Raw genomic sequence first — 219,397 nt, 5'->3', positions numbered from 1 at the left:
ATACTCGGTATGTTGTCTCCACATCAGCTGAGGCCTCCTGTAGCTCTCTTTGTAAAGTATGAATCAAACATGTATGGGGGGGGGGATTTTCACACTACACATCTGTGCTTGGTACTTCCTGCTATGTTGTTAGCTCCAGCACATGTAGACGTGATTTACTGCACATTTACAGCTGTAGAAAGATACGTTTCATGTACTTTATTGACACACTAAGCATTACCAGTACTAAAAACATACGATAAAAGTAATTCCCTTTACTGCCCAAAAAGATGCCGTAGTGCACACGACTGTATAAATACATATGTAAGTGCTGCTACACATTGTAACATTACTCAGTAACATTCTAGAACATAAGTATTTGATATAAAGAATATCAGTCAAACCACCTGTTATTGTTTTATTCAACAGATTGAGGTTGATCCATGAAACAGAAGTTTAACTCGAGATATTCCATATTCTACCATTAATAACCATAATTTTAGGCCTACAGATACGTTTTAATAGAAATCCAAAATCTAACACTTTCAATAACAGCTACTGTAAATATGTGCAAATATGATACCATGGTGTCTATGTAAAAAACAAAACAAAGAAAAACAAAGAAACCGTATCAATGAGAAGGCCGTTGTGTCAAGAAGAATTTGGAAGCATTTTGAACCTTCTAGCTCATCCTACATCACACCAGTCTCTGCAGGAACTCATTGCGGATTTTAACTTTAATAGGTACAAAAAAAATAAAAAAATAAAATGTTACAAAAAATTAAGGAATGGATACAAAATCTGGATCTCTGTAGGCTTTAGTCAAACCCTCTTATGCAAAGGTCAAAGATCTATCTAATCGTGGTCATTTTAGGGTCACAAAAAAATATATTTATAATGAGTCATTAAAACCTCCTGGTTCTCCAGTACTGTTAATTCATGACCATTTGAGGAAGTGCAGTGATGACAATAAGGCCTCTTAAAAAACACCTAGCTCTGGTGGGAGTTTTGACTGGGTTTTCTCCACAGAGACACTGCATGCACACAACACTAATGGAGAGACAGTGAGGCTGTAAACGGAATGGACCGTTTTTCAGGAGGAAAACTCTGGTGCAGCTTGTTTTTGGCAGTTGAGGGACAGGGATGTGTGGTCTGTGAGGGATGTGTGGTCTGGGAGGGATGTGTGGTCAGGGAGGGATGTGTGGTCTGGGAGGGATGTGTGGTCAGGGAGGGATGTGTGGTCTGGGAGGGATGTGTGGTCAGGGAGGGATGTGTGGTCTGGACACAGACATTCCTCTCGGGCAGGGGAAGCCATCATAACAGTCATGATCGAGGAACACAGCTGAGGTCCTCCACAGCTGATGGAAGGTACTGGAACAGACTTTACAGCCAGAATAGCTCATCCTGCTTGTCGTTTGTCTGTAGAACTAACTACAATGTCAAAATAGACAATCAAAGCTTTCTATTTGAGCAGGTTACCATGAGGAGCCTATATTTAGCTCCAAGTTTGAGCTTGAAGCCCGGTCCATTCCATTCCATGTGTAGCCAGAGAAGCTCACAAGGCCAACAACAGATACTGTAAACATGCATATACAACTATGACCTCAGCCTCTGGTAGAACATATCTGCAACACAATCCACAACATTTAGAACTACAGTGCTACAGTCTGGACAGAGCTACGTAAACTGCTTTGTATACCCGACAACAGATACAGTCTAAACGTAAATATTTGAGTTCCGTTGCCTGTTTTTTTTTAACCATTGCACCATCAATGCTGCTAACAGTAGAGTTGAACTTATTTTGTGGACATGTACTTGAAGCAAACAGCCAAGACAGTCCCAAGCTACATCTAGTACACTCAAATCCATTGAGTATATTTCTACATTGGAGGCTACATCCCAGTATATCAGTAAATGACTGAGAGCCCCAAAAATACTTAATCGAACAAATCTCCCTTAAACATGCTTTTCAGAGCAGATTAGATATGGTAAAGTGACATAGTAGCCTAATTTATTGAACACCAACTTAACTCGTGGATCTAAATCATGGTGAGACATCATTTGAAACACACTGAAGGACTGTGACCTAATCAACTATATCAAAAAATTGAGAAATGCTTCTGCCATGCTCGTCGGCTATCTCCGTCAACACGACATGGTCAAACCAGCCTGTCTATCCATCTACCCTCATCCTTTTTACGCGTGCATGCACTGGATGGGTTCACCATCCACTCTACCCACACAGCAGGATCCACGGCACAGGGCGACCGTGGCGACCACAATTAGGTCTGACCCTCCCACTGTCTTGAGCTCTGAGTCAGCCCCAAACGGACTCGCAGAGCGCGTGCGCGCACACACACACACCTGCGCACACACACCTACACACACACACACACACACACACACACACACACACACACACACACTGGTCTCTCTGTGCTTGCGCGTGGGCCAACCCTAGAACGTGTTCTTGGCGTACTGGCACGGCGGGGCGGTGGGCTGCGCTGTGGCCGTGGGGGAGCTGAGTTCAGAGGGGTACGGCTTCAGGCCCAGCTGCATGTTCTCCTGCAGCTTGCGGACGACCACGCGGCAGAACTCCTCGCTGTGGCGGTGGCACGTGTCCAGCAGCTGGCGGACCTTGGCGGTGCGGGTGGGCCGGTTGACCACCAGCTCGTAGTCCTCGCGCATCAGCAGCGAGCGAGCCAGCAGGGCGTCCAGGCTCTGGTTCAGGCAAGCCTCCGTCATCTGCAGCACAATCTCCTCCCGCTGCGCTGCCAGCCAGCCGGCGATGGGACCCAGTGTGGGGGCGGAGGGGTCCAATGGGGGAGAAGCGTCTGAGGGGGACGGGGGACGTGGTAAATGAAGGGCGTCAGCTGGGACAGAGTTCAGAGTCCCCCCCTCCCCCCTTCACAATCTATCTAGATCGATCCTATCGAGGTGGGGAAGGGCGCGGTTGACTTTACCTTGAGGCTGGGCCTTTTCCTGGGGCCTGAGGGTTAGGTTATCCAGATGGGTCTCACACTCTGTGACGGGCAGGCCCGGCTGGAGGGGGATGTTGAAGTTGTTCATGGGCCTGGCACTCTGGGAGTAGTTGTTGAGTTTGTTGTCCAAGCTGTGGTCCTTCAGAGGCAGAGGGTGCTCCAGGGGGACAGGCATGAATGAGGACGGGGACATGTCTGGGGATGGGACACAGAGAGAGACTGGTGGTCGGGGGTATGGGGAGGGAACAGACTAATCTACTAGGCCAGCGAGTCTACTTTAAGCAAAACGGCTGCCACTGGAGGCTCACCTTTGGAAGGCAGGACATTGCTGCTGGTGAGACACCCGGGCTGGGACATGTCGGCCTCCTGGGAGGAGCAGGACCCTGACCCAGAGGTGGAACTCTCCTGTGGGAGGGGGCACAGTCAGGAACAACACACACACCCTGTAGGTTTTATCTCTCTGTCTGTCTCTCTCTCTGTCTCACGCACACACAAACCTATAAGCTTTCTCACTAACATACACGAAAAACCCTATAAGCTTTCCTTCTCACTCAGCCTCACACATGTACAAACCCACACCAAAAATATAAGCTCTCTCACAGGGCGCACAGAGTATTCTCAAGGACAGGGTTTTTTCGCGCCTAAGCCGTTTTACCGAGCAACTATGACAAAATCATCACGCGTGCAATGCATGTCAGCGAATATGTTCTCAATGGTATGTTTCAAGTAGGCTACAGCCAAACCCTTGATCAATAGTATTCAAGTTGATAAGCGTGTCTTCTTGTCTGATCAATACGCAACTGTGAGGTGCACGAATGGACAGAGCGGCCAGTAAACTGTCGTTCCGCTGCGAGGGCCAGCCCGACGTGCACGAATACACCTGTACGAAAGCAAATGAAATGTCCACTCAAAATGCTGACAAAAGTTTGATTAACGATTTCCAGCGCAGCCTCCATTGGTATTCTTAACCTGGAATGATAATATATAGTGTAGGCACAAAGAAAATAAAAGGAAATTGCTAAATCTAAAGTAGAAGCTAAATTATTTCCTCAAGCATAGCCTCCATTATTTATGAAATGGTAAAAAAAAATACATATATATTAGATGTCTGCTAATAAGGTGACACGGTAACACAGTGGAGCACCGAAGACCCATTTTGACCCAGGAAAAACCCTGCAAGGAGTAAACAACATAAATCACTTCTTTGGCACAAACCTTCTCAAGAGACATTGATAATATACTGGGTGCTCTGAATGCTATAAACCAGGAAGAGCACACCCAGATTGGCCTGTGCCCAGTGGATCTCTGCAAGTAGCTGACTGAAAGAACGCCAGGTCCTTTTGGATGTAACAGAAACCTGAGGACTATGTTCTGCTTATTTTCTGACTGGTGAGGTTTGAGTTCTTACAGGCCAGGGACTAGGGTTGAGAACCTTCAGAGACTTCTCTTCATCCCTCCTGTGCTCACACACGGGTAGCTGCATGGCCGAGTAGCAGCTCGCCCTCCTCATCTGAAATAAAGGAAGGGAGAGAGAGAGAGAAACACACAAAAGGTTTGAAATATGCTGCCAGCAATTCTTATGCAATCCATTTCCTATTACTTGTCCCATAAGGTTATGACTTGGTCACAGGAGTTAAACCTGCTGGTTTATGCTGCCTAACTGAGCTGGAATCCCCCAGGGGTCATCCGGCTGGTGGACTGACCTTTGACCTCTTAACCTCCAGGACGGCCTCCAGCACACTGACCTCATCAAACCTCCTCAGCATGGGCTCCAGGTCAATCAGACACTCTACACAGAGACACAGAGCACACTCAGGACACAGCCGAACGACCGGCACAACTCACGCTGTAATGACCAGATCAACCAGAAATGAGACAGTGTCTGCACCTATAAATCCTCTGTTCTTTCCTATTCAGTCATGTGTGATACGGTACCTAAAGGGGGGGTTGGGTGGGGGGGGGGAGGAGAAGTGCTTTTTTGTCTTCTGCTAGTTTTCTACACAGGGTGACCAGTGGCTAAGAAATTGTGAATGACAAGTCATGTTCTGCAATTAAGGTGTGTCAGCTGTAACAGTTGCTCCTGGCAACGTCATGGTAGGTTTGAGTGCACGGGCAGCGGCTCTATGACATGACGAGCAAGCACTTTCTAACCGCTGCTGGCATATAGTAGCTTCCTCGAGCAAAACGTGCAGAAACAGGCACCAGGCGCTCTCAGTTTCTTGCACCAACTGCCAAAAGGCTCGCCGTCTTTACCTTCTTCCATCCACACCCAGCACCATTTATTTTGGAGTCATTTTTCTATGGGTAGGACATCATCCCCAGGCTTCATGAATTTGTGCTCCATGCTTTCACCGACAATGCTAATGTGACGTACGGATCTCTTTCACACTGTGTTGCAAGGACCCGCCCTACTCTGCTTCTGATAGGCTTGTAAAGTTACTTATAGCTGTGTTCCTCTCATATGATTGGTAGGGGGAAATCAATTGACTCGAAAATATTAAACCGCATGCAAGTTCCCAAATTGTCTTTTTTACATGGCCGCACACCGGACATCCGGCATGGTACCGGAATACTTTAAGCCCTGTAAAGGCCCGAGTGGCGGTGAAGAGGAGGGGAATGATGGAGGGCTGGCGGGGGTGGGGGGGTGACGGGGTGGGGTGACAGGGCCTTACGGAGGAAGGAGGGCCGCTCGTCTGGGTTAGCGGACCAGCCGCTGGTCAGGAGGTTGATGAGGGTGTCCCTGCTGGGGATGTCCTCTGGCAGGTAGTCCAGCCCCGTGTCCGGACGGGAGCCTCGCAGAACGCTGAACATGATCTGCATGGGGTTGGTGGCGTCTGTTCTCACACACACACACACACATAAAAGGGAGTTAGACAAGATGGCTCCGTCGTTGTGGCTTCATACTGAAGTGTGTGTAGTTATGAACAGCATTTGTTATCGTAATAACAGGTATAATCTGGATGGTTTACTTTAACAGTAATTCTGACACAAAGACATTGTGCTGGATAAAAGTACCTTTCTAGCTAAGAAAAAGGTCAAAATACCTTCAAATGGTATTCGCCTCGACAGCACCTCCCACATGATGATTGCATAACTGGGGGGGGGGGGGGAAGCAATAATTGAGAAAAAAGTTCATTCTCTGGAGGAAGCATTTGTCATGGCTGCAGTTGTCACTCCCCCTTAAAGATAGAGGAGTAACTGTTATCACACATTTCATTACATGACACCCAGACAGATATTATTGTTGCAGTGACTCAACTACCGTAACTCTGCCAAGAAATGTCATTGTCAGTTTAGAGACCTTCGCTGAGACAAACTCTCCACCCAAGATGGCAGTGCGTTTCTCTCAGCGTTTCCCAGAGCTTACCTGCCTAAATGTACATGCCAAAACAAATTCTCAACCAAAGTATGGCACGCAAAGAATCTATTTCAGCTAAACATGAATGGAATATTCCAGAAGCATGGCCTTAGATGCTGGTAGGTATCTATAGAATGTACAACCTCATTTGAAAGAATGCTAAAGGCTAAACCACGCATGACTACTTCTTTCATTCAACACAAGGCAAACTATGCTCGAATCCCCCTGTGACAAATCACCACCTGGATTCCCAGTGACTCACCTGTACATGTCGTGCTTGACATCCGCCCGTCGACTCCGGGAGGGTTCGTAACTCTCGGGGGGCATGTAGATCACGGTGCCGCCCATCTCTGGGGGTTTGGACCCGGAGCACTTACTGATGGACAGCTGGCGCCACTTGGAGAGGCCAAAGTCTGCAATCTGGACAAAGCAGAGGACTACTACTGGGCTGGACACGCCGTGTCGAATAACATAAATATGGCAATAACAAAACAAAAACACATTATTTATTGGGTTTGCAAAAATTGTTTGCAGAGGAAAAAGATCCATGATGGGGTCATGTTCAGCATAATAGGGCTAGATTAGGAGCCGGTTCATTCTGGAAGACAGATTTGGATAATGAGGTGCTCATTTATATTTAAATCCTCTGTTGCCCCCTTTTCAGTGCAGCAAGACAGCGAGACTGTTCCAGGCACTCTTAATTGGACCTGTTATTATCATTAATATTATGAGGAGAACTGGTTTTAGTAGAGCTCAAACAAAGAAGGATTTAAAGACAGGGCGCTGCTTGGTGTTCACACTAAAGTTGGTCAAACACACACCTTGACGTGAAACTCCCCATCCAAGAGGATATTTTGCGTCTTCAGGTCGTGGTGCAAGAGAGGTGGGGTCATGTTGTGTAGGAAGTTGACCCCCAGGGCGATCTCATACAGTATCTGCAGTCTCAGAGGCCAGGCAAGTAGGGGATACAGGCTCTTCTACAAACAGCCAGGGAAGACAAAAGGAAATTACATAACTGAAACTAAATGGGGGAAGGGAAAACAACTATGAAATCAAAGTGAAACTTAAAATGGCCGGAACTTCCAAAGGGGTGTGCTCACTACCCGAATTGTAGGACTAACTATCTTTTCTCGATAGGCATGTCTATTTTCTGTTTCTATGGTCCAATATGGATAGTAAAGTACCAAACCTACACACTAGCCTTATTTAAAGGTTGGATGAGACATGACCCACCGACCGTCCTCATAGAAACTTGTAGCAATTGACCAAATAACCATTAAACAAGATCCAGGGATTTAAAATTCTCAGTCATAGACAGTGCTGCTCCTGACACAAAGAGGATTTGAAAGGTGTCACCTCATGAAGCAGCTGGTCTAGGGAGCCATTGATCATGTACTCTGTGACAATGCAGAAGAACTCTGGCTCATTGCAGACACCAAATATCTGGATTATGTAGTTGAAACGGGCCTTATGGAGCACCTCTGCTTCCTTCAGCAGGCAATTCCTCTCCCTGGAACAGTCAAAACAAATACAACACTTATTGAACACTTCCTCATCAACAACAATCACTGATGTGACCATGCAGAGATGCAATGATGGGATGAAAATTAGTACTTCATTTGTTTGTCCTCAATTGTCTACTGTAGAAAACACAAGAAATCATATGACATGCTGTCATCTCTGTCTAACATAAAGTTATGAAGGTTATGACCAACAATGAAGAATTGAGATGTAGAGAACAACTCATGTAGTGTTTCACGTGCTTCACGTACCTTTCGCCAACGGGAGAATCCAACTTCAAGCACTTAATTGCTACGGTTGTCCGCCAGTCAGAATGTTGTGCCTTGAATACGGTTCCGAAACCACCTTTGCTAAGATAGTGCAAGTCCGTCAGTTTTTGATAGGGGATCACCGGTAGAGTGCTAGTGAGACTACAAAGGTTCACACAACCCGTGTGCTCCATTATTGTGAGCCTACAATGCCTCTTGAAATGCTTTATCGTATGACTGAAACAGAAAGCGGAATAGATAGTTCCCTTTTTTCACAAGGAAAAGCCCCTTGACTCGCGGCAACACTACAGAACATATTCAATAGACTCAACACACTGTTTACCGAGCAGATATGTATGACGTAGTGGTAGGGTTGCTAGATTAGCAAACGGCCTCGTCATGCGACTATATAGCTAACCTAGTCTTACCTTTTACAGACTCGCCTGAAATATTAGTAAACTCCCGGACAGTTAGAGTAAATGTGATGACACAAAAACGAATGTTTGAGACCACAACAAACGGCAATCTCCACAATATGGTTTTTCAAGAGCTAGCTAAGATTTTTTTTGTTTGTTGACAAGCTCCACTTAAGACTACTGTAATCAAGCAGCTCAATGTTAGGTAACACTAGCTAATAGCTAAGCGATATGCGAATTATAGCTACATTTCTAACAAATTCAAAGTTACAATTCTAGGAATAAACTTGTCAGAATTGTCATTAAGCTACAGTAGTTCAGTGCAAGCTAGCTAGCAGGCGTGTGATGTGATGTCAAGTGAAGTGTTGCCAGAGACTGAACCATAGACATATATAACGCTTTGTATACATGTCTGGACTGAACTAGGTTGACTGGTTGAAGATTGCGTTGCGTTGTTCAAGCTTGTCATCTCGTGTTTTTAGATATTATAACGCATTTAAAAAAAATGTTAATGGTTGATCAACATTGTCAGCCTTTTCCTGACTAAACTGAATACTTAACTAAAGTTTGGATTACTCTTGTGTATTGATACATACTTTATTAATATGCATATTTTGGAGACAAAGCGAAGACAAATTTAAGCAACTAACAAGCAGTAGGCTATTACTAGGAAACATATTTGTAGTGGTAAAAGGAACACAAATGACACAACAACAACCGAACGTGGTTGGGATTTTCCCAGATGTTTGTAGGCTATTTGGCTTTGTGTAATAGAAAGGGCAAAAGTTCAGATGGGATTTTTGTGTCCTGGTTAACTCAGGAAGCCCAAAGGAGGAAGCTTCCGAAATAATAGGCTATTTTCTAGCATACCTTCTCTGCTCGTTCGATGTGACTTGAAAAAGAGGGTGAACATTTTTTTTTACACACATTTGTTATTGCAACCTCATTTTAGTAAGTTTAGAGACAAGTGCACACCTGTGGTGTATCATAACACAAATAATCTTTGAATGATCGCTTCAATGTCATTTTGCCGAAAGTTTTTGTCAAATTGTCCTGACATGTTAACATCATTGCCACATTGGACATATAGGCTCATTTTAATTCAGTACAAACAAATCCAAACGCAACATTTAAATAACGAATAATATTTTCTATTTTACATTTTATCATTCTAACAGTCATTTTGGACGAAAATGAAAAACATTTGATGTAACTAATTATTCAAAAAAGATCAATATGCCATTCATTAAAGTTTAGAATGAAACCATTCAAGAACAAGATTCTCCCTGGGATAGTGCATAGTCTACGCCACTAGATGACAGCATTGTCTTTAAGGTTGACATTCCCCTTCACTTTACAGTCAGCATTACAGTTTTTCTCAATTGGTTTTGCTCATTTCACGAAACAGAAATGACATTCTCAAAACAACACGTGCAAACCTCCAAACCGCTGGGCACTTGTTCACAACATATTGGAATTGTTCATTCCTTTAATCAAATTGCAATTGTATTAGCACATCCTTGTAAATGACAAGTGCAATTGCCTACAGTTTGCACACATTTCAAATGATTTTGCACATCTTTGAAATGGTTAGGTATAATTGCCTTCAATTAGGCCAACTATCAATTGAAAATATCTTGCTGGTCTAAACTGACTGTTATTTCTCAGTCAAGTGGTTGTTCTCTGCAAAACATATTGGCATAATTTCCTTGTGTACATCATCACCTGCACAATAGTTCACTCCACTGTCAAAATCTTTCAAGCACATAATACCATGACAAACATAACTGTATATACTGTAATATGGATCTCTTGGATCATCTGCTTACAGTCATTGTCAGGTGCAACTAGAACTTTACTAAACAATGGGACACATCCGATCACCAATCACACAGTAAGTTTAGTTAGCTGACAGGAGCTATGCAGCAGTATAAATCCTTCCATCAAATATATAGAGCTTGTCCCAGGCCAGCTCGGGGGAAACATCACTGTTTATGCTGCCATTTCAGAGAATGGTGTAGTCACCCACATTCCCAGTCTTGGCCCATACAATACCCAGACACTCCTGGTGTCCTTGGACTGCAAGGCACTCCGATCTTATCCCTCTACATGAGACCACTTTCTTACATTTGTCATTGTGTGGGACAATGTAAGCTTCTACCGTCACCCGCTCATCAGGATTCACTGCCCATCAAAGAATGCTAATGGTGCTCATATCACCTAACTCCCCATTCCTTAAACCTATCCAGGAGTTTTTTTCTGCATGGAGGTGGAGGGTTTATGAGCATCGGGCTCAAAACCAGAGGTCCCTGCTCCAGGCAATGGATGCTGCTTGTGATGATGTCACAGCAGATAAGTGTAGGGGATTGTTGCGGCATGAACAACAATTCTTCCCCTGTTGCATCGTAAGGGAGAACATCAGATGTGATGTCAATGAAATCTGTGGCCAGACAGACAGTGAGGACGACAACTAGTGAAACTCCAGCTTTGCTTTACTTTCTTACTGTATGTGTTTCCTTCTTGCCATGAAATGCCCCCTTTGCAACTCTGACTAGGAGGGGGTCACTTGCCTGAAACTTACTGTGGTTACTCATACTACTAGTGTAGGTTATACATAATGTTAGTTTTGATGTGCTTATTGTATGAAAGTATATTGTGCTGTACACATTTCCTGTAACAGTAACCATGATGTATGGCAATTACAGTAACAATTTCCATGGCAGTGTAAGTGCAATATGTGATGTGAAACCTTGTAGGTTACTCTTGAATTACTGTAATCTTTTTTCTGTTTGATGCACATTTACATTTTACATGTATTCATTTAGCAGACGCTTTTATCCAAAGCGACTTCCAAGCTGTCTGCTTTACAAAAGAGCATAGGTCAATGATCCTAAACAACGAGATAGCCACAAAAACATTGTGGTTAGCCAAAACATGAAGCATACATTACAGTATTGTTGCTTGCTTTTCTACAGGTGCACTCTTGCACTTTTGAGGTTCATGTTGTTTAGTTGTAACTTGTTTGGCTACATGCTCTTATGGTTCTTCTCTTTGGCACTTACTGTATTTGGGTTTTTCACAATGTATGCTTCATGTTTTGGCTACCCGAAATGTTTGGGGCTATCGCGTTGTTACTGTATGATCAGTGACCTATGCACTCTTGTAAAGCTCTCTTGGAAGTCGCTTTGGATGAAAGCATCTGCTAAATGAATAAATTTACACTGTAAATGCAGATTGAGACACATTGTATTCTGGAAAGAAAACATCTACTACAGTAACTGTAGCACAGTGCACATGAGGGATATTTCTAAGGTCCATTGCCATACTGACAAAACATCTAAACATTTTGACCTGCAGTGTTTACACAATGCCAAAGGGACTTTTCATTTTGGGGGCACTGACTATTTGTTTGAGAGAAGGATTTAGTTTTGACTGATAAGTTGTCTGTTTTAGGAAAGAGATGACCCTTTGCAGGTGTTCAATGGTGTTTTGCTGAACCATCTGGGTTATTTTGGCAAATGTATTTAAAGGTTTGAGAATGTTCAATTTTTTTTCGAGCGATGAGCCAAAGCAATCGAGAAGGAACTTTTCATTTTGAGGGCACTGACTATTTATATGAGAAAATGATTTGGTTTTGAAGCATGAGTTAACTGTTTTGGGTGAGATATGACCTTTTGAAGGTTATCTATGTAGTTGTGCTGAACCATATAGGCTATTTTGCTAAATGCACGTGGAGCTTTGAGAATGTCATTTCTGTTTCAAGAATTGAGCCAAAGCAATCGAGAAAAACTAAAAAGGTCTTTTCAGTATATCTTTTTGTCTGGGCTATTAGCTCAGAAAGACTTGCTGGAGACCCCTGCTGTAGGACAAGAATTGGGACCTCAAAGACAATTTATTGAATCTATGTATGTTTGTATTGATCTCTAACTGTAATCATGAACAACACAATGGGTCTGGAGCATTGTCGAGAATCTTGGCCATGGAATTTGACAAAAAACACTGCTGCTGCACATCATTATTTTTTTAGCTGACCTGATCTCTCACATGCCCTCACTGGCCTTTCTGCAAGTACAGTACATCCTAGATATTCATTGTCTGAGCAGAACAATTGGCTTATTGGATTCAATTACAAAACAGAATCTTAGTAAGCCTTTAGGAAGCTTGTTGAGGTACTAATAGTGAATCTATACAAGGTAATTCAATTGTAACGAGTTATATATTTTGCGTGAACTGATCAACCTTCCTAAACTCGGGAGAAAACGTATAGGATTTCACCAATTTAACCATGTTTAAGGCATTACATAACTCAAATTGTTCAGGTGGCAAGTACTTTTAATTGGATTCTTGTTTTAATTTGATCTCTATGAGACTAAATACTCTTTGCACAGCCAATATTTTGATCATGGAAGTGCAGCCAGTTCCTTATGAGCACCAGAAATATTTTTTATAGAGGAATGCAGAGTGTTTGTTTTGAAGAAAGTGTGTGAATAGCAAATGTGGATCAATAAATCTGCTCTAACTAATGTAAAACGCCAAACACAGAATTACAGTATACTTTCTATCCAGCATACTAGGAAGTGTTCTATGCATATCTTCAACTACAGCAACCAGAGAACGACAGTTATTGTAGTTGTACTGAATCAGCTTGTATTGGGTTTCAGTGGTGACATCCTCCTCACCTGGCAGACCTGCCCCCTCATCATTCCCACCGTCCTGGCTCATTTCATCCAATGCACTATATGGCACTCCAGCTTTCATGTTGTGAGTGGTCACAAGAAATCTTCTGGCAACTGTATAGAGGTAATGGTTAATCCACTACTATACATTTGCAGAAGTGGCCCTATGTCTTTTTGTCTAATCACTGCAGGGATGAACACTTCTGCTCTGAAGTTGTCCTGAGATTGCATGGCTGGTGAAGGCCCCAAGCAAAGGTTCACAGAGGTAAGATGATTAGTGTGGATTTCAAGGCACTTGTGGTAGGTCAGTTTTTTGGACTCGAACCGAGTCAGTGACCTCAGAGCTAAGACTTAGAGTCACTTCAACTTCCAGCCCCAAAACCAGCTCACTGCCCAGCTCACAATAAAAAGTTCTAAAATGTTTTAAATATGAAGTCATGCACACATCACACCCTTGTTTTAAAACGTCAAAAATCAGTTACATGACAAGATTTTTTTTAAACTGCACAAACTCAACATTTCCATTTAACTGCACTTACCTTAGACTTTAGACAAAAGGTTTTAATTAGGTAGGCATGTTTCTCACTCTGCCTCTTTATTGGTCACTGTGACATCTACCAGAATCTACAAGAGAAGACAGGCTGGTGCCCTCGATGGTTTGTCAGCAATCAAAAGGCTTTTAGTCAGTGTGAGGTTACCAAGCCATCTGAGTTGGCAGCTCTCTTCTCCCAAGAGGTGTCTTTCACGTTGCCATGCCCCCAAAAATGTAGGCAACATACTACGTCTGTTTATCAGATATGGCATTGATATCATTTGTAAAGTTGCATTCTTCTGCTGAAGGCACCAAAGGCTATATATCGGAACCAAGAAAATGTTTTGATCCTTACTGTGTATGTACATACTTAACTGACATTGTCCTTGCCAAGTAATAATACAATTAATACATTAATAGAATAATAACATGCATATGCATTATCACATAAGGTTAAAGAAAATAATTAATCTGGGCAAAGCATTGCTGTTATTAAGGTTATGTTACATTGACATCCTTCTCTCCTGTTAGATAAGATAAGGAGGACATGTTCGAGAGAATTTGGAGACAAGAAATTGTTATCAAAGATGTACTTAGGATTTTACTTCTATATAGCATGTACAGTATATTTTCATTGTCTTAATAAATGATCTGATTGCATGCCATCAGACCCATGAGAACCATCTTTCATGCCCTCTACAGATTGTGTGCAGGGGGAAATCACTAGGCTACAGAGGGATATGGAGTCTGCCTCCAACCTAGCAACTAGTTGCTGATTGGTTGGTAGTCAGGGCTCTTTTACTGTTGCATTGGTTGGAAATGGGAGAAGCAGACGGAGACAGAGGGAGGAGAAAAGTGATTGGTTGTTGAAAACTGAAGGAGAAAATCTCAATTGCCAATGCCTTAGAGACTGTTTGATGATGTATTTCAGGCGTGACTATAAAGGTAATTTATTTCTCAGCCCAGGAGTTATTTCAAGGGGGGTGGTAAGAAAAAGGGCAAAGACAACATGGCTTACAAATGTGTGCGTAAATATCAAGTAATGAAAGAAAAAGAGGACCTACAGAATCAGAGGTACGTTTTGCATCATACGGTGCTCTGCGACTTTACTGCAGTAAACTCATGCTCGTACAGACAAATGTATTCTTTATTTTCTGCCACCAGGCCTGCATTTCTGTTTTATTTTACCTACCTGAATACTACAGGAAAACAGGTACATTCTCTTACTCTCTCCTTGACTTACTACAAAAGCAACAGAGCAAGATGGACCCATAATTCACAGATGATACACACACAATTCTCGCCTTTTTCTTTCTCACACACACACACACTAAGTGACTCAGTGGCCTAGGTGGTGCGTTGGTACAAGCTGTCCTGGTTCCTATGCATCCGGCCCCTCCAGAAGGCCAGGCTGTCCACTCTCTCTGCTGACAGTTTAGAACAGGGACTAATCCATGGCCTGGATTTGAGGCAGATCTCCCCCGAACACCCCATCACCACACCATTAATCCAGTCTGTCCCATCATGGAACTGCTGCTACTGTAAAGGCCAACTGATGTTCATGTCTTGGCCAATGGAGTTTCATTGACCATTGTGTGTCCTCATCTCACCAGATTTGGACTCAACTCCACTTACAAGTGGACTTACAAGTCCACTGTGTCACCACCAACCTACTGCTCACCCTCAACTGAGCCACAAAGGTCTATTAATGGTTAATCTAGACTAGAGGATATGCTTTTTAAAACATAAGATGTGCTGTTCAAGAGCTCCAGGGTGTGACTGCAGTATCCAGAGGCACATCACACCAGGTAACACTTCTTATATCAACCATCACCAGACTAATCAACCAGCTTTGGAAAACAGTGGATACACAAGCAGTAATATGCACTGTGATCGCAAGTCTGAGAAGATGCACTGAGGTGAAAGCATTCTCTACTCATATCGAGAATGCTGGGGATTTAAAACATAGAAATGCTCCCTAATAGCACATATACATTGTGAAACTTGACATCTTCAATTACACACCTGAGTTTAAAGGTAAAAAAGGAAATGACAAACACACAAGTCAACAAAACCCTTATCAGTTTATTGTTTCTCAGGAAGAAAAGGTTAGAATTTTACATGGCTAAGTGCGTCACCCATGAAGTTGCCTAAAACTCCCTGGTCGAGTTTTAAAGGGAGGTTTATATTATATATATATATATATATATATATATATAATAAAAACAACCTCCATCGTCCAACTGCAAAAACAGGTTTTACAGTTCTTCAGTACAGAGTCTATTGTCCTCAAACTTGAAAAAATGTGCCAAGAACAATATGGATACCTTTTCTCTTAAACTATGTGGGCTACATGTCATGATGAACATCTATAGCTTTTTGCAATGCAACAGTTCAAGTAATGGAGACAGGACATTTCCAGACCTCTGGCAGTTAACCCAAAGACATACTAGGTCACATCATCTTATCAACGCCACCAAAGAGAGTGCATTTATGCGTCAAACGTTACCCCTACCATACTAGCATCACAGAACAACACTGTTGGATTGCACTTTACTTCAAGCTTCTTCTTCTGTGGCGTGTTTTAGAAAAAATATATATAGAATACAAAAAAGCTTATACTTCTTTGAGTAACAGGATATAACATACAGTACTTCAGTTTGTTTTGATCTGCACGTCGGTAGGTGTGTGATTTGTCCCTCCCTATACATTACAATTTTAACAAAATTTTAAGAGGGATGCAGCATTGCTCATAAGTGCTTTGGTTAACTGGTACATTAATGCTACATAATTGTCTGTCAGTGATCATCTAAAGCTTCTAACAAGGGGCACTTCTGACAACACCATAACCCTTTAAATACACGTTTGTGGTATTTACCTAAAAAGTTTGGTCCACCACAGTTACTGTATTTGACTGAATCATAACATAATTTTAGCACCGTTGACATTCCGGAATTGGTTGGTTTGTAAATATGTGAAGACCAACATGGTCTTGCATGGCCATTAGCACAATATTTTTTGAGTTGTCAAAACTTTGGAGGCTATTAGTCAAAGTTAAGAAAAGCACCTTATGAGCATTTCACACGTGTCCATAAAACATCCCTTTGACCCATTTAACACACAGAAACAAGACAGAAAAGTCAAAAATATTTTTCCAAACAATGAAACAAAATCATTATACTCTTAAAAAAAATATATATAAAAAAAAAAGTTCAAGCTGACATTCAAGTTCCGCTCACCCTCGATCAGTGAAATCACATTCACGAAAAACGACTGGAATCAATCTAGTGCAAATCCTTCGATCGGTCTGTCCCATCTACATCTCTGGTGCAGCCGGAGTGAGTCCAGCACTGTGTTTCGGAGTCTGTAGGAGTTTGTGTTCTCCCATGAGGGCGGAGGGTGTTGGGACGGTGGCGCTGACTGGGAACGCCAGCCGCACGTCCAGGGCGTCATTGTGCTGTGCCAGGGAGTTGAGGCGGTAGTGCAGGACGAGGTCCTTAAGAGAGGTGTGGACGTCGTAAGGCTCAGCAAAGCCAAAGCCATGTGGCGTGCTGTAGATCATGCAGTGCTTCACTTCTTCGTCCACGCTGAAAAGGAAGGGAATACTGAATAACTACCAGGGTAACTGGGAGTCTCCCATTGTCACTGCAGCTTACTCCTTCACTAATCTTCTGGCCGAACCACAGCTGCATGTTAAGCTATACAAAATAGCCATGAGGGCACCATAGTGCAATATGCAATTGGATTTGTTTGGAAAGCAGAGAATCCACAGATTTATTTGCCTCAAAATACACTTGTTGTTATGATAAGACAGAAACCAATTCTGAAAAAAAGTTTGTATTTCCTACATTTATGTTATTGATGGGCACAAACAAAACTATGTTTGTCATTTCCAATCAAATACAAAAATTGGACATGATAATAACAATCAAGATTTGCCTTAGTGACATATTTTTTGCTATCATCCCGTTATACTGACAACGCTTTCTCTACCATGTAAATGCAGCTGATACTTACACAACAGAGCAGGCATAGCAGCCCTGCTTGCTGCTCTCGCGCACCAGGAACGTTCCAGAAGGTTTCTCTTGAAGCATCTCCTCAGCCTGGGTCCTGCTTAGTTCGCCCACAAACCAGTTTGTCTCATCATGATGAGGCAGCTTCTCGTCTCCTTTCAACACGTAGGTGCTGCAATAAATGTAAAGTGATGTTAATACAACTCTCTAATGTTTGTAAGTCTCATCGGCCATAATGTCTGTGCTCAGTTTCTTGATAGAAAAAGGAAGAGGCTTACTCATCACTGCTGTCGTTTGGAATGCCTAGCCAATCGTGAATGCATTTCTGTCGCACACCTTTGTGATTCAACCAGCTGAATTCAAGGAGAGAGTAAAGGTGGTGGAAGAAAAGTTATAAAAGGGTAAAATGTAAAACATGACCATTTAAGACTTGTAAATCTGACAAGAGGGTGCGATAATTCTGATCATGTTATTATCAGCTCCAACAAAGTCTCCATTGAGAGTGGGACACTCACTTGAGGTACTGGTCCCTGATGTTGCGCAGCTGAATGAGGTCGGGCCTCAGGCTGTTGATCTTCCTGTCTGTCTCTCTGTAGTCTAGCACCTGGGTCCTCAGATCCTGCTCCAGATGGACTTTACTGTCGTAGATCTCCCCCAGACGGGACTTCAGCTTCTCATAGTTAATCAGGAAGCTAGGGGAGGAAGGCAGAGGTTAAAAAAATGTCACAGGTCACAAGGGTCAGGGGTCAGGTCTACACAAACTGCCAGCATGAGCCAAACTGGAGCTGGAGGAGGCGAAAGGGAAACACATGTTTATCCTACGCTTACAACCAGATGAAAGACATTACTAGATCAAGTTGGTGTTACATGGCTGATGGCTTGGATGCTCACCTCTCGAGGTCCTTCTCTGTTCCCTCAGGTAGGTTGTCCCTCTCAAACTCCTCTCCGTAGCGCTCCTGCTCGCGGCATTGCTCTTCAAAGATCATCATTGTTTCATTGAAGGCCTCTATTGCCGTCCTCTTCATCTGGATCTCCTGGACCGGAAAGGGGGAAGGCAATGGAGATCGTTAGCAGGGTCACAGGTCACTTAGGATCACAGAATAACTTCAGATGTGCTGCATCCGTCTGACTTTAGGTGAAGGTCTCACCTGTGAGGTCTTTGTGTAGGCCTCGTACAGACGGTCAAATTCCTTGGACTTTTCTTGATACTGACTTTGGTATTCCTGTAGTTTTCTTCCCGCAACATCCACACTGTCCTCCCTAATGAAACGATCCTAGGAACAGATACATCCAGCTATTGTGATCAGAACTCAAGTTTCTATTGGCCAAGACCATCATAAAGTTTGACCCAAAGCCAAAAAGTAAGATACCACACATGACTCTGCGTCATTGAATTGAGGAGTATTAACACAGAAAGACAAAGTGTGTTGTGTCTACCTGTTGGAAGCGGGACAGTGGGTGCGTGAGCGTCACATCGAGCATGGCGTTGTACTCCACCAGAGGATGGTGCTGGTAGTGCCAGATGAGCTCAACCACGGAGCTGAAGGTGAGGGGGTCTGAAAAGCCATACTTCCCCTCGCGGTGGTAGATCCTGATCAGCTTGTTGTGCCCGTCTTTTCTACACGGACGAGGAAAGAAGGGAATCGTGACGTCATTTTGCGAAGTGAAGGAATGGAGTGAAGGAATAGGGCGCGGTGGGGAGGATTTGGTCGAGAGACACTTCAGCGTACCTCAGTGTTAGCGTGAAGTCTCCCGGTGCCTTTGTTGAAGCATCACGCACCAGGAAAGATCCATCAGGCAAGTCATGAAGCTTTTCATTGACCTCTTCCCTGTTGGAGTGATAAACAGGATATTTTACAAAGAAATATCATGGCTAGACCCAACATGGTGAAATGGTATAAACATGACATGGTGGGAAACTACAGTGGACCTGTTACCTGGTAATGTCACCCCAGTACCACTCAGCATCCTCTAAGGGGTAGATTGGAGGCCCTCTGGGGCAGTTGGTGGAGGACATTGGCTTCATTGACCTAGGTGGGAGAGCTGTGAGGCAGAGAGAAAGACAAAAATAAACAAAAAAGATCAGACTTGTTGTTTGGAGGGAGGAGGTTTATTGTATACCAGTCTCTACATTTATCAACTCTCCTGAGAAAAAATCTGCCAAAACACAACAGCACCCTTCACTAGCATTGTCACAATCTCCAGACAAGCCCAAGCATGTCCCAAGCTGATAAAATGTCAGGTCAGCAGAGTATTAAGCACTTCTGTAAATTACATCAAGACCATTTTCAATCTATTTCAATAAAATGCTAATCTGATTGTTACATGAAGGACCTTCATTTTAATTAGTGTTTAAATGCTCACCCTAAATCTTCTGAATAACCACAGAATACATTTCTTAAATCTGATCCTCCAACCCCCCTTTTTTTCTAATCCAGAATCTCCAAAATCCTCTTAACTTTCCCGTAATCATAAAACTAACAAGAACTCTGAACCTGGCAAAAAAGGAAAAAAAAAGAAAAAGAAAACCCAAAAATGTAAAAAGCTAGGATCCAAACCACACCAGGAGCAGGAGAGGGGTAATATATTTCACTGCAGGAGCCTACAAAAGTGTCTTTCATGAAACATCTAGCAGAACATAACAAGACTCTCAGTGAGAAGAAAATGTGGGTTTCCTACTCTATCCGCTTTCCATTTTTTTTTCTAACTTTTAAATAAACAAAAGGCAGGTGCAAGAGCACAGTGGTTGCAAAATAGGAAGCAGGACTCAAGACTCAGCTAAATTCTACCATAACCTCCCTGGCTGCTCTAAAGCTACCCCCACCATTCTGGGGGTTGTCATCCACAGAGCTCCACAGAAAAATCACAAAAAGCACCACGTCTAACTCATCTGTCCAAAAGCAGCTTGCTGAGGTTGACCGTCATCAAAATGTCATATAATGTTACATCAATGCAAGCAATAGTTGGCACTTTGGGAAAGCTTTTTGTCTGCCATCTATGGTTTCCTGCACTCAGCAACGCAAGCGCACCATGGCAGGGCACACATTCACCACGGTCGGCTGCAGTCAAGGAAATGGAACAAAGCAGTGGAGCTGCAGTTTTCATGCGTCATTTTCAGAGCACTCAATACCCAACTCTTCACTCTCGGCCATTAACAACCATTGAGCAAGCTTTATCAAAAGTTAATGGTTTATTGTAACAAACTTTGTTATTATATTTCAATATAAGTTGAAAGACTGGTAGGTCCAATAGCAATTCTCCATTGCTCATAGCATAGTCAAGGTAGGTATGCTATTACGTAATTGGCAAGCGAAATGCGCTATGCTCGGGCAATGTCTTGGGGGAGGCAGGATAGTGTCAACTAATACGGACACAGACACCCGTGCGACACCGACCAGGTGTCAGCTTTGCCAGTTACCTAGGTGAGAAGCTGTGCCACATTTGACAATGCAGATCCGACAAAAGGCTTAGCCTACCTGGAGGTGCTTGGTCCATTTCGATGTAAAATAGAACTTCGGCAGTATGGAACATCACGTTCCAAGCCCTTTACCTCGAGCCTGTCCAAATGGCAGGGTATGACACGTTCCAACTGCCCAAAAAATTAATAGTAGGCTACTATTTTTCAATATATGCCGAGAAATGTTTAGAGGCGCAACGCCACGTCCCCCGGGATACGTCTAGTTACAGAATGTTTAAATCCAACTTCTAGGCACATTGTAAACCCAAATGTAAAGTATTCTAATATTTTTAAAAGAGTTTGCAAAGAAATGCGGTGTAGTCAAAAGATTGTCACTCCTTGCAATGTCCTTGCACACTTTATGTGCCGAGGCTGAAACCCTCTTTATTCTCCGGTCCAAAGGGACTTTAACAGGAATTTGTAACATCATCTTGGGAGAAACCAAAATCTGCCGATTGAAGAGGGTGGTGGTTCTGTGATCAAACACAGTTAAATGCATCATATCCTACAAACATATGATCATTGATAATTACTTATGTTTTGGGAGATATTCATTATTTATAAGAATTTACTGGATATATCCTGTAGGTTAATTTCAGTGACTATTCTTAAGACCTTCAACAAACATGGTACATTCCAGACCAGATCGTTTCATTCAGGTCTCCCCAGGCATAGAGGTAACTGTAACTCCAGACGGTGTGAATGGAACTAGGCTACTTTGTTCATGCATCGTTTCTTGTCAGCATATATTTATATTAAGTTACAAAGTAATGATACAAAATATGATTATGCTCTCCAGCACTGCATACCTTTAATAAAATGTTATGACATACACATGTTTGTGCATCTGTATTAATATTTATTGTCTATGTGGCCTGAATAGACTCAATTATGTATGTAAAATTTGTAATGGTATATATAAAAATATATATTTTATATGTATATATTTTTCTTTTTCTTCTGAACTTCTCAAACTTATTTCTGCTTTGTTGATTTGTCATATTTTATACCATTCTGTCCTGTGACTGAATGGCTATCACCTTGATTAATAAACAGATTTTAAACCATGCTTCCATGGCCTTGTAGTTTTATCAGCATAGCAAACCTATGAAGAAAATGTATGTCATCTCAGCAACCAAGCACTATACTTAAAATGAAACATCTTAGCTCTTATAGCGTTTCTTGATGATGATATGCCATATCTTTTTATCATTATATTAGTATTAATACTTGTGAAAAATACATACAATAGAAGCTTTGTTTCCAGCCAAACATAAAACAGCATTGTGATGCAAACCCAGTCCAAAGGGGTCGTCCTAGAGAAAACTGTGTGGTTACGTTAGTCAGTGAACAAGGCCTGTATTGGTCAGAGGTCTTTTTCTGTTGATGTCCAGTCATTTATGGTAGCCTCCCCTTTGACCCCTATCAGAGTTGGTGAGAGGATTCGCTTAAATACTTAGTTTTCCCATGAGTGAGGAGAAGCTCTCCTGTTTCTAAGGCCACTCAGTCTGTCTCATTATCTTCTCACACTATGCAAGAGAGCCCCTGTACACACACAAATACTGCTCAGTAATTAGTTTATTTATAATTTCACCCCTTAATTTTTTTTATCACTCCCAAATTGCTCCTGAGAGTCAGACCTGGGTTTAAGGAAGTTTGCAATCAGAGGGGGATTTTAAGGAATACAACCACCAGTTAACAGGTGTGTTTTTTGTGTGGGGGGGATGCATGCTTTTTGGAAGTTCATATTGCCCTGTGAATGGCGTGTCAGGGCATGTCAGTGGCTGCCCATCCCCCTTGTGTCAGTCTGGACATAGAATGTGCCCTCTTGATCCCAGGGTCTGACCTCCGTGACATTTTTCACTCCCAAGATTCTTCTGTGCAAACACTTTTAATACTAGTACCAGTACTGAATCTGTGTAGAGCTATTGGTGTTGAGCTATTCCCCTGGTGAGCCTGGGGTTGTGAGTTAGTGGGTATCTCCAAGAGTGAAAGGCTTGTGTGTGTGTTCTTTGTGGATATTTTATAAGAGTGTTTTTAGGATGTGAACTGGGTGGGTTTCAGAGGGGCGGCATGCAGGATAAACCTTCAGGCTCTGTTACCCAGATTTAGACAGCCCTGATAGGATCAGTGGGAGCTAATCGTGGGGTTAACAGAATAGGCTGATGCTACAAGCTTCACCAGCTGCCTGCTGGCTAACATGACTCATCTGTATTCTGCCTGAATCGTGACACAAACCAATATGTGCTCTGGCGTGTTCACATGAATGGAAAGTCATACATTTCAATTGTGTTTACAGTAGATGTCTATACTTCACATACTATCTTGGCACTGATCATAAAGCCAAAACTATTTATGTCTGAGTTTATTCAGACTTGTGTCCTGGATTCAATCATGCTGTTTCACTGTGAAGCTGGGGAAATGCATGTATTCCAAGAGCTGTTGTCTGGATTCACCACCATTGAAGCGATGCATAACGGTAACCTTCCTGAGAGGGTGCTCTGAATTCTCTATGGAGAGACTGTGGGGTTTCCCTGAGCAACTGCCAGAACCATAACACAAAGCATGCAGGGGATGGTGCCAGAGGAAACTGGAGTGCGGGCAGAGTGTAGGACGGCTATGGTCTGGCCCCTAGGACCCTGCCATTGTGGAAATGTTAGTGGGTACAGTGTCTGAGCAGCTTGAGCTGGAACAGCAATATGATGACCAAAAGTATGAGCTTCAAATAGCTGGGCCCTGGGAAACATAGCATGTTCTTTAAGGAGGTCAGGAAAAAGCCAAAAGAAGCCCCAAAAAAACTGAAACCAATGTTGAGAGGAGACTGTCAAACCATATGGGGCACCATTCTGTAGGAACTCGCTACATCAGCAAAAGTGGCACACAGTATATGCTCAACATCCTCACTGTTCCAGAGTCTTCTGGAGGCTGACTCTTCCTGCAAGTATTGTCTGTCTATCTGCCTGCCTGCCAAAATGCCCCCCCCCCCCCCATTTCACCCTTCTGTGTTGGCCCCTAATCTAACTAACAGAGGTGACAGTGAGGCACTCCACTTTGTGACTGCCTGAAGGTCTTAGGTTTGGTGACAGGGATAAAAGTTGGGTGTTGTCATTTGCCCTCTGCTCCTCTTTCCATACCCCCACCCCACCCGCCACAAGCATCTTATCTTTTCCAGTCAAACGACCCTTGAATCCATGAAGTCACAACTTAAAGTTGTCCGATACACATAGTATGCCTGGTTCACCTTTGCACAAATCAAACACACACACAGGTACCTGTAGGAGCAGGGTGAAAAATGTATTGGAGGTTGAGTGGGGTGATTTTAGAGGAGGGGGGGAGGATTAGCAAAGACCCTTGGAGACAGGATGATTCTCTGCACACTAGCCATCAAATCAGCACTATAACTCTATTAGGCACAGCTTCAGCACACAACAAGCTATCGCTGCCTACAATGGGACCTTTGTCGGGGGTGTGTGGTGTGGGGGACAGCAGCCATTGTCGTCAGGGATACAGGATTTATTCCCTGCCCTCCCTCCTATGTTGTGACCTTCACCTCTGACCCTCCTTGCCATCTCACACACCCTGGCACTGAGGACCTAACCCCCCTCCTTAACAATGACCCCGGGGCCCCGTTAAATGACTTCTCCCTCACTGACATAGCAGTGGAGATGATTCAGGTTGGTGTCAGAATGGGAGGAGGGCGGGTGGGGGGGTGGTGGTCATTGAAAAGCCGGTTGTAAGGCAAAGGAGGACGGCCTAAATGGTTCTCTTCTATCCATTTTTCTCTCCGGCCTGGCTCACGACTCTGTGCTGTTATTTATGAGCGTGTGGGAGCAGGAGAAGAGGGGCTGTGCTGAAACCCACAGGTCTTTGTTAGAAAGGCCAGGCGGAGGTGCCTGCCATGGCTGCTGTCTGTCATACACACACACACACACACAAACGCTCAGAAGGGAGAGGGGAGAGGACTCTGTTGCGAGGCAGATTTGGAAAATGAGGTGTGCAAGGCACAATAGCTGCCCATTTCTTGATAGATGGAGCTGTGCCCCCTAACCCGGCAGCACTTGCACACAAACACATACCGCAGGTAACACTTCAACAACTTTTCCAACATGGTAGAATTTTTTAAGGGTAAATTCATAATGTACTCATGTCTGTTGTGTGGGCAGACAGTGTGGTAGGACATTCCATGTTGAACCATGAGGTGGTATGTGATACATTTTAGGGTGTAGTTTGGAAAACTCTCAACTGTGTAACGCAAGTTATGGTTTAGCCCATCACATTTCTGTGCGACACACCAACTTCCCTGACAAAGTTAAATCAAGCCTGCATCTTGCGTTCAGCCAAACGGTCATGATGTCATGGTTTAAGGACAAAATGAGTTGGTTTGTCTGTTGACTGAGGAGGCCTATTCTTGCATGTTTGGGTGGGAGCGCAGCATATAATTGCAGAGCAGGAGAGCACGAGAGGATGGGGGAGGGAGAGAGTTAGCACGCAACATGAGCTTTGGCCCACAGTTACGGGCACGGGTGCCAAACTTGTCCAGAGGATTGCTGTGTGTGCTAGCTCTCATTCAAGCTCCCATAGTTCCAAGGGGCATCCATCTCACACTCTCTTATCCATCTTTAACCCGGCTGAATAGCTTTAGGCAGGCCAAAGCAGTTTGGAGCTATTGAGGGGATTTTGGCAAGTTTGCATATATGTGTTTGTATGCATGTGCCAGAGACTTATTCCAAACTTTGCAAGTTCTAAAGATCTATCTTTTGAGGAAAACAGTTGCATTGGACAGAAGACAAGTATCGCAGAGACACAGTTAGTTTATGTTATGAAGGGTACAGTACATCTAGTATTAGACCCTCAGATGTGGGGGATGGTGAGTAATAGCTGCTCGTTCACAGTGAAACAGATGGACTTCCTGCCTCTATAAGGGAGCATTGCATTAAGGGAGGTCATGACCCCGTAAAGCGATTGACATTTTGCTGACATAAGAAGACACACACACTGTATGTATGCACAGTATACAGTGTGTACGGTATATACATACCCACCCACATGTCACACACATACTCAGACACGCATACAAGCATTACAACACGTCCAACCAAATGTTTTAAGTGGCTTTTGCTGACAACACAGGTTTTTATTAAGTTATCTAAAAACATGGTAGGCAGTCACTGGATAGTCTACACAATGAGATAATAGTACATCAGGATTAGGGATTATAAAGCTCTCCAACTAAAACAGTGGTTGCATGCATACAAGTGGGTCTAAATATGGCTTCCTTGGTAATGAGTGAATATGGTAATGGGTGAATTGTTATTCTGCGTCATGTATTTAAGATTTACTTTAGACAAGGCAATTGGCCTTGAGCGGTGTGCATCATGGAAGACCAATAATGTCATTATTTACTTGCAAACGTCAGTGAATGTAATTTTTAGACCATGGTCCAATGCATGCTGTTACAATGATTAAAGTGGAGGGACATTTACCATAAACCTTTCAATGGATTAGACCTTGTGATGTTACAAAGGTAGGAAATGCAATCCGATTTGTGTGTCTAAACAGTAACCATCAAGAAGATACAGGGATGTGGTAGATATACGGAACATTAGCTACTGAGAGAGGGTTTAACACAGCTTGTACTAACACAAAATGTTCTAAAGTAGTGATTAGACTTGTTTTAACATCCAGAGGAAACCCTGACCCTAGTCCTAAGTATTCATGTTTTACACCTGCGTTGATTTGCTTCATCACCAGACAGGAACCTCAGAATGGGTCTGGGAAGCTCATCTCAGTTTTTGGCTGAGCCCATCTGTTGCAAGATAGTAAGTCAAATACTCATAACTCATAATAGGGTTTACAGTAAGTGAACTAATTAATCAATTTTAGTCTTCCAAAGACAGTGAAGTCCCTAAGATCTTTGGTAAACTCTTACTGTTGTAGTCTTTGCCAAGGATGTCAAACCGTGTTCCCCGTTCTCAGGTGGAGAAACAAGCATGAGGTGCTCTTTGAGAGAGTAAGAGAGAAAGAAAGCGGATTGTGTGGATGCAGATAGAGACAGATGCAGACAGACGGACAGATAGACAGACCAGAATCAGAATCATGTTTATTTGCCAGGTAAGTGTACACAAACAAGGAATTTGTCAGTCAGACAGACAGACAGACAGACAGACAGACAGACAGACAGACAGACAGACAGACAGACAGACAGACAGACAGACAGACAGACAGACAGACAGACAGACAGACAGACAGACAGACAGACAGAAGGTGTCGGTGACAGAAGACTTGGGCCTCCTCCCATCCCATCCACTCTGAGATGGTTAATGTTGCATGTCTAATCCCGTCAGTGTCATTACACCCATCAAGTTGAAATTCATGGCCCCACAAGGATGCTCGCTTGTGCTATTTCAGTCAAGTCTGTTGCTTGGGCTTGTCTTTACTGGTTAGGGACTCGATCCAGCTCTCTCCCACTTTCTCTATGGCTTTCTCACTCTCTCTGTCTCTCGCTCTCTCTTTCTCTCTCTTTTTCTCTCTCTATCTCTCTGATTCTCTCTGTCTCTCTCTACTTCTTGCCTCTCTCTCCGCAGCCACAGCGCCACACTTGCCTTTCCATGGTCTGTCATTCCCGGTCTCTTTGGGAAACCAAGCAAATGAACAACCCAATTCCGGAAATAGGATTCCAGGGGGGAGACAGTGGAAAGGAAAATCCCTCTATTACTGCTTACAAGAGGGTTGTGGAGGGTGTCACGGTTTATATGTGTCAGACATATACAAACCTATACTACATGTACCTTAAAATAAGAATGAAGACATAAGATGATAATTTATGCACCCATCTATCCACACTACCTTCTAGTCATATTTTAACCCTATTGTAACTAACTAGCTGTTGCATATGTAGTAAATTCCCTTTACAACATAAAGACCTTAACATAAGGAGTCAGTGTGGGGGTTTCACTAGTGTGCTGACATGACTCTGGGGTTATCTTTAGCCTGTGGTGTCAAGGGTTGATGCCACAAGGAGGCCAAAAAAGAGATTGTGAAGCACAAGGTGCTGAGTAAATGTTTTTGGGTCGCCCATTTAGTTTGACTGACGGTTGGGTGGAGACAGGAGATGTGCTACCAGGTTAAAACTGGGGTCAGCTCTATAAACAGGGTGTTATCTGGCCAGCTCAACACAGCCGGGACTTACGTAAAATGACACCATGACTGGGTCTCTGACACGGCCAGGGTCGGACTGGTCATCGGGAGAGTTGGGAGAGTTCCCGAACGGCAGGTCAAACAGACACGGCATCATGCCAAAAATATATATAATAATAATATACGGTCGTGGGCCGGTCTGCGTTTCAATGGGCCGTTTTTCATGTCCAAGTCCAGACCTGGACACGGCTCTATATGCAGAGCTACAGAGAGGGGTTCAGAGGGGAAAGTACGAGAGATTTACTCCCCCTACTCCCCAACACAATATTTTTGATTAGAGAACCAGTAGTTTTTCCTTGTCATGTGAAGACGCTATGCTTTCAGGGGGAAAGTTCGAGAACTTTGAGTTGAGAAACTCGTTGATGCCTCCTCTGAAAATATGGTTGCCGGAAAATCCACTATTAATGTTTTCTTTTGAATCAGCGTTTGAATCTGATGGGTCATTGGGAAGGCTGCATGACTCATATATCTGACTAGTGTGTCACATTAACAGGGGAAAAACACAATGACACAACCAGTAAAAAGGGAACCCAAAGAGTAAGAGCAATCTGGAGAGAGTGTTGGTTAACCAATTTTCATAATGTATGATGTTCCTCTTTAGCCTAAGGCATTGGAACTGAGGCTGTATGCTAACAAGGCAGAGCATAGGCCACAATCCATTGTACAATGGAAAATGCTGGAAGATTGTTTAATGCTCATTCTCTCTCCCTGTCTCTTTTAGCGCACACATGCATCAATGCACATACACTTTCACTCATTTCAAACATGTGGTTTAGGCTCGGGAAAGAATCAAGCTAGCACAGCACACTTGTCCTTAACACTGCAGTCTGAGTAGAAAACCACTGAGTGTCACTATCGCTTTAAAGGATGACCTCATTTTCTCCTGATTCTTTTTTTTCTCAGCCTTTCTTGCTGTAAAGCCTTTTCTGCCCAGAGACAATTGGATAATTCAGCAGGGACTGCAACACTGCCACTTGCTGGTATAACATATAACCTCCTGCTGGAATACACATAATAGCAACACATTGATTCTCTGTATAATTAAATAACTTAAATATTTAAATATTTTCCGAACAGTATTACAGGCTGGAATAGGCATTCATTTCCAACATGCATTTGTCAGCTGATGTCATCAGCTGTCACAGATGCACCTGCTCAGTTGCCAAGGCAGATTTGGAACAGAAGTGGAGAAACCAGCACCAATCTGCCCCCTGGTGGAGAATTGAGTTTCAAGCAAGTCCTCTGGATGCCTTTGGGATCTGTTGTGTTGATCCTCATTTGCCATGAACTACAGTATTATGGCAGAGTAATACTAAACAAAGACGTTATGTAATAAGTGATTCCAGAGTGTCTGGCAACCACATTACGTTTAGGTTTTGGGACTTCTTGGTAATGAAGGGGAAAGGGTGAATAAGAAAAAGAGGCAATGAGGGAGGGGAGAAACTAACAGTCTTGTTCACAGAGAGAGAGAGACAGACAGAGAGACATAGAGAGAGAGAGTGAGAAAGAGAGTGAGAAAGAGAAACAGAGACAGAGAAACAGAGAAAAAGACAAAGACAAAGACAAAGACAAAGACAGAGACAGAGACAAAGACAAAGACAGAGACAGAGAGACAGAGAGACAGAGAGACAGAGGAAATAACTTCTCTCAAGTTTAGCACATCAATGACAATTTTAAATTCTGAATGCGGTATATGAACTTTGGAAGGCAGAAAGGCTGTAGGGCTGTATGTCCTGTGTCTGAAAACGCTAACTCTTTTTACGAAAAGTTTTCCTTGGATTGTGTAACCTACAGACATAAAAAAAAAGAACGAAAACTGACGCTGGGTTCAATTCAGATGACCTTGCATTCTGTACTCTGGACTTGTTTGAGGGGTGGTGGAACGGAGACATCTTGCTTTGGAATCCAGTTTAGATCTCCATTGTATCATTGTATTCAGCCATAGATTACGTAAACATACAATTTTTAAACCATTCAAAATAAATGAGTACCGGTATTCAGATTTCAGGGGAACTTTTGAAGCAATAAAGCAATGACAGAGTCAGTTCATGATTGAATGATTAACCTTTAGAACAGTCCCATATTCACAGAGTGCATAGAGACAGGCACCTCCCAAGCTGTTTTCACATTGAAGAAGGCGACTGTGGTTTAGATGTGAAAAAAGAGTGACCCTTGTCCCTCTGTGTTTATAGGGGCTTGTTTAGCAGCCCTTATGTAATAGGTGATTCCAGAGTGGCTGGCAACCACATTAGAGTTCAGGTTAGGGTGTTCTTGGTAATGAAGGGGAAAGGGTGGATAAGATTAAGAGGCAATGGGGGAGGGGAGAAACTAACAGTCGTAAAAGGGAGAGAGAGATAGAGAGAGAGAGAGAGAGAGAGAGAGAGAGAGAGAGAGAGAGAGAGAGAGAGAGAGAGAGAGAGAGAGAGAGAGAGAGAAAAAATAACAATAACACCTCTCAAGTTTCGTTTTTTAAACATTTCTAAATCAATGAGTATTCAGTTGTCAGGGGAACTTTTGCTCTTCTCAAATCTCAGTTTCCAAACCTTTCCCCTGTGACATTTAACTTGCAGTATGTTGGTGTATTCAGTTCTGGATTGGCTGGATCTAAAGAGTGGAATTTTTCTTTTCTTTGTTTTTCTTCTTCTGGCTGATTTGATCACGAATAGAAACCCTCCTAATTTTCCACCTGGACCATGGCCTCTGCCTTTCCTGGGAAATGTCTTTATTGGTTTCGACCACCATGCAATGGACAAGGTAATACTGACCTGCAGCTTGTATGTGAGAGCTTGTATGTCTCAAAAATGTACGTAAGACACAAGCATTAGCATTCAACTCTGTGTTTTATAAAGCCAATCAATTACAATACACACAGCGAATTCTCAAGATTTCACTTCTTGCCACCCTGTTCCCTAGACTTGAATTGAGTTTAGTTTGATTGTAGTTTAATTAAAGTAAGTGGTTATGTTGGGTCTAATGCTAATTATATGCTATTTTGTGAATGTGTTCAGGTTGCCAAACAATTTGGTAACGTTTTCAGCCTTCGATGGGGAACAGATAAGATAGTGTTTGTATCAGGACACAAGATGGTGAAGGATGTTTTGGTGACGCAGGGAGACATCTTTTTAGATCGACCACTGTCCCCACTGTTTAATGAAGTTTTTAAAGGACGTGGTAAGATATTTAAATCAAATTGTTGTTGTTGTTTATCCTGTAAATGTCTTTTTTTATGTTAGAATGTTCATTCTTAAAGTAATGTGAACCATTTCAAGGGATTTCTGTGAGCAATGGGTACACATGGAGGAGACAGAGGCAGTTTTCTTTGGCCCACTTGAAACACTTTGGTGAAGGAAAAAGAACCCTGGAATATCACATACAGCTGGAATGTAGTTTCCTGTGTGAGACTTTCCAACAGGAAATGGGTAAGTGGAGGACTTCAGTTGTGCTGTCACATCATTTCTTTATTTTAATATCTGAAATGACTTATGAAGTGATGATGGTTGCTTATGATGTTAAGCATTGTAACTTTTATGGTAGTACAAACAGTAACTATAGGTCCTTGTATGTTTGGTGTAACAGTGACATGTTTATGTGAATCTACACTCTCACAATTATTGGATAGCTTAATTAAATAATTGCTGATTTTTGTAAAATTGCTTAACAGGAGGTCCCTTTAACCCCCACGTTATAATAAACAATGCTGCTGCCAATGTTATTGGATCCTTGGTGTTTGGGAAGCGATTCGACTACGATGACATTGATTTCCAGAACCTTCTGAAACTTAGCCAGGAATCTATTCTACTGGCAGGCACACCCCTTGCTCAGGTGTGACATACAGTTTATCAAGTTGTTGAGTTCCAGAAATTACCATAATTATATGGAAAAAACTATGTGTGCTATTACATGATAACAATTGCTTTATACCTACATATCCCACCCCATGTAGCGGGAAACATGGTCACTGTCTGTTGAAATCTCTGGCTGTGTTTATCTACCAGGATCCTCTCTGTGCTCTCCTCAGATGTATGACATATTCCCGTGGCTCTTCAAACGTTTACCTGGCCCCCATAACATCATCTTCTCCAACTATGCCAGGCTCATATCCTTCCTGAGAAAGGAAATAGAGAAACACAAGAGGGACTGGGACCCTTTGAACCACAGGGACTTTATTGACACCTACATTGCAGAAATAGACAAGGTTACTGTATAACCATGTCAATTTTTTGAATGCATTGTACTTTAGATACCTAATATCTTATAATCCCTTGGAATATGCAATTTACAGAAAAAGAATGACATTGAGGCTGGGTTTAACTCAGAAAACTTGGCGTTCTGTACTCTGGACTTGTTTGAGGCTGGAACGGAGACTGTCACCAACACCTTGCGCTTTGCTCTACTTTACATGATGAAATACTCAGAAGTGCAGGGTAAGTACACACCATTTGGCTGACTAATTCCCATCCATCCGTCCGCTAGACCTTATCCTCTACTCTTTCATTTCAACAGAGAAGGTCCAGGATGAGATAGAGCGTGTGATTGGCCTGTCTCGCCAGCCTTGCATGACCGACAAAATCAACATGCCTTACACTGAGGCTGTCCTTTACGAGACGCTAAGAGTGGCTAACTTAGTCCCGCTCAACATACCCAGGATTTCTAGCAAAGACACCATTGTCGGTGGATATTTTATTCCGCAGGTAATATTTTAAAAAAATGCTGTCATTTCAAGACTTTTATGCCATGGTTGCAATGATATGCCATGAAGTGTCAAAATAAATGGGTGTTCCTGTCTCATAGAAAACTGTGCTGGTCACCAACCTCTCATCAGTGCTCCGTGATAAGACAGAATGGGAGAAACCAGAAATGTTTTACCCCCAGCACTTTCTGAATGAGCATGGGCATTTCTGTAAAAGGCAGGCCTTTTTCCCTTTCTCTGCAGGTTTGTGATAACCTCTAATACTCTAATAATCATAGACATTGCCTGATTTCAGACCCTCCTGTTAAAATGACATTATAAATAATATATGATTTCACCTGACAACCCCCCCCCCCCCCCCCTCCCCCCTTCAATCACAGGAAAGAGGATGTGTCTAGGAGAGCAACTTGCCCATATGGAGCTCTTCCTCTTTTTCACCTCCCTTCTCCAGAGGTTTACTATCTCTCCAGCTCCTGGAGAAGAGCCTATCTTGGAGCCACAGGGATCTGCCGTCTTGTCCCCAAAACCCTTCAAAATTTGTGTTTCCTCAAGGTGACTGCCAACAATGGAATGTTGTAGTTTTTCAGTTTACTGTCAGTGATGGGATATATATGTTTAGTTTCAACCAAATATATATATTTTTTGTTTCGCAAATCGATTGGGATGCTCCATTTTGAGTTTAGGATAGTTTATCAGGCTAAACAGCCCCATTACTTATTGTCAACTGTATACTTTGTGTACTGTGTAGCTATCTAGTTAGACTTTAAACTGGACATTCATAACATACTTGTATCAGCAAAACTTACAAAATGGTTTAGATATTAAGAGTTCATATCATGCAAATGTATTGCCCGATAGCTACTAATTGACAGCATAAAGGTCGTCTATCATATAGGTACAGTAGGCTACAGTACTTGCTATTTATGATTACAGTAACTGAATATGCAACACGCATTAACCCATAAAGGACACACAGTTTAAGGTTTCTGTACTACAGTAATTTGATGCTACTCTTTACTGTAATAAAAAAGGGCAGCAGCTTTGATTTGTTTTCTTTTTGGAATAAAGAAAGAAAAAGAAACCCGAGGTGGCGCTGCTGAGCTTTCTTGTAAATGCCACAAGACTATCTGGTGTACAGCTGATACGTCGCCATCTTGGTCCAGACATAAACAACACTAGTAGAGTCAGTCGATGGCGATTTGAAAGCTACTGAGTGCTGACATCTTGAGTAAAATATTTGAAGTTAACCAATAACGTTCATTGAGGAGGAAAACTAAAGTGACGTTGCATTGTTGTCTACACTACTACAGCCCCAAGAATGTCAATACGTTTGTTTTTTACTTGAGCAGAGGGTAAGAATGATCTTCTTTTTTGAGTCGTCAGGTAACTGCATTTAGCTAGACAGCGGTGTGGTTTTGTTGTTTACTGGGGAATGATAGCAACCATGACAACAGTGTGACTGTCTTTCAAACCGCAACACACACACACACACACTGTCCGGCTTAAAATAAGTATATTTTATTGTCATCACACTGACTGGCAGGAGGTCCAGCACCTAAGCTGGTGCATAATGTGCTGAGCTGGCTGACAAAACGTTGTCTTACTATCTTTGCCCCACTTTGGAAACATAATTCAATTCCTCTCCTCAGGGATGGGAGGCCAAAGGGGGTCTCCGTGTGCAGACTGAGGAAAAGGGAGTGACGGTTCAAGGGGGGACAGAGGGTGGGGGGGGGGGGGGGGGGGGGGACTAGAGACAATTGCCAGTGGTAAGGTAGCGATGGACCAGGAATACGAGAGAAGGCTGCTCAGGCAAATCAACCATCAAAATCTGCCAGAGAGTCAGCTTGCTAAAGTAAGTGATGACAAAACGTGTGAAGGTACTGGAAGCAATAACTCTGTATCTAAGGACTAGACTAGAATTCCCCAAAAAGAAAAAAAAAAAAAGCCTTTGTAACCTTAAAAAGAGGAGGAGTTATGGGCTGATAAAGGAACTAAATGTTACTGTTAACCATTTGTGCCTCTGCCCATTATAGTTGGAAGGTGCCACATGCAGTCCAGTAAGTGTCAAGTCAGGAGATCGCTTCATTCCCACCCGCGCCGGAAGCAACTGGAGTATCAACTTCCACTATGCCAACGTAAGCTACACCTCTGTTCTGATACTTTTTGCTGTCTAGTCACGGTCACATTCACCCATACTACTTTTCCATCTTCCCACACAGGAAAACTGTCGATCTCCCAATCAAAACCAGAGAGGGAAAGACACAGGTTCAGACACGGGAAAAGGTAGAAATTCATTACATCGACATCAGCACAAACTCTAGAATGTTCCACATAGCCATGTGATATGGCACCCTCAGTGCAGATAAAGGACTCACCTCTCTTTCCATCTCTGCCCCCTCTTTTCCCGCCTCACTCGTAGATGCTGTGGCCTATGCAGCCTTGCTGAGGAACGAGTTGCTGGGCGCAGGCATAGAGGTGGTCCCTGACCCCCACTCAGATGACCGCAGACACACGGTCCTGTCCCCACACAGTCGCAGCCTCTTTAGGGTGAGAACTCTGACGGGCTCCAGACCCGGTGCTCCTTAACACTGCCCTCTGTGTTGCTCTCCCAAATACGATAAGGTGACGCTTGCTGTCGTCATCCGCCCTGTATTTTAAGTGAAGGTTTTGTTCCATGTGTCTGACTGACACTGTGGGTCTGTTGTCCTCAGTACACAGTCCACACTAAGAGAGTGCCTTTCGACGGTGCAAATGAAGTCTCACCGTACTCCCTCTCTCCACTCAGCAACAAGAGGTGTAGTACTGAGTAATCTGTGCTTTTTTAAATGACAAAGTACCCTCACGCATGCTTTAAATGTCATGCCACGGTTTACTAAATGTGTATGGGCAGTCTCACGACACACAAATGCCGTAATTGGAGTCGTTTGACTTTGTGGTACATGTTCTCCCTTGATTGTTCTTGTCTCTGCAGCCACAAGCTGCTCCGCTCTCCTCGAAAGCCAGCCCGCAAGATCTCCAAGATTCCCTTCAAAGTGCTGGACGCACCAGAGCTACAGGACGACTTCTACCTCAATCTAGTGGACTGGTCGGCTGGCAACCTGCTGAGTGTGGGCCTGGGGGCCTGTGTGTACCTGTGGAGCGCCTGCACCAGTCAGGTTAGAGGCCGGAAAGGCCTGGAAAAGTAGCGGGCTCTGTTTACAACCACCACCTGTCCCAAGAAAGAAAAAAAAGGCCTTAATTTGCAATAACAGAGTGAAGAGGATATTTATAGAGCTTGTAAGCGATGGCTCATGTTCCGTCCTTGTATTTCACTTTGTAGGTGACGAGACTGTGTGACCTCTCAGTGGATGGGGACTCTGTGACATCAGTGTGTTGGAACGAGCGGGTGAGTCAACAGGACTGCAAACACACTGAAAATGCACACGTCTGTTTAGTGGACAGTTTTTTCCTCCACACTGTTTTCAACTTTGTTTCTTCTTCATTTTCTACCTCTCAGGGGAGTCTGGTTGCCGTGGGAACCCATAAGGGCTATGTACAGATATGGGATGCAGCAGGAGGGAGGAAACTGACCAGCCTAGAGGGACACTCGGCACGCGTGGGTCAGTGATGCATGCTGGGATCAAATCTGGTTGGCGTGGGTGGCAGCGTAGGGGTTTTGTGTGTTTGTTGTGATAAGTCTCATGCAGCCATGTGGACGACGAGGCTTCCTGAAGCACAGTTATGGACAAAAATAGGTAACCCTCTCCTTGTTCTCCCTCCTGTTCGGCTCCTTGTGTGTGCCCAGGAGCCCTGGCCTGGAACGGGGACCAGCTGTCGTCAGGCAGCAGAGACAGGGTGATCCTCCAGAGGGACGTGCGCACTGCTTCCTCTGCTGAGAGGAGGCTCCAGGGTCACAGGCAGGAGGTGTGTGGCCTCAAGTGGTCCCCAGACCACCAGCATCTAGCCTCTGGGGGCAATGACAACAAGGTGAGGAGAATGGATCAGATACACTGGTGGGAGGACCTCATCCGAGGCTCCGATAGGATCGATGAAAGGACGTTCCGGATTCCAGCAGTATTTGTGGTCGTAAACGCAGCCCTTTGTGAAACACTTCTCGTTGTCCTCCCTGCTCAGCTGTTGGTGTGGAACAGCTCCAGCCTGCTCCCGGTGCAGCAGTACAGCGACCACCTGGCGGCGGTGAAGGCCATCGCCTGGTCCCCCCACCAGCACGGCCTGCTGGCGTCCGGCGGGGGTACGGCCGACCGCTGCCTACGCTTCTGGAACACTCTGACGGGCCAGTCGCTGCAAAGCACCGACACGGGCTCCCAGGTCTGCAACCTGGCCTGGTCCAAGCATGCCAACGAGCTGGTGAGGAACCAACACGGTCACAACTCATAGCGCCACCCTCAAGGCTTGGGTTAAGAGCTGTAGAATCCTATGCTATGGATCTTTAGTCGTTCAAGGTAGAGACCAATGGAAGGAACACACCGGGTGATTCATTGGTTGGCTTGGGTGTATCTTCCAGGTGAGCACTCACGGCTACTCCCAGAACCAGATCTTGGTGTGGAAGTACCCCTCGCTGACCCAGGTGGCCAAGCTGACAGGACACTCCTACAGGGTGCTCTACCTGGTAAGACTTGAGGTAACTGGTAGATTGTGAATGCCACGATGAGTTGGTAAAAGGTTTCATAAAGGTGTTATGAACACTTTACGCATTAGAGATGTGTCTCCGTTCGTGTCCCACACCGTAAACTGCCGTCCCGTCGCCTTCCTCTACAGGCCGTGTCACCAGACGGCGAGGCCATCGTGACGGGCGCCGGCGACGAGACGTTACGCTTCTGGAACGTCTTTAGTAAAACGCGCTGCACCAAGGTACAGTGTCCTCCACAGCAACCTCCACATTTGTATCTCAAGCTTGGCTTTTGAATCTTATGGCCCAAAAGCTAATGTGTCTTCATTTTTTGCCCTCAGGAGTCCAAGTCTGTGTTGAACCTCTTTACGAGGATACGGTAGTGTCAGGGTGGGGGCAGTGGCTGTAGCAGACAGGGGCAGAGGTGTGTTGGACCTCTATGCTACCTCTTCCATTCTGCTCAGAACCTTCTAGAAACACTGTCGCTGCACCAACCATCCCTACAAATCCACCTTTTTTTACCGAGGACATCCACCTTCAACCTGCGGCTACTATCTTCTCAAAAGTGATGTCAATAATGATAAAAACAGTCTAGTCTGGACATGATGTGCACGGTCTGTCCAATTTCTCATCTTGTGGATGTTCTACAAATGTTTATTATGTATTGGAAAGGATATACAGAGAGATTAATGAGAGTATAAGATATGTATATACACCTTCTCATAAAGGTGTTATGTTTCTAATCCTGTACTTTATATTTTGGAGAGAGTGAGTTCTTGAAAACTTTGGCCTAGGGGAATTTCGATATTTTGATAATATATGAACTTTGACCCTAGTGTCCTAAGGAGACAATGTAATAAAAGAGTACACCAACAGTCAGCCTGCCCATGCAGCTGCAGAGAGTCTGTTGTGTTTATTTTTTGCCTGTTTCATCCTATACATGCTCGTCTCATAAAATCACATTCAGTACATACAGAGGGTCCTGTAGAAAAGGTTCTTTGGACTTAAACTTTTATCAAACGTCTACTTATCACATACTCAACGCCACATGCTATTCAACAAACATTTGTATTTATTTCTGGCCCTCAAGTTAATCATTCATAAGGTGGGCTCTGAATAGGCCATCGTTAGTTCTTGTGGCGGTATTGCTGGTAAATGTCGTCTGCTTGTATTGCCAACTTGGTGTGGCATGTTTAATAAAAGGTCCTGTCAAATTAAAGAACAGTAGCCTCACTGGTTCATTTGCAACATAAACTAGCATAATTTCATAAGGATTCCTAAAGACCATACTAACACCCCGTATACTAATAAAAGGTCCCCTGCTCTCTGTTCCTGTCATAAGAAAAGGTGTCATCCTCTTCTTCACTTATGTACGTGGCTTGGGGAGGGTGTGTGTACAAAGGTCCAGTTTTGTCTGATGAGCAAGAAGGCTAATATTCCAAAGTGTATCCAGTTCCAGGCAGGCCTCGACACTGCAGTGAAAACTCTTTCAATATCTCCTTCACACGTCTCTTGTCGCTCTGTTCCCTGAGAGTTAAAAAGAAGATGCCTTCATACACTTTCTACATTTGCTGGAAATGCCATGGCTCCCTAAATGTCCTGCCTAAGAATGGGTCATGGAGGTTGGAATGAGCATGAGAGTTGCATGTTAGCTGGAGTGACAATTTACAGCTCTAACATCACTGTGCTAAATATGTAACCCCGTAAAAAAAATCTAAGTATTGCCCAGCAACACCATTTACCTGAGGAGGTGCTCACTAAAAGCCTCTTTCTGCTCCATGGACACCTGGGCAGAGGGGAAACCTGGGGTTTGTAGTCCGTCCTTCAGCCACTGGGCTAACAGAGCAGGGCAGTATCTGTTCAGACAGAACAGCACCTCTGAGAAGTGCTCCGTCAGGCTACGCGGGGACTGGCCTCCAACAGCCTGGAAACAGGAGAGAAAAAAGCAATGATGGACTCCGTCACCTGGAAGTCATCCAATGCTCGACGAGGCACATTCATGATTTGGGAAGAAGTGGAGGGATGGATGGATCAGTATTTATACACATTCCAAGGGTGAGTATAGGCAAACTAAATATTTGTTTAGCATGGATTACACTCTCATGAAGGCCAGTAAGTGTCTCACCTCAAGGATGGACAGGATGAGAAGTTTCCCATCTCTCTGTAGCACCTGTCCCACTGGGGGAATGTCTCCACAGTGTGGCACCAGCTCTGTCTGGGTGGGAAGAGCCACATTACACAACATCAGATGGAGTTATTGATATAGAGTTGTTCACATTACATTTACACGATAGGGTACACTATGTGAAAGGGTAGAGTAGCTTAAACCACAGAGACAAGGAGCTTGTTTTATTTTCCTTACAAAGAACATGGCGGCTGACTTCACTGTAGGCGTCTCTGGGAACTTGAGGGACAGGACTCCTGGGGAAACAGATAGGAGTCGTCAGCCATGGTTAGACTACGGTTGTCAGCCAAGCTTGACAGTGGCTTCCAGCTGTAAGAAAAAGGAACTGAAAGCTATATGTTTACCTGAGGACAGACAGATGACAGCAGCTATTTAAAGTAAAACTCCAGAAGCAGCAAGTTTCACCATTTGGGAGTCCACCATTGCTTTGAGACATCCTGCTACAGACTAAATGTTGTCCACACAAAGTGATACTTACCACAGTAGAATAGTGCTTTGACATCCAGATGGCTGGACAGGTACACATCCGGTTTCCTTTTGAGTACCTTGAATCAAGAACACGCATGCACACCATGGTTGATCCTGAACTGTGTAGATCATGTATTCAGTGAGACAGTAATACACAAACCGAACCTGTGCGTGGAGTTGCATAAATGACTCGGCAATATCTGGATGATCCCTGGGACCTACAGAATAAAGACATTGAGAAACCAGTGGTGACCAAACATGCAACATGACATATAAAAGATGGATGAGGCATCCAAGATGGTACCTCCCAGGCTGGGAGGCTATAATGAGGCCCTTACATACATTACAAAACATAACATACATTGCATAACACAATTCAACAACAATATACATTGCTACATTTAAGTATGACATACAAAATATAAAGTACAGTTAAAAGTACAAATAATTTGGAAATCTCAAAGAACTCTGACAGATTATTCGACTTGTTTGGGGCCTAAAGCAAACATTTCTGTATTTACAAGAAGGAACTCCTGCATTTAATACAGGTTTGACCATCCCTCACTCTTCACTCTCTCTTACCTTGTTGGAAAATGGAGAGTGTAGTTGATGTGACCAGTTCAATAAGCCCTTGGATGGGAAGGAAATGGCCCTTTTCTCCTGCAAATATGTGTACCATCTGCAACAAAAGTCTGATTGTTAACGAAAGGGATTGAGTGTCGGACCACAGTCCCATCTGAAGTCTGGAGGTCCCACCTGCCGTGTGAGGTCGAGAGCAGAGGCTTGTGGGAAGGCACTGTAGATCTGGCCCAGCATCTCGCTCAGCTGAGCCACCATGGGAGCAAAGCCATGGAGGAGGGTCCGCACAGACTTCTCAAACAGCCCACAAACGGTCTGGGAGAGACACGGTGAGGCTGTCAGGGGTGAGGGCCGCGTTCACACAGATCGCACTCCCGTGTTGTTTACACTAGACTCACCTCCACCACCTCAGGGTCGCTGAGCCACTTGCTCAGGATGGTCTGGATCAGAGAGAACACTTCCTGTAGCACCACCACTACCTGAGACGTGAAGAAGAAATACCAAAAGGTCTAGGAGGATGTCAGAGGGACTCGCCATACCTGATCTAAGGTCCCAGGGTTTCTATTGGTGGACTCACAGGGTTGGGGCTCGCCTGGGTGGCAGTGGGTGTGGCCTGGGATGCGCTCTCTGAGTCTCCGCCCTGTCTGTTGACATCTAGCGTGGTGAACAGACTGGAGAGCATTTCCAGGATGTGTATGATTGACAGCTTGTTAGCAGGGCTGGGCTGTGAACATAATGAGGCAACACAGACAAGCAGTTCAGTGTGTCGACCATTCATAGCTCTACTTGGTATAAGCCCCATGGTTCCCATGTGTAGTGGCTTGGTCTGGGGCAGCGAGCTGTGGGTCTATCCGTACCTCCTGGTGGGACAGAGCGTCCAGCCTCTGGATGTGAGGACTGATGAGGGAGTGCAGGCTGCCCAGGATCTTCTCCACGGGGAGGGCAGACAGGAGGAAGCCCAGGGCCTGCATGAGCCACATGCACTGGCTGCTCTGCGTACCCGCACACACACACATGTACACACACAATGGTCTATCTTAGATGATATGCATTATTATATACTGTTTATTATAAGATGATGGGATTAGGAAAATGGATTTGGAGGTTTCAAGGTTTTTGTACTGACCTTGTGGATTTCCTTGATCAGCACATCCTGTGAAAACACTAAGCCTGGATCAGTATCCTGGATAACTACTGAAACAAGACAATAATATAAACAGTGGGCCACCCACCTGCGACACCGCAAGGATGTCTTGAGCATAGGGTCCAAGGTCGTGGCGACACTCCCTGCAGATCCTCTTCAGAGTGGACACGCTGGACACAGAAAGCTCCACCTTCACCAAGCCCTGGAGCACCATGGGTAATACATTGCCCAACATCACAGGGTGGTCTGCTAGCCATTCAGCCAGGGAACCTGCAGTATGACAGAAAGAGAGGAGGAAGGAGGAAGGAAGGAAGGAAGACTTTAAAGACAGAGACAGAGAGCACAAGGTTGGACAAAAATATCTAGAACGTCTATTCAAATAAAGTTTGATTTAATTAGATTTGACTTGGCCATCTGTATCCCTAGATGTAGCAGTAAAGGTCTGGCTACCTATGGTGTACATGACGGTGTCAGCCAGCTGGATGTTGCTGATGCTGATCCGAGGGATAAGGGCAACAAGGCCTGGGATAACGTCAGAGTAGTTGACGTCAATGGTCTCTGCTATGGACTGGAAGCCAAACAGCAGCGCCTCAGTGTCCTAGGGGAAGAGGACAGAGAGGAAGGAAGGACATAAAAAGGGGCTAACACGTATATAGAAGAATCGTTGAAATCGACTCGACAGTGATACTGAACAGATTGAGGGGAAAAACATGAAATAGTAATAAAAATAAGAATAATGATAGTAGACGAAAAAGACATACAATTTATCTTTGTACTGTTTCTAATGGCTGATATGTTGATAGGTATACAAGAAGAAAGTGGAACTGACCTGCCAGCTTGTGGGTCTCTCGGTGTCCATCAACAGTCTGCCCAGCCTATCGTAGAGGTTACTGAGAAGCTCCGCGCCCAGAATTTCGTACACATACATCAGAGTGTCGGAAATGTCAACTCTATAAGACAAAGAGTGCCATACGGTTGATTTTTTTCAGGAACAAAGCATATGGTTCATATGGCTCGACAAAAGTTTCAAACTCAAGCAAAACTATTTCCAAAACGTCTTCCTATTTACCTGTAGATCCTGAACTGTTCCTTGTCATCAGAGGACCAGGCACTGTACTCTTCTTCTGAGGGGAAGTGGGCCTTGTGCAGAAGCACATCCACCAACTGGAAGTAAACAGGTCTATAAACCTGCAGATACACTGCCTGCTTCTCCTCCTCAAATGAAAGGATATCATCCTGGAACACACAAACACAAACCTCTACAACTTCAACGTTGGTGACCAACACACAAACCTCTACTACTTCAACGTTGGTGACCAACACACAAAGACAAACTAACACTAACACATACACACACCTGCAGAGTGTACCAGAAGGTGAGTGTGAGGGAGCTGGTGGTTTCACTGACAGGGTAATGTCCAGGGATGCCAGTACAGAACAGGATCATGTTGACTAAAGCCAGGTATCCTTGCCAATGCTCCACCCGCTCCAGCAGTGTCCTGTCTCCAGCACGCGTCCACGGGAACAAAACAATACGACTGTGAGCTCCAACGAAATAGCGTCCAGTGTAAATCTGGCGCTTGGGTGTGTGAGAGAGGCAGTGTGTACCTGGAGTGTGTCTCCCCGAGAGCGACAGCTATGCGGCAGATTCCGTGGGACGTCTCCATGTCGCCGTCCTGCGCTGCCCTCTTGAGCTGGTCATGAAGCCCCAGAACCAGAGGCATCAGGTTCACCAGGGAGTCTGTGTACCTTCACACACACACACACACAAACTGCTATTAAAAGTTAACGTGTGTGTGTGTGTGTCCTCATTTGTGTGTCTATGTGTGTGTGCATGTTTCAAATGACCAAGTCCCTCACCTCTGGCAGTCAGGCAGGGAGATAGCACTGACGATGGTCTCCACAGCTGAGTCAAAGAGCTCCGGGTCTGACATCGCCGCAAAGCAATCCTGGACGAGCCCCTCACTTTCCCCCAGCGGGATGTCCAGGCCCACCCAGCTGGACAGGCAGCGCAGCACCCGTTCCTTCACCTCCCCCGGGCTGTCCTGCCTCTGGAGCAGTCGACGAAGCAGGGGACACACCACGGCCCACTCCCCAGCCATGGCCTCCCTCAGCTGGGCCCTGCGAGCCTGAGGGAGCCGGGAGCTCTGGAACTCCTCAGGCAGCACTGTGAGGAGCTCCAGCAGGGCTAGACAGTGGGCATGAGGGTTCCCCCCCTCTGTCCCTGCACCACCCTCACCACCTCCTGGCTTCTCTGGCTGGAAGACCCTCACCATATCTGCCACAGCTTGGGGCCAGGTCTGGGGCATGGTGTGGAGGGCCATAGAGGCCAGGGCTACACACAGCCTGGTGAGCACCATCTTGGGCCCCGAGGAGAAGTGGGAGATGTGGGAGAGGAGCTGCATCCTCAGGCTCTGGTGCTGCTCCACGGGGAGGTCGCCCCAGCGGCGGGAGATGTTAGTGTGCAGGGTGCTGGCACCAAAGAACTGGATCTCTGGGAGCTATTTTCACAGAGGAGAAGGAAGGAGAGCTATACGTGAGATCAGAAAGGATATACAGATTTGGATTGGACTAAGATTAGGACCTAGTGCACCTTGTCAGGGCTGAGCAGAGCCCAACAGAAGTGCCAGGCCTGGGGAGAAGCCTGGGCCTGAGTCAGCCACTTCTGGGCCATGTTCTTGTGCTCCATGTCTGGGTCATAGTACAGCTGATGGAGGGCCTGGCATGATAGCAAGACCAGGATCAGAGAAGAGGCACTGCAGTGAGAAATTCTGACCCCATATTAGAGTAATGTCCCGTCTGACTCATCAAAATGTTGTCAGGGGGTTGATTGTTTAGAATACAGAGGGACACAGTAAGAATTTCTAATAAACGTATGTATAATAGAGCTTAGTACTACAGAGAAAATATTTTGGAATATTAGTTTCACCTAATCTCAAAGCATTGATTTTAGCCACTGAGATAATTCAGGAAAAGAACAAGAAGAGGATTACCCTAGAATGAGCAATCATTGGGGGTGAACTGTACTGTGTTGTTCATAGCAACTAACCCCAAGCACATGGCACTGGTTATGATTAGCTCAGCATGCTTGTAACTGAGATCATATTACAACTGCCCCTTCCCTTGACGAAGTCCCATGTCCAACTACACATGCAAATGTATTCTCTTGTCTTCACATCTAACGGATCAATCATAATAGAATACAATATTTTTCTTTGATTTAGCTTGATAAATGTGATGAAAGTCTCACATTACCGACAAAGTGTATACTTATAAACGTGTTTAATTTGTCAATGTCAAGCTACTGTTTTAGCTGAACAAGTTGTTTTAACGATCATGTAGGCTATAATGGAAACATTGGATTCCATTATACATTATATGTAGGATTAATCTATTGAACAACTCGAAACTCAACATTTAGACAGTTTGACTTACCGACTCTACATTGTCCAGAGTTAACTCTGACACGGGGCTCTGCGCCAGGCTGGCAGGCGGCTCCATCCGCGGGAGTGGGACGCCCGTTTAGGGATAGAAGAAGTCTAATGCACGGTTCCACTAGCGCCGTCCGCTTCAGCGCAGGATATGTCTTTACTTGTGAGTATTAAAACTGTGAGATTGTCCCTTGAACGCAGCCTGGTTTGAAAAATTATTTGTAAAGATTGATGGCATGGATGACAGTGGCACTGTGCTGACCAATGAAGTAGGTCACTTACGGCAACCAAATCAATTTTGGGGTGGTGAGAGGCTGGAACTGGGCAACACTGACCTCTGGAGGAATTGCTTTGTTGATGTGCATCAATCACTCAGGAGATTGACATGGCTGTTGGAAACTCAAAAAATAAAATAAAAACTACTGAGCATTTGAATGATAACGCACACACGACAAATCAATTCTATCAAATACAACATAGAAACTATAGTCATTGATGAATGGCTTTGCATGTTAACAAATAAAAAATAAAGAAAATGTAGGCTGTCATTGAATACCAAGTAGCGTTCCTCAAATACGCGCGCCTGACGCACTGACAGCTGATTGGGGTGCGCCTCCGCAAGGAGAAAAGGGGGGCCAACCATGGTTGAGAGTCAGAATATGTCATTGTAGATTGGAGTTTTCACAGGCACAAAAAAAACAGATTTTAAATTGTAACATATGGCACGTATTTGCCCCGCAGAATGACCACAATGAGTTGTTCAACTCAACGCGTCACTTGCCGCCCCACCCCTTCTTCTCCTGACCGACCCTCGGGATATTTTTAGCGATGATGATGTGCCCTGTCAAATAACGTAACGGAAAGAGCCTCTCCCGAATGCACAGAGAGCAGAAGCTATTTTATCATTGTATTCACCCAGAGAAGCAAATGAGATGAAATTTGAAATTAAGCTAGTGTTTTGCGCATTGGTGGTCCTTACCAGCTCATCGCAGACAAAGGGTAAGGTGTCATCGGTGTGGGTGGTGTGGAATTAATATCCACTGGCTGGCATTTCGTCCCGTTATTCCGCTTGATATCATCACATGATGCTCTGTTGACAGTTCAAAGACAATGCCTAGGCTAAAATTATATCTAATGTTATCTTACTTGGCAGCGTAATACCATTGAGTCCATTCTTTACTCGGAAACCTGTGGACAGGCTATAGATGTTTTATCTTGATTTATACGTGTCGCTATTATTAACTTTAGACTTTGGCTTGCATAATTGAATATGACTGATTTACAGTTTTATTTCATATTTTAATCATGAGTAATATGTCGTTACATGTTTTAAAAATATTTGCATAGGCTACCGTTACTTATATATTTTTAGTTTGCTTTTATATTCGATTGTATACATTAGCTAAGAACTTGCATGTTCGAATTCGAATTCTTCGTTTTTTAATAAAGTGATACATCACATGTCTATAATCCAAAAATACAGTATCAATTCGTTTGGCCAAAAACATGCTTAAAGGCCCAATTATGTGTTCCTGACTGGGCAGCAGCCTCGTGCAACTCACAAGCTACCAAATGTGAAATATATTACATAACTTCAGTAGGGCCTATGCAACAGACCATAAAATCAATGTTATATGGTTAGTCCAAACTTTAGTTTACATAAATGCATGATAAAAAAAAAAAGAATTTAGTATTCCATATAGTCTACTTTGAATATGACAATAACCAACTGTGTTGAGTATGGTCACATGTTTATGAGATGCCTCATTAGAGTATGTAATAAATGTCATACATAATGTGTCACAGACCTGCCATAGAACATTCATACGCTGTGAAAGTATCCGTGTACCTTTTCAACTTTGAGATGTATTTTCTTGTAGATAACACATCGTAACTAAATCACTAAGCCAGTATGTTCTGTGTTAACATGAATCTTGTCCTTTTAGGTCACAGTTCTGCTCCTCTTCAGATCCTTACCCCACCCTCCACCCCAGGTGAGAGTGAGGGTGTGTCTGTTACATTCCCTGTCCCCTCATTGGACTCAGTAAACTTCTCATCAGTCCCAGAGCCTGAGTCTAGTCCTGCCAATGAGCCCTCTGCAGACCAAAATGGAGCTACACCTGAACCAGATGTCACAGATGGTAATAGCCTTCTCCAGTCAGACAGTATTCCAGATGTTGGTGACAGTGGTGATGTGGTCACAACTCCTGGAATGACCACACCTCAACCGAATCCTGCTTACACACTCCTCCCTGCTGCTCCAAGTGAAGAAAACGAACACGTCTATGGTAATTACTAAACCACTAATTATTAAACCACATGTTCCTATGTCAAATAATAAGGGTTAATTTGCATTGCATATTAAATGACAGTTTGATGTTTGTATTAATGTGATACTCTACATCATCTGGGGTGTGAGATATTTCAACATCTCATCTTCCCTCAGTTCATTGTCTCCGTTATACCCATAGTTTAGAAGTAGCGTTGTGTATAGTTGCTGTGTATGTTTATGTGGCAAAGCTGTGGACCTTTTAAAAAAAAGACTGACACACTCGGCTTAAAGGACTTGTTTGCAAACAGAGAAGCTTGCCCAAGGCCCACCACTTGCAAACCAGGAACTAGTCTCTTTCCCCCCCTTTCGCCTGGGGGAAGTCACATGGGACTTGGGTGGTAGGAGCGTAAAGAGGAATGTGTTAGGACTGATCTTTTTACTGGAGACCAATATAACTTTCTCCGTCACTGCTGCGCGGGTGTCTACCCAACGCCTCCTCACTTGCCTCCAAAATAACACAACGTGACATACCACCGTCCAGACTTCATTCTTTCGCCTGCAATCTGTTTCACTTCCTTTTGCCTTCTGCTGCGGAACAATGAAGGCTGTCATTTAACAGTAAAATAGTAATTGGATGACATCATTTACTGTCAGCTAGCCTGTCTTTGATTCAACCATACTCTACTTGTCTTTTCTGACCCCATCCCTCTCTCCCCCCGTCTCTGTGTTGTTCTAGGCACTTCCTTATCCCCACCTACTTTGGCGAGTTCCAGCCCTGCAGATCTCACGTCAACTCCAGGGGGCGTCACTTACCTCGCAAGAGACCAGCTAACCTCCTCAACCCCACATACCCTGAATGCCTCTCCCACATCCCATGCTGTAACACACGCCCAGCCCTCATCCCCTTCCAGCACGCTGGGCCTCACCCCAGCCCCCACCCAACTCCCCACGACTGCCAGTTCTCAGACCTCCGTCCAGCCACACGCCCCCGTAGGACCCTCCCACCAGGAGGTGCCATCGGAGCTCAACGTTGGAGACGAAGGTGAGTTTATGCACTCGGCAGAGGTTGTTTCCAAGCTGTTGCTGTTGTTGGGTGAGCTAGACGTATATCTGTGTCGAGTCCGAAAACAAAGGCCTCACGTTTCAATTTCTCCCTCCCAGATGCCAAACTATCACATCACCCAAGCTCTCCTCTGGACCCTCTGCTGGCTGGGCTGGTTTCAATCTTCATAGTGACCACCGCCATCATATCGGTCGTCCTCTTCCTGAGGTTCCGCCAGCGCACCAACCACCCGGAGTTCCATCGCCTGCAGGACCTACCCATGGTGAGTTGACAGTAACTGGTCAAGTCTGTCCCTTTTAGAAGAGTGTTCATGTGAATCACTCTTTAATGAACTTGTTTGGGTCATTTGTCTAGGATGACTTGATGGAGGACACGCCACTCTCCAGATACACATACTGACGGAAGCAACTGCAGGCAATGAAACTTCTAGAATAGCAATGTATGGACATGTTTCAAGTCCTTCGAGGCTCTTGAGTCTCCCCACAGTATCCCCTGCTCAGCAGTTTGCTGCTCGAGGCCTGGATCTTCAAACCAATACTGAGACCTCTTTCATTGGATGGTTTCCCTATTAGCTCTAGTAATCATTCCCTTCGATAAGTGGGATGTTTTGTCTGAATGGGGAACTGTTTTATTCCCGTGAGACCACCTCCTTATGAATGCACAGCACTTTAATGTAACACAGTCACATTGACCCCTAGTGGAGGGTGAGCAGTAATGAAGTCTTGTTTCAAAAAGATCAGATAGGCTCACTGTAACAAAGAAATTACATCTTTATGTTGTTGTAGACACCATGATTAAGACACACATAAGGTAAATAAGGCTAGATGTATAAGATCAATCTTTATGTTGCTGTAGATTCCATGATGAAGCTAAACACAAAGTGAATTAGACTTGTTGCATAAGAACACCACAGAGATATTGTGTGATGTTGTTCTTGAATCGACCAAACATGAGAGAAGTGCTCTTTCAAACCAAAATGCCTAGTAGGTTTGTCTTAAACTATCCTTAGTCTTACTTTAGTTGACAGACAGAGGTGACAAGTATGTGTGACAGCGAGAGGCCACAACCTAGACAACACCTGATTTATTTAAAAAAGCCATATCTTTAATATAAATTAATGAAAGTGATTGTTCGCTGCTAAATTTCCCACAAGGTAAGTTTGCTTAGTCATGTACATCGTTTTAATAGGAGAGGATTGTTAAATTGTGATCAAATAGTTATTTCTAAGTATACATGTATTATTTGTTGGGTATACAATGGAAAATTATTTATTCAATATTTTATGAATGTCTCGCTAATCACTACTTTGTTTGAATTTGAAAAACCGTAGTAGACATGCAGTAACAGGGAAGTGAAATTATGACACGTTCCTTGGTTACTTTATTTTGTTGTGTGATACACATGCCTAAACAAATTATGCTTATATTATTTAAAATGTGATCCTTGTGGTTTACCTGTAAGTGCCAAAAGTGGTGTATATGGTAAAATACAGTTGCAGGCTTAACTGTTAGAGGTACAGTATAAGGATTATTTCCTTTTTCATAATAAAATGGAAGTGATCTGTATCTGTTTGTTTATTGTGTTTGTGAATAAACGCAATATGGAAAGGTGAATCAAAAATGAACCAGAATCCATCTGTGCACTGAACCTCCTACTGAGCCTGTGTTAAGAAAAACACACATTTGATTCATGTCTGTTCAAAGGTAGCTGGATTAATATCTTTTGTATATATGTATACTGCCTGCACAGAATGTGTTTAAACAAGTGAAAGTGGACTTTGGACAATGCAGCTTGGATTAGTGAGGACAGCCACACCCCTCACAGAACACAACCATGTCTCCCTGCACACCCTCTCAAACAGGCTGCATCTCCACCCAGCTCACACCCCTTCTGAACGAAAGCTGACTGAACAAGAGCAAAGTAACATACGGAATGTCATTCATATAGTACATTCATATAGGCATTATATGTAATTATTAAAATGTATTATGTAATTATTTAAAAGTGTTCATATCAAAATGTATATTGATATTGACACTTAAATAAAGATTACACTGCAATAGTCAGTTTTTCCATATTTGGACCTTCTGGAGTCCAAATATGGACCAATGGCAACAAAACAATACATAAAAAACACTCCTGTCTTGTAGTGACAGTAGAACTCTCTCTGAGTTGGGACCTTCAAGCCACAGAGGGTAAAGGAGCGCCCCTCATCCCAGGGAATCTCCCAGGGAATCTCCTTGGCCCACTCCAGCCCAAGAGGGTTCTGCCAAAGTTGAGTGTGGTCAGCATCATGCCCAACAGAGCCAGGTTACCAAACGAGCCTCTCATCCTTTTCTTGGGATCTGGGTGATTTAGGTGGAGAAAAAAGGGCCTTCTAATTAACTAGATTGGACAACCTTATAATGATGATGTCTTGCATCCCAGGCCAGTCCTTACCTCCAGTGGAGTACCCATGTGCATAGATCTCCCTGCTTATAACCCATACCATCCCAAGACCACTGACCAGCCGCTGAAACACACCAGACACGCCATTCATAACACAAGTACAGAGCTCTGTCTTGATAGAGAAGATGACATGTCAATCTAACATCACGATGACAGAACAAACAAATGTCCACTCACAGGATTATGTAGCCCACCCACGGCGAGGCAGAAAAGGAAGGTAGGGTACGACTCCAGACTGTAGAGAACGATTAAGAACTAGATCATTCTAAACTGGGACGACAAAACATCCATGTTCTTTACTACATTCAGTGAAAGACCATAGGTGACGTACGTGTTTTGGTGTGCCCGTTGGATACAGTTGAAGATGTTTCCAGTCTCTGGGTCGTCACTGTACATCTGAGGATACTGCTCAAAACAGAATACAGAACAGTTTGTGAATGGGCTTGGATCATCAAATCAAATTTTATTTGTAAAACCCTTTAAGCAGTGTCACAAAGGGCTTCACAGATCCCCACAGATTGGCGCCTATATCCAGTCTAAACCTTCAAGAATAAAAGAAAAACTCCCAGGAAAAATGAAAAAATCCTTTGGAGGTGAAACTCAGTGAGGGATCCACTTCTGCAGAAACTGCTGGCTAAACAGAGGTGCAGACCATAGTCTGAATTCACATTTTCAAGTAAATGGATGGTGAAGAAACAGACTTTCAGAGTTCTGAATTAGTAGAGTATTTGGTGTTTCTGTATTGGCATTTGTATTTTGGGGCACTGGTCAGCTACAGGGTTGGGAGGTATAGAATCAGTATTACTCCACAGGATGGTCAGATGGGAACCAGGAGATCATTATCAATATAATTTAAAAAGGGACTGTTTCAAAACAACAGGGGCATCACAGGCCAGGTATAATAATTTAGATACCTGTAGCCTACCTTATTGTGCAATTTCCCCCTAGTGCTGTTCCACTCAACTGCTTTCTTATAATAAGTAAATTAAATACACACACTGGGTCAAATGAAACACTTTGTGTAGCAGAATTGAGTGAGTGATTGAGTATAGAGAATTGATTGATTGATTGAATTGAGTGATTGATGGAGTATAGAGAAGCTACATGAGCCCACAACTTACGCAAACGTTGTACTTCTTGCGTGCTTTACCAACTTTTAAGGCAAGGTGACCAATCATGATCATACTGGCAAAACCAGTGATAGCCACATATCCATAATCTTTGGATAACACCACCATTCTTATATCTGAAAGAAGTAGAGGCTAATATGCATCTTTAATGTCAAACAACAATTCTGAGTATGATCTCTATATATGTGTGATATTGTTATTAAGACGTTGTTTGCCATTTCAATCGCAAGCCGAAAGGACAAGATAACTTGGACAATGTGGATTTGAATGACTTACTTCCGTATCCAAGTAGCTATAGACGAAATCCCCAGCTGTGATCAAAACACTCAATTCGTGAAGGGCTTATTTCTATAGCTTAATTTACCTGATAAATCCGATATAACAGGTTAAGTAGCTAAATGTTTACAGAGGCGTGTATTAAACAAACGGTGAATGGCGTGATACACCCCTCCTTCAGTGTGTTACAGTTCACCGTATCAGAGGCCATATTTACGAGGGAAAAGACCGACAGAATCATGTATATACAGTATAAAAGTAATACATTATTGACAGATTTAACTCATTTCTGATAAATGGGAGCTTTTAGTCTCGTTGCCTTTGCATTGATCGACTTTACAATACCCTAATCCACATGTACAGTCTTCCCTTAGAGAAAATATAATTAATTGTTTTCCCATTATGGATTTTTACAAGACTTACATTAGGTGTAAGTACAAAAAATAGTTGTTAGTTAGTTTTTTTTAAAGATATATAGCCCATATACTTAAAATTAGAATGGTGAGTATACTTCTTGCTACTCTGTTGTCTAGCCTGATTTTATCCAAATAAAATGCTTGGATGCAGTGTGTAGCCTATCACAGTGCCAATTGCATGAGATTTACTACCCTACCCTGATTTTTTATAGCTGTCGTCTGCTGAGTCATGGTGTGTTTGTTTTACCAGTCAGACACTTCCGGAGTTTAGATACTTTAATTATTGGCCTCTCTGGGACATATACCTATTGGGACCTTTCTAGAAACGTTTTTCAGCTCAGTTTTACATTTATTGATTTAGTTTACGCTTTTATCCAAAATAACATAATCTCTGAATCACAACAACAAGAAGTATTGTACAAAGAGTGCTTCTTGTTGTGCCCTTAGATTAAGTGATAAATCTAGGGAGTCAAAAATATATTCCCGAGTAAACAAAGTATAGTTTTATTTGCTGTTAGGTATGCTGAACACTAATAATGTTACAATGCTCATAATTGGTAACAGCCTGGGGCGTTGCCAGACCCTTTTTTCCTGGGGCATGTGCCCCAGTATAAATCTGCTGTGCCACAGTAAACAAAATGTCCAAGCTCTTCTGTGCTTGCTACAATAGCCACTGCAGCGCACACACATAAGGTGTCGGCACGCAAGTCAAAATTGAGGCTAAGAAAACATTACAAAACTAAAGAGCATTTTTCTAAATTATAGGTCAACCTATCATCTTTACCTCAAACAAAATAACAACATTAGTCCAACATATTATATTACATGAAGCTCAAAAAACTGTATTTTCACTCAAGTTATTGCAAAAATGTGCTCGCATTAACTATTGATGTCCCTACCAAAGCTTATAACAAACTTACGTCCCTGAACTGTACGTATAATGAGTAGGTGCCTGTGCCCCAGTACAGCGTCTAGCAACACGCCTGCGTTACAGCTGTCTTTTGTTTAAAAATGGCAAGACCAAATAAGTCACCTAAGATGGTTTGGTTGGTGTGTCAGACATTTTCAGCCATGTAACAGCGAGGTCAAATATTCTGATGACAGTGGGCCAGGTTTTGACCAGATTGGTGATTGTTTTTTTGTTCAAATAAGTCAAATCATGAGATGATTTATAAGGTTTCCCTGATTCCAATTAATTATCAACTATTCATTTGAAACTGGTGTTCTGAAGCAGGGAAACATATTAAGCATACAAGACAGTGGACCATTAGGACCAGAGTTGAAGACCACTGCCATAGCCTGAAAGTTAGCAGTGTTAGACAGTATGCAACCTTACCACTAGATGGCACTGTATGCATGTCTCCATACTATCCACTTACAGTTTGTTTCTGATTACTTAGACACTACCTTTGACACTATTGGCTATTTTTGCACAACTACACACTAACCACAAAATCTTACGCCAAACCAGTAACATTTTACACTAAACAAACAATTCTTATAAAACTTTACAATCTATTTGAAAACATTATGTTTTTGCATCAGCAGGTCAGCTTTAACAACTGTACAATCATATCTCTCACTCCCAAGACAGCATCATAGTATTAATTCAGATTTTTAACACCAAAAAAGGCACTACAACAAAAATGGCCTCATTATGCAGTAAGAATGTAGAATTGTCATTGTTTTTCTGAAACCTTATTAAAGCTGAGCACAGTTGAAACAAGAACAATCTACATAATCGAAGACCAACAGGAACACAATCGTACCCACAATCGTACAAACTACTCTGTTTCCCACTTGTCTGATGTTACAGTGCAGACTAATCTGTGTATCCCACTTGTCTGAGGTTACAGTACAGACTACTCTGTGTATCCTACTTGTTTGAGGTTACAGTACAGACTACTCTCTGACCCCTTCTCTGAAGGTACAAAAAGACACTAACTACTGAAGGCTATAACTCACAGTCATAACACTCCAGTGTCCTCTAGTGACAGTCTACAGATATAAATCCAAACCAACACTTTTGTTCAAATGATTCTTGTTTAATTGGAAATGTTGATTAGCAGTTTGGAAAATACAATGAACAAGGTTCACTTTTCCTCCAAATAAAATATAATAGCTTTACATTCAGACAATTATAAATGTTTCATGTTTTTCATGATCGAGTCCACAGTTCAAGTAATTGAATTGTAATTGTTGTTAATTTACACAATGCTCTGATTTTCATATATCATATATTATTTATTCCTAAATATTTTTCACAAATAACTCACATAGACGTTTCAGTTTGAAACTCACACTTCACATTTTTGTAGTGCCACATTGCTGATATCAGTTAGCTTAGCAGTTAACTCCTTTGGTACAAGACCCAGCACTTGCACACACTCCAATCCTTGTTCATTCCTGTACAAGCAAAGCTGGCAGTCAAACCAATCAGAACAAAGTCTTCTAACTCTGTCCTGGCTGGTCTGTGAGGATGTCTCTCTGACTCTGGTGATGATCCAAGATACCCAGGATGCACTCTGCCAGTCCTCTGACGTCAACGTGTGTGTCGGGATGGGAGGTCAACGCCCTGAGAAGATCCACTGCTGCCTCCTCCTGTAGCATACTGCAGTACTGTGCAGCTGAGGGGAAAGTAAAGGCCAGATAATACTGACTCCAACACCTGTATATAGGACTAGAATAGACTATGTAACCTGGAGGAAGATCTAGGCTCAAGGTGGGTTCTGTATAATTAAATGGGCCAGGTTCCCAGTTCCTGGATGGCACCTGGAACCCTGTATACTGGGCTCCAAGTAAAGAACCGTAAAAACGAGTCTCTGAGTTGGAGCCCTTCCAAAGCCCACTTATTTTGGAGTATGTAATAAGGACTGCCCCTCCCTTTCGATGCTGAAAGGGCTATGAGGGCCTAGTGACATCTATGTTCGCTGTGGTTGTGTTCCTTACCGTTCTGGCTGCAGACGAGTCTCATGGCCCAGACAGCCCACAGCTGTACTCCTGAAGGCTGGGACGTCTGCAGCAGAGACAAGAAAGGATGGAACGACCTGATGGTGGGAGAGAGAAATATTTTACAGTATCTTACATCTGTATATGCCTGTTGTCTTACATTTAAGACATTTGCTTTAAACTTTCTATGTTTTTTTGTGCCCCCCAAATATTGCTCCCAGGGGAGCGATTTATGAATAAGGGGAGTGTAAGAGAAACATGACACGTTGAGTTTTGTTTGTTTGTTTTGTTTAGTCCACAAGTTCCTCTCTTACCTGTAGGAAACCATCTCACGCTCGGGTGGGGTCCATGTCATCACAGCAGAGTGCTGCAACCAGGAAGAGTCAGGTCAAAGGACTAGCAATCGAGAATGTAACCGTCACAAATCCAAACCCAAACAAACCAGTTGCTCCAAGATGGTGGCACGGAGCTCCTCGTCCAGGGTCCAGGCAGCCTCTCTGGAGGTCAGGTGGGCCAGGATCCCCCCAGCGAAGTAGCGGACCCCCACCTCCACCTGGGGCCCCTGCAGCAGGCTCAGGATGTGCTCAAGCAGGTCCTCCTCCATCAGGTTCCCCTGCAGCTCCTCCACCTCCGCTATGTTGTTCTGCAGGGAGGCCAGAGACAGCAAGGGCCACGATTGGGTTGAGGGGGTCACAGGGCACAGAGTCAATGGACTACACCTTAAATGGTAAAGTAGTACCTAGTCACACCATAGACTGAACTACAAAAATGCATGTTCAGGCCAAGTCACAACTCTGGGCCTACTTCAAACAAAAGAACATTGATGCTGCAAATGGAACTACTCTGACAGTTCCATATGATCCAACACCCTGACAAGCACAACCTACCAGAAGACCCAAAACCTTCTGCTGAACGGAGGATTCCGAGTAGTAGGACTGCACCACAGGATTGAGACAGAAAGATAGAGGGAGGAAGAAAAGAGAAATACCTTTGTAGTGTTTACACTGCATGTGTTTCTGTGCGTGTGTATGTGCATGCCAACCTCCAGCACTTCCTCATACAGCTCCAGGCCCTGACACTGGATGAAGTGGCGAGAGGCTGTGGGTGTTTCGTCCGTCAGGTTCCAGAGAGCGCTCAGGGCAAACTTGAGAGTGGAGTCCACCACTCCCACCATGGCCTTCTGCTGCACTATCCCCAGTAACTGCTGCTGGAGCGGAGGAGAGAGGAGCACAGTTGAGGGAAATACAGATACCAAACAATGAGAAAATGGAAGGAGAGGGCTGAATGAGAGGATGTTCCTGGTCATAGAAGAAAAGTCAGATGGCTGAGCGGTGAGGGAGTCGGGCTAGTAATCAGAAGGTTGCCGGATTGATTCCCCGCCGTGCCAAATGACGTTGTGTCCTTGGGCAAGGCACTTCACCCTACTTGCCTCGGGGGGAATGTCCCTGTACTTACTGTAAGTCGCTCTGGATAAGAGCGTCTGCTAAATGACTAAATGTAGGAGAAAGAGAGATAACCTACCTTCATAATAAAGATATCAGCACCCAATTGTGTGGTCTGCTCTTTAGATAACTGAAAACAGACAAGGGAAATCATTAAATAGCCTGCATGTGCTACAGAGCCTAGAAACCCAGTCAAGCGAGGGGCATCAGACAGACTCTGCAGAAGTTGGCCGTGGGGTATGAAGGAGGGGCCTGACCTTGGCCACCAGGATGGAGATGATGGCCACAGCCATCCTCTGCAGAGTGGGATCCTCGTGACTGCTCAACCAGTTCATCACCAGCTTGGCAGCTTCATACCTGAAACCAGGAGAAACCGACACAGATTGGAAGGAACACGACCGGTATGTGTCTGTGTTACTTTTTGTATCCTCGTGTGATGCACTGACCTGTTGAAAGGGACATCTTGAAGAATGTAATCGCTGCAGAGAGCCAGTAGGCAGTTTTTTTGTACCTGACAAAGAAATAGTTTGTGTTTTTCCAGCATGAATGTCTTATGTAGGTGAGTACATATTTGCTTCCTTAACTCATCTACTAAGTATTTATTCGTTTGTTTTTGTTGCCTCTGTACTGTGTGTGTGTGTGTGTGTGTGTGTGTGTGTGTGTGTGTGAATGTGTGTGTTTGAGTGTGGTTACCTGTTGGTGGTTGGGGAAGTTCTTCATGGCCTCCAGTAGCTGACTGAGGATGGCGCTGAGCAGTCGGAGGGGCAGGCCCACAGTCAGGTCCTGATTGGTCAGGTTGAAGACGCAGGCTGTGGCCACCAGCTGGACATGCAGAGACTGGGCATGTTTCTGCATCCCGTCCAATACAAGCTTCAGACAAGAAGAGCAGCAATCAAAATGATGGACCATCACCTCAATGATACATTTGTGTTTACAGACATGGTGTCAAGCGTGTTGACACTAGGTTCTTGATTCTTGGTGCTGGTAAAATGATCTTCATTAGGTCACAATGCCGTTTATACAGGCATGTTTTGACTGAGATTACTAGCCATGGTGTGCTACCTTTAGGATGTCTGCTCTGGGTTTGTCCAAATCACTGCTCAGGTTGTAGAGGTGAACCAGGGCCTCTCGTATGAAGCACTCTCTCTCATTGTACCTCCTCAGGGCTTCTAGAATCTGACCCTCGTTTGCCTCCCCAGTCACCTGAGAAAACACACAGCCCTTCATTAGCATGAATCAGGGGCTGTATGACTGTGTCAAGCAGGTAAATTATAGATAAATCATTTAGTTTATTTAGGTGCTGACCTTCAGGCTGCCACATCCAAACAGGGCCTCACAGGAGCCAGCGCCGGTGGCCAGCAGGCCCAGGAACACCAGCTTTGGCCTGGCCTCGACGAAGGCCCGGACCGCCCCATCCGTGACCCTCTTCCGCCCAGACAAGTCCAGGGAGACGAGGGCGGGAAGGACCCCTGAGCTCCCCTCCAGCAGCAGCCGCACCGTCTCGTCCCCTTCCTTCCCGTCGTCGTTGTCGTCCGAGGGCGAGGCGAAGCGGTCGTCAGAAAAGTCCAGATGCCTGAGGGCCCGGAGGCGCCTGAGGACGGAGAGGAGAACGGCGGGGGGCATGTCCAGCTGGCGGAGGGCGTGGGCGCAGAGGGAGCGCAGGGTGGACCTGCTCCCCAGCAGGGCGGTCAGATCCGTGACAGGGGTGCTGGATATATCCAGGTACTCCAGCTGAGGCAGGGAGCAGACCTCCTCCAAGCCCGCGTCAGTGAGGTCTGTGTTGGCCAGGATGAGGCAGGAGCGAAAGCTGACCTGGCCTCCCTCCTTCAGGAACTCCCAGTCCAGCTGTAGGCCACTCAGGGTCAGCTTCTGCAGGCTGGAACTGCACTCAGGGTTGGACGCCAGGCCTGTGAGCACGTCAGCCCCAGTGAGGCCCCCGGAGACCTGGGAGGCATCCAGCTCCTGCAGCCGGTGAGGGCAGAGGGCCAGGCGAAGGGCCTCGGCAGAGACTGGACAGGAGCGGATGCAGGCCCTACGCAGGCGAAGCTGTCTGCAATCACGGAAGATCCCAATAGTCCTGTCATTCAATATACCTATAAGGAGAAACAACCTACGGCTGTCACGCAGAAAGCAACAGCAAACGGAACCAACTCATTGCTCTCTACTTGCTCATTCCTTGACACGTTCTCTCACTTACCCTCTGTGGCCATTTTGTGCAGCAGCTGGTCAGCCATCTCTTGAGGGAGCAGCGGGACCCAGTGGAGGCGCAGGGAGCCGTCTGCCTGCATGGTGCACAGGGAGTCCAGGCTGTGACACACATGGGCCAGGCACAAGTCAGCCAGGGCCATCGGGCTCTCCTCACCCTGCAGTGGACATTCACACACAACTACTGAGTCTACTCTGCATAAGCATGGTATTATGACACATCATGTGAAAACCTGCATGTCAAGTTTCTTTTGGTTCATGTTTTCAAAGATGGGTTCATGTTTTGGAAATACACTCTCTGAAGAACCGTACACAATCATTTTAAGACACTGTGGGAAATGGAAAAACTGGAAAGGTTTTCAATTTCCCACACCATGGACACCCAAGGTATTATAACGAGACTGTTTCTGCCCAACAGTGATCTGCAATAAGACCCCTGGCTTCTAATTTTAGGACTAACAGACGAGCCATCGCGCATTAGTCTCTTTAAATCACCTTCTAATCCAACTGATCTCTGTAAAGAAGCCAGGTGGACAATAGCAAGCCATTCTAATATAATTTTTTGACAGCTTACAATGTGGCTGTGACAGGAACAGGACAACCCGAGAGTGGCGAATGAGGGTACTCGACTGGGAGGCAAAATACTCACCATGTTTGAAAAAAGAAAAGAAAACGTAGCTCTTTAGGAACTACAGAAATTACTCTGGGTCAAAAAACAATTCTCTTCTTCCTTTAGGACGTCATTATTCTCCGGTAAAATGACAACTGCACTATCTAAAACCAACAAAGTTGCTACAGTCAACTGGGTTACTGTCGCGGTCCATTTAATCGTCCAGATTAGCACTTTGCAGCTTCAGACGGTTTGATTCCTGTTGATTGGTTAGGAATCTGAAACGTCACATGTTACGGGTCAAACTCAGAATAGGTGATAATTTCCACAGCATGTAAACACTGTATTCGTGTTTGCACTAACGCGATATAAGATCTGCTGTACAAAACGCAAGTTAATATATTTAGTTAATTCTCCCTATACTTTAGAATATGTTTTTATTTCATTTTACCACAAGGGGGGGCCGGTGTAACAGCTTGCTTGGCGCAGATTGAAGTCGAGGGAAAAAGACAAAAAGACAGCAACCCTGCAGTTCTTGCTACTGAGCCGTGAACTCAGGGGCGTCTTTTTTTTTCTTTTTTACCGGGGCACGTGCCCCAGTATAAATCTGCTGTGCCCCAGTAAAATCAAAAGTATGAGTTTTAACAATTTACTTTATTAGTCAGTGCATTCATTTAGATTGATAATCCCAGAAAAAATAAACTGAGTATCCCAATCAAAGCAGTTTAACCGAAAACAAAACCCGATGCCCGCAGAATTCCATGTCAGCGCGCTCTTCTGAGCTTGCCAAATAGCCACCGCAGCACGCACGGGTGTCAAGGTGTCGGACTCGGCACACAAGTCAGAATTTAGGTAGTTTAAGAAAACATTACAAAACTAAAGAAAGTTTGTAAATGATAGGCCTAACGATCATCTTATTTTTACTAAAACATAAAAACAAGATTACATGAAGCTTGCTTACATAAACTGTTGACGTCCCTGCCAAATCTGATATCAAACTAGAGTTTCTATAGCCAAGTAGTGTATTGTGCGCAGCAAGCCTGGAAGAAAAAAAGGGATATGAACTGGGCCTGTGCCCCAGTAGGGCTTTATGTCTAACAACACTCTGACTAGGCATTTAAACACATTCAAATATAGGCAAATGTTTGGCCTACATTGTCAGTCACTTCCTTTGGCTTATCCCTATAGCCAAGAGGGAATGTGCAAAAGCTAAAATAACTTGAGCCATGAATCTAGAGCCAACGGTGGCCAAAGCCAGACCTGAAAGAGATTAATAGGGCAATAAAAACTATTTTACTGGCTATAATTCTCTTGTTTAATATTTTTTTCTTTCTTTTTGTTGCTACAAACTTTGAGACCACAAGTAAATAAAAAATGACTTGAATGTGTGTGGCATGGAATCAATTCAACCTACGGTTACGCTCATTGTGTGTCCCGTGGGAGATTTTTCCTTCCAAACACATGGTTACCTACATCCAGATATCATTTATTTAGATTCCTCTATTATATACAGAGGACCACCAGTATCAAAAAACAAAGTTCTTCCCCTTCCCTCCAAAGTATATTTATTCAAAGTCTGATTTTACTCCCAAGTTCAAAACATTATGCCTGAAACCATCTTTGCCTGCTAAGACCTCCACGTATTGTCTTTCTAACTAAATAAACCCAGCTGCCAATAGCACTGGGACAGCCACAAGCGACATACACACCCTTGTGGGATAAACACATAAAAAGTACACCCATCCAAAACAGACTTTCTATTATTGCAGTTAAACCAATGGATGGTCAGGATTGAGACTTCTTAAAACAGACATGATGTGAGAGTGCTTGTTTCAGTGAGAATAGAGAACAGTGAGAGAACCATTTATGGTGAATGTGTGTGGGATTTACAGGATGGAATTGGACTCTGGAAATTTTGGGAAAAGAACAAGGGTGAAAGTATTAAGTTGCAAGTGGAAGAATTACAATGTGTGTTAGCGTCTTCACACACTGACCACAAGACTGATACCAACATGCTGTCTCTGGCTCCTCATCATTCTCGTTCATTTGCAGTGAAACGGTATCAGGCAAGGAGAGCTGTTATTCTTCAGAAACACCTATGACATCAGAGGTGGTAGGCAGGGCTGCCTCCCATCCTACAGAGGAAAACTCACCATCCTTCCCTGTTGCTCAATCTTTGTGGACCTCCTTCAACACAACAGGAACAGTGCTGCATGATCCCCTGTTACAGCGGCCTCTACTCTTCTAGACAGAGACCAGACAGCGAGGGGACAGGGGAGTCAGAAGTCAGTGATCACCGGACCATGGAATACGTGCAGCTACGCAGGACCTCCAACTGAGAGGCCAGCCCCAGCAACCTCCCAGAGTAGCACTTCCAGAGCCTGCTAGACTCCACACACCAGACAGGTAGGCACACACGTCTCTTTCCAGTCGTTTTAAGTGGCTCCTTCTCTTGCTTTTTTGTTTGGTGTTCTGGTTGATTGTACCTTTGATGAGTTTCTCCTTGAGGGCATGTTCAGATTATTGAACTGGTTATAGGAAACTGCTGTATGTGCATTCTAGATATTCTAGTGTGCACTGCTTATGTTTATTTGTTTCTGGCTTCCCGTTCTTTATTACTTCATTTCATTTAAATCTCTATTTCCTATATTTCTTGCCATTATAATGTTAAGACTATTAGATATGCAAGGGAAATCATATAAACCATCAGTTTCATTGTCCACCAGCCAGTGAACAGATTTCTCTGACATGTATAAGAAAACCCAGATGCTGACTTCTGCAACAGATGCACTGTTCTACTGAACTGGCAGAGGACACAGGCAGTCGCTACTCTAAGTCTGACCTGTGGAGAGAAGCGCTTCTCCTTCATAAATATACATGAGGAACCGGTTTGGCTCAGGGCAGGGAAAAAAAACATACTTTTGGAGACATTTTTAATAAGTCCATGAAAAAAGAGAAGCCCTGTGGCTGACTTGATGAAGACCAGTCTGGTGTTAATGAGAGACCCAGATGTAATAACTGGCTATGAGATTCATCGCTATGCAATTCACACTGAGCCTTTGTGTAAACACTGTCACTCACATCAGGCCAAGAGATCTAAGATTCATATTGAGCTTGTAATTCAACAGCCGTATGGAATCAAATTTTTTTTAGCCAATAGCCGGTGTCAAATGATTAATAAACTGCAATTTTTTCCCCAGCTAAAAAGCACCAAAAAAACAACTGTCCTTTGAGTAATATTGCTCCTAAAAGTGTTTATGAGCTGTCGGACAGGCCTCATTTGCAGTTATTTCCCTTGCTGTATCGTTAAAGTAACTTATAATCAGTTCACATAAAATCCACATTTAACCTCTCCTGTTACAATATTTCAGTTTTGTCTGACTGCCAGACTAAATAAGTATTTTTTTTTTGGCATAAAAAGTGCTTTCATCACGCCATTCATGAATATTTTTTTAAACCTTTGAAGACACCTATAAAACTATTTTTTTTGTTTATGCAAGGCAATAGATTATTATTAGACAATTATTTATTTTCTTTCCACAATGATGAAGGGTTTCATTTAGCGTCAACAGCAGTCTTGGTTGAGGTCATACTTCTGGATCTGTTCAATCAAGGACAGCTGGGACCCTTCAGTGCAGCTAAACACTTTAGAAAAGACCACAAAGATGAATGAGTCGTCCCCCCACACACACACACACACACATTCTCTCCATCCAGAACTCTTTCAGTCCTGTTTCCTCTATATATGCTCTAATACAGAGAGGATTTGTTTTTGAAGGGTATTGATGCAAAGTAGGTCATATTGTGCGCCTGTCAAAAGTGTTTGATGACGGTTATTTAAGCCCTCTTGGCCACATCCTCAACACACGGCATTCTAGTTAGGTTTGGCCAGGAGAGCAACATCAGTGAAGTTGGCCTGCCATTAGCCCCACTTCCTGAGCCAAGCCAGCCATTGAATATGAAAGGAGGGATCTTTCACTTAGCATGCATTTTTCAACATTGCCCACCTCTCTCTGGTTGCTCCGCTGTCAAGACCAATAAGATCAAAATGTGAGCCTCTCCACCAAAAATAGACCCCAGAAAACATTACTCATGCGGCTCCCGCTCACACATCCTTGCCCTTCATTCTTTTCCAAACACATCTTGAACCAAATGTTTTTTGAAAAGCATTTGGGTCAGCTAAGAAAAATAGGACCTGAATCCTAAAGTTAGTCAAAGTTAGTCATGACCAAGATGTCAAGAGGAGACGACTGGGTGTCATCGATCTGAGGCAGGGCTTGTCACACAAGTATGGTCCTAATCTAAACCACCTCCTCTGGACAAACACAAACGCTTATGTTTATACATCCAAAACGTCTCAATGTCAACTTAATACCCGGACCATTTTACAAAGACAAAAGCATTTCATCAGTCCACACGATGCAGGCTTAAGGATTTGGCAGTCAGACTAAGCCATGGAAATGAATGAGTATGAGAAACAGACCAAACACACCCTTGATATGGAGCTTAGGATGGAGGAATGCCCAAAAGAGAGTGAACTGAGACCATATCAGGACTTCTTACAGATTTGAGCAGGGAAAAGTGCAGTTGAAGTGGTACATCTTGCCAAGAATAAAGCAATATATTTAATTAGGATCGTTGAGGTTTCCTAGTTTTCCCATTTTATTTCAAAGTTCAGACACTTCATTATTCGACACAGTTATTGTTGGGCATCTAGACAGGACGTCATGCATTCGGTTATCCTAATTATGTTGGCAGTTACAGTGGTTTTAAACACATACAAGGTTCCAGTACATTGTGGGGTCTTGATGTTTTTTTATGTTAACCTACTCTCTTATTTTTCTTAGCTCCTCAGCTGACACACAGGCCTGCTGGGGGAAAGGAGAAGAGGAAAGGAGCTATGGACCCCAGGACATGGAGCCTGCTGGTTCTGGTGGGGCTGTCCCTGTGGGGCACCATCGAGAGCCTCACCAGGGGCTCCCCCCTGAAACGGAGACGACGGGCCACTGAGGAAGGGGCGGACGGGGAACCCAAGAAGTGTTCGTACACCTTCCTGGTCCCCGAGCAGAAGATTAAAGGCCCTATCTGTGCCAGCCAGGTCCCGTCGACAGACAAGGACCGCGTGACGCGCCTGGACGTGGCGGCGGTGCGGGACCTCCTCTCCAAGCAGCGGCGCGAGATGGAGACGCTCAAGCTGGTGGTGGACGTGGACGGCAACATGGTGAACGAGATGAAGCTGCTGAGGAAGGAGAGCAGGAACATGAACTCCAGGGTGACCCAGCTCTACATGCAGCTGCTGCACGAGATCATCAGGAAGAGGGACAACTCCCTGGAGCTGGCCCAGCTGGAGGGACGCATCCTCAACGCCACGGCCGAGTCTCTGCGCCTGGCCGCGCGCTACCGCGAGCTGGAGGTCCGCTACTCGGCCCTGTCGGCCGTGGTCAACAACCAGTCTGTGCTGATCGGGGCCTTGGAGGAGCGCTGTCTGCAAGTGTACGGGCGCCGGCACGAGCAGCCTCCTCTGGGACCTCCACTGGTGCAGGTGGTTCCGGAGAACATCCCTGTCAGCATCCCACGCTTCACCAACGAGATTCAGAGGGACCATAGCAGGACGTTCCCCCGAGAACGGGGCTCCCGCTCTGGGCCTTCGCCCACAGGCAGCACCCTGGAGGTCAAGAAGCCACCACAGGCCAACTTCAGTGCTGAGGGTAAGACAAAAAGCTTTAATGAATGGTTGACTGGACAGGGTGATCTTTCGAAATTCTGTGTGACTGGGATAGGGAGTGAGAGGGACTGTAAAATACACTGGTAGAGTCAGAACAATGGAACAGCTTAACGGTCTATGGTCTTGTTTTGTTAAGGGTCTGCACATTCAGCTAAAACTAGGTGCAACGCAGACCTTGATGGAAATAATGTTGTAATGTCTGAAAACAGGTAGGGAGAAAAGAGAAGGAAAGAGAAGAAAAAGAACCAGCCCATGCAATTTTACTCATCAACCGAAATTCCTGACACATTTAGATCGTACCCATCCAAGAATAATAAAGTGTTTAGGATTTGAAGGCAGCAGTGTAGGAAACTGAATCCTCTCCAGGTTTATTCTCTCTCATGCAAGAGCAAGGACACAGCCCAGGCTGGCATGACATGGTTTCACTAACCACAAAGTAGCAGAAATTCAGGTTCACCTCAAACCACCAGCCAGGTGCGTGGACCTACCTAGTCCTAGAGACCAGATTTATCATATCAGACCAAAGAGTCACCATCTCACACCCAACAAACTCAGTGCACTACTCTCTCATGTAAATTCTGAAACAAACTATGTCTGTTTGTTGTTTGTCTGTCTGCGTATCTGCCTGCCTGTCTGTCTGTTTGTCTTGCTGTCTGTCTGCCTGCCTGCCTGCTGGTTGGCCTGCCTGCCTGCCTGCCTGTTTGTCTGTCCTGCCCTTAGGTCCTTATCGAGACTGCCAGCAGGCTCAGGAGGCGGGCCACAGCACCAGCGGCATGTACCTGCTCAAACCAGACGAGGCTGAGCGGCCCATGCAGGTGTGGTGTGAGCAGGGCCTGGACAACGGAGGATGGACCGTCATCCAGAGCAGGAGGGACGGATCCATCAACTTCTTCAGGAACTGGGACAACTATAAGGTGATGACAAATGCATCCCTGTCAAACCGCTTTTGGTAGGAACTACTCCTCCAGAGACAGCAGAGGGCTGTTACATGACCTATCCCAAGGAACCATCTGGGGTCCCAGGGAACGTTTCCAGAGCCCAGACCCTGATGTTTTCACTTAAAGTAACGAGTGTGTCAGCATATTTCTCGGAGGCGATTTAGTTTTAGATTCCCATTATGAAATTTGAGTAGAACCGGCATGAAGGTATGTTCCACAGCTCAATCTCTGCCTTTGCACTCCAAACCACCAGAGTGCTGGGCAAGCTATGCATATCATAGGTCTCCCCCTTGAGCAGATGAGGTGAACTATCTCCGTTGGCCTTGCTGATCCAGTGTTCCATTCCGACCTGCCAGGCTAACCTATGTTTAACTGAAAGTCAATTACTCTGTTCAGCATTGATTTGCTTCTCCCACAAAGCGCCACCACATCTACACACATGCAGTAAAGCAAGCCCCTGACAGAAACCCCACATCATTCATCATCTCTGCATGATCTAGTTAATCCACAATCAGAAACCACAGACATTTTGCGTCAAGGAGCTCTGGAGAAGGCAAACGGCCAGATAGGCCATAGTTATTCGACAGGGACACTGGGGCTGTTTTGCCATTAGCAGTGATCCAGGGTTTGTTAGGGGTTGACAGATGTAGCTTTGAGTCAATGTTAAAGAATGGCTACATCATAGGATTTTTATGCTTTATAACAAATAGCCTAGACAGTTCAGATCGGGTTTGATAGAATTTATGATAATAATTGTCATGTGCTCTGGCAAAAGTTCAGTGATTATCCACCAGACCACAAAACAAGATTATAGTCTTTCTAAAATAGATAGTGAGACACTGCGTCCCTACAGCACATTCTTTTTCATTCTCTTTCTGAACAACCCATACCACAAAACAAACAACTAACTTCATGACTCTCCCCATGTCTCAGAATGGCTTTGGCAACATTGACGGTGAGTACTGGCTGGGGCTGGAGGGCATCTACAACATGGGGAAGCAGGGCGACTACCGCCTCCTGGTGGAGCTGGAGGACTGGGTGGGGAAGAAGGTGTATGCTGAGTACAGCAGCTTCCACCTGGAGCCTGAGAGCGAGGGCTACCGGCTGAGGCTGGGCACCTACCAGGGCAACGCCGGAGACTCCCTCAGCAGCCACAACGGCAAACAGTTCACCACCCTGGACCGAGACAAGGACGCCTTCTCAGGTGGCTGACGCTTGGCGTTTTGTTTCTGGGTTTTAACTTCACGTCGGGGGTGCTTACTCGATTTTCCGTCAATGTAATTGCTGACCTGTGTGTGCATGTGAGTTTACGTAACGCATGAGGCTAACGTTCCTGGTGGTTCCATGCTAATGAGCCATGTACTGTGTCCACACAGGTAACTGTGCACACTTCCATAAAGGTGGCTGGTGGTACAACACGTGTGGTCAGGCCAATCTGAACGGTGTGTGGTACACCGGTGGGGTCTACCGCAGCAAGTTCCAGGACGGCATCTTCTGGGCCGACTACGGGGGAGGGTTCTACTCCATGAAGGGGGTCCGCATGATGATCAGACCCATAGACTGAGGCTAGGGGAAGGGCATGGGCCGCCTAACCCTCAGCCATGTCCCAAAACTCTCTCTGGAGCTCCCATCATACTCACAGACATGGACCGGGCAACATTAATGTGTGACAGTGATCTCACCTTATTTTATATCAAAACCACATATCACAGTTGACTAAAGGTGGAGGGGTTTTGATAAAGTGCCTTCATCCTCATCGTAGGCCTGGCTGTGAGGGTTGACCAGAGTCGAGAAGCTTTTGGTATCCTGTGAGCAGCATCTTGCTGGTAGAGCAGTGGCTTTTCCCGCAGGCTCCAAGATCCTGTTCGACCTGAAACCAGACTATGGTATTACCTGGGGTTTCTAGACTTAGACAAGTGATGGCTAGACCAGGCCTACCTTTTAACAGGGAGACAACAATGAGAATCCATCCGAGGGTGTGGCCATCATATATCCATGTTATTCATAGACCAGAGACTAAAATGGTAAGGCAACTAATTATAGAGGTATGTAAATAGCTTTGAATACATTTGTAATAGCATCTTGAAAGTTCCAATGCAAGTAACTTGAAATGCTTGATGGTGTATGAGTACTATTAAATATTATAATAACGTGGAAAATGGACCAGGCGTCCTGAGGAAGCAGTAAATTATCTTATGGAAAACATTCTCTCTTTGCTGTATTTGTGGCAACCATGGACCATGTCCTGCTTTGTGTTTGAACAGTTCCCTTGCAGTAGTGTATGTGTGTTGCTGTTTTGCTTTTCTCATTTTGCAGCTGATTAAATCTCAATGTGAGCCTGTGAAAAACAAGTATCTTTGGAAAACAAATCGGTGGAATTACGGTTTGTTTTGAGTGTTTCTTGTGCTCTGAAAAAATGGCAACAAAGCAGAGAGTAAGTGAGAGGCATGGGGACAGACAACGAGAAACACATTTCAGACAGAACGGATGAAGAGGAAGAAAATAGATGAGCGGGGAGGCACTGGGATGGAATCTGTCCAAATTTCCAAGTTTTTTTTTCTCTCTCTCTCTTCCTTTTAAATACAGAGAAATTCTTTCCACACAAAAGTGCTTGGGCTGTATCTTTCAAAAATATTTTTTCATTCAAAGGGTCACGACTCCCTATGGGCTGTACAAACAGCCTCCATCTGAAGGGTAAATAATCACACAGGAGAGGAGAAAAATAGACCTTGCTGTACTCTACCAAAACACTGACAGTAAACCCATATCAGAAAGACTCTGCCCTTATCCCTCTGATTAATGGATTCTGTATGTCCCCTAACAAAACTGTGTATTTCAGTGATGCTTTGGAGAATTGCCACAACAAAAAATGGTCCAAATATAATCAGCTAATTCCATCATTCAATACAATAGCAGCAACATTACACCAAGTAAGACCTAACCAAACTTACCATCACCGCCAGTCATCAAAATGTCTATTAAAGATAATCAGGTTGTTAAAATAAACCAAATGGGGCACTTCAGAGTTTATAGTAGTTTGGAGACAGTTAATCGATAAAAGAAAATGTAAGGCCAATTATATAAACATGAACATGTGTTTAATTTACATAGTACGTTAGGGCCAGACTGGAACAGACAATCAACATAAACAGCTCTAGAAGCAAACGTAGAACTGGATGTCTTGGACAGTTTATCCTGGGTCATTCATTCTTACCAAATAGCAGAAAGATTGTGTCTTTTACCGTAAAAATACGTGTATCTAAAACATTTTGGAAATCAAAAAAAACAACTTCCTAGTGTGTTTAGAACTGCACACAGTAAATACCTATATTCTTCATGTTGGTCCTACTGTATGGGTGATGACTTTGTGTGCTGGTATGGCTGGGAGGGAAAGAGAGAAAGAGTTTTCCATGAACGACTAAGTTACATTTTTTACAGATTGTCTAATATTTGCATTGGACAGTGATGGGGCCTCTCAAGGTGAGCGAGGCTGGTAGAGAGAGATGGACTGGCTGCACAGGCTACCAGCTGTTAAAAAGCTCAGAGTCCAGAGCCTTACCCTTCTGTTAGCATCACTGTATTAGTTGTTAGACAGACAGACAGACAGACAGACAGACAGACAGACAGACAGACAGACAGACAGACAGACAGACAGACAGACAGACAGACAGACAGACAGACAGACAGACAGACAGACAGACAGACAGACAGATGGTAGAAATAGAGTTTAAGCATAATTGTCTGCTCATGTTCTTTAGTTGTTGTTTTGTTTCACTTATGACATCTCAAACACAATAAAAAACCCACACAAGTCGCTTCCACCATGTGGTCCACATGAGTGAGGTTAGTCTGCCAGTAACTGTCGCAGTAACATATTCCATGACCCTGATACTTTGCATAGTCACATACCTTCCGTTCTTAGCCTTGTGCTCTCAGAGGCTGGAAGAGGCAAGGTGACATCTTTGGCCCTGGAGAGAGACCACACTCGAGCCCAGGAAAACTGGTAAACACATTGGTGGTCTTCAGGAGACTGATGGAGGTTTCAAGAGTGAAAGCCAACTCTGTCACAGTGGACTTGTGTGGAAGAACACAGAAACAGTCCTGGGCTTAGACGATTTGCGGAAAATGTTTGTGGGGCTTCTATGTGCCTGATGTTTGCTCAAGGACATCCATTGCTGGGAATCCCCATAGAGACCCATTTATCTCAAACAGACAGCCCTGTGAGCCTCAACCAGCCAATGGTGATATCATATGAGATGGAAACCCATAGACTCGGATGGAACAGGGTACCACCACAAACCCATTTTTTTCTTCTTCACAGAGCCAATTCATTATCTTTCTCCATGAAGAAAGGTCTTTGATTGATAGTTTTTCTTTGGGAGCTAGGAAGTCTCAGTCTAAGACAGATGGAGTTTTCCTCTTACATAAATTTACGACATGGTGTGATATTTCAGCAAGACATATAACACAGAAGTCTTTGCCAAGCTTTAATGTAATTTGTTTTGATAGCACACAAACGCAAATCCCCGCATTGTATTTAATCCAGAGATAATAAATAAAAAACAGGACAACTTGAGCATTGAAATGATAACTAGTTTCTTTGTCAAGCCAAGTTTCAACATCAGTTTAGCAGATATTAAAATATTTGTCTGCCAGCATTCAAAGAGCATTCACTTCATCAAGATATTTCCACGGTCTACATTGCTATATATGATGAGATCTTAATGACATGTAGGCCTGCTGTGCTGTAGGTGTTTCTACATTAAAATTGAATATATCTATTTTTCCCAAATTAAGTAGCAATGTCAGTATATTCAATAACACCAACCGTATTGCTTTGTAAGCTCCAAATTACCCTTTTTTCACGAATTGTAATATGAGCCATGTTTGAGGTCATGGGTCAGTGTCTTTTTTTCAGTCTAGGGAGGGAGTTATTAGGCCCACTGCCCATATGCTCAGCTGTTTTCGTGGCCTAGTTAAGACAAGTTAAAACAGAAGGGCCCCACAGTAAAGCCCCGCAAAGGAAAATGGTGAGCTAATATGTTGAATAACTTATTCTAGTTCTGCTCTCAGAGCACAAAGAGCGCAGAAAACAAAAAAACTGCTGAATCGAATTGATTTTCCAACCTATGTTTTCTTAGCAAATTGACCCGTTTTCCTAGGGTCTATATTTTCGCTTTTACTTAATAAAAAAAGATACAAACAACATTTTTGATACTTGTCAGTTAATTTCGCAGCTAACGTGAAATAGTCTAACACTCACCTAATAGGATTATGGTTGTGAATTGTAGGGCGTTGAACTGACCTTATTTTGTTTATTAGAATTCCTTTGTCAAAAGGAAGCCTATTGTGTTTGTTGGTATTATTATTAATATTCTAGTAACCTATTTGGCCCAATAACTCAGGATCTCCTTGGTAAAATGTTTTGAAATGTGGCACATTGATACAACAGGCCTAACCCCCTCACCAAGAATGGCCCACATTTCACCTGAGGCCATGCCCAAATGTCCCCTTTTCAAAGTGATGGCATTTCCACACCATTTGTCCAATTCTTCTGAAACACGGTGTACTTGCCTCATTTCTCATGGGGAACAAAAAGCCTCAAGGAACTATTAGGTCCGCCATGATATAGTGAGAAACAGCTAAATTATTCTTTTCTGAAACCATATGTCCAATTATGTTATGTTATATTACTATATCTGAACAAAATGTCAGTCTTCTGGACACTGGCCATTCATTTGTTGTTATACCTGGACAACAAATACAGCCTTGTTATAGTTGTTCTAGTAGTAGCTAGAGCTAGTAAGTGGTAGCTAGTGTAAGGTCAGAGGTTCAAAATCAGCCACGGCCATCTTTTTACAATTTTTGGATCCTGACAGAAATACCGGTTTCTGGTCTTCTGATCAATCCTCCGCTTGTCAAACATAGCAATGATTCATCTGTGGTATCCAATGGGAGGACAGAATATCCAATGGGAGGACAGAATATCCAATGGGGGGACAGACCATCCCAAGGTCTGTTGACATCCAGGAGCAAAAAGTTACATCCTCCATGGCCTGCCTAGTTCTTATCTCAAAGTGTTGACACTTTTACTCTCAAGAGTTCTGAGGCCCATTCCAGCCCATAGTGTTACCATTTCACCTCCCCTGACAGCATGCTGATCTATCGCATTCCTCCTCACATCAAAGGTTACATTCCCCAGTATATGGTGCACCTTTCACAGACTTAAAAACATCCTGGTGCATAAGTTCATTATTATCTGTTCTAATTGAAGCATTGATTACATTTGGAATATATGTTCAGCATTGTCATTCCACATTTAGTAAATCTGAGGTATTGATTATGAAACAGAGACTGCTAGAACATATGAAATAGCAGCATAGATTAGCAGTAGCCAATATATTTAATTCCTCCACATTTGCTAATGTTTTTCTCTGAGGTAAATACTACACAAAAAGCGCCTTAACTGTTGAATTGTGTAGATAAGATCATGCTACATATAGCCAGCATATTGGTTTTCTAGCATTGTGTGTGTAAAAGTTGTATTTTGATCGATATTGTAAGACCGCTTTGGACACGTTACTCGGACACTCACGAACTCACGCACTTGAAAGCGCCTGTGGCTCAGTTTGCTAGAGCGTAGCCTGGTATTTGGAAGCTAATGTGTAGTAGTTCAAATCCGGATGCATGCAGAGATTTAGAGTTTGGAACTGTGAAATCCTGCCATGTTCCCTTGTTGAAAGTTGTAACCCTCTAATATGTCAATTTTTCAATATTTTGCCATTTTGAGGTGGAATCCGTCTTTTCTGCTTACAGCTATATTATTAAATTGGCCGCGTTTCCCAGATTCTAAAAGCTTGTTAAAGAATCTGGGAAACGCGGCCAAGTCTTTACATCCATACCAAAATAAACTAGATCTGATTATTTTCTAATTAGCTGCACGTTGAGAAGCGTAGCATGGACAATGCTGTGTGGGTCTTGTCTGCCCTCTGCTGGCCAACTGTAAGCAATGTTAAGTGCCAGGGTGACATGCTGTTCATTCCGCTGAGTGGCGCTGCTACACAATGGTGGCCAAGCAAATGCTGGCAGAAACCGCAGAGAAAGAAGGCTGGTTTACTGGCGCGGAGTTTTTACGTCAAATCTAGTATCGCAATGGCAGCCCATTCCAGTGAGCTTGAAATAGCAAAGAAAAATTTAACTGAAGTAATTGGTGATAATGTTAAGCAGTAAGTTATTGGTTAAAGTTGTTGCTGTGTTGTTGTTTTATCAAGCTTTTCAAACTAGATGTGACAACGCCGAAATGATTGTAGGAAGTTAGCTACACTAGACAGTAGCTGGCTAGCTAGCTGCTGTGGCTAGAATAATGTGCAAAAAATTATAGTATGGATGATACTACTATATTTGGTTTGTGGTTATTTAGATATCTGACATTTGTTCAGGTTGTTGGAGGTTACTCCTATTTATAACATAACATTGCACGTACCTTACAGTTATTGGGCGAACTTGAAACTATGGTTCAAACAGAAGATAAGTAAGGAGGAGTTCGACATTGAAGCACGTCGTCTCCTGGCACAAGAAAACGGTTTGTAACTAGCTAGCTCTAGGTATATCAAACTGTGTAAGAATCTTCAAAGCTCTAATGTTGCCAATGGTGAGCCACATCTCATATCTGCCAACTTTGCAACTGACTTCAGTCTTTTCTCGTTCCTTCCCTTCAGTCCATGTTCATAATGACTTCCTCCTGGCCATTCTCACTCGCTGTCAGATCATCGTCTCAACACCAGGTATGTTGTCAGTGAGATATGTGCTGAAACTATAGTCGTGCAGCCCTTTCCAGATTGGCCTCCCTTTTAATATGCAAAGTTGTTGAGTATCTGGAGACATTGCATTGTTGATTTTATATGTCATACTGTGAGATGCTCTTTTGACTTGTTCATGTTCCAGAGGGAGCAGGGTCTCTACAGTGGACAGTGGGCTCCACCTCCAAGCCTGGCAAACCGAAGGGAAAAAAGAAATTCTCCTCTAGACAGAAATTTGACGTAAGTCCAATGAAATCGACTGTGGTTGACAGAAGCACATCATGAAATGCCATGAACGTGATTCTGCCCTCCCTTCCGTTGAAATATGGCCCAGTAACGGGTGTTTGTATGACTTGCCTGGGCTCCAGCATCGTTTCCAGCCCCAGAACCCCCTGAGTGCAGCCCAGCCGTTCAGCCCCCGGGAGGTGGGGTCAGAGGAGGAGGAGCTGCGCCTGAGTGCCCACACCCTGCTGCTGCCCACTCGGGGCCAGCTAGAGGCCCGCATGATGGTAACGGCCTTTGAGGTGGGCCTGGACAACGTCACCGAGGACGCTGTCAGTAGCATGGTCCATGCTGTGGAGGTGTGTACTGCATTGGTTAGGACCATATGGAGTGTGTATGTGTGTTGGGGTGGGCATGAAGCTCTTCTCAGGCACTCAGTTAGAATCTCTTCACTGGCAGGTTCACTTGAAGGACGTCCTTACTGCTATAGTGACCCGGAGGAAAGCTTACCGACTACGGGATGGACATTTCCCCTATGCCTTTGGCAGTGATGTCACACCTCAGCCCTACCTAAAAAACAGCTTGGCTGCCTATCACAGTGTCACTGAATGGTAAGGAAGTTGGAAACTCTGGAGCGTTGATTTGTGTTTCATTGATTAAGGCTAGGTCAGTGGCAAGCCACGGGTAGAGGAAAGCACCATCTCTGGACCAATATGATGTGATGACCAACTGCCCTTCAATTTGGCACCCATAACATATCGTTAATGATTAACAAGAAACTTTCCAATTTTTATAAAATCAGTAACTTGTCTAAGTTGGAGGATTTTTTTAATACGTCTACCAAAACATAGCCTGGAAATCTTTTTTTTCCTCTTTTTTTCAAAGCCTTTCAAATTGAAATGTACAATTCTAAAGTCTGAATCTCAGATTTGGATGATTTTCATTAGTATTGTGACTGCCTTGCTATTGATTGGGGGCAATTTTCCTCCAACCCTAGCCCCCCTCCAAGTGCTTCGCTCCCCGCAGGCCCACCCCCACAAGTGTCCCCAGACGAGGCTGAGCAACAAGCCGCCCTCCTCCTGGCCTGCTCCAGTGACAGCATCCCTGCTCCCCTCCCTCCAATCGGCATGTTCGATCTACTGGAAGCACTACAGGTGAGAGGATCCCCTCACAAAGAAATCGGACTGAGTACTGCATGCACTGTTTTGTACACAAACCGAGTGGCTGAATGCACCGTTCTTGCCTGAAACGACGACTCACTGTAGCCCTCCTGCTTTGGGTGCAGGTTCACCGTGGCGTGATGCCCTCTCACACCATGTACGCCCTGAACATGGAGCGCATCCTGTCTCGGCTGTGGCACCCCAGCCACGAGGAGCTGGAGCAGGACCACGTGCACCGCCAGCGCCTCGCCATCAAGGAGGGCCTGCTCATCAGTTGAGACTCAGCCAGACCAGATGTATGTAGGAGAGGGATGAAGGGCCTCTCTGGCCACTGAAGGTCTCTAGGTGGACAGATTGATAACTGAGGTGCAGCCAGTCAGACGAGAGTGATGCTGTATGAAGGAAAAGGGAGCAGTAGAGAAAGGGCCCTGTGTGGCTCCATACTCTACATCAGCCTTTCTTTATCCTGGTCCTCGTGATCCTCTGCCCTGCAAGTTTCCCCTCTTCCACACCTGATTGAAATAAATGGCTCGTTATCAGGCGTTTGCTGACCTTGTTAACAATCCATTAATTTGAAACAGGTGTGATGGAAGAGAGAAACATGCAGGGATGGGGTAACACTTTTGTTCTCTAACAAAATGTTCCAGAATACCCCTCAACAGTGAAATCTAGCCTGAGCAGCAACCAATTATGTAAATATGTTTGTATTATTATAATTTTTTCACAAAGACGTTTGGAAATAAATCGGATTACTTCTCCGTAATAATTTGCATTGAACTGGTGAATTACTCGTTTAATATAGTTAGTATACATTCAATTGGTGAATACTGAGTTTGCTAGGATGGGATATACACATTTGATGGAACGTGTTATAGAGGAATTTAGCTTTTAGCTGTTTACGCAGGTTGTCGAAGAATTGTCTTAAGAGTCCCACTTCTGGCAGCGCAGTATTTTAGGCACACCCACTCGTCATAGACTTCGCGAGTCCTCGGGAGAGCTCTCTTGCCATATTTGGCTTGCCTGCCGCTCATTTCCGACACGATGCTATCCAATCGCACGTCGTGCATTCACGCCACCAGACGATTACGCTACACTGGAGTGACTCAATGGTCTATCCGACCCTACTTCTGTCAACAAATCCTGAAATAATGCACTCTCGACTTGAACAATCAACCAAAGCTATATTTAATTAATTCGACCCTATATTTGGTTTATAATGTCAACGCTATTACAATTTAGTACAAAATACAATCATTCAATTCACTTGTTTCCACGTTTTATTTTTTGTTATACAAAATGTTTAAGTGCTCAAAAGACAGGCATAAAAATAGTTGTCCTATTACAAAGTAGCCTAATCATTCAGGTCTAACAGTTGTTAAACCTCAAAATATTGTCAACGAAGTAAGGCAATTTTCCGTCAGTAAGTTACACATCATGAGTCAGTCCTTGCGCAAAGGTGCGTCAATGAAGCAATGTTTTATACTGTGTTATTGTACAATTCGTCACTGGTGAGGAAACTCAGTGCTACACATGTTCTATATACATTTGCTACCGGACAATGTGAAAATGGAACGGGCAGACTGGCCACCACTTGATTCCACAAGGTCTGTTGTCGCTGTTCTGTCAAGGCGCAACTTTGTATCACGCCCCTTGGAGTTGCGTTTGGTCCCTAATTCAAATGTCTCTCGCTTGAGTCGCTTATAGCGCATTGTCCCTTTTAGTTCAAAAAGATTGGAGCTGCTGCGTCAAAATGAGCTGGCAGCCACTGTTAACGTGGTCCATGACCTTTTGTTTGAGAAGTGCAAGTTCATCCCGTAGCACGTTGGCAGAGGAAACCAACTCTGTGTGCTGGGTCTTCAGGTTTTTGACCCTGTCCTCTAGCCTCGAAATCCTTTCCAGCTTCCTTTTCCGGCATTTGGACGCGGCCACCCTGTTCCTCATGCGCTTTCTTTCGGCTTTGATCCGCTCCTGGCTTTCCATGTCGATAGGAGATAGTGGTGGGGTTTCGCCTGTCATCTCGGGCACCGTTTGGGGCTCCTCTTTGAATGCTTGTAGCCTCGCGTGCTGTGCTGACCGCTGGGGGTCCAGATGATTTTGGGACGTGACGGCTGTGTAACTGGCCGATGAGTGTCTTTCGCCAGTAGGTGCCGACGCAGAGTTTACAGCCCGACCGAAAGTGCCCAAGTTTGTATATTCCGGTGGCTCTGCACGAACAGTGCAGCTGTACGGAATACCATTGTCGGACACAGTAGATACGGGTGCCATGTCTGTGGTTGCATTGGTTTGCGCCTCCGAGCCATTGGGCATATGTTGCTGATAATGAAGCTCCGCGAGTGCCCTTACAAATCCCTCAGCAAACCCCTCCTGCTCGTCTGTGATGTTCTTGGGACAGAGAAACTGAGTAGGGGTGGGAGTAGTCAGCCCATTGCAGGACTGTATTATAAGTCTTTCTAGTTCCGGAGAGGCTAGTTTTAATAATCCCACATCAGGGGACGTTAGTATGTCAATCGCTTTCGCTCGCAATTGAGGTTTGAAATTTTTAGGGTCGTTTAGGTTCAGTGTCATACTCTGCTTCATAGTTTTCGGATTAAATCCATATCCTCCCATTCCACCGTGCTGAGAACTTGAGCCATTCACGGATTCGTCATAAAATGTCGCTTCCATCTTGGTAGGCATCAATTGAACTTTTCTTGGGATGTATAAAAAAAATCACATCCAACAATGTACTTCGACAGATAATTTCGAGTAATAAAATTCAATCCTCTCTCACCACCAGTCTAGGACAGGGTGCGCCTCAGAACTCAACTTGTCCACGGGAAAACTTTTCGTCTTGACCGAAAAAATTGTAGCCTAGCACAAAAACAGATCGATGTGTGAAATGGACATCAATAGTTCAATTAAAATATTGTATTAAAATAACAATTGTCCCCTGTGTACGTAGCTACGACGACTGACTGGCTACAATGTACTTTCTACCACTTCCAACGTGGAGTCGAACTTTATCCACTTCTAAGCTGCTGCTATACTGAAAATAACAATGATGTCATTTCTAAAGCTTCCCATTGGTTTGAGATTATGCGATGGGCGTTTCCTTTGTAATGACATGCAGGTTTCTTTGACAACCAGCCATATTCCCGCCTCCCGCAATGGCTGATGGGATTAGGTAATGCAGAAATGGAGCGATGTACTCTGGGATTACGTATTGTTTTTGAATATTTTGTTACCCGCTCATTTATGTGTATATTCTCTTGATTCTATAACAATATCGTATATCCCCACCCCATTTCTCCTTTTCCCCCATATGACACATCAAAAACGTTTGCGAGTACAGAAAAATTCATCGAATTATGAAAGGTAGCTAGACACTGCTATCCTTCCAAAAGACTCAAAACACTTTCTTCTTAATGAAGCTTTCAGTGTCCTAAATTATTAATCTTGTGCTACATTCAATCGCAAATCCTGCCGTACCTGTGGAAGATCTCATCGTGCCGTTGTAGTTGTAGCCTACTAACCCCTTCTTGATGCTGAGCTGAAAAGCTAGGTATAAAAAGTATTCCACGAGTGAATGTTTAAAACTTTTCTTTCTTCTAAGAATTTGAGGTATGTGTACTTTTTCAATAGGCCTATATACTATATGTCTGTCATGAATAATTGTCATTAGATGATTAATGTGTAATAAACTCTGGTCTGTGTGGTGAGGTCACACAGCTTGCATTATTCAACACATTTTGTTCAACCCTGCTATAAATAAGTCAAGGCCTCAACCACATGAGGTCCGCTCTGAAATGACAAGCTATGTTCAGATTCTTCACTATACTTCCACTTGGTCTGGTTTCAGATTTGAATATGAACAAACATTTACACCACTTTGGCCAAACGCTTGTCAGACAGGGGAGTAAGGCAACCTTGTTTCATGAATCCTTGTCCTCAAGTTGCATTTTTTTCAAAACAACAACCATTTGGAGATGTTTTAACACCTTTAATCAGAATGTCCAATTGGGATATTTTGGAAAGCTGCCCTTCTGCACAATAGTAGTACCGTCCACAAATGGCTTTAACAACAGCACTCCATGTCAACCCCCCAGACACTGCAAGGACATACAAATGTCCACACATAGTTGCATTATGTACTTATGTAATGTGATTATAAACAATTTGCATTATTTTCAATAGGCCTACCTTTCCACCACTTTCCTTTCAGGTTTGCTATTAGATTTGAAGCCTCTGACAATAATTAAGCACCTCACAGTGTATTGTATTTCTTCCTGCACCTGTGCTTTTACCCGTGTTTGGAACTGCGTAGGGGAGATTTACCATCAAACTACTTTTGACTCGGCCAAGCTTCCTGTTTCCCTGGCCACGTTTCCGCTCCCATGGCCTGATGGGTAACCTTTTGATAACATCACTTTCCTCCCTCTGATTTAGCCAGCTGCTTCCATGGATGTCCGTAATCAGAAGTAGGCCCAGTCACAACATGCTGTCTTTTGTTTTGAAGGGACAAATCCACTGCCTATGAAAATACACTTTGCCTCACAGCAAAATAGGTAGAGAACACTGCATGTGTTAATAACATTGCCTCTTTCTACCACTGCTGTGTACAGGACAGACGAGAGAGGGAGAGAGAGATTGGATTTCAAACATTGTCCATAATGTTTGTAAAGGACCATCTGTTTCTTCCTGTCCCCGCTGCTCTGTTTTTCCCCGTCCTTCATCTCCAGGATGGATTACTGCTCCAAACACACAGCTGACAGTGGACTGTTTACCTTGAGACTTTCACAATACATAGCATGACAATGACAGCCTCAGAAAACACAGTTAGCCGGAAATATACTTATATGTAACGTAAAGACATGGAAAATGACTGAAAAATGTGTGTACAACAACATTATCTTATTGCCTAGGTCTACCCCCCCCCCCCCCCCCCCCCCTTCCCAAATTCATGTTATTGCATGTTATGGCTTAAATTCAATAAATGGTAAATTACACGTTCACATGTTTTTATGATAAAAATAAATTCATTTTTCCGTAGCTGGGCAAAGGGGACGTAGTATGGCCGATATCCTTTTTGGACACTGTGACGTTCCGTTGCAAATCAAAGTACACCCCGACAAAAAAAGGGAAGCTGCAACAACAATTTTTTTTTGTCAGCGGGTAAGGCATAATTACGGTTTAATATTTAGGAGTTACCAAATCTATTTCAATTTTTTAAGTGAAAGTAGAGTTTAAGAGAAAGTAAATATTGACACCGTTACAGTTAAGAAGACATTACTCAACATACCATTGCTGTGCGAAAACGCTTGAATAGGGTAGCTTACTTAACAACATACAGAGGATTCAAACGATATTGGGCAACAACAAAAAACAGAAACTATCTCCAAGCAATGAGCAACTCTTCCTCCTATAGTGCAGGTGTTCTGCAGGCGTCTTTCTCATGACTGCTGTTGGTTCAGTGGAGAGGTACTACGTCGGAGTGGACGTGGGTACTGCCAGTGTGAGGGCCGCTCTGGTCACCAGGGATGGTCAGGTTAAAACCACGGCAGAGGAACCAATCAGCATCTGGGAGCCCCTCTCAGGTCATTATGTTCAGTCATCCACGGAGATCTGGGCTAGGTGTTGCAGCACTGTCAAAGTAAGAGTTGCCTTAGGGATATGTGTGTATGACTGGCATTGTTTGAGAGACAGATAGGTACTTTATTCATCCTCTTGGGGGAAATTAGGATGTTAAAGCAGTGAGTTAAAACAAGCACTACCTATCAACCAATGATGTGGTATAGAATGAGAGTGCCAGTAGGCCTATGCATAATTAAAAAGCTATGATGTAGAAACTAGAATACACAATATCAAGTACAAAATCAGCATAATATAGTATGAACCCCATAAACAACAGGTCAATAAGTGTCCTAAGTGGTTGCCTTGTGTGCCTTACAGCTAATTCCCAACCGGTTGGTCTAGTATTTACCACAGACATGGTTGTGAATGAGACAACATTTGTTTGTGTTGGTTGAAAATTAAACGTTAAATGAAACATAACTCACCTTTTTTTGTTTCCTTTATGATTGTCCCAAAGGAGCTATCTTATTCACATTTCACATAAATATTGTGCTGTGTTTAAACCAGAGAGTGACCCAAGAAGTCCAGAGAAGCCAGGTCAGAGGGATTGGTTTTGATGCCACCTGCTCTCTTGTGGTCCTGGACCAGAACTTCCAGCCTGTGGCCGTCAACCAAGATGGTTAGTTTGTGAGTCTATTCTGGAGCAAATAATTGCATGCAGTTTGATCAAGAGACCCTTGGTCTGTCTGTCAAAACATATTTGTTTGTATCTCTCTGGGACTTTTGTACACAACTACACTGTAAATGGGGGATGCATATTTTTATGACAAGCAAACAGATAAGGTGTGCACACTTCATTCAAACATGCTCTTTGTAGGTGAGCAGGAAAGGAATGTGGTGCTGTGGATGGATCATCGCTCTGCAGAGCAGGCATCTCGCATAACCAGCTATGGCCACAGGGTCCTGAGGAGGGTGGGAGGGGTCATGTCACCAGAGATGCAACCCCCGAAGCTGCTTTGGCTCAAAGAGGTCAGGGGTCACACTGTCAAGAAGCTTTTATTGTTGCGCTCCGGGCTTACAGCTGCTGTTCACGGCGCTTTTACTGAATAGTTCAAGTGGATTTAGTAACCCTTATTCCTTGTGCCTGTAATCTTGGAATATGATGTAGATGTTCACGTCAATATTCTTTAATCTTGGAATATGATGCAGATGTTCACGTCAATATTCTTTCTCAGAATCTGAGGGAGAGCTGCTGGAAGGATGCGGCGCACTTCTTCGACCTTCCTGACTTCTTATCTTGGAAGGCTACGGGATCTTTGGCTAGGTGAGCCCTGAGAGAGGGCGGGAGGCTCGGAATGGTATTTGCAGTGGTGCGAAATGCAAATGGTCTGTAGTGATGTCCACTGCGTTTAATGGTTGTGTGAACGACAGTGGAATGTGGCTGGGTCAGGACTGTGTCAGATCAAGTGTGCCTTCGTCTCCAGGTCCTTATGCACTCTGGTGTGTAAGTGGACTTACTGCCCCATAGACGGATGGGATTCCAGTTTCTGGACAGACATCGGCCTGGAGGACCTGCTGGAAAACAACCATTCCAAAATAGGTCAGTCGGGGGTCACACCTGAAATCACAACCTCACACGGCTAGTTTTCGTTTCACAATGGGCATCTCTGCATAATCTGTCATTCAGTGAGTCTGGTATGTGTTCCCCTGCTTTCAGGCAGCCTGACCTGCTGTCCAGGGAGCCATGTGGGGGAGGGCCTCACCCAGGAGGCTGCAGCCGGTCTGGGGCTGGACAGGGGCACTGCCGTGGGGGCCTCCCTCATAGATGCCCACGCTGGAGGCTTAGGTACTGTGGGGTCACCTGTCCAATTCCAGAAGGTTTGAGCTGAGCCGATGGTCCGTTGGTGGTTCACGTTGCCTAACCCGCCACACTCTTTTGGACTTTGCCCACAAGTCATTCCTGATGTTTGTTTTCATAAGCACAAGCTTTATCCTCTGGCTCCAAATGCAGACATCTGCTTTTTGTTCAGAGCGTTAAACTGCTGATGAACTCTGCTGTGACCTCGGCTGATCACACAATGTCACCCCAGTCAAAGGTTAAAGCACTCCGTGGTTTAACTGTTGTACGTACCGTGGTGATGTACGCCCTGGAGTGTGTATACCCGTGTCTCTTACCACCCTTTAAACTCAAACCAGCTTGGCAAACATTATTCCAGCACTTATTGTCACTGCTGAATTCCACGTGAAGGTCACAGACCTACTTCAAAGGGTCAGGGTGAAAACGTTTGACTATTAGAAGTCGTCTTTCTTCCTGGTGTAATTATACACTCCCAGCCTCTCCAGGCACTAGTTAACTTCTCCAAAGGAAGGCAAATACTATTATTTTAAAATGTGTTTTGTCTTTCCAGGCGTGATTGGTGCAGATGTACGAGGTTTCCGTCTGCCATGTGAGGACCAGCCAATCACATCGCGCATGGCTGTGATCTGTGGAACGTCGTCCTGCCACATGGCGGTTAGTGGTTTTCAACCAAATGGCTCCTTTTGTGCTGCTCAAAAAATGAGTGACTCGGACTTCCTTATGGGTTGCTCTAGTTCAGAGGTCGCCAACCTGTCGATCGCGATCGACGTGTCGATCTCGGAGACTTTCCCTGTCGATCTCCAAAATAATTTCAGAAATACTGATCTCCGACTAATTCATGAACGCGGAGGATTCTTAAACTGAACGCGCGTTCTCTTGTACCTGGATTTGCATATTGGCCTGTGCGTGTTGCAAAGCAATTCACCGACAGAATAAATGGGCGTTTTTTCCCGAAGACGACCTTTGAGAGACCTGCTATCCCAGGATACCTGTGGGCGTGGTTGCCGTTGGTTTGTTTATTTACCCGGCCGTGTTGTCCACATAGTGTTAGCAAGCATGGCAGAGGCACCACGAAAGAGGGCGAAAAACTACAGTTTCCATCATGAATGGGAGGAGGAATTCATCTTTACCTTGGTAAAAGACAAGAGTGTGTGTATGTTGTGCCACCAGCCACAGGCACTGTCTAAGCGAGGGAATTTGGAGCGGCACCACAACACTAACCATCCGAAATTCAAAGACTGCTATCCACCAAAGAGCGCAATCCGCGCCAAAAAAGTTCAGGAGCTGAAAGTGGAGTTGAAGGCTCAACAGTCGCTTTTCTCACAACCTACGTCTCAAAGTAGGGCTGCAACTGAGGCGTCATTTCGTATTAGCCACATTTTGGCTAAACACAAGAGACCTTTTACAGATGGGGATTTGTTTAAGGAACTATTGACCGTCACCGCAGAGACTGTTTGCAGCACCTTCAAAAACAAAGAGGACATAAAAGCTGCATTCCGTGCTGTGCCTCTTGGTCCTACAACAGTGACACGAAGGATCGAGTTACTGTCGGATAACGTTGGTCAACGGGTGTTGGAGGACTTGTCACTCTGTGAATATTTTTCACTGCAGTTTGATGAATCGCTGGATGTAATGGACACGGCTCAGCTTGTTGTATTTGTCAGAATGGCTTTCCAGGACTTTACAACAAAGGAGGACTTCCTCACTCTTCTCCAATTAAAAGAGAGAACGAGAGGTGAGGATATTTACAACGTTTTTAAAAGCTATGTCCGTGAAAAGAACATCCCCATTCAGAAACTGGTGGCAATCACTACCGATGGGGCACCGGCAATGTGCGGTGTGCACGCTGGTTTTATAGCACTGTGCCGTAATGATCCGGATTTCCCCGACTTCATGAAGTATCACTGTGTGATTCATCAGCAAGCCTTGGCTGGGAAAGTTGTGGACTTTTCTCATGTCATGTCACTGGTGGTCAAAGTGGTAAACTCGATTCGAGCAAAAGCGCTTCAGCATCGCTTATTCAAGGCGTTATTGGATGAGCTCGATTCGGCGTATGGAGACCTGCTTCTGCATGCTGATGTCAGGTGGTTGAGTCGCGGAAAAGTGCTGCAGCGATTTGTTGACTTGCTGCCTGAGATTAAGACGTTTCTGTCGAAAAGGAACGAGGAGCACGAGGAACTTTCAACGGATGCGTGGCTACTGGACCTGGGGTTTCTGACGGACCTAACCGGAAAACTGAACTCGCTCAACCACGAACTCCAGGGAAAAGACCGGCACCTCCTCCACATGATCAGCGCAGTGAATGCGTTCAAGGCCAAACTCTGTGTCTGGACCACGAATCTGAGGAAAGGGACGCTGACACACTTTACAAACCTGGAAAAAATGTCACAGTCCATCAAAGACTCTTCTGACTTTCACCCTGAGCAGTACTGTGTGCACCTGGACAAACTGGCAGCGGAGTTCAGTCGACGTTTTGGTGAGTTAGAAATCATGAAGGATATTGCTGCATTTCTTTCAAACCCATTCCTGCCTATTAATACAGAGGAGGTTGCAGACCAATTCGAGAAAGCATTTGCTTTGCCAAGTGGAGTGGACATGGAGATGCTTGATTTGCAAAATGACATTGAGCTGAAAGCCAGGTCAAGGGACAGTGACTTTTGGGGACTTGTCAGCCGAGAGAAGTTTCCTCTCCTCAGTGCATGTGCACTAAAAGTGAGTGCCTACTTTGGATCGACCTACCTCTGTGAAATGGCATTTTCACAGATGAAAATCACCAAATCCAAGTACAGGAGCCGGCTTACTGACAGACACCTCACAGACTGCCTCAGACTGGCTGTCTCTGCTTATGAGCCAAACTACAAGGCACTCACAGACAGTGTTCAGTCACAGCCATCACACTGACTTGTCACATGAGAAATTTGTCAGTGTTGTGTTGTAACTTCAGTTTATAAATAAAACCGTTCATATCCAGCCTGCTCATTGCAAAAGTGTTTTTTCTTGTTCATATTGTTCACAAAGTGTTTGATTTCATTCAATTACAATAAGGCCAAATATAAAGTTAAGTTGTAAGTTCAGTCTGGAGTCTGTTCTGTCTCTCAACGCCTCAATAGGTAGATCTTCGGGTCACCAAGGCAAAGGTCGGTGATCTTTGGCCTAAAAAGGTTGGTGACCACTGCTCTAGTTAATACAGTACCCGAGATATGTCTGCCTTAACACCCAAATGTGAACCCCCCGCTGAGGGTTTAGTTTGAAAACCAGCCAAGCAGTTTGTGGTTAGGATGTCTACACAATGCTACACGGTGTTTAAGTGTCCGTGCCTACCTAATCTCATGCCACCCAGTTTTCCCCCCATTGTTTTAGGCCCAAACCTTCAGGATCGGCCATCCTGAACACGCTCCCTCTTATCCACCAACGTGATGTGTGTCTGGCTTCAGAATACACATCCTTGTGTGTGTTAATCTGTTGATCCCCTTTTCCACACTTGCTGAACACGGTGCTGTCCCCTCTTTCAGATCAGCCAGCAGCCTTTGTTTGTCCCTGGGGTTTGGGGACCCTACCTGTCGGCAATGGTGCCCGAAATGTGGCTTAATGAGGGAGGCCAGAGTGCCACAGGAAGACTGGTGAGAGCTTATGGTGCATTGAGACTGGGATTGAAGGGAACCTACACTGCAAGCCACAGTGACTGTAGTTGTTTTTTTATCCATCCCCTAGATTGATCATGTAGTGAAGGGCCATGTGGCCTACACCCAGCTAAAGGAGGAGGCAACAAAAAGGTTGGCTCTACCCTATGGGATTTCAGACTGAACTTGTGTTAAACATTATCCCCACATGCCTACTATTAGACTTGGTTTTATCCAATGTTTATACATTGTTTATAAGCTTGCTGTAGATGTACTATTTCCTGTGTGGATATGGGCTACCGGTCAATCATTCTACCATTTTAATGTAATAATTTGCATATGCTGTCATTTGACCCCGTCTCTTGAATGACTCTAACTCTTTGCAGGGGGGAGAATGTTTATGCCTACCTGAACTCACACCTGGGCTCCATGGCCAAGGACCAGTCCTCAGTGGACCTGCTGGCCTCCAGCCTGCATGTGTGGCCAGACTTTCATGGGAACCGGTCGCCCCTGGCAGACCCTACTCTGAGGGGCGCGGTGAGGGGGGAGAGGGCCTGGTGCTCTGACCTAACCAAAACATATCAGGTCCATTTGAGCTGGTGTACGTTTGGGATGATGGGGGGATGTCTGGCTTTGCTTTACAGGTGGTGGGGCTGTCGCTGTCCCAAACCCTGGGTGACCTAGCCTTGCTGTATCTTGCTACTGTACAAGCCATTGCTGTGAGTTCACTGGGCTAAGTCCGTGCCATCTTGTCACAAACGGTGATAGATGGTTGTGATGGGTAACTTTGTAATTCTGATAAGCTACATGGCAACACTGGCCTCTTGTCTCTGTACTTTCAGCTTGGCACCAGACATGTCCTTGAGGCCATGAGGAAGGCAGGACATGACATCACAACCCTTTTCCTGTGTGGGGGGTTGAGTAAGAACCCTCTTTTTGTGCAGATTCATGCCAATGCTACAGGTTTGTTCAAGTACATTTGTAAATTATGAATCCAATTACAACAAATAGATTTTACAGCCTTGTATTGCTTACATACAATGTATTCCCAGGTTTGCCGGTGGTCCTTCCAGCCCAGACTGAAGCAGTGCTTGTGGGGGCAGCAATCTTAGGAGCCTGTGCCTCACAAGACTACAGTTCTATCCAAGTAATAACACCAACACACAGACAGATCTCAACAATTTTCTCAAAATGTTGACAACAAAGCAGATAGTTACTGATTCTACACCGCCATCTACTGGAGAGAAACAAGAATGGCGAGAGATGCACCTCAAGTCCCTGTTGGTGTTTAAAGGAGCTGGTGACTGGAGCCCAGGCTGGTTCACTGACAGAGATGGTTTTCTGTCTGTAAATAGAGTGCTGCCTGGCTAAGGCGCTGTGACATTCCTCCAGCATAGCCCTTAACACAGTGGAACGACAATCCTTTAAGCCAGATATGCTAAAAATACAAATTTATTTGGACTAGGTTGCACCTGTCAACCGATTTGGAGTCATCGCTGCCCAGGCAGTTGCCGCTGTCTGATCTTTTGAGCCGGGGGTGCGGGGCGCTCCTGAGCGTAGAGAGGTTCTGACCCAAACAGAGACGCAGCACTGCTCCTCACAGGAGAGCCCTGCGAGTCAAGGTGCACAACTGGGTCATCGTCACCGGCGACGCATGTTTTAGTGTTCCAAACAAGAATGGGTTTCATGAATGTGTTTTCTTGCGTGTGTTTCAGGAGGCCATGGAGAATATGGCTAAGGTGGGGAAAGTTATCCAGCCCTCCAGGGACATCCAGAGGTGAGAAAGACGTGCATCAAGCCCCCGGCTCAAAATGTGACCTCAAATCTTTATATATATATATATGTATAGTGTGTACACATCCCTTTACCCAGTCCCATGTTTCTATAATTCATCACGCTCGAGTTATAGTTGCATATCTAACACAAGGCTTTTCTCAGCTTCTACCAGAGGAAGATGAAGGTGTTCCTGCGTCTCTTTGCCCACCAGAGGGAGTACACAGCCCTCATGACGGAGTGATGACGCTGCCCCATGGCGACCAGCTCCCATCCCCTTCACACAGCAGACTGCACCTGGCACCAGTGCTGGTACCTCATGGCAGTAGATACACATTGGGAGCGCACTATTGCTCCCCTAAGATATCACCAGTTGCCACTTACTGCAGTCTTCAACATCATCTGTGTGGAAGTGGATGCGAGCGAAAATGTATTCCACAACGAAAGACTGAAGAAGAATTAAAACATTAAGATGGTAGCTGATGTAGACAGAATATTCTGGTAAACAGGTATTACTATGCATTATTATATGGTTACCATTACTGAATAACCATACATTATACTCATGTAAGATGAGACAGCATTTCATAGTTTTGTCTGAATGCTTAGTTATGACACATTAGGTTTGACAATACATCTCTGAATCTGGGTCCTAAACGTGTGGAAGCCTCTTTCTCTTACCTTCCAAGTTCAGTAATGAATCTCTATTCTACCACTCTTTCCCTAAGTCCATTTCTCTCTCCTGTCATCTGTCCATCGCTCCCCCCGCCCCAGTGCTCCACTCACGTCAGACACCAAGGAATGTTTGTTCCCAGAGTTGTACGGGATCAAAGGCGGTAATCTCTTGTTGGTGTTGTCCCGTTGAGAGAAATGCCAAATCCCACACAGCTGAGTTAACAGCCAACTTCAAACGACGGACCAACTGATATGCAGCGCTTTGTGACGACCTTTACCAGGTGTTACAGTGACCAGGCTTCCAACACATTGATGGGGGCCTGTATTAACATCCAGAACCTCCACTACAAACTCTATTCATATACAGTCAATACTAACACACTGATAAATAGCCAAATGCTCTGTGACATTTAAGTGTTTTTATTTATTTATTGATGTTCAGCTTTTCATGAGGCAACAAACTTGTGAATATCACACATAATCCGTTTGTAATTCTCAAGTGTTTTGAAGTGGTCTGTTTGTTTAAATACCAGGGGTAATCATGGCATGCCTACCTGAGTCCATGACACAGGAACTTTGACATCACCTTCTGTGATTAATACTCTCAAATACATTGTAAGGAGCGATCACTTCTTTATCTGTAATAATGGTCCCGTCAGTGACATTGAGAGGTTTGGGCGCCCCTCATGGCTGGGGTGTGTAGCGCAGGTATTTCTTCCCTGAGGGCAGGTCTTTCTTGTACACCCCGGCAGGAAAGAGAGAGGCAGCCTCGTCCTCTGGGATGTTGGGCAGAACCATCACACGATCTCCAGGCTTTACAGGAGGGTTGGAACAAGAGGTAGAGTCGACACAGTTTGATGTGAGAATCAACCCTGGGTGATAATGTTCACTGTTGACATTGCAACTTTTAACAAGTACAGGTAGAATGAGAATACTTTTGGTCTGGACAATTCCTAACGGCCTATCTAAATGTTTAATAAAATATTCAAACCTATAATAAATACTGTAAGGTCTAACTTATATGTTTGACCAGGAATTTGTGTATACTGTACATGTCACTCTTTTGGAGTTGCAGTATCTGTTATTGTTCCGATGGTTATAGTGAAAGACATTAGTTACTATTAGTCTCACCTTCCAGTCTGCAGGGGTGGCTACCCGTTTCTGTGCAGTGAGCTGGAGGGAGTCAATCACTCTCAGAATCTCATCAAAGTTGCGTCCAGTTGTCGCTGGGTAAAGTAGGGAGAGCTTCAGTTTCTTGTCTGGACCAATGATAAACACCTGAAAAGCAGAGGCCAAATACCCCCAAATGAGGACGGATAAATATAGCCAACTGTATGTGATGTATGTGATTAACATCCACATTGAGATTTAGGGCTGTTTTGGTGTCTGAGAAAGATGGCGGACAGAGAGAAAGAGGGCAGACTCACACAGCGGGCTGTGAGGGGCATGCCTTCCTTGTCCTTCTCATCAGGGTCCAGCATGCCTAGAGACACTGCCAGCTCCCTCTGACTGTCAGCTATGATAGGGAAGGGGAGGTCACAGCCAGGCTCCTCGTTGTTATAAGCCAGGATGTCCTTAAAAGCCATATCAGAGTTTCCATTACTGAGACAAGTGTTGAAGGTTGCTGGATTATATTGCTGCAGGGTCCAACCACAGTTAGCACAAATGACTAAATAGTGTTAGCAGGGCCTCAGTAAACAAGAGTTGTTCTTAGATGAGGTGGGCCGCAAACTATGTCATGTAGGCCTAGATCTAACCATTCAGACTTTATTTTATTCATGACAAGAAAATGAATGATCAAAAACCATTGGCTTTAGCTAAATCTAGGGTAGCTATTTTTATTTGGTCATGGGTGTTGACACAAATGGATTTTGGAGAGCTTTTATATGATGGAGTCATGACAGGGTTACAGTTGATACCTTGCTCCAGCCACAGTGGTCCTCCACATTGTCGATTGACAGGGCGATCATCTTGACGTTGCGCTTGGTAAACTCACTACTGAGCTTGGCAGCTCGACCCAGCTCTGTGGTGCACACTGGGGTGTAGTCACGGGGGTGGGAGAACAGAATTCCCCAGCTAGGCAGAGAGAGATGAAAGAGAGTATGAGGGAGATTAGCAGTGGCCTGGAGAGGAATGTCAGCATCTCTCCCAGTGGCTCCTGTGTGTCTGTTATAATGCTATAGGTTTACTCAAGTTGACTAGGTTGGTCTTTAAGAGACTCTTTGCAATGTTTGAATGTTGTCACTTGTCATAACTACAATTAACATGGGCTACATGCTTGTTTAAACGAACAAGTCTATAAAGGTGGTGGCCTACATGTCAAAGGAGTGGAATGTGGAGCATGTGGTTACTGCCACAAGTGATATCAGCGTTTCAACTAACTAAAAGCACATCCGATTCAAGTCCTATCATATTATTAATAATAGTAGTGAACAAAATACTAGTTACATGGCCTAAGGAGGGCCCAACTAGCGAAAGCGTTTTTAAAATGAGGAATAATTGCATTAATGTATCAGCTGTCCTCAGATTTCGAGTGCAAAACAAATCCTCTCATCACAATAGTAGCCGATTACGATATGAAACCTTACGCCATTGTACAATCAGTTAGGTAGGCCAGTTAACCGTAATTTTATAAAAGTAAGCTAGTGTATTAGCAATTGCAACAAAAACAAATGTGAATGTATATCGTAATCGATGCTCCGCTCTATCGTATACAGTAGGCTATTCGCAAGCAATTACTCACGAGTCACCCAAGAAGTCATGGAATTGTATTTTGCCGGTAGTTGTTTCGGCGTCGAAATCAGGGAACACATCCCCTAGCAAGAGACCTGGCATGGCTGGCTGAGGCGGTCAAACGGTTACTCAGCACGTCAGTGATGATGATTTGGATTAAGTGAGTAGGTAGATGATGAGAGGCGAAGGCAAAAAAATGCGGGGCAGTGGAAACCCCGGTTAAGAAACGTGTTTTTTTTATTCCGAAAGTTACAACATTTTCGCTCCTTGTTAAGCTATGTTACAGCACAAAACACATTGTTTTTGGAATTTGAATATGCTGCAAATTTAAATTCATAATTCAATTGTCCGACGAGTCCACGCTCACAGTCTACTTTGCCAATCACTTTCCAGCAATGAGTTAAAATGAAGACCAAACTTGTCATGTCAGTTCGTGTCACGTGACTCAATCCATCTCGCAACAGTTGGTAACATTTTAACTTCATTGTGTCCGGTGCTTGAGTTTTGAGGATGCTGCGAGTTAATACGAGGATATCATTTAATACCAGCCAAATCGACGAACAAATAAAATAGCCTACATGCTGTATTCAATTTTTTTCTTTTTTTTACCACCCGGGGAATAATGCCGTCGCCCAAGCAAAGGAGGAATAGCAGTCGTAGTGGCAGTATCAGTGGGGCAGCTGTCAATGGAAAATTTGAGTTTGCTACAGTAACACGTTACCGGGTGTCAGAGTGCCCGTCCCGCCGCCGAAGCTCCAGTTGCACACATGTCTCCTCAGTAGCACAGACAGAGGATTTTTCTGTAAGCTTGAATCAGTCCATTTTTGTTATCACCTTCAGGTTGTTTTTAGCCATAGACTTGTGGCTGTCAAAGCGGCTGGGTGTGTGCGCCTGTGAGGACTCTTCATGGGGCAGCATACGACCCCTGGTGAGGCTGGTGGAGCTCTCTGGCCATGCCATTCCGTGGTTCATCGGCACCATGTATTGTTTACTCAGAAGCGAGACCGTCACAGAACAAGAAATGATGCTGAACCTTGTATTAGGTAAGCAACCCCATGTCGAGTTTCTGTAGGCTATTCAAGCTCACATTTAACACTGAGCACTAAAGGCAAATGTGTGTGATAAATACATAAAAACTTTCATCCATAAAAAGCAAATTCTCAATCGATAGCCCTTCAACTGGCAAAAGTTAGACTAATCACTGAACCAACTTTTCTCTTTGTAATTCGTTGTGCTTTAAGAATTATTTTATAATGAGTAGGCTACCATTGCATTGTTATTGAGGTACTGACATGGTACCTATTTGTAATGAATCTCTTATTCTACCAAAGGCCTATAGACCATATGTCATCCAGGGCATGCAGGATAATCCTGGAAATCGCTGAAAAGATTATAGAGCCTTTCCCAAATCGGCATTATGATCATGTCTTTGTTGAGCAGAATTGGCCAAATCCCCAGCATTGCTGTAATTGTCTGATATCACATTAAATATGTCCATCGATTGCGTCCTGCGATCAATGACAAGTTTATTTTTCAGTTGCTAGTCCTCCTGCGAGAGTAGTCAACTCGGCAGCTGTTGCATAGCGGCACCAAGGACGGGGAAAGGATGCATCCGTGGAAAGTTGTTTATCCTTTTAACCTCCCGATAGTCACCTCTGAAAATGGACAGGAAATAAAACGGCTGTTGGTGATTATATGCCAGTTGTAGAGCACGTGTCTCTCATGATACTTATAGGATTAGATGCTTTGAGGTACTTGGGAGAGGCCTTCAGTTGGCATATGTTCCAGCAACAGGATAGAGTTTGAAAAGGTCAAAGGTTAGGATTATCGCGAAGGATAATGGAGTCCTATACTAACTGATGTTTTGACAAAAACTGACACTCATAAAGGTAACATCCTCTTATCACCTATCTCTGTGTCTTTCACTCCCTTCCAGCTCTCCTACTGGATCTGGCTCTAGTCAGAATAACAAAGACCTTGTTCCACCGCCGGAGGCCTGTCCAGAACCGCTCTGACATGTTCACCACCTACTTTGAGGAGCGTTATTCCTTTCCCTCGGGCCACGCCACACGAGCTGCCATGTGTGCCCGCTTCCTGGCGGCGCAGCTGGTAGGCACAGCCCCCATGCGAGCGCTGGTGCTGGCCTGGGCTGCCATGGTGGGACTGTCCCGGCTGCTGCTCGCCAGGCACTACGTGACCGACGTGAGCTTTGGCCTGGCCATGGGCTACTGCCAGTACAGCTTAGTGGAGAGGCTGTGGGTGTCCTGGGGCTGCTTGCAAGACCTCCTGCTTCTGCTGCTGGGGGAGGGACAAGCCGTTGTGTAGGGTACTGGTGGATCTTACCAGGTTTCATCAAATGAGGGATGATTTCAAGGTGGAGGCCAGAAAACGCAGAGAAAATAACTGTGTGCCTTCAGCAAAATATTCTTTGAGCATTTTCTCTTCCAATGTTGTTTTTTAAATATTGATTATCATTTGTCTATATATATATGTTTGTGTGTGTATAGCTTGTGTGTCCTTCGTGTTTGTTACATTTTCAAGTGTGAGGTCACAGAGGTTTCACTGCATTGGTTGGAATGGGATGGTCTATGGGTTTGTAATGTAGAAACACACATGCAATTTTATAGCAAAATTGTTCTGGTGTCGCATGCACTTCTACTCTCAGTGTAGAAATTCAAAGGAGCTTCATATAAACATGTGTTCACATTTCATTTGTTTGTTAATTCTTTTGCACATAAATCCACATGAGGAGACTGTATGATGTTAATAGAGAAGAGAGAGCAAGAGGATTTGGCGAGTTTGCGTGTGGATGAAACTGAAACGTTATCTGATCTTCAGTGGTTAAAAAATGATTACATGCGATGCTTGACAGTCCAATGCCCATATACGGTGCTGTGGTATTGTCCTGGCTGACAGGGTTTGTGTGTGTAGGAGGGGGTTACCAAACCCTCAACAAAGTTTCCATTCGTTTGCAGCTGCCACTAAGTTTCCTGACTGTCATCATAACTCATCCCCCCTTAGAGTGTTGGTCACTCCCAGCCCCAGTGTCATCCTCCCCAATGCTGCCCATCCCTCCAGCCCTTTAGTGGAGAACCTGCCTCTCGCCCACCCGAAGAGTCCCCCTTGGGGGTGGTGAGTTTATGTAACACTGGCCTAAATCATTATTGTTGGAGGTTAGAGGGCATTCAGCCTTGTCATCTCTGTCAGTCCTGCAGTGGGGTTCACAGTATGGGCTTGTGGTAAAGCTAAAATACGTGGGCCTATAATAGTTTATAGGTAGTGTATTTACATGACTTCGTTTTTTGTTCCAGCAGATGGAGCTCTGGAACAGATCGAAGCAGGTCTATTGGTCTCTCGAATGACGTGCAATGTGTTGCACTCGGCAAACCTAACCCATGCAATTATGTGTTTCGGCTCTAGATACTGAATGAGTTTCGCTTTTAATAGTAAAGTCATTCAAATATACACACAGTCATGGCCACTTTGTTGTCCTTTAATAGCTTTTATTGAAAGCTCAGTTGATATGATGGTTATCTGTGAACAATAACATAACAGATGATAAATGGTTAAACAAAGGAAGTGGAAATAGACAATGAATCTTGAAAAAACAATGAATGAAAATTTAAATAAAGAGTAAAACCGGGGGAGTTTATTTCTAAAACCAAGCATGGCCTCAGGGGCTCAAGCATGGGTAGCTGCTGTATGAGGAAGGGATGACATTCTTTACCGTCATCTTATTTACAGTGAAGTAGAAAAAATATATTCTAGTGAAGCAAAGTTAAAAACAAACAGGCCTCAGTGTAATGCTCTCACAGACATAAAAATGTCCTCTTCTACAGTCCACACGTGTTGCTGTACCACCTCCGTTCTCTAGAGGGCACTGGTGCTGCTGGCCTTACCCAGCCTCACGTCATAGGTGATCATGTGGAAGTTGTCCCATGAAAACAGCTTCCTCTGGGCGTGGTTGTAGTCCACCATGCTGTTGTAGCGGTAGCGGTTCCGGAAGGGCACGGCGATGGCTCGACCTTCCCCAGTGGCCGTGTCGAAGACGTGGTTGATGGTGGTGTTGAGTGCCGTGTAGCTGGCCACCGTGTACAGCCGGCCACACACCATGAAGGCGTTGGCCACCGTGTTCTTCCTGATGTTGGTCTCCCAGGTCTTCCTCACCTCCAGGCTGTCGGGGTCCAGCCTGGACAGCACGATGGCTCCCTTGGCCTTGCTGGTGCTGTAGATGGCCCACAGGCCCTGCTCGTCCACGGCCAGGTCGATGTCGGTGTAGCCCCCCCAGGAGTAGGGGTGCTGGCCATGGAAGCCGGCGTGGGGCAGGTCCAGGCGGGCTGCCAGGCTCTCGGCGGCCAGGTCGTAGCGGAGGAGTGTGCGGCTGCGTCGGCGCTGGTAGTAAAAGGAGCCTCGGTACAGGGTGGCCCCTGTGCTCTCCACGGGCTCCGGTAGGACCAGCACCTTCATGGGGAATCCACGGGCAAATTGTTCCTTGTCCTCATAGGCGAACAGCTGCCGCACGTCCTTGCCTACGGTATCTATGCGCCAGACGGTCTTGTTAGTGTATGGGGGGACCAGGGCCTCGGGGTCTTGCAGCCACACCCCGTACTTCCCTGTGATGCCGTCAGCCTTCCTGTGCAGCACAGGCTCTCCCACCGAGACCAACTCTCCACAGCCTGGTCACAGGAGAAAACACACACACACACTTGGCCATTGTATCGCGTGAGGAGGTCTCCCGACATGTAGCCACAGCTGAATGGGTAAGACTCCTACACTGTACCTGTGAAGTTCTGAGCTGATTCTGGAATCAGACGGGATGCTGGGACCTCGGTCACCTCAGCTTTCATCTCCTGATAGGAACCATTGTCAGAGGCTGGGTGAGAGACAGGAGTGAAGAGGGAGGCACAGATTCATTGATCTCTGTAAGCGGCCATTTGCAAAGTATTTGGTTTGTAACGAAGTTAGAGCCTATGTTACGCTTGGCTGTTTTTAAAGTCTATGCAATCCAAGTGTAAAACAATACCTGGACACCAACTGACATCCTGAGGCATTCTTGACATCTCTCTGACCACATCAAAGCCTCAGTGAACTCCTAGCATGCCATTTACACTTAAACCTTGTTACTGCATTCCCCACGCACACACACGCATGTGACAGAGCTGTAAAAGAGCTATCTACATCGTAAATACCTCCTCACCCCACAAAGCAGCTGACAGAAACAGCTCATTTAGCGCAACTCACCAAAAAGCTCATCCTTATGTATCTCAATTGAAATAATGACATTATAATGACCAGTTTAATTTACGGTAAATACATCAGCACAGTGGGCATGTATGTGCATGCATCTGAAAATTGCCTCGCTTCCTGACTGTTGAAACTCACCACTCTCTGTTCTCTGGTTGAGTTCTTGCAGAGGGCCACCAGAGGCCTGTGGCTGGTGGAAGGGTCTCTGTCTGAGTGTCTCAGCCTCCAGGCTCATCTCGTCCACCCTCCTCTGGAGCTCCTGCACCTGCCTGTCCAGCTGCTCCTTGTCCTGCAGGAGCTGGTTCTTCTCCCCCGGGGAGCAGGACTCCTGGAGCCCCCCCTCAGCCTCGGCTCCCTCTCCTCTCACCAGCCTGCTCACCAGGGCCTCCAGGAGGGTGAGGCGGGACCTGATGCCCTGCAGCTCCGGGCCCCCATGAACCCCGGGGCAGCTGGCCTCTGCTGGACTGTCCACTGTGAAGGTGTACTGGCAGCGGCCATCGCTGGCGCTGGAGCGTTGCAGGGAGGCTCGATCCTGCCCCTGACTGCACAGCATCAGGCAGGTCAGACACATGGCTACCAGAAGCCACATTCTGGCTGGAGAAGTTCTCTCTCTGGGTAGTTTTCTGGACTGCTGAGTTCTTTCTCGTCTGCCTTTTTCCTCTTCTCTCTATGCTGTGACACACCTAACCCTGGGGTGGATTCTCCTTCTACTGCTGAGATCTATCCTATTTATTGTTTTGAATGAATCCTTTTGGTTAATTTGTTTAGTTAGTCCAGCTCACCCCTTTCATGGTTCTCTGGTCAGTCTCAGATGGTGTCTGAGTTACAACATGCGGAGACAGGGATATTTATACAGTCAAGTGCAAAAGGGGTGGGAAGGAACAAGCATGAGGGAGCACTGCACATCCGAAAAGGGGATATGGCTGGAATGGGGGTGTGAGACCATGTGTTTTGGGGACTGCTATGCAACAGAATGAATGTGAGACAGTATGAGCGGAAAACGGACCACGTTTTATGTTTGTTTTGTTCCTGTTTATGTTTCATTGTGTCTTTATAGCTGTTATGTCTGCCGGTTGTTTTGTCTGGACAACACGTCTTTATAATGTCTGTCTGTCACCTGTTTACGATAACAATCACGGCTACTCTGTTTACTTCCTTTGTAGCCGGTAGGTATATCATTAAACTACTGTGTGATTAAGTCTAATTCTAATATCCCTGGGATGTATGACCCGCATATTAGATGCTCAGGTGCAAATACAATTGGGAGTCTGATGTGTTTTTTTTTAACCTGCAATCTTTACCGGAGTTCAAGCGGTCCAACTCCACAGCTTGATAGTCTGGTTCACCAGCAGCACACCTGAGGCCACACTGGCACCTACCAGGGTAGGATGTCTGGATCACGGCTAGGAATGAGGGAGGTGAGCAATTCTTCCTCCCAAACCCATACTTATCTTTATCCCACTGGGGCCACTATTACAACACGGCAACATCAAATCTAGAACAAAGGACTAGGATTCTAGTAATACTTGACTTGGATTGTTTATCCCGTTTGTTTGCAACCCAAACTTCTTATTGCAATGTGATTCACGTTATGTTGGCAGTCGGTTGAAGTCACCCCTCCTCCCAGATGGGCCTGGATCTAGCTGTTTAAGCAGGTGTGTGCAGCACGTGTTCCCGACTGGAGAAGGGGGGGGGGGCTCACTCCTGTCACATGGCCATGGAACGTCGATTGAGGTAAAAACAAATGATAGGAAGTCTGAGGGAGCAGCAGGAGATCCTGGAGGGGGGGGGGGGGGGGGGGTTAAGGACTCTGCCTCTCATCCCTCAGGGGGCAGGGTAATGGTTTTTACATATTTGTGTTGCGCTGAGCCACGCTTGACTCCAATTCATAATATAGCTTCAGAAATGATTTATCTTTTAAACCCTCCTCCCTCTCCTCATGCACCATTGAGATTTTGTTCCACGAGATTAAACCTCCTGGTGTCTCAAATCTTACTCACTGTGAAAATTCCACAGCGTCCCCCTGTGCGTTCACCTCTCAAGCAGGGTTTTCTTACGTAACATCAAGGTCCTGACATCCTGTTTTGCTTCATCCCTGCTCATATACTTTGGAGCTACTACACTGACCCTGGAGATTTGGGCTGGACATACTGTAAAGCAAACAGCATCCCTAGCTGTCAGCTCACCAGTTGACCAGACTTCCCCATGTATCGCTCAGAATGCTCATTTATGAAGGCTTTTGTTTTCAGTGATATTAGGAAACATAGTACAGTCAGGAAAATGGGCTGTGATTGATTTACAGGAGTGGAGTTATCAATCCAATAATATATTTTAATTTTATAGGAACAGTTTACAAGTTAGTTCAGAGTTACATAATCACAAAATCAACAGATGAGATAAGCAGTCAAACTACGGATCCAAGGCAGTAAAATGTGGACAAAATACTTTAGCTCCCCAGTGCCTGGAAAATTCCAGTGCGTTGCCAGTAAGTCTGTCTACAGACAAACTAAGGGACATTTTTTGAACATAGGTAAATGAACTCCCCACTTTCATTTTTAATCTGCTGTGTAAAACTAAACATTATTTTACATTGGGGAAATATAAGGATATGTACAAAATCGGTCATATATTGTGATAGGTTAGTCACAAATCTCGCTTGCTAATGATAGAATACCACAGAATGTATCCACTGAAAGAAATGGCATGTTTACACATTCTGAGCACCCCACACAGTCCACATACTTGCATCCAACGGTGTGAACATTGTGTAATGGCCAGTTCCATGAGGTGCCAGACTGGTATGTATGATATACAGGGTGAGGCTGACAGTGCAGACAGTTCTGAGCGCGCCACACAGGAACTCCCACCCCGCTCATGACCTCGAGCCGCCACACAAGTACTGGAGCAGAAACAACTGAACTCTCCAGACATTCTACAAATGTTTGTTACAGTGTATGTTTATATTTATGTCTTTATCATGACGTTTTGTAGCTAGTGCTATTATGTGTGAGGTCGTGCTTCGGTTTGCCATCTATGTGCCAATGTAGATATATAACCGCAAAAAAAGCAGATTGAAGGAGTCAACAAGTTTCATTCACATTTTGGGAAAAGGTGAACATTATTTATTGAGTGCCCCTCAGCGTGAGCAGAAGTCCTTGGCTATCACAGAGCTGTTTGTAGAGGGCTAATTGGGCCTTCAGGGGGCACGAAGAGATGTTTTTCTCTGTAAAGGATTAAGCCTCGTCTGCCGTCTGCCACGACTCTGTTGTTATCAGTGTGGATCGGGCTCTCCACGCCCTCCTTACTGTAAGTGTTGTTGAGTCCCTGCCAGCTCAATGCAGGTGTTTCACTTCACAAGCTCTCATTAAAGATGCAGACAGGCTCACACGGCACCAGGCCCCTGTACAAACACACCACTGGACACAGTCCCCTTAGTCACTCAAGAAATACTGAAGACACACTCACTATGCTCGAAGATCGTTGCTGGTAAAACTTTGTTACTAAATGTCAGGAGCCATCTTATACCAAGATGATAGTATAGTATACAGTATATTTTTTGACACTCTCTCTCTTAGTCACTTAGTCTGTCTGTGCCTGTCTTGTCTTGGCTTCTGCATTCTAAATATATAGTGTAGACATCAAAATAGAAATTCCTTTCCTTTGTAATTCCAGTAATATTGTCAGGAATGATCAGCCTTTGGTCATATTATTTTAGAAGTGCAGGCATCATGGAATTCCACTGGCCGTAATACTGTACATTTAAAACCCTCAATAAATTCCTACCGTACTACGCCATGCAGCGACACACCTCCATAATTTCACCAGAGAGTCAGAGACCATGTAGTTGTCTGTGTGTTATGGAAATGTGATGGTGTATAGATGGATGTGGAGGTGTAATGTGCATGTTACATAAGACACAACTGTTTTTACCATTGATGACAGTTTAATAACAATGTTCCGTCCCTCAGGCGGAGCCGGGCCAGGAATGAGAGACTTTGCCATCAAAGAAATGAGGGATGAGAGGGGATAGGGAAGGAGATAAGGTACCATAACTCTCTTTCCTAGTGCTAGGCCCAAGCAGTCTTTGGGCCCATGAAGCAGATTCCAAAATGTCCTAAATATAATGTGCATTCCACATAACTTCCATATTGATCTGTACATCACGGTATGCCAGTGTCACATATTTTCAGTCACTTATCATGTCAGCAGACTTGTTGTTCGATATCAGTCATTAGATATCCAAATGACTCACACACAGTGCAACAACCACAGAGTTGAACGGGCTGGCGTGAGATGTTGGGTGTTGCGGCTCTGATGAGCCCAGCAGACGTTCCCGTCCTCGGTCCAAACACAGCGCTGCAGTGAAGCGGGGGTGACGGGGGCCTCCAGAGAAGACGTTTTGGGATAGAAGGAAAGAAATGGAGGAGAACTCCTCTCGCTGGCTTCTCCTTAACCCTTAGCTGACACCCGAGAGCTATCTTCACTCGTCTGCGACCAGTGGTTCTTCTCATCTGTCCTGACACACACACATACACACACACGTGTATATCCTTGGACACACGTGATCTAGCATCTAAACAGTTAGAGTATGTGAACAGGAAATCCTATAATTGTGAAACTGCATGAAAGAGCACATGGTGGTTTTGTGCACTGGTTTTAGTGCACACAAACATGATTGTCATCGAAAACATATGCAAACACATCACTGTGTCTGAATAGATAAGAGATAAGAACAGAGAGGCAATGGACATGTCAGGTTATGTCAATTCACCGTTTCATAAAAAGGCCACGGACACAGGTTTCTTAGATTATACTTTGAAATCTTTAAAAAGTTCCAGACATGGCTTGTATATTTCCTTTATAAAATAACGTTTATAAAGGAAAATAACAGGCAGCAATAAAAAAGAGCCACAAATAAAAAGTGACTGACTTTTTGAGTACTGAACATTCCAAACTAGCGGAGCAAAAGCCAATGAAACGAGCATTTAAAAAGTACAAAATATCGGCTCAAATCCAAACAGACAGAAGTTAGGGATGAAAACCCTGATCTGTCCTTCCTCTGGGACACAGAGCAGTAACTCTGTGGGATGAGTGTGACGGTGGCATGTTCTATGCCACGTGGTTGTTGTAGAACGTACAAAAGGTGAAACCCTGTGAACTTTTGGCTGTTCTGGAGGGCTGTTCACCAAATAAAGGTGAAAAGGTGAGAACGTATCCTTTCCGTTTAACCCTATGATACTCTAAGCCAAGGGATGAAGACACCTATTAGGTGTCCACAGTGCACTGGGCAGAGGCTGGGTCACGTGGGGTCTAAAAACAGTTCCACCCACAGTTGAACTCACTAGTAAACATTTGACTCAGACCCTAACCCTTTGACTGTTCCAGATACCTCAAGAAATACGATATGTGTGGTTAGAGTCAAAACCACGTCATACACCATAATCTTAAGCAACCCTTTCTTTCAGATCCTCTTGTCCGGAAAACAAGCGTGGGGTTTGTGGTCGACAGAAAGATTTGTTAATTTTTTGATTTCCATTGTTCTGTGTCTTTTTAGAATGTCGATAAATTTGATTATTTAATCATCCTTTATTGCTGTGTGCACGTGTGTTTGTGTGTGTGTGTGTGTGTGTATGTGTGTGTGTGTGTGTGAGAGAAAGAGAGAGAGAGGGTACCAGAGAAAAAACCCCACGTGATTGGATCATTGAATGACTAAGACAGACTTCTCTGACTGACTGGCAGGGTCACAGGGTTGAACTTGACACTGCTAGCACTAGTCAGTCAATCAATTAACAACATGCCGCTGAATGCTAATTTAGGAGAGGTTTGAAGATTGATTTTTTACAGTTCTGAGTTTCAGAATCATCAGGTAATTTCTATGTAATTGCAAAGTGTGTAAATGGATCTTTTACATTTGTCTCAAGTAACGTCAAATGTGACATTTGTGAAGTCTGCAAGGAACAGAAAATTGGCCTTTGGTTTAGAACCGGAGGTTGGGTTCATAAATCCATAAAAAAGGTTAAGGGGCCTAAAAGTACTGACTACAGTCACTACTGCCACCTAGTGGAGAGTCTGCAAAGCAGCAGCATATGTGTACCAGCACTAATCAAGATGTTTCCACCATGATGGTGAAAGGGAATGGCGCCTATGGAGCTTGGGCCACCCAGAAAGCTTTGTGGATGTAGGCTACTTTATCCACGGCATGCAGACAGGATTCTTGAGCATTCTGCTTCGATGTGGCTTGCTTCCATGCCTTCCATGAGAAGAGTCACAATTTATAGGCGGACAACCAGATTTCCTCAAATCACAACAGAGATGCATAACATTAAAAATTAATAAGGCTATTGTTCATAACCAGTGTGGTGGATACAATGTCATCATGGCTTGTAGCTGACACAGTCTAGGTGTTGGCTTACAGAGGTAATGGTCGATGTGGGTTCCTTGTCCATGGCCTACAGTGACATACACTCCCTCACCAATTATTTGCTCAATGCCTAATGACAGTCCGATGTTGTTTATAAGAACAATATTAGACCAATATGAGATCAATATAAAACACACGACATTAGCGTGGACATTCCACCTGTCACCCATATTGGGGTAGGACTCCTCCAAATGTTCAAAACGTTTCTTGTACTGCAGGGGTATACAAGAGCGCATCAAATCCTGACTGTTGCGGTGATGCGCAGCCAGTGTCGCATGAGTCACGAAGGCAGAGATGGCACGATGTAAACAGGAGGCGGGTTTGCTATGCCTAACTTGTCGGTTCTCTGCCTATTAAACCCCGAGTTTGAGAGCCACGACCACTGCTTCTCGATTGTCATTGGACAGTTGTATTGTCGATTAAATGGCGAGGCGCGGCGCTGCCTCGCAATTATCGCGGCTGCGTAAAAAAAAGATTAATCTGTCAGAGAAGAATTTGGCTCGGGATGAGGCACTGACGTCCATCTAAGCATAACGAACGATTGGAAAAGATGATTATTGCATAAAGCATTTATCAAACCGATGCTCCGTGATAGCAGGTGGTACTGGTAGCCTCGTTTACATCGCGCAGGATCTGGACCTGGCGCTGTTGCTTATTTCCTGCCGCTTCAGAACTGGACAGCGACAGTAACTGGTTTGCTTGGACATTGAAAACGCCAAGGGAACCTTGAGAAAGGGTAATGCCAAATTCCAATAGATTATATTAAAGACGATTTCTTCGTTTGTATCTAATTATTACTATATTGCCGTTAGGCACCACTGTATTCTAAGCGACGCAAATCATTTCAACCTCATACACGTAGCCTGTAGGCTGTAAATTCGAACGCAAGGATTTAGAGATGTATATATAGACCTGGGTTGTTACAAGGATTTGCACTACAAATGCCCTTGAAAATAATGGTGTGTTGGTGTGTGTGCTGGCGGTAGTGGCAAGTAAACTGCGCAATAGTCTGTCCTTTTTCTCTCCTCAGTCAATTCGACCCTTGCTTGGCTCGGGGCAATGCGCGGCTAGATGACTTCACAACATCTACAAGTACGGTAGGCTGTACAATATAGCACCGCATCCCCCCCGATCTCCATTCTTTGATCTCGAGTCCCCAGTCTGCAGACACCATGGGTAACCGTGGAATGGAGGACCTCATCCCGATGGTCAACAAGCTCCAGGATGCTTTCAGTACCATCGGTCAGAGCTGCAATCTTGATCTGCCTCAAATCGCAGTGGTTGGCGGTCAGAGCGCTGGCAAGAGCTCCGTGCTCGAGAACTTTGTAGGCAGGTAAGTGAGCAACGCTTAATTGACCACCATAAATAGATAATCCTTGTTTTTCAGCCTAAGGGCTGTCGTGGCACGTGTCAGTTCGTCCACAGTTGTTGACCATTTATTACTCATTTGATTATGTTCTGTTTTGCTATGATGACGCGCACAGTTCGGTGTCCCCATTCTACTCTCATTCGCCGGTGTAGTCACCATCTTATTTTTAACACACTTCTAACGTATGTATGACAGGGGAGCCCGTATTTGGGTTACAGCAACCCCTACGGGTAGCCCATTCAAGCTCACATCAACCCCTGAAATGTCAATTTTCATTATTACATTTTTAGGTAGGTCTATCTGGGTATATGAGGTTTACACAGGACTCCATTATTTCAAACCTGCAGAAGTAGAAATGCAAAACACTAGGCCTACTCCCATATTGACTAGCACATCGTTTAAATGTCAGATATATTTCCTTTGAAATCCATTACATTTTGTGAAACTGTCCTAGGTGTGTACATTTGATTTCATATTTACAGATGTTGTGCATTTACTGCGGTAGCATGATGTATGTAATCTACAGTTCCTTGAGATGTTTATTTAAAAAAAAATAGCAAGGTCTATCCTATTAATGCCTCAGACTGGGAGAAAGTTCAGAAATCAGTAGATTTAAGATCATGATGTTAAACATCATCCATCCATAACCTGTTCCTGTTCTGTAGATTAACCTACAGTATGTAAGGAGACACCGGTTGATAAAACAACCAATCTCCTCTTTCGTGGGTGCACTGGGGAGGGTATCCCTGGTATCTGTAGTTACAGGTTGATGCACAGACTCAGTCAGCATCATCAGTCAGGGACCTGTCACCCCAGAGACCTGCGATGCTGAGTAATGACCCTTCTGTCAAGAGCTGGCCCCCACAGAGCTGAATAGCCATCTTTTGGGGGGGGGAAACCCTGGAGGCCTCTCGATCAATATATGTTAATCTAGAGCTGTTTCAATTTTGCTGTTGGTACTAGCCGAGCTGTGAGGTGTGGCAGAGGGCCTGAATGTATGAATTGATGTAAAAGTACACATTAGGCACTCACACACACACATCGCTGCAGTAAGATATGTATAGATCAAGGTCATGGTTTATAAATTATACTCCTTGTCCTGTCATAACACATCATTCCATTTTGACCTTTCATACATGAGGTCAATCAGATGTGCATAGTAAATGCATCAGTATCAGGTATGTCAGAAATATGGTGTATCCTAGCAGCCAAGTAGCCAAATCTTTTCATGAGATGCATTACATGAAAGGTGATGAAGTTATATCAGGTCTGGAGACTGTAAAGTAGCAAAGGCATGTAATTTGATTGTTTGGAAGCACAATTATTTGTACATCCCAGAAGCAAGTTAGCAAGTGGCATCTTCAATAAAGTGTCATATCCATCGCAACCTCCCTTTTCATATCCAGTTAAACCCCTCCTCCTCACTGTGTCCTGATTGGCTGTCTTTCCTCAGGGACTTCCTGCCCCGTGGCTCTGGGATTGTCACCCGTAGGCCCCTCGTCCTGCAGCTCATCAGTGCCAATGCAGGTGAATATACACACATACCCACATACCCACACACACACACACATACCCACATACCCACACACACACACACATACCCACCCACACACACACACCCACACACACAAACACACATTCTTTTCCATAGAGATCTACATGGCTCTGTTGCTGTATCCTTCCAGAATGGGCCGAGTTCCTCCACTGCAAAGGGAAGAAGTTCACCGACTTTGACGAGGTTCGCCAGGAGATTGAGGCGGAGACCGACCGCATCACCGGAGCCAACAAGGGCATCTCTCCGGTCCCTATCAACCTGCGGGTTTACTCCCCCCACGGTGAGGCAGCTCCCCCTCCGCTGACTGTCCCCAATGACCATCCGTCGAACATTCTCCCATCCCTATCTGATCTCTATCTACACCACACGGGTGCTACCATGAGCCACACGTGTCTACTGGTGCCTGCGCCGTTCCGGATGAAACACAACACTCACCGAGCTGGTGGATGACCTGAGCTGGTAGATGAGTTCACTCATTCAGTGGAGCTGTGGGCCCCTTCTGTCTCCCTCCCTCGCTGCAGTGCTGAACCTGACCCTGATCGACCTGCCCGGCATCACCAAGGTGCCAGTGGGCGACCAGCCGGTGGATATTGAGCAGCAGATCAGGGATATGATCATGCAGTTCATCTGCAGGGAGAGCTGCCTGATCCTGGCCGTCACCCCGGCCAACAGCGACCTGGCCAACTCGGACGCCCTCAAACTGGCCAAAGATGTGGACCCCCAGGGTGAGTGGAAAAACCACGGACTATAAACACAAGCCTATACAGCATACACCTGCATATGCATCGTCTGTGGTTAATTTGTTTTACGTTCATCTTTGCAAGTGAACCACCGTAATGGAACAATGTAGGTGTATGAGCCACTGGGAGTGATGTCCCATAGAAAAATAGACATGAGGAGATATGGTTAGTTATTTGGGTTAGCCCTAAAGCTTTGGTGTCAACCTTATTAGCCTCAGGTCCTGACCCCTCACCTCCCCACCCCTCAACTCCTGCCTCTCTCCCCTCCCCAGGCCAGAGGACCATTGGGGTGATCACAAAGCTGGACCTGATGGACGAGGGCACGGACGCCCGGGAGATTCTGGAGAACAAGCTGCTGCCTCTTCGTCGAGGTGGGGGTCGCACTGCCTCATGCCTTCTCTGGCTCTTCTTTCTCTCTCTTTCTCCCTTTCTCTCTTTTTCATCGCTCTCTTTCTCTCTCTCTTCCTCTCACTCTCTTTTCTCTTTCTACTTCTCTTCTCTCTGTAGTTTTCTCTTCGGGGGTCTGTGCACTCCCTCCATCTCACCCCCACCCTCTCAGCCACAGACCCTATCATCAATGTCCCGATATGTCCTCAACATATAACATTTGAGTTTCTCACTTCTTAATCTCCTTGGTGTTATCCTTTTAATTCCCCCCCACCCCACCCCTCTCTCTCTGTCTCTCCCTCGGGTGGGTGGCTCTCAGGCTACATCGGCGTGGTGAACCGCAGTCAGAAGGACATTGATGGACGGAAGGACATCAAAGCAGCCCTGGCAGCTGAGAGGAAGTTCTTCCTGTCTCACCCGTCCTACAGACACATGGCTGACGGCATGGGGACCCCTCGCCTGCAGAAAATACTCAACCAGGTAGGGGCTGCTCTCTCAGTGCACTGAACCAGTCACCTCTTCACATCTCTGTCAATACTCAATGGTAGAGTCCATCTCCTTTTTAGGACGCATGCCAAAATGTTGACACAATGTTCTGTCTTTCGTTTATTGTATCTTGGCACAAAGCATTATATACCCCCCCCCCCTCCTTTGGATTATGCAACCTTTCAATGCAACCAAAAACTCGAAGCCTTAATCTTCTTAGCAATGTCAAATTGATGTATTTTGCTGGTGCGCGTGGCATTTCCATAGCAACTGACCAACCACATCCGAGACACCCTGCCGGCGTTCCGCAGCAAGCTGCAGACCCAGCTCCTCGCTCTGGACAAGGAGGCCGAGGAATACCGCCACTTCCGCCCAGACGACCCCTCCCGCAAGACTAAGGCCCTTCTGCAGTGAGTAGGCCCGCCCACATTCGTCAAGAGACGAGTCCCCAGAACTAAACTCCCTCTGTTGTGATGGCTCTGCTGGTGTGCCGCTGCAGGATGGTGCAGCAGTTCTCCGTGGACTTTGAGAAGAGGATCGAGGGCTCAGGAGACCAGGTGGACACGGTGGAGCTGTCCGGCGGAGCCAAGATCAACCGCATCTTCCACGAGCGCTTCCCCTTTGAACTGGTCAAGGTGATTCCCTCACAGCGCTCTCCTTACCACACTGGCCTCTCTCGCTCTCTTGTGGTTTTCTCTCTTCTTAGTCTTTCTCTCACTCAAAAGGATCGAACTCTTTTGCTCTGTCTCTCTGATCCCTGTTTTATTTTCTCTCTTTCTGCTTTCTCTCCTTCTCTTTTTTCTTCCTTTTTCCTCTCTGTCTTTCTCTCTCCTCTCTCTCATACTCCCCCTCTCCCTCCCCCTCTCCCTCCCCCTCTCCCTCTCCCTCTCCCTCTCATACTCCCCCTCTCCCTCTCCCTCTCCCTCTCATACTCCCCCTCTCCCTCTCATACTCCCCCTCTCCCTCTCCCTCTCCCTCTCATACTCCCCCTCTCCCTCTCATACTCCCCCTCTCCCTCTCCCTCTCCCTCTCCCTCTCATACTCCCCCTCTCATACTCCCCCTCTCCCTCCCCCTCTCCCTCTCCCTCTCCCTCTCATACTCCCCCTCTCCCTCCCCCTCTCCCTCCCCCTCTCCCTCTCCCTCTCCCTCTCCCTCTCATACTCCCCCTCTCCCTCCCCCTCTCCCTCCCCCTCCCCCTCTCCCTCTCCCTCTCATACTCTCCCTCTCCCTCCCCCTCTCCCTCTCCCTCTCCCTCTCATACTCACCCTCTCATACTCCCCCTCTCCCTCCCCCTCTCCCTCTCCCTCTCCCTCTCATACTCCCCCTCTCCCTCCCCCTCTCCCTCCCCCTCTCCCTCTCCCTCTCCCTCTCATACTCCCCCTCTCCCTCCCCCTCTCCCTCCCCCTCCCCCTCTCCCTCTCCCTCTCCCTCTCCCTCTCCCTCTCCCTCTCCCTCTCCCTCTCCCTCTCCCTCTCCCTCTCATACTCTCCCTCTCCCTCCCCCTCCCCCTCCCCCTCCCCCTCCCCCTCTCCCTCCCCCTCTCCCTCTCCCTCTCCCTCTCCCTCTCCCTCTCCCTCTCCCTCTCATACTCCCCCTCTCATACTCCCCCTCTCCCTCCCCCTCTCCCTCCCCCTCTCCCTCCCCCTCTCCCTCTCCCTCTCCCTCTCCCTCTCCCTCTCATACTCCCCCTCTCCCTCTCCCTCTCCCTCTCATACTCCCCCTCTCCCTCTCATACTCCCCCTCTCCCTCTCCCTCTCCCTCTCATACTCCCCCTCTCCCTCTCATACTCCCCCTCTCCCTCTCCCTCTCCCTCTCATACTCCCCCTCTCATACTCCCCCTCTCCCTCCCCCTCTCCCTCTCCCTCTCCCTCTCATACTCCCCCTCTCCCTCCCCCTCTCCCTCCCCCTCTCCCTCTCCCTCTCCCTCTCCCTCTCCCTCTCATACTCCCCCTCTCCCTCCCCCTCCCCCTCTCCCTCTCCCTCCCCCTCCCCCTCTCCCTCTCCCTCTCCCTCTCCCTCTCCCTCTCATACTCTCCCTCTCCCTCCCCCTCTCCCTCTCCCTCTCCCTCTCATACTCCCCCTCTCATACTCCCCCTCTCCCTCCCCCTCTCCCTCTCCCTCTCCCTCTCATACTCCCCCTCTCCCTCCCCCTCTCCCTCCCCCTCTCCCTCTCCCTCTCCCTCTCATACTCCCCCTCTCCCTCCCCCTCTCCCTCCCCCTCTCCCTCTCCCTCTCCCTCTCCCTCTCCCTCTCCCTCTCCCTCTCCCTCTCATACTCTCCCTCTCCCTCCCCCTCCCCCTCCCCCTCTCCCTCCCCCTCTCCCTCTCCCTCTCCCTCTCCCTCTCCCTCTCCCTCTCCCTCTCCCTCTCCCTCTCCCTCTCATACTCCCCCTCTCATACTCCCCCTCTCCCTCCCCCTCTCCCTCCCCCTCTCCCTCTCCCTCTCCCTCTCATACTCTCCCTCTCCCTCCCCCTCCCCCTCTCCCTCTCCCTCCCCCTCTCCCTCTCCCTCCCCCTCTCCCTCTCAGATGGAGTGTGATGAGAAAGAGATGCGTCGGGAAATAAGTTACGCCATTAAGAACATCCATGGTATCAGGTGGGTGTTTACTGGCACAAACCTCAACATCCACACACACACACACACTTCCCTTCTCCTGTGTCGGCCATCTTGTCTTCACTGCTGTCCTCTTCCCTGACTCTCCAGGACTGGCCTGTTCACTCCAGACATGGCCTTTGAGGCCATTGTGAAGAAGCAGATAGTGAAACTGAAGAAGCCCTGCATCCAGTGTGTAGACATGGTCATCCAGGAGCTCATCAATACTGTTCGCCAGTGCACCAACAAGGTAAACACAATCCAATATACAATCCAGAAATATATAATTAAAAATATAATATACTATAATGTGATATATTATATTAAACATGGCATCATATGGTGTCTTTCAAGAGTGTTTTTTATTTCTGGGAAAATGGTGGATGGATGAATGGACGGATGGATGTTGTGTAGCAGATGGACGAGGAGTAACACACACAGTACCTGTTTCTTTTGTGTCGCTTTTCAGCTGGAGTCTTTCCCCAGGCTGCGTGAGGAAACCGAGAGAATTGTGACCTCTCACATCCGAGACAGAGAGAGCAGGGCCAAGGACCAGGTAACACACACACACACGCTCATACACACTTTCACACTCTCAAGCATACACACACACACACTCTCTCGTGGACTGTAAATGTGTGTATATATAAATCGCTTAAATGTTTTTCTGTGTGTCCTTTCCATGAAAGGTTTTGTTGCTGATTGATGTCCAGCTGTCCTACATCAATACCAACCATGAAGACTTCATTGGCTTTGCTAAGTAAATGTCTAATGGCTTTCCTGTATGGTACTCATCATAAAGTACTAATTTTTCACTTGTGCAAAGTGCAGTAAAACCACATTGCTTCAGAAAATTGCTTCAGCCATTTAGAAACACACATTCATACTGTATAGACACCTTTCATTTGCTTTACCTCTTTTTCACTGACTACTCTCTCTTTCTCCAACTCTGTGTAACTTTCCCTCCATGGACCCATGCCTGCCTGGGTGCACATCTCTCCACGTTCCCCATCTTCTGTCTTCCTCACTGTCTCCCACGCATGCTCTCCTCCACAGTGCTCAGCAGAGGAGCAGCCAGACCAACAAGCAGAGTTCAGCAACCAACCAGGTGAGCCCAGCTTCCTGTTTCACACTCAGGGGAGGGAGAAGGTCGAGCACACCCAGTTAGGGGACTGGGGGCTACTGGTCGTTCTACTAAGAAGCGGATAGGGCTACTGAATATAACCACATATGGTGACTGTGCCTTTCCATTCATTAGTCTGCCGTTTCTTTATAGACACACACATGTAGAGACACACACCTAGGGTTTTATTTTTTTATTTTAATATTATTTTGCATGTTGTACCCTTCTCGTGCGCCTATACGAGAAGGGTACAACATGCTTTGTATGTTTGTTGTTATTTCAGTTCAATTCATGTTTGTATGTAGTTTTTATTTAATTTTTTTAAACCTTATTTATTTATTTTTTACATCATCACTGTGTTGAGACGTCTCCCTCTGTTTAAACCCCTTTTATGTCACCAAGGTGCCCCCATGCATTTCATCCCAATCCCTTAGTGAGATTCTGAGCTGCCCTGTAGTGGGCGTCTGGTGGTAAGTATTCCTTACTGGGGGGTTTGTCTTTAGGGTTGGTTGCCTGCAGTTACACTTTTTGCCCATAGGGTGGTGCTCTACTGTGCCATTTGCGTGTTCTGCTTTTTTTAACATCTCTGGCTTCTCTTGAGGAATGCAAACATGATCTCACCTAACCGCTGCAGCTTTTAGCTAGCTGCGTACGGCACAAATTTGAGTCCCGAGGTTGTATCAGACGTGGTGCCCAGCCCCTAGGTGTTTTAATGCCTCACTTCCTTCCTGTTCTAGGCCTCCTCTCCTCCTGCCTCAGGCCTGATAGTAAGAGACCAGTTTAAGTTGTACCACTGCTGAAGGCCCTTTGACCATAGGGGGTTACCTGCTAGATTTAGCCAAAAATCTTAGATTTGTTTAACACGCAATACAATCGTACTCTTTTTTTGGTAACCCCCCTTAGTGAATCTTGGGCTGTCCAAAAACACTTAACAAACGAATCACCTAACTCTATGCCACTGGCTTGTGTGTGTAAATGGTTGATACACCTAACACAGTGAACGTGTAGCACTTCTCCCGGGGTATGGTGGGTTTGAGCTGTAAGTATCTAACACACGGGTCACCTAACACCGTATCAGACTTGTGCTTGTGGCTGTCAGCACAGTGCCTTGTGTGAGGCCGCACTGCCACTCAGTGACATGCTCAGGGTCTGGTTTGTTCACAATAAGACACACACTCACACAGTAACTTGGAGTTTCGCACCTTTCATCGCATTTTGTATTGTCAGCCGTCAATGATTTGTGATCGATAAGACTTGTGAACTTGATTGAAATGGTTTGATGAACCCTCCGGTGGAATGGAACGCTCCTGTCTATACTCTCCCCAGTGCCTCCTCCTTCTTTGCATAGTGCTGCTATTGTGTTCACAACTGACCTTTGCCCTTTTCCATCCCCCACCCCCCCCCCCTCACCCCCCCCCCCCCCTCACCCCCACCCCCCCACCCCCACATCCTAGGTCATCCGCAAGGGTTGGCTGACCATCAGTAACATCAGCATCATCAAGGGAGGAGCCAAGGAGTACTGGTTTGTGCTGACTGCCGAGAGCCTGTCCTGGTTCAAAGATGACGAGGTGAGGACCGCCCCCCGTTTACACAATGTACCCAGCCCTCGTTAGACATATGTTGCTGAGACATGTGACCAGAAATTGATGGATTGCAGCTGGTTATGGGTTTTTAAATTCCAAGGCTAAACATTCATTGGTGCAAACGTTCAGTGTTGGGCATCGTATCATCCATACCCGCTTAGCTTCTGACTCATAGCTTCTGAGTCTTGTCCCCTGATTGGTTGGCTTTTGGTGTTTCCACTCTCAAGGAGGTAGCATTGGTTCTTTATTGGTCAGATGTTGTGTCCATTATAACTTGACGGGCTGGTGTCTGTCTGCCTGTCTGTGCCTGCTGTACAGGTTCCAGGAAGTTCTGCACAGCAAGTGTAGACAGGCAGACACACGGCAACTCCCTCAGACAATCCGGTCAGCCGCTGGTCAGTGGTTGACATCACACGAATCATGGGTTAATTGTAATCTGTGCACATTCTGGTGTAAGAATGTTTTTTTTTGTGCTACCTTTCTACTCTGTCTTCTACTGCAGTTCCATTCTTTTCTTGACTTTTTTTCCCTCTCCACATCTCTTTTCTCATTCCTGGGGTTTGGCAATGTGGTTCTGTTTCCACAATTGGAACATTTCCAAATCCCACACCAACATCCCTACACATTCTCATGCAGGGGGTACACAAAAGAATAGTTCATCCCAGTATTTTGTGTAAATTATTCTGAATAGTCCCTTAGTATTGATGAGGATTAGTATAAATCTTCGATACCCTCATAAACATTTCTGCACCTCAGCTTATACATGTCATGCACACACATACTCATTCGAATGTGCACACACACGCATATAAAATGACCAAAATGTAATGTACACACACCCAGGCCAACTGGCGTGACACGCAAGCGCACACACACTCATGAATCCCATGGAACCACAAGTTGCTCTCTTTTTCATGGTGCATTTGGAAGCAGAATTATTCCGAGTCAAATCTCAGGTTTTCACTTCCATACAGCTATAAGCCTCCACTGATTTACTGAGGAGAAACACTCCGTTAAATGGCAAGGCTCCTTTTCTTACTTTAAAACCAGCTTCATTACATGAACTATTTGAATCCAAAACTACAGATTCCAATATCATAGTAACTTTTGCTCCAGATTTACTCCACTACCAGTCTTTCAATTTACTGTCAGCATCATCACTTACTCTGCCAAACACCCCCACCCATTTAGTAACCTGAGTTTACACTTTATAATAGATGTTTTTATTACACTAATTCCAAACTATTATTCTTGCCAGCCCCTTGCCTTGTGTTGGACACTAATGTTGGACACAATCACCATTTTCTCAGTATTTCCTGTGTTCTCCCAGTCAAGCAAAAGATCACACAAAAACGCATGTGATTAGTTGAAACATGAGTTGATTGATTGGCTGCTTGTCCGTTACTCCTCCCTCTCCTTGGTAAACCACCACAGCTTTATCACAGCTCCAGACTCACAGTCACACATCGCTGTTGCACAATACATTTTACGAGATTACTTTTACAAGACACACAGGATTAAAATTAAACAAAACACACTTTTTTTCACAGCAATTTCAAAGTCTACAGTTAGTGTCGACAGTCGGAGATATACAAGTTTATTCCACAAAATGTTTTGGTAATGTGTTTGAAAGTACATCATTGTGAGATGTGGAGAGGAGATATTAGATTGCTTTGAGACCACTGAAAACTAAAACAGACACGGTGAAACATTTCAAAGAGCCAGTGACCACACATCAAACCATCTGTGAGCCCTTTCCAGAGCAGCCCCAAAGAGAAGAGCTTCCATGCTCAGTCTAACCAATGTGCAGACTACTGTACACTAGTATGACAATGAACAGGTAGTCTGAACACTGGGTGGACGGAGCCGGAGTCGGTGGGAGTCCGGCCTGGTGGGGACTCAACCGTTCCTGAGTAGGTGCCTTGCAGGGTTGCGGTCTGCACCCTCCCTTCTTTCTTCTTCTCCATTTTGGCATCAAGGAGTTGGAATCTCCCTCTCTCCTCAAACCCCCCCAAAACGGGGTTTTGTCTTGTCCGCTTCGGCGCTTTTGGTGCTCTCTGTAGCTTGTTTGCTTTGTTTATTTGTTTGTTGATTCGGGGTCCCGCTCCCCTCGCGCTCCTCGCTGGTCAGGCCGGCCATGTAGAGTATCCAGCTTTGACGTGGCACATTCGCTCAGACGACCGGGACGGACTGCCTGCACGTTCAGGGAGGGGATATTTCAAAAAAGAGGGAAAGAGAGAGAGAGCGAAAGAAGGAGTGTGAGAGAGGAGGGAAAGAGAGAGAGAGGAAGAGGGAGGGACACATGTGACCATATATGGGATGAAGTGACCCCATGGGGGAACAGAACCCAAAAAGGTCTACAACGTTACTTCTTCTTTCTCCCTTTCTCCCCATTCTTTTGTTTTTGATCCTAGCGAGACTACCAAAAGCTCTCCAGGGACATCAGAGCAGAGATGATCGGAGGATAGGAGCGCCACTTTTGCAAATCCTTCTTGTGTTTCTTTCTTCAGCTCTCCCTCGCTTTCTCCAAACCTCCCTTTCCATAAGTTCCTTCCCTCCCTCCCTGCTTCTCTATGTCTGCGTGCTGTTAAGCAGTACCAGATGTTGAGTCTTAACGCCAGGCTGTCATTTAATCTCTCCCTCTCTCGCTCCTCACTCGCTCTCTCTCCCAAAAATCAGGCAGGAAGTGGGCCCCTCTGGAATGGAAAGAAAAAATATTGAAGAAATAAAGAGGGGGAGGGATGAAAGAGAGAGAGAGTGAAGAGAGATGGAAGGTGGGATGGAGAAATGAAGAGAAGCGTTTTATCTTGTTTTTTATTCCCCTCTTCAATTCCTCGCAGGCGCACTCCAAATCTGTCATGCATTCACTACGCCATACGAGCAGCCTCCTTTGTTGCTGCACTCAGAGACGCTTTTATACATACCTCTTTAGTCTCTGGACATCTGTGGTTCCCCTTTCCTCACCGTACCCTGAACGTTTCCTCCTGCTCCATCCCCCCGCCCCCCAGACCCCCGCCCCCCCTCCTTCTTACTAACTCACCGTGGCCAACGACTATGTCTTGACCCACACAGTAATGACTTCCACATGTGGGATCTCTCCCTTTCCACTCTAACTCCCCCTCCCTCGCCCACCCTCCGTCTACCTCCCACTTTCGTTCCTCCCCTCATTCCTCCTCCCATCTCCCCCTCCTTGCTCCCCCTCTTCCCCTAAATGTGTTCCCCTATTTATCGATCTATTTATTTCCCTTCATCATCACGCCGGGCGCTCTTGTAAAGAAACCAACAAAGCTAACTCATGGTTGATATCATGGCTAGCCATTTGAGTATGTTCTATCTGGAGAATGTTTTACCTTACAACCCAGTGCCCCTCCTCATGCTTCTTGGCCACTCTCTCTCTCTCTGACTCTCAGGAGAAGGAGAAGAAATACATGCTCCCTCTGGACAACCTGAAGGTCCGCGACATTGAGAAGAGCTTCATGTCCAGCAAGCACATCTTTTGCATTTTCAACACTGAGTCGAGGTTAGTTAAACTGACCTAACCTGATTTAACTATAAACAACCACTAGGTGTATACCACACACAACTTACTGTAGTAGTGTTGTAGCAACCACTGCTATCGCCAGTATTACTCATGTCTGTCAATTACTGTATTCATTATAAACAGTAGAGGGAGACAGAAAACACTGCTGGTGGTTGATTTGTCCATGTCTGTTTGTGAATGTAGACATGCTAAACAACCCTGTGTGTTCCTCGGAGTGACTTGAAAGGAGTTTAACACCGTTGTCTGTGCTGGGGTTGGTCAGGAACGTGTACAAGGACAATCGCTCCTTGGAGTTGGCCTGTGATACACAGGATGAGGTCGACAGCTGGAAGTCCTCCCTTCTGCGTGCGGGAGTTTACCCCGAGAAGATTGCTACCGTAAGTCCTTATCACTTCCTTTTACGCCATCAAAAGATGTCACCTACTGCCACCCCCTGTCCGCCTTCCTCTTTTCAAACTAGATATTACTTAAACATCACTGCTCACTTTTCTTTGGGGAGCTCTTGGGTGGTCCCTGTAGTGGATGGTGGGTGGGGGATGGGACCCCTTATAGCATGAAACCCCCCAACTTGGAATCTTTCTTACCTCAGCTCACGCTCCGATTTGCTCCTTCTTTATCCTGCTCTCCCTATCAGCTGTGACCTCTGCGTTGTGTCTCCCCTCTCTCCCTCGGCCCTCCAGGTGGACACGGAGAGCACCACCACCACAGAGAACTTCTCCATGGACCCCCAGCTGGAGCGGAAGGTGGAGACCATCCGTAACCTGGTGGACTCCTACATGGCCATCGTCAACAAGTGCATTCGTGACCTCATGCCCAAGACCATTATGCACCTCATGATCATTAATGTGAGTGGTGTTGGTGGTGTTGGTGTCATCATGTCTGACGCATTATTATTGCGCAAACGACATTGACACTGACATACACAGCATTTGTTAGGTTACAGGAAGAGGTCGAACAGTAACAAGAGTCAGATTGGGTATTGAACATGTAGCACAAAACAAAAAAAGGTTCCAAAGTACTTTTTCAGATGTTGCAATACATTACATTTTACATTTACATTTAATCATTTAGCAGACGCTCTTATCCAGAGCGACTTACAGTAAGTACAGGGACATTCCCCCCGAGGCAAGTAGGGTGAAGTGCCTTGCCCAAGGACACAACGTCATTTTGCACGGCCGGGAATCGAATCAACAACCTTATGATTAATAGCCCAACTCCCTAACCGCTCAGCCATCTGACCCCCTACAATACCATCCTCCGCCACTAGGTGAAGGACTTCATCAACGCAGAGTTGCTGGCCCAGCTGTACTCGGCCGGGGACCAGAATGCCCTGATGGACGAGTCCCAGGAGACGGCCCAGAGGAGGGATGAGGTGCTGCGGACCCACCACTCCCTGAAGGAGGCCCTGTCCATCATAGGAGACATCTCCACCACCACCATCTCCACACCACTGCCCCCGCCCGTGGACAACTCCTGGTGTCCCTCAGCAGCCGGCCGCAAGTGAGCCTGATATCTCTCACGTCCACCGTTTCGGTGTTACTTCCACGGCATCTGTTCTGTTTCAGAATGGCAATTCACGAAAGAACTGAAAACGGCCCCTTTCCCCTTCTCCAGGTCTCCCCCGGCCAGCCCGACCGCTCCGAGGAGGATGTCGTCGGGCCAGCGTCCCGCTGCTCGAGGGGCCCCACTCCCTCCCAACCGCCCAGGGCCCCTGGGCCCCTTCAACAACACCGCTGACAGCCCCCAGGTTCCCAGCCGCCCCAACCGTGCTCCTCCCAGCATCCCCAGGTGAGTCCTTTCCAGATGGACGTGCAGAAGGGTTAAGACGCACACTGTTCTACGCTCTACGTTAACATGAAACAAGAACAACATCTGGTAAAGTCTTAAAGCAGAACCTATCAGACCTTCCAAAATGGGTTCCCTTTTTTCTCCTTTGCTGACTTTGTCTCTCTCTCGTTCTCTAGAACTGTTCACGTACAGCGTATTATTCTTGGCCCTCTATGAATGCTAACCACCTCTTTTTTTCTTCTCCCCCCGCTCTTTTCATCTGTCACCTCTCCTACTCTCCTTCTCGGCCTCTCCTTGTTTGTTTGTTTAAACTGCTACTCATCCTCCCCCCTCAGTCGGCGACCCCCACCCTCTCCAACAAGACAAGCTCCCCCATAATCATCCAATGGGGTTCTTTCTTGTGAGCTTTGCCCTCCCTCTCTGTCCATCAACCCTGCCCCCCATATTAAATATACTCTACCCCCTAGTCCCTTAATGTAGACACTGAGCCCCTTTGCCCCCTGATCACTGTACCCCCTCCCGGCCAGGTGATGACGTCCACGTGTCTATGTACAGTATGGTGCTTGTCTTGTGGTGTATCTTTATGTGTGCTTGTGCTCGCCTGTGACCCAGGATTGCTTAGCAAATCCAGTTCTGAGTACCAGCCCTGCCCCCCGCCATCGTTTCCTGCCCCCCTCCCCCTTTACACTAACCTTGACCCAACTTGCTTCTTCATATCTCTCAGCAGAGGCACTGCCCTACCCTATTCCAAAATGCAGCATGGCACATAGGCTGCTTTTATTGCATGTTTGTGTGTGGGTGTGTGTGTGTGTCTGTGTGTGTGTCTGTGTGTGTGTGTGCGTGTGCGTGGGGGGGGGGGTGACTAATTTGCCTATAAGTAGGCTACGTTTGTTTTAGTATATTACATATATTATACAACGCCCCATGTGTGTTATTGACTTGATGTTCAATTAGCAATGAAAGGTTTGTGTTAGAATGTGTGTGTTGGTGGGCGTGTGTGTGTGTAATATATACAGTATAATTCTACATATATATGATATGTGTACGGGTGAGTGTGTGCTGACACATGTGCATGTATCGTCTGTCTGCACGTTGTTGACGTTTCTATTGTGTTTCTTTTCATGGTCAAAGCTGTTAATAAATCATGACCCTTGAGAGTAATTTGATGTTGGATTTTTGTGAGTTTCTGTGTGTAGTAACAGCCATATGCACATAACAAGACTGGGAAGCAAATTCAGTATGTCTTTAAGAAGAAATGCATTTCAATGCATTTATAATGCATTTTTATCATATGTGGATGCCTGTGCTGTGTCACTGGTCAAGTTGCAAATCTCTCACTCTTAAGCTCAAACTCACACTCGCTCACTGGACAGAAATGCTCCGGACACCTCAAGAAAAGGAGAATTTTGATCTTGCTTCTAACATGGCAGGTTACAAATGTCTCTTTGTGTGAGAAACATTGAAAGAAGTCCACATAGCTTTTTCCTCAGGTTGGATGCATATCACAAGCCATTTCTTTCCCATCTATAACCTCCCTGCCCTCCACCACTTCTGAGCTATGGGTCCAGTCAGCCTATGTGTCTGAGCTTAAGGTGGTTTCGTCAGTGTAAAGTGCTCTCTGTCAGTTTGTTCATGTGTATGTGAGCCGTCCTCTATTGAAACACTGTTCTGCTGTATGTAGATATTAATAAGGAGGTATAACTATTGACTATAATGACCTCACTAAGATCTAGTGCTTATCGTTCTCTATGTCTCTATTGATACACTCTCTTCTCTAAATTAGACTGCCTTATTGGCATGGATACGTATTGCCAAAGCTAACTATAGAAAGACTCATACAGTGTCATGCAACATACATGTTTCCTAGTTATATGATGAGATCGTCTGAGGAGGACATAGATATTACTTTGAATTGGGGGAAATTAATCAGTTGTAACTTGCTGTGTATCTGTATCTCTCTCAAATAAACTGTATTTACTCTCCCTCATTCTTTGTTCATGGTTTCTCTTGATATTTGTTCTAGTCACAGGCACATCGAGTACTTTTTCACTAAAACTGGAACTACACATTTCGACCAGGAGATGGGGCTAGTGACATATCACTCACTGTCTTTTTGACCATATTTCGGTAGGAAGCCAAATTACCATACTAAAATGAATACATTTCTTATGAGTTATGAAGTGCTACATCGCATGTATTCATGTAATAATGGTGTCCATACTCTTGTATTATTATTACATAACACGTGTTGAATCCGAAAGTCCAGTACACATTTCTGAACGGTCTTCCATGCTGTATCTTTGTGTATGTGCGCAATCGTTTTACTGCATTGTCATTGGACGGAACAGGAACACGTAATAACTGCCAGCAGGTTGGTGGTGATTTGACAACTGTACCCGGAATCAGACTGAGCCGTTAAACACTGTCAACAATGTCCTGGCGAGAAGCTGGGAAATAGACGGGCTCATAGATAAAGTTAAACATTTACACGATAACAAAACTAGGTTTATCATACAGCGGCAGACTGAACATTTTTCACATCGACGGCGAGAATGTTTGTCCCAGCGGGAGGATGATGAAGAAGAGACCGTGGCGAGTGGTGTCAGTGTGCTTCATTATAGCTGCACTGTTTTGGTGAGTTAACGTTTATAATTTTAGTGTGGCTAGATAGCTGGTCTAGCCAGCTTGCTAACAGCGAGAAGTGTCACATACCAAGCAAGATTCCACAACTAGGTGCATTGTTTTGGAAGAGACAACATTGTCAAACGTGACTTAGACTTATAGTGTAGCTAGTACTGCAACAATAATAATAATGGTTATGTACAGGTAGTTGGCTGCACTTGGCTGTTTTACAGCTTTTAGATTACACTCATTGTTCTCTACTTTACTGTGCGCCAAACACTTGTATAGCTAATTCGATTAGCGTAGCTAGCTATAGGAGCTAGTGAATTTCAACCCAGCTAGGTTGGTGCCTGTCTGACTGTAGTACTTATCCCAATGGCACTGGAAGAAAACATGATCTCCCATGACAACTAACGTAGGGTAACAGATTTGACGTATTCTCTTTCCTCTGCTCTGACACAGGATTAGCCTACATTTGATAGCTATCCACGCACCATGTCAAGCTGGTCAACCCGGAGTTCTGTAAACCTGTTAGCTAGTTAGCTACCAGCTACACTTGTTGGTCAAGAGCGGGATGTGACTATGGTAAAGTGGGTGCATCTGGTGCGATACGTTCATGACATCATAGTGTTAGGAGATTGAGAGCACTGAGCTCAAGTGGGTCATGGCTGCTGTTTGACCCCAAACACATGATGTTACTGGATTAAACTGAGAAATGGGTGGGATGTTAATCTGACCTATTTATAGTTGATACACTTTACAGTTCAAGATGAATAAAGTAAGAAATATACCCCATATAACTTAATGATTACTGTTGTAAAGGCCTTGTCTCACTGTTATTTAGCGAATTACATAGAGGTCTAGTCGATTTCTAAGGGTTGAACTTTGACACACCGCTAGTCTGGACAGCCACATGAATGAGTCAGAAATGAGCTGGAGGAAGGTGTGATGTGTAAGGTATCTTTCGATCTTTGCACAGTCAGAAAATGACAATTTCCTGTGGCTGCAGGGCATGCCCACTCCCTGATATGCAGGTTCAGTACGTTAGAGGTGGAGCACCATTGCATGAGCCACAGACACACCTCCTGGATTTAAAATGAGACTTGATGGAGTGGAGCCCAGCTCTGTAAATGACTCCTCCTGCTTTCCAGTGGGTCACATGGGGCATTTGTCCTACATTTGTGTCAGATTGTCGACCACCACACAGCCAGACACATCTTAGTGTTGAATTATGGATTTGCTACTAATTTAGAAGACCTAAACTTGACTATATTCCTTTGAAATATATTATTCATAAATGCTTTAAAACCGCTAGCGCTCCTGTGGGAATCTGTAGTGATGGATTTCACAAGTCAAGGCTTGGTCTCTAATCAATTGTTACCCTTAAATCACCTAGCTTTGTGTCATGTGACTCATGCCTGTGAAAGTAGACGATGTACTTTACAAAGCTTAAAATCCATCCAGACTTTTTACAAGGTCAGGTTGGTGATGCATTTGTAAACATCTTAACACAGAGACCTTTGTACCCATTGCAATGTGACACTGTTGTGAGTCAGTATCTATTGAAAGCTATCGTTAGTCAATAGTGCTCCTTTTTGTAATACTACCTGGAGTGGGACAGCTGTGACAATGACAATTTCCCAGACTGTCACCCGATGGTGTGTGGTTACTACGTTCCCCTTGCTGTCACATGGCATTGGTTTTTGACCTTGACCTCTCCCTCACTGGGACTGATAAGATACCACGTGCGGGCCTCTGCCTCTTGGACATCTGCTTTCTCTCTCATGACGTCAGCCTGGACACAGGGCGGCTTCCTCTGTTTGTGTACAGAATGACTTACCGTTAGTACACAGGATTGTTGTCCTTGCTTGCTATTGAAAACACCTGGTTAAACCCGGTTGACAACCGGTGGGTTATTTGAAATGAAGACTTGAACAAACATGTCTGCCGTTCGACCCACATGGTCCCCTCCCCCATGTGCCACAGGCCCTGCAGTGGGTATGCTGTCTGCACAGAGCCGCCCCCAGGGGCCCCCAACACGCCTGGTCAGGAAAGCAGCGCAAATAAAGACCCAGGGAAGAGCTTACATCATCTCCAGGTACCGCAGAACACAACCTGTTACTTCCTGGTCTCACACTGGGCACACTCCTAGCAAAGTCAAACCTTACAGATGATGTTGTCGATGGTTCCGTTCTCAAAACGAGCTTCAAAAGTACTGTACCTCGCCACTAATTGTACTGTGTGGGTGTGGCCCAGGTTGAGTTGGCCTTGGTGCCACATATCCAGTCCCTGTCTGAGGACAACCTGCTGACAGAGGAAGAGCCTGAAGATGAAGACGAGAAGATGGAATTGGCCTTTATAGAGGACCGGAAACAGGTAGAGGAACGGGTAAGTGCTGGTTTAGACCAAACCGTCATTGCGGAACATTCTGGTCTTTGTAATTAGTATCAGACCAGACAGTCAGGGTTACCTATCAGAGGTAACCCGTGTCTTGGTTTGATTCTTGATATTTCTTTCTACATCTCTTTCATGTCAGGCCTGGGAGTTGCAGGAGCTGGTGACTGAGCCCGAGCCAGTTATAGAGCAGCTGATTCTGGAAGCTTCCAACGCCCAGGACCAGGAACCCTCTCCCACCTCTGACCTCCCCCCTCCCCCCTCTGTTCCTGTGTCGGAGGAGCCTTCCACCCCCCCTTCAGCACAGGACTCCGCCTCCTCTGACATGTAAGCATGCCAGGATACTCCACCTGTCCCCCTGCCAGCTTGCTCAGATGCATGGCTGATTGTTATCACACTCATCGCTCTTCTCCTGGGAAGCTGCAAAATAACAACCATTTGGTTGGGGTTTTCAAAAGTTGCTCACTTGGTTTAAGTGTTGCAAATGACGTCCCCCTCTCTCTCTCTCTCTCTCTCTCTCTCTCTCTCTCTCTCTCTCTCTCTTTGTCTCTCTCTCTGTCTCTCTCTCTGTCTCTCTGTCTTTCTCTGTGTCCCTCTCCTCCTCTCCAGCGTGTCCGGTGATGTTGTGGATGATGCGCCTTTACGTGAACACAGCGATGCCGGCTCGGCTGACTGTGACCTCTCCAGGTGAGGACAGCTTCTGTTCTTTCTCGCACCTGAATACAGGGTGCCCTAATTATTCTCATCATCTATTTGTATTATATATATATATATATGTTCTTACCTTGTTTTTACATTTTTAACTGTATCACTTTGAGATCTGTTTCAAATGTAAAGTGCGTTACAAATACAATCTATCTATGCCCTAATTGGTCGATCCAGATGTAAATATCTTGTGACAGTTCGTCGTACTTCTTCTGGCTTCTCCTCCTGTAGTGTTCCTGTGGTCTTGGAGAACACGTCCAATGTCCACGGTGGTGGGACCAAGAGCCACGTGGAGCCGGCACTAGTCCAGAGCAGCCAGGACGCTTCAGCTCTGGGATCCAATACATCCCATCTGCTGGAAGAACAGGTACTGGATCTCCATCCTAGTCTGTGTGGACATGCGTGGTGTGTCAAAGAATGGCCATTTTATTCTGCTGACTTCGTATATATGATATATATATTAACTTTGATTATTTTTCATTTGCATTATTATATGCTCTGTAGCACTTTGAGATTGCTTTAATATGAAGTACAATACAAATCAAATGCATTATTATTATTATATGTTCATGCAGATGTGTTATGCGAGTGTGTCATCGTGTCCTGACGGGAACTTGTGTTGATAGGGCTTGAGCTCTCACGTTCCCACGGAGACGGATCCCAGCGTGGCCCCCAAGGACCCCGAGGACATCCCAACGTTTGACGAGTGGAAAAGGAAGATGATGGAGGTGGAGAAGGAGAAGAGTAAGAGCCGGTGGCCCTGGCCCGTTCTCTTTGAATATCCCCAGTAGCGTCCCCTTTTCATGAGAGCTCTCTCTCTCTTCTTCATCCTTTTCCCCCGGCCAACACCTCCACTCATCTTCACAGTCCAGGCCACTCACACCTCCTCCAGTGGGGCCTCCCGTGCTGTGAAGAAGATTCAGAAGAACTTCAACAACTATGCCTCGGTGGAGTGTGGGGCCAAGATCCTAGGGGCGAACCCAGAGGCTAAGGTATAAACACTGTCTTCCAACATGGAAGCTCCCTGCTCAGCCCGTTGTGGACCTTCCTGCCTGTTGTCTTGGCCAGAGCTGTGTCAGTAGATTCTTACCGGTTGATTCTGTTGTCCCAGAGCACCTGTGCTATATTGATGGAGAACATGGACTTGTACATGCTGAACCCCTGTAGCAACAAGATCTGGTGAGTGTTCCTAAGATGTGTGTGTGTGTGTGTCTTTACATCTGTGTGTATTGGTGTTCTGATCCGTCTCCGCTCTGCCCACAGGTTTGTCATCGAGCTCTGCGAGCCTATCCAGGTGAAGCGTTTGGACATCGCTAACTTTGAGCTCTTCTCCTCCACGCCCAAAGACTTCCTGGTCTCCATCAGTGACAGGTTTGGAACCCCAATAGATCTCGAATGGTGACACTGCGCTTAAGTCAACCAAACCTGGAAGAAGGGTTCTTCTGCCTAGTGGACAGCTCAGTGAAGCGTGTCTGCCCAACAATGTTCCCTCAGGTACCCCACCAACAAGTGGCTGAAGCTGGGGACCTTTCACGGTCGGGACGAACGCACGGTCCAGAGCTTTCCGTTGGACGAGCACCTGTATGCTAAATACGTCAAGGTGTGTACCGGATGGCCTCGGACTCACTCTGGTCCCATGGCAGTCCATCTGTTCTCTACTGCATTCCTGCTCTACCAATGAAGACTAGAGTCCTCCTCTATCCAGTCCTGTTTGCGTCTCATAGTCACTCCCTGTGTGTCGTCGATCATGTTTCCATGCTAGTATTCTGATTCTAAAATGAGCTTGCCCAGGAGAGGGGGGAAAAATGGTCATCACGGTTACCAAGACAATGACAGCAATCTTAAGAAGGGACTTACCTGCGTGCACTCGCCTGGTTTCTGTTCCGAATACCTATTTCTCCCCTTCTATTAATTCTGTTCTCTTCTGTTTCTCCTGCTTCAGATGTTCACCAAGTACATCAAGGTTAGCCCCTTTCTGTCTTAGAGGTCTGTGGAGGAGAGGGTGGAGGATGAGGCTTTGGTGGTGCTAACTACAGGAGAGGCTTGCTAACATATCCGTCGCAGATAGCGCATTAACCATGGAAAACAAAACAAGCAAAGGATCATCCTTTACCAGAAATCCATCGCAAGCTTTGTTCAATTATTGGAGTGTGCGGATCAAAAGCTTCCATCTAATACATGTGATCTCGCTAAACAGCAATACAATCATCCTTTTATGAATACTAACCATGTGAATTTCACCCGTCAAACCAGTTTTGAAATGACAGCTTACCAGGCCAGATTTGAGCTTTTTTAATGCCGGTGTGCGTTTGACCCGATGGCTGCTGCGGTGTGGAGTGGGTCCATGTTGGAACCCAGCGTCGGCAGGACGTGACCCGCAGGACGTGACCCGTGTCTGTGTGTTTCAGGTGGAGCTGCTGTCCCACTTTGGCTCGGAGCACTTCTGTCCTCTCAGTCTCATAAGGTCAGTCCTGAACGCGAGGACCCCCTCCAGGGTGAATGGAGCTAGCCGCACCGCACTTCTAAAGGTCTGCTGTGTATTCTCTGTGGAGCTACTGTACATAAGCGTTTGTGCGCCAAGTCAGATCATTTATAATCATCGATGCCAAAAGCTTGCGGACGTGCATCTGCAGCTGTTATGTCATTCTTTAAAGTTGATGGGGGGGAGGGGGGGGGGCGGGGGGGGGGGGGGGGGGGGGCAGCAGATAAACCCTGCTCTGTGCTTAATGCCCCCCTCCCCCATTAAACAGTTGGTGAAGCGGTTAGGCCCTGATGCAGACTGTAACATGCAGCCACCAGTCCTGTTGAACTTGGCACTCTCACTCCAGCGCATAAATAAACCATCTGGTGACGGGGGGCAGCCCCGGAGTTTGCAGAACATTTTGTCTTCAAAACGTACGACCACTCCCCTCAGCCTATGTATGTTTCTTATAAGAACATTATACAAAAAAGAAAAAAAGAAAAAAAAAGGCTGTGGAACACAGTGTACTGCTGCGTCTGCCAACCACTAGGGTCCAAAGGAAGGTCATTGTATAGAACTGTAGAGCACATTGGTTATTAATGATAAAGGGTCCACAGCCGTGCATGCTGAGTTGGACTTAAGTCTAGACCCCTTCATTTAACAGCGTGTTCAGCATACCTGGTATAGCATTACTTACTAGTTACTGTTCATGTTGAAGCCTGTGCCCCTTACTGTTCGGTGGCTCTGTATGCCTCCTGGTGGCCAAACATGGTACTGAGAGGAAAACGTGTCGGCCCTACTGTGTTTCAGGGTGTTTGGAACCAGCATGGTGGAGGAGTACGAGGAGATAGCCGAACCCTCTGAGAGACCAGATGACCAAGACGACTACTTCGGTGACGACCTCCAACTCTCCTAACTAACTGATTCTTAAGTTACCAAGAATAGCTCTTGATTTCAATACATGTTGGATCATTGTTGTCCTAATGCGCTCTACAGATTACCCACCTGGCTATGTACCCCAAGAAGCCAAGTCATCCAACAACCTGATTGGATCAGCCACTGGTGAGTCACATAGATGAGTGCATCCCACAAAGTGTGCCTGAAAGGCCGTGTGCTGAGTGGACGGTTCGGGAGAGACCTGGTTGTCATGGGGTTCTCTCTTGTTCTCAGACGTCCTCCTGAACATGGTGAACAACATCGCGGACGTTCTCGGGGCAGGCGCCACATTGGACGGTAGGGCCCAGCATCCTGCTCCCTCATTCGCTACTGAGAACCGCAATGACTTCAAACGGAAGTGAAGACATATGTTTGGTGTATCAATGAGACTTTTAGAGCTCCGTTGTCTGTTTTAAGTTTTGGAGGGACTCTCTCTTTTTCCACCCAGGCAACTTTACAGGCCAGACTGTCAACGTGACGGACTCATCCATCTCATCCCAGTTGGACCCTGAGGTCATCCTCACCCCTGTGTAAGAAACAACCCTCTGTCAAACAGTACAGGCATCCTCTCCTTTTGTTACAAAGCCCAATCTCTCTCATCCATTCTCATTTTCATACCCGCTCGCTCTCACTCTCTCTCTCTCTCTAGGCCAGACATCAAAGAGCTGGACCAACGTGTTATCCAGGTGGACCCCGATGCCCCTGTCCCAGAATCCCCTGCTGTAGACCCCCTCGTTCCTGAGGAGCCCCCCACAGAGCCCCCCCAGCTCGAGCCGCCGCCTGAGGGGGACATGGTCGTCACTTGGATGGAGGAAGAGGAGGCTGACCCGCCCCAGCCCACTATCACCCTGCTGGACAGGGAGGAGGAGGAGGAGGATGAGGAGAGGACTAAGGAGAGGGAGAGGGCGAAGCAGGAGAGTCAGGACTACTGTGGGCTATCCTCCTCCTGCTCCTCCTCTATCCAGGAGTACCTCCACCAGCGGTGTTTGGCTCTTTCGGCCCCACGTAGGAACCCCGGCGAGACAGAAAGGACTCCAGAGCCCCCCCCACACACCTACACTCCTGCCTGGCTGCTGCCCCTCACCCCCCCTGTCTCTGACACTCCCAAGCAGCCAGCCTCCCAGGAGCCGCAGCCTGAAGAGGCTCCGCTTGAGCAGGGCGATGGGGGAGCAGGCTCCACGGAGGCTCCACAGCCCCCAGCGGAGCAGGGAGAGGCCAGGCCTGAGCCAGCTCAGCTTGAGCCCAGCCTGGCCGGGACCAGCTGCTCAGACACCCCCGCCTCCAAGCCCACCCTGGGTTTGGAAATGCCCCAAACCTCCACCCTTGATGTGCAGGCCCTCCTAGAGAGGGGCCAGGAGGGGCAGGTTGAGGGCAGACCCACCCCCACCATGAGCACCTCCAGCAGCAGGGCCCCAGAGGACCAGACCTGGGGACCCCCCACAGAGGAGATGCCCGTCCCGGAGGGGGCTGACCTCCAGGAGCCAGAAGCTCCTCCACACCCCCTCGACGTAGCCGATCCCTCCCCTCCGCCCCTCCCTGCCGTCCCCCCTCAGGCAGAGCCTCCCGCCCCCCCATCAGAGCCGGACAGCGGCAACAGCCCGCCCGAGGATTCCCTTCCCGACTCTGACCTCACAGCCTCCCCACACACCCACACCGCCCCCCCAGAAACCAAGGGCGAGGACCCGGTGGACGACATCCTCCTTACCTCGCCCCACGGAAGCGGGCAACCCCCTCGCCCCTCCCCCTCGTCCCACACGCCCTCCCACTCTGAGTTCTACGCCGAGCAGCACGACGTCACGGAGAAGACGGGCAGCCAGGTGCACGGCTCCGGCCAGAAGGAGTCGGTCTTCATGAGGCTGAACAACCGCATCAAGGCCCTGGAGATGAACATGTCCCTGAGCGGACGCTACCTGGAGCAGCTCAGCCAGAGGTGGGGCACCACACACACTCAACGCCACAGACACCCCGCCCAGACATCCACGTCCACGTGTTCGTCTAGCATTCGTTTCATCCAAAGCTCCATACTATCTGCATTGCACTTGCAATGCCCTTTTTTTTGTTGCCCTACCTTGACCAAATACTTTTGGTCAGAAATAAGATCTGCGTGGGGAGGAAATCGGACAGTGAGAGTGTCTGTGGTGCTTTGTTGAAGGTACCGCAAGCAGATGGAGGAGATGCAGAGAGCTTTCAACATGACCGTCATCAAGCTCCAGAACACGTCCAGGATAGCAGAGGAACAGGTGAGCAAGAACAACGACGGGATACCAAGCAGTCACCATCACTCCAGTGTGCTATAGCGGGTATAGAGGAGGTCTCAACGTACAGTACAGGTCCTGCACTGTATGAATAGGAGAAGCCAGTGTTTTGACTTGTTTCTGAGTGGCTAAGCAAGGTTGTCTCCCGTGTCCCTGTAGGACCAGCGTCAGACAGAGTCCATTCAGACCCTGCAGGGACAGCTGGAGAACATCACCCGGTTGGTCCTCAACCTGTCTGTCAGTGTCCTCCAGCTGCAGAGCGAGGTCAGCACCTTCCAATAGAAATGAGCTCAAATGCTAGACGGTGTTACGACGCGCATTTTGTTATCGCTCTGGTCGAACGTTCTCTCTGGTCCCTCCGGACGATGTTTTGACCACCTCTCGCAAACCCCTCCGTCTGCAGTCGGGTGATTCTGTTCTGCGCGTGTGCTTCAGGTGTCCGACAGGCAGAGCTATCTCCTGCTGTGTCTGGTCCTGTGTCTGCTGCTGGGCCTGCTGCTGTGCTCTCACCACTGCCGGATATCCAGCCTGCCCCCCTCCCCCACCACCGACCCGGAGCCCCCCAGCTACAGCAGCCCAGACAGGTATCTCCCCCTACCGCCCCCCCCTCCCCCCCTGGTAGTGTCACTCTATTTCTGGAGAAAGTTAACCTCAACAACGCTGTCTTCTCCCTCTCCCAGGTCTTTCTCCTCGCGGGACGACACAAGCTTCAAGAGACGGGCTTCGTACCCTCTCCTGCTCTCTGATTCGTGCCAGTTGGCCTCCACCGAAGGCAAGTTACACTCAGCTGTGTCTGGGCTTCACGGTCTGTGTATTGATTCCAGCCACTAAGATGCTGACCTAGCATTTGCTGCTTTCTTGCCCTCAGGTCCAGAATCCCTGCACATGATGGAACCACCGACTTTTGTACCTGCTAATAAAAAGGTATGGAGCAACTGTGTAGAAGTGATTGTGACTCGGAAGGATTTCTGGGCAATGAAACCTGCCACCCAGTGTACTTTCAATGTTTTAAATAATCAAAGTTTATTTTTTTATGACTGAATCATTTCCCCCCTCTCTTTCCCCCCTCCCAATCCTTCCACCTCCAGAAGAAACGAGGTAAAGTCAAACCCAGCGAGAAGGCGGAGACTCTAAAGCCGTCGACCGTCGTCATTTCTCCACCCGTGGCCAACGGCGCCCCTATATGCAACGGGGCCCCGAGGGGTGCCAACCTCAGTCGGCCTCTCCTCCTGGACTCCCCGTCCGAGGGCAGCTCCGAAGGCTCCTCCCACTCGGACGAGCCGTCCTTCTGTGGCATCGCCACCTGCACGCGCCTCTGCGACGACCTGCCCCCGCCCAAGAGCAGGGCGGAGAGGCGGGCGGAGAGGCGGGCGTTCAAGCACCGGCGCTCCAGGCCCGGGTGTGTGGTGGTGGACCTGCTGCAGGCCCCTCGGATGGACACCAGAGACACCACCCCCACCCTGCAGGACCTCATGAGGGGCAACAAGGAGCTACGCTCAGGGACGTTTGGGGTCACAGCGCTGTGAGGCCCTGTTGGACTCGATAAGGGCTCCCTTGCCTCCATGTCCTCCCTAAAACAGACTTTTGTCATCCCCCATCCCCTTTGAGGGGGACAGGTACGCCTGTATGCAAACAGGACGATTAAAGCTCGGACCTTAATACGACAACCCCCTGAGTGTGTAATGTTCTTTAAGACTTTTTCAAGCTTTTATATTTGTTTTGCTTTGAACAAAGAAAATATTTTCCACCCTTCCATGACATGTCCTTTTCTTTTCTCTTTAAAATCTGATTTGGCAGCATTATTAAGAGTTGAAGCTAAATTGTATGACTAGATTAACCATAACGGGATGGTTGACTTGAGTCAGAAGTAATGGATACATTTTGGTGGGTAGTTTAGTGGGCATGATACAGCAAAATGCCATTTTCTCTGAAGTTTTTGAACATATTTGTTGACATACTTTTTCTTCTAGCCAAAGCATAGTGTTCATAAATGGTCATAGTAAAATTACAATATGAGAACATGCATGCAGGAAATTGCGTAAAAAGTTCTGTAGTTGGGTATCGAAAATGCGCTACTACCACCAGAGCGCGCACTATCGTTTCTAAATGTGGGGCGTGACGCTGTGCCTGTACAAGTTTCAATGAGCGACGCGCTCGTACACTTACAGCAAACAGAATTTCAACATTCCGCTTTCACTTGAACAGCGGATGGGCACACCCAAACAGATTCAGGAGAAACGTTCAGATTGGGATGCGAAGAGTCTTTCGTTCCAGCGTTTTGAACGGGAGGTCGGGATAATGTTATAATCTTAACCCTATGGGCACAGAGAACGCAACAGGTTGCAGCCATGGCAATAAAAGGTAAGAGAATTATCACTGCATAATAAAAGCATTGCATTTTTTTAAAATAAACTTTTACTAAAAGAATGATCTACTCATATTTGTGTTTTAGATTGTTATTTGTAATTTGAGTTATTCTCAGTACAAAAAAAAGGTTTGACGTCCTGAACTTATCAAGGATAACGGGGTCACGTTGCCAACATTTGTGGACTATCCCTGTCCCAGGTTTTTCAATAACGGTGTTATGTGGGGCATTAGCCACTGAGAGCTATATGAAAAGTAAGGCGGTTATCACTAAGGAAACTCCAGAGAGGATGTAGCAGCTCACATTGTTGTTGAGTGAGATCATCTATGTGCTCTAGAACAAACCTCTTCCCTCACTGTATACACACCGTCAGGAGACATTCCCAAGAAACAGTGTTTAGATAGGATCCTATCTGGCCAAACTGTGGCTCTTCACTCAGGCTGCTAATGTAGTGTTGTTCAGTGGTGCATGGAGGTATCATGCACTTTAACCATTTTACGGCTGTCGGTTCAAGATTAATAGATAATTTGTCAGCATGTCTACTGAATGTTTGCCTTGGTGTAAACAAGAGTATGCTAACCTGTTATCCTACCTCCCATATATTAAGATATCTTGGGCAACTCCAACCTTTAAACTATTGAAATGGGGAAATCCAAACATGGAACTCAATAATCTGTCTTGATTCAGCCGTCTGTCACCCATGGTTGCACAATGCTGTCTCTCATTGCTGCTTGAGTATCTCCACTTTAAATCTCCCCAAAGTGAAACAAAACAGCTTTATGGTAATGTAGTAGCCTTAATACATCTTCTGCTGTGTTTGATTCAGAGGAAATTGTAAGAATGTTCTTTGACTGAACCGCCCACTAATAAACATCAGTTTTCAGGCTCTTCCATGATGCAAATGGCCCAGTGGTCCAAATGCTATCAACTAAAATCTCATTGCACACAACTGTCAATAGAATCTAGGAAAATTCTCAGTAAACACATTGTGCTGTTGCTTTAAATAACTTCAGTAAATAAATTGAATTTGGATATCCGACATCGACATGAATACAAGAGCATTTAGCTACATGGCTAAAAGTCCTTACTGATGTGCCCAAAGAAGCAAATCAATGGACATATAATAAGCCCTTTAACACATGTCATGATGGAAACACAGCCATGTTCTTAGGACATTGTGACTACCACTGACTCACAAGCCCCTCTCACTCCTTTCAACTCATTCAATCCTCACTTATTATATTGTACTGCACTATTAGTCATAAGTATTTGTAAAAAAAAACTAAAACGACCGTTTGATGCAGAGACATTGAAATGTGGAGCTGCTAGTCCCAGCTGCTTGTGAGCACACCAGGCACTCTGTTCAGCTGATGGGCCTGGTGGTAAATTAGCTGTGTAGTTGGGGAGTTAGCACATTCCTGCCCCGCTGCAGAGCAGCTTTCCAGCCCTATTGTGGAGGGTGAGGAAGTGTGATGTCAGAGCCACACTCTGACAGAGAGCCCTCTTCCTGACTTTGAAAAATGTATGGTTTAACGCCAGGTTGAGAATACTTTTTTTTGTCTATCAAACTGTCTGTGAATTATCTTGATATTCACGCTCTGTGTCACCATGATACCATAGTGTGTTTGAATTGTATACTTGTAAACTATAACTCAAGCTTTCCAGTTTAAGTTCCAGGCAAATCATAATCTTGCAAGTCATCCATTTTTCTTATTTCTGCTCTGATACTGTACTTCACAGACGTGTGAAAGTGCATTTATACGATGACTCTCCTGTATTTGCTTAATGCATCATCAATCCCTTGTTGAGATGTAAACTGGACTCCTGATCCCAAGCCCTTTGCATCACCATGCCAACACCTGCCTTAGGTCAAACAACCAGGAGTCTTTAGCAACGTTGCTAGGTGCCAGGGCTTGGATACACCTCTCTGGGACTGATAGTAGATCCCTCCAGGGAGAAAGGGAGAGAAGACAGAGAAAAAGATAGAAGGAAACTGACGTAGTAGAACGTTGTTCTGTGATTTAATCTTACTTGACTTAATCCCCCAGTCTGATTTATTTGTGTCTTGTGATGTTTGTTTCAGGATTTGTCTGCCAATGGAGTCTCTTGTTATTGTCCATTTGGCCTACAAGAGACCAACTTGTGGAGGGATGTGCATGCCCTGGAGCCACCATTCTGGCCCAGTTTCCACCAGAGTTGCCCTCTGAGTCTTGCTGTCTGAACTACTCTGGCTCCTCTTTCAACCATGTCCTTTGGCCCACACTCAGCAATGGGACCAATTTACAGATGCTGGATCTGTCCCACTGTAACATCAGCCGTATTGAGGTGGGCACTAGCTGGGCTGCATCACCTCTGATGGTGGTCTACCTGAGACATAACAGACTAACCGTGCTGCCAGGAAACTTCCTGGCCACTCAGCCCAGTCTCAGGGTGTTGGATCTGGGCATGAACCTTTTAGGGGAGTTGCCTGAAGGCTTCTTCCAGGGCTCTGAGGAGCTCCAGGATCTGGATCTACAGGGGAACCGCCTGCATTCTCTCCCCACCTCTGCACTACAGCGGTCCAGTCTGCTGAAGCTGAATCTGGCTGACAACCCGTGGGACTGCTCCTGTTCCCTGGTGGAGATCCTGAAGGCTGGAGGGCAGGGGAACAGCAGCAGCCTCGTGGGTAACGTGACCTGTGCCTCTCCCAACAGCCTGGTAGGTGAGAGTGTGTGGTCAGTCAGGGGGAGTGATGTGTGCCGTCCCCCAGGCCTAACTGCCCTCTTCATCCTCCTCCCCCTCCTCATCCTCCTGGCCCTGGTGCTCTGTTGGTGCTGCGGGAGGACGAAAAAGAGGAAGGAGACCCTCACATTTGGCTCCTCCAAGAACAAGGCCTCTCACCCAGACTGCAATGGGCACAGGCAGCATCGATCCAAACACCCGGGCAGACAGGCGGCCAAGTTGGAGGAGGGTGGCGGAAGGGAAGATATCCTGAAAAACCAGCTACTGCTACGCCCCTCCTCCACCCTACTTGGCAGCACCAGAGATATCTACGAGGAAGTGGAGATCAAGTTGGGCTCTGTGGACTCTCTGCCTCGAGCCCCCTCCCACTGTTCATCTTCCACAGAGGGGGGCCCTGGGAGGCAGGGGGCCGGAGAAGGACTGGAGGTGGGGGGCAAGAAAGAACTGGATGCAGTGAGTGTGACGGAGGTGATGAAGGATTCTGCAGATAGGGAGAAAGCTTACTTGACCCAGTCCACAGAGTACTACAGCTTAGTGCCCGGCATCGACCTGGAAGACTCAGACCATGGAGAGTATGAGAGTGTGGACCTCTCGTGACACCTAAACCAGGCGACCAGAGAGAAGTGACGTTGGGGGGGGGGGGGGGGGGGGGGGGGGGGAGACACTACAGTATCACAACAATCATGTATGAGGAAGTGATGTAATCCTGAGTATTTCCTGTGGGAACTGTGGGACCTTCTGTAAAGGAACAATAGCTCCACTCAATCTTCTGACATGACTGACTTTTGAAAAGGGATTTGACAAGGGGTTTTCCAAAAAAATACAATATATTCCCCATAATTGTACATGCATTTTACAAATTTGATTTTTATTCAACATTACAGATAAACGGTTAGTATTATATTAACAAACTTATGTTCCAAAGTGAAAGTATGTGGTTTGTTGAGATCATAATCAACCATTTTCTGACTCTGTTGAGCCACTAAAACTTCTTTAAATATATTTTTTTAATGATCAATCATAGTCTTGTAAGACATTATGCGGTGCAGCAATGTTAAATAATTTGGGACATCTTGACACTTTTTGCTTGTGAGCACTGTGGATCACTATTTTGAGCTACATTTCCCTCCCACATGCAGTATATTATGCCTAGATAAGCAGCACTGAAACTTTCCATTTCATTCCAGTTGGACCTGTTACAGATGCTTTTTCCAAACCTAATTACCCTTACCTCCCTTGCCATTTAAATACTAAAGCATGTGCAATGTTTATGATGCTTGAGATAAAGCAACCTTTAAAACGAGTAGATAGAAATGCCAAAAACATGCTTCTGCCTTGTCTTGTCATGTTATCAGAGCAGGTTTCCTGATTTCTGTCTTCAGATAGCATCTCCTCACTGAGCCATGTCGACTCTGTGAAGATGGACATAAAGGTCCTTCAGCCTTCACCATGGTGCATTCAGCTTGGTGCAGGCCTCCACTGTTAGGCCACTACTTTTACTCCAAAATATCTGGTTACAAAGAGGTTTTAGATTACAGACTATTATATTTACAATGTGTAACACATACTTTGAATGCATTCTTTTAGCCATTGAAAGCTGATTAAACCCATGCACATTGAGAGAGAGAGGGTGGGGAACTTCCTGGAGTTTATAAATGAACTGAAGTGTATTGTCCAGATCAAGTTTCAGTGTAAACGCTCATGTTTTCCATTGAAGGTGTCAACTTGACTCCAGCAATTAACATGTTCATAATATTAAACTATTCCAGATATGTATGTGCATTTGCTACTAAGATAGATATAGAGAGGAAAAATGTTTACTACAAAGTTCTTTCACTGTAATAACAACTGCAGCCATGAGAAATGTCACAATGTCACTTAATCTTTCAGCAGGTCACCACTCGCACTGATTTAATACATGTATGTGCATAGAAATTATTTATACAACATATATATGTGTTATCTGGTCAATTTACTAGTGCTCTGTCTACTGTTATTCCAAGATAAATAAATGTATTTACATTTCTTTCCTTCATTTTATTACTAACCAACTTTTAACCTTTTTACATTACCTGAACCCTTCCTTTGGCCTCAACCTACTCTGTCCCCACAGTGACCCATGCCTTCTCTAGCCACCTGAAAGCCCACTTTAATATCTGTGGTACCAAGCTCTGATTTCACTCAGTGTGGGAGGTTGTAATTAAAGCATTGGGTTACTCAGGCAATCACCCTGGAACTGCCCTCTCTGTCCAGTTCTCAGAGGTCTTAGCCCCAGCAGCAGCTCCTCTCACCCTCGGGAGGAAATGACAGAGTAAAAAACACGGTCTCCATGGATGCAAATCTTTGCCTGTATTATAGTGGAGGTCAAATCTAGTCATGTTAGGAAAATAGAAATTGATCTAATTTGGTTTGATGGGTCTTTCTGGGCGGTATTTAATTGTTTATCTATTGTGTCTATTTTTGATGAGTATGAACTGGACAAAACAAGATTTATTTTCATTGCCAGACAAGAATTTCTATAATTTCTTATATATTTGGGGAAAATATCTGTGAAAACATTTAAAGACCAGCATTTCCTTCACAAAAGAGCATTGTTTAACAGACAGGAAGTTAGCTGGGGACAGCTTAAACCAACAAACCTTAGGTCCATGTCTGGTGGCTGTGGTATGCTCAAGAGCAGGGCTTTGTAAACACCAATAAACTGGAATGACCTTCAAGAGGTCAGGGAGCTTTATCTCACATTCTTGTATGGCCTGCTTCTTCAAATCAATTTAAAATTGTCCTGGGATATAAATAGTTCTAATTTTATGGTTTGGGATTTTTCCTCAGCTATTGGCATTGGCTGGGTCCTACTACAAGGTCCACAAGAAACGACATGAGCATCACCCAGTGTTAGTAATAGGGATTGCACCTCATGAAACCGAACTGGTTATTGAATCCACCTCTGCAGAACATAACCACAGGTGTTGAAATATAATACTGGATATAATACTGGATCCTGGGAGATCTAGACATTTCCAAAGTTTCAGAATAACACAGTTTCTTATGGAAATTCACAACAGTGGGGCCCCACAAAACCTTTCCTCTTTTCTCCATGCTGGCAATGCCCCTGCATGCATCTATGCTTTTCAAAAGAATGCAGTTAGGTACTCCGTTTTCTGCATCTCAAATCAAATGGGACTTCCCACACCAGTTGAGTCATTGTGACTGTAGGGCAGAACATAGTCCACTGAGAGAAGAGAGGAGTTGATGTAGAAGACCATGTTGTTCCTCTACAGGGATAGACAAGCCCATAAATATGCTGCCAGGAAAGAGTAAACAGGAGAGGAGGATAAAAGTCCCTGGAAGAAGAGGCTGATTTACTGTCCCTCTCGGCTGATAAACATTCTCATGTGAAAAACAAATACATGAGCTAAGCAGGTCGAAGAGATGAGCATCACAATGTACAGTAACAGTAATGTACAGTGTTTTTGTCTCCTGCTATCCCCACAGAGAGAAATATACAGAGGGCCACTGGTCTAGGTGTCCCAGACTTATGCATAGAACTACTGACAAATTATCTAAACAGTCAAATCAATCTCTCTAAAGTGTATATCTTTTATCACACAGAGCTGGTCAGTGATTAGGATTGATTTAAAGAATGTACTTCCCTATTTCTTTGTTGCATGTGAAGCGCACACGCATGCTGAAAGCACAGGTATTCATAACCAATGAACTCTGGTCTTTCACACAATCCTGGGCTGCAGGTTAAAGTTGGATTCCACCAATAAATCCTAAGCATGATGGATTTTGACAGTCCAATACGAAGGGTTAAAATACGACGTGAGAAGTATTTTTTCACTCACAACTGTGAAACTGGACCCAAGCTGGTGAAGCCTCTTAAAAGGTAAGGATGGTTTGTTTCATGTGAAAAAATACATTTAGAAAACACAAGAACAGTCACTGTATATTTATTTCTCTGACAGGCAGTGTCTGGTTTTGTCGTGCCATACTTCAAACCAACCATGACGGTTTCCTACACCCTTGAAGTTGCCAACGCTAAGTTTGCTGGCTTCACCAAGTTGCTCTTTAGGTGGAAGGGGAGCATTTACAAGTTGTTGTTTAAGGAATTCCTTGTCTTTTGTGTGATGTACTCCTTCTTCAGTATATTTTACAGGTATATTGGTTAAACTGTAGATTAACTTTAAATGAGCTGTCATACAGTGTACCCAGTTAATTTGTGACTTATCTATGATGTTATCAAGTTATAATATTGTTACAGGTTTTTGCTGTCACCAAAGCAACAGGAGTTGTTTGAACTCATAGCCATTTACTGTGATCAGTATGCCAACCTTATACCTATGTCTTTCGTCTTAGGTGAGTCTTGCACCTTTACATGTTCACATTGTGTGTTATTATTCAGCCTCTGTCAGCCATACTTTCTACAGGATTCTACGTCACTTTGGCCTTCAATCGTTGGTGGGGTCAGTACACAAGCTTCCCACTGCCTGACAACTTGATGATGGTGGTCTCTGGGAATGTCCACGGGGCAGATGAAAGGGGACGTTTGCTGCGACGAACACTCATGAGATACGCCAACCTTTCCTCAGTTCTGATATTGCGTTCCATAAGCACTCGAGTGCGTAGGCGTTTCCCATCATTGGAACATGTTGTGGATGCCGGTAAAGAAATCTCAAATAATAAGTGAAATTGCAACACCACAAAGACAAGGACCAGTGCCATGACTTGAGGGTGTTACTCTGTCTGGATTTTGATGGCATCGCGTTCTCTCCTTTTATCAGGGTTCATGACGTATCAAGAGCACCAAAAAATCGAGGGTTTGTACTCAGACTTCAACAAGTATTGGATGCCGCTCACATGGTTCACAAATCTAGCCTCCATAGCAAGAGAGGAGGGTCGTGTGAGGGATGACATTGCTTTGAGGCTACTCATGGATGTGAGTCATCTTATTTCAAAGCATACTAAATATTTATATTGCCAAGCCAATGCTCAAGAAGTAAAGAAGGGCCAACCCAAAGGAGAACCCCAACTTAGTCGCCATTGCCAGTTCCACCACCCTAAGTTTATGACTCTACTCCACCAATGGGATTCCAGTGTGTAAATCATGTATCCCTGTGTGTATAGGAGCTCAACAACTACAGGGCAAAGTGCAGCCTGCTGTTCCACTATGACTGGATAAGCATCCCTCTGGTCTACACTCAGGTAAGGTTAGTAATGTATCAGTGAAATTCATGAATTTGAATGTTTAATAACTTGTGTTGGGCATCTATCCATGCAGGTAGTCACTCTTGCCGTTTACTCTTACTTTGGCTTCTGCCTGATCGGGCGGCAATTTTTGAATCCAGAGAAGGACTACAAAGGCCATAAACTGGATTTGTACGTTCCAGTTTTCACTCTGCTCCAGTTCTTCTTCTATGCTGGCTGGCTCAAGGTGAGATAAAGACTTGTCATTGTTAAGTATGGCACCGTAAAACAAAAAAACATGGTTCCATGTTATGATGTTCCTTTTTTCTGTAGGTGGGAGAGCTTATTATCAACCCATTTGGAGAAGATGATGACGACTTTGAGACCAACCAACTTATAGACCGAAATATTCAGGTATACCCTACATTATAATTCAGCTGGTGTCCATTCCAATGATTATTTCAGGGTTGTGTTCCAGAGTATGAACAACCTAATTTCTCTCAACTGGTTATAGGTGTCCATGCTGGCTGTGGATGACATGCACCAGAACTTGCCTCCTACTGAGAAGGACAAGTTCTGGAAAGAGAGATACTTTTCCATCCCTTACACCACATCTACAGCAGCTGAGACCCTCAAACCAGTATTCAAGGGCTCGACATATGACATGAGGTAAGATGGAGGACACAGTTGTGATCCATAAACCCAGAGACCACTACAGTGTTTCAGAGGCATGCCCACAACATTATTGTGTTGTAATTGGTTGTTTGTCATCTACAGGATAAGTGATGAGGACCAATCAGTGGATTCCCTTGTTTTAGGCCAACATTTTAGAGGGTCAGTTGGTGATGTCTGTGGGACCAATACCAAATGGAGCCAGAGTGTGCATTTAGTCCCACTCCACAGGGGAAGCCTGACCTCAGATGAGCACACCATTGGGGATGAGTGTAATAGAAAGGAAGTCAGCAAACTTGTTGATGGAGACAAACCCACCAATCAGAAAATACAAGGAGTGGAGAGAGTTTAAGTGGCAGTGGATCAACCGTGCTACTGAAATGTTTTTGCTATGTCGCTATGTCTTCTCTTTTTTTGACCACTTGAAGCATTTGAATGTTCTTTATACTGTATTAAAACTGGTTTATTTACCGTTGGACTGTTTTATCCTCCTTGCAGAATAATGTAGAATCACTGAGAGTAAATGTAAAAAAAATCCCCAGGAATGTCTTATAATATATCATTATAATTATTTACATTATTTTGACCAGGAATCAACGCATACTGTGACACATAATGTAGCCTAATACACAAACGAAAAATAAATCAAATATACCCATTTATAGACGGGTCATACGTTCGACGGGCGGAGCATTCTTCATCATGACACTAAAAATCCCGCCCACTAGAAGAACACTGCAAAGCTAAACGAGATCCAGTGATTGACGGTGATCAAAGGTACTTCCGTATGATAACTAGCTAACTGGATAACGTTGAGTATATTGCCCAAACTTTCAGATTAAAGATAATTACCGAGTGAACTGATAAAGGAAACTGCTCTTCCAAGCTTGCTAGCTAAATAGCTAGTTGGATAAGTGAGTTACGATAGCTATTCATTATAATATTGTATGATAGCTTAACTTGCTAGTGAGTTTTTTTTTCTTTAACGTATGATAGCACATACCGTAGAATGTCGAGCTGACTGTAGCCTAGCTAACTAGGACTGCAGTGTAACTTTGTGTGCTAACCTAGCTAGATAAGAATAGACAGATACAAGTATAGCTCTAGCTAGCATAGTATTGGTTTGCTTGCTAGTCCAACCTAACAAGCTCTAAGCTTTGAGCTAACTTCTTAAGCAGAACCACCCAGTGTGACGGAGGCATGCACTGTTTGCAATGTCAGACCCTTATGTTGATTCCGGGGACAGCCTGGCAGACATGATAGCTAGGCTGAAAATATACACCACCTATCCCTGGCTTTCTCTTAGGAGCCAATTTGTTGTTAGCTAACAGCTGAAGCGGTGAGATTGGAGTGGAATGTTCTGTTTTGTCTAAAGTTGTGGCTTTGCTTTGTGTGTCATGTTTGTAGGAGTATTGCAGCGCCAGTACTGGAAAACAAAGGGAAAACCAAACTGCTCACTGTAATGTCAGGGGGTGTTCCTTAAACTTTGGAGGCATTCACACAGCTCACCGACTGTCACTGCTGCTACGCCTGCCTAGCTGTGAGCTGGAACACAGCTGGAAATGTCACCTGGCGACAACCCTCATGTTTTACTAGGAAGAATTCGCTTCCTAAACAAGTGCATTGAATGTTTTAGGAAGAATGAATTGGTGCCAGAATGTCTGTGTTATGTCCCAAAGGAGGTTTGCTATAAAATCTGCAAAGATTCATCATCAAACTCAACTGCCTCGTCTAGCTCTTCCGCCAGCAACTCTGCAGGAAAGACCCTCGTGTCAGTTTGGGAAAGCCCCCATCAAACTCCACAGAGTAAGAAGTTATGCAAGTATAACATTGAACCAAAGAAAGGGACATGTATTCGGACTACTGGGGAAGAATACTGCAACAGTCAAGGACTATGGGTCAAAATAAACAAGGTAGGATTTGCACATCCAGCAATTAGCCTACAGCACACAGTAAATGAGTCTCCAACATGTTTGATATTGTTTTGTTCATGTGTTGTGTGTGTGTGTCGGTGTACAGGAGCAGCTGGAGGAGCACCATGTAGGACAGGAGCTGGAGGAGGGCTGGATCCTGGTGTGTAAGCACACAGAAGGAGGGGACAGACTGGTGCCTGTAGAATCCCCCGAAACTGTCAACAGGCACCAGCAGCTCTTTGGCTACGATCACAAACCTTGCGACAGGTGTGTGTGTACACTCACGATACACACTATCCAAAGATGAGTCTTGCCAAAGAAAACGTAACAAGACAGGCTTCTGAATGTGTTTGCTGACCTTCCTCCTCTCCCTGTCTCAGGTGGGAGCAGGTGGTGGACATAGAGGGCTCCCTACATCTAGGCTCTAAGCCTAAGATCGCTGATTGTGATGAAGCTGCTGTCCAGAAGCTCAGGTGAGACCGAATGCTTCAAGCGGAGCGAGGAGTTCCTGTGACATAGCAACTTTTTCATCAGTCCCATTTGTGAGAGCTGTATGTGAATGAGGGTTTACTTTAAAGCAGATCGAATGCATTGCTTCTAGTATGCATCAGTCTTAAGTGGCCTCCTCTGTTTTACCAGACACGTGCCGCCCACCTGGACATTTGAATGTGACGAGGACCTGGTGCACTACTTCTATGACCATATAGGCAAGGAGGATGAGAACCTGGGGAGTGTGAAACAGTGTGTCACCAGCATTGACGTGTCATCTTGTTCCGTGAGTAGATATTATCTGCGTGCGTGCGCATCCGTGTGCATCCGTGTGTGTTTGTTGATGTGTGTACTAGGGATGTCACGAGAACCGATACTTACGGTACCTTCCGATGCTAAAATAACAAAACACCGACGATGCCCATTTTTTTGAAGCACCGTAAGTACCGTGAGCGCCGATGCCAGATGTTAGCATCGGTGCTGCGCCTTCAGGAGTGTTCCAGTCGACGTTTACATTAAGAAAAACAAGATAACAACTGCTGCTTTAGCGATCGCCCCGCTTCGACTTGTTGACAAGAAAGGCAAAAAAAAAGTAGTTTGCGTTTGAGGCAGATGACCGTGGCGTTATAATTAATCCGCAGAAGCCATTATGCAAAAAATGCTACCGCAGTCTTCAGACCAAGGGGGAATACTTCCAATTTAGCTAAGCACCTGAAAGATCGTCATCTGGATTTGTTTAAAGAATTCAAGGCAAGTTCTGATTCAGTTCCAGAAGAGGCGCAGCACCGATGCTAACATCTGGCATCATACAAAATAAATCAATGTTCGTTGAAGTCGCGGCGAAATTCTGAATACATCCAAAGAATGCTCTTTTTCTGTTTGTTTAATCTGTCATACTAAAATACACGTTACATGATGTTTGAGATGGTGGGCACGTGTGTTACAATGGCTTATGTACTTAGTTTAGGTTAGCTGTAGTTTTAACGTTAGCCCATAGCTTAGAAGGTAAATCCATGTCATGTTCATCTTGTTAGCTGAATGGCTTAATTGCACTTTATTATGTTGTGCTATGCTCTATTGCACATGTTTTGTATGTCTTTGTAGGACATTTTGCTATTTTTCAAATATTTTAAAGAAGTTCATGGTTCAAGTAGCCTACATGGAATCTTAGACAATCCTCTCTTTTTTACCATGGTATCGAAATTGGCATCGAGAATCGTGTTATTTTAATGGTATTGGCACCGACTACTGAATTTTTGGTATCGTGACACCCCTAGTGTGTACAAGCACAGGCACTATTTTCTCCTGCATTTTCTGATTGTGTGCGTGCGGGCGTTTGTGTGTTTGCAGGAGGACCCCAGTGGGGGTGCAAGCTGTCTTACTGACGGAGACACAGACACTTACTGGGAGAGTGACGGCATGCAGGGCCAACACTGGATCCGCCTGCACATGAAGAGAGGCACTGTAGTCAAGTAAGGCTGTAGATTAGAACATCCTGTCAATATGACGCTTTAAATGAACTTCCATTTGTTTAAAATGAAAACAAAATGTGTTGGTATTTAAATGACCCTCAATGAACACATTAGATTAATACATTCAAGTGCACTCACGGGTCCTGCTATAGTTTTATGTACTAAGTGGATTCATTTTCAATGTTATATTCAAAATGATATGTAAATGTTCTTTTTCTTGTTTCCTATAGTAAGCTGATCTTGACCGTGGATTCGACAGATGACAACTACATGCCCAAGAGAGTCACCGTATTTGGGGGCGAGGGGGACAACCTGAGGAAGCTGAACGATGTCACTATAGATGAGTAGGTCACTCAGACGGTGGACGATGGTGAAAAGACAAGTCATTTGTGTGTCAGCTTATTACATGTCACAGACACTGATGGTAAATATTGAGCAACAATAGAACAACATGATTTGCTTCTTCTGTAGCAATCTGATTGGAGAAGTATGTGTCCTGGAAGACATGACATCCCACCTTCCTGTCATTGAAGTTCGAATTGAGGAGTGTAGGGGTAAGAGGTTCCCAACTGACATCCAATATTCTCTTGCTTAACCACTTCTCCTGGTTACGCCCTTAGAGCAGTCATTTGAATTTGAAATAAGCGGTGTAGAAATACTTCAGAGTTTCTGATAAGGATTCATATTTGCAATCTGCAGTGTTGGTTCAGCAGAAACTTCAAGAGTGGGTAGGGTGCTGATAAAAAAAAAAAAAAAACATGTTTTATATATATATATGTATATATATATACATACAATATATTAATAGGAAAATATGAAGAAAAAAAAGTTTAAAAACAGGTTTAAAAAATTACTTGGGTTTCGGTTTATGACCAAGTGCATCCGGAATTTTCGGTTTTGCTCCAGAATTGTCATTTCTAGGAGCACTATCGCCATCTTCAACCCTGATCCTCAGGGTCCACTATCCTGCATGTTTTAGATGTTTCCCTGCTCCAACATTCCTGACTAAAACAAATGTCGTTATATGGCTTCTGCAGAGCTTGATGATGACCCATTAATCGCCATTTTACACGGCCTGTGTTTGCTCACCTACTGTAGACGAGGGCATCGATGTGCGGATCCGAGGTCTGAAGATCAAGTCATCCTGTGAGAGAGACCTGGGCCTCAGTGCTGATGTGTTCCAGTCCCCAAACCTGGTGCGCTACCCTCGCCTGGAGGGGACCCCAGCTGACGTGCTTTACCGCAGGGCTTTAATCATCCAGAGGTATGGAGGAACCCTCCCACCCTGGCAAACTGCAAAATGGACCCAGTCTATTTAAACTGTTTCTGGTCATCTGGTATTTAAACGGTGGTTCATTCATTCACTCACTCTTTTAGCCTGACTAGCTTTCTATATCTTCATACTGTGCAGATTCATCTCTCTCCTGGACAGTCTACTGCCCCACCTGGTCCCGGCCTGGGACTACAGTCTGGGAACCTTCAACCAGATCAAAGTGAGTTAGCAGTTTGACACCAACTGTTTATCAAAGCAGGGCCTAGAATGATCATTATCATGCTGTTGTTTATCTGTGGTTTGATTACAAAATGTATGTCCCTGCCCACTTATTCACCTTTGGCTGTTTTACAATAGTAACTATTGTGTGCATTGTCGCCCCCTAGAATATAAAGCAGTACCTGCTGCTGTCCAAGCGCCGCTCTGCCCTCATCACCCAGTGCCTGAAGGACTCTGAGACCAGTAAGCCCAACTTCATGCCCCGCCTCTACATCAACCGCCGACTGGCTATGGAACACAGAGACAACCCCTCTCTGGACCCCAGCTGCAAGAACGCCGTCTTTACACAGGTTTACACTTGAGATTTTTTGTTCACATATTATTTAAATGTTCTTGGGCTAATTTGACCTATTTCTGTACTGCTGTCTGGTTAGTAAGCAGAGTGTGCAGTTAGCATTTGTGTCCTGTGTTAGCCCCATTCATCCCAATATTACTATAGGTGATTGAATTGTATACTTTTGACTGCATGTCTTTGCAGGTGTATGAAGGACTTAAACCGTCCGACAAGTTTGAGAAAACCTTGGACTACAGGTGACATCCTTTACTCCCTTTGGTTGACCCCAGGTTCAATGTATTCAGAGCTTCGCTTCGTACACACAGCGTTTGGTTCCGCATTTTTATTTTATTTTCTTCCGTAGATGGCCAGCACGATATGACCAGTGGTGGGAGTGCAAATTCATCGCAGAGGGAATCATTGATCAAGGTGACAGAGGAAAGACATCAATAATAAAACAGGTGCTTGTCAGCTAAGAATACATTAAGACAATATACCCGACTCTGCTGTTTTGTCCTGTAGGTGGTGGATTCCGGGACAGTCTGGCAGATATGTCAGAGGAGCTGTGCCCCAGCTCTGCAGAGTGTCCCATGCCCCTGCCTTTCTTCACCCGCACGTCCAACCAGGTAACGGACCGGTACATTCTCTAGCCCTCACTGTTCTAGTACCTCACCTTTCTGGTGACGATTCATTTGAAGAATAGTTGTACTGACCGCCCTGTTCTTTTCCCAGGGTACTGGCGAAGCTAGGGACTACTATGTACCCAACCCGTCCTGTAAAGAGTTCCAGAAGTATGAATGGATCGGCCAGCTCATGGGAGCGGCTCTCAGAGGAAAGGACTTCCTGGTTGGTGACATCACTTCCTCTCCACCTCCCACCTCCTTTGCTCAATCTATCGATGTCCAGTGGAGCATGCTAAACCCCTCTACTGTGCCTCTTGTGTAGGTTCTGGCTCTACCTGGCCTGGTTTGGAAGCAGCTCACTGGAGAGGCAGTCAGCTGGAGCAAAGACTTCCCTGCTGTAGACTCTGTGTTGGTGAGCAGCACTTCAGCTAGTGTTCCATTAATCACTGTTCTGCTTTGGTCAGCGAGAGGTCACACAAATGACCTGTGTGTGTGCGTGCGCGTGCGTGTGTGTGTGAGCAGGTGAAGCTGCTGGAGGCCATGGAGAACATGGACCAGGAGACGTTTGAGTTCAAGTTTGGTCAGGAGCTGGTCTACACCACTCTGCTGAGCGATGGCCAGCTGGTGGACCTCATCCCTGGAGGCAGCAGTGTGGTGGTCCGCTACGAGGACCGCCGGGAGTTCATCCGTCTAGTGCAGAAATCCCGTCTCGAGGAGTGCAAACCGCAGGTACAAGAACCAAGTTGTGTGTTTTTGAGTGTTTGATTTTAACTACAGATGAATTGTAGATCTTTGGTATGGGTGCAAATAAGTGTGTGTGTGTTTTTGAGTGATTTATGAGTATGAGTATAATGTGTGTCCCAGATAGCAGCGATGCATGCGGGGCTGGTGAAGGTGGTGCCCCAGGCTGTCCTGGACCTGCTCACCTGGCAGGAGGTGGAGAAGAAAGTGTGTGGAGATCCTGAGATCACGGTGGAGGCCCTCAAACGACTTAGTGAGTGCCCTTATGGGAGCTGAGCGATGCTCTCTGCCACCAGATAAGCAGGAAGTTCATGATGTGATGGATATGTTATCATATTTAGTCCATCCTATTTGTATTTTTGTTGGGTTACTCCATTCATGGGAAATGGTGACTCATGCCCCCACTCCCTGTCCACAGCTCGTTATGAGGACTTAGAACAGACTGATGTTCGAGTGCAGTACCTGTGGGAAGCCCTGATGAACTTCACCAACGGTCGGTTAAATGCTGATTCTTACTGACGGCGGTTAGGATACTGTTGGGCAGAGATGTAAGAGATTTGTTCTTGATTATTTACAGTTACTTTGCTTTTATGTTTAGAGGATCGTAGCAGGTTTTTGAGGTTTGTGACAGGGAGAAGCCGTCTCCCAGCACCTATCTACATCTTTCCAGAGAAACAAGGGTATGTACTGTAAGGGCATTGCTCCAAAGAATATACTTTGGATAACACTTGCTATGCATAAGTACTGAAGTTCTATTTGTAAATACATTTATTTTGCAGCTCTGAAACCACAGATGCACTACCACAATCCTCCACATGTTCAAGTACTCTATATTTACCAAACTATCCTAGGTCAGTACTACTTTTTTAAATCATTCTTAAACACCATCGACGTCAAAGCCAAACGATAATCCTCCCTTTTCCCGTAACTGTGTCCTTGTTTCCTGCAGTGCAAAGATCTGTGAGGAGAAGTTGCGCTATGCTGCCTACAACTGTGTGGCCATTGACACTGACATGAGCCCCTGGGAGGAGTGACTCGACACAGGCCTCTGGGAACTGATCCACCCCATTAGAGAATTACTGTTAAGCAGGAACGATTGCATCACTGCATCTACACAATTGCAAATCAGTTACAGCTGTACATAATAAATTACTATGTGAAAGTACTATAAAGCTGATTTTGGTTTTGTCTTTCTAGATTTATTATATTAAAGTGGAGCAAAATGACTTATCCACCCAAAAAAGATTGTGTCCGATTATTGCTGGATCTGGTGGTAGGCGGTCGTGGGATCAAAATGAAAACATTTGATTACTCCGCTGTCATTAAATTCAAGGGTCACTTTCAACCTGGAGCTTTGCTGAGGTAGCTCAGAAGGCTGTCATAGGCTGTCAGTGGAGAGATCAGTCAGAGCATCTCTGAAACAGCAAGACCCCTGGTCAGCAGTGATGAGTTCTACCTACTGAAAGTGTCCCAGGATGGACTAACCACAACCCGATGACAGCGTTGGCTGCCCAAGGCTCATCAATGTGAAAGGGCAACAAAGGCTTTCCCGTCTGGTCCGAACTAACAGAATCTACTATGGTTTTAAAGCAATGTCCCCATGAAATTGTCATCTCTTTAAGTACTGCCTTGCCATTGTAGGGGGTTTTATATTGGCCAAACAACCAAAACTAATTCCCTTACGTTTGAAGGAAGATGGGAAACTGAACAGTGTATTAACATGAACCAAAGTATGCCAATAACAATGGAATTAGTAATTTGACTATATAGGTTTAAATCTGCAAATGACTGAAATCAATCAGAAGGCAAACATGTTGAAATATGAAGGTTAACTCTTACCTACTCTACCTTGATTATTGTAAAACAGAGATAGAAAACAGGTGAGGAAGGGAAAGGAGTTGGACAAGCCAGAGCTGAGGAGGTCTCAGGAGATCAATAATCCACAGAATAATGCTTCACAATTCCTTTTATACACAAGTACAACCAATCACACCACATCTTGACCCTTATCAACATATTACTAGCAATGTGACAAAAGTGTGAGATGTGTGTGACAAAGAGACGTGAGAGCCATCAAGTAGAGACTCCATCCAGCAACTCCAGATTTTGGCATATGAGAGGGTGACTGGTGCACTTCAATGCACCAGTTACTCCAATATAGCCTATTTAGACTTTTGGAGCAAAATTGGTCAAATAATGGCCAAGATGCATTATACAAAAACATCACCTTTTTGGCCACTGATGGTGGCTCATATAAGTGTGAAATGTGTAGTTTGACATTCGGGTACAGACAACTCATTTAGTCCAAAATCGATAAGACCCCCATATGTACCCTTGTTTGGCGATTACCATAACGATTTGCTTTACCTGTGAGGTCACAATGTGTGTGGGTGTGGGTAGTACCAGTACAATGGGACACACCTACTCACTAATTCCAGGAATTTCTTTTTACAATAATATACCATTGTTTATGTACAATAGAATTAACAAAAGGCATCAAAACTTGATATCTTATACATCATGTAACCAAAAATGGATCAAACAAATCAATGTATTTTATTTCAGATTCTTCAAAGTAGCCACTCTTTGCCTTGTTGACATTGTTGCACACTTTTGGCATTTCCTAAACCAGCTTTATGAGGTAGTTACAAATGCAATGCAATTTTTTCCTTAGTGCAATTCTTTCCCTGCTCAAGATAGTTGTTGTTGTTGACGTGCAAGCACAGTTTCAATTACATAAGCATTGTCATCTCTCCACGCACAGCCCTCTTGAGTTACATTTAACAATGACGTACCCCGGCACCAGGTTAAATGTGACCCCGCCCCCTAAGGATCATTTTATAATTAAATTTGTATCCCAAAAAAGCCAACCAACAGGTCCAGCAATAATGTGATCTTTTTTGTGCATTATAGTCATTTTGATCCACCTTAATATAGTAAATCTAGAAAGACGATAAAAGTCAGCTTTATTTCACACAATACTATGTGAGCTGTAATTGATTTGCAGTTGGAAAGATACAGTAATGCAATAGTTCCTCTTATAGTTCCTGCTAAACAGTGATTCTCTAATGGGGTGCATCAGTTACTAAAGGCTTCATCCCAGGGGCTCATATCAGTGTCAATGGCCACACAGTTGTAGGCAGCATAGCGCAACTTCTCCTCACAGATCTTTGCACTGCAGGAAACAAGGACAGTTAGGGAAATGGGGGAGGCATACCATGTGGCTTTAAAATCCATTTTACGAATGATGTGAAAAGTAGTACTGACCTAGTATAGTTTGGTAAATATAGAGTACTTGAACACGTGGAGGATTTTGGCAGTCCATCAGTGGTTTCAGAGCTAGAAAGGAACATTCATTTACAAACAAATTCATGCAGCAGTACTTGAGGGCTTTACAAAGTATCTTCTTGGGAACAATGCCGTTACAGTACATACCTTTGTCCTTCCGGAAAGATTCCCATAGGTGCTGGGAGACGGCTTCTCCCTGTCACAAACCTCAAAAACCTGCTACGATCCTCTAAAACAAAGTCATTGTAAAAATGAGGACAAATACCCATCTCTGCCCGACATTATCCTAACAGTGAAAGACAATCAGCATTTAACTGACCGTTGGTGAAGTTCATGAGGGCTTCCCAAAAGTATTGCACTTGAACATCAGTCGGTTTCAAGTCCTCAAAGTGAGCTGTGGACAGGGAGTGAATGGTACAATTCAACAAAAATTGGATGGACTAAATATGATCACATATCCATCACATCATGAACTTCCTGCTTATCTGGTGGCAGAGAGCATCGCTGAGCTCCCATAAGGGCACTCACTAAGTCGTTTGAGGGCCTCCACCGTGATCTCAGGATCTCCACACACTTTCTTCTCCACCTCCTGCCAGGTGAGCAGGTCCAGGACAGCCTGGGGCACCACCTTCACCAGCCCCGCATGCATCGCTGCTATCTGGGACACACATTATACTCATACTTGCACTCATAAATCGCTCCAAAAACACACACACACACACTTATTCTCACCAATATCAAACATCTACATTTTATCTGTAGTTCAAATCAACTTGGTTCTTGTACCTGCGGTTTGCACTCCTCGAGACGGGATTTCTGCACTAGACGGATGAACTCCCGGCGGTCCTCGTAGCGGACCACCACACTGCTGCCTCCAGGGATGAGGTCCACCAGCTGGCCATCGCTCAGCAGAGTGGTGTAGACCAGCTCCTGACCAAACTTGAACTCAAACGTCTCCTGGTCCATGTTCTCCATGGCCTCCAGTAGCTTCACCTGCTCACACAAACACACCGGTCATTTGTGTGACCTCTCGCTAACCAAAGCAGAACAGTGATTAATGGAACACTAGCTGAAGTGCTGCTCACCAACACAGAGTCTACAGCAGGGAAGTCTTTGCTCCAGCTGACTGCCTCTCCAGTGAGCTGCTTCCAAACCAGGCCAGGTAAAGCCAGAACCTACACAAGAGGCACAGCAGAGGGGTTTAGCACTCTCCACTGGACATCGATAGATTGAGCAAAGGGGGTGGCGGTAGAGAGGAAGTGATGTCACCAACCAGGAAGTCCTTTCCTCTGAAAGCCCCTCCCATGAGCTGGCCGATCCATTCATACTTCTGGAACTCTTTACAGGACGGGTTGGGTACATAGTAGTCCCTAGCTTCGCCAGTACCCTGGGAAAAGAACAGGGCGGTCAGAACAACTATTCTTCAAATGAATCGTCACCAGAAAGGTGAGGTACTAGAACAGTGAGGGCTAGAGAATGTACCGGTCAGTTACCTGGTTGGACGTGCGGGTGAAGAAAGGCAGGGGCATGGGACACTCTGCAGAGCTGGGGCACAGCTCCTCTGACATATCTGCCAGACTGTCCCGGAATCCACCACCTACAGGACAAAACAGCAGAGTCGGGTATATTGTCTTGATGTATTCTTAGCTGACAAGCACCCGTTTTATTATTGATGTCTTTCCTCTCTCACCTTGATCAATGATTCCCTCTGCAGCAAATTTGCACTCCCACCACTGATCATATTGTGCTGGCCATCTGCGGAAGAAAATAAAAGAAATGCGGAACCAAACGCTGTGTGTATGAAATGAAGCTCTGGACGTATTGAACCTGGGGTCAACCAAAGGGATTAAAGGATGTTACCTGTAGTCCAAGGTTTTCTTAAACTTTTCAGACGGTTTAAGTCCTTCATACACCTGTAAAGACATGCAGTCAAAAGTATACAATTCAATCACCTATAGTAATATTGGGATGAATGGGGGTAACACAGGACACAAATGCTTATGTAAACAAAAAACCTGTGTAAAGACGGCCTTCTTGCAGCTTGGGTCCAGAGAGGGGTTGTCTTTGTGCTCCGCAGCCAGTCGGCGGTTGATGTAGAGACAGGGCATGGAGGTGGGATTACTGGTCTCAGAGTCCTTCAGGCACTGGGTGATGAGGGCAGAGCGGCGCTTTGACAGCAGCAGGTACTGCTTTATATTCTATGGGGTGACAGAGCACACAATAGTTACTAGAGTAAAACAGCCAAAGGTGAATAAGTGGGCAGGGACATACATTTTTTAATCAAACCACAGATAAACAACAGCATGATAATGATCATTCTAGGCCCTGCTTTGATAGACAGTTGGTGTCAAACTGCTAACTCACTTTGATCTGGTTGAAGGTTCCCAGACTGTAGTCCCAGGCCGGGACCAGGTGGGGCAGTAGACTGTCCAGGAGAGAGATGAATCTGCACAGTATGAAGATATAGAAAGCTAGTCAGGCTAAAAGAGAGTGAATGAATGAACCACCGTTTAAATACCAGATGACCAGAAACAGTTTAAATAGACTGGGTCCATTTTGCAGTTTGCCAGGGTGGGAGGGTTCCTCCATACCTCTGGATGATTAAAGCCCTGCGGTAGAGCACGTCAGCTGGGGTCCCCTCCAGGCGAGGGTAGCGCACCAGGTTTGGGGACTGGAACACATCAGCACTGAGGCCCAGGTCTCTCTCAGAGGACGACTTGATCTTCAGACCTCTGACCCGTGTGTCCATGCCCTCTTCTACAGTAGGTGAGCAAACACAGGCCATCAGGGAAGTGGAAAAAAGATTGGAACAGCCAAAGATGGAGACATCCTTTTATCTACTTCCAAAGTCCAAGTTTATAACTGTAATAACAGCTAGTCAAGACTGAGCCCCTCCCAGTTGAGATAACAGGGCAGTTTCAGACTCTAGGCTCTAACCAGGAGAAGTGGTTAAGCAAGAGAATATTAAGAGTTGGATAACCTCTTACCCATACACTCTGCAATTCGAACCTCAATGACCGGAAGGTGGGTTGTCATGTCTTCCAGCACACATACTTCTCCAACCAGATGTCTAGAGGAGAAATAAATAAACACTTTTCAATTGTGTTGTTCAAGATTTACCGTTAATGTCTGTGGCCTGTGATAAGCTAACACACAAATTACTTGTTTGTGACATGTCATCGTCTTCATCGCCATCGTCCATGGTCTGAGGAGTGACCTACTCGTCTATAGTGACATCATTCAGCTTCTTCAGGTTGTCCCTCTCTCCCCCAAATACGTTGACGCTCTTGGGCATGCCATCATCTGATGAATCCAAGGTCAAGATCAGCTTACTACAGGAAAAAACAGAAACATGCCAATATAATTTGAAACAAAGTTTGACCTGTGAGTGTACTCAAATGTATTTATCAAACTTGTTAAATAAGAGTAATTTAAATACTAGTTTAGTTCTAACCAACTTCAATGTACTTAATAGTTATATTGACAGGTCAGAATCAGAGGCCTCCCAGCACCAGCAGACTATTTCCCACTCCCCACTCTGTTGACGAGCCAGATGGCTGCGCTCATCACCACCCCAATCCACGAAACCGGGGGCGACGGGACTCAGAGGGGGAGAGAGACTAGAGACAGAAGAAGAGGGCGAGCGAAAGCCAGTCCTTACACAAATATCACTGTTGATAACAGAGTTTTGTGCTTTAGGCACAGGCCTGAGCGGCCCTACCCGGGTGGAGCGAGTATCCCTGATGAGAAGCCCTGTGGAGTCCTGGCACACGGCAGTGCAATTCCTCGTTTTCTGCCTCTGACCTCTTCAATTGTGTGCGTCACAACACCCATCTGACACACATGATGTTCTAATCTACAGCCTTACTTGACTACAGTGCCTCTCTTCATGTGCAGGCGTATCCAGTGTTTGCCCTGAATGCCTTCACTCTCCCAGTAAGTGTCTACGTTTCCATCAGTAAGATGGGCCACTGCAATACTGTGGTCCTCCTGCAAACACACAAACGCCCGCAGGCACACAATCAGAAAATGCAGGAGAAAACAGTGTCTGTAGTGCTCGCATACACAGTCTATCCATCAACAAATGCAGGCACACGCATGCAAAAAATTATATCTACTCACTGAAGAAGATGACAGTTCAATGCTGGTGACACACCGTTTCAAATTGTCCATGTTCTCATCCTCCTTGCCTATATGGTCATAGAAGTAGTGCACCAAGTCCTCGTCACATTCAAATGTCCAGGTGGGCGGCACGTGTCTGGTAAAACAGAGGAGGCCACTTAAGACTGATGCATACTAGAAGCAATGCATTCGATCTGCTTTAAAGTAAACCCTCATTCACATACAGCTCTCACAAATGGGACTGATGAAAAAGTTGCTATGTCACAGGAACTCCTCGCTCCGCTTGAAGCATTCGGTCTCACCTGAGCTTCTGGACAGCAGCTTCATCACAATCAGCGATCTTAGGCTTAGAGCCTAGATGTAGGGAGCCCTCTATGTCCACCACCTGCTCCCACCTGAGACAGGGAGAGGAGGAAGGTCAGCAAACACATTCAGAAGCCTGTCTTGTTACGTTTTCTTTGGCTGGAGTCATCTTTGGATAGTGTGTATCGTGAGTGTACACACACACCTGTCGCAAGGTTTGTGATCGTAGCCAAAGAGCTGCTGGTGCCTGTTGACAGTTTCGGGGGATTCTACAGGCACCAGTCTGTCCCCTCCTTCTGTGTGCTTACACACCAGGATCCAGCCCTCCTCCAGCTCCTGTCCTACACGGTGCTCCTCCAGCTGCTCCTGTACACCGACACACACACACACACAACACATGAACAAAACAATATCAAACATGTTGCAGACTCATTTACTGTGTACTGTAGGCTGATGGCTGGATGTGCAAATCCTACCTTGTTTATTTTGACCCATAGTCCTTGACTGTTGCAGTATTCTTCCCCAGTAGTCCGAAAAATTGCCCCTTTCTTTAATTCAATGTTATACTTGTATAACTTCTTGCTATGTGGAGTTTGATGGGGGCTTTCCCAAACTGACACAAGGGTCTTTCCTGCAGAGATGCTGGCGGAAGAGCTAAACGAGGCAGTTGAGTTTGATGATGAATCTTTACAGATTTTATAGCAAACCTCCTTTGGGACATAACACAGACATTCTGGCACCAATTCATTCTTCCTAAAACATTCAATGCACTTGTTTAGGAAGCGAATTCTTCCTAGTAAAACATGAGGGTTGTCGCCAGGTGACATTTCCAGCTGTGTTCCAGCTCACAGCTAGGCAGGCGTAGCAGCAGTGACAGTCGGTGAGCTGTGTGAATGCCTCCAGAGTTTAAGGAACACCCCCTGACATTACAGTGAGCAGTTTGGTTTTCCCTTTGTTTTCCTGTACTGACGCTGCAATACTCCTAGAAACATGACACACAAAGCAAAGCCACAACTTTAGACAAAACAGATCATGCCACTCCAGTCTCACCACTTCAGCTGTCGACTACCAAACAAACAGGCTCCTACGAGCTAGCCAGGGTCAGAAGGGTGTGTCAGCCTAACTATCATGTCTGCCAGCTATCCCGGAATCAGGATAAGGTTTCTTGACATGGCATATAACGTCACACTGGGTGGTTCTGCTTAGAAAGTTAGATCAAAGCTGACACTAGTTGGGTAGAACTAGCTAGCAAACCAATACAGCATCTATCTGTTAAGACATACCTTGCCACAACGTTACATTGCAGTGCTAGTTTGCTGCTAATCAGATCGACATACTAACATAAGGTATCATCATTAGCAAGTCATATACCGCACAATTGAGAAATTAATAGCTATCGTTACTCACTTATGCAACTAGCTATTTAGCTAGCAATCTTGGGAGAGCAGTTTCCCTCATCAGTTCCTTCGATAGTTAAGTAAAAACGCACATTTTTGGCATTACTGTACTGTAGCATATACTTGACGCTTACCAGCTAGCTATAGCTACCATACGGAAGTACCCAGATCATCGTCAATCACAGGATCTCGTTTAGCTTTATAATGTTCTTCAAGTGGGCGGGATTTTAGTGTCATGATGTGTGGGGTCATTCATGTGCACCTCAAGTGCCACCTACCTAAACATCGTAGCAGGTTCATGCGAATGATGATGGTATTTCAAGTCTGCAGCACGGCAGCTCCACCTTGCAATTTATAGTACGGGTTTTCCATCTTTGACAGACCAAACATTTCATCAGTTTTGCTCAGTTTTTCATGACAATGCGCATGTAACCTAAAGTAATTTAAACTAATCCGAAGTCAGATTTCAGTTACTTCTATCCATTTTCTCACAAACCCTGTTTTAGGGCGTAAAGTTTTTATGTCATTTTTTAAACGTTCCATCGCTTTAAGGTATTACAGTAATTGCGACCGAATTACAATTGAATAATCTGCTGCTACTGTGTTTATGACAGAGATACCACAAGGACAGGACACCTTCAGGGTTTGTAGAGTTCATGGACATATGGTCCGGTCTGCATCGGTGGGTCTGCGGTGGCTTGGCAGCACAGAAAGGATCAACTCATCAGTGTAAAATAATTATGTGCCAACTAGTGGTCCAGCATGGTGAATATTCGTTGCTATGCAACGAGTTTTGTTTTGGCTTCATGTATCCTTGGTAACTACAGACCCTGAACCAAAACATCCTGAAAAAAAAAATTCAAGCTGAAGGTGTTTGTGGAAAGATACGGATAGAAGTAACTGAAACCTGATTTCGGATTAGTTTACAAGACAGTTTTAATATATAGCCTAGCCTTTTAGATAATGTACACCACTGGCCTACTTTACAGTAAGCTACAGTAGCTAGAGCTAGCTAGCCAGCTTGCTTCGCTGGCGTTAAATTAAGTTTCCCAGTATATCTACAGTACAGTACTACAGTAGTCATTGATTTACTTTGGAATTGGTTTGTGATCATAGTTTCTGCAGTGCACTATGACAGTACTGTACATTTTGCTTTTTTTTCACAGACAAAAAATAGTTCTCGACTCTGGCAAGCAATGGCAGTCATCGCCCAGTCTCACTACATCTTCGGTTTGAGGACAGGTGTAGCCAATAATCTTTGCTTTTTCGATGAGCAAACTGTCATCTTCCCGTGTGGAAACAACTGTGTCCGCTATAACATTGACCAGAGATGGCAGAGATTTATTCCAGGTATTTATTACGTATTCAAGTAGATATATTGCTTGTAATTGTAACATTAGATGTTTCTCTGCTCCAACTAGTGATGTGTCGTTCGTGAACGATTCGTTCATTTTGAACGAATCCTTATAAGGACTCGGGAGTAACGAGTCCTCTCAACGAGTGATTCGTTCATTTCCCGACTAGGTCTTTCTACGAGTCTTTGGATCATTTTTCACGTGACCTGCATAGGCTCTGTAGCTAGAGGAAACGAACGATTCGTTCCTTTCCCGACTCGGTCTTTCTACGAGTCTTTGGATCATTTTTCACGTGACCTGCATAGGCTCTGTAGCTAGAGGAAACGAATGATTAGTTCCTTCCCCGACTCGGTCTTTCTACGAGTCTTTGGATCCTTTTTTCACGTGACCCGCATTGTATTTTTTAGTAGAGGAAACAGTTTCCTTATTCCCTTTCGCGTGGCCACTGTTTTAGTAAGACGTGAATGAATGATATTCGCTCAAGTCATCATACTGACTGGTTTTGTTATTTTCACTTTACATTTACACTTACAGTTTAGTGCAGTGTAATTGTTTGACGTGATAATTAAATGCTAGTGTGATAATGCATGACCAAATCATACAAACTCATGATACATTATTTTAATGCAGGAATTTATTTAGAAATAGTATTTGCTGGTGCACATGTCATGCATTAACCTACAGTGGACGTATAGGGGCTATACGTCCTTTGCAGCCGAATCAGTAAAAAGAACCGAACTTCCCATCACTAGCTCCAACACACGGGAAACATCTAAAACATGCAGGGCAGAGAGGTCGAGGACTAGGAACCAACAACATTTTTTATTTGTATTATAGCGACATTTTCGTAAAATTTCTGACGAGCGTTGAGAGCTAGGTGGGCGATAATGGGACCCCTTAATGCTAGGTCTCAATGTGACAACTCTAAATCATAGACTGCCTATGCTCTGAACAAATAAATTATAGCAATAATTGTTTCACCTAATTGCAGGACTACAACCATCATCATCAAACAGGACACCCTTATTTTTTTACGGTATTAAATTCACACTGTACCTTTTTCTAAATCTCCCTCTAGGCACAGAGAGGAGTCAGGGCATGCAGGCTCTGGCTATAAGTGCTAACCGGCGCTATTTAGCGGTGTCGGAGCGCGGTGAGAAGGGAACCATCACTGTGTACGACCTGCAGCATGAGCAGAGCAGGAAGAGGAAGGTGCTGAGTGGTGGAGACGTGGCCGTGCAGGAGTTTGTCTGCATGGCCTTTTCCCCTGACTCCAAGTACCTGATAGGCCAGGCAGGGGGTCCAGACTGGATCCTGTTTTACTGGATGTGGGAGAAGCAAAAGGTTATGGCCACTGTGAAGGCCACTGGGGTCAGCAACCCCATTAATCAGGTATTGCTAACAAAACTCCCCACTAACAGACACACACACACACACACACGTAGCTCAAACAGCATTGTATTTACATTGTTTTCGGCTCAACAGGTCAGCTTCAACCCTCATGACAACACACAGGTATGCGTAAGTGGCAGCGGGGTGTTTAAGCTCTTCCGCTACACTGAAGGAGCCTTAAAGCAGTCCAACTTCCTTAAACTGGAGTCCCAGAACTTCCTGTCCCACACCTGGATGTCTGAGGAGCGGGTGATCGTCGGGACAGATACGGGCAAGCTGATGGTGTTTGAGTCCGGGGACCTGCGCTGGGAGATGAACGTCATCACCAAGTCCACGGCACAGGACGCTGAGCAGTCCGCAGAGAGGTCAGGAGGTCACAAAACAAACAAGCTCGGTACTCTAATGTGAAATGGACCTTTAACGTCCTATCCATGTCTTTGTGCGGCTCAGACAAATGGAGAAGAGGAAGTCAGAGGACTCCAAGACAGAGGGAGTCTCAGCCCTTTTACCCAGAGTCACCGCTATCACCTCCTATTCGAAGGGCTTTGTCTGCTCTGCCGGCCTTGGCACCGTGTGTCTGTTTGAGAAGACTGAGGAGAAGGACGTATACCGGAAGACAAGAGAGATACAGGTGACTCCACTGTGGATGACAGGACAGACGAGAAGAGCAGTGGCCTGAGTTGCATTCAGTTTGTGTGTATTTGTGTGGGTGCTGTTTGTGTGCGTGTGCCCTGTGTGGTTGTGTGTATGTGTGTGTGTGTCCCAGATACCCCCAGACCCGTGCAGCAATGAGCCCAACCTGGCGGAGCGTCAGGAGATAGTGAGCCTGTGTATCAGCCCCTCAGAGGAGATCCTGGTCACCAGTACGGACCGTGGTCAGCTGTACAGCATCACCTTGTCCTCTGCTGAGATGAGCAAGGTAGTATACACCTGCACTCATGTAGGCCAGCACATTACAACTAGAAACTTGTATTACAGTTTTTCACAATCTTCACATTTACGAAACCTCTGACTCTTCTGGCAAAATCAAACACTCGCCTCTAAATGATTTAACATGTGCTCAGAATCAAACAATGCTCTCAGATCGTAAACACAGCAAATCAATATATAAGCAAATGGAGCAATCATTAGACACAACACAAACAATTTTGAGAACACAGCATCCAGGGCACGTGTAAAGAAAAATGTGTTTATGTATACACAGTAAATGCATTTTGCAATAAAGAAAATATTACAGTAACCATCACAACTTAGTACTGTCAACAAAGAACCCAAAAAAAAGGGTAAAAACTCTGGTGTACCGGATCCAGTGTTGAAAACACTCCACACCTATGTCTCCACAGGCCAATTCCATTGCCTGTAGGAGATTTACCTGGTATATGGGTTTCGGTCATAGACTTTCCACTGCCAAGCAGCGAAAAACTCTTCAATTGGGTTGAGAAAAGGGCTGAATTGTGGAATGCAAACATTTACAGTAAAAATTGCTGGTTGATGTTGAACACTTCTCGTATACGGACACCACGGTGAAAGCTGACATTGTCCAAACCACCATTAGAAGCAAGTGTGAACAATGTTTTTCATTGTGTTTTACAGATGACAACTGTGTTGCAGATGTGTTTTCTGTTTGCTGCCTATGTTAACTATTTTGCAGTACAAGTGCATCACAGTGCAGTGTTTTTAGTGAGTGAGAATGTGTTTAGCGTTTTGCCAAAAGAGTGACTGAGTCGACAAAAGAGTTAAGGCCACTGATAATTTTGTTCAGAGAATGTGGTTTAGTTTAGCAATTGTGAAAAGTTTTAAGTTGAACTTGTGGCTTTCATTTCCCTGTTTTGTCCACCAGGGGGAGCGAGCCCATTTTGAGTTCCTGTCCCACTCTTTCCACTCCAACATCATCACTGGCCTGTCCATCTGCATCCGCAAACCCCTCATTGCCACCTGCTCCTTGGACCACTCTGTACGAATCTGGAACTTTGAAAACAAGTGAGATAGCCTTAGAATGCACACTTAGCAAGCTTTGCTAATATCTCTATAGACACTGTTTTACCATTTTCATCGATCTTGCATTTACCACTTAGTCATTTTATGTTAGATAGGAAATTACTATAAATTCAGACATGCATGCTTTGAGTGTGGACTGACAGCTTTCCTATGGCTGTGGTCAGCGTGCTGGAGCTGTCTAAGGAGTTCCAGGAAGAGGCCTTCAGTGTGGCTCTGCACCCCTCTGGCCTCTTCCTCCTTGTGGGCTTTTCTGACAAGCTGCGGCTCATGAACCTGCTCATCGACGACATCCGGACCTTCAAAGAGTTCACCATAAGGGGCTGCCGAGAGGTGTGTGTGTGTGTGGGGGGGGGGGGGGGGGGGGGGCAGTGCTTATGCGTGCGTGTGGAGATGTTATCTATTGTCAACCAAACGCAAATGAATGTTCAGTTTTTTCAATGTTACAAATGTGGATGTGTGTCCATTGCCTGCTTTACCACCAGTGTGCGTTCAGTCACGGGGGTCACATGTTTGCTGCGGTCAACGGCAACATCATCCACATCTACTCGTCGACCACATTTGAGAACCTTCTCAATTTGAAAGGTCACAACGGAAAGGTGAGATGAAGTACAGATCCTGCACGCCCAGTGCCTGAAGAAGTAGTTCGGAAAACTCCCATCTCCAGCCTGAGGATTATGAGCACGTTGAGGGCCACATCGTCCAAACCCTTGTTGTGGCCCCACCAGGTGAGGGCCATTGTGTGGAGCACCGATGACAGCCGCCTGGTGTCATGCGGGATGGACGGTGCCGTGTACGAGTGGAACAGCCTCACCAGCAAGCGAGAGTCCGAGAACGTGCTCAAGTCCTGCAGCTACACAGCTGTCACTATCTCCCCCGATGCCAAGAGCATCTTCGCTGTCGGCACCGACTGCACCCTGAAGGAGATCCAGGACTGTCAGGTTGGTGGGGCCGGGCCGTTTCACACACCCGACGATCTGTCTCTCTTATGGAATAGTCTGTTAGGAGTGTCCACACTCATTCCAATTGCCATCATGAATGTATCTTGGTTTGTGCACTGTGTGTGGAGTGTTAGAGGTAGCGTGGACCAATAAGAAGCCTTTTGTCAGATCCTCAGGGAGGTGGCAGCAGATGATGTGACCTATACCACCATCGCCATGTCCCGCTCGGGTAGGGTGCTGTTTGCTGGGACGTCTATCGGCACAGTGAGAGCCATCAAGTACCCCCTCCCCATGCAGAAGGACTGGATCGAGTACCAGGCCCACTCCGCCCCCGTAACCAAGGTGAGGTTGAAATCTGGTCCAAAACATGACATAGCATATAGACTTTCAGTAAGATGATAAAATAGGTTTATCAGCAGCATAGAGACAGTCAAATCAGAAAAAGACTGTGTTTGCGTGTGCTGGGGTTTAGCTGTTGTGACCAACGGCTCTTGTTTGTCCCGTTGAGATGGTGATCACGTTTGACGACCAGTTCCTGCTGACGGTGTCAGAGGACGGCTGCCTGCTCATCTGGAAGATCATCGACAAGGAGGGCCGAGGTCTTAGGAGAGACAAGGAGATCAGCTACGCAGAGGAGATTCTCATCACCAAGTCCGAGCTGGAGGAGAAGGTACAGGGGAGGAGGACTGGGGAACCAGGCGGACTTCAATATCTGTGAGTCGGATGTTCTCAACCCGGGTTTTCTACAGAACCAGATCATGTTGGAGCTGAAGACGCGCGTGGAGGAGCTGAAGATGGAGAACGAGTACCAGCTGCGCCTGAAGGACATGAACTACAACAAGAGGATGGAGGAGCTCTCGGAGAAGTCCAACCAAGAAATTGAGTCTCTCAAGACCAAGGACCAGGTCCAAAACACACATTCAACACACCTGCTTACCACCGTCAATAGTTTCTAGGTTAAGTGAGCAATCCTTGAGCAGGCTGACAGTGTGTGTAGAAAGACCTGAGAATGTGTCCTTATATTTATAGATTATGAAAACTGAAAGGGAGAAGCAGGAAAAGATCCACCGGGAAGCAATGGCAGAGGTTATGGAGAAACACTCCAAGGAACTGCAGAACTTTGGTCAGGTCGCCGACAAGCACAGTCCCACATGAGTATCAAATCAAATGTATTTGTATAGCCCTTTTTACACGCAAGCATGTCACAGAGGGCTTCACATACGCCCATAGAGTATGCATTTGTGTGAATATGTAAAGCAGTCGTAGAGTCCAACTGACATTCCCCTGCCCGAATCAACTCTCCAGAGTCGACCAGTAACCAGAAGCTGATGTTGGAGTACGAGAAGTACCAGGAACTGCAGCTCAATTCCCAGAATATAGAAGAGGACTATGAGAGACAACTAAAGGCCTTGGAGGAGAAGCAGAGCCATTCCCTGGAGGAGCTCACCCTCTTCTACGAGTCCAAGCTCCAGGAGAAAATCCTCATTCTGGGGCAGGTCAGTTGGAGTGGGGTGAGGGGGGGGAGCTGGGGGCTCAATACTAATAGGCCTGATGGGCCTTTTGTCAGCTGGTGTCTGGTGCGTGTTTGTGCCTGCAGAGCCAGGACGAGCTCCAACAGCAGACCAGGGCGTTTGACGAGACCAAGAAGCAGATGGAGGAGGACGGAGATATGGAGATCCAGGACATCCGCATCAGATATGAGAGGAAGCTACGGGAGGAGAAGGAGGTCAACCAGCGGCTGAAGGGAGAGACAGGCATCATGAGGAAGAAGGTATCTCATCCTTTCTCCCAGTCGCCCTGATCCAGTTCCTGCTGTTGCACACACTCAATAAATGACTGTCTCAGAACTGTCATTACATGACACACCACCTCCTTTCAGTAGTCAATTTAAAACCACTAATCCAAAGGGTTCCAATGTCGTTGAACCATTCGGTTGAAGTTTGAATTATTGTAGTCACGTTGGAATACATCATGTAATACAAATATAAACTCCATTATTTGATTGATTTTCTTGTTGTTGATAGCTGTGTTCCCTTAGGTGATTCAATGTCAGCTCTGAGTAGAGGCAGACTCAAGAGTGTGGATATTCATTTCCCAGCTGGATTCCATCCAATTTCTGAAATTTCCACTGTATTGATTCTCATTCTGTTGTACTTACTACTGAACTAAATGGCTGTCGGCTCATTGTGAAGGCACCCCTTTCTCTTCATACAGCTCCCCTGTCTCTTCTAATGTATTCCCCCTATGGTGAAAATTATTCTGACCATACTGTGTACTTTGAATAGTCAAGATGCCGGCTTGATACAATGTATTTATTATGTACGGCACATGAGCAAACGGAGCGCTCTGCAACCAGTCATGACGGAAGACGCGTATTACTACAAGTCGTTCGAAGGAGTGGTCCCGTTTACAATTCACACAGAGCCCTATCCAAACCTCTAACATATGGCCATCACAAAACAATCACTCAATGTAGCTGTCCCATGTCTTTTTTGATGTTACATTTCTCTCCAGGGCAGGAGGTGGTAAAGCTACAGGAGCTGACCATTCAAATGGCCAGCTTTCCTTTGTGTGGTCATTTTCAAACAAGAGTTATTTAATACAAACAGTGAAACAGGAAAAGGTCTCTAGAGCAAAAGTTCAAACAGCTGCTGCAATAGTACTTTACTGTGTGTCTTCAATCGACCATTTCAATAACTTCCCCATCTCAGGTCATAAATACCTAACAACCAGACTTCATTCACTATCAAGATAGAAAGCCATATAAGATGCTACACCCATCGTCTTAACCTTACTTAAACTAGTCTCTGGCTGTCCTTTATCAATGAACAAAGGAGGTTACTGATGACCACTTCTTAAAAACACATACATTGTACATATGCCCTAAAATCCTTTCACACGACCCCACAGTTCAACAGCCTGCAGAAGGAGATAGACGACAGGACCGTGGAGATTGAGAGGCTGAAGGGGGAGCAGCAAAAGCTGCATGGCGTCATCAGGTCTCTGGAGAAGGACATTGTGGGTCTGAAGAAGGAGATCCAGGAACGGGATGAGACCATTCAGGACAAGGTAGACGTGTGTGCGGGTGTGGTGGGGGTGTACTTGTATTGCTCAGGACCCAAGGATGTGCAATGTCGCATGTGAAGTTGTTTGGATGACCAGCTTGCGAGAAATAAATTGACCAAAATTCGACAAATTGTTCACCACCATGTTGAGCAGCCCAATTATTTGTTTGTAAACAATCGGGATGCGCGCGCACTGTGGCTGCAGAAAACCGGGAAAGGATAGCATTTTAAATGGCAAAAGGACCACATGGATCATACAAATAGTTAGATTTAAAAAGACCAAAAGCGTCGAGGAGGACATGCCTCTAGGAGAGAAAGCGATTACCCATCTGTCGCATCAGAATTTTGATTCGGGTCACGAAAGTCTTGAAATTTGAGTGAGAATGTCGCCCGGTACAGACCGCATAGTCGAGCGGCAACCATGTCTTCACGTCATGTCACAAAGTTCATAATTGTACACTTTTACAGTCAATTCTACATTTAAAAAGTCGAGCAGGGCAGCTTTCAAGATATATTGGAGTTCTGCTTTTAGTCAGCTGGTCCGATTATTTTTCTGATTTGTTTAAACTGGCAATCTGAGTGAGACTACATCCCAGTTACACTGTTTTGACGTTAGCCTCAGTCAGACTCGCTCATTGGCAGTGTGCACAATGTTGTATTTCACTCCATTCTACACCAGAAACGTCAGGGAGGACTGCCTAATGTAGATACGAGTCTGGTGAAGATAGCCAGAATCTCGGATTTCTTTAATCTGTCTGTTTCATTCCTCATTTGCCTGAGAAAGCGACCTCCGTTAGCCAGGCTAGTTTTGCCCGATCACTTGGACAGGCTATTTATTTAAGGGTATCGGGGTCAAGAGACTTTTGTGCATAGACAAGTGAACGTAAATGTATTTGTCCAAAGGCCAAGAGCCTCAAAAAGTGTATATCAAGCCCTGCAATCCAGTGGCCAGAGATATATGATGACCTGAACGACACTCCAAGAGTAATAGAACGGGGAGAAGTTCGGCTGTGTCTACTACCGCGCACTTGTGCACTTTGAGCACTGACTTTCAGTGCTTAGGGCGCGTCACTCCTAAACCAGAATAATTCAGTGCACTGAAAGTACCAGGATGGCGCACTGCAAACGGTCCAAAAAAACAGTGTACAACTATGGACACTACGCGCCCTAAACGGGCGCCATCTTGGCTACGTAGCGGAAAAGGAGGAGCCCTTTCGGCAGCTTTTTCCACTTGAGTGGAGAAGCGCGTTCATTTTGGCAGATTTTGCGGGTGTCGCAAGCAGATTTGCGTCCGTCACTTCCACCAAGTGTTTAATGTAAGTGTTCCATTTGAGACAGCACTTATCAGCAACGGAGTGCACTGAATATGTAAGTGCACTGTTTTGCAGTGCACTGTATTGCAGTGTACTTTGTAAAGTGCGCGGTAGTAGACACATACTTCGTCTTTTGCAACCCACATGCGCAGTTGAGCCTGCTTGACAGTTGGTGACGTAGGGTGATAATTGGTCTATAGAGCCATGGATATCACCAAAAAACCAACACGTTTGCCATCAACGGGCTCTATACTAGCATTCATCGTCAAGAGATGCTAGTTCCATAAAAAAAAATACGTAAAACACGTGGAAGTTCAAAACGGTTTCTCCCTCTCCACAGGAGAGGAGGATCTACGATTTGAAGAAAAAGATCCAGGAGCTGGAGAAGTTCAAGTTTGTGCTGGACTACAAGATCAAAGAGCAGAAGAAGCAGATCGAGCCCAGGGAGAACGACGTCAAGGACATGAAGGAGCAAATCCAGGAGGCGAGTCCTTGTGTAGATCAAACAGCTCAACCCTCTGGACAACACATTAATATATAAGAAAGAATCTATAAAAGTACATATCACATTAACATTCATCATACAGCGAGCGAGTCTCAATCCTTTAGGTGGAATGTATCAGATTTCTGATAAGTAACCATGCTGTGGCCTTTTAAGCTAATTGACTTAATTGATGTTGAGGCTCCGTTTGATTAGATGGAGGGTGAGCTGGAGCAGTTCCACAAGAGGAACTCTCACATGGAGCTGAACATCACAGACCTGAAACTCAAGCTCAAGACTGCGGAGAAGGAAGTGAACAAGGGGATGCAGAGGGTAAGAGCTGTACTCGAATGAAACATGGATAGTGGAGAGCTGGAAAAAGCACAGCACCATCGTTCTGAGTACCTTTATAGGCTGCTGCTAAAAGCAGCCGGCTTCCTCTGCTCTCGTCTCGGCAGTGTTTTTAATCGGGTTGATATCGCGTTTATATTTATCATCATTTATTGTCTCTCTCTCCCTCACCTGTCTATTGTCACAGGTGAGGGATGTGGAGGCTCTGGTTCGCCGGTTCAAGATAGACCTCCACAACTGTGTGGGCTTTATCCAGGAGCCCAAGAGACTGAAGAACAGCATACGAGAACTGTACAGCCGCTACATCCAGCAGAGCGATGTGGTGAGGCTGCCCGAGGCACCGTGTGCACATACACACAGAGATATATATACACTGTGGGCAGTATGTTTACACATACACACACCATGTAGAGTCGTGGTGTTGCATTATCGTTCATAATAAATTAACATGAAAGATCAATCTACCTTGAGGTAAACTTGTAATGATCAAATCACTAATAATTCCAGCAACATAAGTAAAGATTAGGGATACCGTTAAACTGTCGAGAGCCAGTATGACCACATAGATGTTAATTAGGGTTTTTGGAGAGAAGAGCTCTCTTGGGATTATGGGCAGTTTGACATGTATTCACAACTCAGTTTTCCAGGCAGTCCTTTGCAAACTGATCATAAAAATAGCATGAGAAGTGTGTGTGTGTGTCAGGTGGAGATAGTTGGCATGGACGCTGACATCCAGAGGGAGTTCAGCCGTCAGAGGGAACACCTGGAGCACAACGTCGCGTCTCTGAAGAGGAAGCTGGCCAAAGACACGGAGGTCCACAGGATTGACAACGTCAAGATCATGAAGGTACAAGCTTGTCACCCTGAACCGAGCTCACCTGGCTGTGAGGCTCCTCCTCAGGCCACATTTCCAATCACTCTCCATCGTGGAAACCGTGCGGGAACATGTAGCTCACATTGTGCCATTTACACCACGAGGGTTGTTAAAGAAAGAAACAAAGACTGGTGAACGATCACCCTCTAAATACAACTAGAAAAACGATGCACGTGTTGATTTAGTTGACCTCAGTTGAGCTTCGCCTGCAGTGATGTCACCTCTGTGCAGGAGAACGTGTCTCTGATCAAGGAGATCAATGAGCTGCGTCGGGAGCTGCGTCTGACCAGAGCTCAGGTCCAAGACCCCCGGAGCCAGACGGCCATCAACAAGACCATCAAGAGCTCCACCGACCTCAGAGGTGAAACAGCTGTCAACACCCCCTCGATATTACCACCCTCAGAGAACAGGACTGTGACGCCTCCTGATCTATACCTTCTCTTTGTGTCCTTTTTCGTGTGCGTGTCACCTCAGCGCCCACCGGCAGGGAGTCACCTCCAGGGAGTTTGGTGCTGCGTCTGAACTTTGAGCAGGAGGCCGAGCGGATCATCCAGCTGCAGCGCGTGGAGATCCAGAGGCTGAGGCAGGAGATCCAGGGTCAGACCCACGGCCTGCGGGCCCCCTCCACCGCCAGGCTGCCGGCTATCCTTACCTGAAGAGCAGGAGGTGACCCAGGGCAGGAGGGCAGAGACTTTCAGGCCCGGTTCAGACAAAGTTTGGGTTTAGTGAAAGGATGCATTTGAAACACCACCACCTATGGTCGGAGACAGGCTTGACCAAATGTGTTCGGTGTATGTATGATATACAGTCAATAAAGGCTTTCTTGAAGTACGTGTCAAGAAATGTGTGGAATTTTCTATTTGACTTTGTCTTAGTTTGCACAATTTCACTGAACTGAAGACTGGCTCTTATGCTAGATGCTCGACAGTCTGCTATTTAAAATCTAGTGTAAGCTTGCTTTGAGAACTCCTATTGTCACACGAGAGGCCATCTTAGATCATGTAAATGACGCCACACTGGGGGGGACAGTGTAGCCATTATCTAGGGACACTGACATCACAGCCGCACTTGGCAGCGTGTGGACCCCCCCCCCCCCCCCCCCCCCCCCCCCCCCCACCCCCCTGTTCTCTCCAGCCCAGTCATTGTGTTCGGAGGCTGCCCCATTGTCTGTCTGCTTGGTGTCTCACTGCAAAACACTGGAGGATGACACCAATCCCCCTTCGTGGACACTAGTACACGTGTTGACGTGTCTGCATTTGTATGTCCTCGATTTTATTGCCATTGTGGAGGAGCGGACTCGAGCGATCCTGCGATGCCAGTTTTGACAGAACCCAGTCACGGTGGCAATGTTGCATCAGACTTGTGTGGGTTGAACTGAGCACGTTTCTCGTCAGACCTGGACCACTGTCACCCTCCACGCAGCGCTGCCACTCTCCCAGGGAATCCTACCGAGTTGGACTCTGGCTTGACAATGGCTGAAGGGCAGAATCGGGAGTTAAGAGTGTGGGAATCCAAGAGGAGAGAGCTCAGCCCAAGTGGACCCCATTACAGTTGAGGATTGGCTCCCAGGGTATCCCTGAGACACTCATCACACAGAAGACTTGACAGCACTGCAACCCTGTCATGAGATGGACTTTGACCAGGAAACTGCAATAATGCAGCTGTTCCACCTGTCTTTACAGCACTAGAGATGGACACTTTGGAGTTCTTTATCGACCAACCTCCTGGATGACTAATAAACATCTTGGTTCTCTGACTGAAGGACCTGCAGCTACACGGATTGGACGGATGAACCAGAGGAACAGACCAGTCTTGACTAGGTGAGTGACTTACAGAATATGGCGGAAGATCTTTGTTTTTGATCATAACATCGTAACAATTGATACAACTCTCTCGGTCATTCTAACCCTCCCAGTGTCAGCCATGTCTGAGATGGAGGACTATTCCCCAGCTCGGCGTGGCCACAGAGTGCTCCGTGTGCGGCTGGACCCGGTCCTGATCCAGAGACGTGCTCTGGAGGAGCAGGTGGAGCTGTGGTGGTTCCGGGAACCTCTGCGCTCCCTGCTGTGCTACTGCACCTCGGTGGGCCTGGTCCTGGGCCTGGGGCTGGGTGGCGTTGGCCTACTCTCCACCACCACCAGCCTGTCTGGGGAGTGGCGTCTGGGGGTTGGCACCACCCTCTGCCTCCTGGCCCTGGCTATCCTGCTCAAACAGTTGCTCAGCTCCGCCGTGCAGGACATGAACTGCATTCGCAGTCGGCGGCGTATCGAGCAGTTGAAAAGCGGCGGGTGTGCCGACCCTGTGCTCATCCTGGTGACGGGGCTGGCTTTGCTGCTCTGTGGCGGGGTGCTGATCCATGTGGCGCTGGCCAGTGGGCACCACCAGCCCGGGCAGAGGCTCAGGGACATGTTCCTGTCTGGGATGGTCCTGCTAGGGGCTGGAGGGACCATGGAGCTGGCTGTGGGGGGGTACCTGCTGGTGGTTTACCTACAGGAAAGGAGGGACAGGAGGCTGGGACAGGGGAGGAGGGCTGAGAGACTGAGGACCAGGGCTGTCAGGGTGATGACAGTCTCAGGTCAGATGAACCTGGCTGGGAGACAAGCCTCTTCATGCAGAATCAGCCTCATCTGAGGAAGGGAGGCGAGGTCAGAAGAGATGTAGGGAGAAGACGCATGGATCCAGCAGTGAGAGGACCTGGTAGATCTCAATGAGTTTATTCATTGTTTGCTGTTGTTCATCAATAACACCAATGATCGATAACAACTGAGACATTTGTATCTCTCTGGGTCATCTGTAGCTGTGTACTGTAATGTACAAAGGTAACTTTAAGAAGGTATCCAGGTATCTTTAAGAATTTATTCACAAAAGTTTTCAAATGGTTGTCCAATACAAGAGGATACATTGCTACATAACTCTAAACATGATAGATTATGAGCAAAAATTACTTACAAAACCTTGAGTGAAACAGAAGTTGAAGTATATCTTCAAACAAGCAATGAAAATTTGAAAATTGTTAACATTCCAAATAGATCAGCAAAATGTTTTTTGTTTTTACATATAGTTCAGTAGTGTTTTTTTCACAGAACCAAATGGGTATATCCAACAGTAACTTTGGTATCAACATTATTAATCATTAATTCAGAAAGAAATACACGTAATGAAGGGCTCAAGTGTTGCTTTCAATATCCTCAAGTTCTTCTGTATAAAAAGAAAATATTTCTAAAGATCTATCTTGACCCTGAATAATGCTCTGAACAAACTGTATTTTTCCTCTCTGCTGTTACATTTGTAAACAGACATTTTCATTTCAAAAGAGTGTCTTGCTATCACCCAATGGTAAACTGCAAGTCATCATCGCTATCCTCAATCCCTTCCTCTTCCTCTCTGCTGTGTCTCTCTGCCCTCTCTCTCTCACTGGCCTGGATGTAATTATCCTCAATGAAGCCATCATCATCCTCATCCACCCCATGTCGGGTACCTCCTCTGCCCTCCATCCCATGCCCAGGGATAGCTCCCTCCTCTGGGCTGTACTGGCTTGCCAGGTCCCCCTCTGGGAGAAGGTAGTGCCTGTAGCTGGCCAGGTAGCGGTGGAAGAGGCGGCATTTGACGGCCAGGATGATGAAGGCGGAGATGGTGAGGGTGGTGGCCAGGCCTGCCACCAGGTACGGCCACGTCTGGGAGCTCCCTCCTTCTCCAGAGGAAGATGACAAAGCTGTGATGCACAGAAATATCAGACATGCTAGAATATTCAGCAATTCAATTATAAGGCATAACTGAACTGCACTACTGTAAGGTATGCATTCACACTGCATTTACAATTATTCATTTAGCAGACGCTTTATCCACTACTGTAATATGTCATACTACTGTAATCATTATGTTGAGACATGTACAGATGCTAAGGTACACTTACAGTATGTCAGTTTAGAATGAATAACATAATAACTTGGGCATCATTCTCGAACATTTTCTGAAGTTTCTTCTGAAATGTTTTTTACGGGCTTCGGAAAAACAACGTAAGAAAAAGACATCCGCCAAATTGCAGAATCATATTTCAAAGAAGCCCAACTTACACCTGTTGGCTGTTCCTTTACTGCTTGATCCATCATCTTCTACAAGGAGTCTTCTTTGAAATCCTGTGTTATCTCCAAGGAGAAATTCAGGCCGATGGGTGTCTGTCATGAGAGCACACCCAAAAGACAAGGCCATAATGACAGTACAGCTTAAGTGCCCCATGTTTCATCTACATGAATACGAAGGAAGAAGGATAGATAAAGCAGTTACAAATCAACATGACTGTTATACGTTGATAAATGAGATGGATGATTCAATAAAAAGTACACTATTCTAATAGAAATATTTGGAAAAGTTGGATTAACTTTTAACTTTAATTCTTCTTAAACTTGTAATAATTCAATTACCTAATACTTTTACTATAATATCAGTTGTTGTGTTTAAAAATAACAAAAAAACTTAAGAAACGACCCAATTTGTCTTGAAAAGGAATCTCAACATTCAAGTTGAACCTCCAGTTGGGTCTTGTGATACATTCCTTAACGAGCCTTCTCTGGCTCAATGTGTGGTCATATGACCAGCAAATTCATGACTAACAAAACAACACAAGACATACTGATATTTACACATAACTTACTGTACATACCTGACGGACAGTGTTTGTTGATAATCAGATAAAATATGCGAGTCCTGAAGATTGACAGTTGCTCTGGTCCGCCTGGTCTTTAACAAAGGCACTGGTTGAGCAAAGTTCGAAGGAAGTTTCACCCTACCTGTACCATACACTTAAGGAAGGTAAGTTAATCAGTAACTGTATTACAAGGCCTGTCATTCATTCCTCCTCAATTATGTATTAAAGCCTCACGAATGTTGAGACATCAACTTCCCAAAATAGATACAACCGCAGCCTACTTCTAAAAACAGTTTCCCAAAAAAAATTGTACTGGATAAAAGTAATGCAAGGACATTCATTTCTGATACAAGACATAGCAGTGTGAATTGTTTTACTGTGCTATCACTACTTTTCAGTGTTTCGAACTGTTAGTGGCAGTGTTCTCAATCACATTGACCATTGAACCTGTTCACTGGTCATCTCAACTCAGTTAACTCCCCTACACCCCCCAAATGTCCCCCATGCAACAGCATGTATTTGGCACCAACAGAACCCATTTTGGCCTTAATGGTTTCTGTCTCTTCCTTTGGAGTCAATGCGTCACTGTCAGTAATGTAAAAAAATAAATAATGGTCTTTGCCAGCAGTTGTTAAAGGAATGGAAAAAGGTTTTCTTTCTGAATGGATCAATGCATTAACTCTTCTCTAATGTGACATAGGGATGGCATGAGCAATCTTCTACCATCATATATGGTTAGGGGTCATTCATTTATCATTAAATTAAAAGTTCATTTTTTGACCCAGAAAGGAGGTTAATGTAATGCACAGATGGCTCCTGGCTAATGGATGTGCTTCCCCACAGATGTTATTGCATCTTAGCGTAATGGGAGCTTTTTCGTCTTTAGTCTTGACATTGTGACAGTATTGAGCAATAATCAGGGAGTGAAGAAGGAATATTGTAGGGAAGTATTTCCTTCATCTTCCCATCGCACATCGCTCACATCGCAGGGGTAAAGAGGTACATGGTTGAACAAAAATGTGTTTCTAGTTTTACTTGTTGAGGTATTTTAGGTGTTTTTTTACATCACACAGAGAGCGGGACTGTAAAAAAAAACTAAAAGCTGTGCCTGTCTAAACTTCACATACAACACAGCCAAACTTCTACAATGGGACTTGAAATGACTTTATGCATAGGTAGGAAACCATGGTCACAACATGAAAATTAAAGGACCTGTTGAAGGATGGACTCAATTGACCTACAAACAAACCTTAGCCTGACTGTCTAAACTCATTAATTAATTTCTAATTATTTTGTTAGGCTAGCATTGTTACATTTGTGAAGGGATGCAATCCACTATTCAAATGGCCACTGTGAACAGGGTTTTCTAATATGTACTCTGTGACCGTTTTATAAATCCTGTCTATGCATCCCAACAAGTATTAAAGATCAATACCCCACTGGCTATCATACCACTCCTATAAATAGAAGGATGTTTAAACAAATTGCAAAATGTGGCTACATAAAAATGTCGGTGTGCAGTCGGAGCCACAGTGCCAAATATGTACAAATTAAACATGCCATCCATAATGATACTCCAATCCACAAGCGCAACACGTGAATTTTTCGCAGAAATATCCTTGTTTTCAGTCTCGGTAGGCCTACTCAGCCGTGAAAGCTTGACATGTCTCCAATGGCGTTAGCCTACCGAAGCAGAAATACTACGCTGTATGACATGACATCGTTGTAAGTCAGTGTGTTCTTTGTAATCTTTCTTGTCACTTGTATAGCTGTATATTCAACCGTTCTGAAAGGGTGGGATCAATCTGGATACATAGCTGCTGCCTACATTGGACGGGTTAGTCACACGTGGCGCTGAAACAACATTGTGACATGACCTTTCATTGGAGGAACATAATATTTAAAATTCGAATTAAATTAATAGATCGGAAATTGTATGACTGTGAAGTGTGTTCTAAGTCGCCAATCCATGTCGATTTTATATGGAGTTAGATTAGTTTCATAATTCAAACAAACAAACGCAACACGATTCAAACAAACTTAACACGATCCAAACAAACGTAACACGATTCATACAAACATAACACGATTCAAACAAACAAACGTAACACGATTCACAAATGTATTTCGTGATTCACAAATGTAACGCGATTCACAAATAAATGACCCTATTAGGCCTACATTTGTTTGCAACCTGACAAACACAAGTTACAAATCCCTGCATTCGTTGGTGTGAATCCTTGCATTCGTTCGTGTGGATTTTTGGAACTTTCCTGACGCGCTTTGATCCACAAATGCATTTTTTCTAAAAGATATCCTCAGCAGCCTATCAGGTCGTCTCTTCCAATTTTAGCCAATCACCGGAGAATGTCTAATATGGGTAGACGGGCTCTGCGTTAGCCTAGGAAACACGGAAAATGACTAAACATGAATCCTGCCATTCTCAACAATATTTAATCAGGTATGATCATCGGTTTAATAAGATTAACAAGCAATATTTCACCTACATGCAACCAGACGACATTGCTCATGATCTGAAGGAGACGATGTCCGTCATTATGGCAGGTTGTAGAAGTCCACATAGACACGTTAATGTGATTGGCTAAAATTGGAAGAGACGACCTGATAGGCTGCTGAGGATATCTTTTAGAAAAAATGCATTTGTGGATCAAAGCGCGTCAGGAAAGTTCCAAAAATCCACACGAACGAATGCAAGGATTCACACCAACGAATGCAGGGATTTGTAACTTGTGTTTGTCAGGTTGCAAACGAATGTAATAGGGTCATTTATTTGTGAATCGCGTTACAATTGTGAATCACGAAATACATTTGTGAATCGTGTTACGTTTGTTTGAATCGTGTTACGTTTGTTTGTTTGAATCGTGTTATGTTTGTATGAATCGTGTTACGTTTGTTTGGATCGTGTTAAATTTGTTTGAATCGTGTTGCGTTTGTTTGTTTGAATTATGAAACTAATCTAACTCCATAATTTTAAATCCCTCATAACCTATGAACCCCGTCACGCTTTGACATTTTAAATAAAAAAATGGAAGATAAAGGCTACAGCCATATGCCCCCGTTAGATTAATTTACCCTGCCCTGTGCTGCCAGTTTAATGATTAGAACAGAGTGTTGACACCTGTTAGTTTGTTTATTGTTCTGCTTGTTGTCACCTGGGTCTCGATTGGTTTATTGTTTACGTCTCTGTTTTGTGTCCCGGCTATATCGGTTGTTAATGTCTAAATGTATTTAAGTAGCCTATATCCCAGCCGTGTTTTTGTTTTACCAAAAGTCATAGTAAAGTCTGTTCCTGCAGTCCTGCCTTGTCTCCTTGCTTTTGGGTCCACCTCACCCGCCGTGACAGATAACCAACTAGTACAAATACAGTAGAGTATAGGTCTAAAAAGTGTCTCCAGCTGTCATAGTAGCCTATTATAATTGCAGGCATTAATAACAAGCAGGCAACATGCAATCAGTGTTTTTTAGCTTATTGGAAAATGGAAATATATAGACCTGTGTCTCTGAGAAATGCCTTGTGTAAATGAGAAGTCAAGTGAGAATCAATAGTGCTTTCAAAGCACAAGTGCTGAGATGACATTACTCAAGTAAAAGCATACCATGGTTCTGTACCAGCCACACGTTCACTGTAATATCTCCAGGAGATCACACCACAACTTCCATCTGCCATTCCATGACAACGCACTCCTGATGACCACCAGACCATGAGCCAATCACATCAATTACTCACCTTAGCCCTCTCACTTAACCCAGTCAGCCACAACACCTAGTCTTCCGCCTGGATCGTTCTTTGATTATTTCATTTATTCTTTCAATAATTCATCAAGTCAAGTAAAATAACAAAGCATATACGGTAGTTTTGCTCTTTGATTTACTATTAGATTCATGTTTTCAAAGTGGCTAGAGAGCAACACAAATACATGTGACATCTATCCATGTTAGTTTTTTTATCAAATGTATAATAATGTGTTGTGATTCTGTTACCGATATGGTAAATCTGTTAGATAGCATAAAAAAAAGATATTCCTCATAATTTTTTGGATACATGTTTAGCACATTTAATAATGAATTGACATTCACCATGAAACTTAAAATAATGGCACATTTAGCCAATAATTATTCACTTTAGACAAACCCAACAATGAAATATAACCTGGGCACAATTCACAAACTCAACACTATAGCTAGAAAAACAAACTAAATTGGCCATTTCACAGGAAAAATATATATATTGGCACATTATCCTCAGTGCACCATTTGTGTGTCAAACTCCAATACCTAATGATGAGCTTGTAATCAGTTGTTTTCAGTTGTTGTAGAAGCCCAATGATAGTACACACAATCCCTTGTGGTCGGCCAAACACAACAAGTATAGTTATATATAGGTTAAAAAAATATGTTATTTTTACAGTAAACAAACCATCATTAGCGGGTGAAAGGGACGTTATGCATCTCTGCCTTTGAGATGCTGACTTCTACTTATCGAGTTTTTGAAAGCTTTGCTGTATGGAGGTTGTGCTTTTTAAACAGTTTAATAAACATTGTTTTTGTTTACCCACTGCTATATATAGGTATATGCATTAAGAATTTGTCTAAGACCTCAGAGCTTTGCTAAGGTGCTAGGTGCTCCAAATGGATGATGCTCTGCCAAACTGTGCATCCGTGTAAACCTTTTAATGTGCACAGTGTATGGTTCAGATTTGGTATCTGGTTGGTTCTTGGTCCTCTGTCCTTCACACATTCATACCAGAGTGTGTGCGTGTGTGCGTGTGTGCGTGTGTGCGTGTGTGCGTGTGTGTGTGTGTGTAATCCTCCTCAGAGGGCCCTATGAGGGACCTTCCATTTTCACGGTGGTGACAGTGGCCATGAAGCACCTCTGGAACAGACGCTCAGGGTCAGGTGGCTGGTTGTCACAGTCCAACTTCCTGCTCATGAAATGCTTCCTGAAGCCCTGTGGTCCACTGGTGGGTGGGGCCAAAGCAGAGCTGCTGGGCCCCTCACTGGGGACTATGACTAAGGCACAAGCAAAACACAAAACAAATCAGATTCACACTACGCTAAGGGGACCCGGATGTCTAACAATTTCATGATACGATTTGTACCTGGAGCTCTCAATGGCAGGCCGTTGTCAAGACGACTGGGCTTGGTGGCGATGAACAGGTAGCAGAGGGCACAGACGGTGATGAGAAAGGCCAAAAGGACCACCGCCGCTATGGACAAACCCACCAGGGCCCCTACACTGGAGCACAGAGAGGTGGAAGGGGGGGGGGGGGGGGCAGAGAAGGTGTGTGTGTGGGTTGGTAATTGATGATAGAAACAATCAAACTTGTTCAATATCTCAAACTTGTCACTGCACCATTCTTTACTACAAAATCATGAAAGGTAACTTTACACACTAGTTATTTCTATGTTAGCACCTGGTGAGTAAGATCCTTTCCATTGTTCCAGTTACAGGACCTCTAATATCCAGATCCTGCTAGTACAAAAGCACTGACTGGATTCTGAATGCTAACCAAAGCACTGGTTGTTGGAAAGTTGGGTTAGAAGTAAGTCCCCGCCCTACAGAGACAATGATATCACCACGACTACCTCTATTTAAGCTAAATTATTGATAAAGTTACAGATGCACTCCATGGCAGCAAGAAGAACAGTAAACAGTTGTAACAATACCATTTAGAATTCTTGATGGAAACAAAGAATTTCGAAATGTATGCTAGGAAACAGCTTCTAAAACAAACATGAAAAACACTGAGCAGGAATCCATGACAATTAAAAACCCACGGTCCCTTACCTCAGCCACCACATGTACCCATACTCGTAAGGAAAAAAACTATTTGGATCGTCACAGCAGTACTTAATATCATTAAATCCACAACAGAACACCGCACTAGCGTCACTCCCGGTTTTGGGACACGAGAAGCCGTTCATGAACACGTTCTCAGCGCCGTAGTAGCTCGAGCAGACGGCACTCATGCTTCTGCCTGGAAATGTACTTCAGAGGGGCAGTAGCATTAGGCTCTCATGTCAGCGTGACCCAAAAATGAGCTTTTCTTCCAAGACTACCAGTGATACTAGTTGCTGCAGCTTAATCCAACAGACCAGTGCAGTGCTCTGCGGATGGCATAGATAGATATACAATGCAAATTCATTTATGATTGCGCCCCTCCTCCACCTTCTTCTCGGTCTGTCAAACTCACCAACACTTGTTGGTTTTCTTCATTCAGCGCACTGACGCAACACAGAGAGCAAATAGCTGTTAGAGGAAGCTTACTGTTTTTTGAAGAGAGTTAACAATAGATATAATGATGATTTATTGTTGCATAACCACTCGACCACTATGCACTCGCCATAAAGGTGCCATACATTTTATAAAGGTTTTTCAAAAACATGTTACCTTCTTTGTTACAATAGCCCGCTAATTATTATACAACCTAAATCATTCAACGACTTTCTAAGACAAAAATATAATTAATTTCCTCTTCCCCTTGACCGCAGATGTGAGAACACTCATCAATACTTAAAAGTTGTTAACAGTAGACTGTTATTCTCACTGTTTTTTCACAACGTTTTGTCACTGAAACGGAATTAATCTTATTCATGAAATCAGTGAGACATTGTGTAGCTGCCAACAGAATCCAGCTCATGCAACCTGAACTGCCAGTGGAACTGTCCAAGGTGCTGTAAGGCTGGGTGTCATTGTCTATCGTGTCATCCTGCCCCCACCTCACATATGCAAAAATATGGAGTTGCCGGACGGAGTAGGGGGTACCTGCAGAGCCGGAGACCCCGGAGACCCCGGAGAGCCGGAGAGCTGCAGTTTCAGGACCGCAATTCTAGGACCCTTGTTTTATCTGACAGCCCCACGTAGCGAATGAAATAAACATGGACCGGAACAAGATAATATTTTCCTGCGGTCCTGAAACTGCAGCTCTCCGGCTCTCCGGGGCCCCCGGTGTCTCCATCTCTGCAGGTTCATACTATTGGCTGGACGGGGGTCTCTACTGTCGATTTATACTACTAATTTTCTAACCATCCGTCCAGGTGGTCGTAGCCAGAGCCATTTTTCTATGGCTCTGGTCCTAGTTACGGAAAGGTACGGAGACCCCCTTGGCTGTGATTGGTCAGTATTAAGAACCCCCTGCGTCAGGGGCGGGGGCAACTTGACAAACATCCGATACTCACATAAACATACCTACCAAACAAACATGGATTGTGGGTGATTATGTAAAACCCCACGGGTACAACGGGGTCTTAAATAGTCACAATTTAGCATTCACACAAAGCCCACTGTTAAAACCCAAACAACTATTAGACGTGAAAAAAACATGGTGTTTATCCGCCAATAGTGTGCCATAGATAGTCGTTAATTTCTTCCATGAGAAGTTGATAGTCAAGGCCATCATTGTAGCTACACATTCTGCATTAGCTCATTTAGCATTATATCACCCAAAGCACAATGAAACGCTGCCATGAATCTAGAGTTAAGCCAAGTCCCCCCATACATACTGGCTTTCATTAAACACCTCTCTCCGTCTGTTTCCATATCCAGCCAGACTTCCAGCCAGCAGCATGACAGTGTGTGCATGACATCCAGATGAGACAATCAAATGCTGCATGACTGACAACGTTCTTGGGTAGCCATCTCAAGTGGCAGTGGGAACTTCCCTGTGGCATACCTGAGTGAGAGGGGATTGAGTGGAGAGGACTTACACATAGGTCTACATGCCAGTCATTTAAACCCCATATTGGAGAGAAATCTCCGCAATGTGGGATTGATGTTGACACAAAGCGCTTAAAGGTGCTGTGTTCTTCAAATTTCATAAAGTCAGCAATTTATCTAATAAATGAACATAAAGGGAAACAGCAAATTATCTTCACGGTATAATAAATTTGGATCAGAGAGTCTGTTTCATAATTTGTAATATTTCAACTTTTCATGAGAGTGAAATAATTAGACCAAGGACATCAGCAGCATCTGTTCATTCAGTAATTAAGGAGATGGTTCCTGCAATGGTTCATAGAAATCTCCTCAAATATAATTATCTGAAACCATTTCAGATTATTTGTTTGTTTCATCTGCAGTATTTCCATTCATGTTTCTCAGGAACTTGTGCTGCCTTCGGGTCACATGACCCAAAGGTTTATAACGAACCATCGTTGTGTTTACCCAATTTTACCCATTACAAAAACATGTAAAAATGTTTTTATCTTAACCTTCGCAATGTGGGGAGTCTGAGACAGCCCAACGGTTAAAAAGAAAATGCTTCACTTTGTATTTGTATGCGGTAAAGTTGTCGCAATACGACGGTGGGTCACAATGACTGATGGGTCACAATGATCCGAAGATAACACAAAGGTTACGTTTCTTCCAGGAAAAAAGTAGACATGAGTGTTTTCCTATTGGAAACATGCCAGTGATAGCAATCAGCAATCTCACATGCATTCATTCTAAATTAAATGAGGGAATTGCAGAATAGGAGGAGAACTACTGGAATGCTGTTTTATGAAAACACATATTACATGAAGGCTTGCCTAAACCATTGATTTTGTGAACAAAAGTAATAAGCGGAGTCAAAATGTATGTGTTGATAAATCATAAAGGCGATCTATTTGAGTTCAATGATTACACAAAGTGGGTGACACTTTTACAGCTACAGTAGAGAGTCAGAGCTTTTAGTCCAGGTTCGGTCTAAAAACGTTTAGGTTGAACTACCTTCCCTATACTGGCACTTGGCCTCATCAGTCTGCCCAACGTGTAATCAGGTGAGTTGCTTGGAGGTCTGGAAACTTGTCAAGATACAATTATTGACAGCATTACCTGACAGACAGCTTTTCATTCCCCACCTGCTCCCATCAAGCTCTCTTGGACGGCCTTCTCTGAAGACGTTGGCGACCAGATGGGACCTGACAGTGCTTTGGCTTTAATTAAAGACTCTCTGGACAGATGTTGAACGAGCAGAAGACATCCTGTTGATCAATCTTCCCCTCTGTTTGTTGTCCCCTGGCTGAGGTGTGTTCAAATCTTTGGTCCCAAAAAAACGTAGCATCACCTGAGAGTGGATGCTCTGCTAATTAATGGATGTAAAGCAGGCAATGGAGCCTTTCATCAGACGTCCACAGATAGCTTGTCAGGGAGAGTCTGGGAGGTTTTGTTGGACATTTCCCCTATGCTGTGTTGTCTTGGATGAAGGCAAGTCATCTCTGGATTGAGATTGCCGCAAAACATATGTGTGCAAAATGAGAGAGAGAGTGTTTGGGATGCAAAAATGGGAACTTCAAAACTGTGTATACTTTAAACACAATCGAAAATTTGCTTTTTTTGTCATTGAGGGCCAGAGCTAGAAATAGCGAACTACGGTTGAAAGACTTTGAGCGGATTATTGTTAACCATTCAGTTTTAATGGTTGGATAGAGGTGAATGTATATAGGACAGCGGTGTTTCTCCATTCAAGAAAGAGGATTTGTGGAAAAGCACACAAATATTAATTCATCAAGGGGATTTGTGGAAAAGCACAGGGCAAATAACCTCCATCAGACCCCTCCAAGTATGATTGCTCTGGGAACGGGCTCTCACTGTCATAAAGCAAACATGGCCACAAAGATCATTCAGGTGTTGCGCTGTTAAACACACACACATTGACACACAAGCACACACAAATAAACATGTGATTCATGTATGGCCAATTGATACAATGGGTAGATCATTAAATACTGTTTGTTTAGTATGATCCCTAAACAGACATTTGTGGTCTGCTCTACAAGTTATAATTCCTGTGCATTGGCAACCACATTTATTTGATGTTATGGTTTAGCACATTACTTTTAATGCAGCAGTATCAAAAGGAATGATGTGTGGGATCCTGAACATGTCACTGATTGTAAATGAATGAAGAGGACACTAGTCCTCACTGGTTGCTTTAATCCCAGATAATCTGTGTGAATCCAATCCTGGAACATGGGAAAAATTGGCGAAAGAAAGGGATTATTTCAGTGGTGTGGATTGTGAGTGGATGTGAAGACCCTCCCCTAGACCCCCTGTCCTGTAATGACTCTCTTTTCTCCATTTAATGGATTTGTGAGAGATGCCTTTGGCACTTGTTGATATGAGTCACTGCTGAATTACATGTTTGCCATCGTGACCAGGCGTGTATAGTGCAGGGAAAGCAGGGATAATTTAGCCTTTTACCTTAGCGCTCGCTCTCACCACTTGTTGTCCTTTCGTCTTCCAGTCACAATGTATTCTTCTCTGGATTTTAGTGCACACATTGTAGGCTAACTATTCTACCGAAACTCATAAATGGATAATCAGGTGCTAGGATCACCAGGTTGTCTGTCAGACCATAAACATCCGGCCCAAAATACATTAATATGCTTGTTCACACCAGCACTTGCTTGCGCACCACCACAGTTGGTTACAGTGTTGAAGGTGCATGTCACGCATGACAATGTAGCTTTCCTATAGAGATCATGAAAATCAGACAGAGCTTATTTTCAAGTGTTTTAGGGGCAACAACATAATCAAGAGATTCTCTGAACGACACTTAAAATAGATCTCGGCACGCAAGCACGCACGCAGGCATTTTTCAACTTGACGTTCAAGTACAGACAAGATGAAGGCAAGACTGACATTGAAATTAAATTCTAACCTTTTCTTGAAGGGAGAGTTATTGTTAGATCATTATTATTAATATTACTGATGTGAAAATATGGGATGTGAGGATAGAATGTAACTATAGAATGACCAATGGGATGAAATTAGCAGAATGTCAGCATCCTGTCAAAATCATGTTCTTCACATTTTGTTCATTAGATCACTGTTATTGTCATACAATCTGGATAAGGCTTCTCAAAGGTATTCGCAGTTGTTCATTTAGTAGACACTTCTTTTATCCAAAGTGATTTACAAACTGTGGAAAACTGTGAAAACAATGATATCCATAGTACAATACAATGCAACAACTACAATGTGTCTCAATTAAGACATGGTAGAATTGTACAGGTGTAGTCGGAATTGCGAGACTGCAAAGGCAACATCAAACAGAAACTGAGGGTTGAATTCTCAGGTCTGTGTTGGTGTGTATGTATTACAATGTGAAACGGACAGAGGATGTCTGTTCTGTACAAGGACAAACTCTGTCAGATTGCATGCGTGCACGTTGACATAAAGAAAGTGCTTGTTGTGTTTGTCTAATAGAGGTTGACAGTGACCCCTCGTGTCTGCTGCTGTCGGCATGGTAACAGGTGTGCCCAACCCTGCGACTGCAATGGTTATGTAGGATTAGGATTAGAAAGTATCTCAGTATGTCACGGCAATCTCACCTCGGCAAACTCACACGCTGACAGAGAATGTTTTGTGTGTCTGTATGGAAGTGAGTATTTTGTTGTCATATATACTTTACACACACATAGAGACAATCTAAGTTAAAGTTGACTTTGAATTGGAGTTCCACTTGTAAGACATCAATGACTGATTCCTGTGGTTCTAACCAAGAGCCGCATCTTTAAACCCTCCTAACAGCTTTGGTGGGGTCAAGTGCTGTGTTGTCACATGGTTGAACAAGACTGAAGATCTATATGGATTCCTAGCACCTGATTATCCACACCATCTGAGAAACTACCCCCACCCCATTTCTCTCTTTCTCTCGTTATCTTTTTGGCTGTCTCGAACAATCACCAGTCCAATTGTTCGGAGATCTCTAATCCTGCCTTAGATCCCAGTAATGCAATGCAGCCTAATAGGATCGACTGTATTAACCCTGATGACAATACCACCAGCTGTCACAGAGCCCCCTATTGGTCAGACTGTGGAACTGGGGGGTGGAGGGATAGAGGGAGGGAGGGAGGGATGAAGCAGAAAGCAGAAAGAGGAAGGGAGGGAGGGGGTGAGAGAGAGAGATTGCTTAGAAAGTGTGGGATGCTTAGTTCCGTGTGGAGTGACACAGAGCGAACAAGTCGGCAGAGCACAACAAAAAAAATATATGTATTCAAGGAGGACAAACGGCCAACTACCTGGGCTTTTTTTGTGTCTTCGTCTGCAAACCGATATCAGTTTCATTCCTTTTTTTCCCTCTTTAGATTTTTTTATTCCATTCTTCACTTTCCCCTCATTTGCATTTGTCTTGGGTCTTCTATTCCTTCTTCCCCCCATCCTTCGGTCTTTCTTTTGATCTTCCACCGGGCTTGTATATCTCCCTCACATCCTGTCCATTCATCCGTCCATTGTCTGAGTCTGTGGCTCTCTATGGGCGAGTGAGCACGGCTGCCCGGCTGGACTGAGGGGGTGTCTGGACTGAGGGGGTGTCTGTGAGGTTCGGACCAGGATGGCCGTGGCACTGGATGAAGTTTGGGGGCGGGTGAAGAATGTGTGCAAGCAGAACGGACTCCTCATCCTGTCCGTGTTGGCCGTGGTTATCGGCTGTCTGCTGGGCTTTTTCCTCAGGGGAAAGCAGCTCTCTGAGCAGGTCAGTCCCTCACCTGTCTCCCCTCTCCTCCTCCCAAACCTTATACAGCTCTCCCCTCTTTCCAGACCCAGACCCAAACCCAGACCCACCTGTCCCTCACCTGGAAATTATAGTGGCATCCTAATTGATCAATTTCCTCTTCTTCTCATTGTCTTCTCCTGGTCCTTTTTTCTACGAGATAGCAAACCAGCCTTCACTGTGCATCAAACTAGCTAGAATGATCCTTCCAGCACGATTGCATTGTGTTCACACCCTCTGTGGTTGAACAACCTCACCCTGTAGAGCACAGGTTGTGTGGACCTCAGGTTCTTGGTCTTCACTAGGAACTAGACACAAGATGTCAGTTGGAGAACTCTGCCTTTATTATATCAACATGTGCACAACATTTGCTTTGATTGATGATACAAGGGAGAATGCAGTAGTTTATCGATTTGTCTGTTCTAAATGCCAAGCACGTCACATCAGACAAAGCTGCATAAAATATTTGTGTAGCAACTGTCGCTTGAGATTAGGGATCAGTCATATTGACAGGCTTCCTTGGTTGAGAGTAATTAAATGATAAATGAAATTATTTTCCCTTTTTTGAAAATGTGTGTGTGTTTGTGCATGTTAGTGAGGCAGCCTAAATGTACATTTAAATCTTTTCTATATATTGGAAAATTATGTAACCTCATATTGAGCTTCAAAGGCTTGTGAGTGTAGATGGATTACAGTTTTTCTCAATCGCTTTGATTCAATTCTCGAATGGGAATTGTTTTTTTCAAAACTCAATTAGTTTATTGTTCACACCAGTTAAGAATTTGTTCTTAATTTAAGCAATTTGCATGTGTTTTGGCATGTACAATTGTCTACAATTGGGCAAAATAACTACACGCGCATGGATGCTGATCCAAACTGATGAGTTGATTCTTAGTGACAGTCATACTCTTCACAACTTCTGAACATTCTTTCATCGTGTGAGCCATCACATGTAAAATGATTACAGTGATTCAATTATCAAAAACTGTCAGACATATATCTATATTCCCCAAAAATGAACATGAAGTGTAGATGATTTCTGCCAAATTGTCATATGACCTGCCAGGTGACAAGGTAATGAAATAGGAATGACAATCTTACCAATTACGTAACCCATTTCTTTGTCCTTTCTTTGGCAATTTTCTGTTCACTCAATGTGCCTTCATATGTAAGACGTGTAAAAATATGCATACAAATGTGAATGCATGTAACACATTTCTACAAAAACAAATGTACTGTATATATACATAATACATATTTGTTATTGTGTACAACAGTATTGTACAGTATCGTTTTCCAGCAACTTGTATCAACAGTTGAAATTGGTATCTAAAAAGCTCACTGTGATACACAATAGCATTCAGCTAGACAAACCTGCCTTTATTGAATAGTAAAATAATCAGACAGTGTGAACAAAAACAGTAGAACAAAAATGAAATTTATTTACAACAAACATTTCCATGGTTGACGTCCATGGTGAAAAAACATCTAAACATTTTGACCAGTACGGCTCACACGATGACAATATAACTTTTCATTTTGGTGGCATTGGCCAATTCACTGATGCAAGAACTAGGTTTTGAAGCATGAATAAAATGTTTTGGTTGAGAAACTACTTTTTGCAGACATGCAATAGAGTTGTGATGTCCGGTTAAACAGTTGTGACGATTGCACTCATAGTTTACAGAATGTTAAGACTGTTTCCAAAAAGGACCAACGCAATTAAGAAAAACTGTAATTCAAAATATTAATATGCATGGGTTCCATGTAGTACATTGACATTATAAACCTATTGTGTTTTTCAAATGTACTTAATAACAAACACAGGAGTGCAATACATCTGTTCAAAGCCCCAGTAGAGATGAAAAGACAGGAACCAGGCGACAGAGGGCCAGGAGTTTCAATAGGAGCTCATCCCTGCTTGAGACCCTGCCAACTGAGATGAAAGATAAAGGACAAAAGCATGATTTTTCTTCTAATCTTAGATACATTCTGAGAACATGTTCTTCTGTTAGCTTTGAAGAGCTCCTTCTGCAATGAGTGAGTGTCATTTTCGTTGATGTTGACGTGAGACAAACAAAGAAATAAACAGATGAGAAGATGGAAAGGATTCCAATGGCAGAATGGCGGGTGACGATTTTTCCCCGACAACTCCATAAATACATAGTGGAGTTGTTCATTCCTGCCTCATTATGAGAGCCATTGTTTAAGCTTGCAGAAGCTCAAATTTTACTCCTGTTCCAGAAGTAATGATGAAATTGGAGACTTGTTTACACAGACTTGATGGCTGCCAGAACATGCAATACACTGTAGTCAAGACATCAGCTTTTGAATGACCACACTGGTCTTTAAAAAAACGAATTTAATCTTACAGTAGGCCTACTGGAGTTAAGCCAATTTAATTGATATTTGTCCCAAACGGACATAATTGGTGCAGTGAGGTGCCACAATTGCTCTGCTGGCAGGGTTAGGGTCAGATTCCTGCTGCTTTGTGACATCATCTCTCTCCTTTAAATCACACACGCCATCATCACCATGTCCTCACCAATCATTGTTACCATGATTACTAGCTGTGGTTCTACTCTATTTTTATTCCTTCCTCCACTTCTTCAACTGTCCTTTCCTATTTTTATTCACATTCCCTCTGTCTCACTCAGCTCTCCTTTGCTTCCCCTCCCCCTTGTAACTTACTCTCAGCAACTGTGTTCTCCTTCCCCAGAATCTAATGTCCCATCCTACACATCCCATTATGCATCACCAACCTTACCCTGCAAATTGGTTAGGCAATTAGTTGATGAGGGATTCAGAAGGTAATCTTTCAGTAACCTCTGTTCAGTTCAATCAATTGTCAGAGGGCCCCCAGTACTGCTAATCAGTCTGTGGATATCAGCTGTGTAATAAGCCTAGGGTCCAATTACTTTTCCAATGAGAAAAACTAGATATAGGAATAAAAACTGCATGGCAAACACACGTTTCATTTCTCGGAGGAAGAGCAGCTACAATACTTTCAACTTTTTCTTCCTGATCTGTTGTGTGTCCAATTAAAAGATAGTCTACATCTGGTGCTTGCAGATTATATCAACAATCTACACCACAATTGATACACTCAATGTGTTACTTTTCTCTTGCATTTGTACTTTTGGCATGTTGAGTCATTGAAAGGTCTTTACTCGTTAAATGTGCACAACTGAGAGAAACACACAGCTCCTCCCACTGGACACAAACTGCAGGGATTGGGTTGACACAAACTAAACAATGTTGGTGATGACTCCGAACTACCTCTGCAAAGATGATTTATTGCTTGGTTTTTGAAAGTCTGCTACCATCAATACACAACGTCATTACACACACATTCATCACCGGTGTTGATGAGACCAGCTGGACAGTCACACAGGGTTCTATGAAGGTCCCAGAAGATGTCAGGTCACAGGGACAGCTGATTAATGGACAAGGGGCAGAGGAACAGGCACACAGAGATATAGTATATGTCATGTAGTATCCCTGTGAAAGAGAAATAGATCTGTTCTTGCACAGTTGCTTTTTAGTACAGTTATCTGCTGAAATAACAGGACTACTGTCCTCTTTCCTATTTCTCTGTCTCTATCTGTCTTTAACACACATATTCACATGCATACCCAAAGCACTAATTCACTGGTTTTATTTTACTGTCCCCTGTGTCCATGTAGGAGGTAAAATACTTCCAGTTTCCAGGAGAGCTACTTATGAGGATGTTGAAAATGCTGATTCTGCCACTGGTCGTTTCCAGGTACGGGTGAATTATTCATTTTTTGCCACCCCCAAAGGTCACCCTTTAGATGAAATACTGTAAGAGCATGCCAAGTTTTTACTCCAGATGTTGAGCTACAGTTCCTGGAAAATAACGTGGTCCTTGTCTTGTTGTTGAAGCCCTACATGCAACCTTTAGATCCCTTTTCTCTCCCTTACTGGTTGCACAGTGTTTTGTTTCGCAGACTGTTGTCAAATATATGGAGTTATTCTCTCACACCATGCAGTTTTAATGTTATGAGATCTGTGGATGGATCCACACTTCATATCCACTCTTCTCTTTCAGCTATTCATAAACCCTCTATAAACGTAAACATATAGTTTAGGAGACATACATGACATGTATACCAAGTTTGACTGTATGACTGAACTTTTTTCTACTATGCATATTTTGCAAGGACCTTGCTCTGCCTCAACTATCCTCCTTCTGTCAGAAACACCAAAAGCTTTCCAATGTTTTTCGTGATTAGCTTCATACTGCTACAATGCATGCATACATGCATGTTTTTGGTTGGCTGATATATTCTGATACTTTGGCATAGCTCCATGTTGAGACTGGCACCAATGACCAGATGAGTGTTATTTTGGGGCACCTTTTTTTATCTGTTAGGCTGAAAATCTGTAGTCTTTTTATGGCTTGTTGTAGTTTTGCAAGCATACATACTGCCCCAGTCCCTGGCTGACTATTTTTGAGGCAAATCCCCAGTGCTCTCACTGCCTCTAGTTGTGTACCCAAGGCTGGTCCTGTCCAATGCAAAAAAAACTAAATAACAAATCATGCAAACACTGATTACACGCAGGACGCTTTGTGCAATAAGCTACTTACAATCCATGCAACAGCAAAGACTGGATGAGAAGTTGATCCCCTCTGCCTCCTGTCTCTCCCTTTAACCCTGTCCCTCCTTATTTCCCTTTTTCTCTAACCCTCGATTCTAGTGTTATTTCTGTCCCTCCATCCCTCCCGCCTCACCTCCGGTTTAAGGTCAGATCAGTCTGTGCTCCAGTCCCCGAGTTTAACATATGCACAGGTAAAGTTCACACAAGTGCACGCAATGCCCTCTGCTACAGAGTCTGCTGGGCACGTGAGGGTTAGCAACGTTAATTACAACTAATCTAGAATGCTGGATGCTGGCAGCAGGCCATGGCTAGTCAAGCTCAACAGCCTTCATCTGCCCCACTTCCATTTGAATCAGGAAACATGCACCTGTCGGCCAGACACATGATTAGGAGGGAATTGGCAGAGAATTGGCAGATACCGTTGCTACCCTGCTGGCTTTCTAGATGTAACAGATCAAGAAAAAAGCAGGCTGGATGATAAACAATGTACTGGCAGAGTTTGATGTTGAGGAATAAATTGACAGAAAGAGAGAGAAAGAGAGAGAGAGAGTGAGAAAGAGATAGAGAACAAAAGTTCTAGGAAACTATTCGGATTTGATGTTACCCCTGTGGAGACGATTCATAACCACGTCAAAACTGATTTGGAATCCCAGTCTCTGTCTCTCCTTTTCGCTCTCTCACTCTCGTTCAAGCCACAAAATAACATTTCAATGTCCTCCATGCACAGGTAGGCAAGCAGGGAAGGCCGAGTGGCTACTGATTACGGCCAGTAGACCGGGGTTTATCTGGTGGACATACAAGCCTGTAGTCTGTCCCCATTTCTTCCAGCACCATCTGCCCTGCAGCCAAAGCAGAAACCAGATTATCTCATGAACACGTCATGCACAAGCAAACCCTGCTGTCTCCTCCGCTCACATTCTATTTCCCACTGGTTTTCTGAATCGATGGGATTACAAGGTCCGTGACCGGAAACAACCAGATTTCTTTGGGGCATGCAGTACAATGTACCTAATCACAATCCCAGTGTAGTCCCAAAGATATTGGACTTGCTTATTTTAGACATGGCCTGCGGTTGGGACCACGGGTTCAAAGGTCAGTCCCAGTTGTACTGGTGTAAAGAGAGTGGACATTAATGTTCTCAGTCCCAGAGTTGGGGCTGCACTGAACCGGTTGGACGCCTACCAGTTGTGTTCATAGGCCTCAACATGTCCAAGCATCCATGGAGATCAGATGATCCGGTGTCTGCACAGTGTCTATGTGCAAGCACATTTGGGAGTGTTTAATATGGGAGGACTTGAAATGGCACACTGCTCAGTTCACAGTTCACACAGACCATGTGGTGGCAGGGATTATATTTTCATTATTCCAAAAACTCTTGCCTTATCTCTCGTCCTTGATTTATGTTGGATACCGCGATGGTGCCATCGTTCTCTGATTACAATCCCGATGTAATCTGTGTGGCCGGGATAAATTATTTCTCTGAACGTCCACTCTCTTTTAGATTAATAGTTTTGATCAACCAAAAGCTGACTTATTACAGGCAGAATGATTGCTCACCCTCTGTGCCTGGCCCCTGTGGAGTTGACTGTTTGCTTACTGAACCTTCTTATTGAGTTTGAAATGGTCAGGTGGTGGATGTACAATTACATTTGTGTGTGGATGTAATTGCACTTTTAATTGATGTTCCTTGTAGGTTATTATACTGTAGATTCTCTTTAAGAGAATTGAGTTGCTTTGCATTTTGATTTACGATTACGATTCAATTGTGGGTGGGTTCATATTAGCTGTTGTTGTTGTTGAATCCAAGCCTGCAGTCTTTCCCAGTCAATACAGTATAGGTCTGTTGACCCTCCGAGGAGTAAATCCCTCATATTGGAGAGAAATCCTGACTGATTATTACTTAAACTGAGCTGGTCAAACAATGAACTGAAGTCAGATAAGCATGACTTTAGAGAGAATTGTTCATCTTAATCCGTGTAGACAGACATGTTGCCTGCACAGTGCCCTGCAGATCATCTGAGCAGGGAACAGTCATGAACCGGACACACAAACAGTTGAGGCAGTAGAAAAGGGGTTGCAATGTCATTCAGCCAAGCATTCACCCCTGTGTTTGCAGCCTGGACCAGCACAGTGCATCACCCATCTCTCACTTTGCCTCTTCAGCACTCACACATGCTCCCATGTGAAGCCTATTGTGACATGGCACTGATTCTATGAATAGCCTTGGTCTTGAGAAACCTTCCTGACCCTCTGATACCATAGTTAACAGACGGCCTTGTTGAGCTTTCTAAGGCTAAGTCACTCAGGACTATTTACAAAGGACAACGTGACATATTATTTGACCTCACTTGTCCCTCAAGGACCTAAATCTCATGTTCAGTTTGACGATGGGCTTCATTTACCTGCAAACCACAACACAGACGGTAACCTGTGTAATTGGTGACCACCCAACAGCAAGAACTCTCCATTGGTGCCAAACAAACAGTCTCACATCTTAAGGTAGGATTAGTCTGATGCTCTTGTACAGAAAAGGTGCCGCAGTGTAAGCCCTAAACTCCTGCTGTCCCATGCCCTTCTGTCACCCACACGGTGACCTCCTCTGTTTCACATGGCGTGTGTGCAATCCCTACTCTACTCTACCCCAACCCAATCCCTCCAATCACACACACACACCCCCACACATACACGGATGTGTCCATGTGAAGATACACAAACACACAGCCATGGGTGCAACTGCTGTCACACATGCAAACAAACAGAGCAGTATTTTTTGGTAGGCAATAAGAAGCCCGAATTGAACCAGAGAAAATTATAGCCAAGATCAATAACCACTCCTGACAGTGAAATTAAAATGAACTTTTGAATATTTAGTCACAACAATCCCTAATAGCCTTGCTTACAGTAACAGATTGTTCTTCCTGCGTACGTATACACAGGAAGAAAGACAGTGAACGTCTGTTACTTGGAGTTGTGTGGGTTTCTGTGAGCCAGCTGTATTCTTCTGGTTGATGGTATGTACTATTATCTTGTAACCCCCCCCCCCCCCTCAATTCCCAACATGTGGATTTTACACATCTGTGCAATTGATGCGTCCTCCATATAGGGGCCTGACCAACTCAATAATTTCTCGGCTGATATATTTTTTATTTCCTTAGTTATTTAAACAGGTGAATCATGCGGGTGCTTTTAAACATTGATTTGCATGATGCATTGATGGTGGAGGTTTGTCAAAAATAGGGAGACACACTCAAATGTTGTTGTTGTTTTTGTCAGGTAGCTGTTTTAGCCAAAGCAACACAACTGAAACCACAGTAAGGAAATATGATGCTTCAGAAGATTGTCCTAGATTTCTGTGTCTTTATGCCATTATGATACCTAACAGTATCTTAGTCGCATAGTAGTTTCATTTTAGTAATTAACCTCAAAACATGCTAGTGTTAGATATTGAATTCAACCCACACATAAGCAATGAAAAAAACAAAGAAACACTCATTTAGGTAAAAAAGGCTTTTTCACAAGCTAGATTTGTAGAACAGCCTTTAGTTAGTGCTGTGCTTCTCGACACTGGCGTAGTTGCCTTGGCCTTCCCCCTTCCCCCCCTCCCCCTCCCTACCTGTGTGTCCCCCTGTGGTTTCTGTACATCTGGCCTTCGTGGAAATAGGCTCAGTGAATGCCAACCAGCCAACTCCTGTTGGGCTGCCAAGAGTTTGCAGAGATCAGAGCCTTTAAGTCTTCCAAAAGCCTCCCCAGCCTCTGTGAGAATGCAAACTCAGTAGGAGGGCTCCTGGCCAGCCACCACATCTTAGATTGCAGTCTGGGACTGAAGGAAGAAGGCTGTGACTTATCCTACTTCCTGGCCAAGAAGTCAGATTAAATCGGGCTTCTGGGTAGTTTTGGTCTGCTCAGTGTCATGAGAGATAAGATGGTGATACACATATCTAGTATCCTCCCCTGCATTGATGCACTGAACCACAAAAAAGGGACAGGGGATTGGTGAAGGATGGTTATAATTGTAAATGTTGACATTTGTTATCTATGGGCTACATTACACTAGTGCAAGACTAAGTTGTCTGGCATAGTTTCATATTGTGGGGAGATTTGATCTTAATGAGTGCGTGTAAGGACCTTGGCAATGCACAAGTGTGTGTGCATGTATGTGTTTGTGTTTGTGTATGTGGATTACTGTTTAGTGTGAAGAGGGTGAGGGTGTCTCCTTAGTCTGTTGGTCCACTCTAATATAAAACAATTTAAGACAGTCACGCATCAGCTCAGAAACATCTGTGGTGAAACATCTTACATAAGAGGCTTCTCTGGTTTAGAGGCAGGTTTCTTGAGGTTACCAACATTAACCATCCACCATCCACCAGGCCGAACATGATCTAATGGTTGTTGCTTCTGAGAGTAAGATTACCGTGAGAAACCTTAGTCTGCCAGGGTAGGAGAGTTTTAAAAGTGTGTTTGATCCCAGGCATGCTGATTGTGCCGTCTTATCCAGCAGCCAATGGGAGAGAAAGCTCCTGCAGCCCTGTTTGTACAACTCTCCAACCTACTATCTGTTCTGTGCCCACAAACAGCGGTTCAGCTGCTCTGAAGTCCTGTCTGTTATGCGAGAAGCTGATGGATCTTCAAGAAGGGCTTTGCTCACCATGTCACATGTTTCTCAGCAACCCATAATGACAGGGTCAGAGGAGGGCCAGCAGGGCACAACCCCTAGACCTCAGTGTTCTGTCTGTTAGTCCTGCACTGAGAGGCAGGTACCACGTTGAAGCCTAACATGCTAAACCAAATGTGGTGCAGCTTGCTTTCCCAGCCATACATTCCTGTCATACCAGATCAATCAGAAAAATGATTACTCTGTGGAGGTTGTTGGAGAGAAATGATTCATGAGCACGATTGATTGGATTTCAGCATCTCGTCCTCATGAACTGTACTGGGGGGGGGATAATCTAAAATAAACTCTGATGTAAAATGCAACTCTCTCAATTTGATATGTTCTTGAGATCAGGGTCAGCTGGCCAACCAAAGAAGAGCATGTCCTAGCGACATAATAAAGTGCTTTCGTACGTCGTGAGGAAGGTTGACTCACAGGAATCAGGGAGCAAAATATTGATGCTCTGAGTGCTTTCACTGACCTTCTAGGCTGCAGAATACTACATTCTCTCCCTGACTCGTTTCTCTCTGTCTGTTTCTCTCTTCTTCAGTTTGATGTCAGGGCTGGCAGCCCTAGATGCCAAGTGCTCCAGTCGCCTGGGCATCATGACCGTCTCCTACTACCTATGGACCACGTTTGTGGCGGTGGTGGTTGGCATTGTCATGGTCTCCATCATCCACCCAGGTGGCGCCGCCCAGAAGGAGGAATCCGATGAAAGCAGCAAGCCAATCATGAGCTCCGCTGATGCCCTGTTGGATCTCATTCGGTAGGAGCCAAATCCATCCCACCCTGACCGTGTCCTGCCTGCACTGTTGTACTGTTGTTACTGTATTGTACACCATCATTACAGTTTCTACGATGTTCTAACTCCAAAACATACTCTTCACAGTGGTGAGCGTCCACAAGTACCACAGCTGTTTTGACCATGCCCTGTCATGTTTGGTCACAGAGAGTTGTTAGATCTAAGGGTAAATCCTATCCCTGTCATGTTTTTGGGCCTGGAGTGGTGTGGAGACAGTGAAATATATATATAGAGAGAGAGACAGAGAGAGAGAGAGAGGAAATTGTAAATGTTTGAAAGGATGGTTCATACAGGAAAAAGAGTGGGAAAAAAGACAAGAGTGCGCCATTGAGAAAGGAGCAATCCACAAGAGAGGTGATTCAGGGCTTGGCCTTGGCCGCTGTCATCTGAAGGCTCTGCAGCATCATGGCCATGCCCGTGAGAAGTGGCCCACTGCGTTGACACATATTCACAGACTCACTGTCAGGAGAGCAGAGCAAGTGGACCCAAAAGCACTAGGATCAAAAGGCACAAAGGTGTATTAACTAACACAAAAGATACAAAACCTCAGATACAAACAGCAAACAATCGACAGGGAACAGGTAGGACAGGAATACACCAGGAACCACTGCTCACACAGGAACAGAACCAGAACAGACTAACAATCAGTCAAAGAACACACAAGGGGGAGAAACATCTGTACTGTAAAGCTATCACAGACAAGGAGCTGATGTGTTAGTGGAGTTAGAAACCAGGGGGGAGAGTTTAGAGAGACCAACACGTGCACACCACAGACACACAGAGACCGACAGGCAATACAGGGAAAACACAAGGGACAAACTAGGGCATGGCCAGGTCCATGACCCTTATGGGTCCTAAACAGTATCTAATAGGGACCTAACCAGGTTAGGTTATATTATGTCACTAATTCCAAAATCCAACCTGCATTGTGATTTAGATTTCTTCATATCTCAAATGCACCATGACTAAAACCTGGGAACATTTGAAACTCCTGAGGCACATCCAGTACTTACACAGCAGATACCACAAGGCTGACCTGCGGGTTGTAGCATGCATGTGCTGCCTGTGTGTGTGCGTGTGTGTTGGTGTGTGTTTTCCAGTGCACAGCTGTGCGTAGGATTTATCTCGCAAAGCTCCTTTAGGTCCATCTATCATGCCAGTGTATATGTGCACTCGTGTGCCTGTACTCGTGTTTTAAGTATGATGACTTCAATATGTATGTATGTTTCTAATGCACTCATAGTCAATTATGGGTATATACGGCACTGTCCTGTTCTAATCTCAACAATGGTTAATTAGCCTGCTTTGTTCACAGCCACTGTTAAATACTGGGCAGGAGAACAGAGCTGTAGAACCTACTACTGACTGAATACAGTGTGAGGCTTCTATGGAAGTCGTTATGTCATCACTGACTCATGTCCTCATTTTAATGGTCTGTATGGATTATCTACTGTATGTAAAACAAATACAATTGACCTGCGAACAGGATAGCCTATTGTTTTTGTCTGCCACATTGTTCAAATTGATATTCTATAAAACCTGGATATTTACTGCATATCCACACACCTGTAGTATCACCCTTTTCAATATGTGAAGAAAAACTGTGAGACACAGGATTTAGTGTAATTAGTGGTCCAGACGTGGGAGACCCTATTACACCCAGAACATTCTTGTCTTGAGGAACTGTCGGGTGAACAGACATTTTTTTCCTAACCCCACCTGTCGTTGGAAGAATGTAGCTTTGCGTGGCTATGTGCCAACGGGTGAGACAGCAAGTCCTTTCCTTCCTCTCTCTTAATTGTGGGAGTTAAACAGGAGGAGATTACGGCTTGTCCTTCATCTTCATCTTGCTTTAGCAGCTGAGTACCATATGCTGCAGAGCAGAGCCACAAAGAACAAGAAAAACCATTTATTGGGGGGCTTGCAACGTTTTACTTGTCCATTAAAGGACCTAGTTTATCGATGCATCTACTAGACTTGCAATCATAAAACTCTAGTGGCTATTCTGTAAAATGATAGCAATCACACTGTATGCCATCAGTCATGCTGGTCTACCTCATCAATGACAAATTACAGAAGACAGTGTTGATCTTGAGGTACCATGATTGATGAAATCCAGTGATGCCAGACGCTTGTTTCAATAAGTCCCAAGTTTATGTTGACATTTTATTCGGCGCTTTCATCCAAAGCACGTACAAATTGTGTACATAGATGGTACAGTAGATCAAGGATAAGAAGTGCAATTGAAGCATAGTTCTAAAGTATTTCAGGAGTCAGAATCAAGGAATGGTCTGTATTTACTAGCAACATCTCCACAACCAGGCACGGTAAACAGAAATAATAATGTGCAACAATGGCATCTTAACTGCTGTGGTGCAGAGTACAGCCGTGGCCAAAAGTATTGGGAGCAACATACATTTTGTGTTTGCAAAGCTTGCTGGGCCTTGGCATAAAATGACTGCTAACATAATTAATTAAGTAATTCATATCATCAGCACAGGGGAAAGTGTGAACTAGTTCTAGCCAGGTGAAATCATTCTGATTGGATTTTATGAGCAGATTGACTGCTGTAAAAGACGGGATTATATATTGGGTTTTTTTGCCCCCCAAAAGTTTAAAAAATATGAAATGTGCCATATTGCGATTCCAGTATTCTATAGAAACGTGAGAAAAATCCTCAAATACTGAACCAGCAAACTTTGCAAATCACAACATTTTTCATTGCCAAAACTCATGGCCACGACTGTATAGTACAACAAGCTCAGCCATGAGAGCAATATCAAACCCTTTTGTGGGTGCAGTCCCCTGCCAGAGAGTGGAACACCAGAATCTCAAACACAACATGCAGGGAAGGGACAAATTCACAGGTATTACCACATCAGAAAGACTTTTTGTGACACTACTACTAAAAGGACATGTTGTAAGAAGCTGTGAAACCCTATGAATAAATGTTTTGAGTAAGCATGTTGGATAGATAAAGTTTCCTAGCTGCACTTTTGCAACATTCTGGGCTGCAATGATACAAAATCTAGTTCTAGAAGGCATTACAATTTTATTGCTTTTTTACCCTCTTAATTTTTGTAACCCTTCATCCAGTTAAGAATTATAACAATTTCCCAATTTTCTTTTCCAGCAACATGTTCCCAGCCAACCTGGTTCAAGCCACTTTTCAACAGGTAAATATAACAGAATTATCATATATAGTTGGACAGGGTGGTTGAAGGAGAATCTTTTCAGAGTGTGTGTGTGTGTGCGCAATATAAATAACTCACACATCACCTTGTTACAACTGACTACAGTAGAATCAGAATCAGAATTGGTTTTGTTCGCCATGAAAGTTCACACCGACAAGGAATTTACTGTGGCAGGAAGGTGTATATGTGTAATGCATACATTACACATATAAGAACATATACTAACTGTATAACTTCACTGTTACTGTCAGAGTGACTGCAAAACAGGGGGTTCCATCATACCGATATAATGAGATGTACCTCCCTGTTATCTTGTAGTACCGGACCCAGAGCATTCCCATCATGAAATCTCCCAAGCCTACGGTGGTACAGGACCTCACAGAGAGCACCACACGCAGGGTCTTCATCTACGGTGTCCAAGACGACAACGGCACCGACATCCAGAACTTCTCCCTGGACCTGACGCCGCCACCGGACATCCTCATGCGTACGCTCCCTGGCACGAGCGACGGCATGAACGTCCTGGGGATCGTCATCTTTTCTGCCACCATGGGTGAGAGGAGCCACACACACACACACTTACTCAAACAGTCCCTCACTGACCGAATCAGTCACTCACTCACTACTCACTCAACCATTGCAGTGTGATTGCGTGGTGTGTACAAAGTGAATATCCCTGATATCTTCTGGGATCTATCTCTCCAGGCATCATGCTGGGTAGAATGGGGCCAAACGGCAGCGCCTTGGTCAACTTCTGTCAGAGCTTGAATGAAGCCGTCTTGAAGATTGTGGCCATTGTCATCTGGTAAGAAGTGTGATGTGACAGCTACCCACATCAAACCTTCAGACGACACATAATCATTTATTTCACTGTCAGCTCAGAGAAAAGGGGGATGAAAGGGATAATGACTCCCACTCAACCTATTTCTGTCAAAAAAAAATTTTTTTTAAGAAATAAAGAACATTTAAAAAGCTTTCCTCTGACTAACAATGAGTGATGTCAGCTAAACACAACTTCCTGTCCTCCTGGCAGGTATTTCCCCTTCGGCATCGTCTTCTTGGTGGCCGGGAAGATCCTGGAGATGGATGACCCGTCTGCCATGGGTAAGAAGCTGGGCTTCTACGCCATCACCGTGGTGATGGGCCTGATACTGCATGGCCTCTTTATCCTGCCGGCCATGTACTTCTTCATCACCAAGAAGAGCCCCATCGTCTACATCAGGGGCATCCTGCAGGCCCTGCTCATCTCCCTCGCCACGTCGTCAAGGTGAAGGCCACAGCTCCCCCAGGTTTCACCCCTGTTCAGACTGTCACCACCACCCCCCCCCACACATCCCACCCCCACTCTCACTGGTCACCTTAGAGCTCACTCCTTTTCATGTTCCCTCCTACCTTGTTTTCTGATCCCACTGATCAAACTAGGTCTATGTGTGTTTTGGAGGCTCACCTTCTTCTCCAACAGAACTGATGGGGCTGAGCTTGGGGTGGATGATGGTCTTTATTATGTGGACACTTTAAAAGGATGACATGTGGTTTGGCGAAAATAATAGAATGCATGTCTCTAAGAGAAACCTTCAATTATATGGGAGTCATTCATGCCTGCCTGAATGAGGCTTTTGTCATGCTGCTTTTCCTGTAATTGAAATTCCAGGAATGTGGCAGAGTGATTGGCCACCCCTCGTTTGAGAACGTCTCAACTTCATCTGTCAGAGGACCTGTCAGGGGGCATGCAGACATTTCTCATTAACAGTTGCTTGGTTTATTGATTTGGATATCATTGTACTGTATTTCTTCCTCGAGACACGACAAATTACAAACAGCAATTTGGACTGGAAGACAGTCTTTGTACCCGAGTAACCCATTATTATTAGCCAGGTGTGAGATTGCAGTCGCAATTCTGAAGCTCTGAGATGAACTCACATGGAGATTTTTGTTCTTTTCTTTGCGTCTCTCAGCTCTGCCACGCTGCCTATCACCTTCAAGTGCCTCCTGGAGAACAACCACATCGACAGGCGCATCATCCGCTTTGTGCTCCCCGTGGGCGCCACCATCAACATGGACGGCACTGCTCTCTATGAAGCTGTGGCGGCCATCTTTATTGCCCAGGTCAACAACTATGAGCTGGACTTTGGCCAGATCATCACCATCAGGTACCCATGTACACAGTTCATTTTAAACCCCAGTCCAAACTGACGCACCTAAAATGAAATGAGACATGTCATTTAAGGTACAGGAACATGCAGTAGCTGACTAAACAGCATCATTTAATCTACCCCCCTCTGAGCTCAGCTAACTCAGCGCAGTGGTTCAGAAGAGACAAACAGGCCCATCCCCCATTTCCTGCTAAACAGGTCCTACCCAGGTCCATAAAAAATGGCTTGCGCTCTCCTGATTTAATGACATGGTAAATTGTAATAACATTAAGCAGACCTATCCTCATGGTCACCGACTGTGCCCAGTCCCTAATCCCCAGGCGGTAAGACCCATATGACCTGCATTACTTAGTCCCTCATCACGCCTCGGCATCATTTTGCATTTTGATTGACATGTAGTGGTCCGCAGTCACAGTGGAGGTGGATCAGTGTGTACTCGTCCTCTGAAACTCCATCCCAGCAGATCTGAGCATGCTAGCTTCTTCACTTCCCCAGACCCCTCAAAGGACACCCACATAGGGCCAATGTTCATATGTGTGTTTATGTGAGTGGTGGCTGTTGAAGTATTACATGTAGCTAGCTCTCTCTTTCTCACATACACACACACATTTTGTGAAGCACTAGATTCAAGATTCACTAGATTTTGAGGAGATTCAAATCTGGAGTGGTTTTGGTCCTCATTCACCTCAACAAAGACTATTCAGATGTGTACTGAATTCAAGAAATCGTCAAGGTCCATTTTTAATCATTTATCTTTCTTCTAGCATCACGGCCACAGCTGCAAGCATTGGTGCTGCAGGAATTCCACAAGCAGGCCTGGTCACCATGGTGATTGTGCTAACATCAGTGGGTTTGCCCACTGATGACATCACGCTCATCATTGCTGTGGATTGGGCTTTGTAAGTACGCTCATGTTACACTTTCATCTTAGTGGTGTGTTTTAATGCCTTACCATTACAGGTGCAAAGCACATATGTTTACAAGCACCTAGAGTGCTTGTAAAAAGTATTTGATTGAATTTATTAAATAAAATAACCTTTATAAAATAAAAAAGTATCATGTGGCACAAATGATGGCAGGACATGTATGGATGCCCCAGCCCCATCTGAGTGCCTCTAAGGTAGCTGGGAAGCAGCCCCAAACTGACCCTCCATTCTGGGTCCCAGGGATCGTTTCCGCACCATGGTGAACGTGATGGGGGACGCCTTGGCTACGGGCATTATGGCTCACATCTGTAGAAAAGACTTTGTGAAAGAGGGGGAGCAGGTGAGTTGAGATCAATCATTTCACATTTGAAGCTTTATATTGTCATCTACACTAGTAAAAAGGACTTTTAACGTGGAGAAGAGTTGGTGAAATGAGAGTCATGACATTGACATACAACAGTATAGCATGTCAACAAAGAGCTTCTTGACTCTGGGTAGAGATGGGCTGTGTATGCTTTGTAACAAGTAACTAACACATAGATGGGTTCTTACGCTGTTGTGTGGACCAGGTGCCTCTGATCTGCGAGACCAAGCCCATGATCAGCATCCAGCAGATGATGACCTACCAGAACCAGAAGAACGGCTGCTTCCAGCCCCCTCCTCCAGGGGTCAAGCAGGACCACATGTCCCCTGACGTGGCCCGTCTGATCCAGCTGGAGGAGGGGGTCCGGCCAGCTGAGAAGAAGAAACACGCCCACCACAGACGGGAGCACAAGGATAAGGAACACTGCTCCATAGACATGAATGGGCTGGAGACAAACGTATAGAACACAACCCCACCCCGCCACCCACCTAGTTAACACCACAGTGACATGGAGGCATGGGTCAGTGCTGGGCTTACCTCTCTTACCCTGCAAGGTGACACCCACCTACTGTGGATTACAGAGGACCTGATGGTCAGACTTTAATCTGCTTTACAACCCACATATGAGTGTTTAGGTTTTGTGTATATATTTACCTGATATATTTAACTTGCACCAGCAGTGTGGGAGAAAAAGCATGCTGGTAGACTTTTTGGATATAACAAACGGGTAAAAAGGGAGGGATTGTGGAAAAAGTTGGCAATTACTGGAGCTGCATATGGGACAGCTGAGCTGGTACTTTGACCTATCATCTGTGGCTTAACGATCAAACTAAATGGCCAAACACGTCCACATGAGTCTGTCTCCTGCCATCAGGTGTTTGTGAAACAGTCAACTTCTGGACAAACAGGAGGAGCTTGCTCTTGGTCTTGTCTTCTTTTTTGTTGTTGTTTTGGTCTAATATTAACATTTGTTTGGTATTTTGGGACAGGGTATTTTCATTTGTATTCTTTTTATATATTTTTTTGTCATTCAGTTCTTCTCTTTTGGAACAACATCATCTCATTCTTAAAGGTAAAGTGGCCTCAAAGCCCCTTCCATGCAGGATGGATGCAGGCTTGTGGTTGGATTTACATTCAGCTGATTGCCGTCAGGGTCATCATGTCTCATTCATGAAATGTTGTCAACACATAATATATATAATATTATATATATATATATAAAATATAACAGGTTCATAACGACAAGGTTGAATTTCAAACAAGGAGTTAAAAAAATAGCCATACTGTAGGTTCATTTTGTTGAAATCTGTTTTAAGACTGTTTTAAGACATGAAACATTTATCCCATCATCAGATTTTGCCCCCAGCAGAATCAGCAAAATGCCATTCTGTTTTGCTAACTTTATTCTCCAATTTTCCCTGCTTGTCTTCTCTTCCTTGTTACCATTCCAGTTTTAACAAGTAGCTACTCTACCGTACCTCTGGTGTTTACACACGAGCTGAACAAAGTAAACAAATCTGTGGTTGTCTTTGTTATGTTTAAAGTTGTATCCATTTTATTGCCCTGGTTTTCTCTTTGCCTTAACGACCAACGGAGAAGCAGACAAGAAGATACCGTCGGGTGTACAAACCAGACGGCTTCAACAGAACAGTCCTATGCCTGACACCCAGAAGGACATGATACATGCTGTACAAGCATATGTCCTAAAAATATATTTTAGAGTTGGCATGACCATGACAGAAGCTTTCAGCAGTCCCCACACTTTTTGTCATGAATGAAAAAATGTTAACGTGACTGTCTAAAAGGACTAATAAACAATTTAATAACCACTTCCTTTGTGAAGGGAAGGAATTCTTAACAGTCCTGTTGGTAAAAAAACAAAACAATTATCAAATCAGTATGGCAGTAATGACAGCTATGATACCAAGGCAACCACACAAACTAATAGGACTACGTGGACACTGACAGACTGATAAGCAGAGGAAAACAGAGGTAAGAAGGACATTCAGGGAGGTTATTTTGAATGGCTGCCAGCTTGAGTTGTTGGCATTGAACAAATCCACGCCATTTCACTTTGGACGACCGTCACAGATGGGTCCAAAGGGGTGCAGAGTTTGAAGTCTCCCAACTCTAAAGAGTTTGCAAACCAGGTGGATACCCAGTCAAAATCAGCCACCGTTTTAAATTGTCCTCCTTCACTTGGCATGTCCTAGCCAGAGTTTAACGACACCGTAGCCAGGTAGAAGACTGCATAGCTTGGTTAACCCATACTATCTGTATGATAATCATCTGTCATGAGGAGCCATGTGAGGATAACCCAGATCCCATTCATTGTGGATCCATCCCCGATCCCCGGATGTTAAGGAGCTATGAGACAGCCACTGACGGCTAACCACATGGTTAGCCAACCCAACTGCTAAATGCCTCCAGATGGTGAAGTCAACCAGTAGGTGATGGCGGGATGTGGATGGCATACGGCAGGAGAGCAGAGGGAGGGGAACAATTAAGGGCACAGGCTGGATGTGGCATAAGGTGGGAGAGCTAATGGGGTTGGGGTGGGAGTGGAAGCTGAAACCAAGAGGGGCAGGTCTGATCTGGTCTGGATTAGCACAAAAAGAAGAAAAATTAAATAATACAAAAATCTAATTAGAATTGAATAAATAAAAATAGGGCACCGGATGACCAAACAGGCAGGGGAGGGCTACGGTCTCTCTGCATCATTCATTTACATTTACATTTATGCATTTAGCAGACGCTTTTATCCAAAGCGACTTCCAAGAGAGAGCTTTACAAAAGTGCATAACTCACTGATCATAACAACGAGATAGCCCCGAACATTGCGAGCAACCAAAACATGAAGCATACATTGTGAAAACCAAATAGGTGCCAAAGGGAAGAACCATAAGAGCATGCAGTTAAACAAGTTACAATTAAACAACATAAAACTCAAAAAGTGCAAGTGTACCTGTAGAAAAACAATCAACAGTAAAACATATTTCACAGTGAGTGCAAGAATTTAAATCTGTTACAACCAACCAACAAGAGCAACAAGTCTCTCAATAAGACTCATTGTGATCCTGGAGGAAATTAACGTCAGGTCCAGCCAAGCATTCCTAAGTGCCGTTGTACTCCCGGAACAAGTGCGTCTTGAGCCTTTTCTTGAAGGTGGGGAGACAGTCAGTGTCCCCGATGGAGGTGGGGAGTTGATTCCACCATTGGGGGGCCAGACAGGAGAAGAGCTTGTGTTTGGACCGGGCGCTCTTGAGCGGTGGGACCACCAGACGGTTGTCAGAAGAAAACCGTAGGTGGCAGATCGGGGTGTAAGGCTGGAGGAGAGACTTGATGTAGTCAGGTGCAGTCCCGTTCACCCGTTCATGAGGAGCGGGGTAACATGGTAACATAGATTGAACCCTCTGGAGAGGGTTCAGAACGCGGCGGCCTGTCTGGTCTTCATTCATCTAGTTCTTAGCCAGAGACACTGAGTTATGTTCACTTCAGCCATCTCTCTACCTGGCCCACTGACCTCTCAGCTGTTTCTGTTCTTCTAACAGAGAAAAACTGCCTGTCACCTGTGGGTGTGCTTGTAGGCAGGAGTGAGAGGACTCTCCCAAAGGCTTGAAACCAATTAATTCATGAAAAACATGACCTTTGACCTAACTGTATGCACTCAGAATAATGAAAACACTACAATGCTGAGTTAAGACCACAAAGCATGTCTCTAAATAATGCAAGTCAATTAAATAGAAACCTGGAGAGAATATATATATATATATATATATTCATATACATATACATACAATGGCTTCATGTTTCAGAAGATAGCAATGCAGTATAACATTCAACTTGTGAAACCATACTTGCTCTCAACCTTCAACTCATATTCAAACAAACGTTTGGAAGGAATGTTGAACTTTGGCCAGACAGGAGCTCATGAACAAGGAAAACAAGTTCAAATGTACTTACATTTTAAATCCAGTAGTTTCTTTAATGTTTTAATTTGAATATTTGAAAGTGATTAAAAATACCACTTTAACAGAAACATCCATCCATTAATATAGCAATTATTTATCAAAAATTACATACATTTATACAAAATGTTGATCTCACATTATCTTTAGTCTTTCATAAAAAATGCTTTTTCAGAAAGAGTAACATTTGAGGCACATTGAGTGGTCTTTATGCAATCAAATAATAAAATGCATTACATCATTATTAAACATTAGAACACAAATATAAACTATGCTATGGATTGAACACTTGTTGGATTGAGAAATTGTAACATTTATATTTATTTATTTATTGATATTTGCCTGTGAGTTATTCCCTGTGAGTTATATCCTCTTATGCTGGAGCAGCGATATACAGAAGCAAACAGTTCCAGTTGAGTATTATTCATTACCCGAGTGTCAAAGATATCACATCAGTTTTAAAGATAATCTGTACACCCCCTTCAAACACAAGCATTTTAAAGCCAGAGCTCAGGCCGAAAGAAGCCTTAATTGCATTTCTCGACTGTCATTATCTCTCCATCTCCAAGTTATCTTCATAACAGCAGCTTGTCAGAATGAGGACAGTTAACATTAGTTTGACTGAGTTCAACTTCAGATGTCTGAAACATTAGGGACCGGATTTCATGATAATAATGCAAGTTAATTATTCAGTCAACTATATGTCAATAAAGTAGGCTTCATTAGGAAGAGTTAGATTAATTTCTAGGGATCAGGTTAATTTCTCTAAGTTTTTGAAAGACTGCAAACAAAAAGCAGGACAATAGAAGGTGGGAGAGTGAGAGGAAATTGTAAGTGCTTGAAAGGATGGTTCATACAGGAAAAGGAGTGGGGGGAAAGGACAAGAGCGCCATTGAGAAAGGAGCAATCCACAAGAGAGGTGATTCAGAGCTTGGCCTTGGCAGCTGTCATCTGAAGGCTCTGCAGCTTCATGGCCATGCCCATGTTCCCAGTGATCTTCAGCTTCCCCTGGAAGAAAGCCTGCGAGGCAGCGGTCAGGGGTGAGAGAGAGAGAGAGAGAGAGAGAGAGAGAGAGAGAGAGAGAGAGAGAGAGAGAGACAGAGACAGAGACAGAGACAGACAGAGAGACAGAGAGACACAGAGAGAGAGTTACCAACCAATAAGTACACTTAAACTAACCCATAGCTTGGGTGAATAAAAGCATTGAAAACACAAAAGAAAACTCAGGCTGGTCTACGGCAAGTGATTGCCATATTCGTAACCTCTTGATCTATTTCAACACCCAAGCCATACATGGGAGCATGACTGGAGGGAGGTATATGGGGAGTTTCAGTAGATCCCACCATTACAGTCCAGATTTGGGTTGGCATTCAGCATCTCTGAATCCTTGGCAGGCCTCCTGCAGGGCTTTTAAAAGGGTTCAGGTTACCCTAGTTGCAGGATTAATTGCGGGGCTTGAAAAGTAGGACAGGAGCTGGCATCAGCGGGCCTTGGTGTCGGCCCTAGGCTGACCGACAGCCTGCCCCTTGTGTAACCCACAGCAGGTTCACCACGCCCACCAGCCAACCAGTCCCTTAATGGCACAGCCATCACAGCAAAGGTGAAACACGATTATCCCGCCAGCCCCCCCAAAATCCCCCCCACCTTTGTCCCCCTTCACCCTGGAGAGAGATAAAACCTTGAGAAGGAAAAGGTTAGGATATGAGAGTATGTGTGTGCTTACGCTTGAGTAAGTGGATTTTTTTTTTTTTTTTTTTTTAAGTCACCCTAACTCTCAAGCTAACAATCACGTAAGCAGCATCTTGTTAGTGATGTGCAGAGTGCACTTGGTACATTTGGAGACCTTGAGCAAAAACTCAATCGAGCGAGCGAGAGGGTGAGCGGGAGAGCGAGCGAGGGAGGGGGCGATAGAGAGAAAGAAAGAGAGATACAGCTGTAAATAATCCTCTTCAGTGACTGACTGACAATCGCAAAGATAAACTCCTCCCTATTCAACATCTGGGTGCTTTCATCCACGTACACACAGGAGAACCAGAGGACTCTAGAGTGTGTAGAGCATCATATTCCACATGTCTGAGTCCTGTAACATAGAGTGATGCGTGGTAACAGGAGGCCCTGATCATCATATTCCACACACTTACCGTCTGAGGATTCATCTGGCCAGTCATCAATGCCATCAGGTCCTCATCCCCCATGGCTATGGTGCAGTCTGCCTTCTTGTCTAACAACCAGATCAATGACAGATTACAGTCAATTATTCCTTTTGTTAAGTAGTGGCCTCGAAGAGCACTTTAAAGAGCAGGCAAACCTAGCATTTGATTTGACATGCCTTGAAAATCTTGCTAGCTGACATGTCCAAAAACCATTGAAATTAACAGTTTTTCAGTAATCATACACTTTTTGTACATTACAATGAAGTTTGGGGTGTTAACGACACAAAACGTCAAAAATCTCAATTTTGACAGGAATCGGTTTTCGATCTTTTATGGCTTATAGCCAACAATGAGCGGCCGTGACATCCGAAGGGTTTCCGCAGGCCGCCACACATACATTCCAACTGTGAAAGACCTTGCCCTCTCGTTAAGTGTGTTGGCGCACCTGTGTCGTTGCTGACGGAACCTTTCCCATTCTTCACGTCCACCACCCACAGAGCCTCCTTCCCCTCAGGGCCATCCTTCACTTTAAACGCAAAGACACCTCCTATCTTCTTGACTAACCCCTCACCCTCCTGAGGAAGGACAGAGAGAAGGAGAGAGAAAAGGGGAGAAGGACAAAGAGAGAGGATGTGAAGATCATATCAGAGGCATTACAATGGTTATTCAATCAACCCACAGATCACGCATTTCAAGGTATCATGATCCAAGGTTACTCTGTACCTTGGTAAACATACAATTCTTGTACAAGAACAATCTCTTATGATGCCTCCCTTAAATAGATATACACCAGAGAGCAAGAGAGAGAGAGAGACAGCAAGAGAGCGAGAAAGAGAGATGCAGGTACCTCCTGTAGTTTCTTCTCGATCTCTTGAAAGACAGAGAAGGTTTTGAAGTCTTCTAGACCACCGGGGGCGCTGGTAGGCACTGCTGCCACCTGAGAGCTGCAGCACACCAAGACACAAGTCTTTCTACATCAGCATTCCAAAAACTACAGTACAGTCTATCCTCTGGGCACCACTTGACTACGAGTAAAACATATTTATATGACTAGATGCTTTTGTTTTGAGCTGGTAATGCCTAAATACCGTTTTTTTTGTGCTTACTAGTATCTCAACTGACTTTTTCCATATGTATTCTGTAAAAGCTGGCATTGTTCAAGGACTGATACACTGGTATACATATGTCTGGTTTGAGCCTAAATTTAAACTAATTCTGGACTAAAAACCTAATTGGAGATCCACGTCATGGTCTTCTTCCAGGAACACTCAGTGAGTGGAGGGGACTGGGCCTATTTAGCCAGTTAAGGGGGGCTGCACTGTACATCATGTACAAGCTGTGTACAAAAGCAGTGAAAGTACACAGAGTGCTCTGTAGCCCAGGGAGAATCAAATCATTAGCAAAAATGTATATTTAAATAATTGATTACATGCACACTATGTCCTAGGCCAAATCAACCTCTGGTAAAGAATCTTACTTTGTCACATGAAATCGCATTCTAAGGAATAGATCATGTATTAGTTGTAAACAGAACGAATAAAATAGAGGTATGATAAGCAGCTCAAATCTGGTATAACAAGTCCCTTCTTAAGCTTGTGTGTGTGCGTGTGTGTGTGTGTAGGTGTGTTTGTGTGTGTGCGCGTCTGGACACCAGACTTGTTTAAAGCTTCTAAACAGAGGTTAACATAATGCTTGTTGGTGCTCGTGCTAGCTAGCTGCCAAAGGCTCACCTGTCTTCCTGAGGGAACCCCATCCTGTAGAGAGCGACGACAACGGCTCCTCCTAGGCCGATGTTATGCTGCAGGCCAACCTTTGCCTTGTGGACTTGCCTCTTATCTGCCTCCCCTCGCAGCTGCCAGCACAGCTCAGCACACTGGGCCAGACCTGATCAATCGATCACACAGATAGCATCGAGAACATTAATATACTTGGCCAGACCTGAGTCATCAACGACAGAGGAGGAGAAGGGGATCGGCATACTATGACAGACCTGAGAAATCTGACAAAGAGTGGGGGAGAAATGTGCGCACACACACACACACACACTTCAAACCAATTATTGCCCAGGCTACGTTGAATATCCGTCCGTATGTTCAGTTGAATGTGTGTGTCCAAGAGTACGAGTCCGCTCACAGGACAAATACGTGCTTGAACAGAACCACTGGTACATCACACAGTCCTAGTCCTCCGAGAGCTGGGGCCTGACTCCTAATGCAGACTAGCCAGATGGACCCAAAAGCCCAGATCACACCCACCCCTCCAAAACCCCCTGACATGACATACTTTCCTATAGCAATTAGAAAAAAAGCGGAGGATAAATAGTCCCATTTTAAAGAGACCACGTCACAGTGTATTTGTCCGCCTCTGCGACACACCATCTAGGAAGCGCTCCAGGCACCAGATGGGGGCGGATGTGCGTGTTGACACAACATCCTTGGGACTTCATCTCCGTCTGCCCTGCCGCAGTGGGAAAAGGGTGACAACTTAACACCCCTCCTTAATCTCGCCGGGCCCTTACTCCTGTGTCAGCATTAAAGCTAAGCATTTCATCCCATTTCGCTAATGGGCTTTGATGCCTTCCTATTATCCCAGCAAGATGAAGGACTTAAAAGGGGTAAAGACTTGTTCATGTAGCCACTGAGCGCAACCGTTCCAATCTGTAGGGTTCTTCTTATTCTGGAGGAATGTGTAGAGGGCCTTATGACGGATGGTATGACAGAGTAGTCAGGTCAACCAGCATTGGACCACTGCTTCCTTGGTCCTAACCATCTCTCTGGCCCCCTTCACTCCCAGCAACCAAAACCCCAAGCCTCTGGACGAGCACATAGCCTTAAGAGAAAAACGGAGTGTGTTTGTCTCGAGGCCACTTCCGCTGTGAAGGCCACACTGTGACCATGGTAGAAGAAGCCGCTAACCCCTAGTAGGGGGAGTCAACGTGTTGTGCAATGGAGAGTTGGAAACACTAAACCGTGGCTGTGTGAGGCAGCCAGGCCAAGCCGCTACAGCACAGAGGATCTCACGCGGTATCCAGGCCAGGGGTTAGCGCATTAGCACCAGGATTAGGAGCAAGATCAGAGATCAGGAGTCAGAGAAGAAGTGAGAGACGGGACATTACAAAGCCCCCGGAGCCCGAGTGGTCGAAGGCTGAGAGAAATGAGACGATATACAACTGCGGCCACGACCGAGCAGCGACTCAAACAAAGACAGTTGAGAGAGAACGAGGAAAGTGGAAAGGTCATTGTGGATGTTTTCCAGCGGGCAGTGGTACCTGCCGAGACGTGGACTGATTTATGAGACTTAAGCTGGAGTGGTCAAAATGCAACAGGTTGAGGCTGAGCTGCCTTATCTCCAGGGCCTGTCTGTACGTGTGGGTGTGAAGGCATGCGTGGGTGTGTGGGTGTGTGGTGTGGCTAAGGGCTCTTGCCAAAAGCAGAAGACGACCAACACGTGGCCGTGAAACTGAGCTTTTTGTTTCGCTGGCCCTCCCATTTTAGCGTTGTCTAGGACTACCCAAGACAGCATGCCAAGTCTGCAGCCTGTGAGCCTCACATACACGGATGGATGGACAGAGACTGAGTACAGAAAAAGCTTCCTTCCATTCCTGTGAGACAAGAGCCCTCTAGTGGCCATTAAAGATACACGAAAAACAAAGTGCCGTTTCTGATTTAGGTTGACATTTCACGAAGTAAACTTCGAGAGTTGCTTATAGGATGACGTACTCCCTTCTCTTCTGGGTTGATTGAAATGTTTAGAAATAGTATTTCCAGGTCGTGTATGCCAATGGCATATGTTGTAGGCCTTCGTGAGCAGAGTTGTGGGGGTCAGAAGGGTTAGCAAGCTGGGTGTACCTGTGGCTCCCAGAGGATGTCCTTTGGAGATGAGCCCTCCGCTGGGGTTAACCACCCACTTGCCCCCGTACGTGTTGTCTCCCCTGTCTATCAGCTCTCCGGCCTTCCCTGTACACAACACATGCAGACAGGAAACAAACTTGGATGTTGCATCATAAGGGCAATGGATCAGTGTCGGTGCTTTCAGAGCTCTCGTTCTACGCGTGCTGAGACGACCGTGGCTCTCCGTGCTCACCCTCAGGACACAGCCCCAGGGCCTCGTACGTGATCAGCTCATTGGCTGAGAAGCAGTCGTGGAGCTCGATGACGTCGACGTCGCTGGGCTTGAGGCCGGCCGTCTCGAAGCACTTCTGAGCTGCCAGCTTTGTCATGTCGTACCCCACCTGAGGAAAACAAACCGTTAGCGACCGTTGTCCTCTCTGGTGAGCTCAATAAAGACTGGAACAAGCCGATCTCAGGCGAGGACCAACGTCACAGAGTCTCTTCCTTACCATCTTCATGCAGCTGTTCTCCTCGAACGTGCTGGAGAGGTCCGTCACCATCTCCTGGGCCAGGATCTCCACCGCCTGGCCCTCCAGACCGTGGCGCCTCACAAAGTCCTCGCTGGCCAGGATGGCTGCTCCAGCACCATCTGACGTGGGGCTGGAAGTAGAAACCAGTTGGACTGTTTTTAGGCTTGCAGTTCGAGAAGAAACTAGTCAGGACGCTTGTGTCCCTGTATGCTGCTTTGGATAAAAGTATCTGTTAAATGAATACATTACCAGCACTGTAGAAGAGTGAGGAACTCAAACACTTTTCTGGAATTAATGACCTGCTCCAAGCTGTACTCATCTCGGAACTGGGAGTACCTGTTCAATAGAAGACATGCAAGTTTAAATACAAAAATGTAATTGAATTGAATGTAAATTGAAATGAATAAGCCTTACGGGTTGTTGGTGGAATGCTTGTGGTTCTTCCATGCAATCTTGGCAAAGTGCTCTGGTTTAGTGCCTGGGAGAAACAGAAACATTAACTGAAACAAACCAGACAGATTTAAAAGCTTTGATAAAAACGACACGTTGGTGAGTCCTACCATATTTCTCCATGTGCTCTCTGCCGGCGTTGCCAAACATCTGGGGAGCAGCCGGGGCAGCCACCATCCCATAGCGGTTGATCATTACCTCCATGTGCTTATCCATGGGGTTGGTCCTGTCCATGTACTACACATCAGTCAGAAATGATGTCAATATCAATAAATGATTCCCATTTTGCACATTGTTTACATCTAAGTGTTATGATTGAACATTTTCCTTAAATGCTCATTTTGTACCTTTGAGGATAAGGAACCCCTCTCCATTTTCTCAAACCCAAGGGCTAGCGCACAGTCAACCAGTCCTGTAAAGCCAGTTGAACACAATTCATCAGACACATAAAGTGCAGCAGAACAGTGAATACCACATATGCTCTGGGAATTATGTTTATCTGTGCCAAATTATTTGGAATTGGCCTGAGGTTTCATATCTACCCATGGAACAATGAAAGGACACCTAGGGCTAATGCCACCTGGTCTGGATAAAACTCCTGCCATGTGAACCAAGGTTTCTTGGTTCACTACCAACCATGTCCCTTAGTAGCCATGTTTCTTGGTTCACTACCAACCATGTCCCTTAGTAGCCATGTTTCTTGGTTCACTACCAACCATGTCCCTTAGTAGCCATGTTTCTTGGTTCACTACCAACCATGTCCCTTAGTAGCCATGTTTCTTGGTTCACTACCAACCATGTCCCTTAGTAGCCATGTTTCTTGGTTCACTACCAACCATGTCCCTTAGTAGCCATGTTTCTTGGTTCACTACCAACCATGTCCCTTAGTAGCCATGTTTCTTGGTTCACTACCATTCACTTAGTCACTATTACAGAGGGGATGCTGTGTACCACTGACCTCCCTGCACCAGCTGGCGAGCCATGAACAGGGCAGCGGAGCCAGTGGAGCAGTTGTTGTTGACATTGATGATGGGGATGCCAGACAGACCCAGGCCGTGGTAGATGGCCCTTTGGCCACAGGTGGAGTCACCTGCAGAGAGAGACAGAAGGGAGGCAGAGTGGAACAGGAGGATTACACACTAAAACATCTCACAGCACTTTGAGTTATTATAATCTGTTCACTTACCATACACATAGCCCACACAGGCTTGCTCTATGGCAGAGTAGGGTATCCCAGCATCTGCTAAGGCCTTCTGACCTGTTAAAAATGAACGACGATGACTCAAAGTTGAGGGACTGCATTTAGACAAAACATGAGAGCAGCTAGAAGCGTTTTTCTCTTGCAAGTAATAACATTACAAACACCTGCTTCCTTGGCCATGTCTGGGTAGTCAAAGTCTTCCAATCCAGGCTTCTCAAACTAGACAACGCAGAGAGAAGAATATGTTGGACCACAGTGACATACAGCGACACTAGGGGACGCAATGTAGCATTCAGTTTGTTTATCTGTACTTTACTGCATGACCCTTAACACAGTAACAATGACCATGGAGTTTTGGACTGTGATAAGCTTAGTAGCCAATTCTTGTATTGGCACAATTTAGTTTGAGACATTACAATATATATATAGCTATATAAAAAAGATGTAGCCACAAGCTAACGAGCTAACTTCGACAACAGTACAGTACGACCATGTCCATCCAAGAAAAGATGACTCTTTAACCATGCCAAAACAAACGTTGGCATGGCATTTGAAAATACTAGCCTAGCTCTACCTATTTTGACGCTGCAGCTGCATTGTAGAAAGTGCAAAGAGTTAGTGAGCTAGTAAACCACTATCTAACTGCTAACTTAGCTGACAGCTAGCAAGTAGCTGCAATGGTTAGCAGTCTAGTTAGCCAGCTACTGTACTCTGGCAGTACAGTACTCAAATTAATCCATTAGTTCACGACATGCACGAAAGATTTACCTTTGTCATTCCTACTCCAATGACAAACACCCTGTTCCTTTGAGGTGCCATGATCGGTGTCCTTCGACAGGTGGTTCCAGAAAATGAGTGAACCAAGGGAAAGATGTCAGGTTTCCTTATCCTTCCTTGCTTGATGGCTACCTTTGCTCGCATTACCCACAATGCTTTTCTCATAGACATTCCCTGGATAGGGTTGACGACTTTGTGCTGTGAGGCAAGCAAATCCCTTTAGTGCTTGAAGTACCCTGTTCGTACCCTCGATCAATTAATAGTTCAAGGCAACTTTTCTTGACGTAGGAAAATGGGGTGCTAGTAGGCTATAACCATTTCGGGTTGGTTTCAAATTCAGAAAAAAATCTACTATGAAAAAGCCAGTATTTTGAGGCAGGTTAGATAAGAGAGAAAAAATTGGCAAGTAAGTTTAGGATATTTTGATTTGAGTTTAAGGAAATGTCATACCATCAAATCAAAATGTATTTGTATAACCCTTTTTACAATCAATGCCACAGAGGGCTTCACATATGCCCATAGAACTGCCCCTCAACCAACTAAAGCCTCAAGGAAGACAAGGTAAAACTCCTAGAAAAACTCACTAGAGGAGAAAAATGGAAGAAACCTTGGGAGGAGGAATTTAGTGAGGGATCCCCTCCTCCAGAGACGGTTGGTGAAAGAGAGGTGCAGAACACAGGCTAAACATAGTCATACAGCAGGGAAGTGTCAATGGTGTTGACACACCAAAATCCAGTGTTCAACTTGGGTCAGAGTTGGTACATTTCAGTTTAAGCAGAGGTAGCCACAGGGCTGTGGACTGTGACCGGCGCGCATCACAAGCTGGGGATGAGGAAAGGGACCGGGAACTTGCTGTTGTCCGTCAGGGAGACTGGTGTCCACTTGGTGACTAGATCCAGCTTTGGCAGACTGTCACAGATCGATGTCCACTGGCGACCAGGTCCAGCAGACCGACGACCAATCAGATGATGACAGCTCAAACCCCCCCACACCAAAGGGAGGTGTGGAGGGGGAACAGAGAGAGGAGAGCAGGAATTAGAGAATAAAATGAGCAACTAACAGTTACAGTAATATTAGAACAAGGTCCCCACCGGTCAAGTGTGGACTAGTGCAGCAATTTAGCAGACCAAAAGGGGTATTTGATGCAGCCCTAGACACTAAGATAGCGCCAGCCCCACTCGGTTGGAACATGAAATCTGTTTCAGGGAAGAGAAACTCTGAAATACGAATAAGAATGCCCCATCCCCTGTCGTCACCAACTAGTAACAGAAACAATAACAGTAACAATATACAGTAGCAAGTTGACTTTGTTTGTAAAATCAAGTCGGGCCTTTGTGGACATATAAAAGCTTTATTTGTAATTTAAAAGTTATATATAATTCATATACAGACAAACACACACTTCTAGTTTACATTAAAAGTACTTACACACAGACTTTAGTAGTTGTAGAACTGATTAAACAAAAAACTAACTTTGAATGTCGAAACGGTATCAGCCTCATTAATTGAGACAGGTCATTTGTTCCAGAGAAGAGGTGCTCGATATGAAAACGCCCTGCCTCCAGCAGTTTTTAAAATACATTTTGGGAACCACCAGATATCCGTTATCTTGGGATCTTAGTGGCCCTAAGGGGTGATGGGGTGCAAGAAGAACAGAGAGGTATAGTGGTGATAATCAATGCAGAGATTTGTAGTAGAAGGACTTTGAAATCAACTCTGAGATGTTATGTTATCATACCTTCTGGTTTTGGTCAGTAGTCTAGCAGCAGCATTTTGCATCAGCTGTAAACATTTTTATGTTGGTGCTTGGGAGGCCAGAGAATAATACATTGCAGTAGTCCAATTGGCATGTAACAAATGCATGTATTAGTTTTTCAGCATCATCCTTTGAGAGGAAATTCCTTATTTTAGCTATGTTACGTAGATGGAAAAATAAAAATTCTGGTCATTTGCTTAATATGGTACTCGAACGAGAGGTCTGGGTCCATTGTGACTCCTAGATATTTGACCAGCTGGCTTTGAGAGACTTTGATGCCGTTTAGGTGTAAGGTCAGATTGGATAAATTATTTCAAATTTGCACCTCTGTTTTATCCGAATTGAGAAGAAGGAAATTTGCTGTCATCCAAGTTCTTATCCCAGAAGCACATTTTTCCAGAGCGTTATCCAGGTTTTAGGGACATGTACAGCTGGGTGTCATCTGCATAGCAGTGAAAATGTACTCCGGAGCTTCTAATTATGTTTCCTAAAGGCAGCATGTAGAGAGAAAATAGCACAGGGCCTAGGACAGAACCCTGTGGTACTCCGTATTTTACAGTGGATCTCGTGGATGAGCGGCCATCAGAGTGGACAAATTCTGATCTGTCAGATAGATATGATCCAAACCACTGGAGTGAAGTACCAGAAATCCCAAAATAGTTATCCATACGTTCCAGGAGAATTTGATGATCCACAGTGTCAAAAACTGCACTTAGGTCGAGGAGAACCAGGACAGAGGAAAAGCCTGCGTCAGAGGTAGTAGATCATTGACTGCCTTGGCTAAAGCAGTTTCAATGCTGTGGTGAAGACGAAATCCAGACTGGAGAGGTTCATATAACAGATTTGAGGAAAGGTGTTCAGTGAGCTGTTATACCATAACTTTTTCAATAATATTTTGAGAAATGGCAGATTTGAAATTGGCCTGTAGTTGCTAAGGTTTTTTTAAGTAGGGGCTCAATCATTGCTTGTTTAAAATTGTCAGGGACTTGGTCAGTTACGATAGATTCATTGATAATACTAAGCATGGGTGGTCCAGTATGGGTTTTTGTCAGCTTTAGTCATAGATATTTCCTCTAAAAAGGTGATACTGTTAGCAGCAAACTTAGTAGTATGGACAACGGGGGAGCAAGGCTGAATGAATACAAGTTACATTGGTATAATTCCTAACATATAAAGGTTAAATAAAAATAAACAATTGAAGGCTGAGACGTTTTGGAAAACACTGTCTCAATGGGAAAAACGACATCAGCAACCACACTGGCTAGACTACAAGCTAAGCTAGCGGGCCCCAAGATCCACCGGGGCCTTCGATTCAAGGCGCAAGGGGTGGGGGCTTGATTGGGAGTCGTACAGTGACCGAATATGGGTCATATATTATTGGAAACAAATGGGGAAAATAATTTCTTACTTGTAGTGTAGGTGGCATTTGGGTGCTTTGCCCTT

At 45.0% G+C, this 219,397-nt stretch overlaps 26 protein-coding genes across 42 annotated transcripts; 15 read left to right on the top strand and 11 right to left on the bottom strand.

Moving 5' to 3' along the window:
• Positions 1–383: 383 nt before the first annotated feature.
• LOC124472240 (receptor-interacting serine/threonine-protein kinase 2-like) lies at positions 384–8,891 on the bottom strand. The gene is made up of 11 exons (XM_047026978.1): positions 8,091–8,891; positions 7,675–7,828; positions 7,140–7,295; positions 6,581–6,738; positions 6,005–6,054; positions 5,633–5,794; positions 4,664–4,749; positions 4,369–4,470; positions 3,269–3,365; positions 2,943–3,155; positions 384–2,813 (listed from the first exon to the last, which is right to left on the bottom strand). The coding sequence occupies exons 1-11, from the start codon at positions 8,279–8,281 to the stop codon at positions 2,437–2,439; spliced, it is 1,746 nt and encodes a 581-aa protein (XP_046882934.1). The 5' UTR covers positions 8,282–8,891; the 3' UTR covers positions 384–2,436.
• A 6,885-nt stretch (positions 8,892–15,776) lies between these two features.
• LOC124472254 (phosphatidylinositol 3-kinase regulatory subunit gamma-like) lies at positions 15,777–21,581 on the bottom strand. The gene is made up of 10 exons (XM_047027008.1): positions 21,201–21,581; positions 19,662–19,767; positions 19,455–19,553; positions 19,162–19,342; positions 18,873–18,998; positions 18,616–18,758; positions 18,240–18,416; positions 18,003–18,077; positions 17,729–17,896; positions 15,777–17,298 (listed from the first exon to the last, which is right to left on the bottom strand). Exons 1-10 carry the CDS (start codon positions 21,253–21,255, stop codon positions 17,028–17,030), a joined length of 1,401 nt encoding a protein of 466 aa, XP_046882964.1. The 5' UTR covers positions 21,256–21,581; the 3' UTR covers positions 15,777–17,027.
• A 9,075-nt stretch (positions 21,582–30,656) lies between these two features.
• LOC124472251 (cytochrome P450 2J2-like) lies at positions 30,657–34,120 on the top strand. Its single transcript, XM_047027003.1, has 9 exons — positions 30,657–31,132; positions 31,387–31,549; positions 31,648–31,797; positions 32,040–32,200; positions 32,397–32,573; positions 32,661–32,802; positions 32,882–33,069; positions 33,170–33,311; positions 33,449–34,120. The coding sequence occupies exons 1-9, from the start codon at positions 30,950–30,952 to the stop codon at positions 33,622–33,624; spliced, it is 1,482 nt and encodes a 493-aa protein (XP_046882959.1). The 5' UTR covers positions 30,657–30,949; the 3' UTR covers positions 33,625–34,120.
• An 81-nt stretch (positions 34,121–34,201) lies between these two features.
• On the top strand, positions 34,202–38,653 carry fzr1b (fizzy/cell division cycle 20 related 1b). Of its 2 annotated transcripts, none has more exons than XM_047027005.1 (14): positions 34,202–34,420; positions 34,718–34,920; positions 35,102–35,203; positions 35,288–35,351; positions 35,488–35,615; positions 35,780–35,862; positions 36,040–36,223; positions 36,388–36,453; positions 36,565–36,667; positions 36,853–37,034; positions 37,182–37,415; positions 37,573–37,689; positions 37,827–37,919; positions 38,019–38,653. In XM_047027005.1, exons 2-14 carry the CDS (start codon positions 34,846–34,848, stop codon positions 38,058–38,060), a joined length of 1,473 nt encoding a protein of 490 aa, XP_046882961.1. In that variant the 5' UTR covers positions 34,202–34,420; positions 34,718–34,845; the 3' UTR covers positions 38,061–38,653. The 2 variants fall into 2 exon arrangements, with proteins under 2 accessions (XP_046882961.1, XP_046882962.1); XM_047027006.1 differs by having other exon boundaries at positions 37,573–37,677; positions 38,019–38,651.
• On the bottom strand, positions 38,314–45,568 carry LOC124472225 (importin-13-like). Of its 2 annotated transcripts, XM_047026949.1 has the most exons (21): positions 45,489–45,568; positions 44,647–44,772; positions 43,914–44,554; positions 43,662–43,802; positions 43,411–43,552; positions 43,123–43,289; positions 42,883–43,003; positions 42,504–42,651; positions 42,142–42,323; positions 42,036–42,062; positions 41,767–41,901; positions 41,487–41,633; positions 41,308–41,388; positions 41,087–41,224; positions 40,913–41,009; positions 40,496–40,548; positions 40,341–40,407; positions 40,040–40,098; positions 39,803–39,892; positions 39,420–39,601; positions 38,314–39,204 (listed from the first exon to the last, which is right to left on the bottom strand). In XM_047026949.1, the coding sequence occupies exons 1-21, from the start codon at positions 45,552–45,554 to the stop codon at positions 39,108–39,110; spliced, it is 2,907 nt and encodes a 968-aa protein (XP_046882905.1). In that variant the 5' UTR covers positions 45,555–45,568; the 3' UTR covers positions 38,314–39,107. The 2 variants fall into 2 exon arrangements, with proteins under 2 accessions (XP_046882905.1, XP_046882906.1); XM_047026950.1 differs by lacking the exon at positions 44,647–44,772 and having other exon boundaries at positions 45,489–45,554.
• A 23-nt stretch (positions 45,569–45,591) lies between these two features.
• On the top strand, positions 45,592–49,807 carry si:ch73-344o19.1 (leucine-rich repeat extensin-like protein 5). 3 transcript variants are annotated; one of them, XM_047027037.1, is made up of 6 exons: positions 46,329–46,483; positions 47,431–47,478; positions 47,587–47,772; positions 48,493–48,798; positions 48,918–49,081; positions 49,174–49,807. In XM_047027037.1, the coding sequence occupies exons 1-6, from the start codon at positions 46,417–46,419 to the stop codon at positions 49,216–49,218; spliced, it is 816 nt and encodes a 271-aa protein (XP_046882993.1). In that variant the 5' UTR covers positions 46,329–46,416; the 3' UTR covers positions 49,219–49,807. The 3 variants fall into 3 exon arrangements, with proteins under 3 accessions (XP_046882992.1, XP_046882991.1, XP_046882993.1); XM_047027036.1 differs by lacking the exon at positions 46,329–46,483 and adding an exon at positions 45,592–45,647 and having other exon boundaries at positions 47,431–47,772; XM_047027035.1 differs by having other exon boundaries at positions 46,298–46,483; positions 47,431–47,772.
• Positions 49,808–50,375: 568 nt separating this feature from the next.
• On the bottom strand, positions 50,376–52,888 carry LOC124472298 (microsomal glutathione S-transferase 3-like). The gene is made up of 6 exons (XM_047027068.1): positions 52,674–52,888; positions 52,389–52,513; positions 51,599–51,672; positions 51,445–51,502; positions 51,259–51,331; positions 50,376–51,164 (listed from the first exon to the last, which is right to left on the bottom strand). Exons 2-6 carry the CDS (start codon positions 52,503–52,505, stop codon positions 51,001–51,003), a joined length of 486 nt encoding a protein of 161 aa, XP_046883024.1. The 5' UTR covers positions 52,506–52,513; positions 52,674–52,888; the 3' UTR covers positions 50,376–51,000.
• Positions 52,889–55,125: 2,237 nt separating this feature from the next.
• Positions 55,126–60,593, bottom strand: LOC124472231 (protein zyg-11 homolog). 5 transcript variants are annotated; one of them, XM_047026958.1, is made up of 14 exons: positions 60,335–60,593; positions 59,678–59,843; positions 58,786–59,573; positions 58,543–58,683; positions 58,174–58,350; positions 57,927–57,991; positions 57,738–57,837; positions 57,560–57,610; positions 57,081–57,245; positions 56,926–56,973; positions 56,481–56,681; positions 56,353–56,405; positions 56,039–56,136; positions 55,126–55,716 (listed from the first exon to the last, which is right to left on the bottom strand). In XM_047026958.1, the coding sequence occupies exons 1-14, from the start codon at positions 60,335–60,337 to the stop codon at positions 55,541–55,543; spliced, it is 2,232 nt and encodes a 743-aa protein (XP_046882914.1). In that variant the 5' UTR covers positions 60,338–60,593; the 3' UTR covers positions 55,126–55,540. The 5 variants fall into 5 exon arrangements, with proteins under 5 accessions (XP_046882914.1, XP_046882917.1, XP_046882915.1 ...); XM_047026961.1 differs by having other exon boundaries at positions 59,678–59,787; positions 60,335–60,571; XM_047026959.1 differs by having other exon boundaries at positions 57,081–57,242; positions 60,335–60,570.
• Positions 60,594–62,109: 1,516 nt separating this feature from the next.
• On the top strand, positions 62,110–69,306 carry LOC124472253 (angiopoietin-related protein 1-like). The gene is made up of 5 exons (XM_047027007.1): positions 62,110–62,701; positions 65,143–66,003; positions 66,741–66,934; positions 67,892–68,162; positions 68,335–69,306. The coding sequence occupies exons 2-5, from the start codon at positions 65,196–65,198 to the stop codon at positions 68,520–68,522; spliced, it is 1,461 nt and encodes a 486-aa protein (XP_046882963.1). The 5' UTR covers positions 62,110–62,701; positions 65,143–65,195; the 3' UTR covers positions 68,523–69,306.
• A 4,756-nt stretch (positions 69,307–74,062) lies between these two features.
• Positions 74,063–77,318, top strand: tada1 (transcriptional adaptor 1). The gene is made up of 8 exons (XM_047027031.1): positions 74,063–74,184; positions 74,449–74,540; positions 74,677–74,742; positions 74,903–74,997; positions 75,126–75,338; positions 75,439–75,590; positions 75,977–76,133; positions 76,265–77,318. Exons 1-8 carry the CDS (start codon positions 74,111–74,113, stop codon positions 76,415–76,417), a joined length of 1,002 nt encoding a protein of 333 aa, XP_046882987.1. The 5' UTR covers positions 74,063–74,110; the 3' UTR covers positions 76,418–77,318.
• An 85-nt stretch (positions 77,319–77,403) lies between these two features.
• On the bottom strand, positions 77,404–79,163 carry LOC124472272 (transcription factor AP-1-like). Its single transcript, XM_047027034.1, has one exon. It carries the CDS (start codon positions 78,813–78,815, stop codon positions 77,862–77,864), a length of 954 nt encoding a protein of 317 aa, XP_046882990.1. The 5' UTR covers positions 78,816–79,163; the 3' UTR covers positions 77,404–77,861.
• Positions 79,164–81,196: 2,033 nt separating this feature from the next.
• Positions 81,197–89,589, top strand: fggy (FGGY carbohydrate kinase domain containing). Of its 6 annotated transcripts, XR_006956624.1 has the most exons (17): positions 81,197–81,290; positions 81,544–81,768; positions 82,257–82,368; positions 82,567–82,718; positions 82,925–83,013; positions 83,174–83,289; positions 83,407–83,535; positions 84,098–84,201; positions 87,060–87,167; positions 87,259–87,320; positions 87,554–87,704; positions 87,812–87,886; positions 88,010–88,130; positions 88,220–88,314; positions 88,633–88,789; positions 88,883–88,944; positions 89,106–89,589. XR_006956624.1 is itself a non-coding variant. In XM_047026982.1 (16 exons), the coding sequence occupies exons 2-16, from the start codon at positions 81,571–81,573 to the stop codon at positions 89,182–89,184; spliced, it is 1,653 nt and encodes a 550-aa protein (XP_046882938.1). In that variant the 5' UTR covers positions 81,197–81,290; positions 81,544–81,570; the 3' UTR covers positions 89,185–89,589. The 6 variants fall into 6 exon arrangements, 5 of the variants coding, with proteins under 5 accessions (XP_046882938.1, XP_046882941.1, XP_046882940.1 ...); XM_047026982.1 differs by lacking the exon at positions 88,633–88,789; XM_047026984.1 differs by lacking the exon at positions 88,633–88,789 and having other exon boundaries at positions 81,212–81,290; positions 81,549–81,768.
• A 430-nt stretch (positions 89,590–90,019) lies between these two features.
• prdx6 (peroxiredoxin 6) lies at positions 90,020–92,761 on the bottom strand. The gene is made up of 5 exons (XM_047027050.1): positions 92,359–92,761; positions 91,535–91,691; positions 91,043–91,189; positions 90,747–90,893; positions 90,020–90,428 (listed from the first exon to the last, which is right to left on the bottom strand). The coding sequence occupies exons 1-5, from the start codon at positions 92,448–92,450 to the stop codon at positions 90,300–90,302; spliced, it is 672 nt and encodes a 223-aa protein (XP_046883006.1). The 5' UTR covers positions 92,451–92,761; the 3' UTR covers positions 90,020–90,299.
• Positions 92,762–92,792: 31 nt separating this feature from the next.
• On the top strand, positions 92,793–95,484 carry LOC124472276 (phospholipid phosphatase 6-like). The gene is made up of 2 exons (XM_047027039.1): positions 92,793–93,391; positions 94,285–95,484. The coding sequence occupies exons 1-2, from the start codon at positions 92,971–92,973 to the stop codon at positions 94,671–94,673; spliced, it is 810 nt and encodes a 269-aa protein (XP_046882995.1). The 5' UTR covers positions 92,793–92,970; the 3' UTR covers positions 94,674–95,484.
• A 355-nt stretch (positions 95,485–95,839) lies between these two features.
• LOC124472255 (myocilin-like) lies at positions 95,840–98,788 on the bottom strand. Its single transcript, XM_047027009.1, has 3 exons — positions 97,731–98,788; positions 97,129–97,221; positions 95,840–97,024 (listed from the first exon to the last, which is right to left on the bottom strand). Exons 1-3 carry the CDS (start codon positions 98,179–98,181, stop codon positions 96,219–96,221), a joined length of 1,350 nt encoding a protein of 449 aa, XP_046882965.1. The 5' UTR covers positions 98,182–98,788; the 3' UTR covers positions 95,840–96,218.
• Positions 98,789–104,448: 5,660 nt separating this feature from the next.
• On the top strand, positions 104,449–121,142 carry LOC124472230 (dynamin-3-like). Its single transcript, XM_047026957.1, has 21 exons — positions 104,449–104,749; positions 105,044–105,346; positions 106,836–106,909; positions 107,068–107,217; positions 107,459–107,662; positions 107,950–108,048; positions 108,384–108,544; positions 108,818–108,960; positions 109,050–109,185; positions 111,079–111,146; positions 111,255–111,393; positions 111,613–111,699; positions 111,833–111,903; positions 112,200–112,251; positions 113,721–113,834; positions 117,260–117,369; positions 117,653–117,767; positions 118,071–118,235; positions 118,658–118,890; positions 119,005–119,178; positions 119,514–121,142. The coding sequence occupies exons 2-21, from the start codon at positions 105,186–105,188 to the stop codon at positions 119,554–119,556; spliced, it is 2,499 nt and encodes an 832-aa protein (XP_046882913.1). The 5' UTR covers positions 104,449–104,749; positions 105,044–105,185; the 3' UTR covers positions 119,557–121,142.
• A 402-nt stretch (positions 121,143–121,544) lies between these two features.
• Positions 121,545–132,200, top strand: suco (SUN domain containing ossification factor). Of its 2 annotated transcripts, XM_047026931.1 has the most exons (24): positions 121,545–121,812; positions 123,787–123,898; positions 124,057–124,188; positions 124,337–124,521; positions 124,804–124,881; positions 125,131–125,266; positions 125,526–125,643; positions 125,767–125,891; positions 126,011–126,078; positions 126,163–126,270; positions 126,394–126,499; positions 126,842–126,862; positions 127,308–127,363; positions 128,171–128,253; positions 128,357–128,422; positions 128,531–128,593; positions 128,745–128,826; positions 128,946–130,226; positions 130,449–130,536; positions 130,711–130,815; positions 130,987–131,135; positions 131,232–131,323; positions 131,420–131,475; positions 131,640–132,200. In XM_047026931.1, the coding sequence occupies exons 1-24, from the start codon at positions 121,751–121,753 to the stop codon at positions 132,075–132,077; spliced, it is 3,810 nt and encodes a 1,269-aa protein (XP_046882887.1). In that variant the 5' UTR covers positions 121,545–121,750; the 3' UTR covers positions 132,078–132,200. The 2 variants fall into 2 exon arrangements, with proteins under 2 accessions (XP_046882887.1, XP_046882888.1); XM_047026932.1 differs by lacking the exon at positions 126,842–126,862 and having other exon boundaries at positions 121,546–121,812.
• Positions 132,201–132,391: 191 nt separating this feature from the next.
• si:ch211-106k21.5 (SLIT and NTRK-like protein 3) lies at positions 132,392–136,287 on the top strand. Its single transcript, XM_047027015.1, has 2 exons — positions 132,392–132,912; positions 135,000–136,287. The coding sequence occupies exons 1-2, from the start codon at positions 132,900–132,902 to the stop codon at positions 136,232–136,234; spliced, it is 1,248 nt and encodes a 415-aa protein (XP_046882971.1). The 5' UTR covers positions 132,392–132,899; the 3' UTR covers positions 136,235–136,287.
• Positions 136,288–139,476: 3,189 nt separating this feature from the next.
• Positions 139,477–141,933, top strand: LOC124472256 (bestrophin-4-like). The gene is made up of 10 exons (XM_047027010.1): positions 139,477–139,523; positions 139,603–139,793; positions 139,899–139,993; positions 140,065–140,298; positions 140,419–140,573; positions 140,762–140,839; positions 140,916–141,068; positions 141,155–141,235; positions 141,336–141,490; positions 141,599–141,933. Exons 2-10 carry the CDS (start codon positions 139,642–139,644, stop codon positions 141,843–141,845), a joined length of 1,350 nt encoding a protein of 449 aa, XP_046882966.1. The 5' UTR covers positions 139,477–139,523; positions 139,603–139,641; the 3' UTR covers positions 141,846–141,933.
• A 287-nt stretch (positions 141,934–142,220) lies between these two features.
• Positions 142,221–149,722, top strand: LOC124472228 (E3 ubiquitin-protein ligase HECTD3-like). 2 transcript variants are annotated; one of them, XM_047026954.1, is made up of 22 exons: positions 142,221–142,270; positions 142,901–143,406; positions 143,513–143,673; positions 143,787–143,879; positions 144,046–144,181; positions 145,246–145,367; positions 145,598–145,711; positions 145,839–145,921; positions 146,466–146,631; positions 146,779–146,860; positions 147,027–147,209; positions 147,398–147,450; positions 147,558–147,622; positions 147,716–147,819; positions 147,926–148,039; positions 148,139–148,228; positions 148,339–148,545; positions 148,681–148,810; positions 148,976–149,050; positions 149,156–149,237; positions 149,337–149,408; positions 149,507–149,722. In XM_047026954.1, exons 2-22 carry the CDS (start codon positions 143,056–143,058, stop codon positions 149,589–149,591), a joined length of 2,568 nt encoding a protein of 855 aa, XP_046882910.1. In that variant the 5' UTR covers positions 142,221–142,270; positions 142,901–143,055; the 3' UTR covers positions 149,592–149,722. The 2 variants fall into 2 exon arrangements, with proteins under 2 accessions (XP_046882910.1, XP_046882911.1); XM_047026955.1 differs by having other exon boundaries at positions 142,231–142,407.
• A 1,368-nt stretch (positions 149,723–151,090) lies between these two features.
• Positions 151,091–157,846, bottom strand: LOC124472227 (E3 ubiquitin-protein ligase HECTD3-like). Its single transcript, XM_047026953.1, has 22 exons — positions 157,678–157,846; positions 156,747–157,252; positions 156,476–156,636; positions 156,270–156,362; positions 155,968–156,103; positions 155,714–155,835; positions 155,067–155,177; positions 154,833–154,915; positions 154,437–154,602; positions 154,210–154,291; positions 153,861–154,043; positions 153,706–153,758; positions 153,536–153,600; positions 153,339–153,442; positions 153,119–153,232; positions 152,931–153,020; positions 152,632–152,838; positions 152,374–152,503; positions 152,165–152,239; positions 151,993–152,074; positions 151,825–151,896; positions 151,091–151,732 (listed from the first exon to the last, which is right to left on the bottom strand). The coding sequence occupies exons 2-22, from the start codon at positions 157,095–157,097 to the stop codon at positions 151,636–151,638; spliced, it is 2,577 nt and encodes an 858-aa protein (XP_046882909.1). The 5' UTR covers positions 157,098–157,252; positions 157,678–157,846; the 3' UTR covers positions 151,091–151,635.
• A 993-nt stretch (positions 157,847–158,839) lies between these two features.
• Positions 158,840–170,192, top strand: cfap57 (cilia and flagella associated protein 57). The gene is made up of 22 exons (XM_047026940.1): positions 158,840–159,017; positions 160,101–160,414; positions 160,508–160,779; positions 160,865–161,045; positions 161,181–161,333; positions 162,255–162,394; positions 162,577–162,742; positions 162,895–163,008; positions 163,138–163,350; positions 163,519–163,692; positions 163,859–164,020; positions 164,100–164,255; positions 164,380–164,473; positions 164,656–164,846; positions 164,948–165,121; positions 166,261–166,419; positions 168,069–168,212; positions 168,426–168,542; positions 168,748–168,882; positions 169,264–169,407; positions 169,666–169,795; positions 169,909–170,192. Exons 1-22 carry the CDS (start codon positions 158,864–158,866, stop codon positions 170,088–170,090), a joined length of 3,669 nt encoding a protein of 1,222 aa, XP_046882896.1. The 5' UTR covers positions 158,840–158,863; the 3' UTR covers positions 170,091–170,192.
• A 998-nt stretch (positions 170,193–171,190) lies between these two features.
• tmem125b (transmembrane protein 125b) lies at positions 171,191–172,065 on the top strand. The gene is made up of 2 exons (XM_047027048.1): positions 171,191–171,254; positions 171,350–172,065. The coding sequence occupies exon 2, from the start codon at positions 171,358–171,360 to the stop codon at positions 172,063–172,065; it is 708 nt and encodes a 235-aa protein (XP_046883004.1). The 5' UTR covers positions 171,191–171,254; positions 171,350–171,357.
• A 6,817-nt stretch (positions 172,066–178,882) lies between these two features.
• Positions 178,883–180,070, bottom strand: LOC124472297 (protein shisa-like-2A). Its single transcript, XM_047027067.1, has 3 exons — positions 179,889–180,070; positions 179,200–179,336; positions 178,883–179,110 (listed from the first exon to the last, which is right to left on the bottom strand). Exons 1-3 carry the CDS (start codon positions 180,068–180,070, stop codon positions 178,923–178,925), a joined length of 507 nt encoding a protein of 168 aa, XP_046883023.1. The 3' UTR covers positions 178,883–178,922.
• A 6,337-nt stretch (positions 180,071–186,407) lies between these two features.
• Positions 186,408–203,752, top strand: slc1a7a (solute carrier family 1 member 7a). 2 transcript variants are annotated; one of them, XM_047026989.1, is made up of 11 exons: positions 186,408–186,558; positions 190,263–190,342; positions 196,401–196,616; positions 199,786–199,828; positions 200,165–200,399; positions 200,552–200,651; positions 200,880–201,113; positions 201,802–201,996; positions 202,764–202,898; positions 203,166–203,265; positions 203,495–203,752. In XM_047026989.1, the coding sequence occupies exons 1-11, from the start codon at positions 186,418–186,420 to the stop codon at positions 203,750–203,752; spliced, it is 1,737 nt and encodes a 578-aa protein (XP_046882945.1). In that variant the 5' UTR covers positions 186,408–186,417. The 2 variants fall into 2 exon arrangements, with proteins under 2 accessions (XP_046882945.1, XP_046882944.1); XM_047026988.1 differs by having other exon boundaries at positions 203,166–203,270; positions 203,494–203,752.
• Positions 203,753–207,248: 3,496 nt separating this feature from the next.
• scp2a (sterol carrier protein 2a) lies at positions 207,249–216,363 on the bottom strand. Its single transcript, XM_047026977.1, has 16 exons — positions 216,190–216,363; positions 215,586–215,640; positions 215,407–215,478; positions 215,179–215,310; positions 214,568–214,632; positions 214,331–214,457; positions 214,185–214,248; positions 214,020–214,106; positions 213,750–213,900; positions 213,494–213,641; positions 213,259–213,366; positions 211,141–211,294; positions 210,258–210,354; positions 209,856–209,985; positions 209,399–209,478; positions 207,249–208,277 (listed from the first exon to the last, which is right to left on the bottom strand). Exons 1-16 carry the CDS (start codon positions 216,361–216,363, stop codon positions 208,182–208,184), a joined length of 1,740 nt encoding a protein of 579 aa, XP_046882933.1. The 3' UTR covers positions 207,249–208,181.
• Positions 216,364–219,397: the final 3,034 nt, after the last annotated feature.

Source organism: Hypomesus transpacificus, chromosome 10 (genome assembly GCF_021917145.1).
Source record: "Hypomesus transpacificus isolate Combined female chromosome 10, fHypTra1, whole genome shotgun sequence".
Taxonomy (NCBI): Eukaryota; Metazoa; Chordata; class Actinopteri; order Osmeriformes; family Osmeridae; genus Hypomesus; species Hypomesus transpacificus.
Note: the sequence above shows the minus strand (reverse complement) of the source record. Positions and strands in the feature narration are given on the sequence as shown.

What these genes read in the sequence shown, in the direction of transcription:
- LOC124472240 (XM_047026978.1), bottom strand. Translation starts at nt 8,281, where the DNA reads ATGGAGCACACGGGTTGTGTGAACCTTTGTAGTCTCACTAGCACTCTA. An exon ending in GATTCTCCCGTTGGCGAAAG is followed by an intron (nt 7,829 to 8,090) that starts GTACGTGAAGCA and finishes TGACTGTTCCAG; the next exon opens with GGAGAGGAATTGCCTGCTGA. An exon ending in ATGGGGAGTTTCACGTCAAG is followed by an intron (nt 6,739 to 7,139) that starts GTGTGTGTTTGA and finishes TGCTTTGTCCAG; the next exon opens with ATTGCAGACTTTGGCCTCTC.
- LOC124472254 (XM_047027008.1), bottom strand. Translation starts at nt 21,255, where the DNA reads ATGTTCCATACTGCCGAAGTTCTATTTTACATCGAAATGGACCAAGCA. An exon ending in AATGGACCAAGCACCTCCAG is followed by an intron (nt 19,768 to 21,200) that starts GTAGGCTAAGCC and finishes TCTGCCTCACAG; the next exon opens with CTCTCCCACCTAGGTCAATG. An exon ending in CACTGTCCCGCTTCCAACAG is followed by an intron (nt 18,999 to 19,161) that starts GTAGACACAACA and finishes ATCTGTTCCTAG; the next exon opens with GATCGTTTCATTAGGGAGGA.
- LOC124472251 (XM_047027003.1), top strand. Translation starts at nt 30,950, where the DNA reads ATGTTGGTGTATTCAGTTCTGGATTGGCTGGATCTAAAGAGTGGAATT. An exon ending in ACATTGCAGAAATAGACAAG is followed by an intron (nt 32,574 to 32,660) that starts GTTACTGTATAA and finishes TGCAATTTACAG; the next exon opens with AAAAAGAATGACATTGAGGC. An exon ending in GAAATACTCAGAAGTGCAGG is followed by an intron (nt 32,803 to 32,881) that starts GTAAGTACACAC and finishes TCATTTCAACAG; the next exon opens with AGAAGGTCCAGGATGAGATA.
- fzr1b (XM_047027005.1), top strand. Translation starts at nt 34,846, where the DNA reads ATGGACCAGGAATACGAGAGAAGGCTGCTCAGGCAAATCAACCATCAA. An exon ending in CAGAGAGTCAGCTTGCTAAA is followed by an intron (nt 34,921 to 35,101) that starts GTAAGTGATGAC and finishes TGCCCATTATAG; the next exon opens with TTGGAAGGTGCCACATGCAG. An exon ending in TCAACTTCCACTATGCCAAC is followed by an intron (nt 35,204 to 35,287) that starts GTAAGCTACACC and finishes CTTCCCACACAG; the next exon opens with GAAAACTGTCGATCTCCCAA.
- LOC124472225 (XM_047026949.1), bottom strand. Translation starts at nt 45,554, where the DNA reads ATGGAGCCGCCTGCCAGCCTGGCGCAGAGCCCCGTGTCAGAGTTAACT. An exon ending in CTCTGCTCAGCCCTGACAAG is followed by an intron (nt 44,555 to 44,646) that starts GTGCACTAGGTC and finishes CTGTGAAAATAG; the next exon opens with CTCCCAGAGATCCAGTTCTT. An exon ending in CTCTCGACCTCACACGGCAG is followed by an intron (nt 41,010 to 41,086) that starts GTGGGACCTCCA and finishes CTTTTGTTGCAG; the next exon opens with ATGGTACACATATTTGCAGG.
- si:ch73-344o19.1 (XM_047027035.1), top strand. Translation starts at nt 46,417, where the DNA reads ATGAAATTTGAAATTAAGCTAGTGTTTTGCGCATTGGTGGTCCTTACC. An exon ending in CAGCTCATCGCAGACAAAGG is followed by an intron (nt 46,484 to 47,430) that starts GTAAGGTGTCAT and finishes TTGTCCTTTTAG; the next exon opens with GTCACAGTTCTGCTCCTCTT. An exon ending in GCCTGCAGGACCTACCCATG is followed by an intron (nt 49,082 to 49,173) that starts GTGAGTTGACAG and finishes TCATTTGTCTAG; the next exon opens with GATGACTTGATGGAGGACAC.
- LOC124472298 (XM_047027068.1), bottom strand. Translation starts at nt 52,505, where the DNA reads ATGGTGGTGTTATCCAAAGATTATGGATATGTGGCTATCACTGGTTTT. An exon ending in GCAAGAAGTACAACGTTTGC is followed by an intron (nt 51,673 to 52,388) that starts GTAAGTTGTGGG and finishes TGTTTTGAGCAG; the next exon opens with TATCCTCAGATGTACAGTGA. An exon ending in TGGGTGGGCTACATAATCCT is followed by an intron (nt 51,332 to 51,444) that starts GTGAGTGGACAT and finishes GGTGTGTTTCAG; the next exon opens with CGGCTGGTCAGTGGTCTTGG.
- LOC124472231 (XM_047026958.1), bottom strand. An exon ending in TTGGATGTGGCAGCCTGAAG is followed by an intron (nt 58,684 to 58,785) that starts GTCAGCACCTAA and finishes GTGTTTTCTCAG; the next exon opens with GTGACTGGGGAGGCAAACGA. An exon ending in CCAGAGCAGACATCCTAAAG is followed by an intron (nt 58,351 to 58,542) that starts GTAGCACACCAT and finishes TCTTGTCTGAAG; the next exon opens with CTTGTATTGGACGGGATGCA.
- LOC124472253 (XM_047027007.1), top strand. Translation starts at nt 65,196, where the DNA reads ATGGACCCCAGGACATGGAGCCTGCTGGTTCTGGTGGGGCTGTCCCTG. An exon ending in GGAACTGGGACAACTATAAG is followed by an intron (nt 66,935 to 67,891) that starts GTGATGACAAAT and finishes CCCATGTCTCAG; the next exon opens with AATGGCTTTGGCAACATTGA. An exon ending in AGACAAGGACGCCTTCTCAG is followed by an intron (nt 68,163 to 68,334) that starts GTGGCTGACGCT and finishes GTGTCCACACAG; the next exon opens with GTAACTGTGCACACTTCCAT.
- tada1 (XM_047027031.1), top strand. Translation starts at nt 74,111, where the DNA reads ATGGCAGCCCATTCCAGTGAGCTTGAAATAGCAAAGAAAAATTTAACT. An exon ending in TCTCCTGGCACAAGAAAACG is followed by an intron (nt 74,541 to 74,676) that starts GTTTGTAACTAG and finishes CCTTCCCTTCAG; the next exon opens with TCCATGTTCATAATGACTTC. An exon ending in GATCATCGTCTCAACACCAG is followed by an intron (nt 74,743 to 74,902) that starts GTATGTTGTCAG and finishes TTCATGTTCCAG; the next exon opens with AGGGAGCAGGGTCTCTACAG.
- LOC124472272 (XM_047027034.1), bottom strand. Translation starts at nt 78,815, where the DNA reads ATGCCTACCAAGATGGAAGCGACATTTTATGACGAATCCGTGAATGGC.
- fggy (XM_047026982.1), top strand. Translation starts at nt 81,571, where the DNA reads ATGACTGCTGTTGGTTCAGTGGAGAGGTACTACGTCGGAGTGGACGTG. An exon ending in AGAGTGCCACAGGAAGACTG is followed by an intron (nt 87,168 to 87,258) that starts GTGAGAGCTTAT and finishes TCCATCCCCTAG; the next exon opens with ATTGATCATGTAGTGAAGGG. An exon ending in GATTCATGCCAATGCTACAG is followed by an intron (nt 88,131 to 88,219) that starts GTTTGTTCAAGT and finishes ATGTATTCCCAG; the next exon opens with GTTTGCCGGTGGTCCTTCCA.
- prdx6 (XM_047027050.1), bottom strand. Translation starts at nt 92,450, where the DNA reads ATGCCAGGTCTCTTGCTAGGGGATGTGTTCCCTGATTTCGACGCCGAA. An exon ending in CATGACTTCTTGGGTGACTC is followed by an intron (nt 91,692 to 92,358) that starts GTGAGTAATTGC and finishes CTCTCTGCCTAG; the next exon opens with CTGGGGAATTCTGTTCTCCC. An exon ending in CCACCCCTGCAGACTGGAAG is followed by an intron (nt 90,429 to 90,746) that starts GTGAGACTAATA and finishes CCTCCTGTAAAG; the next exon opens with CCTGGAGATCGTGTGATGGT.
- LOC124472276 (XM_047027039.1), top strand. Translation starts at nt 92,971, where the DNA reads ATGCCGTCGCCCAAGCAAAGGAGGAATAGCAGTCGTAGTGGCAGTATC. An exon ending in GATGCTGAACCTTGTATTAG is followed by an intron (nt 93,392 to 94,284) that starts GTAAGCAACCCC and finishes ACTCCCTTCCAG; the next exon opens with CTCTCCTACTGGATCTGGCT.
- LOC124472255 (XM_047027009.1), bottom strand. Translation starts at nt 98,181, where the DNA reads ATGTGGCTTCTGGTAGCCATGTGTCTGACCTGCCTGATGCTGTGCAGT. An exon ending in CAACCAGAGAACAGAGAGTG is followed by an intron (nt 97,222 to 97,730) that starts GTGAGTTTCAAC and finishes TCTCTCACCCAG; the next exon opens with CCTCTGACAATGGTTCCTAT. An exon ending in ATCAGCTCAGAACTTCACAG is followed by an intron (nt 97,025 to 97,128) that starts GTACAGTGTAGG and finishes TCCTGTGACCAG; the next exon opens with GCTGTGGAGAGTTGGTCTCG.
- LOC124472230 (XM_047026957.1), top strand. Translation starts at nt 105,186, where the DNA reads ATGGGTAACCGTGGAATGGAGGACCTCATCCCGATGGTCAACAAGCTC. An exon ending in GACTTCATTGGCTTTGCTAA is followed by an intron (nt 111,904 to 112,199) that starts GTAAATGTCTAA and finishes TCTCCTCCACAG; the next exon opens with TGCTCAGCAGAGGAGCAGCC. An exon ending in CCTGGTTCAAAGATGACGAG is followed by an intron (nt 113,835 to 117,259) that starts GTGAGGACCGCC and finishes TCTGACTCTCAG; the next exon opens with GAGAAGGAGAAGAAATACAT.
- suco (XM_047026931.1), top strand. Translation starts at nt 121,751, where the DNA reads ATGATGAAGAAGAGACCGTGGCGAGTGGTGTCAGTGTGCTTCATTATA. An exon ending in GGCAGGCGCCACATTGGACG is followed by an intron (nt 128,594 to 128,744) that starts GTAGGGCCCAGC and finishes TTTTCCACCCAG; the next exon opens with GCAACTTTACAGGCCAGACT. An exon ending in TTGTACCTGCTAATAAAAAG is followed by an intron (nt 131,476 to 131,639) that starts GTATGGAGCAAC and finishes TTCCACCTCCAG; the next exon opens with AAGAAACGAGGTAAAGTCAA.
- LOC124472256 (XM_047027010.1), top strand. Translation starts at nt 139,642, where the DNA reads ATGACGGTTTCCTACACCCTTGAAGTTGCCAACGCTAAGTTTGCTGGC. An exon ending in TCTATGCTGGCTGGCTCAAG is followed by an intron (nt 141,069 to 141,154) that starts GTGAGATAAAGA and finishes TTTTTTCTGTAG; the next exon opens with GTGGGAGAGCTTATTATCAA. An exon ending in GGCTCGACATATGACATGAG is followed by an intron (nt 141,491 to 141,598) that starts GTAAGATGGAGG and finishes TGTCATCTACAG; the next exon opens with GATAAGTGATGAGGACCAAT.
- LOC124472228 (XM_047026954.1), top strand. Translation starts at nt 143,056, where the DNA reads ATGTCACCTGGCGACAACCCTCATGTTTTACTAGGAAGAATTCGCTTC. An exon ending in TTGACGTGTCATCTTGTTCC is followed by an intron (nt 144,182 to 145,245) that starts GTGAGTAGATAT and finishes GTGTGTTTGCAG; the next exon opens with GAGGACCCCAGTGGGGGTGC. An exon ending in TCAGAGGAAAGGACTTCCTG is followed by an intron (nt 148,040 to 148,138) that starts GTTGGTGACATC and finishes CCTCTTGTGTAG; the next exon opens with GTTCTGGCTCTACCTGGCCT.
- LOC124472227 (XM_047026953.1), bottom strand. Translation starts at nt 157,097, where the DNA reads ATGTCACCTGGCGACAACCCTCATGTTTTACTAGGAAGAATTCGCTTC. An exon ending in AAGAGAGGCACTGTAGTCAA is followed by an intron (nt 155,178 to 155,713) that starts GTAAGGCTGTAG and finishes TTTTTCCTGTAG; the next exon opens with TAAGCTGATCTTGACCTTGG. An exon ending in AGGGCTTTAATCATCCAGAG is followed by an intron (nt 154,292 to 154,436) that starts GTATGGAGGAAC and finishes CATACTGTGCAG; the next exon opens with ATTCATCTCTCTCCTGGACA.
- cfap57 (XM_047026940.1), top strand. Translation starts at nt 158,864, where the DNA reads ATGGCAGTCATCGCCCAGTCTCACTACATCTTCGGTTTGAGGACAGGT. An exon ending in ACTCCGCCCCCGTAACCAAG is followed by an intron (nt 163,693 to 163,858) that starts GTGAGGTTGAAA and finishes TGTCCCGTTGAG; the next exon opens with ATGGTGATCACGTTTGACGA. An exon ending in CTCTCAAGACCAAGGACCAG is followed by an intron (nt 164,256 to 164,379) that starts GTCCAAAACACA and finishes TTATATTTATAG; the next exon opens with ATTATGAAAACTGAAAGGGA.
- tmem125b (XM_047027048.1), top strand. Translation starts at nt 171,358, where the DNA reads ATGTCTGAGATGGAGGACTATTCCCCAGCTCGGCGTGGCCACAGAGTG.
- LOC124472297 (XM_047027067.1), bottom strand. Translation starts at nt 180,070, where the DNA reads ATGAGTGCCGTCTGCTCGAGCTACTACGGCGCTGAGAACGTGTTCATG. An exon ending in GGGTACATGTGGTGGCTGAG is followed by an intron (nt 179,337 to 179,888) that starts GTAAGGGACCGT and finishes TCTGTGCTCCAG; the next exon opens with TGTAGGGGCCCTGGTGGGTT. An exon ending in CCTGCCATTGAGAGCTCCAG is followed by an intron (nt 179,111 to 179,199) that starts GTACAAATCGTA and finishes CTTGTGCCTTAG; the next exon opens with TCATAGTCCCCAGTGAGGGG.
- slc1a7a (XM_047026988.1), top strand. Translation starts at nt 186,418, where the DNA reads ATGGCCGTGGCACTGGATGAAGTTTGGGGGCGGGTGAAGAATGTGTGC. An exon ending in CATCTTTTCTGCCACCATGG is followed by an intron (nt 200,400 to 200,551) that starts GTGAGAGGAGCC and finishes CTATCTCTCCAG; the next exon opens with GCATCATGCTGGGTAGAATG. An exon ending in ATTGCTGTGGATTGGGCTTT is followed by an intron (nt 202,899 to 203,165) that starts GTAAGTACGCTC and finishes TCTGGGTCCCAG; the next exon opens with GGATCGTTTCCGCACCATGG.
- scp2a (XM_047026977.1), bottom strand. Translation starts at nt 216,363, where the DNA reads ATGAGAAAAGCATTGTGGGTAATGCGAGCAAAGGTAGCCATCAAGCAA. An exon ending in CTGTGTGGGCTATGTGTATG is followed by an intron (nt 215,311 to 215,406) that starts GTAAGTGAACAG and finishes CTCTCTCTGCAG; the next exon opens with GTGACTCCACCTGTGGCCAA. An exon ending in TCGAGAAGAAACTACAGGAG is followed by an intron (nt 209,986 to 210,257) that starts GTACCTGCATCT and finishes GTCCTTCCTCAG; the next exon opens with GAGGGTGAGGGGTTAGTCAA.